Source organism: Choloepus didactylus, chromosome 13 (genome assembly GCF_015220235.1).
Source record: "Choloepus didactylus isolate mChoDid1 chromosome 13, mChoDid1.pri, whole genome shotgun sequence".
Taxonomy (NCBI): Eukaryota; Metazoa; Chordata; class Mammalia; order Pilosa; family Megalonychidae; genus Choloepus; species Choloepus didactylus.
The window spans coordinates 70,039,083-70,309,791 of NC_051319.1; the positions used below are offsets into that span (position 1 = coordinate 70,039,083).

The 270,709-nt window shown below is 37.2% G+C and overlaps 2 long non-coding RNA genes across 2 annotated transcripts; one reads left to right on the forward strand and one right to left on the reverse strand.

Annotated features, from left to right (window-relative positions):
• Positions 1–14,574: 14,574 nt before the first annotated feature.
• On the reverse strand, positions 14,575–170,163 carry LOC119508153. Its single transcript, XR_005211407.1, has 3 exons — positions 169,877–170,163; positions 168,137–168,266; positions 14,575–14,624 (listed from the first exon to the last, which is right to left on the reverse strand). It is a non-coding gene; the product is annotated as an uncharacterized LOC119508153 (long non-coding RNA).
• Positions 170,164–232,563: 62,400 nt separating this feature from the next.
• Positions 232,564–265,460, forward strand: LOC119508102. The gene is made up of 3 exons (XR_005211391.1): positions 232,564–232,615; positions 235,563–235,681; positions 265,291–265,460. It is a non-coding gene; the product is annotated as an uncharacterized LOC119508102 (long non-coding RNA).
• The last annotated feature ends 5,249 nt before the right edge of the window (positions 265,461–270,709 follow it).

Here is a 270,709-nt window from a genome sequence, read left to right on the forward strand (position 1 = left end):
TTAAGGGCAAAACAAAATGCAGGAATGTATGTGTCATTGGTGTCCCAGAAGGAGAACAGAAGGAAAAAGGGGCAAAAGCAATAATAGAGGGAATTATCAATGAAAATTTCCCATCTCTTATGGAAGATATAAAATTACAGATACAAGAAGCTCAGTGTACCCCAAACAGAATAGATCTGAATAGGCCTATGCCAAGATACTTAATAATCAGATTATCAAACATCAAAGACAAAGAGAGAATCCTGAAAGCAGCAAGAGAAAAGCGATCCATCACATACAAAGCTTGCTAAGACTATGTGCAGATTTCTCAGTAGAAACCACGGAGGCAAGAAGGAAGTAGGGTGACATATTTCTCTGAAAGAGAAAAACCACCAACCAAGAATTCTATATCCAGCAAAACCATCCTTCAAATATGAGGGAGACCTTAAAATAGTCTCAGACAAATAGACAATGGCAGAGTTTGTGAACAAGATACCTGCTCTACAGGAAACACTAAAGGAAACATTGCAGACAGAAGGGAAAAGATAGGAGTGAGATGTTGGGAAAACAATTTTGGGAGACAGTAACACAGCAATGTAAGTAAACTGAACAAAGATGACTGTGAGTATGGTTGAAAGAGGAAGGTTAGGAGCATGTGGGACACCAGAATGAAAGACAAAAGGTACAAATATGTTTTTACATGAGGTAGAACAAATGAATGCCAACAATGCAAGGCATTAAAAATAGGGTGGGATTGGGGGGAAAATACAATCAATGCAAACTAGAGACTATAATTAACAGAAACATTGTATTATGCTTCCTTTAATGTGACAAAGGCAATATACCAAAGCTAAATGCATATAAGAGGGGGACATAAGGAAGGGGTATGGGACTCTTGGCATTGGTGATGTTGTCTGACTCTTTATTCTACTTTAGTTTAATGCTATCTTTCCTTTTGTTGCTTTCAAGTGTCATGATTTTTTTTCTCGCTCTCTTTCTTTTTTCTTTTTCTTTTGTTTCTCTGCCTTCTTTGACTCTTCCTCCTTCTTTGTGGAAGAAATGGAGATGTCCTTATATAGATAGTGGCAATGGTGCTGAATACATAAACACATGACTATACAGGGAACCAACGGTTATTTACTTAGGATGGAATGTATGGTGTGTGAACAAGACCATCTTAAAAAAAATGGGTTGATGATAACCTTGAGGGTACTACAGTGAGTGAAATAAGACACACACATAAAGACAAATATTGCAGGGTCTCACTGATATGAACTAATTATAATATGTAAACTCATAGAAATGAAATATAAGTTACCAGGATATAGAACAAGTCTAAAGAATGGGGAGTGGTTGCTTATTATGAGCAGAATGTTTAACTAGCATAAACTTAAATGTTTGGAAATGGACAGAGGTGATGGTAGTATGTTGTGAGAATAACTAACAGTGCTGAAAGGTGTGTGACGGTGGTAGAAAGGGGAGGCCCAGAGTCACATATGTCACCAGAAGGAAAGATGGAGGTTAAAAGATGGGAATGTATAAAACAGTGAATCATAGTGGACAATGTCCGTGATTAACTATACAAATATTAGAAATCTCTCTCACAAACTAGAACAAATGTATGACACTATAACTAGAAGTTAATAATAGAGAGGCATATAGGAAAATACATATATATACCTATTTCAAACTATATACTATAGTTAGTAGTATTTTAACATTCTTTCAACAACAGTACCAAATGTACTATACCATAACTATGAATCAATAATGGAGGGGGATGGTTAGGGGTATGGGGGATTTGAGTTTCCTTTTTTTGTCTTTATTTCTTTTCTGGAGCAATGAAAATGTTCTAAAAATTGGAAAAAAAAAATTGTGGTGATAGATGCACAGCTGTATGATGGTGCCATGGGCAATTGATTGTGCACTTTGGATCTTTGGATAGCTGTATGGTATGTGAACAATCTCAATTATATATATATAAATTGATATAAAATTATATATATATAAATTGATATAAAATTATATATATATACATTGATATAAAATTATATATATATATAAATTGATATAAAATTATATATATATATATATATATATATATATAAAAGTGGAATCACACACCAAAAAATACAATACATAGTACTAGCATTTATAATTACCGAAATAGTTAACTTTTCCTGAGGTCTTCATTTCTTTATGGTACTTTGGTTCACTGTCTAATATCCATTCTTTTCAGTTTGAATAAGTTCCTGTAGCATTGCTTATAGAGCAGGTCTAGTAGCAATAAATGCCCTCAGATTTTAGGTCTCTGGGAATGTCTTAATTTCTCCCTCATCTTTGAAAGACAGTTTTACTGAATATAAAATCCTTGGTTGGGAATTGTTTTCTTTCAGCACTTTAAATATTCCATCCCACTGCCTTCTTGCATCCATTTTCTGGTGAGAAATCATCATTTAATGCTCTTGGGTTTCCCTTGTACAAATCAAGCTGTTTTTCTCTTGCAGCTTTCAGTACTCTCTCCCTGTCCTTCACAGTTGACTGACTACTATGTGCCTGGGTATGGTATTTTTTTGTTTTTATACTGTTTGGGGTTCACTAGTCTTCTACAATGTGCATATTCATGTCTTTCGTTAAATTTAGAAAAGCTTTTTTCCAGTATATCTTTGAATATTCCTTCTGCCCTGCTCTCTTTCTTCTCCTTTGGGGACTCCTAAAATGTAAATATTGGTACATTTGATGGTGTCCCACAGATCTCTTAGGCTCTGTTCACTGATTTTTACTCTTCTTTTTTCTCCACCGCCTGAATCTTTCAATTGTCTTCTCTTTGAGTTAACCAATTCTTTTTTTCTGTTAGCTCCAATCTTCTGTTGAGTCACTCCAGGGACTTTTTCATTTCAGTTTTGTGCTCTTAAATGTTTTGTTTTTTAATTTTAAAGTTTCTCTCTCATTATTGAGATTCTCATATTGTTCATTCATCATTTTCCTGATATTCTTTGGTTCTTTCTCCATGTTTCTTTGATCTCCATGAGTATATGAGGTATCACTTTTTAAAATTCTCTGTCCATACGTATGTCTCATTTTCTTCATTGACGGTTTCTGGATATTTATGTTTTCCTTTGGATGGACCATAATTTCTGGTTTCTTTGTCTTATATCTTTTGTTGCACACTGTACATAATAATTTTAATATATTAATGTGCTAACTTTGGGATTTAGTCCTGAGCTCTCTGTTCATTACGCTTATCCAGATATTGATATGACAGAGATTTCCTTGAGTGCTGGAGCTAACAAAAACAAACAATCCAGCACACACACACACACACACACACACACACACACACACACACTCACAAACTTTGAAAATTGGCTCTGAGTTGGTTGGTGCTCTTCCTCAGAGTTCTTTGCTATTAAGAAAACCAGTCTGAGGCAAACATGAAGTTCAGGGTCCTCTTTTTCTTTTCTGAGCTTGTGTCTTACCCTGTGCTTGTGCTTTATTGTAACCTTAGGAATTCTCCCATTTATGGGAATTCCAATGCTCCCTCTATTCTCTATGAAATGTTTTCCCTTCCAAGTGTTCTATTGTTTGCCTTATAGCAAGTAATCATTTGCTTCAGGCTGCTCTGACTTAATTTTTTCATATACTAATTTAGCTATCCAAAAGCTGCTCTGTCTGCAAGGCAAGTTCAGGGAGGGCAAACCAGAGATAATATTCCTGGTTCAGGCTTTCAGGCTGCTACTCATAGAATGCCGCCAACATACAGGCACTCCAGTATGCACATGAATTACTCTGCTCCCTCCAGAGCAGGGCCCAGGACCCACAATGGGAGCACAGGCCAGCTCCACACCATGCTGCTGAGAACATGGGAAGGGGATCAACGAGGCACCATGAGCTTCTCCTACCATTTTAAAAGCTGTGTTTTCTTGATTCAACGGCTCATCCAATTACTGTAAACCTTTAATTGCTTTCTGGAATCTTGAAGAAGATGGCTCTGCCAGTTTTGGGTAGTTATTCAAAGATTCTGTAGGAGGAACTATACCCTGGAACATTTTACACTGCCATCTTGGTTGACTGGAAGCCATGAGACCTCTTCATATTTTACAAATACTTAGGAACATTGTCTTAGAGTTTCCTGACAAAAGCCACATACATAACACCTTTGCTCCTCTAAAACTGCAACACCAAATGGAAGTATTACATGATAGGAAGTATAATGGTTTTCCTAAAAGAATTCTAATGTGCCCTCCATATAGGCAACACTTTCTGAGGTTAATTGAATGAACACTTAGTCCTGAACTCCATGTGAACAAGAACTTTTGTCAATTTCATTATGGAATTAATTAGTAGCTCCCATATGGACAGAGAAGCTAGTTTAAAATCCAAGACATTTTAAAAACAAAGATGCCTATTGTCCTCACTCTTAAATAAAAATAATGGCATACCATACAATAGTATTCTTGAAGCTTATTTTTTGTTAATGACTTAGGTCTTGTCCTAGAGGGTTTAATTTCTGACAATCAGTGGAGCATCCTTATGAAGGTTTTACTTGAGGTAGTTTCTCAGCATAGTGTAAGTTCCTGGTAGTAAAATCGGAAGCTTGTTAAAGAGAGTTACAGGCTTGAACTGCTGAGAATTTGATTCAATAGGTCCAGGGAGGAACCAAATTTTATTCATTTTTTACTAACATCCAAGGTGATACTGATGCAGGGGCTCTACATGTAAGAAATATTGCCTAAATATAGGGTGACAATAATATACCCCTCATTATTGTTTTCCTTAGATCTGTCACAGTGCCAGGCAGTTAATAGGTGTTTAACAGAAGTTGGATGGATGAATGTATGAATGGATTGATGGAAGAAAATAATTAAGAACAGAGAGTTTAAATGTCCTGTCTGTGGTTCGGGGAATACAGTCAGGTCTGGTGTCTTGACTTCAATCTAGTGTTTTTACAACTACATGTTGTTGTCCTAAGGTATTTCTCATATAATGGATAAAATAATGCCTGGAACTTTGTAAATGGTCACTAAAATATTGTCTCCCAGTTTTATTTTTATGTGAAATAAAGAGAATAATAGTACAGAATGGTGAGAAGACCCAGAGATTAAAATCAGGGAAACCTGGTTTCCATGGTTGGAATGAGGAGCATCAGCTCTCTCACTTGCTAGTTGTCAGACTGAGCAAGTCTCCACCGGTCTAATTCTTCATAATAAAATGGAAACAATACACATCTCATAGGATAGTTTTGTACATTAAACAAATCAATACATGTAGAGCACTTACCACAGTTCCTGGTACACAGTGAGGGTTCAATAAATTATTTCTATTATATTGTACAAAAAGAACATCATATGTCATTGTAAATCAATTGAACTCAGTGCTATTTCCTGTATATGTAAATAGAAAGGTTGCACAGAACTATTCTAAACTAGTTATGTCTTGATCCATCCTAAAAGGGAGGGAAATCACCTTCGCAGATGCTAAAGATGTAAAAATAATTCCGAATGTCAGATTTGTACAAACAGATCCTTTCCTATACAAATTTTCCAAGTTATGATATCACATGCAATAAGAAGATGAGAACAGGAGGTGAGAGTGTAGAAAGGGGCAAAGATACAGAACGATGCTATCATTCCCAGGATCCATCTAAGGATAACACTGAGTACCACATCCCCTAAAACACTTCTTATAAAAGAATATTATGGGTGATTTCAACCTCATTCAGCTATTCGACAGCTATTTAGTGAATTCCTACTATGTACCAGCCATATTTCTAGGCACTATGCACACAGAAGTGAAGAAAACAGAAAAAAATTCTGATTTCATGGTGTTTAAATTCTAGTAGTAGGAAACAGGCAGAGAAACAAATAAGTAGACAATGTATTCTTCCAGGTCTGTGATAATAAATCAGAGAAAGGGAGACAAAAGGCAGATGTAACCAAGAGTGAAGTTTGGCCAGGGGAAGGTAAGGGAGTGAATATAACCATATGCCATGGAATCTAAGTAAAAGAGAAATTAGGACATGAGCAGGTGCAGTGAGGGATAGTAGAAACAGGATCAATGGAATGTAGTTCCCAGATGCACTGAAGAATTGTTGAAGTTGGATTGCTTTCCCCCAAAGGACACATTGAGACAAGGACTTTTATTGAGAAGTATGTTTCTTATTTTCCAACCATATTACATTTCCTCAATGATTATACTCCGATTTTCTGCTTGATAATATATTCAGTTTTGCAAATAAGTAGATAAATACTCACTTTGACTCTTAATTGGAGAACAATTAAGATGATGAATTAGAGATATTAAGTTACTTTTCTTTAGCAATTCATATAGGTTACAATTGTCAAAAATGTAAAAATCAAATCACAAGAAACCCAGGAATGCACATCCTTTGATTGTATCTCCATTGGTTCCACACATCCCCTTTTCTGACTACTTCACATCCTTTACTAATCCCTAAAATTTTTCTTCAGGATACCCTGGATCTCCTGGATCTGCAGGTTAGTCATCAGTGAAATTCTGTACATGTTTAAACCTCTTTTCTTAACATTCCCTTTACCTTCATGTTGTTGCTGAAACCCAACTCTTACCCTCAGAAGAGACTGTTCTCTCTTCCACATTCCTTTTACAACTGGGCTTAGAAGCAGCATAAGTGATTCTTTGTCTCCCCATTGATTTTTCTTAACTATTCTCCCAACCCTCCTTCTCAAAATCACTGACTCTCATGTCATCAAACTATACTCAACATTATCCCTCTTTGTTGCTTTTATCTATGGTTTCCTTGGTCACTTTTTCATAGCTTTCAAAGATTTTCAAAGATTTTTAGTTCTTGACTGTTCAACATCACTTATCATAATGACTAGTCAATTGTATATACTCGCAGATGTTCCTTCCAAAATTCGACACTGTAAGTTCCTTTATCTTTCTTCTCCATTGACGTTATCTACTACTCATTGGCATTTGGTCCCACGGTCACACCCTTGACCTTGTTATTACCAATAACTGCCACCCCTTCATAATATCCAGACAATAAAAATGATTGAAGTTGAGAAGAGAAACTAAAAAGAATTAAAAAAAAAAAAAAAGTGAACAGAGCCTAAGACCCCTATAGAACACCATCAAGCATACCAATATATGCATCATGGGAGCCCCAGAAGGAGAAGAAAGAAAGAAGCAGAAGGAATATTCAAAGAAATAATGGCACAAAACTTCCCAAGTTAACAAAAGAGATGAATATACACATTGTAGAACACCAGCAAACCCCAAATGGGATAAACTGAAAGAGCACCATGCCCAAAAACATAGTGATTGCTCTGGTTTGCTAGAGCTGCTGTTATGCAAATTGCCAAAAATAGATTGACTTTTATAAAGGGGATTTATTAGGTTACAGATTTACAGTTCTAAGACCATAAAATGTCCAATCTAAGGCATCAACAAGAGGATACCTTCACTGAAGAACAGCTGATGGTGTCCAGAACACCTCTGCCAGCTGAGAAGCACGTGGCTGGTGTCTGCTGGTCCTTTGCTTCTGGGTTGTGTTTCAAAATGGCTTTCTCCAAAATGCCTTTGGGCTTCTGTCTTGGTTCCTCTCTCTCAGCTCCTGTGCATCCTTCCTTCTTTCTCCCTGGGCATTTCTAAGCATCTGGGGGTCCTCTCTCAAAGAGCTGAGAGACAGGAGCAAAGCAGACGCCAGCCACGTGCCTTCCCAGCTGACAGAGGTGTTCTGGACACCATCAGCCATTCTTCAGTGAAGGTATCCTCTTGTTGATGCCTTCGTTTGGACACTTTTATGGCCTTAGAACCATAAATCTGTAACCTAGTAAACCCCCTATAAAAGCCAATCCATTTTTGATATACTGCATAATGGCAGCTCTAGCAAACCGAAACAGTAGTCAAACTGTTGAATCCTAAAGACAATAAGAGTGTTCTTAAAGCTGCAAGCAAAAAGCAACATGTTATGACAAGGGAGTCCCATTAAGATTAAGTGCCAGTTTCTCATAGGAAACCATGGGGTCAAGAAGGCAGAGAGAAGAAATACTAAAAGTGCTGAAAGAAAACAATTGCCAACCATGAATTTATCTGGCAAGACTGTCTTTCAAAAATAAGGGAGAGATTACCACATTCCCATATAAACAAAAGCTGAGAGAGTTCACCATCATTAGACTTTCCCTGAAAGTAATGCTGAAGGGAATTCTTCAAAATGAAATGAAAGGACACTAGGCAGTGGACTGAAGCAGCATAAAGAATAAAGGCCTCCAGTAGAGTTAACCATATGGATAATTATAAATACCCATACTATTTATTCTATTTATTGGTATTTAACTACACTTTCTACTTCTTACAGATTCTAAAGTGCAAATTCATAAAAAGAAATGATAAATCTATGATTGTGGGCATACAATGTATAAATATAAATTAAGTAGAAGAAAAAAAGATGGAGGGAAGGAGGGGCAAGAAACAGTGCACGTGTATGCTATTGAAGTTAAATTGGCATGGTGGACTGAATTGCGTACCCCAGGTTGGACATGTTCTTGGTCTGGGTGTGGACTCATTGCAAATAAGATCTCTTCAAGATGTTATTTCAGTTGAGGTGTGACCCAACTGAATCCAGCTGGGCTTTTATCCAGATTACTGGAGTCCTTCATAATCAGAGTGAAAGTAAGTTGGAGAGAGAAACCAGGGGAGCAGCCAGAAGCTGGAAGCTGACAGAACCAGAAAGAGAAAGTAAAAGCTGCTGCCATGTGCATTACCATGAGATGGGAAGGCCAAGGAACACTAACATTGCTGTTCAACCAGAGTACCAACTCCAGGGGGGGAATGAGACCTTCTAGTGTCTGAACTGTGTGCCAATGAATTACCACTGTTTAAGCCAAACCACTGTATGGTATGTGTTTTAGGAGCCAAGAAACTGAAACATTTGGTATCAAATCAAAGGGGTTGTTATAGATTTAGTATGTGAAATTCAAGCCCCATGGTAATCACAAAGAGAATACCCTAAAAACAATACAGAAGGAAATGAGAATGGACTTAGAAGGGTACGCTAAGAAAAATCAAGTATATATGAAAGTAGGCATTAATGGAAGATTTGGGGGCATAAAAGGTGTAAGACTTACAAAGACCAAACAGCAATATGTAAGAACAAAGTTCTTTAAGAAGCAGAAGGATTCATAAAATGGCTGGACCCTGGGAAGTATAAGGAAAGGGAAATGAGATGAGACTAAAGGGGTCAGTTCCATGAAGGAACAAGTTAAGAATGCCTGGGGATTAAAATCCAGAGTTTAGAAAAACTCTGATTTAGAAATGATAGAAAAGGAAGAGATGAATATACTGGGTTTGGGCTGCTATCCTGCACATATAGTTTTTAACTTGGTGTGAGAAATGCTGACCTGGATCACCAACTGCAAGGTGATGAGGAAGTCACTAGAATAAAAATAGAGAAAAGCTAAGGGCAAACTTTTGGATAATATCTTTTGGGGCTGTGAAAACAGAGATTGTGGTTAAAGAATGGAAATGGAAATGAGATTGAACACTTCCCAGGAAAGACTACGTCAAAAATAGACTTCACCAATGAATGGCTACAGAGAATGGAGATAAATTAAGAAGAATTAAGGAGGTTGTATAATCATAAGGCCAGAGTGTCAAAAGGGTCAAGAACCTGGATGTTCTAGTTACTGAGGATGACAACAATGGAAGGGATGGAGAAGAAGATTTTGAAGCAGGTGCTGAAGTCATTGAGAAAGTGGACAGCATTTCTCTGAGGACTGCAGATGACAGAGATGCGAAGATGATGCAGATTGTATGAGGTTTGAAGGATAGTTTTGGAATTATGGCCAATCAGTGGTGGGGAGGAGCAAGGGGTATGCAATGTCTCTCTCACTCCAAACACATATGCTTACCAGGAGTTTGAAAAAGTCCAGAGTTCATTGTAACATTTAATCCTAAAGAATAGAGATAATTTGGAAATCAAAACAAGGGATATTTCAGTGAAAATTGTTACTAGGGATTTCACTGAGAATTTATAGCTTAGTTCAGTAGCAATTCCTTTAGGGTTTCTTCATTTTTGTTCAATAGTATTCTGGTTATCTATTGCTGCATAACAAACTACCCCCAAATTTAGCAGCTTTAAAGACAAATATTTTGTTACATGTCATGATTTTGTGCGATAGAAATTTGAGCAGGTCTCCGTGTGGCATCAACTAGTAGCAGGGCAGGTCTGAGTAGTGAAAGCTGACTCCACTGACACTCTGGATATTTTGGTGGGGATGGCTGGACGACTGGTCCCAGCTGGGCACCTTGCCCTCCCCATTCAGTCTCAGGGTCTTTCCACATGGTCTCTCCAGGGTACTTTGACTTCTTACATGGTGACTCAGGGCTCCAAGAGCATGTGTTCCAGAGGCTCGCAGAAGCTGCAAGCTTCTTATGACCTTGGTTTGAAAGTCCCAAAATATGACTTCCACTCCACATTATTGGTTAAGCAAGTCACTAAAGACCAGTCCAGAATAAAAGGGAGTAGAGGAATAAACTTGACCTCTTGATGGAAGGAACAGCAAAGAATCTGTGGCCATCTTTAATCTGCCACACACCTGATAAATTTGTAATGCCTCATTCCTTTTAACCATGCCACAAACCTTCACTCTGTGAAATGATATTCTCAAAGGTGTGTGATTTATTCAGGGAGAAAGCAGAATGGGGTATGCAGTGGTTGGAATTATGCACCCCAGAAAAACATGTTCGTAGATTTGGTCCATTAATGTGGATATTGACTCTTATAAATGGGACCTTTTGATAAGTTACTCCAGTTAAGGTGTGACCCAGCTGAGTGAGAATGGGCCTAATCCTACTGCAGAAAGCCTTATAGGGAAGGTCACAGAGAGAGAGAAGGCCAGAAGCTGAATGTCAACAGAACTGGAAGAGAAGGGAGAAGCCAGGAGGGGCTGCCGTGAGCATTGCTATGTGACAGAAAATCTAAGGGTCAATGATTGCCACAGTCTTCCAGGAGAAAGCATTGCCTTGAAGACACCTTGACTTTGGATTTCTCCTAGCCTCAAAACCATGAGCTAATAAATTCTCATTGTTTAAGCCAAACCATTGCATGGTTTTTGCTTTAGCAAAAAGGAAACTAAAACACAGTGGAACCCAAAAGGGAGCATGTAAACTTTTCTCCCACCTTTTCTTCTTCTTGCTACCTTAAATGCATATATAAAGGTTGGAGCTTCAGAAGCTATTTTACAACAGGAAGTCATTTTGAGGATGGCTGCTATGTACTGAGGAGAAAAAAGCAGGTAGTTGGAGTTGAGTCACTTCAGAGCCTCCATAACCACCCTGGATTGCCTGTCCCCAGATTTCTTTCTTTCTTTTTTTTTTTTTTTTTTTTCATTTTTATTGAGATTGTTCAGACACCATACAATTATCCAAAGAGCCAAAGTGTATAATCACTTGCCCCTGGGTACCCTCATACAGCTGTGCATCCATCACACTTAATTTTTGTTCAATTTTTAGAAACTTTTCATTACTCCAGACAAGAAATAAAGTGAAAGATGAAAAAAGAAAAAAAGAAAAGGAAACTCTAGTTCTCTCCTATCCCTAACCAACCCCCCTCAATTGTTGACTCGTAGTATTGATATAGTACATTTGTCACTGTTTATGAAAAAATGTTGAAATACTACTAACTGTAGTATATAGTTTGTAATAGGTATATAGTTCTTCCCCATATGCCCCTCTATTATTAACTTCTAATTGTATTGTCATACATTTGTTTTGGTTCATGGAAGCGATTTCTAGTATTTGTAGAGCTGATCATGGACATTGCCCACCATAGGATTCAGTTTTATACATTTCCATCTTTGACCTCCAACTTTCCTTCTGGTGACATATATGACTCTGAGCTTCCCCTTTCTGCCTCATTCACACACCATTCAGCACTGTTAGTTATTCTCACATCTTGCTACCAACACCCCTGTTCATTTCCAGACATTTAAATTCATCTTAATTGAACATTCTGCTCATACTAAGCAACCGCTCCCCATTCTTAAGCCTTGTCCTGTATCTTGGTACCTTATATTTCGTGTCTATGAGTTTACATATTATAATTAGTTCCTATCAGTGAGACCCTGCAATAATTGTCCTTATGTGTCTGGATTATTTCACTCAGTACATTGCCCTCGAGGTTTTGTCATCAACCCATTTTTTTTTTTAATATGGTTTTGTTCACTTACCATACATTCCATCCCAAGTAAATAATCAATGGTTCTCTGCATGGTCATACATTTACGTGTTCACCACCTTCAGCACTATCTATATAAGGGCATCTACATTTCTTCCACAAGGCAGGAGGGAGAGTCAAAGAAGGTAGAGAGGCAAAAGAAAGAGGGAAAAAAATGACAGCTAGGAAGCAGCAAAAGGAAAAATAACCTTAAATCAAAGTAGAATAAAGAATCAGACAATACCACCAATGTCAAGTGTCTAACATGCCTCCCCTATACCCCCTCTTATCTGCATTCACCTTGGTATATCACCTTTGTTACATTAAAGGAAGCATAATACAATGATTCTATTAGTTACAGTCTCTAGTTTATGCTGATTGCATCCCTCCCCCAATGCCTCCCCATTTTTAACACCTTGCAAGGTTGACATTTGCTTGTTCTCCCTTGTAAAACAACATATTTGTACATTTTATCACAATTGTTGAATACTCTAGATTTCACCAAGTTACACAGCCCCAGTCTTTATCTTTCCTCCTTTCTTGCGGTGTCTCACATGCTCCCAACCTTCCTCTCTCAACCATATTCATAGTTACGTTTGTTCAGTGTACTTACGTTGTTGTGCTACCATCTCCCAAAATTGTGTTCCAAATCACGCACTCCTGTTTTCTATCACCCTGTAGTGCTCCCTTTAGTATTTCCTGTAGGGCAGGTGTCTTGTTCACAAAGTCTCTCACTGTCTGTCAGAAAATATTTTGAGCTCTCCCTCATACTTGAAGGACAGCTTTGCTGGATATAGGATTCTTGGTTGGTGGTTTTTCTCTTTCAGTATCTTAAATATATCACATCACTTCCTTCTTGCCTCCGTGGTTTCTGCTGAGAGATCTGCACATAGTCTTATTAAGCTTCCTTTGTATGTAATGGATCGCTTTTCTCTTGCTGCTTTCAGGATTCTCTCTTTGTCTTTGACATTTGATAATCTGATTATCTTGGCATAGGCCTACTCATATCTCTTCTGTTTGGAGTACGCTGCGCTTCTTGGATCTGTAATTTTATGTCTTTCATAAGAGATGGGAAATTTTCATTAATTATTTCCTCTATTATTGCTTCTGTCCCCTTTCCCTTCTCTTCTCCTTCTGGGACACCAATGATACGTACATTATTGTACTTTGTTTCATCCTTGAGTTCCCGGAGACGTTGCTCATATTTTTTCATTCTTTTCTCCATCTGCTCCTTTGCGTGTAGGCTTTCAGGTGTTCTATTCTCCAGTTCCTGAGTGTTTTCTTCTGCCTCTTGAGATCTCCTGTTGTATGTTTCCATTGTGTCTTTCATCTCCTGTGTTGTGCCTTTCATTTCCATAGATTCTACTAGTTGTTTTTTCGAACTTTTGATTTCTGCCGTATACATGCCCAGTGTTTCCTTTACAGCCTCTATCTCTTTTGCAATATCTTCTCTAAACTTTTTGAATTGATTTAGCATTAGTTGTTTAAATTCCTGTATCTCAGTTGAAGTGTACGTTTGTTCCTTTGACTGGTCCATAACTTTGTTTTTCTTAGTGTAGGTTGTAATTTTCTGTTGCCTAGCATGGTTTCCTTGGTTATCCAAATCAGGTTTTCCCAGACCAGAACAGGCTCAGGTCCCAAAGGGAAGAAATATTCAGTATCTGGTTTCCCTACAGGTATGTCTTAGGGAATTGCTCCACCCTGTGATGCCTCAGGTCACTGTGCTTTTCTGCCCAGCAGGTGATGCCTGTTAGCCTATAATTCTTGACTGGTGTGAGGAGGTATGGCCGTGTTCCCCCAGGCCCTGGGGTCTGGTTCTGAATGGAAAGGGCCCCACTCCTTTCCTCCTAGAGAAGACAGACCCCCTAGGTGGAGGTCATTAGTATTTCAATGGTCTCGCTCTCTGCTTGTACTGTCTCCACCCTTCCCCAAGTCACAGCCCTGGAAACTGGAAATGACTGGGGCTTTCTCCACTGAGCCAAAAAAGAAACAGATAGTCCCCTTCAGACCCAGTCCAAGGCGACCCTCCGGCTCTCCAAGGTCAGTCATCACCCAAAGCCTCTGTCTGTTTTTGGGGCTGCGTACCTGTAGTGAGCAGTTCACACTCACTACTTAAAACCCCAGTTGGAGCTCAGCTGAGCTGTATTCGCTTGCTGGGAGAGAGCTTCTCTCTGGCACCACGAGGCTCTGCAGCTCGGGCTATGGGGGAGGGGGTTTCATGACTTGGATCCACAGGTTTTACTTACAGATTTTATGCTGTGTTCTCGGGCATTCCTCCCAATTCAGGTTGGTATATGATGAGTGGATGGTCTTGTTTGTCCCCCCGCAGTTATTCTGGATTATTTACTAGTTGTTTCTGGTTTTTTGTAGTTGTTCCAGGGGGACTACTTAGCTTCCACTCCTCTCTATGCCGCCATCTTGTATTCTCTCCCCAGATTTCTTTTACCTGTGAGAGAAATAAATCTGTTTGCTAATAATAGAGATCCAAATACAATTTTTTACATGAGATAATTGTTTAAAGCAATTACATTTGTATCTCTGTTACTGACAGTCAAATGCAATTCCTAACTAATAAAATGACTATTAGAAGACTGATAGTTTTTTAGTTTTCCAACCTAGGATACTTTAAATAACTCAGCAAACAAACAACAAAAAATAAACAAGTAGCACCAAAAATACTGTCTTCTATTATCATCACTTTATAAAACCCAAAAGCCTTTTGATGTCAACTAGATAGGAAATAATATTTAAAAATAAATTAATTTTAAAATTAAATAAATTAGCTGGATGAAATATTTATTAGCACTGGTCCGGATAAATTGAGAACCACTACAATGTAAAATGTGACAAGTTTAAACTTCACAAAGCAAGATACTGTTTCAGAATCTTTAGAGAACCCTCTAAACCTAACAAATGAATTCCGTTCTCTTTGGTCTGTCATTTAAATCCTGCCTTCTTTGAATGGGCTCTGTTTCTTCAGCCTTCCATTGGTGACTTGTGAACACGGATCCTGTGCTTTAGTCTAACTACTCTCCTTGCTGTTTCCAAGGATGTCTCACGCTTCTGCTTTCCTTACACCATTTGCCCCATACACAGACTCCCATAACTTCAAAATCCTCTCCATCCTACTTGGTCTGGATTATATTAAGACCTACTATGTTCACTGTACCTTTAAAAATAATGTGACCCCTTCCTCCTCTGATTTGTAAGATGCCTCCCGTTACAGTGAGTTAAGCACGTGATTTGACTCAGACATTAAAAACGTAGTTTTGGAGTCAGACAGAATAGGGTTGAAATCCTGGGTTTATTACTCAGTAGCTCTACGCTCTTGTGGTAAGTACTTATACTCTTTAAGTCTCAAATTTCACGTCTGTTAATTAAGGGGTACAAAGTCCTTGCACTTTTTCCTCAACAAAATTCCTTTAATGAATAAAGTAAAAAAGGGGTCAGTGTATTTTACTCTCTCTCAGATAGCATCAAAATATTTCTAAATGTTCATTTTTATGAATGGCCTTATGTATTCAGGGTATAGCCATGTCACTAGAAAGACATATTCTCTATAAATCTGGTGAATTAAGTATTATCTTCTTCAAGAGTTAAGACTATTAGTCTTCTTTAGATTATTTAGCAGAGACAGGCTGAAATCATGGCTCGCTTAAATGGTGGTAGATTATTGTTTCTAGCCCTTGTCAACAGAGTTTTTAATCAACAATTTTGGATATAATTTGCCAATAAAAGTCAAAGTCCTATCATTTATAGCTTTATAAATTATAAATTATTATGACCACATATGTGTAGAAGACTATTCAGAGAAAATATAGATTTCTGATAATGTTGAATTTGGGGAATCCAAAGAAATCCCAGGGATTTGTTGGTTAATCTTTTGTCCTTTCAGAAATTTGCTATTAATCATTAGAAATAAAGTTTTCCAAGATTCCTGCAGCTGTTTCAGATTGGAAGTGGTATTGCCCTGCCAAACAAAGTCTAGGGCTTTAAGAGCCCATTGCATTTAATAACAATGAAAGGAGGGGAAGAAAATATCACCAACCTGGATTTGGGCCAAAATGAATGGGCATTAAATTCCTGCTGTTTTATTCTTGTTTTGGACAGAAAATGGTGTAGGTAAAATAATGAAAGCTTTTCATCGTCTAAAGGGAATTTAATTTGCCTAGAAGCCTAAGCTGTTTCTGAAATGTAGTGAGGAAGCAAAAAGTTAGGATAAGGGAAAGTTTGGGGAATGGTATGGAAAGAGAAAGAAGTCAAATATTGAAAGCTAAATTTGTACATGCACAGTTTAATGGGTCTTTGAAAGCATTGCTATGTTTCCCTGCTATGTTTTAGAGTTTTTCATGAGTGAATGGCATCTTTCCCCAAAGCAGGTTTAACCTCTACTGATGAGGATACAATCTAATCTCCTGCAAGGACTATATTAGGAAAATAAAGGTAGTATTATTCCATATGGTTTGAAAGTGAATGGAAACTCTACCCCAGCCCCATCAAGATCGGTTTAACCACTGATGTAAATTACTCGTATTTGGTTATTGATGTCATATGCTAATATACTTTTTGAAGCAAAAGCAGACAACTGGTTCAGCTTTGTACTGGAGTATACAAGGGCCTCAGCTCTGTTACAAGCTTGGTGATCATGGGCAATTCCTTAATGCCTCAGGCTTAATTTCCCCATCCATAAATAAGCAATAATACATAGGTTGCCAGGTTGCAAGGATTCTGTAAAGTGACGAATATGATTTCTGTAACATGGAGGAGACAATAAATGGTAACTATACATTTTCTAGTGTTCAGATCTGAATAACAGGTCTTAAAGAGGACTTTGATCAAAAAACTAATATATTTCTACATACCTAAAGTGGCAGAAACTTAATGCATACAGCTCTGTAGAATAAAGAGAGTTAAACTGATAAAGGTTTTCACCCCCTTCCACTCTGAACACACACATAATTCTGAGTTATCTTCACTGAAGTTATTCCTATTCACTTGCCTCTGCCAAGTCAGCAACAGGGAAATCAAGGTTGATTCTTCCTTAGGCCTCAGATATTTTTAATATTGCTACCAAGAAAGCAATAAGAAATGAATAGTACCAGCTTGGAAGTTCTAAGAGGAGGAAAACTATTAGGCAAAAAGCTTTTCTGCACGTGATCTTTATTTTGAAAGTACACTGGAAATTACAGAACTTGCCTCATCTATTCTGCTAGCCTCCAAAGTTAATTGAAGCTAAATTATATAGTACAAACGTAAATGAGGAGACTCCTAGGAAACGTTTCCTATTCTACATGCCAACTTTGAGAATTGCAGAACTGAATAAAGTTCATCTGGGTCATAAATAAGATAACGATGCAATTAATTCTCTACAATTTAAAAAAGTTCATCTTTCCTTCAAGTTCCTGTCTAGGATCCAATGAGGAGTAGTTAGGAACAGACCAGTGGGACTAGACCCTAATTCTTTGTAGAGTAAATAAAATGGCTTTCTGTATTCTGTTCTGATTCATGTATGTGCTCTGTTGTATGATAGAACAAATAAAACTTGTTAACTGTCTCTCCACAGTATTCTGATATTGCTTCATTGTTCTCTTTATTTTTACGTGATCATAAAATATTCATTCTTTTCAGAAAGAAAATATAATCATATCATGGTTATTTTTTCTCACCTTTTTTTCACCTCCCCTGTCTCTAAACTCAAGGTTGACTGGAAAAATGAATAAATAAGTTCCCAAGGAACCAAACCCTGGGCCTTTTGATGATACAGAGGGAATCCAGATGTTCACCCTGCCCCCCACCTCCTATAAAGGGTTTCATGGAATTTTGTTGCTGGTCCTAATATGGCTCCTAAAAGAGAGTTTCCTCCTGCAGTTTTACAGTTAATAGTAAATTAAGTTTCCACCTTTTGTTTCAAATAGGGAAAAGCGTGTCTTTCAGGGCTGGCTTGTTACCTCTACTGACTTGATTGTACTTTCTCATCTTTACACTATCACAATATGACATCCTGTAAGAAAGCCTTATAATCCTTTCTTTTAAAATCTGCACTTTTGTGCCACGGGCTAGCTACATGTTCACATTCTGTTCTGCTGACCTTTTAGAGGAAGCACACCAGGATGGTGACCAGCTAAGACAGCAGATTGTAAGATGCAGTTTGTTTTGAGGTAATTTAGTTTATCTCTATGAAAATTATTTTTTCTTGGCTAATTTTATACATGATTATCAGAGTTGAAACAGGCTACTTTCTCCTAGCATTTTTTTTCAACTTAAAACATGTATTTTAAAAGTTCATTTACTAAATATAAGTTTGGCAATGAATAAGAGCATTCACAAAACCCACTTTTTATAATTCTCCAGCACAATGAACATTTCCTCATATGACCCCACCCTTACTGGGAAATAACTGAATGAACAATTGAATCCTACCTTATAGCTGTAAAGTTAGAAAGTACAAGAAGTTTTTAAAAATGAAATTCTTATCACAGGTCTCCAAAAACAAGCATTAAGACTCTAACTGTATGAATTCAAGCTCAATAAATAAAAACAAAGAATGTGTAAATTTTAAGAAGTCTCAGAAAATGAGAAGGGTGGGAAAGAGAGATAATCCCCAAAGCAGGACCCTCCTGCATTAGAAGAGGAATTTGAACAGGAAAGTCAGTAAAGTATATTAGTTTAGTAATTGATTTCAGGAGACAAATCATTCTGAACCTCTGTTTTATGGATGAATGAAATTCTGAAATTTGAGATAGGTCTTCATGAATTTCAGGGTAGTAACTAGTGAATAAAAAGCACAGCTGGGACCCTTGCTAAAAAAAAACACACAAGTCTGGATTTTTTAGTGAGTTCATAATGAAGGCAATTCTTAGGATAAAAACATTTTAGAAATTTAAGACTGGTTTAAATTTTATATGTTTGCATAACTGACTATGGAAATTTAACATATAGTATTCTAGTTGCAGAAAATAAAAAGAAGAAAAATTAAAAGAATGTATAAACTATCCTAGGTAAAACAAAATCTCTGTCCAAGTTTTCTGAAAATATAGGCTATGTTTGACGAATAGAAGGTTTCAATTATTACACTCTGGCTTTGCCAAAAGAACAAACATAAGCAGACAGCTGAATTTATGAGACTGTCAGTGTCATTTTACCTAAAACAGAGCTTCTCTCCTAGATCTTTTCTCACCCTCTGAGATAGGAGATTAAGATGCTATTCTCACATTCTACGATAAAGGATTAACAGTTTTCCACTGTTATTTCTCATTCTTTATAGCTCAATTACAATGCTCCATTGAGAATATATTACATGTAAAACTATAGGAGAAATATCATCAAAGAATTAATGAACAAAAGATGTAAGAAAAGAAAACTCTTTGAACCACAGAATATATTTATAAAGTCTCCACATCACTTACTTAAATATTTTAGATGGTTAGAAATAATATGAGGAGAGTTGGTAGAAAGTAATTTTTGTACCAGACATGTCAATCACATTGCATATCTTGCCCTAAGCCCTTCTTGAGAGTGTGGTCATGGCCAGCTCCATTGTGGACCACGAGGCCCTGCCCTGATGACAATGGATGATTGGACCAGGGATGGCACCTGTCCCAAGGATTGCCAATCTATAGTTGGAGCAGAAGCCTATCACAATGCCAAGAATGAAATGCCCTGGCCAAATAATAAGGAAGGTGGTAAGTATCTAGACCTATCTGTAGATCTTTCTCTCAGGAATTTGACCCAGGAATATGAAAAGAAACAACTAGACAGCAACAAGAATGAAAGTGAATTGATACAAAAGGAAGAAGACATACTCAGAAGAGGTGTGGAATGATAATGCTGCGGAGGTACACAGAGCTGCCTGAAGTCCAGAAGATCTTTCAGATCCAGTATCAACAAGAACACGCTTAGATTCCTGCCAAATTCTCTCTATTATTGTATTAGTTTCCTAGGGCTGACTTAACAAATTACCACAAACTGGGTGGCTTAAGACAACAGAATTTAGTCTCACAGTTCTGCAGGCTTGAATTCTGAAATCAAGGTGTCGGCAGGGCCATGCTCTCTCTGAAGGCTCTAAGGAAGAACCCTTCCTTGCCTCTTCTTTACACATCACTCTTTTCCTGTTTGGTAAATTCTTCCAACACACATTCATAAATTTCTCTGCGAAGGTGCTTCTTTCTTTTAGCAAGTGGCAAAGGTTTAAGTTTGGTTAATTCTTACTGAAGTTTCTGAAAGTGCAAAATCAACGAATCTCCTCCAGCAAGGAGCTTTTTTGAATATTGTTGAGGAGACAGTTTATTCTACTGTGACTGAGAATATTTCTATTCTTTTATTGCTGTTTCTTACAAAATTTTGCAACATTATTCTAATAAATGTAGACCACTAGTACATTAACACTCACATACCACACATTAACATGAAAATACATGTTTAATTCATTAAAGATTAGCATACAGAAGTACATATAGCAATTACATTCTTCTGAAGAACAGAAATGTTGAGACATGGAGAGTTCACTCTTTTGCCTAATGTCAGCTGGTTAATGAGGGGCAGAGCCAGTATTTGAATATAGGCTGTCCAGCTCCAGAGTTCCTCCTCTTAGCCATTACACTAAAGCTGCCTTTCTCTCTTTTCTTTCCATTTCTTTAAAAAATCTTGTCTTTTGTAGTCTGCATCTTGACAAATCTAGGACTACACTCATTTCTTTCTTTCTTTAATAGTTTTTAAGACTTCTTGGGATTCCAGAATCTGTGGGTTGGTGTCTTTCATCAATTCTGGAAATTTTTAAAACTATAATTTAAGATAGCTGCCTCTTATTGTTTCTAGTCACTCCTTCAAGCACTTTGATCAGATGTATGTTGAACCTTCTTGATCTATCCTTCATGCCTCTTAAACATTCTTCCAGATTTTCTTTCTGTGCTACATTATGGGTACTTTCTACAATTAGGTCTTCCAGGTAAGTATAAAAATATTTAAATAAATATCTTCAGCTATGTCAAATCTTCTGTTTAGCACTTCCAATGAATTTCTAAATTAACTTACTACATTTTTCATTTTTATAAGTTTAATTTGATTTGTTTTATGACTACTCAATTTTTATATTCCTTTGTTCCTTAATTATACTTTTAATTTCTTTCTTTATTCATTTAAACATTGTTTAAACCATAGTTTATATCTGTAATTTCTACTATCTTCAATATTTTCAAATCAGATTCTATGCTTTATTGTTTCAATGACTCATTCTTAACGATTTGTTTCCTTGTGAATTTAATTGTTTTTAACAGTGAGATCATGTACCTCAGAACCTTATCTGGGGGAATTCTTTGAGATGTAGGTTAAAATTTCTTATCTCCAAAGAGAGTCAGCAAGTGCTGCTAGTTAATTTTTCTGATTATAAAAGTTCATGATAGAAAAGTAGAAAGCACAGAAAAAGCACAATGATGTAAATGGGAATATCTTTATAATCCAGCCTCTCAAACTTAGTCCCAGCACTATTTGTTGGAAGACTATTCCTTCCCCATTGCATGTATGTAGCACCCATGTCAAAAATCAATTGGCCAAAGACGTGTGGGTCTATTTCTGGTCTTTCAATTCTATTCTACTGATCTATATGTTGACTCTTATTCCAGGTTTTGTCTTTTTGTCTTACTCATGCATGTGGCCCAGGCTCTGGGCTCTAGGAGACAGAATTACAATTTAAGGAAAAACTCTGGCTATTATTTTAGCTCCTCATAAATTCCCTTACTTTTCTTCCAACTCAGTTATGTACTTAAGATTTTCTTTAATAATCCCCCAGCATTCATATTTGTGTTATAAATAGAAGTCTCAATAAATGTTCATCATTGTTGGGTGTTATTAGAATGTCAGCATCACCTATGTTCAGTAACAATAAGAAATCAGTGAGTTTGTACTATGTGCAAAGCACTTTGCTGGTCACTGGGGGGTAGAGAAGTAGACCAAACAAAAAGAAGAAAAAAGAGTGTTCTGATTTCATGGAACTTACATTATTGCTAGGAAAAGAACCATTTTTTTAAAGTAATTAAAGTGTGATTACTGTGGTGAGTTTTATGACATTTTTAATTTGAATGATTAAATGACTAGTTCATATCACTAATCTAAAGGCATGTATATTAAGAAAATATGTACATATAATAGCCAAGAGGCTATTTGGAACCATATGCAGATGGTGAATCCAGCAAATATCCATGAGACTAGAATGGTAGACCAGAAATCCTCTAAGAAATCCGATATGAAACAAATTTAAAAAAATGCTGCATTTCAGTTGAAGTAGGAGCATCAACGGGAAGAAGGAGGCAAAATGTTTTATTTACTGGTACTATTTGAGATGGTTCAATCTGACAAATATAAAATGGAAGAAGAGAAAGTACTGCAAAGAGCACAAGCAACCAGAAAGAGAAGCAGTGGCTCCAAGCTTGATGACGCTAATTATCAACGTGGACTATATGTCACCTGTTTAGTGCCCGTGAAGAAAGAAGCAAGAACATAAATGGCCTGTGAAGGAATGCTGTGCAATTGTAGCTGAAATTTCCTGACAGCAGCTTCAAGGCAAAAGCTGGAGTCCCCAGATGTCCACTCCTAAAGAAAGGAATAGCTCCCTGTGAGCGAGACCCCAAAGATTTCTTAACACCAATATTTAAACATATTATTCTGTAGAAGGACCTTAAAAAGTCTAGAAAGTCTCAGTTATTTTACATCCCCCCCAAATTATTCTTTACATTGAATATCAACATTTCAACAATCACTTAAACATAAGAGCTCTTTTTTAAAGTGCAAAAATCTAGTTGTATTGCAAACAGAATTGTTCAAAGGGCTTTTATTACTTTTCTCTCTGCATTATGATTATTCTGCTGCCTTTCAGATTATTTTGGAGGCTTACAAGTGGAAGAAAACTTGCAGAATATTTGAGAAATGGAAAAATATGTCTGCATGGCTGGGTATAGATTTATATGGAGAACAGATACATTGTCATCCAAGAGACACTTGTATATTTTTTAATTACAACTAAATTCCCAGAATTCCAAAAGCACTCTAAGTTTAATGAATACTTTTTGATAAGATGATTTACAATCAGATTAAAAGGGAAAAAAAAAGGAAATCTGTAAAGATAAGTAAAACATGAATTGCTTAGGGCAAGTTTAGGTAACCCTCTAGTGGCAATGAAATCATTAACTGAAAAAAAAATTATTTACAGAGTGCATAATACTCAAAGACAAATAATATCATCTAAACTGTAGACCACACACTTGGGATAAATACTTGAATCACATGTTGCTTTTAAAAGTTCTCAGTTTAAAAAGGTCTCAGAATTTGAAACCACCTTTTATTTTACAAATGAAAACAACCTCATTAAGTGATATTTCAAAAGTTGCATGAACTTTTCATTAGAAATAAGATATTTATCACCCAAACATGGAGTGGCTAGCATGTTGGAAGGAATATTTAGTCACCCTGTGAGTAGTAAAAATTCTCCTCTTGAGCAAGTGCACTGTGTTGACACTGAAACAAGGGCTTGTACAAGTACGGATTGGGGAACCTAAACTGACTGAAAGAAAGTTAGTGCCAAAAAGAAACTCAAACTACAGTTTCAAATCCATGTTTAATCATCCATCAATCCTAATATAAGTATTTGAGGCCAAGGGGATTGAATTCCAACTGGATATGTAGTTAGGTATAAAGAAACAGAAAGAAATGATCTCAGAGAGTAAGGGGAAAAAAGAGGACATGCTTATAGACTTCACAGATGTGAACTTCTTTTCCTGCCAAGAATATGCCGTCCATCAATAGGATAAGGCTAGTGATGCTCACCATCGTGGCAATGGCTTGGAAGTAACTTATCAACTGAGTGAACAAGAGGAATTAGATCAAACGAATTTTGACTTAGCATTTATCAGACAGCTGAATTGCATCCAGAATGATAGTTATCTTTGTTTGCCAAGCTATCACTCAAGAAATTAAAGAGGGATTAAAAGTATGCATTTTGAAATCATTTTCTTAATAAAATAAATTAAAAAGTTATAAATACCATATCACTGATCCATGGTCCAAATTTAAATTGTGGATCTCCTCAAAAACTTAGGCAAAATCTTTTCCACTTCTATCACTGAACCTCTTCTTTAACAGGTCACTTGAAAGAAACAACATTGGTTTTAAATGTTTTAATTTTGCTCTTTTTTTTTCTTTCACTATGACATGTGGATTTCTCTGTTAGAGAAGACAAGATTCCTATTCATTAAAATTCATTAAGTTTGGAAAAATGTGATTACTGCTTGAAAATAAAAAAAGGAGTTTTGACTTGTGATTGAGTGATCGTTAGATAAATTTCTCATGTCTTAACAAAAAATTACAAAGAAGCAAATCTGAAATATTCATAATGGAACCTATCATTTGAATCCTGAATGGTTTATGAAGATGTATTTTTTCTTTATGATCCAAAGACAACAAATAAATGTTATTTTATATTAATGGAAAAGAGTGTTTACTTGAGGATTATACTTCATTATTCTTAATGATACGGGAGGAGATGCATCACAAGTAAAAGAAACAGAAAATCAAAAGCTTATGTTGGCACATGAAAAATAATAATAGTTTTGGAATATGGGGAAAATACCCTTATGTAAACTATGGACAATAGTTACAGCACTACTTTAATAATCTTTCATCAATTGTGACAAATGTAACTACTGTTAAAAAATAGTAGCATTACAAAAAAAAGTATTGTCATCAAGTGTAACAAATTTTCCATAACAATGCAAGTGTTGGGGTTGGGGTGGTGTATGGGAATCCTATATTTTTTGCATGATTGTTCTTTAAAAACACAACTTCTCTAATAAATATTTTTAATAAAAAAAACTTACAATAATCTTCCTCTACAGTCATGCCGAGATCTAAAATTATTCTGCTCTCCTCCTTCTGCTCTCTCACTAGCCATTCCTAGAAGGCATGGTGTGCTCAGGACAGGATATGTTGGTGTTGGGAATAGCCGGTTGTTTGACTATGATGCCAAAGGCTCCTAATACTGAAAAGGATTAACAGCCCAAAGGGTGGGAGTGCAATGAGTGCACAAGCTGGTTTAAAGAAAGAGAGAGTAATGTTAGTAGTTTCTCAGCAGAGTCACTGAGGTGCTCCTATGTCTCAGCTGTTCTGAGGTCAGATATTTCCAAGACAGTAAATATACTCACATCAGATGAGGGCTAACTCAACTTTGTCCCAAACAAATTTCATGGGTGCTGGTTTCAGCCTCTGTCCTGGACTGTGTTTGGGTGGTGACTGCTATGCACCACTTTGTTTCCAAAATCTCCTTTGCTACCACTTGAGAGTTCCAGTCTTACCCTGGCCAGCAGCCCAGTTTCCCTTCATTCTTGCTTTTTTCTCAGGGGTTGCACATTGCTCATCTTGAGTTTAGTCAACCCTGAGATGTCTTTCTGGGAGGCTCACACTGCGTTTTCTAAAAATGTGCACTGGTTGCCAATATTTGAAATCAGATGATTTTGTATAGTCTCAAAGTATTTCCCCCAAACAAATATTTCCTTATTACAAAGGTAAAAATAATGTTACAGTAGAGAACCCTAGCAAACACCACCTTAACCAGGTAAACAAGTTTAACATCACCAATAAAAAGACATATCAACATTATGTATTCCTGATGTGATACACTGAGGGCACTTCATTTTTGTGGTATACTCCCCTACAATGGGTAACCTCAATCCATTTATGAGAATGCATCAGACAAACACAAATTATGAGATGGGCTTCAAAATAAATGGTGAGTACTCTTTAAAAGTCTTAAAGAAAGCTTGAAAAAATGTCACAGATTGGAGGAGACTAAGAAGACAACACCTAATTGTGATGTGAGAATCTGGATTAGATTCTAGAAGGGAAAAAGAATGTGTTGGGAATACCCAAATCCACCATCTGGTCCATTGTTAGAAGGACCCATAGGACTCAGAAAATCTGTTATACTCATGGTTATGGTTTATTAGAGCAAAAGGATACAGATGTATATCTGGCCCAATCTGTCTGGTGGTGGCCTTTATTTAGAAGGCAGCTCAGAGAGCTCTCCTATAGAACACTGTGGGAGAGCAGTCAAGTCGTGCTGCCAGGGGCAGGGGATTGCTAACTGTCAGACATAGTGCAGTGTCCAGCCCATGAGAAAACTGTTTCTTAGGGAAGAGAGGACATTTGTAACTCTGAAAATGGGAGAAATTCCTTGGGCTACATGAACACGCCATGTGTGGAAAGGATCAGGAAGGTCCCCAAGTGTTGGCCTGGAGCTGTTCTCATACAACCCACTGTATGGATAAGCAGTGAAGAACACTCAAGCAGATCAATCTGTAAAGACTGGGAGAGGTGTTTTCTTTTTTGCCTTCTTTATTTTGTTAGCTCCTGGCATTCAAGGAAAGCTCTGCATAACACTAGCTGGATACAAGCTTAAGGAATGGACACCTCAGAGTCTAAATTTCAGTGACAACACATTAAAAATAACAAAATGTCTAGGTTTCAACAAAAGGTTATGAAACATGCAAAGAAACAGGAAGCAATGGGCCAGGCAAAGGATTAGATTAAAGCATTTGAAATATCAAGAAAGAGGATCAGATCTGGGATATACCAATAAAGACTTAACAAAAAAATGGTCCTACATATGCTCAAAGTGCTAAAGGAAAATATGGACAAAGAACTAAAAGAAATCAGAAAACAATAGATGAACACAAAGGGAATATCAAGAGAGAGATGGAAATTATGAAAGACTAAAGACCACAGTAATAGAAATTGAAAATTCCCTAGAGATTGGAGCTGGCAGAAGAAAGAATCAGAGAACTTGAAGATTAGACAATTGAAATTTTCCAGTCTAAGGAGCATAAAGAAGAAAGCATGAAGAAAAGTGAACAGAGCCTGAGGAACCTGTGGGACACCATCAAGCATACCAACATATACATTGTGGGAGTCCCAGAAGTACAAGAGAGGGAGAAAGTGGAAGAGACAATATTCAAATAAGTAATGGCTAAAAATTTCCGAAACTTAATGAAAGACATGAATACACATCTAAGATACTTAATGAAGTCCAGGGGATGAATCTTAATAGACCCACACTGCAGCATATTAATATTCATCAAACTGTGGGAGGCTAAAAATAGAGAATTTGGAAATCTGCAAAGAGAGAAGTAACATCACAAAACAAGGGAGATTCAACAAGATTAGATGCTGATTTTTCATCGGAAACCATGAAAGCAAGAAGGCAGTGGGATGACCTATTTAAAGTGCTGAAAGCAAAAATTTGCCACACAAGCATTCTATACCTGACAAAACTTTTTCAAAAAAAATGAGGGAGAGATTAATATATTCCCAGATAAACAAACTCTGAGGGAGTTCACCACTACTAGATCAACTCTACAAGAGATACTAAAGGGAGTTCTGCATGTTGAAAGGAAAGGTCAATAGACAATAGATCAAGGCCACATGAAGAAATAAAGATCTCTGGTGAGAACAGTAAATATAAATGCCAGTACTATTGAATGTTTTGGTTTGTAACCCACTGTTTACATTCTACAGGATCTAAAAGGCAAATGCATAAAATGTAACGATAAATCAGTGGTTTTGGACTCATAATGTATAAACATGTAATTTACAACAAGAACTACATAAAGATGAGGGGAGAGTAGGGTATAGAAACATAATTTCTGCATACTATTGAAGTTAAGTTGGCACCAAACAAACAAGATTATTACAGATTTAGTTTGTTAAATTTAAGCCCCATGTTAACTACAAAGAAAATATGAGAGCATATGCAAGCTCATAGACACAGAAATTAGAGTACAGTTGCCAGGGGCAGGAGGCAGGGGAAATGCAGAGTTAACGCATAATGGATACAGGGTTTCTGCTTGAGGAGATGGGAAAATTATAGTAATGGAAGGTGGTGAGGGTGCCACAACATTGTGACTGTGATTAATCCTGTTGAATGGTATGCTTGGGCATGGTTGAGATGGGAAAGTTTATAATATATATCTGTTCCCACAATTCGCAAAGAAAAAAAAAAAAAGGGCAACTAAGGAGACAATGACAATTAAATGCACCATGATCCTGAATTGGATCTAGCAAGGAAGTACAAAAGGCACAAAGAGACATTATCAAGACATAAGAAAAACTGGAATACAGACTATAAGCTCTATATTAATGTTAAATTTCTTGAACTTGATAACTGCACTTAAGATGGTTACATAAGTGAATATCCTTGCTCTTAGGCAATGTACATGGCAGAGTTAAGAGTTCAAGGAGCATGATCTATGCAATCTACTGTCAATGTTCAGAAAATGGATAGCTAGATAGATAGAATGATATGGAAAATGTGGTAAAAGTTAAAATTGGTGGATCTGAGTATTTGGGGTGTAAGGTAGGGATATGTTGTAGTTCTCAGAATGTAGTTTGTATTATTTTTGCAACTGTCCTATAAGTTTGAACATATTTAAAAATAAAAAAGTTAAAAAATGTAGAGAGAGAACTAGAGCAAGAGCAAGAGAGAGAGAAAGGAGGAGGAGGAAGAGGAGTAGGAGGCTTTGGCAAAGTAAAGAAAAGGGGCAGTTTAGCAGTTCAGAGGACAATAAGGATAATGGGAAGCCTTGAACCTGAGAGTTTTACACTCAGGTGGTCAGAAGGGGGTAAAGCCCTAAAATGCAAAAGTCCAAATATAAAAGAAAGTTCCTTTCTAACCCCATGTTTTAGTTTCCTAGGTTGCTGTGAATATATACTGTAAAATGGGTTGGCTTTTAACAATGAGAATTTATTAGGTTACAGTTTTGAGGGTTAGAATAGTGTTCAAATCAAGACATCATCAAGGCAATGCTTTCTTCCCAAAGACTGGCTGTGGTTATCCCTGGCTCCTCTGCCACATGGTGGCACCTGCTGGTCTCTACCTTCTCTTCTGGGTTTCATTAATTTCAGCTTCTTGCTTCCGTGCCTTTCTCAATCTCTCTCTCTGTAGTCACCCTGTTTATAAAGAACTTCAGTAAGAAGATTAAGATCCATCCTTTATGGTGGGCCACACCTTAACTGAAATAGCCTCATCAAAAGATCCCACTTACAGTGTGTCCACACCCACAGGAATGGACTAACTTTAAGAACCTGCTTTTCTGGGGTACATACAGTTTCAAACCACCACATCCCCTGTTGCAGGTGTCTTTTAGTGAACGAAAGTTATCCAAAATATATCAAATTTTTCTTTTATAACTGAAAAACAACAAAAACACATACACACACACACAACACAAAAAACTCAGAGTGATGGTTTTCTAGGGTTGCCAAAACAAATTACTACAAACTGGTGGCTGAAAACAAAAGAAATTTATTTTCTCACAGTTCTAAAGACCAGAATTCCGAAATTAAGGTGCCATCAGGGTCATTCTTCCTTTAAAGACTGTGGGGAAGAATCTGTTCCATGGTTCTAGCTTCTGGCAGTGGCTTGCCAGAGGCCAGCAATCCATGGCTTCTCTGCCTTTGTTGTCATGTGTTGTTCTCCCCTCTGCTGGCCTCCCTCCCCACCCCCGTCCTTCCTTTTCCCTCTCTTTCTCTCTCTTTCTCAGTGGCTGTGCTGGTTTGAGTCTGTTATGTACCCCAGAAAATACCATGTTCTTTTCATCCATTCTTGTGGCAGCAGATCTATTGTGGGTGGGACCTTTTGATTAGGTTATTTCAATTGAGATGTGACCCAGCCCATTCAAGGTGGGTCTTAATCCTTTACTGAAGTCCTTTCTGAAGAGGATAAAAGACAGTAAAAGCCCAGAAAGCTGAGAGAGAAACACCCCAGGAAAAATAAGCAAAGACCCACAGGAGCTGAGACAGAAAGCCACTGAAATGAGAACCCAGGAGAGAAGGACCAGCAGATGTCACCATGTGCTTTCCCATATGACAAAAGAACCCTGGATGCCAGCAGCCTTTCCTCAGAGATGGTATCTTCCTCTTGATGCCTTAATTTGGATTTTTTCATAGCCTTAGAACTATAAATTTGTAACCTAATAAATCCCCATTGAAAAAGCCAATCCATTTCTGGTATATTGCATTCAGCAGTTTTAACAAATGAGACAGTGGCTTAACATAATTGATAATTTACTTTTTACTCAGTGTTCAATGCAGATATTGGGGGGTAATAGGGAGGCTCTGCTCTCTGTGGCCCTTCAGAGATTCCTACTGATGGAGCCTCTGCCATCTTTACTGTAACTTTTAAGGTCATCCTGGAGGTCAAGGTTCTACTGTCAGATGGAAAAATAGAGCACATAGGATCATGAAATAGGTTTTTCTGAGGCAGACCTGGAAGTAACACATGATATTTTTGTTGACATTCCTTTGGCAAGAACTCAAACAGTCCCACCTCAATACAGGGAAGGCTGGGAAAGGTGGTCTGGGTGAGAGTGCCTGTAGGAGGAAAGGAAAGTAATTGGTGAATAACGAGTAGTGGCTGCTCTAGTCTGTCCTTCATGGCATTAACTGTTTTATTCTTCCTCCACACACTCATCCTCCCTGAAAGGAAACAACCCAAATTCCTCCTCATTCATTGCATCTATTTCAAAGGTCAGGATCTCCACCCAGGTCTAACCATGGCTCCTGAGACATAAAAACTAAAGACTGGTTTATGCCCTCTGCTCTCCAAAACCCCTACACACACACACACACACACAGACACACACACACACACACACCAAATACACAATGGTGGAGCAGGGACAAGATACCTGCAATGCCAATTTCCATTTTGAAAAGAGGTGTGTAGAATACTCAGGGAAATCCATAGTAATGATGAAAGTGTACTGTGTAAGCTTTGTTAAAGCCTTCCACGCTGGAGTGAATGGTTCCTCAGTTAGACCTGATTTTGCTCTCTGGAAAGGAGAAAGGAACTCCATTGTTCATAGTTCTTTGTGGCCTCTAGTTCTATTTTCGGAAGGGCTGGGGTGGGGTGTTTGTCCTCGCCTATTTTATGCCACAAGTGATGTGTATTTGAGGGCCTATGACTTCTGGGGGCTATAAAGCTTTTATAGTAGTACATTCCTATTTGGCATACATTTGGGGTCCCAAGGACTGTTTTGGGGTCCAGTCAAAGCCATTTTTAGTTGTAATTTCTTAAGCAATATAAGTCCCTTGGAAACTATGCTTGGGATTGATTTGCTTCCATTAGTTTTATGTGACAGTGGATGTACCCACTTCATTCTTGGAGGTAATAGTCAAGCCTGGTGTCTTTTCTTCCTTGCCTCCAGGACTTTCTCAACAGAATGGCTCTTACCACAAAGCCATTAGTTGTAGGGTGAAGGCCAGATCCTTAATCCAATCACTACCACAGGGATGAGTCTTAAAGGGCCTTTGTGGTTCATGGGCCTTTTCACTTTTACTTTCTGTTTGGCTTTGGGTAGCAGTGGGATTTCCCAGCATGTTGAGGCCTCAAATTTCTAGATTCCCTACTCCCTTTCATTACTACTCCCAAATAGCCAATTCTTGGTTGAGCTTATCTCTTTCTTCTGAAATACTGCAAAATGCATCCAGTGAAATTCAACACAAACATCTAACATTTTTTTCACCTTCTTTCTTACCAATAGCCAGAGGTTCTAGTTTGGTTTGTTTTCTAAGTGATAAAAGATGTCAGGTTAATAATGTTTTGTCACTGTATAAAAAGGGCCTCCAGTTTTCCAGCATCCAACATGTATCATTGTCACCTGACCATTAAGCTGATGCGGCATGTTCTTAATACGATCTTACAGAGCCCTATGTGATCTGGACCTCATTGTTGCTTTGATCTTATCTCTCACTGCTATATTCCTAATTTACCATACTACAGCCACAATGGCTGCCTTACATTTTTCAGTACCCCAAGCACAATCCTATATCAGGATCTTTGCATTTGCTATAGGCTCTCTCTCATATAGTCATCCTCTAGCTACCTCATATCTTGCAGTCAACTTTTTGTGAGGTCTTCCATAGCCATTGAATTACCAATCTATTCATTCACCCTTTTGATGTTCATTTTATCCACAATTTTGGCCAGCATGACACTTTCAAACTGGTTCTTGTATACTTTCGATATGCCTCCATTGATTTTGGAAAACTTCTCAGTTTCTGGCACAAAAATGTGTCCCAGGCTCACACTATGCTTTCTTTATCCGAGTTCTGAAATTAGCATTTCCCCAAAGAGCCTGGTTTCTTTTAGAGGATGAGGATACAGCTCAAAATTTGGGCACCATAGGTACTCATTATGAGCACACTGACATTACTTTTAGGTTATCAATAGTTGATTGTTTTCAATTTTAGGGGATTATTTCATAATTAGTTTTGAATTTTTTTTGAATGGCAATATATTTTCATGATTCAAAAGTTAAAATTCTATAGAAATGTATACGCAGAATTTTGCCGCCATTTCTACCTCCTTCCCTTTGTTTCTACTGTCCTCTAAAAGGAACTATATTTATCAGTTTCTTTATCCCATACTTATTCTTTTCCATCTTATTCTATAACCATATCCCCATCAGTAAACAAATTTATTGGTTTCTTGTCAATCTTTTTCCTTTGTTTCATTTTGTAAACAGAAACATGAATGCATTCTCCCTCTTTCTTACACAAAACATAGCATATGATAGACACTCTTTTGCACCTGCATACATTCTTTTAACAGTATAGGCAGGCAGTCTCTCAATATCAGTGCATAGACAGCTTTCTTTTTAAAAACTGCATACTACTGCACTGAATGGATGGATCACAGTTTATTGAACTAATTCTTTATTGTTGGATACTTGGGTTGTTTCCAGTCTTTTGCTCTTACTAACAATGTTGCAATAAATACCCTTGAACATAAATCATTTCATACTTGTGTGGGTGTATCAGTAGGATAGATTCCTAGAAATGGGATTGCTGAGTCAAAGATATATCTGAAATATTGTTAGAGATTGCCAAATTCTCTTGCACAGGGGCAGTACCATTTTGTTTCCCATCTGTAGTATGAACTTTTGAATTTTTGCTGAGTTGATAAGTAAGGCATGGTATCTCTCTGTAGTATACTTTATATTTATCATAGCATGAGTGAGATTGAACATCATTTCACGTGCTTAAGGTTTATTTGTTCTTTTTTTTCCCCCTGTGAACTGCCTGCTCATATCCTTTTCTCTAGTTCTATTAGGTTATTTGGTCCTTTTTAAACTTCTAGTGGCTTTATCACATTAGGGAACTTTATCTTTGTGGTTAAAGTTGCAAGTGATTTTTGCCAGTTTGTTTTTGGTCTCACGACTATCTTATGGCACTTTTTTTTCCGACCATGTATAAGCTTTTTTATTTTATGGATTCTCATCTGTCAGTCTTTTCTCTTATGGCTATTGGATTTTACATCATATTTAGAAAGGTTTTCTCTAATCCAAAGTAATATTTACCCATATGTTCATATATTTTATGTGGTTTTCTTTTTAAAATTTATATAAAATTTATATATATATATTTAGTTTTTCTTGGTGTATATAATGAGGTATAGGTACAATTTTGTCTTCCTCCGATAGCTATCTAGTTGTCCAAATACCAGTTATTAAAAAGTGCATCTGTAGCCGATGATATAAAAAGCCCTGCTATATCATAGTCTTATTTTCCATATGTATTTGGCCTATTTCTGAAATCTCTATTCTGTTGCATTGGTTCATCTGGTTACCATGCACAATACAATACCTTTTTAATTATTGGTATGTTATATTAAGTCTTAATATCTGGTCAGGCTAGTCCCCTATCATTGCTCTTCCTTTTCAGTATTTCCTGGATATTCTTGTGTAACACTTTTTTTTTTTTCATATAAAGTTTAGAATCAAACCATCCAGTTTCAGAAAAGAAAATCTGTTCTTATTTTTATTGAGATCCAGAGCCCCTTTTTATTTTATCATATTTGAACTAAGATGGTCAGGCTGAGTATTCACAACTCAGTTCTTACAGTTTCCAACTGCTCAAAAACAGAATCTTTTTTGATTCAAAGCCAAAAATAATAAGCACATAAAACTGACCTTTACCTAAGCACTGCACATTTCTGGTATCTATGATCCAGGTTTTCCAATTTATAGACTTAAAGGCCTTCTGGAAGCTTTGCTTGAGGTGGTTACTTGCAGGCGAGGAGTTCCCTTTGCGAGGCCACTTTGTCCGCCTTTTCTGACACTCCATACTGTTCCAAGTTTTATGCTTTTAAAAATAAAACTATTTTCTCCTAAAATGATTAAAAGTGCTCTAGGGAATAACCACTGGTTTGGAGGTCTGTATACAATTGTGTAATTTCTGGCTCTAGTAATTTCTAGTTTGCCTGGAATTTTAACAATAGTCCTGAGGCTCTGCAGATTAAGCAGACTTCTAACTCTTCAGCCTTGGAGTCTGCACTGAGAATATTCCTAAGAGACCTAGACCTGTGAATAATGACGGGAGAATATTTATCTCTCTACTTAGGCCCCATCCTGATTTTAAATTGCCTTTCCTTAGAGAAATTCCTTGAAAATATTTAGAATATGTTACCAATGTGCAGAAGTTGTGCCATCCATAAAAGAAAAAAAAAAAAAAAAGTCCAGTAGTACAGGAGGTAAAACTCGTGTAATAACCATACTTCACTTCACCCACACTGCACATATATAATTTTTGTGATTACCAGCTACACTATTAAATAGGGTACCTTAACAGACATCATGTGCAATGTGGGTGAACTTGAGTTTATTGTAACAATCCCAACTTGGGCATTTCTTGACATCTGTGCTATTCTATGCAGTTATGATGGATGCTGTTTTCCTCTGGGCATTTTCCTAAATGAAAGAAAGAATGAAGAGATTTAAAAAAGTGACTAATGCCTAATTATGTGCTAGAGGCCTCTGTAAGTTTCAGTACTTATTTCATTTATGTGTTTAATCATATTTCACACCGTTAATATTTATTCATTAATTCAGCACATTCTTTGAGAGCCTACTTGGTGTCAGGTAATGAGCCAGGCACTGGGAATACAAAGATGAAGATGATATAATTCCCACTATTGAGAAACTGACAATCAAACGGTTGGAAAACTTGGACATATGAAGAAATAATTGCAAGACAAAGTGGTAACAACTTAATAAGCACTCTCATGCAATATTTCTAACAACCCAATGACTTAGGTTCTATTGTAACTTCCTTTAGAGATGAGGACCCTGATGGAATTTGGAAAGTCAGAATATTGGTAAGCATGTTCAAAGTATTAAAAGAGCATAAAGGAATGCACTTGGAGGAATTAGTCTTTGTGGGAAGAAGACTTTGTTAAAGTCCTGGTGAGAAATCTGATGGGCTCTATGCTAGGGAACATTCTATGCTAGGAAGTGTGATAGAGAGAAGGCAGTTAATAAAGAAATATGTAGGTTACAGGCTAAATGCCAAATGTTGATGTTCTGGATATGATTGGTGGAGGTGAAGGATGAGTCAAGAGTAAATAATTTTTGTTTCTTCCTTAAATACTTAGTGGAACGAATTGATTAATGCAGATTGTAACTCTTGAAGGCAGAATGTATAGGGCAGAGGATAGTTTATTTCCATAATACATTTTTATAATTTACATTATGTATTTTCTTTGTTTATAGGAAGATGAATTTATGTTTTAAAATACTTTTATGTCTTTCAACCACACCATAAAAGGCATCCTTAAGGAATATCTAGCCTCAAGGTAAGGATAATGTGGTAGCATTAGTCATGGCTTGGAGGCTCCTTTACCTCCATGGAATGTGTAAACAGCAACGTAAGGATACATCTTCACCTTATTTCACTATTTTTATTCAGTGTCATTATTTTACCTCCACCTAGTAGCCTAAGAGTAATAGAGATCCTACCTCCATCCCCACCTAGAATATCATTGAACAGTTTTAAACAGAATGTTTATAGGATTACTTTTTTGATGTTGTTGAAAAGTTCACTCTGGCTGAAGTGTGACTAAGGACTGGAAGGAGTTAGGGTGGACAATGCAAAGGCTGCTGTGGTCCCCAGGAAAGCAAGGATAGTGGTGGCTTAGCCTAGGGTGGTGGCAGTGGAGATGGAGAGAAGTAGATGGATTAAGAAGATATTTTTAAAGACTGCATTAACAAAGCAACCAGCAGAGGCATGGAAATAATATTTTAGAGAGTTAATTTTATAGGTTCTTATTTATTGTATAAAATCTGTGCAATAACACATAGAACTGAAAATATTTTCCATAATCTTGGTATACCATCCAATCAATTTGTTCACTTTCCTCTCAATGTTCATGATGTATTTCTGCATATGTGTATCTTAGATATTTTCTAGACTTTCTTCTTGTCTGTCTTCAATAAGAAAAAGTATTTCTCCAAGTAACATAAAACTACAGTTCTTTAAAATTAAAATTAATTGAAAACTTTATAGTAGTTTTCTTACTATAAAGCAGATATATTTTAAAGCTCAGAAAGGGGATTCTGGATTTAGTGGTGGAAGGATTTGGAGTAATGTGTTCCAGATGAAAACACAGCAAGATTGGAAAGCCCAAGTCTTTATTCTCAGTTACCTTTCTGTCCCTCTAGCCCTATATCTCAATAGCAACTGGAGAATGCCTCCAAATTCCAGAATTTGTAACGCTTTTGCTGTATTTCCAAGTGAGAAAATATCTTATCATTATTACCTTCTTTTCCCCTTACAAAAGCTAGACTTAACATCTCTTGGGCAATCATCTTTTTAAAAATTTCTTTGCCAAAATTCTGGGTTCATATTCTATGCCTCACATTGTTTTTTCTCTTACTACTTATGAACTTTCTCTCCTGATTATTTGTAGTTAACCAATGTCATTAATCCTTTCTCACCTGGATGATTTCTGTTTACTATATTTTGGCGACTGAGAACTGAATCATGAATGTAAAAATTTTAGAAGTTATTGGGAAAAGACTCTTAGCAAACAGTAGAACAGCTATGGAATTAGAATGAAGCAAGTTGAGCTACAAATAGTATCAGGAAAATAACTGTAAGCCAGACTTTAGTCAGGATTTCTGGGGGTGAACATAAAATCAAGAAAATAATGGTACGAAAGTCAGAACACAACTTATGCCATCATTCTTCCCAAATTTCTCTGGCTTTCACTGATCATTTTCAGATCAAAATTCTACTGCATAGACAGCAGAAGAGATGCTTGACTCCTTTACTTTCAGGAAAATGATAAATTTAACATTATTTTTCCATTTACTTGAGAGCAGAAATTGAATGTAGACAGATAATACATAGGTGGGCTATGATTACAATTTCATCAGCTCACAAATGCTTCAGGTCCATTACACTTCTAATCAGTATAAAAATGTAGAGTGTGCACTTACCACTGATAACTGGTCTTGAGTGGAGCAGGCTGAAATAGAAGGGAAAGTCTAAAGCAGTTAAATCCAGTGTTCCTGCAGCTCTCCCTCCCCAGAAGGGTGATATGAATAGGCTTGGGAAGGCAGGGGGAGCAATTACCCTTGGTATATCTTACTGGAAAGATGTTTTGTCCTTGGCTATAGCTGTGGCATTGAAGGAGAAAAACAAACTATAAGACACCCTGCAACTGTCATCTCACCTTAACAAAAACAGAGATCATTAGCTAGCTAAGACAAGCTCTTCTGGGGTGAAGAGAAGCATTTCCATGGGTATTTTGAATTCTTTTCAAAAATTCCATTGTAAATTAGTTGTTTGATAACCAGAAAATGTTTTATTACAAACCACTTACAATTTAATGTACATAATTAGAGTTCCACTGGTCCCTTATACCTTCACCAACCCACTTGGTATAGCATTATTTTCATGGCAAAGCCTACTAATTTGGAAGAAGAGGAATACCTACTCCTTCCTGGCAGGTTGTTTACAAGCAAAGGGAGCAATGATTGGTGCAGAGAAGATGGGAAGATGATACCATGCCAGAGGTCATCCACCCATGCTCACTTCCTTCTTTTGCCCAATTCTAAGGAGCACTGATTCTGGAGCTGATGCTTTTGGGGCCATAGGAAAGTCAATTGACTCAGCAAGGAGGTGAGGGTTCAGAATGGGGGAGACATGCCTAGAGAGTAGTAATTTAATCATTTATAGTACAGAAAATAATTTTCTAGTTTTTGATTTTTAATAAGAAAAGGTTGTTTATTCCACATTTACATAAAAACAAATAAACTCTATTTAAGTCATTCACAGCCCACTGGAATATTGTGGGGTAAGAGTCATCCTGCAGAATGGACTGTCTTCTTATGTTTGTATGCAAAAGCTGGGAATGCAGGGATATGGAGCAGTAATTCTCTCTGGGGTTTAGGAAGAGTACTAGAATTTATTATTGAATCAGCAACAATTCACCACTGACATACTTAAAATTAATAAATTTACACACACAAACCTTGGATAACCCCTTAAACCAGCACCTTGCTTCAACTGGCCTTCTTCCCCATGGACTATATCTTCACTATAGTAAGATTGTCGAGGGTTCCTGTACAGATGAGGTAAACTTTGGGAAAGAATTTGTTCTAAAGCTGCCCTCTGGATGCTCAATTTCTAAATATGCACTAACTTCTTTTCTGAGTCTAAGATGTATTCTAGGAGAGGATCAGAGAAATTGGAACTCTATAGCATAGTTGGTGGGAATGTGAAATGGTGAAGCCATTGTGGAAAGCAATATGGCGGTTCCTCAAAAAGTCAAATACAGAATTACCTTATGACCTGGCAATTGCACTTCTAGTATATACTTAGAGCAAGTAAGAATAGGGTCTCCAAGAGATATTTGTACATGATGTTTACAGCAACATAATTCACAAGGGCCAACAGATGGAAACAACCCAGATGTTCATCAAAACTGAATGGATAAACAAAATGTGGTACATACATCCAATGGAATATTATTCAGCCATAAGAAAGAATGAAATTTGGAGACGTTGTAACATGGAAGAACCTTGAAAACACTACACTCAGTGAAATAAACAAGACACATAAGGTTAAGTGTTATATAAGGGCACTTATAAGAGATGTCTAGAAATAGAAAATTCACAGAGACAGAGTGGATTAGAGATTGCCAGGAGATGGAGGCAAAGGTACGGGGGAGTATATGTTGGTGGATATGGAGTGTTTGTAAATAAAACTAATTTTTAAAAAAACAAGAAAGTGTTTTATAATGATTAAAATTTTATATTCATTTATTTTTGAAGGAAAATGTTTATGGACTTTCAGTCCTACTCAAAACTTAAAAATGTAAAACAATAATACATAAACAAAGATTCTAGAACAGTGTCAGGAAGAATAGTTTTTAATACATATCTGTGTTGATGTATGTATTTTTGATGATGCTCTAAAATCACACTAATAGGGGCTCTTTGGATGGCAATGATAATACTCTTTTATCCATTAAATATGAACATTATAATGTAGAGATATAATTGATCCACCATCTTTTGTTAAATTATTCATATTTATGATTTCTTCAATAAAAAACAGTCTCCTTTAGGACATATTCCACATCTTATTTGCTTTTACACCTCCCACAACCTTGAATATATAAATTCCCAAATAATATTAATTGAAAAAATAAATTTATTCTTACTTGCTCTTTTTTGTGTGTTTGTGGCATGTCTGACAGAGACACCCTGTGGACTTTAGAATTTCATTAAGGAAATGACAAACTAGAAAATCCCAAGAAAATTTCATCAACATTTTCCTTCTTAAAAGTTTATACTTAGGTGAACTTCATAGACTTTTCTACTTTCCCTTCCAATCAAGCATTTATATCTGCTCCAAATTCTACTCCATTTCACAAATAAATTTGCTTTGATAAATAATTATAAGCTTTTAGAAAGCATCATTTAACTTTATATATTACAAAAACTTTAAAATCCATCCTCATTTGGGTCAGCAATGTATCTTCCTATTCTCTGTCTTAAAAAAAAAAAATAACCAGTCAAACCCTGTTTTACTCTTATAATTTTGCCCTAAATCCAGTTGTTCTCCATTAGTTTATGTATTTTCCAGATCCTAGAGTAAATTTCTAGATAGTAACATTTTTTAAAAATTAATTAGTCTTTTCTCCTTTGGGTTTTTAAAAACCTGATTTCAGACATCCCCACAAGGCCAGTAATCTTTTGTCAATTTCCTTATACAAATGTAAAATTAAAAAAAAAATACTTGAGGATTTGTTCTGACATTAAATCAATACCAATAATGTAGGTGTTATCGTCATTGAGGCATCATGTTATAATGACCAGCTATAGCCTTACGTATGGTAATACAAGAATAATTACATGATGGCATTCCAAGGACAGGTAGGCTTTCTAGAGTTTTATCAAGTCACTGCCAGACAAAAAGTGATTAATTTTCTCTTTAAGTTTTTATACCTATTAAAAGGCAAATATTCATGCAAAGAGTGGAGCTTGAAGTTATCAGCCATTTCTATTTTAGTGTAATAAAGGAAAACGAGTTCTGATAGACAATGAAGAGAAGCAACTACAAATCCTGAATGACTAAAAAAAGGTAAGATATAGCAAGGAGAACAAGAAAGGACATGGTGATAGGAGGAATGTCATTGGAAGATGATGGAGTAGGGAGCTCCGGGACTCAGTCCTTCCACCAAAATGTCTGTTGAACAGGAAGGAACTGTCTGAGACAACTGTTCTGGGGTTCTAGAGGCCAGAAAAACACTGTATAGTATCCAGGGAAGAGCAGGAAGAAGAGGCTGATGAACTAAGGCTGATGAACAGTGAGATGCTCTCCATGCAGTGGCTGTCCACCCCCAAATGCTGTGATGGGCTGCACTCACCAGAGTCAGAAAGGGACATATAAATTCTCTTCTCCAAGAATGGGGTGGACACAGCCAATCACTGATCATGGCTTTTGAATAGCAAAGTTGGATTGCTGGGTCCAGGTTGTGAGCTACTGTTTCAACCAGCTCAGACAAAGTTAATGGCAGCCATTGTTTTGACTCCACCCTGGAGAGGGGCTGAGGTGGTGGAGATTTAAAGATGCAGTGCTTCCCTCAGCACTGCAGAGAACAGTTAGCTAAAGGGCTGCATTTGCTGGGCAGCCAGGAAAACAGTTTTGGAAAGTCATCAAAGAAGTTGTTGGTGTCTTTTCTGATCCCCTCCCCAGGACACTTTGAAACTGGCCCACACTCAATTTGTGGGTCCCTGACTCTGTTTTGGCTGAGAAATACTGACTTGGGAAAGTCCTCTTCAGGGCGACCTTCCTCACAGAATTTGCCCTCCAGGCAAAAGCAGCTTGAGAAAATGAAAGGAGTATAAAACAACAACAACAACAACAAAACTACAGTGGCAAAACAAAAACAAACAGAAGAGTTCTAGATTCCCAGAACAGGAACAAAGGAAAGGGGGCTTTCTCCTGGAGGTGAAACTATTGCACAAAAGCTTCAGTCTTAAAAATTATACCACATATACAGGACAAGAAGCAGTTGAAGAAGAGCTGAACAAATCTGATCATTTAAACACAGGCTATTCTAAAGGTTTAGAAAAAGTTGAACCAAGCATTAAAGAAGAGCCTTAACACAAAGCCAATCAACAATAAAACACTAACCAAGAGAGAAACTGACCTTCAGAGGAAACTCATCAAGATAATCAGATGCCTAGACATCAGCAAAAAATTACAGCCATACAAAACAGAAATATATAGCCCAGTCAAGGGAACAAATTAAAACATTAGAGGAGACATAATTTGGAACAACTAATCAAAGATGTTCAAACAAATGTCTTAAAGCAATTCAAAGAGACAAAGGAAAATATGGCTAAAGAGATAAAGGATAAAAGAACACCATCTGCAAGCATAAAGAAGAATTTGAAAGTATAAAAAGAAACATAACAGGAATTATGGGGATGAAAAGTACAAGGGAAGAGATTAAAATACAACAGAGGCATACAACAGCAGATTTGAACAGGCAGGAGAAAGAATCAGTGAACTAGAAAGCAAAAAAATTGAAATCTTACAGATAGACGAACAGATAGAGGAAATAATGGAAAAAAATGAGCAGTGTCTCAGGGATTTCAATGACAGCATGAAGGCAGTACACATACGTGTCACAGGTAGCCAAAAAGGAGAAGAGAAGGGTAACAGGGCAGAAAAAATATATGAGGAAATAATGGCCCTAAATTTCCCAACATTTATGAAATATACATAGTCAAAAAATGCAACATACTCCAAACAGAGTAAGTCCAATAGACCTACTCTGAGATACATACTAATCAGAATGTCAAATGCCAAAGATAAAGAGGAAATTCTGAAAGAATAAGAGAAAAGTTAATCATCACATAAAAGGGAACCACAATAATACTAAATGCCAGTTTCTCACGAAAAATCATGGAAGCAGTGGTATGATATTTAAGGTACTGAAAGAGAAAAACTGCTGTCCAAAATCCTTCAAAAATGAGGGAGATTTTAAAATATTTACAGATAAACAGAAACTGAGAGTTTGCCAACAGAAGACCTGCCCTACAAGAAATAGAAAAAGGAGTTCTCCAGGCTGAAAGGATAAGACAGGAGACAGTGGCTTGCAGTAGTGTGAAAAAATGAAGATTATCAGTAAGAGTAACTAAAAGGATAAAAAGTGAGACAAAAATAAAGATATGACATATAAAACCAAGAGATAAAATGGCTGAAAGAAGTATTGCCTTTACAGTAGCAACACTGAATGTCAACAGATTAAACTGCTGAATCAAAAGACAAAGATTGGCAGAATGGATTAAAAAAACATGATCCAACTGTATGCTGTCTCTAAGAGATTCATCTTAGACCCAAGGACACAAATAGTTTTAAAATCAAAGGTTGGAGAAAGATATTCCATCCAAATTGTAATTAAAAAAAGAGCTGGGGTAACTAAACTAATATCAGGCAAAACAGACTTCATATGCAAAACTAATAAGAGACAAAGAAGGACACTGTATATTGATAAAAGTGGAAATACACCAAGTAGAAATAACAATCATAAATATTTATGCACTTAAATATGGTGCCCCAAAATATATGAAGAAAACACTGGCAAGACTGAAGGGAGAAATAGACACCTCTACAATAGTGGAGACTTCAATACACCACTCTCATTAATAGATAGACCATCTATTCAGAGTATGAATAAGGAAAAAGAGAATTTGAATAATATGATAAATTAACTAGGCCTAACAAACATATACAGAACATTGAACCCCCAAAACAGTATATACATTCTTCTCAAGTGTACATGGATCATTCTTCAGGATAGACCACATGTTGGGTCATAAAACAAGTCTCAATGAATTAAAAAGACTGAAATTATACAAAGAACTTTCTCTGGCCATAATGAAATGAAGGTAAAAATCAATAACAGGCAGAGAACTGGAAAATTCACAAATATATTAAGGTTAAACAACACACTCTTAATCAGTGGGTCAAAGAAAAAATTGCAAGGGAAATCAGCAAATATCTCAAAACAAATGAAAATGAAAACACAGCATATCAAAATTTATGGGATGCAGTGAAGGCAGTGTTGAGAGGGAAATTTATAGCCTGAAACACTTACATTAAAAAAGAAGAAAGAGCTAAAATCAAAGTCCTAATTGCACACCTGTAGGAACTAGGAAAAAGAATAGAAAACTAATCTCAAGGTAAGCAAAAGGAAAGCAACAACAAAGAATAGAGCAGAAATAAATGAAATTGAGGGCAAAAATAGAGATAATTAACAAAACTAAAAGTTGGTTCCTTGAGAAGGTCAATATAATTGACAAACCCTTTGCTAGACTGACAAAGAAAGAAAAAGAGAAAGAGAATTAGAAATAAATAAAATCAGAAACGAGAGGGGGCATTGATGCCACAGAAGTAAAAAGGATCATAAGAGGATACTATGAACACCTGTATGCCAACAAATTAGACAACTTTGATGAAATGGACAAATTCCTAGAAGCACATGAATAACCTATACCGACTCTAGTAGAAATAGACCTTCACAGATCAATTACAAGTACAGAGATTTAATCAATCATCAAAAACTACCCAACAAAGAAAAGCCCAACACTAGATAGCTTTACAGGTAAATTCTACCAATCATTCCAAGAAGAATTAATAAGAATCCTGCTCAAACTCTTTCAAAAAATTGAAGAGGGAATACTTCCTAACTCATTCTATGAGGCCAACATCACCCTAATACTAAAGCCAATAAAGATCCTACAAGGAAATAAAACCACAGATCAATTTCTCTTATGAAGATAGACACAGAAATCCTCAACAAAATACTTGCAAATCAATAGTACATTAAAAGAATTATACCCCATGATCAAGTGGATTTTATCCCAGGTGTGCAAGGGTCATTCAAAATAAGAAAATCAATTAACTTAATACACCACATTAACAAATTGAAAGGGAAAAAACACATGATCATCTTGTTTGATGAAGAAAAGGCATTTGACAAAATCCAACATTTTTCTTTATAAAAACACTTAGAAAAATAGGAATAAAAGGATACTTTCTCAACACAATAAAGGGTGTATATGAAAAATATACAGCTAACATCATCCTCAATGGTGAAACACTGAAAACATTTCCTTTAAGATATGGAACAAATAAAGGATGGCCACGGTCTCCACTGCTACTTAACTTATTGCTAGAAGTTCTAGCCACAACAATTTGGCAAGAAAGAGAAATAAAAGGCATCCAAATTGGATAGGAAGAAGTAAAACTTTCACTATTTGCAGATAGCATAATCCTATATATAGAAAATCCTGAAAAATTTACAACAAAGCTGCTAGAGCTAGTAAATGAGTTCAGCAAAGTGGCAGCATACAAGATAAACAAGCAAAAATCAGGAGTGTCTCTGTACACTAGTAACGAGCAATCTGAGGAGGAAATCAAGAAAAAAATTCCATTTACACTAAAACTAAAAGAATCAAATATCTATGAATAAATTTAACCAAAGATGTAAAGAACTTGTGTATAGAAAACTACAAAACATTGCTAAAAGAAATCAAAAAGAACTAAATAAATGGAAGGACAGTCATGTTCATGGAATGGAAGACTAAATATCATTGAGATGTCAATTCTACCCAAATTGATTTACAGATTCAACCCAACTGCAATCAAAATTTCAACAGCCTACTTTGCAGAATTGGAAAAGCCCATTATCAAATACTTTTCGAAGGGTAAGTGGCCCTGAATACCCAAAAAATCGTGAAAAAGAAGAACAAAGTTGGAGGACTCACACTTCCTGACTTTAAAGCATATTACACAAAGCTACAATGATCAAAACAGCATGGAATTGGCACAAGGATAGATATATTGACCAAAGGAATCAAACTGAGATTTCACAAATAGCCCTCCAGAAATGACATATCTGATAGGATTTAATATCCAGAATATATAAAGAAATTCTACAGCTCAAAAATAAAAATACAAACAACCCAATTGAAAAGTGGACAAGAGTTGAATAGACATTTCTCACAAGAGGAAATACAGATGGCTACAAGTCTATGAAAAGATGCTCAGTTTCAACAGCTATTAGGAAAATGCCAATCAAAACCACAATGAGATATCATCTCACACCTACTAAAAAGACACTATTAAAATAACAGAAAACTACAAGTGTTAGGGAGGATGTGGAGAAACAGGAGCACTCATTCATTGTTGGTAGAAATGTAAAATGGTGCCGCTGCTGTGGAAGATAATTTGGCAGGTCCTCAGGCACTGGTTTGGATATATTATGTCCCCCAGAAAGCCATGTTCTTTAATGCAATCTTGTGAGGGCAGAGTCACCAATCTTTCTGATTAGGATGTGACCTCTTGATTGAATGTTTCCATGGAGATTTGACCCAACCTATTCAGGGTAGGTCTTGATTAGTTTACTGGAGTTCTTTAATGGGAGATCACACAGAGAGCAGAGAGACAAAACACCCCAGGATATGCTAAGCCAGAAGACCCAGATGCCAGCTGACACTTTGAGATGCTAGCCCGGAATTTGCTCTGGAGAAGCAAAGAGAGGACAACATGCCCCAAGAACAGCCGAGAGAGACTTTTGGAGAGATGCTTGGAAGCTGATGCTTAGAGATGCTCAGAGACATTTCGAGATGCTAGCCCAGAGACATTTTGGAGAAAGCCATTTTGAAACACAATCTGGAAGCAAAGGACTAGCAGACACCAGCCACGTGTCTTCCCAACTGACAGAGGTGTTCTAGATGCCATCGGCCATTCTTTAGTGAAGGGAACCTCTTGGTGATGCCTTACTTTGGACACCTTTATGCTCTTAGAACTTTAAATTTGCAACTTAGTAACTCCCCTTTATAAAAGCCAATCCATTTCTGAAATTTTGCATAATGGCACCATTAGCAAACAAGAACACTAATGAAGCTAAGTATAGAATTGTCATATGATCCTAGAATCCTCCTATAAGGTTCATAACCAAAAGAACTGAAAGCACAGACTTGAACAGATATTTGCACACTGATTTTCATAGCAGCATTATCCATAATCGCCAAAAGATGGAAGCAACTCTAGTGCCCATCAACCAATGAATGAATAAAATAATGTGATATATACATACAATGGAATATTATTCAGATGTAAAAACTAATGAAATCCTGATGCATGTGACAACATGAATGAAACTTGAGGGCATTATGCTGAGAGAAAGAATCCAGTCACAAAAGGAAAATTATTGTATGATTTCACTGATGTGAACTAATTATAATAAGCAAACTCATAGAGTTAGAATATAGAATATAGGTTACCAGGGGATAGATTGGGGTTAGAGAATAGGGAGCTGATGTTTGAGTTGTATGGAATTTATATTTAGGTTTATTGTAAAGGTTTAGAAATAGATGGTGATAATGGTAGTACATTATTGTGAGTGTAATCAACAGTACTGAAATATACAGATGAATGTGGTTAAAAGGGAAAATTTTAGGTTGTATATATTACTACAATAAAAATTAAAAGATAAAACAGGATTGTACAACATAGGGAACCCTACTGTAAACAATGGATATAGTTAATAGCTCAAGTATAAGAAGCTTCTTTCATGAATTATAACAAATGTATAATGCTAATACAAGGTATTAATAGGGTGGTATATGGGAAAAAGTACACCTAACGTAAATTATGGGCAATAGATAATAGTATGATTTTAATAATCTTTCACCAATTGTAACAAAGGTAGTTAATGTTAAAAAATAGTACTTTTATATAAAAAGTGCTATCATCAACTGTAATAAATGTCCCACACCAACGCAAGGCATTGGTTGTGGGGTGGTATATGGGCATGGGAATCCTATATTTTATGCATGATTGTTTTGTAAACTCACAACTTCTCTTAAAAAAGAAAAAAAAGAAAAAAAGAAAAAAAGAAAGGACATGTAAGAGAATCCCAAGGCCAAAGACAAATGTCACAGATTGTTTCCTATATGAGTTATAGTTACCAAGATCTATCTGCCATGCTTATTCTAGCGATCACATTCTACAATAAGTTAAGTAGTAGTCTTTTCTAGGAACAATGTAGAAAATATGCTTTATTTAAAATCCTCGAGTTCAATGACTAGAAATGAAGAAGAATAAATGAAAGTATGGTCAAATAAGTATGCACAATTTGGGAGCAGAGCCCTGGAATGTATTAATTGTGTCGCACATAAAATGATTCCGAAGAACTGTAGGATAATGGAAAGAGATATGATAAATATAATTCTCCTGTTGGGATAAAACTCAGGTATTGCAGGAACAAATGCCAATATTTCTTCCATACAAAGATTAATTATAAGGTCAACAGCTGCAATTTACAAGGAGACATATTAAATAAAATAGCAGGCAAGCTTGAACCGCATTCCCACAAAAGCCATAAAATGGGAATACCAAGAGAACTGGCAAATGTAATCTTTCACCTATTTTCTTAGGCACAGCTGTTCATATGCAGGTTAGGGAGGTGGAAATTTGTGATTAGTAAACTGTGTGCCCCATTGGGAAGATTCAATATGAACAATTACATGCAATTATTTTTAAAACTCGTGCCTTAGAATGAGGATGACTTAAATGCACTTGAACTTGAGCAGAAACAATAGATATATTTGTCCCTATTGCAATTACCATTCCCCAAGGGAATTCTTCCAGTTATTCATTCAGTCTTTGGCTACATGATCTCATCTCATACTGGCTGTCTCCAAAAGCCTTTGAGAGCCAATCAGTTCTTCTGGAACTTGGCAGGTTTCTTTCTGAAAATACAGTCTGGCATCTTCAACAATGGAGGTCAAAGCACAGAGTCTTTAAAATAACTTTAGCTGTATAATCTGATTTAGGACAATTCAAAAATTTTTCGGTGGCTCTCCCACTATACTTAGAACTAAACCCAAACTCTGCTGTCACCTACAAGTCCTTGCATGATACAACCTTGCCCCTCTTTTCAACCTTGTCTCCTAACACCCTCTCCTCTTTCACTACAGGGAGCCTCCTGGGCCTCCTGCCGGTTCTTCAAAAGGCTGCTTCCACCCTTATGGTATGTGGTCACCTCTCCCTGGAATGCTTTCCTCCTACTCTTTGCATATCTGTCTGTCTTTCATCCTTTGAGTCTCAGCTTATTTCGCTCCTCAAAGAGGCCTTTTCTAACCACCTTCTCCAAATAATGTCTCATTTATCATTATTTGTTTATTTCTAGATTACCTCCTACTGTGGACTATAAACCTGGTAAAGGTTGAGGGTAGATACATGTCTGCAGTACCTTATGCAGGATCCAAACAACCTGCACTATTGTTTTTCTAAACTAGGGTCATGGAATTAGTATGAGATATGATGAGTACTGAAAAAATAAATGGAATAGAAAAATACCTAAGTGCATTGTACAAGGTAAGATAAGTACTTTTTAAAGAAAATATTGTTTCAGAAGTCTGAGTATGTATGTGTGTGTGCTGGATGATGAACTATAATATCGTCAGGAAAAGTAAAACCACGGCAAAAAAAAAAAAAAAAAAAAGAAGATGTTCAATAAATACTTGTTGATTTAATGACCTTTTTTGCCAAATGGAAATGTCTTACAAGTCTTCCTATCCTTGAGACTGTTTAGAGTAGGAAGATGCTGATGTGCCTTTTCAAACATACTAGCAAAAGCTTCCTTTCCTCAGAAAAGAGAGCTTGTACCATGTGTCACTGAAATTGCTTAAAGCTTCATTTTTTTTTTTTTGCCTTAACATGTTGTTTCCATTTCAAATATAGAAATTGCTATGACATGTCTCTTGATAGTCTTAAGATCCTTTCCCAAAAGAAAATTTTGATGGAAGGGAAGATTGGGAGGAGAGCATGAGGCCTCTGGGGAAGACAGTAACATTTGGAATGGGGATATATTGTTGACAGGATTGAAGAATGTAGAAAGAACATGTTGAGTTTGCTCACCAAATATTTGTCTACTTCACAATTGCAAAGGCAGGGTCCTAATACTTCAAGTGGTCATCCAGAAAATAGTGATGGAAAGGACATTGGTGTGTGCATGATGAATCAATCTGCTTGATCTCACTAGGCTACTGGGAGTATCTGGTTGGGTCACTCACTTATAGTTCCCAGGTAGAAAAATGGAATGCTCTCCACCTATTATAATGATATGAAAAAATATTTGAAATTTTCAGTTGAGTGGACACTTTGGAGTAAAGGAGAGAGGAAAATAATGGGCTTCTATTCAGCAATATGTAACTCACTTCAGAGCCTTAAGAATTGTCTTCATCCAATATAGTTAAATTAAAAAATTTTCAAAACTTCTTTGCAGATTAGAAGAAAAACAAAATGACAAGCAAATAATTAAAATAAAAGCATTGCTGTCAAATGGGCAGCTCAATGTAATTCTTTTTCTGTTGGGAGTTCAGCTTGCTGGGGGAGAAAGTCTATTCACATTCCACCCAAGCAACCATCATCCACACCCACTTTCTTTTTAAAGGAAAACATTTACTTGTGACTTGGTCATAATGCAATACAAAGGACCTCTTTGTGTGTGAAAATGAAACTGGGTGTGAGCATTTTAAGGAAAAATTAAGGAAGTATGTGTATGTAGGGGGTGAAATTCAGCTGTTCCTGCTTACCTCCTACTTAGAGACGAGGCTGCCCTGCAGGGCAAGGCCCTTATGTTGTGTATCAGGGAGTAAAACTGTACTTCCAACAACTCACAGCTGAAAAGTTCAAACACAGCCAGGATCCAACAGTTCACAGCTCTGTTACAGCATCTGGTATGGAGTAAATCTTAGCCAAGCAGCACCTAACTGATGCCTTCTACAAAACTGACTCCTTTCTTCCTGACATTTTTGAGTCATAATTAGATTTACAAGCAGAACATGAGCTCACAGTTAAAAGGAAGACAGATGGGGGGTAACCTGGTTAAAGTGACTTGTTATGTGACCTGGGAGAAATATGGGTAGGACTGGTGCATTTGTGAATGCAGTGATTTAGGAGGGCAAAAGAAACACCACAAAAAATGAAAGAATAAATAAAAAGAAACAGCACCTTCAAGGCAATTTCTGGAATTGGCTAGATGCCTAGGAAGCTTGGTCCCTAGCAATCCCTGCCCCTCCCCTACCCACCCTCTCCAACAGCATCTCAATCATCTGCTTTATCTTGGTCATCCTCACTTACCCCCAGCCCACTTGGTCTTTCTCCTCAGCCTGCAGACACATGTGGTCTAGGCTGTTCTGAAAGCAAACTTCACTTTACCCCATTGTAGTCTGACTTTCCTTCCTTCCCCAGGAAAATGTCTTAAGTGGTCTGTACCGCTGCCTCCATTTGTTCACAAGTCATTAACGTCCCACCACAGTACTGATACTGTGCTTTGGAAATTCATGAAATAACCCCTTATGCTTAAAACTCAGTGGTCTTGTCTTAATTTCTTACTGCTTTTCCTCTCTGAAGCATTTGACACTATCGATCTCACATCTGTTTCTTCAAATTCAAGCCTCTCTCAGCATTTTTTTTTTTTTACATTGATCCCCGTTTATCTCTCTTCTGCTGCTGTTTATCTGTTCCTTTTGCCTTCTTCTCTATTTCTAACTTCTAATCTCTCTGCAGGATCTTCTGTGAGTGGCCGATTAAGCTTTGATTAGGCCGCTTCCTGTTTTCCCCTTGTCCCTTCTTCTATCCTTGGATACCATTCTTATTCTCATCACATAAACCACAGTAATTCTTTGAAAACATGTAATCATACGCTGTCCCCTCTCTACTCAAAAATGTTTCAATGGCTTCCAATTTCAGGCAGAATCAAAGGCAAATTCCTCACCATTCATATAATACCCTGCATGTGATCTGGCCCAGGCTATGTCACTGGTCTGAGGCCCTCCAAGCTCCCCCTGGCTCACTCCACTGGGTCCTTCAAATCCTGCCTCAGGGAATCAGAACGTGCTGCTTCCTCTCCTTAGAATGCTTTTCCTGAAGTTATGCAGTTGGCTTGCTACCCTTGGCCACAACATTTAAAACAGATCCCAATCTCTCTCTATCCCCTGTTCCTGCTTCCTATTCTCCAAAGCACTTATAACCACCTAACATCTTATTTATTTTTCTTAATTATATTGCATGTATTTTCCTCCCTCACTTGGATGATAAGCTACAAGACGGTAGAGATTTTTAAAAGCTTTGTTAATCAGCATATCCCTAGTGCCTATCACAGTGCCTGACATACAGCAGATGTCCCATAAGTATTTATTGAATGAATGAATGAGCAAATATTCAAATATCTTTAATATAAAAAATCAATGACCATACATATGTAGGTCTATTACCATGCTCTTTAGTTTGCTTCATTGATCTTTACATTTAACTTTATGCTAGCACCACCCTGCATTGAAATATGGTAGCTGTGGTAGATCAAATTAGTTACCTCAATTTAGACATGTTTTAATCTTAATCCTCATTCCTGTGTGTGAACCACTGTAAAGTGTACCCCTTGAAGATGTTATTTGTGGTTAAGGTGTGATCAACTGAAGCAGGGTGGGCCTTAATCTGGGTTACTGGAGTTCTTTATAAGCAGAAGAAAATCAGACATAGTGAGAGAAAACCACAGGGAGGAGCTAGAAGCCAGAAGTTAACAGAACCCAAAAGAGAAAAGACATAACAATGTGACATGAGGTGGAGACACAAGCCAAAGAACCCCAAGGATCACCAGCAGCCAGCACGAGAATGTTACAGACTTTGAGAAGAAAGCATTGCTGTGCTAACACTTCAGTTTTGGACTTCTAGCCTCAAACCTGTGGGGCAATAAATTTCTGTTGTTTAAGCCAACCAGCTATGTGGGATTTGGCATAGCAGTTTGGCAAACTGAGGCAGTAACTCAATAGTAAATCTTGACAGCAGGTAATATAAATCCTTCAAACACAGAGAGCTCCCAAATTCTTTTATGAAGGAAGTTAGATAACAATGATACTGAAACCTGACCAAGGAGTGCAAAACAGGAAAATTAAAGACCTGTTTCTTTTATACATATTTTTGCAAACATTCTAAATAAAACATTTGTCAAACAGTATATAACCAGCAAATGGGTTTTTTTTTTTTTACTATTGGGAATTCTGTTGATATAATTTATCATAATCAAGGTAAGGGGAAAAATATCATTTTCCCAGGTGGTGACTGAAAAGAAACCAATAAAATTCAATACCTATTCCTGATAAAACTCTTTTTTAATAGGAGTAGATGCCTACTTTCTTTACATTACCTTATGGTATTTTACCATTTAGAAAACTTTAATATTTATGTAAATCAGGTGCATATGAGAAAGGTATTTTCTCACTTCAATATTGAAAATGCATGTATCCTGTAAACTAGAAATATTACTTCTTAAAAATCCATCTTTCAAAGAAACTTGCACGTTTGAACCAGGATATATGTATAAGGATTGTTATTGAAGCCTTGTTGTACATTGGTAAAACTTGGAAAGAAATACATATTCATCAGTGGGGAAATAGTTAAATAAATTATGGTTGATCTATACTTTGAAATAATCAAAAGACATCAGAAAAGAATGAGGTAAAGATTTCAAAAACATATTGTCATACCTTATGTATTTAATTATAAAGTAAATTTTAAAGGATACTAAAATAACCTAAGGCACTCTTTTTGCTTCTGAGTCTCAGAAAAAAAGGAAAGTGCTGTTATCCTATAAGCAAAAATTGAACTTAGTTTTACAAGTAAATTAACTAAATTAAAGGTTTTTTTCTTTAAAGGCAAAAAGTATTCCATTAAGAAATACAATTTTATTCAACATGTGCAACAAATAATATAAAACTGTTTTTCTATATTATGATTGTTTAGGAAAAGAAGTTAACAAGTGGCCAAGATTGGATTAAAAATGGAAAAAGATGGATGATCAGAGAATGGTAAAGAAAATGACTGGGAAAAAATGTGGTAATGGAGAATGAGGGAAGCGAAGAGGCACAAACATGGAGCCGAGTTATTTCGAACCTGAGGAAATCTCCAGGAACCAAAAAGACAGTCATCTGAGGGAGTAAAACAGAGACAGAAGTAACACAGAGGATTAGGGGTATCCTAACTTGTAAGCATTTTGAAATTTTATGCTAAAAACTGAAAGTCTTCTTCCATATACAAAACCCAAAATGTGTGTTAACATCAGCTTTCAATAGGGCAAAATAATCTGTGATATGCCAACCATGACCATGACTTTCAGTAATACTTGATTGACGGATTGAGCCTGGCAGCATTCAGGAAAGTGCTAAGGAAGTTGGAAGGTAGGCTGAGAGAACAGTTAGAGCCTGTGTTTGTGAACTGACTAGACAATTAAATATGAATCAATGGAAGAAGGTTCTCTTATATTTATTATCTGTCTAATTAAAATAAATGCAGGATCAATCATTTCAGTTGTTGAAGAAAGCAAATTAGGAGTGTTCATTTATTTGTCTCAGAGTAATTGTGTGTGTGTATGTATGTATGTATGTATGAATTGAGAACTGTAAAATGTAGATCCCATAGGAGATTTCACTTTGATGTAGGTGAGTGATCTCACCAAATAAATACTGAAGTTTTACAAAGGCAGATGTTATTCTGTGAGGATTTCTTCAGTTATCGTACCAGGGTGATGATGACAGCTTCACCTGGTTGCAACAGTGCTAACTTCCAAATCATCACAAAACACTGGGGGCAGCAGTTCTTTAAGTGTTGGCCCATAGGATAATAGTATTTACAGATTGCAATCATATTGAGATAATTGGTAAGTCAATTCTTACAAACTTGGAGAAGAAGGATTTTTGGAAAAGGAGGTAGCAAGGGAAGATGAAGGGAAAATAAATCCTAGCTAACACTGACTGAGAACTCACTACAGACCATGGAATTGTTAAGGGACTTCACAAATGTGAGTTTATGACAACTACTGCTCCCTTCTTACAAATGAGGTAACGGTGCCACAGACAGATTAGCAACTTACCTACAGACAGTTAGCTAGTGAGGGGCAGAGCAGGAATATGAGCCCAGTTTGGCCTCTAGATTGTATATGTTTAACCAAGATGCTCTACTGTTTCTCAAGTGGGGAAAACCTTTACAATGAGACCAAACCAAGGAAAAATAATTCATAAAGAAAAGGAAGCCACTCTGGAAAAGGAAGAGGGCTAGTGAGTTGTTCATTCTTTATACTCACAACCATTCTCTGAAAGAAACTTATGCAACTGTTCTGGCTTGTATTTATAACCAAGTAGATTTAACTTATACATAGTATAGGCAAGTAACTTTTATGTTTTACTCTTATTGGTCTATTCTAGGATATTGCTTTGGAAACTCTTGTTAAATGTTGCTGAATTTCTTTATAATTCATTTAATTGGAAATAGGTATAGATATGTAATTGAGCATAGCTGGCCACTAGTACAGCTAAAGGAGATGCTCAGAAAATGGGGTGAAAATAACTTGAACACTGGAGGTCTCTAAAACTCTTAATCTAGTGTGAGTATAAAAAAACTAAATGAGAAGTTATATATTTTGTGATCTTATAAACATGTAAAATATTTATAAATATATACATGTGTGTACATATAGATTTATATATTAAGAATATTAGATATTTCCTAATAATAAGCCCCTAAAATTTTAAAATAATAATAAAAACCTTATTTAAATAATGATGTAAGGTAAATAATCATCTCGGGAGTACAAATAATAGACCAAAAATTTGTTTAAAAAAAAAAAGTTTATAAAGAAAAATAAGATAAATACAAAGTATTATCTCCCAATACCTGTAATTGGGGCCATTAAAACCAATCCCTAATCAAGAATTACATTTTACATAGAAAGTGGGTTAGTTTTATCAAATGTCACAGAATATCTCAATAAGGCAAGCAATGCCAAAAAGAAATGCTCTAGAGTGGTGAGTAATGTAGTCATCAGAACTCCTTGAGCGAGTTGTTAGAGAAAAGTTACTTCAAAAACAAAGGAGGGGAGGGTATTTTTGCAGGGGGGTGGGCAAGATGGCTCAGGAAGCCTTTGGTGGCCTCATTATCTCTGCGTTTTAGATTGGCCTTTGCTGACATTGTTGTTTGTCTCCTCTTTGGGGTTGTGTTATTCCAGACTCCCCACAGAGTGAGGCCTATCAAGGTTTAGATGTAGATAATTCCCTTGTAAAGACAGTTTTCTCAGTTAAGATCTAGGCTGGTTTAAGAAGTTCAAAACACAAGTTGGTAAATTCAACTAATTTTCTTCTGCATTTCGAAAAACTCCAGGGTTTCTTTTAGCCATGTAAACAACACCAAGAACCACAAATTGATTATGGATTTCATGACTTTTAGACGCATAATGAACTTAACGAATTAGAGAAGTTGCTTGCTTTCTCGAAAATGGCAATTGGAAACTTCTCTAGTTCAGTATAACACAAGAATTATTTTGTATGAGAACACAGCATTCTCTGTAGTAATTTTTGTTCCTGGCAAAGGGATATATCATGTAGCTGGCTTGATCCTCTAGTCCATCTGGAGGGAGTGGTAACCAAAATGTATGTGCTGGAGTCTGAATCTCCAATGTTGTATGTTTTCTTTTCAAACATCCTATTTCTTTTAGGGGAACAAATGTTTTCTCCACAAAGGCCGCCTCGGCCTCCCTCCTGGCTGCTCGGGTTTCTGCCTGCCTTTTGGTTACCGTATGGGTGGTGATTTCATAGGGCCCCAAAGGAGGAACGTGCTAGCTGTTATGACTGAACAAACAATCCCAGTCTAAACCAGAAATCTCGGTGCACTGCTTTCACCACCACAGTCTTCAGCAGCTTTTCAGTTTTCTCTGCCAAATTAGACATAATATCAAATATTGAGATACTGCCAAACTCTGCAGTAAAACAGACTAACACTAATAGCTGTCATTTATTGTCTGCCCCTATGTGCCAGGCCTTGCACCAGGCAGTTTACATAAATTGCACTGCATTTAATCCTTGTGGCAATACTATGAGGTAAGTGTCACCAGTTTAGGCTTATGTTCGAGGAAGTGGAAGTTTAGAGACCAGGAGATGTTACAGAATTTGCCCAAGGTCACAGGTCCTAAATGGCAGTATCCTAGTACATTATCACTCCTAGCTTTTTCATTTTACTGTGCTAAAATAACTACAAGTACAGTTACTTCTTGATCTTGATTCTGCCTATCTTTCCCTCAGAGTGGACTAACGTGCACAGGGCCTCCGCTACCTCATGGGCTTTGTGCCAGGCATGACGGGCAGGGCATAGGCAAACAGACACATCCTGACTGAGTGGAGCTAATCTTTCCAGCCTCATCTGCTAGCACTCTCCCTATGCAACAAATGTTCCAACCTTACCATATGACTAGAAGTTGCTTAAAACACCTGGTACTCTCTCATCCTTGTTTCTGTGCTGTCTCCCCAGCCAGAATGCCCTACCCTACTGTCTTCTGCTTTTCTAACTCCTACTCCTTCCAGACTCTATATTTATATATCCAGAATCTGATATATAGATATTATATTCTTCCAGACTCTCTCTATATATTCAGACTCTGATACATGTATCACTGCTCCATACAACCTTCCTTTAACTCCCTAAAGTTAGATACTTTCTCCTCTATATCAGGAATACATGAACTATAACCTAAAGGCCAAATTTGGCCGTGCCCATCCATTTACGTGTTGTCTATAGCTGTTTTTGTGCTATATGGCAGAACTGACTAATTAGAGTAGGGAAGCTTTTGCTTTAAAGGGCTAGATAGTAGATACCATAAGCTTTGTGGGTCATGTAGTCTCTGTCATGAAAATGCTGGGCAGGCAAGGAAAATCCATTCTTTATCCATGAATAATATATTATGACAAAAATATATAAGGATCATAATATATAAAGATCATATATATATATACACAAAGATCATAATATATTTTTGTCATCTTCTTCAAATGGCTTACCTTCTTATCTGTGAAATCTGACTGTCTATCTATCTGTCTATATCTTACAAATGTTTAAAGAAACTTGGAACTCAAAATAATGAAAACTTACAACTCTTTAGCTTTATTCATCCATTTATCTATCCCTCTAAGAAGCATTTAATGAGCATTCAATATTTCTAGAATCCATAGTGGGAAATGAGTATTTAGCAATGAAAAAGACCAGTCTCGGCCCTCAAGAGACCCCTTAATCATATGAATTTCCTATGTTTGTGAAAGCTATAGAAAGAAACACTTTATAAAATTAGTTCTGTAGTTATCTCATCCACATCAAGAAGGCCTCTTTCTTTTAGTATTTTTCTAGTAAATAAATCCCTGCTTCATTGGTTTCATGGGTGATTTTGTAGATTTTGGTCATGTTCTCTCTCAGGTTACACTTTTTTGAATTTCCCAGTCCTAAACTTTTTTAGTCTTCATTGGGTGGTTGCCCTATCTCTCCTACTTTTGATTATGTGGAGCACTTTGTTGACCTTATGTTCTGCATGTCAATTGCAAGATCTCCGAGTATGTCCACAGTGTTTTCAGGTCCTCTCCTCAGGATGCAATTGATGGATATACATATTAATTGACTACTTGCTCTTAGGTTCCTAAGACCACTTTTAAAATTGGTTCTATAGTTATCTCATCCATGTCAAGAAGGCCTGAAGTTTTCTTTAAATATTTTTTCTTTATTAGAGAGGTTGTGGATTTACTGAACTCTTATGCCTAAAATACAGGATTTCCATATACTACCCTACCACCAACACCTTGCCTTGGTGTGAAATGTTTGTTACAAATGATGATAGCACATTTTTATACAAATTGCACTATTAATTAAAGTCCATACTTTAACATAGGATTTAGAGTTTGCATGGTATAATTACATGGATTTATTTTTTATTCTGTTACCATATACAAATCTAACATTTCCTCTTTTAAAAATACTCAAATATATATTTCATTGCTGTTAATTGCATTCACAATATTGTGCTACCATCACCACCATACATTACCAAAATTTTTCCATCATTTCAAACATCATTCCTGTACATTTTAAGGCTTAACTTCCCATTCCCTATCCCCACCCCATAACCTATAATCTAGCTCCTGACTCTGAATTTACTTACTCTAATTATTCAAATCAGTGAGATCATAAAATATTTGCCCATTTGTGTCTGGCTTATTTCATTCAACATGACGTATCCAAGGTTCATCCCTGTTGCTGCATGTATCAGGACTTCATTCCATTTTATGGCTGAAAAATATTCCATTATATGTATATATCACATTTTATTTATCCATTCATTGGATGATGGACACTAGAGTTGCTTCCATCTTTTGACAACTGTGAATATATGACAGGCAATTGACAATATATGACAGGGTGTATTTTTCTTCATATTTATCTTGTTTGGTGTTCTCTGAGCTTCTTGGATATTCACATTCATGTCCTTTGTCAAGTTTGAAAAGTTATCTGTCATTATTTCTTTGACTATTCTCTCTGCCCCTTTCTCTCTTTCTTCTCCTTCTGGGACTGTCGTAATATGTATATTCTTGTGCTTGATGGTGTCCCAGAGGTGTCTTAAGCTCTTCTCACTTTTAATATTTCTTTTTTTCTTTCTGTTCCTCAGCCTGACTCATTTCAAGTGCTTTGTCTTCAAGTTCACTGATTCTTTCTTCTGCCAACTCCAATCTGCTCTTGAAACCCACTTGGGGATTTTTCATTTCAGTTATTGTGGTCTTCAGTTCTAGTAGTTATGTTTGGTTCCTTTTTCAAATTTGTATCTCTTCACTTAGATTCCTGTCTTGTTCATTCATTGTTATCCTGATACCTTTAGTTCTTTCTCAGTATTTTCCTTTAACTCCTTGAGAATTTTTAAGATCATTAGTTTAAAGGCTTTGTTTGGTGTGTCCACATTTTGGTCTTTTTCATTGATGTATTCTGCCATTTTTACACCCTTCCTTGGATGGGCCATCATTTCCTGTTTCTCTGTTTGTCTTGTACTCTTCTGTTGCACACTGAACATTTTAAAATGTTCATTCTGGGATTTATTCCCTGAGATGTCTACTTCTTGATTTTCTGACCAGTTGACAATAAGATAGAGATTTTCTTGAGCTTTAGTCCTCCTTTCAGGAAGGTCTGCCCAAGATGAATGCAATATGCAGGGTTTTCCTGTTTTTCTGGGCCTCTGTCTTTCTGGGCTTTTATTTGTTAGTTGTTTTGGAGTTCCCCTGTTTAAAGGAGTTTGGTTGTCCCCTCTGTTTTCCAAGAGACAGACCTCCCTCTCCCAGGTGTCTGAAATGGACAGGCCTTTGCCCCAGACTGCCTACCTCTATAGTTTCTCACATTCCTTTTGTTGTCTCAAGCTGCTTTTGCATGGAGGGCAAATTCCAGGAGGATAAGCATACCAGAGAGGACTTTCCTAAGTCAGTCTTTTCCAGATGAAACAGAGCCAAGCTTCCACCAAGGGGGTTCAGACCAACTACAAAGTGCCCTGGGTAGGCGACTGGGGAAGGTAACAAGAAATTCTCTGATGGCTCCCCAAAGCTGAGCTTTCCTGGCCTGCCCAGCAAATGCAGTCTTTCGCTAACTGTCCCCTACAGCTCTGCAGAAGCAAAGCATCCTTAAGTCTCCACTGCTTTTGCTCCTGTCTAGGGCAGACTGAAACAAAGGCTGCCGCTGCCTCTGTCCAGGCAGGTTAAAACAATGGCTGCCCTCAGAGCCAGGCTCCCAGCAACTGGAAGTCCCTAATCCAAAGTCATGATCAGTGATTGGCTGTGCCCACCTCTGGTCTTGGGGAAAAGGATTTTTATGTTCCTTTCTGTCCCCAGTGAGCTGGACCCCAGTGGGACATGCCACCAGAGTGGAGGCTGGGCACCAGCAGCTACCCTTGTGGAGAGAACACTTTACTGTTGGTTATGTAATTTATCAGCCTCTTTCTTCTGCTCTTCATTAGATTCTTTACAGTGTTCTTCTGACCTCTGGAGTCTCCAAATAATTGTTTCAAACAGTTCTTGCCTGTTTAATATTTATTTTGGTGGAAGGACTGAATTCTGGAGCTCCCTATTCCACCATCTCCCCATAAACCTTTACCATTTAGTTTTAACCTGGTCTGGCTAATAGCTACCGATAAAATTTAAGTGAAGTTCATAATTTCACATATTATGCTAGGAAGTTTCTCCTCTATGAAAATATTAAATGAAATGAATTTTAGTTTAGTTTAGATAACAGCTATTTATTCTTCACTCAATGAAGCATCAGTTTATATCAACCTTTTGCTTCCTGTCCATAAATCAGCATCATCTTCATAAAAAACAGCTATACTATGTTTTCATGCCCCATATCTCTCCTTCTCTATGTTAAACTACCATCAGGGAGGTTTTAAAGAAATATTTGACAACTGTGCTTTCTGAGCATCCATCATATTCAAAGCTCCAGATGGCTTTGAATGACTGGTTTGGCCCAAATGTCTATAACAGGCAACCTGGCTAAATGTTAGTCTTGCACCCCAAAAAGAAATAAAGGGACATGATTTCTGTAGGAGGATTTTGTGGACACTGATTTTTCACCCCATTGAAAAACCAGAAATATGTCCATCTAATTCTATATCCAGTTTTATGAAAGGAAAGAAATTTAACCTCCTCTCCCACTCTCTACCCCATTTTCCTACCAAAAATATTTGGATCTTTTATATTCTCTATCTTCTTCTCTTTCATCATCTTCCTCCTCCCTCAAAATGCTCCAATTTTAGAATTGCTTTAGACTTCTTATAACTGCATTCAAAACACTATCAATACTTATTTTCAGATCCTTTTCAACTCACTTTAAATTATTATTAAAATAATAATCTCTTTAATCAGGACTCTTTTGATAGAAAGGGCCCTGAAATAAACCAGTAGTGAAGATTGCTACACTTTTCTCCCTGCCTTCTGCCGGCTGACAGTCACTATAACTCTAAAATGTGGAAGTCAAAAGCTGCTTACTCCCAGAAGCTTCCCATGATTCATCCTGCCTTTCCTTGCATTTGACTCAGCATCTCTTCCACAGATACACCCTATGTTTGTAGTATTTAATCTGTTTTTTTAAATTATTGAAAATATATTTTAGATGTTTTTGCTGTGTTCATTTATTCAAGAAATATTTGTTGTGTGCTACTAAGTACCAGACCCTAGACCATGTTCTAGAAGCTCAGGATATAGTGTTGAAAAAGATATCAAATACCTTTCACTTGTGAAATTCATATCTTAGTATATTACATTATATTATAATAATGTCTTCAAGGTCAAGGTCTCCTTTCCAACTTTTATTTGTTATGTTTTACTTTATGATCATAGTAAAGTGCATTAATGTGCATTAATTGTTAGCAGTAGCTTGACTCCCACTATTGGTTTCTCCACCTACAACCATTCCACATTATTCTGTTAAGAGTTCCCTGAATTTCTCTTGAGAAATGCACAGAAAGGATACATGAAGCAGTGGTTAAGCATAAAGTCTCTGAATGCATTGAAATCCTGGTCATGGCTATTTACTGCCTTCATGACTGATCTTGTTCAATGTACTCCATCTCTCAATAACTCAGTTTCCTCATAGGTAAGTAGTAGCAATCACAGAACCAGCCTCATAGGAGTGCTGTGAGCATTAAATGAGCTAATGTTTGTAATGCAGATGAAATGGTGCCTAACTTTAGGAAAACCTATAGAACTTTTCACTATTATTATTATATTATTATTATTTTAAATAATATCTCTTCTTTAGCTGCAATATTTTTGTGGCTTGTCAATCAATCTCCCCTCCTCCACTTTGTAAGCTCTGGACATAGAACTCTTCCCTGGACTTTAAATTGTGCAACTCTTTCATCTTAAGAGTACTGCCCTAATGAGCCTATTAGTTCCTACTACTTAGATCTCCAGAGCTGCCCTCACTGCTGAACTTTCCAAGCCTCCATCTTCAACTCCTTACTGATTTCAACAGTTACTTCATACCTTTGCAAAAAAATCTGTTTTCCTAAGTTAGCTAGCATCTGCATCAGTTGCTTGCAACCAGAGAACCCTGAAATCAATAATACAATGGTTCATTGTTATCTTCATCTGTGCAGTGGATTGCAGTTCTCTTCCAAAGCTGATAGGTTTTTGGTGGTTTGTTTGTTTTTCTGTTTTGTTTTGTTTTGTTTTGTTTTTTTGCTTTTTTTTTTTTTTTTTTTTGCCTAATTTTCTTAAATTTAGGGGTGGATTAGAGCCACAAACTTAGTGGCTTCAAACAACACAAATTTTTAATTTACAGTTCCAGAGGTCACAAATCCTAAAATCAAGGCATTGGCAGGGTTGTGGTCCTTCTGGAGATTTTAGGAAAGAATCCAACCCTGCCTTTTCCAGCTACTAGTGGATGATTACATTCCTTGGCATGGCCCCTTCCTCCATCTTCACAACCAGCAATGTAGTATCCTTCAATCTCTCTCTCTTTGACATCTCCTTCTCTATGAATCTCTTGTCTCTTATATCCCTAAGGATCCATGCAATCATATTAGACCCACTTGGATAAGCCAGCATAATTTCCCCATTGCAAAGTCCTTAACTTACATCTTCAAAATCCCTTTTTCCATGTGTAGTAACATGTCCACAGGTTCCAGGGATTAGGATGTGGACATCTTTGGGGGTCATTATTCTCCCTATTAAGGCGCCACTGCAGGGGGATGACAGGTAAACAAATGTTCAGCTTTAGAATACATGGTGGTTACCAAAGAAAAAGGAACCCAAAATGATTCACCAAGCAGCAGTCTCCACCCTCCAGTATTTCCTATATGGCTGCATTGAGATGTTCCAAAGAATCCAAATGGCGCTCAATCAACAATCAGGCCTGCATGTGCGTGCACACCCACACATACACACAGAATAGAAATTGAAGCAGCCATTTATCATGTGGCTGCAGATCTTGATTTACTGGCATGCAGACAGTGAAGCATGGGTATTATTAACCATCCTGCACTATGTGCTTTCATATAAGTAAAGTTTTTATCACAAAACACGTGTTTATGCAGAGAGAAATTGCTGAAGAATGTTCATCAGTATGTTAAAACTTACTTTTTCCTTGAGTTATGCTTTTGGTTTATTTATACATTTCTATTTTGTAACTTTGTCAATTGTTTTACTGCTTTAATAATACTGTTTTTTCCATAAACAATATCGCTTTTTAAAAGGGAAAATATTATAGGAGGCAACAAGGTAGAAAGATCTTTTTGACCTCTAAAAAGTGTAAAAAAAAATTGAATTGTTGTAGATTGAGAATTATGACATTGGGTAAAAGATGGAGAAAAAGATTGGAGAGAGAGAGGCGGCAGGTGTGTGGTGAACGTTAAGTAGCTGCAGGCACCAAGGAAGTAGAGCCAGCCTTCAGCAAGGGGCAGCATATCTAGATTTGGCAGCTGTTGCTGGAAAGTATGAAAACTTACAGCATAAGTGGAGAGAACTAGGACCAGATATTAAGTGGAGAGGGAAGAAACAGGTTTGAATTAGAGGCAATGCAGTGAGGGTCAGGGTGGCTAGATGGAACGCTTTGGTTCCAGATACTGTATTACTCCAGGTCCTCAGAAATGAGGGTACTTAGTGATCTCTATTTTTTTTCCTTTCTCTCTCTCCATGGGCTGATGAACAAGTCTTGTCTGTTTGGAGGATGTGTGGAGGGGAGCAAACATGGAGGCACATGTGTAGAGACCAGACAGAACAACTTGTATAGGATCATGAACCAAATAAATCTGGCAGAGTGATATGCTTCAGGGTTCCATCTCCTCAAAGAAACTTTAAACAACAGGAAACAACAGGCAGAACCATCTTTCTTTAAGCCCTGGAAAAATGGTAAGTAATTAGGGGAGTGCTAAATCAAGAAAAATAAAACTCAAAAACAATAGGAAAACCTTGTGGTGCTATTGCTTGTCCTTACCACAACCCTCCCCAGGATGATGGAGCTGGACTGTGGTCCCAGCCCAGCTCCCTGGTCATGGTTCCAGAAGGAGCAGGGTACATTTTATGCACATCCTAGGATACATATATATTTGTACCAATTTAGTGGCAGCTTGAAGGACTGAACTAGGGCACTTGTCACAAGCTCACCATCCCAAACTTGCCCATTGTGTAGAAGCAGCCCACAGGGCAGCTAATACACTACAGGAAAGGAATCAAATAGCAGCTGCCTAGGGCAAAGAATTACTGGCTTTAAGATACACAATATTACACCTGAAACCAGGAAGAAAGACCATTTTTCAAGGAAAAAGATGACTTTTGGATCCACGTAAACAGGAGTATCCCTAAGGCCATACACACATGGTGAGGACAGATGCATACCAAGAAAAGACCAAGAAGACTATACACTTATGTCTCAGGCTGTTCTCTAGACCCATTGTTGGGATGGCTAAGCTCAAAAGGAGAGCCCTCACATGGGCCAGTCTTCAAAGACTGGGAAAGACATTTTCTTTTCTTTCTTTTTTCTTTCTTTCTTTTTTTTATTAGCTCCTGGAACTCAAGAGCATCTCAGTTATAACACTGCCTAATTACAAGCTTAAGGAACAGATTCCTCAGTGACTAAGTTCCAGAGATAACATGTTAAAACATGAAACTGTCCAGCATGTAACAAAGGGTTACAAGGCATGCAAAGAAATAGGAAATAATGGGTCAAGAAAAGGACAAAAGGAATCATTAGAAACCATTAACAAGGAAGACCAGATTTTGGACATAACAGGAAAAGCTTTAAAAAATTATCTTAAGTATAGTCAAAGAGCTAAAGGAAAACATGGACAAATAACTAAAGGAGGTCAGGAAAATTACAGATGAATAAAATGAGAATTATAACAAAGAAACAGAAATCACAAAAAGGAACAAAAAGAAATACTAGAGCTGAAGACCACAGTAACTGAAATGAAACATTCTCCAGAAGGGTTCAACAGCAGATTGGAGCTGGCAAAATAAAGAATTAGTTAATCTAAAGATAAGACAATTAAAATTATTCATTCTGAGGAGAAGAAAGAATAAAGAAATGTGAACAGAGCCTGAGAGCCCTGTGAGATAGCACTGAGTATACCAATATACACATTATGTGAGTAGCAGAATGAGAAGAAAGAAGCAGAAAGAATATTCTAAGAAATAATGGCTGAAAACTCCCCAAATGTAATGGAAAACATAAATATATGCAGAGAAAAAGCTCAATGAATTCCAAACAGGATAAACTAAATGGGATCCACACCAAGACACATATAATCAAACTGCTGAATGCCAAAGACAAAGAGAGAATACTGAAAGCTGTCAGGGATAAGCAATGCATCATTGTTCTAGTCTGCTAATGCTGCAGAATGCAAAACACCAGAGATGGATAAGCTTTTATAAAACGGGGGTTTATTTCACTACACAATTACAGTTTTAAGGCCACAAAGCATCCAAGGTAACACATCAGCAATCGGGTACCCTCACCAGAGGATGGCCAATGGCCTCCGGAAAACCTCTGTTAGCTAGGAAGGCAGCTGGCATCTGCTCCAAAGCTCCGGCCTCAAAACGGCTTTCTCCCAGGACGTTCCTTTCTAGCAAGCTTGCTTCTCTTCAAAACATCACTCCCAGCTGCACTCTCTTTCCTCCCCCCGAGTCAGCTCATTTATATAGCTCCACCAATCAAGGCCCACCCCGAATGGGTGGGGCCACGCCTCCATGGGAACGTCTTATCAAAACTATCACCGACAGCTGGGTGGGGCACACTCCAAGCAAATCCAACCAGCACCCAAGCGTCTGCCCCACACAAGACCACAAAGACAATGGCATTTGGGGAACACAATACACTCAAACAGGCACAATCATGTACAAAGGAGTCTCAATAAGATGATGTGCCAATTTCTCATCAGAAACCATGGAGGCAAGAAGGCAGTGGGATGATGTATTTAAAGTGATAAAAGGAAAAAATTCCAACCAAGAATTTTGTATTTAGCAAAACTGCATTTCAAAAATGAGGAAGAGATTAAGACATTCCCAGATAAATAAAAGCTTAGGGAGTTCATCATCACCAGCCTGGCCCTACAAGAAAGAGGAAGATCTTCATGTTGAAAGGAAAAGATGCTAGACAGAAGATAGAAAATGCATGAAGAAGTAAAGATCTCTGGTAAAGGTAACTACATGGTTAAATATCATGACATTATTATTTTTTTTTTTTTGGTTTGTAACTCTGCTTTTTACTTCTTATGGGATTTAAAATGCAAATGCATAAAGGGTAATGATAAATCTATTGTTTTGGACACACGTATAAAGATGGAATCTGTAACAAGAACATAAAGTTGGGGGATGGACTGGTATAGGAACATAGCTTGTGCAAGCCATTGAAGTTTAGTTGGTATCAAATCACACAAGATTGTTTCAGATTTAGGATGTTAAAATTAAACACCATTTAATCACAAAGAATATATCTAGAAAATATGCACAGAAGGAAATGAAAAAAAGATTCTAAAGTGTTAATTACAAAAGAGCAACTAAATACAAAGAAGGCAGTAATGAAAGAATCAAGGGTCAAAAACTGTATAAGAATTATAAAACCAAATAGAAAAAAGGCTGTTGTAAGTCCTGCAGTATCAGTAATTATTTTAAATGTAAGTGGAATAAACTCTCCAGTCAAAAGGCAGAAATTGGCAGAATATGCTTTTTGCAAGAGACTCACCTTAAATTTAATGCACAAATAGGCTGAAAGAGAAAGGATAACAAAATATTCCAACCAATATTAATTTAAAGAGAGCAGGGGTGACTTTAATGGTATCAGAAAAACAGACTTTAAGTCAGAAACTATTATGAGGGAGAAAGAAGGATACTATATATTAATAAAAGAGTTAAATAATCAAGCAAATATAACAATTATAAATATATACATATCTAACAACAGATCCCCAAAACATATGAAGCAATCACCGACAGATTTGAAGGAGAAATAGATGGCTCTACATTAACAGTGGGAGACTACACTATCCCACTTTCAATAATGGGTAGAAGATCTAGACAGAAGATCAATAAGGAAATAGAGGATTTGAATAATTCTATAAGCCAATGAAACCTAACAGACATATATAAAAAAGTTCCTTCAACAACAGCAGAATACACATTCTTCTCTAGTGTAAATGTATAATTTTCTATGAAGGACTATATATTGGGTCAGAAAACAAGTCTAAATTATTTGAAAAAATTGAAATCATACAAAGTATCTTCTCCAACCATAAATGGAATGAAGCTAGGAATCAATAACAAAGGGAGAACTATGAAATTCACAGATATGTGGAAATTAAACAACAAATTCTTAAACAATCAATGGACCAAAGAAGAAATCACAAGGGAAATCAGGAAAAATCTTGAGACTAATGAAAATGAAAGCACAACAAATCCAAATATATGGGAAGCAGAAAGACAGTGCTCAGAGGGAAATTCATATATCCACATGCTTCCATAAAGAAGAAGAAAACCTCTAATCAGAAGTCTAGCCACACATCAGGAAGAACTAGAAAAAAAGATCAATTAAATCCAAAGTAAGCAGAAGGAAGAAAATAATAAACATTAGAGTGCAGATTAATGTAATAGAGAATAGGAAAACAATACAGAGATGCAATGAAACCAAGTTATTTCTTCAAAAAGACCAATAAGAATGGCAAACTTTTAGCTAGACTGACAAAGAAAAAAAAGAGAAGACACAAATTAGAAAAACCAGAAATGAAAGAGGAGACAGGTATTACTGCTAACCCTCAAGAAATAAAAAGAAGATAAAACAAATAATTGTACCAAAAATTAGATAACTTAGATTAAAGTGGAATATTTCCTAGAAATACACAAATTACCTAAACTGACTCAAGAAGAAATAGAAGATCTCAACAGACCAAGAACAAGAGTTTCAATCAGTAATTAAATCCTCCCAGCAAAGAGAAGTCCAGGATCAGATGGCTACACTGATAAATTTAACCAAACATTTAAAAAAGAAAAAAAAAAAAAAAAGGAACACAAATCCTGCTCAGAATCTTACAAAAAAATTGAAGAGGAAGGAATACTCCTTAACTCAATCTATGAAACTAACATTACCCTAGCTCAAAAGTCAGATAAAGATATCACAGGAAAAGAAAATTACAGACCAATATCTATTATGAATACAGACACAAAAATCCTCAACAAAATACTGGCAAACTGAATCCAACAGCATATCAAGATAATTATACACCATGGCAAAGTGGGCTTTATCCCTGGTATACAAAGGTGGTTCAAAATTGAGAAAAGCAATTAATGTAACACATCATGAAAACAGAATGAAGAGGAAACCACATGTTCATCTCAATTGACAAAGAAAAGGCATCTAACAAAATTCAGTATTCCTTCTTGATAAAAACACTCAGACAACTAGGAATAAAATGAAGCTTCCTGAACCTGATAAAGAATGTATATAAAAAACCCATAGTTAACATCATAAACAATGATGAAAGACTGAAAGCTTTCCCTCTAAGATCAGGAACAAGACAAAGATGCCAACTGTCAGCACTGTTATTCACCATTTTACTGGAAGTTCTAGCCAAAGCAATAAAACAAGAAAAAGAAATAAAAAACATTGAAATTGGAAAGGAAAAAGTAAAACTATCCCTATTTGCAGATGACATGATACTCTATATAGAAAATCCTGAGAAACTTACAAGAAAACTACCAGAGCTGACAAAGGAATACAGTAAAGTGGTGAGGTAAAATATCAACCCACAAATTAAGTGGTGTCTCTTTACACCAGCAATAAACAACCTGAAAAAGAAATCAGGAAACAATTCCAAATTTACAATAGCAACTAAAAGAATCAAATATCTAAGAATAAATTTGGTCAGAAATATAAAGGACTTGTAAAGAATTTAAAATTCTTAGAAGAAAACTACCAATAATGCTGAAAGAAATTAAATAAGACCTAAATAAATTGAAATATATCCTGTGCTGATGGATTGGAAGACTTTATGTCATTAACATTAAGATGTCAATACTATCCAAAGTGATTTACAGATTCAGTGCATTCATAATCAAGGTTTCAACAGCCTTCCTTGCAGAAATGGAAACATAGTCATCAAATTCATATAGAAGAGCAAGTGACCCCAAATATACAAAGTTGTCTTGAAAGGAAAGAATAAATTTGGAAGGCTCACATTTCCTAATTTCAAAACTGATTAAACAGCTACAGTAATCACAACAGTGTGGTTCTGGCACAAGGACAAATAGGTAGACAAATGGAATAGAATTGAGGTTTCAGAAATAAACCCCCACATCTATGGTCAATTGAGCCTCAACAAGGGTGTCAAGTCCATTCAGTGGGAAAAGAATAGTCTCTTCAACAAGTGGTGCTGGGAAACTGAAAATCCACATGCAAAAGAATGAAAGGACAATCACAATGTGGTATACAGACAGTGGAATATTTTTGGTTGTAAAAAGGAATGAAATTTTAATACATGCAATAACGTGGATAAATATTTAAGACACATCAGGTTGACTGAAATAAACCAGACACAAAATATATATATTTTACCATCTTCAGATAGTTTGGAACTACAAAGATAGAGCAAAAATGGGATTCTTAATAAAGATAATCCTAGGAAAGATGATGTCCATTTTCCTACATTGTGCCCACAACAAATCACACAGAGAATAAACAAACAATAACAAACCTTGGTGTTCCAATTTGCACTGGTAGAGTTGAGTAGGCTCTAGGTCCTCTGGCATAAGTACTGGATGGTGGATGTCATTTTGCTGTTTTTTGCTTTTTTTTTTTAAGCTGGAGGCCAACAGAATTTAATGATAGGAGTAAATATCCACAAGCCATACAAATAAATATAACCAACGCAACCATTTGATGGCTAAAGTTCTAGTATTTGTATCATCACATCCCTAGTTGTCCCCCACTACTCAATGGAATGCCTTTCCATTTCATTACTTTTAGGCATTCTGACAGGAAATAGGGAATGAAAGAGAAGCATAGGTTTTGAAAATATATATTTTATTCATTTAATCTTCATAACCTTTCTGTTTAGTGACTATTATGGGCAAGGAAGTAAATATACTCTGAAGTATATGGGAGAAAAAATATGTGAGTGACAAATATCTAAGAGTTGTAATAGAGTAACATTGAAATCAAGCAGCTGAGAGTCCTGTTGATAGTCACAGCCATTTGTGGCTGAGATGGCTTGTTATAGAAAATGAATTTGGAGCTGGGCTTTTGAGAGGGTATTTCATGTCTACAAAATAAAAGGAAAAGGAGAAGGAAAGTTCCAAAAAATGTTTGGTGGTGATGGTGGATTGAGGATAGTGGTGGTTGTGGTTGTAATGTGGTGAGAAGGACTGTAGTGACAGAGATGGCGGTAGTGGGAAGAGTGCTGGTGTTGTAGTAGTGAGAGTGATGAGGGTAGTGGGAAAGTTGGAAGAGCTGGTTGTGGTGGTGGCAGTGGTAGTGATGGGGGTGATGATGGTGCGGAGGGTGTTAGGGTGGTTGTAGTGATGGTGATGGTGTCGTGATGGCAGTAATGGTGATAGTGATGGTGAGGATAGTGGTAGAGATGGTGGTAGAGAGGGGGCAAATAGTGGTAGTAGTGATGATGGTGGGGGTGGAGAGTGGTGGTAGTTGTAGTGCAGGTGGTGATGGTGGTGGTGATGACTGTCACAATGCTGATAGTGACAGCAATGGTGGTGGTGGAGGGCAGCTGTGACCAAGTAGTGATGATGGTGGAGACAGTTGTAGTGAAGGTGCTGCAAGCAGTGACAATTGTGGCAATCATTATGAGGGTGATGGGGATGGTACTTGGGGGAATGTTCCTTTTCAGTGATATTTTCATTCATCTATAGTGATTGCTCACCAAATGACAGAGAGAAGAGACCTGGAGTGGTACCAAATGAAGAAGACAGAAAGAGACCCTTTCCTTTCCTAAAGGAAATTCACTGCTATATGTGCTATTTCTGTGGCTAATTTCATTGCACAGTCCCTCTTTGAGACAAATTCCCATGTGTTATGAATCAGACACATCAAATTTTCTAAAATGCTAGTTTGTATTTTCAGGTACCAATAAATGGCTTCAACAGATGAGTATTTCTAAACAGTCAGTTAAGTACACCTTTTCTTAACACAAAAGGCTTCTTTCCAGTTGTACATTATATAGATTGTTTTGTGATTACTAGAAAAAGGGAGTATTCAAAGTGCAACTAGCTTCATTGCCAATATATATTTTTAAAAATTCTTACAAAAAAGACATTACCTAAGTTCTTTGTCAGTTCAGAGAGAACAGTGCTTAATCCAAAATGTTCAGAATGATGCCAAGGAAAATGTTCCCAATGGAGACTGGAGCTACATTGGCTCTGTATTATTATTGAACTCAAATATGGAACACGTATTTCATTCTAGGAAGGAACAAAAAGCATGTTCCTTGCATACTGAAAACTGGTCTCTGTCTCAGTCTCTTTCCCTCTAAATTTATCAAAAATTTAACATCTTTTTTTATTCCACTCTCCATTGTCTAATGTAGGTACTCCAAGAAGAAAAAAGCCCAAAATGACATTTTCTAGCTATTGTCATTTGAATGACTGTAATAAAGGAATCAAAGTTTATTTGCTGTCTGGTCTCTTCTCTGTAGACCCATGGCTGTGTGCACGAGGTGTTGCTGATATATTTCCAACATTAACATCTGGCTGTCTGGCAGCCTGCTCTGCTAACTGCACTGACCCATCAATGGCTCTAGAACTGTTCAGAAAATGCTGTATGCATTGGCCAGAATATGTGGAGGCCGTAGTTTTATCCTTCACCCTCCTGAGTGCTATTTATCTGTCAGTCACATTTCATTCTGAGAAATTTACTGTACTTGTCTGTATCTATTTGAAATGAATTAGGAAACTCCTCATTAAATACTGGGATTTATATGGCCCAAATGGGAGTATTCCCAATGCTGTATTTAGGACAGTGGAGGAGCTAAGCTATTGGTTGAATTGTTCTTAAAAGTCAACTTTCTCTGAGATGGTCTCAGAGTGTTACATATACAATAGAAGTCAAGATGAAGGCTTTTTTTTTTTTTTCAGGGGCTAATGGGGTAGGAGGACTGTGGAGTGATCACTAACAGAAATTAAAGTTTTAAGGATTTATGACAAAGTTCCCAGGGGAGAAAGATCCTGGTGGGGAAAAACAGTAGGACCGAAATCCAGTGGAAAGGAGGCAGACAGTATGAAGAGGGAAAGGGAAAGGAAGAAGCAGAATTGTGAGGTCAGATACGGGAATTAAAGTTTGAAAAGGGAGAAAGATTATTGAATATGAGGCTGTACTGAATCAAGGAAAAATGCAATGTTGAATGTAAAATAACATGATGAGCTTTGAGAAGATAGACAGAGAAATGAAATTTTGGTTTGAAACAAACTGTTAAAACATAAGGAAGAGATGCTGGATAATTGAAGAGTATTTTAATAGTACGATATATGGGGAAATAAAGAGAAATAGATTTATTAAGCTAAGTAAAAGGCAAACAAATAAATACTAGTAAATACATTTAAATTGGATATTAAAATATGGTAAATAACATAAAATTTTCTTCAAAAAGTAAGTTCGCTTCTTGATCTTGAGGACAAAACCTACACAAATGGCATCTGGATAACCTAAGAATGTGCATTTACTCATTTGGGTGAGCAATCTTCTCCCTAGTTAAGTTGTAAAGGAGAATATCCACATGGAAATAAATTTTTTTCTTGGAATCTCATGGAAATGGAACAAACAGTAGAAAGGCTACAGTATAGTTTATTTCATGTAAAGATTTATGACATTGCTATTCATTATTTTAATAGTAGCCAACACATGCACTTGCTGTATTCCAAATACTATTCTAAGCAGTCTAGGTACATTAACTCATTTGATCCTCACCAACAAACCTATGAGGTAGAGACCGTTTTATTAGCCCCATTTTATAGATGGAGAAACCGAGGCACAGAGAGTTTCACTAACTTTCCTCTGTTCCCAGTGGAAATTATTTAATCAGCATGAAAAACAAATATGGCTTGGATGGCACTGAATCAGTGCCCCAAATTCTGATATGGTAAACAAAGGAAACCTTGCTCTGTTAAAATAAAGCTTGTACTAAAGCTTGTATAGAGTCTAGAAATTAATAGCGTTGCTACCAGCACCCTCAGTAAAGACAGTCAGTGCCTCATCCGTCAATTGATTAAATGATTATTTAGGCCTTCCACCAAAATGACTAAATCTGCATCTCTGATTGCCTATTTTCCAAAATGGCTGAAATACCTATACTAGGGGGAGATGGTGATTGACTTAGATCATTTGTAAAGTCCTTTAAGGCTTTCAGGTAACAGGCCTGGTAGAAGTGCAAAGTATTATTCTCATTTACAGTTAAGTCAGATTTAACAAAAGTCCTGAGCATCATAAACCTGCAGACAGAAGAAGCCCCAGAGGGAAAAGAGAGGCTTGCTTGTAAGCCAGCTGTGCAGAGGGCTGGACTCCAGCTTCCCATCAAGGGTGTGCAGCCCAAAGAATGTTGGCTGCCTCTGCGGCCAGCTGGCGTGAACAGGGACTGTGCTCCTGGAAATCCTAAGATGTCTGTACGGGATTCCAATGAATAGAATATTGGTTAACTGAGGAGCAATCTCGTTAGCCAGATTCAGTTAAGCTGTTTTTCATAACCTCGCTAACTTCAACAAAGATCTGCCTCTGAGGGTTATTTTGAGGCTTCATTAAATAATTTATACAAAGCACTTAACACAGGGCTTGGCACAAGCCAAAAACTCAACAATTGGGTTGCTGTGGTGGTGTTTTACAGTTCCTTTTCCAAGACCCCATGCCCATGGTGCCTCCTTTACCTTCTGATTTATCTCTTCTTCATGGTTCATAATTGTGTGTGACATACAGGGGCTAGATTCCTTCCCAGGGAGTTGATGGCCCATTACAGCATAATGACAAGGATATATGGCCCCCTGCACATGCAGAGTTTACTTGACACTGCAATGGCAGCTTCTCACCGCAGTCCCCGTGAGACTGCAGCCAGAGCAGCCTCTGACTCTGGAAGGGCAGTGGCACAAAAGGCTTCCCCAGAAATACCTTCTACCTCCCGTGGCAACCACCCCGGGCAGCCAGGAGAAACTTCTCTCCTTCCAAGAACTTTATGAGCGATGTTTAGTCCCATGACCAGACCCCTCACTGCCAAAGCAGGCTGGAGTGGCTGGTTGCTGGCGCTCCTGCTGGTTGCTCACTGATGGAAGCATCACCTCACATTCCTCAGAGTTTGCTGGAGCTCACTGGGACCAGTCTGGGTCAGAGAGCAAACCAAAAGGAGTTAACAAGCTTCAAAACCCAGAGAACTGGTCTGCCTGCTAGATTTAGGTCCAGCAATTCTTCATTTTCCCCAAATTCTCTTTACTCCAATGACCTAAAGGGAGAGCAATATTTTTTTCTCCTTTTTCCTCCATTAAAATTTGACCAACATTCAGCTAGTTCTTTTGAAAAGAGGGTGACAAAGTACTCCTGGCAAACTCGGGGTGGCTTGCATAAATTAAATAATACCAGTCTCCCATATAACATGAGGTAAAATTTGGAGGCAAAACATGAAATAAATTTGATTCTTTGGCAAAGATTAATGGTCAAGAACCAGTAAGGGGTTCAGACTCTGCCTTATAAAAGCAATGTTTTAAACGCCACCCAATACTGCTCCAGTCAGTAATTGTGTCCGGGCAGTTTTCATAATGGCTTGAGCATAGGCGCTGCTTATTCCCTGTTCAAAATATTAGGTGCAGAGCTTAAAATAAAGTACATATTTTGTTTTGTTGATAGTGTATTATGTTCTAGAATTGCCTACCTAAAGTCTTAGTGTTGAAATAGAAATTAGGCTGACTGCTTTAAGTAAAGATCAGGTCTGAACTAATGTAACAAAGAACAGCAGCTTGAGTTTTCTGCATTTCCATAATGAAGCATCTGTCCAAAACCCTTCCTGGATGGGGACCAGCAGATTCTGGGAAGAATATTAACCTGAATTTGTTGCAGTCTTGTTTCCCAAACTGCTTTATAAACACTTCCCCATATGTGCTGCCAAAGCTTTGCATTTAATGAACCACCCAAATCTTTTTGCCATATATCCTGCGTAGCTATTGATGATGGAATATATATTCCCAATATCTGAGGAGAAGTGAGAGCCACACTTATGTTGTCAGCCAAAACTGCCTCATAAGATAATCCTATTAGAATGTTCATTTTGATTTTTTAAATTATGGAGTTCTGCATTTGGGAGAATTATCATAGACCAATTGCCTGGTAATTTCTTAGGGACTATTTTATCTACTCAATACCTTGTCTTTGTTCTGATTAAGCCTGAAGAAAGTGAAAATCATTGCTTAATAAATGCCAATTCTTGCTTCATGATTTTTTTTTTTTTCATTTTGGTTGTTTTCATCTTATTGTATAAAGAGATTAACAGTAAAGCACAGAGGTTAAGAGTACAGGTATCGGAGTCAAATATGTTAGATTTCATGTCCAAGTTCTGCCTTTTACTAGTTATAAGAACAGGGAAAATTACTTATTATCTCTGAACCTCAGTTGTCCCATCTGTACAGTAGGAAGTGACAATATTCCCTACCTCCTTTACCCACCATAAAAATGAAACAAGATAATGAACATTAAGTTCTCAGCCTAGTGCTTGATCCATGACAAATGTAAACTATTATTACTATTTTGTTGTCTTAGTATGGTACCACCAATGCTCTCTGAGAAGTTTAGGAACATAAAGGGGTACAGGAAAACACACCTCCAACAAAAGCTTTAATACTGTGTGTATAGCATAGCCCCAGTCAGCAGCTCTTCTTTACAGCAATTTCTGAGAAGCTTGGACCCAAGAAGCAAGATCATGGGAAAGACCACCAATTGCTGATGGTTTCCAGAATTCGTCTTGCACAGTCAATTTTCAGGCTCTTTTAGCATGCCACCTTCCCCCTTTCCTTTTAGGTGATTAGTACTCAAGTATTTTGTGTTTTCCTTATTTCAAAATTTTGTGTTCTTCTTATTTTTCTACTAACAGAGACAACTTTCAGCCATGGCAAATCATGGATCTTTCCCTTTGCCTGGTGTTCAGGTGCCAGTAAAAGGCTCCCCATGAAAGAGATATGGTAGCGAGTTTGAATCCATCTATGTGACCCTGCTAGATCCTGGGCCAACGAGAGAGCCTACATTGCTTCCATTCCTCTCTCAACCCCTGTTAGACTTCCATGATTTTTCTTTCTACTTCAACTCTCTTTTTGATATCCCCAAGTGATGACTGTGCATTCCTCACATCCCTGAGAATACCCTTGAGATCTTCAAGTCAAACAACAATACTCCAATTCTGGGGTTTCGTCAATCCCATCCTAGAAATTACTGTTACTAACAATGGTATCCTCTCCAAAACTCAGTTTTCAGCGTCTTCAACTACTGCCTCCTAGATCTCTAGACACTTACGCTGGTTAAAAAACATATCCAACAATTCTTCAACTGTACCAAGACTTCCAATCCATTGACTTAAACAAGTCTTCACTGTCTACCATTCTATTGTGTCCTCATTTTCACCCTCACCCAATTTTAGATTCCACTTCTTGCACATAATCTCAATAATTTTTTTGCCATCTTTTTTTCCCCCCACAACTCTTTTTGCCATCTTATCCACTTGGAAAACTCATGGACCTCAGCTGGAGAACATGGTGGGAGAGAAACAGATGCTCTGTTCACTGGCTTCTTTTAAATTGTGACTATACACCTTAACCTAAACATTACGATGGCCCTCTTGATCATGTGACTGAGTCCTCTACTGACTTTCTGATATCATCTCCACCCACTCCCCTTCGACATAAGCCAAACGGAATTCATACCTGTTCCTTGACCATAACAGGCGTGTTCTTGTATCGGGGATTTTTACTTGCTATTTTTCTGCCCAGAATGTTCTTCCTAGTCACATGCTCCCTTTACCTCCCAATTTATTTATGTACCTCCCCAAATGTGAGAGAAGTCTTCCCTGAACATGCTTGCTCAAATAGCACTTTCTATTCCCTTGGCCTGCGATATTTTTCTTTATAATACTTACCACTTAAAATTATATATCTGGTTTGTGTTTTTTTTTTTTAACTTAGTACCTCTCTCACCCCATAGAAAGTAAGTTCTACGAAAGCAGTGGTTGTATTTTGTTTACTGCGATTCTCCCAGGAATATATGCCTGACATATACTAGGCACTCAAAAACTATTTGATAAATGCATGAAGGAATATATGAAAGTCCTGGAGTCATGCTGATATGAGCATGATGTTTACAGTTTCAAATTTGAATTTCTGGTGGGTAACATGCAATTATCAACCTACAGAGATAATTGTTAAGAATAGAATTTACTCAACTCATTTATACTCTCCTTTCATATATGAAACAGGAAATTATCACCATCTGCTTGTAATTACCACTCAGGGATGGAAGGGCATTTGAGAAAGTATTTGGGACAGCTTGAGAAAGGTGGATCCTACGTTTTCAAATACCTTTTTATACTGCAGCTAACTTACATGCATAGAGAGTTACTCAGATGTTTTCTTCAGCCCCCTTGTACCTTCCTTAATCCCACTGCCCCTTCCCAAGGGTAATCAGTATTAACTCTTTGTTGCATAATCTCCTAAAACTCTCTTATTGTCTAAGTATTCACTTACACACACATACACATCTGGATTTTTAAAAAATAATTTAATTTTTATCATGGTCAAAGAATTAGTCTCTAGTTGCTTCTACTTAGTATGTAAGGGAACTGTATATATCAATTCACATATATCGGTCTTACTCTGTTTAATAGTTGCATAGTGTATCACAGAATAGATATATCATCATTTATATATATGCATATTCTTCAGGTAATGATTTTTATCATCTGGTAAAGCCTCTCCACAAAATTTTCATTTGAGTCTCTAGACTTTCCTATTTACATTCCTGCTCTTTCTCTGAAACCGATCAGCATAGGAACAAGGAAGCAGCCATTAAGGATGGTGCAACCCCAGCTTTTCCCTTGGCAGGCCCTGCAGACATTATGTTAACAGTGTCATGTTCCCTCCTTAAGGAATTCACACTCTCTTTAAGGACAGTGAGGCAGGAACAAGTAATTATAATAAAAGTGATAAGTGCCATGATGAAAATCTGCTCAAAAGGGTATTTCTATCCCCAGAGAGGGAGAGATATTTTTCTTCTTTGGTAGGCTTGGGAAATTTTCAGAAAGGGGACATATGTCTGGACCTGAGAGATAAATGGGGTGGTGGGATGGGATTGAAAGGAAAGGGCACTAGGGATGTGTCACTGGATATGAGGAAAAGGTAACTAATTTCATGATGTTCACCCTCTGATCCCAGGTTTTAAGGAGTTATTAAGGGTCTTTCTGATAAACCACTGAGGGCAATTGTAAGAAAGGGAAAAAAAGAAAGAGAAAAGTCAATGGGATGGAGCAGGGCACAGAGAAAGATGAAGCAGAAAACAGGGAGAAAAGAACCTGTGTGCTTAGGGCCCCAAGCTGAGAGAAGGGTCTTAGAATGGGGGCTTTTGCCCAGGGGATGCATAGAGTGGGTACCACAGGGGAGTCGAGGGTCAGAGTGGTCAGCAGGTAAGTGCCCACCTTGGCTTCATGTGAGTCAGATATTTCTGGATCAACAACTTCACCAATTTACCACTCCCCTGTCTCCTTTCTTGGTGGGAGTGGCCCTCTGTTCAGAGCCTGGAGTCTTTGCTCTGCCATAGTCCTGCTTCTTTATAAGATCATTTTCCTAGACATGCTCCTCAGTACAATCACAAAGTTGAAGAAGAGCCCTGGATACCCATGAGGTGATGAGAAGGAGCTCTATCTCTGCCCAAACTGAGCACATTAAAAAGACCCAGGCTGGAAGATGGCAGCATAGAGAGGTGTGGAATTTAGTTCATCCTCCAGAGCAACTAGTAAATAACCAGGAACAACTAGTAAATAATCTGGGACAACTGTTGGAAGACAACCATGAATGGACCCACATCGTACACCAACCTGGCATGGGTGGAGCGGCTCAGACTGTAGCCCAGAATTGTAAGTAAAGCTCCACAAACCCAGAGCTGAAGCCCCTCCCCACTTGGACAGGGCAGGCCGAGCTGAAATACTGCTGTGTGACAAACAGAAACAGGTTACAGGGGAAGTATCTCAACCGAGCTCCAATGCAGTTTTAATCAACACATTTGGACAACTGAATACAAGCTACAAGCACAGAACAGGAAGGGAAGCAGATTCCTTCCAGCAGGGAGGAGGCAGGGCTGATGGGAAAAAAAATACATAAATAAATAGAAACAGAGACTTTTGGAGTCTTCAGTATCTTCAGAATACTGGAAGATGGATGTATCCAAGAAAACTGAGGGGCTGGGGACTGGCTCTGAAAAGGGGCTTCTGCTCTTTTTCCATTTTTTTTTCTTTCATTCTAAGCAGCCCATTAGAGAAAGACTTGGGCATCTTCAATTCTGTGCTGACCCAGGCAAGTGTGGAGTTAACAGAGCCAGAAAGACAAAGGAGGAATTCAGATGGAGAAGATAACTCCCTTGGGGGTGTATCTTCACTAAGAAAAGGGGGGTGGGACCAGCTCAAGTGGCAGCCCACCCTCAGAGAATTCAGGGCCTGGGGAAAAACAACCAACCAACCAGAAACAACTTAAGCCTGGCTTCTGACATTCTTAGCCCCTCATTAGGTCAGGGTCCACAGTGAATTAAAGGGACCACACCTCTTTACGCTGGTGGGGAGTTATGGGCTGACAAGCACCACCTGCTGGGCTGGATAGGAAGCACAGAGTCTAGAGGCTTCATGGGAAAGCTGTCAATCTTCTAGGACCCACCCTCAGGGAAACCTAATACTGAATACACAGCATCCTCCTGAGACCTAAGCCCCTGTGGTCTGGGAAAATCTGATTGGGGCATTCAAGGAAACCAGATGCCTAGACAACATAAAAAGAAAAATCACACTAGGGAAAATGAAGATATGACCCAGTCAAAGGAACAAACTTACAATTCAGCTGAGATACAGGAATTGAAACAACTAATTATTAATCAAACAAATCTCCTAAATTAATTAAAAAAATCAATCCAAGAATCAATTCAATGAGTTGAGGGAAGATATGGCAAAAGAGATGAAGGATATAAAGAAGACATTGGGCAAACACAAGAAAGAAATAGGAAGTTTGAAAAAAAAATTGGCTGAACTTATGGGAATGAAAAGCACAACACAAGAGATGAAGGACACAATGGTGACACACAGCAGCATATTTCAAGAGGCAGAAGAAAAGATTCATGAACTGGAGAACAAGACATCTGAAAACCTACATACAAAAGAACAGATGGGGAAAAGAATAGAGAGATATGAGCGACATCTCAGGAACTGAGTGACAACATGAAGCGCGTGAATGTATGTGTCATGGGTGTCCCAGAGGGGAAGAGAAGGGAAAAGGGACAGAGGCAATGATGGAAGAAACAGTCACTGAAGATTTTCCATCCCTTATTAAAGACATAAAATTATAGATCCAAGAAGCACAGCGAACGCCAAACAGAATAGATCTGAATAGACTTACCACAAGACACTTAATAATCAGATTATCAAATGTCAAAGACAAAGAGAGAATTCTAGAAGCAGCAAGAGAAAAGCAATTCATCACATACAAGGGGAGATCAATAAGACTATATGCAGATTTCTCAGTAGACACCATGGAGACAAGAAGGCAGTGGTATTATATATTAAGATACTGAAAGAGAAAAACCACCAACCAAGAATTTTATGTCTGGTAAAACTGTCCTTTAAATACAAGGGAGAGTTTGAAATATTCTCAGACAAACAGAAAATGAGAGTTTGTGAACAAGATACCTGCTCTACAGGAAACACTAAAGGGAGCTCTACAGACAGATAGGAAAAGACAGGAGAGAGAGGTTTGGAGCACAATGTTAGCACAATAATGTAAGTACACTGAACAAAGAGGACTGTGAGTACAGTTGAAAGAGAAAGGTTAGGGGCATGTAGGACACCAGAAGGAAAGATGGAAGATAAAGATTGGGACTGTGTGGCTTAGTGAAACCTAGAGCGGTCAATGATTGTGATAAAATGTACAAATATGTTTTTACATGAAGGAGAACAAATGGATGTCAACTTTGCAAGGTGTTAAAAATGGTGTGTTACTGGGGGAGAAACACAATTAATGCAAACTAGAGTCTATAGTTGACAGTAACATTGCAATATACTTTCTTTAACTGTAACAAAGGCAATACACCAAAGCTAAATGCTTATAAGAGGGGAACATAAGGGAGAGGTATGGGATTCTTGGCATTAGTGTTGTCTAATTTTTTTTATGGTATTTTATTTTATTTTAACCTTTTATTTTGTGGCTTTTTATTTGCCTTTTTACTTCCTTTCTTTTTTTCTTTTGTCTTTTTACTTTTTTTGCCTCTTCCTCCTTCTTTGTGGATATATTTTATCTTATTTTAACTTTTCCTTTTATCCTTTTTATTGCTGACCTTATTGCTGTATTTTATTTTTACTTTTCCTTTTAATCCTTTTTATTATTCTTTTGTTTCAAGTCTCTTTTTTGAGTAATGAACATGTGTAAGTGCTAATTGTGGTGACGAATGCACAACCATATGATGATACTGTAAATGACAGTATGATATTTGAATATATCCCTAGAAAATTTCAGGGAAGAAAATAAACAGAGGGACACAAGTGGTGGAGAGAACTTGGAGAGAGAGATGTATGTATTCACTGTTGGTGGGGAAGTAGAATGGTGTAGCCTATCTGGAGGACAGTACGGTGGTCCCATAAAAAGCTAGGTATGTGAGGGTTTCAAGGTCCTGCAACCTAAGTATGGGGTATATACTTGGAAGATCAGAGAGCAGGGACACAAATGGACATTTATGCACTGGTATATATACTGGCAGTATTCACTATTTGCAACAGACAGAGGTGGCCTAAGAGTACATTGACTGTTGAACAGAATAGTGAACTGTAGTGTATGCATACAATAGAATATTGAGCGGCTACAAGAAGAAATGAAGCTGTGAGACACTCAACTAGGTGAATGAATCTTGAGTACAACATTTTGAGTGAAGCACACCAGAAATGAGAGGACACACATTATAATGGCTCACTAAGATGGACTAACTATAATGTATAAACTCTGAGAACTGAATCTTAGAGCACAGCTTATCAGGGAAATACTTATTGTAATGGTCCCTAGATTGTAAGCTCTTACAGCAGTCACATCTATTCCTGAGTTGTAACTGAGATAACATCTATTCCTGAGTTATCCCTAAATCCTGAGATGCTGAGCTGCTCCTTGTGTATAACCTGGTCGGTCTCTGGAACTTTGGGTATCTGTGTGACACATGAGACTCGGAGCTAGAACTTGGCAGCTGTGAATGTTAGTATTACCCCATATGGCAATACTAACCATATGAAAGAGCTGAAAAAGAATTCAGACTTTAATTGAGATATAAAGGAAGAGCATCTGGTTAGGTCTAAGGCAAATCAGGCCCAAGGGTAAAGGATGATACTGACTGGATTTTAAAACTACAGTTTATGTGTGAGACCAAGGGAAGAGATGTTTATCTGGTGCAGGATCTATATTTTCTGTAGCTCACTAGATAATCTAACTTGTATGATCAGTTTTGTTTGAACACCATAAGTGCAGGGAGCAGTGAATGGGAAATAGGATTTGGTGAATTGAACAGGTTGGGCTGAAATCCCAACACATCCCAGAGGGAAATGGGCAGGGAGTATAAGTATATTTGCAGGGCCCCCTGAGGAGCTGAGGAGAAATGCGGTAATGTTGGACTTCCCCACCTGGGCTATTGCTGATTTTCCCACAAACATTGAGTACCACCAATTTGGTGGACCGAACCCTTGATCAGGGGGCTTTCCCCTGTAAGGCTAGTTGCTGCAAGGGAGAGGCTAAGCCCACTTATAATTGTGGCTAGGAGTCCCCCCAGAGAGCCTCTTTATTGCTTAGATGAGGCCCCCTCTCTCTCTAAGCTCACTTGGCAGGTGAACTCACCACCCTTCCCCCCTATGTGATTCCCAGGGGTGTGAATCCCCTGGGCAACAAAGGAAATGACTCCTGGGGATGAGACTGGACCCAGAACTGTGGGATTGAGAGGACCTTCTTGACCAAAAGGGGGAAGAGAGATGAAGTAAAGTAGGGTTCCAGTGGCTGAGAGATTTCAAATGGAGCTGAGCGGTCACTCTGGTGGGTATTCCTGTGTGCTATATAGATATCACCTTTTAGTCTTTAGCATGTTAGAATGGCTAAAGGGAAATACCTGAGGCTGTCAAACTGCAACCCAGTGACCTTGATTCTTGAAGACGATTGTATAACTATGAAGACTGCACAGTGTGACTGTGTAACTGTGAAAATCTTGTGGCTCACACTCCATTTATCCAGCATACGGATAGATGACTGGAAAAAGGGGGACAAAAATTAGATGAAGAGTAAGGTGGGATGGAAAGAGTTAGGGGTTCTTTTTTGCTTTTTTTTTTTTTTTTTTGGTGTAAGGAAAAAAAAGTTTCCAAAATTCATTATGGTGATGAACACACAACCGTATGATGGTGCTGTGAATAACTGATTGTACACTGTGGATGACTGTAGGGTGTGTGAATATATCTCAATTAAACTGTATTTCTAAAAAAGTAAATGAACAATGGGGGAAGGAGGGGAATGAGATGTTTTGGATGTTCTTTTCTATTTTAATTTTTATTTTACTTTTTGGAGCAATGAAAATGTTCCAAGTTTGATTGTGGTGATGAAAGTGCAACTATATGACAATACTGAGAACAACTTATTGTACACTTTGAATGATTGTACATAATATGATTATATCTCAATAAAATTGCATTAAAAAAATAAAAAGACCCAGGCTGGGAAAGTGGGGCACAAATAGCTCTGTAACAGGCATTGAGCATCTCTTTGAATTTACATACTTTCTCATGATATCCTAACTGAAAACTTTTGCATTGGGAATTAGTTTTCCCATTTTATAAATGAGGATACTGAAGCTCAGTAAGGTTAAGTACTTTGTCCAAGGTCAAGTTTTTTCCTGTGAGTATATTTTGCCTCACTAACAAGATTTTACTTTTATGTAGAACAGACACTGTATCTAGTATAGATGCTTTTAAGTAGCAGGAAAATATAATATGTGGGTAAGACTGTGGACTAGAGAATGGGTCAAACTTGAGTTCAAAGTCAGACTCTGCTAATCCTACCAGAGATGCTTAGGCAAATTAATTTACCTTTATGAATGCCAAGTTCCTCATCTGTCCGGTAGAAGTAATAATACCTCCCCCATAGTTGTGAGGTATAAATGAGATAGTACATGTAAAGCAATTGTCTCAGTGTCTGCTCCATGGTCAGTATATAATTATAATTTTTATTACTATAATTTATTTGCTAAATATTTAAAAAATGAAAATGTCACAAGCAATCATCAAAAAAAGAAGATTCTTTGTCCAAGAGCTCTTTTTTATTTCATCAATATATCAATGTCTGATATCATGATGTGGGAAGAAGAATTGCTCAGGTATGTAAAATGGCATTTGGCCATCTGCAAAAAGGAACACAACTTCTTTCCTGCTTTGTGAGTGAGTTCTACTCAGAAGCCATTAAGAGGTAACTGTTGTGGTTTGTCTCTTAGGGGACATCAGAGATGAAGGCAGGGGATTCAAGGGCCTTTCCAGCTGCTGATGGTTGACTAGAGAGACAGAAACCAGGAAATCTTTCATCCTGATGAACACAGAAACAGGGCATACTTTGTATTGCTAGCACAAATCTTTTCATGAAATTGTGAATAATGAATATAGTAGTATAAAACAAAAACAAAACAAGAAAACAGAGCTCTTCTAATCTCCCCAAGTATCAGCCTTAGACAGATGTCTTTTACAGCATTTCCTCTGCTCACTCCTACCTTCCATTACACAGAAAATAGTATTTTTTTCTTTTACTCCTATGACCACCCATAGGAGAAAGATAATCAGGAAATAGTTTTCCCGGCAGATGGCTGAGCAGCAGAGAGTAATAGCAGCCCCATCAGCAATCTTATTTCTGCTACCATCCAGAAGGGATTGTTTTAGCAACCACTCTCTTACCAATCACACAAAAAGAGAATTGTAAAAAAATATATCTATTAAGTAGAGAAAACATATTTCAGTCATTATCTCTTTCCAAAAGAGCTCTCTCTATCCAAAAAGGGCTCTCTGCCTTCATGGAGGTTCTGGCCTATTCTCTGAATACTTCAGTCTCTACTTCCCAGGTTGTGCTATTCATCAGTAATTACATTCCAAACTCCTGTTTGCTAGGTGGTGCAAAGAACACGTTATAGAGATATTACTTTAATTAGAAAAAGCAAAAATGTCTATAACTTCCATAGCAGTATGATTAATAGGAGTTAGGATGACCAATTCATCCTGGTTTGCCCAGGACTTTCCCAGATTTAGCACTGAAAATCCCATGTCCCAGGAAATCCTTCAGTTTCCAGCAAACTGGCTTGGTTGGTTACCCTAACTAAGGTATGCAAAAGTATGTAAGAAATTGAATACCAGATGGTCTACCTGTGAAGACTTGAATAACAACTACTATTTAAAATCTGCTTACGTAATTCCAAACAGTCAAGTGCCTTATAAGGATGTCTCTACAAGACTCCTCTGAGAAAGACAGTATTACTTCCATCCCACAGAAAAAGAACTTGAAGTTTAGGCAGGTTTGTTTCCCAAGATCACACAGTTAGTAATTTCTAAATCCCAGGGAGGCTGACTCCATTTGTTCAGTTACTTCACCATGCTGCCTCTCTGTTACAATGTCCCCGTCTGTAAAAACAATCGCAGGCAGCTCCTGCCTATGGTCACCATAATGGATTCTTTTTGTCCCTTTCTTCCTGGCAAAGGCTGAGTCAACCACAGATGAGGGCCTGGGCCAGAGAAAATGTCCTCAATTGGAAGTCTAGTATGGGAGTTTGCTAATGATGCACCATTTCCTTACTTCCCCACATACCCTTATCACCTGAAGTAAATTGATTGCATCATTTGTCCTTGCACTAGACAAGAGCTCATTTATGTTATCAGAATAGAATCAGTATGATTCACTCTAATTGTATCTACAGCTCCCATCACTGCCTCCTTAACAAGTGCAAATGAACATGCCACACTAACTTAGTGTGGTTTTGATTATTCTATTTGTGGCTTAGTCCCACTGACCTACATAGTGCTCCAGCAGTATCCACATCATATGTTTCATTATGTAATTGAATTTAGTGTTCATGATATTTGGAGCCAGGAAAACAACATTCCAAGTGACAAGCCAAATGAAGCTATTCTTCTAGCATGTAGTGGGAAAACTGAAGAGTCTGAAGAGACAGGACTTTTTAATTTTGATTAAGAGAGACGATTTCCTTCTTGGGGATATGGCCTTGGGCCAGGAATCACTGTAGTGAAACATTTAAAGGATGAAGACACTTGGATGAAGAATTACACAGGGTTCCCAATGTATCCCTGTATAGCACTGTTCAGAGCACGTGAATGGCTCGAGGAGAGATTAACCAGGATCTCTAAGGCCTAGGGAGGTGCAGTAGCCACGTGCCATGTCACAGAGGTTGGCACTTCTAGTTCTCTACTCCTTGCTCTATATCAAGGCATATCAGGACCATTAGAGAGAGAGTCCATAGCAGTAACACAAGGGAAAATGCATGAATTTTTAGTTTGGATTTGTGGGTCTCTTGAAGAATGAGGTAAGCAGTTTACATAAATGCTAAATACAACCTTTTCTGTAAATAGAAGATCAGTGTAATGGTATTTAGTTTGTTCAAACAGCCATGCTGGGGACTATGTTGAAGTTACATTAAAACAAGATGTGTTCCTTCTACTTTGCTATTAGCAGAGTCATAAATCTGAAGTGAGATTCCCTACAGTGGAGGTAAATTCATACAATGCAATAGAATTGGATACAAGTGGGTTCTTTTGGAGAGCATGATCAACAAAATATAAAATTGAAAAATATTTTAAATCTTCAAAAAGTGGGTGGAACAATTTTCTAAGCTATAAATCAAATTGACATTAAATTGTCACTGGGCAATGTTCATATGTGGGGGGGAGTCAGCATGGATGACGGCTAAATTTGAACATCACATATAATATTACAGAATGAGTTATAATGAGGTCTGGTGTGAATATATTGGGGAAACCACTCTTTATAAGGGTAGTAAATTGCACTTTGGTGGACACAGAAAAACATAAAAGAAATCCCCTTGTTAAACTCCTTTAAACTAATAAACAGGATGTATGGTGCATGGTACTGTGAAAGCAGGCAACTGTCCAGTAAAAACAGAAGAGAGGAAATACTACCCACATGAAATACTACAAGGATTTGGCTTGTTGGAAGTCATGTGTTATTCATATTTGAACCTAGCCTATAATTGCCAATATTGGATGTTTTCTATCATTATTTAAGTGATATTTGAAACATGGTAAATGACATGCTTATAAAACTTGTACAGAATTAGAAAACAATCACCACCACCACAATATACCTCAGATACAACTTCTAATGTAGAAGAAACTTGTGTGATAGAATGGAAGCAGAGACAATAACTGAGCAGACACCAAAACTTTTGGTGACATTTCCCTGGGTCAAAAAGATGTTGTTAAAAAACATCTGCATCTTCATTTATGTGCTCTGATTTGTCCCTCACCATATTTTCTGACCATGGTGGAAAAGTGATTGAGAGAGCAAGAATGGAAGGAAAAAGTCCAGACTTCCAGGGTTCAGACTCTGGTTCCCCCAGTTATCAGTTAGAATTTGAGAAATTCCTTAACTCCTGAGCTTTGTTTCTTCAAATGTAAAATAGAGATAATGCAACTCAACATGGTTTATTGTGTGAACTGATAAGTCAGCCAATGATGGAGTACTGTATTATGTGGAAATCCTCACCTCTAGTTGTGTCTAAGAGACAACAGGGCATGTCATTATTAGGAAGCGCTTATTACTTCTCTGTTGGCTGCTGTTTCTTCAACATGGGCTTCTTCTGAGCTTCTCCAACTTTCCTAATTTCATTCTGGGCCTTTGAATTTGCTTTTTGGGGTAGGCCATAAAAGAGACCATATAAGATTTCAAAGAACCAGATCCACATCTTCAGGCCACTCTCCATCTGTTCTTAAACATCATCCCCATAATCAAAAGAAGCATTGTCATTACATATTAGTAATCTTATCCTAAAATATGAGTGGGCTCCTAGGAAGGCATTAGTAGTATCTTTCGATTTTTTCAAAGAAGACAAACTCATACATATTCATTTATTTCATTAATTTATTTACGGGTAAATTAAATTAATTTTTACTTTCCCCATGGTGCTAAGTGCATGGAGATTTCAAAAATGAAGGAGGAAACAAGTGTTGCCTTCTGCACTAACCAGGGAATTTATCGTCTAGTGGAAGAAGGACCGATGTCATTAAACAAACAAATCATCCTTACCAAGTACAGGAACGAGGAAACACCTTTCAATGTTTGATAGAAAATCTGTACTTTTTTTGGAGAGGTGCAAAACTTATATTTAGGAAATTGCCTTGAGGCTTTTCTGGGTATCAAAGGGAAAATCAGTAAGACATAGCTGAGCTAGTCTAGATAGACACAACATTAGAAATGAATTTCCTTACATATTAAAATAGGTAAAAATTTGCTTTTTGAGACAGATTGGAAAAGAGCAGTTTAGGGACCCAAGACAGAAATGGAGACAGAGTGAGAGAGACACCCAACAACATGGTGAAATGCTGGGAAATACTCAGGAAGAAAATCAGTCAGCTATTCTAGAACATTTTATGCAGAATAATGGTAAAGCATCTTACATTGAAACAAGAAGCTTGCCTTTTCAAAGCAGGGCCCAGTAATATTAACACATTTCAGGCAGTTAATTGACATTGCCTACCTTAGCCTAATCAACTTTGGATAAATATTTAAACTATTTGTTCTCTCTTAACATATAAGACATTTCTCTCCCAATCGGAGTCAATTATCCTGTGCTATCCTTTGTGCTAAACTGCCTTTGAAAGGGTGTGTCTCTACAAAATTGGCAGTCTTATGGACCCACCTTTCATTTGCACCCAGTTCTCATGAAGGACAGCACTTTCTCTTTGGGTACTCAAACTGCTCATTTTAGGCACCAGTCTCTGCCTTTCAGAAGAGAATGCCCCTCTGCGCTTTTAATTAGGTAATGCCTTTGTTAGCCTCGGAAAGAGGTTACCTTTCTTGAGTGACCCTCAAACAGCTGTCCCTCTCCAATGGTCTTTTGGTCTGTTTCAAAATTCTTATTTAGGGTCTTACTAATGAGGAATTGAGATTTGTCTGTTTTCAGTGTGACATTTTCTATACATATCTATATTTACTATGTATCTAGAAGAAAATGAAAATACCAGACATGCTCAAAATTTATGAACATATGAACCACCACTCCCCAGCCCCCCCAAACTATCTTCTTCTTGACCAATTCTCACAGGCATGATAGTATGACAAAATTCAAAGAGTGTAAATTTTGGAACTCTTACATATTTCATAAAATTTATAAAATCACATTAGCTTAATATGAAAGAAAACATTACTGAGATCCCTCAGGCTTCACAAAGTCAATTTTGAGGATATTACTTAGCCTATGTTTTATGTTTAACCACTTCAAACATATTCAAGATTTGGAGAGGAATATATCCAATGAATCCCATGCAGTGATGAAAATTAGAAACTAAATTGTATTTACAGATATTAAAGGAAGGATGACCTCACAAAACTAAATGACTTTTGGAGACCAAAATGACTGTATACTCACAAAGATGATAAGTGCTATTACGGATGAATAATATGGAATGTTTTGAGATCACTAAATAGAAGAACCTGATCTAGAATGAAGTGTCAGGAAGTGTTTCTCTGAAGAAGTGAATTTTAAACCAACTCTAAAGTTGCCATTAGAATTAAGCCAGGTGAAGGGAGTGGGAGTGGAGGGGGTGGGCAGGAGGGAACGCTTCAGACGAAGGGATGGAATAGAGGAAAGACCTCAAGAGAGAAAAGAGAAGGATATATAATTGGGGAACAGGAATAAGATAGTTTGCCTAGATCTGAATAAATGCTAGAGTGGTAGAGAAGAATACACAGGAGTCAGATGTTAGAGTATGAAGATGATGCTAAAGAATTTTGCCCCTATCCTAAGAGAAAAGAGATGATGTTTAAGAGTTTTAAGCACAGGAGTGACTTAAATCAATGTATTGGAGGGTAGGAGCATTTAGATGGGAAGTATATCCAGAGTTGATGTCAAGGTCACTAGTTTTTTTGAAGTGTGACAGTGGTAAAGATGCAAAGAAACTAAGGATTTAAGGTACAGTAGAAGATTTAAGATATGTTTTGACGGTGGAATTTATCATGTTTTGGTGACTGATTGTGGAACGTGAGAGAGAAGGAGGTGTCAAGGATGATGCCCAGATTTCTAGTTAGAGCAGTTGGGTAAATCATCAAAAGTAAAGGGGAAAACTAAAGTTTAAACACATGAATCTACTAGTTACAAGTTTTGTTGTCCCATAGTTACAAAATCCCACAGATACAAACTGCAATATCTTTACTGACCCCTGGTGTTAGGTAGGTTCTTCAGTTGCAAATAACCAAAACCACTGGAAGTACTTCACATAATGGGAGTTTCATCATAAGGTTTTACAAGAAAATGAGAAAATAGGTTCCTCAGCCATGGTTGGCAGGCCTCAAACCCTGGAAAATCTGCTCACATTCTGAGGAAGACTGGGGGACAAAGAACATCTTGAGAAATGGAAGGTCGTGCATGGTCACAATGGTGCTTTTTCAATAATTTTTTTTTTCGGGGGGGTGCGGGAGCTGGGCTCTCAGCAGTTAAGAATCAGCTCTTTTTTCTGTCTCTCCATTTTTCTATATATCTCTTCAGTTTCCCTACCTGACCAACTCTTGAGTCCCCCTACTCATTTCTCTAATGCTAATTCTCCAATTCTAATGACCTAGAGTCACTGTGGTAGCTGTTGAGTGAAGCTCTAACACTAGGCTACCTCACAAGCTTCTTGTCTGCCTAAAGATTATTTCTTCTCTGTTATCTACTCTCCCGGGCCCAGAAACTGTTGTCCACACAAATGGTTAGAAACATCACTTTTGTATAAGAGATGTCTGTGAAATACTTTCCTTGCTAGGGGCTATAGATGTGGGAATCCCTCTAAAAAGAAGTCTATGGACAAGGCAGGCACCGCTTGGATTAAAGATTCTGCTCCAACATCTTTTAATTTTTGTATTTTCTCTTAAAATTTGTCAAAAGTTTTTTTTCTCCCTGCGGAATGAATAAGTAGACCCAGGCTAATCATGACGAATGCTTACACTTCAAAACAGTGAAGTAAGAGAGCAGTTTATTTGAAATTAGGCAGCGATGTGAATGGGGATGCAAACAAATGGTGCCAAGATTCCCGCCAATGTGGGCATCATTGAAGTGCCGCTATGAAGCATGTGGCTATGAACTATGAACTGATCTCATGGGGACCTATTCCATACCTACAGTCACCTTAATTTATCATCACATTTTAGGATATTAAAAAAAATGGAAAAGCAGTTATTTCCTGCCTCTCCCTTTTACTTTGAAAAGTATGAGGTGTCCTGGTGAGCTCAACATACCACAATGATGACGACAGAACTTTCTAACAGCTAATAATTTCAATAAAATGACCCAGATGAAGGGTTACAGTTACTACAAATGCATTTCGAAATGTTTTTCTTGTTCTTTTTCTCCTTCCTTCTCTCTTCCTTTCTATTTTCAAAGTCCATGCTTCTGGACATCCTGAGCCCTTTGCATGTAAATCTGTGTGGGTGGATGTGATGAGAAGCAGTTGAATAAACTTCCCTTAGAGCCGCTAAATCTCTTATAGAGGCTAACAGAGGCCAGGAGCTGAGCAAATGGTCCGGAATTAACAGGAGCTCTCTGAGTGCTGGTTTTAATTCACTGGGGTCCCCTCCTCCAAAAAGACAAAAAGAAATGTTTCCTTTTTAAAAAAAGGAGAGTCAGATTAGGGTTTATTGAGGAATTGTGGCCTTTTGGATGGCATAACCTATGTGTGTAATCATTAAACTCTAAAGTTACTCTTTTGCACATTTATGATAAATAAAATTGGAAGCATTTAAGGCAATTTGGGGCACCTAAATTTATAGTATTTAGGACCTCATCATTTAGCTGTAGTGCTTGTATCTCTTTATGAGTCAATACATTTATTTACATGCATGTTTAGGAATGTATTTCACATCCAGGAAATGGTAAATTCACTTCCTGGTTTCCAAATATAAATTATCCAAACAAGTAGCTAGATAGACAGACACACAAAATGAGAAATGAAAGGACAGAACTATCAATTCAGGCTATAAGTGCAACTCAGGAAATTACTTCTCTCTCATAAACTTAAGGCTTAAAAGAAATTAATACTGATCTAAAAGAAATGATAGAAGTAGGTAAAATTCTATTAAGACTGAAAAAAAGAATATTTTCATTATTAAAATTTGTTTTTGTAGTTCCTTGTACAGAGTTGGCACTCAAAACATATTAATTCTTTCCCTTCACTACTTTTTCTCTATTCTTTATATCTTATGCCAGGGCAAGATATTATTCTCATTGCCATCATAAAAATTTATTCTCATTGCCATCATAAAAATCAGTTTCAACTGCTTAAGATATGGTGATACCCCATCCATTTAAAATGCATATATAATTCTTATATATCCATGACATTTGTTTCTTACCAAGATATACTGGAATTTCCCTAAACAAATGCTTAGACTTTGAAGACCATGTAAAAATAAATATATACCATGCTAGTTTTATCCTATAGTATGAAGAAAGCAAGAATATGGGAAGATAAATTTCTGATATCAGAAAAATAAAAGTGTAAAAATACATTAACCTCAGGCCTTGCTGATTCATTAAATAATTCATACAGTCATTTATTTTCCTGAAATTCAAGAATTCATATAAGGATAAGTAAAGCAGAAAACTGAGCTGAACAGGGATATTGGACTTTTAGTGGGGAGGCAGTTTACACAAGGCTATGTTCCAGAGGAACTGGTGCTATTTTTTGAGAATACTAAACACAGACTTTTTCTTTTTCTGCTTATTAGCTTCTGATTTATCTCCTGAACATTATAATGATCCTTCGATAAAAGAAAAGTATTATATGTTTCTATATGGAAAACTGAATTTCTTTCCTTCTATTGAGAAAGCATAAAGTTAGCTAAATTGTGTAGAAATCAGTCCTGTGCTTTCTTTTTAACTCGATTACATACTAGATTTTAAAATATCCATTCTCAAATATTTAAGTTGCCTTTAATAGGACAACCTAAGAGGAGTCTCATGACGCAAATAACATTTAAAACCCCAGATGGAATGGCTTCATGGATTAAACATCTGCTTCATATTTTGAGAGTATTTGATTTAGATCCTGATATTGTTGAAATTAGATCATTGGTATAATTTTAAAACTTTTAGTAAGATTAATTCTTACTAATTTGAAGATAAATATATCTAAACCACCCTTATTTCAACTGCAAATTAATGAAAACTATTAAGTGAGCAATTTATTATTTATGGGTTTAGATTATCTAATCTATCTCTATATCATCTAATCATTTACTCTCCTATGCCTAAGCATTCTTCTACAAAATGTATGCCATATGCAGCTAAGGAGCTTTTGTTTCTTCATTTATTATTTCTCTTTCTAGTACACTTATTGACTTTCATTATATGAAATTAAATAATAAAGTATGAAATTGGTATCTCTTCCTTATATCTCTTCTCATATCACCTTATATAAAGAAGATAATGTATAATTGAACTGCATGCTTTAGTATCTCTGCTGAGCAAAAATATGTATGAGAAGATCACACCCAGGTAGGAAGGTAAATGACTTGCATTACTGGTCATGATTGATTGTTATTAACATACTCTAGTTAACATGGATTGTTTTTGAGTACCTCTACATGGAAATAATCATTACCACTGTCAGGCAAGGGATGATAGGCAGGATGAACTTGGGAAGAGTAGGGCTTGAATTGTCCCTCTTCCCAACTCCTCCAGACTCTATTTATCTCCTTCTTTAGTTCCTGGTTCCATGCCTTTGTCACACTAACTTTAACTTGGAACCAAGAATTTAATTTTTGGACAAGTCACTTGACCCTGCAGGAAAGAGAAAATCTTTGGCCCAAGCTGGTCTCCTTAAAGTCAGAGCAGTGAGAACATACAACATTGCTGAAATAGGTCTTTTTGTTGGCAACTATGAATTCAGGAGGTCTGAGTCAAGCTAACATGTACTCCATATATTCCTCCCACCCAAACCAAGAGGTGGACATAGGACTAGACCATTGAATAACTCCACTCTTCTGGCCAAGATGACTATTTTAAAAAAGAAGTGGTTCAAAGAAGACACTGAGTTCTCCCAAAGATTTGCTACATGGATGCTGAGGGCAAAACGATGTTTCTCTTTCCGTGAGATCAAAAGTTAAAAGAATGATATAAGCAGGAGCTTATATCTTTTCAACCCATAAAAACCTCTCTTCTGTCAAAGGGAGTAACTGCAAGCAGAAGCTAGGTTTAGATATTGTTTGGGTCTCTGGACCTGCCATGCTTGAATTTATATGTCCCCCTGGATTTACAGTTACAATAGAAAAAATCTTTTTTTTTTTTTTTTTGTAAAAGGACAGTTTGAAATTGAGTCATTTTTAGCTGAAAGATTTCTGTTTAACACATGTAACAAATCAGATTAAACCATGTTTGAAGACTCTAAGGACTATTTGTATGTTGATTTTACTTACTGACTACAGTAATCAACAAAGGTTGAGTTCACTTACTGATTGAGCAGTGACGGGAATGATCAGTATAAACAGGGATGATTCATACACTCAGTTTAATGCTTTTAGTTTTGTAGATTCAGAACTTAATTGACTCAGCTGCTAGGCAAGTCAAGTCACTGTTCGGAGATCAAACCATAATGAGTTTTTGAACAATGGTCAGCTGATTTTTATTATTGTGTCTGGAATAGAGATGCTAATAATCTCTGTGGTTTACTACTTACAGAAAGATAATGTCCTTAAAAATGCAATCCCAAGATTCTTTGGGCAACACTGCAGATAAATAATTCCCAGAGTGGCATATTCTGATGGTAATTAGTAGATGGACTAACAGGAAAGGCTCTTGAAATACAGAGATTAATTAAAAAAAAAAAAAGTAAGCAGATTAGTTGAGGTAAGTTCAATTGTTCTATTACTGTCCTCTATCATCTTTGCTGTGTTAACTTTCCTATTTTCTTAACTTCATCTTTTTTTCCTTGGCAGTTGTTAATAACTATTGTGTGCTTTTACAAGAAAAGTGACTTTGAAAGTTGGCTAATAATGACTTCAGTTTTTCTATAACTTTCCCAAGAAGGGAAAGCACCAAAAATTTCTTAACCTAACTGAACATAAATTTGCATCTCTCTTTCTTCTCTTCAAACCTTTTCAGAGCCCACTCCATTTCTAATGCACCACTGGGGCAGAGTGCATAATGACTAATGGCCTGGCAGAGACCCAAGTGACGTGAACAGGGTGCCTCGGCCACAGCCAATTAGCCCGGAGCAGACACCAGCGTTTATTGGCTTTGCAGTTTCCTGGCCTCCACCAGTCAGGGGAGACATGGCTCCCACCAGACAGTTTAGTGAGACTGTTCATGAATTGCATATTTATTGGCATTTCATGGCAAGAGGACTTATTTTATGTGAGTCGATGGCCAGAGAAGACTCACTCATAACGCAATTAGGAGACAATCATTTTATGGTTATGTTATGCTGAGAAACACAGAGTCCATCAGTCCCTCTGTTTGGCATTATATTGTTATATAGTAAACAGGCACAGGAATAGGGAAAGGTATTTATAAACTTTGTTGTGTCTTGAGGTTACTGATCTGCAAGATGAAAATGCTGGGGAAGCAGTCCCATGTTGGCACCTACCTTATTCAAGACACCTCTCCGGATTTTTGTAATATATTAAAAAGAAATATTCCCAGGTACAGGTAGAAAAAAATAATCTCATTTTGATCCTAGTCTCTAATTTCATTCTCTTTAACCACCAACTGCCATGGAGAGGTATCCTGTTGTTTAGCTCAGTTACTGTTGTTTAGCTCTTGGGCATAGAGGTTCCCTCGGCTCTTTCCTCCTCTGGTCTTTTAAGATCCACGTTCCCATCTTCCTTAGCAGCAGACCTAAGTCTGTATTGTACAAAGTTGTCCACATGCAGCAGAGGGTGGAGACTAGGTTCATATTTAGAATTCTAGCAAAGAGCCACTCCAAGTTCTAGAATCCTCGTGATTTGTCTCCCATAACTGCTTAGGTGCTATTGTTTAGGGTCTTGAACGACTTATTTGGAAATTGATCAAGATAATAACTACTTTATTATATCATCAGTAAAGACCAGCTGAAGATAATGGTGGGTAGAGAGACAGGAGAAACATCACATATTCATTTACCGAGAGTGGGAAATTATACATCAATAATTCCCAAGAGGCTTTGGAATCTTACCCTAAGTTCCACAATCACTTCATAGGAAAGCCTGGAAGACACATGTCCTTATGATTCCTTTTGAATCATCTACAATGGTGACATTACCGGAGCAGATGGAAGGACTTGAATTCCATGTGTGATAGCATAGAGACCAACTTTTTAAAAGTTTCCAAGTTGCTAAGGGGACTGTTCCATTTCTTGTAGTAACAGACTACTCCTAGGTTGATGTTTTTTTATCTAAACAAGGACTTGGTGGAGGTCTGGTTTGACTTCATGTTGATCTTCATCTTTGGTCTTCATCATTCTATTTTTTTGAGGATCCCTATAGAGTGTCTGACATTTAAACTATCATAAAAGATGTGGGAGTAGAATTAGAAAAATAGCCAGTTTGGGTTAAGGGAGCTAAATGGAAATAGAAGGCTTGTTTTCTTTTTTTTTTTTCCACCTCAGTCAAGGACAATGATTTCTAACCTAAATGATGTCCACTCACACCATGGGGTCTATTAGGTTCTGTGAAGCTTATCACAGACTTAGGTTCATGACTAACACAGAAGGTAATGGATATTCCACTGATTCATTGCTTCAAAGGTCATCTTCCCTTATCCTCAAAACCTGATGTAAGTCATACCTCATTAAGGAGGGGTGAACAATATAATATATCCAAATATATAAAAAAAAGCATTTCTAACATGCAGACCTTTTTTAAGATAACTAAATAATATATACATTTCTATGTTAGAAAATATGACACACAATAAAATGAATAAACTAAATATACAATTTCAAAAGCTAAAATAAGAAAATACACAAAGAAAATTTTTAAAATGAAATAATAAAAATAAATGTAGAAATTAATCAAATAGACAATATAAAAAAACAGATTAGTGAACAAAATCAATCCCTGCTTACCTGAAAAGTCCAATGAAATAGGCCCTAGAAAAAATAAGGCCTACTATCAACATCATAAAAGGTACCTGAGGTACTCACCAATGCAATAAGTCAAGAAAAACACAAGTTATAAATCATAAAAAATGAGTGTATATATCAGCTGTAAATGAATATTTCATAAACATATGAATGGAAAAAACAAAACTGATATTATTTGCAAGTAATATAGTTTTATACCTAGAAAATTCAAGAAAAATATCTGAAAACCTACTGAAATTAGTAAGACATTTCAGAAAGGTGATTGAATAAAAGACCAACATATAAAAAACAACTCTCCTAGGCATCAGTGCTAACCAATTAGAAAATATAATGCATTCACAAAATCATAAATGTCTTTGACATACATATATATGACTCATGACCTATATGAGAAGATTCAAAGCATGAAGACATTAATTCTTGACAAAACAATCATCATATTCCATGTAATTCAATTGTAATCCCAATGATATTTTTCATGTACAATGACAAGCTAATTAATAAGTTTATATGGAAAAAAGATGCATTAGAATAACCAAGAAAATTCTGAAAAGGAACAGTAAGTTATACAACAACAAAACAAAAGCATATTATATAGCAGTGCTTTTCAAATTAGTCAGATACTAGGTCTGACAAGCACAAATGGAAAACAATGGAGTCCATCAGAGATTCCTTTATATTAGCTAATTGAGTTTGTGATAAAGGAAGTACTAAAAATCAGTAAAGGGGCCCTGATCAAGATGGTGGAAGGAGAAGCTTGAGGGCTCTGATGCTCACAGAAGCATTAAACAACCAGTAAGAACTAGTAGAAACATCTTTCTCCAAGCTCCAGAAAACAGTAAAGGACAGCAGTAACAATGCAAGTAAAGAATCAAGGAAGAGACTACTTAAAGGGGGTATTCTCTTGTGTCTTCTCTCATGTCAACCTGCCTGGCCCTTCCTACCTCTAACTGGCTCAACACGGAGCTGGCCTGTGCTCCCAGTGTGGATCCCTGGTCCCAGTTCTGGAGAGAGCAGAATAACTCTCACGCACGTATTAGAGGAGTGTATGTCTGGCCCAATCTGTTTGAAGGTGGTCTGAGGAACCCAGAACTTGCTCTGTATGTAGACGGTAGCTCACAGAATGCCATGTTAGAGTAGTTAAGTTGTGGTGCCCGGGGCAAGGGATTTCTGGCTGTAAAACACAGAGTGCAGCACCCAGGACTATGAGGAAACCATTTCATAGGTAAGAGGGGACGTTTGGAACCACGTAAATGGGGGAATTTCAAGGGCTAAATACATATGTCTAAGATAGTACACATGTGAGAAAGGACAAGGGAGGCCCTACACTTTGGCCTGGAGCTATTTTCTAAACCTTTGGTATGGATAAAATCCGAAAGTGAGCACTCGCACAATTCAACCTGTAAGGACTAGGAAAGATGTTTTCTCTCCTTCCTTCTTTTTTGTGTATGTATGTGTGTGTTAGCTCCCGGCATTCAAGGAAAGCTCTGTCATGATGTTAGCTGGATACAAGCTGAAGAAAAAGATGACTCAGGGTCTATATTCCAGTGATAATGCCTTAAAATATCAAAATGCCCACATCTTGACAAAAGATTACAAAACATACAAAGAAACGGAAATGATGGCCCAGGCAAAGGAGAAGATTAAAGCAATAGAAACCAAAAATGAGGAGTCTCATATTTGGGATATTCCAGACAAAGACTTTTTTTAAAACGGGCTTAAATATGCTCAAAGAGCTAAAGGAAAATAAGGACAAAGAACAAAGGGAAATCAAGAAAACAACAAGCCACAAGGTTTCACAATCACATGGTCATACCATGTAAGGTATATAGTCTTCAAGAATCAAGGATACTGGATTGCAGTTCAACATATACTTCCTTAATCCAGTGTATAGACAGAGGAGTAGAAAAAAAGGGGACAAAGGGTAGATGAATAATAGTGGGGTAAAAGGAGTATAAGATGTTTTGGATGTTCTCTTTTACTTCTAATTTTATTTTTTTCCTATTTTTATTTTTAGGGATAATGAAAATGTTCAAAAAATTGATTGTGGTAATGAATGCACAACTGTCATGATACTGTGAACAACTGATTGTACACTTTGGATGATTGTATGGTATGTGAATACATTTCAATAAAATTGCATTTGAAAAAAAATGAGAGTGATTAAGAGATTCCCAGACAAACATCACTACTAGACCAGCCCTACGAAAAACGACAAGAGGAATTTTGCATGTTGAAAGGAAGGGACACTAAACAATTAACTGAAGCCACATGAATAAATAAAGTTCTCAGGTAAAGATAAAGACATGGGTGAATATAAATGCTAGTACTATCATATTTTTAGTTTGTAACTCCACTTTTTATTTTCTACAGGATCTACAAGGCAAATGAACAATGATGTGATAAATCGGTGGATTTTGGATTCATAATATATACATGTAATTTGTGACAAGAACTACATAGAGGTGGGAGGTCAGAGGGGTACAGGAACATAGTTTATGTATGCTCTTGAAGTTAAGTTTAGTATCAAAGCAAATGTGATTGTTATATACTTAGGATTTTAAATTTAAGTCCCCTGGTAACCAGAAGGAAATTATCTGTGTGTGCAGACTTTTAGGAACAAGCAGTGTGATGCAGATTGCTCGGAGTCGAGTTGGGGACAGAGGCAAGGGGAGTTGGTGCAGGATGAGTTTAGGTTTTCATTTTGGAGTGAAGGGATAGTGGATGGTGGTGAGGGTACTGCAACATTATGAAAGTGAGACAGACAGCAGCTAGGGAAGGGGAAACGATCTAAAAGGAAAAAAAAGGGAAAGTGATTAATCCCCTGACCAGTATGCATGGGAGGGGTTGGGATGGGAAGATACGATGCATATATGTTTACGTAATTTAAAAACAAGAAATAAAGAACAATTAAGGAGATAACAGTTAAATGCAATACATGGTACTGGAGGGGATCTGAGAATAGAGGAGAGAAGACTCAAGGGGATATTATTGGGACATAAGAAAAGATTGGAATATGGAATGTAAGTTTTATGTCAGTGTTGAATTTCTTGAACCTCATAACTGCACTTAAGGTGACTATGTAGGTGAGTGTCCTTGTTCTTAGGAAATGCACATGGAAATACTGTGTGCCCAGGTAGTATGATGCTTGCAACAGGCTCTCAAATTTTCAGAAGATGGATAGAGAGACTAGATAGATAGATACATAGATAGATAGATAGATAGATAGATAGATAGATAGATAGATAGACAGATGATAATGGATGGATGGAATGATACAGCAAAGGTGGCAAAATGTTAGAATTGTTGGATCTGGAAGAGTGAGGGTGTACTGGAGTTCTCTGTGTGGCTGTTAAGTTGTTTTTGCAACTGTCCTGTGAGTTTGATATTATTTTAAAATAAAAAGTTAAAAGAAATTAAAAACCAGCAAAGTAGGTACTGATGCTTTATTTAATGTACTGGGAAAACTGGCCCTTAATTTTTTTGGAGAAAATAATTTCATCTCATAGTTCACAGCAGATATAAAAATAAACTTGAAGAACTATGTACAAATATGACTAAGAAAAGCTATCATGTTATTATAGGAAATATAATAAACAGACACAAAATGGACTAAAATATATATGAGTATATTCTTAGTTTACTTGTAATCAAGGACAAATTAACACAATAGAGATATAAGAGATATAGTTTCACCTCATCAGAATATTGTTGGTGATATATTTTGAATCTTTAAGATATCTTGCTGGTTGCCCTTTGGAAAGCAATTGATCAGTATTTCTCAAAATTAAGAGTACACATATCCTTAGATTCAGCAATTCCACTTCTGGGAATGTAGCCTAAATAAATAGTTACTCATTTGTCAAAAGTGCGCAGGTAATTTTAATGGTAAAAATAAGGAAACATTGTAAATGTCCAACAAAAGTAGTTAAATAAATTCCGGTAGTGCCATACCATGGAGTAAAATGCAGTAATATGTAGTTTTAAATAGAAAGCTGCAGAACTATAGTTATTGACATGAAAAAATCCCCAGGTTTGTAGTGGAAAAGCAAATTTCAGAACAATATATTTAGGGTGATATTATTGATGGAAAATAAAAGATTTGTTTACTTGAAAATGCATATCTAAATACATAGAGGACAAGAAGGTGGAAGGATGAATGACAAATGTTAACACTGTTACCTCTGGGGTAACAACTGAAGGTGAGAAAACAAGGAATTTGATAATTTCTGAGTACTTCTATATCATTTGAATCACATATAATGAGTTTTATTCATGCATTACTCATGTAATTAGAAAAATACTGCAAATAAATAGCAAAAAAGAAAAGAGGATAAAGGCTCAGGGTATAAAAAATATTTCAGTAACAGGATAATAGATCACAACAATTATGGTTATAAAACAAAAATCAAACAAGGCTGACCTTTCTTTCTTCCTTTCTTTCTTTTTCAGTGATTATAAATGTTATTGTATTATTAATTTTGTTCATTGCTGGTATGTAGGGATACAATTCATTTATGTATGCTTACTTGCATTCTGTGACCTTGAAGCCCTTATTAGTTCTAAGACTCTTTTTTTTTTAAGATTCCTTGGGATTTTCTATGTGTACTATCATCTCATCTACAAATGGGGACAGTTTTACTTCTTCCTTTCCATTCTGTATGTCTTTTATTTCCTTATCTAGCCTTGCTGCACTGGCTAGAACTTCCAGCACCGTGTTGAGTAAGTGTTAGGAACAGACATCCTTACCTTATTACCCATCTTAGGGGGAAAGCATCCAGGCTTTTACCATCAAGTATAATATTAGCTCCAATGTTTTGTAAATGCTCTTTTATCAAGTTGAGGAATTTGTCCTCTATTTGTATTTTTCTGAAAGTTGTTACCATGAATGGGTGTTGAATTTTCCCAAGTGCTTTACCTGTATTGGTTGATACGATCATGTGATTTTTCTTCATTATCCTGTTAACATAGGGGGTTACACTGATTGATTTTCAAACACTGAACCAGCCTTGTATCCCTGGAATAAACTCCACTTGGCCAAGGCATTTAATTCTTTTTATATATTGCTGAATCCTACTTGCTAATATTTTGATAAGCATTTTTGCAGCCATATTTATGAGAGATAGTAGTTTATAGTTTTGTACTAGCTTCTCAGTTTGATATCAGAGTAATACTAGCTTCATAAAATGAACTGGCAAGTGTTGCCTCCTCTTAGATTTTAGGAAGAGATTGGGAAGAATTACTGTTAATTCTTCTTTAAACATTTGATAGAATTCTCCAGTGAAACTGCAGACTTCTTTGTGGAAAAGTTTTAATTATGAATTCAATTTCCTTAATACATACAGGGCTATTCAATTTATCAGTTTTCTCCTGGGTGAGTTGTGGTAGTTTGCATTTCTCAAGGAATTGGTACATTCTTTTATATCATCAAATTTATGTGTGTAGATTTGTTCTCAGAGTTCCCTTATTATCTTTTTAATGTCTGTAACAATATCTGCTGTTTTATTCCTGATATTGGAAATTGTGCCTTTTCTGTTGTTTCCTTTGACCATCTTGTTAGAAGTTTGTAAATTTTATTGACCGTTTCAAGTAACTTTTTGTCTCACTGATATTCTCTATTCTTCTGTTTTAAATTTCATTGAGTTCTGCTCTTATCTTTACTATTTCCTTCCTGCTGCTTGATTTGGGTTTACTATGCTTTTCTCTTTGTAAGTTCTGAAGAGGAGAGATAATATTATTTATTTACAACTCTTCCTCTTTTCCAATGTTTACATTGGGTGCTATAAAATTCCATCTCAGCACCACTTTGGTTCTGCCCCACAAATTACGATGTTCTATTTTCAGTTTAATTGAGTTCAATGAGTTTAATGTATTTTTAACTTTTTCTTTTGAAATAATTTCAAACTCATGAGACAGTTGCAAAAAAATGCAAATGCTATACAGAGAACTCCAACATACCTCCACCTCCCCAGATCCTCCAATACCCCAATTTTAACATTTTGCCAACTTTGCTTTCTTCTCTCTCTCTCTCCTTCTCCCTCTGCTAACAGTTGAGAGAATGTTACACATATTAGTTTCCTTGAACATACTTCATGTGTATTTCCTACAAACAATGCAGGAAACAATCACTTACTTAATCACCTTAAATGCAGTTATCAAGTTCAAGAAATTAAACACTGACAGAAAGTTTACATTCTTTATTATGATTTTTTTTCTTAGGACACAATAATGTCTTTTTGAGACTTCACCCCTGCATTGTTAGATTCCATCTAGTATCATCTATTGCATTTAATTGTCATTATCTCTTTAGTTTATCTATTTTTTTTTCAATTGTGGAAGCATATATACAACATAAATCTTCCTATACCACCTCCTCCCAAGCATATCATTCAGTGGGATTGATTAATCATACTCAAAATGTTGCAGTACCCTCATCACCATCCATGACGAGAACTTTCCCTTCAGCCGGAATAGAAACTCGACAATCCTTTTGCATTAAATCCCCATTGCCCCTCCCCCTCATCCCTGGTAACCTGCACTCTACCTTCTGTCTCTATGAGTCTGCATATTATCTGATATTTTCTTTGTGGTTGCCATGGGGGCTCATATTTAACATCCTAAACATATAACAATCATGTTTGCTTTAATATCAAAATTAACTTCAGGAACATATATAAACTATGTTCTTATACCCCTCTATCCTCCCACCTTTATGTAGTTTTGCTCACAAATTACATATCTATGCAGTATGAGTACAAACCTGTTGATTTATCATTACATTTTAAGCATTTTTAATGGAAACCTGGACACTGTGGGTAGTATGCTGTGAGAGTCTGGATTTTAGTCAAAGTTTCTGCTTTATTTGACTTTTTTCTGACACTGCTCCAGCAGGAGAGAGGGGTCCTGCCTTGTTATTGTTGGGTATGGATAGAAATGGAGATTCTCTATTGGCCTCAGTGGACACCTGAGGTAGGGGTGCTCCCCATTACTACCGAGCAGCAGTGGGAGTTCCAGCTCACCACGGGGTCTCCACTGATACCTCCCTGAGAGGGGTAGGCAGGCCTCACTGCTGCCTCCCAGGTGGCCTCCACTGACACCACAGGGATGGGGGTCTCCTCCTGACTCTCCATTTGACCTCTTCTAATACCATTCCAGTGGGGAGGAAGAGGGCGCCATGCCCCGCATGGTCTTCACTGATACTGCGGAGGTGGAACTCCTTATGACCCGGCAAGGATGAAAGTCCCAGCTTACCACTCAGCCTTTCCTGACACCACCCTGGTCATTGTGGGAAGTGGGGTTGGTGGCCTCTTGTTACACCTTGGTGAAGGTGGAAGTCTAGATTCTCCATTTGGCTTTTGCTGGCATGGCTAGGGGTTTGGCTTCAGTTGTTTTTTGTTTGTTTTTTCCTGTGGCATTCGATTAGAATAGAAGAGTGTTATCTAAAAATTTTCTACCTTGCTAGGCTAACCCTTTCCTGGTCTTTTAGCTTCAGAAAGGAGGCTTTGCTTGGGGCTTTTTTGTCCATGCCCACTGGCGTTTCAGGGTTGTTATCTTCTTTAGCTCCTGGTCTGGGATTTTTGTGGCAGAAGGAAAATCTAAGGAACTCACTATAGTATTGTTCCTTGGCTCCCAATGTCCCCAAGCCAGTCTGCTTTCCCCTCTCCACCCTTGAGAACCTTCTCAAATACGTTTTATATATAATGTCAAGGGTTTTTAGTTGTATGTAGCAGGAGGAATAGGGAAAAAGAAGGGGTTTTGATGGAGAATGGGTTCTATTAATGACAACCTCAAGGAGCAAGCGTTGGTTATGATCTGGCACACGGTAAACCTCTGCAAAAGCTTCTTGCCACAATTACTCCACCCATGTCTGACTTACAACCACCTGCTAACGCCAAGCATCTTCTAGGAAGAGAACATCTGTTAGGTCAGACGCCTTGGTGGTTTTGTTCTTTGGCCAAATATACTGAGAACAAACGTCTAGAGTTAGACCACCCAAGATATTTTCACTTGCGTGGTTAACCATCTTTGAATTTAAGTTTCTTGGGGTAAAAAGGTTATTCACATTCTGAGCAGACTTCCAACTTTTTTTGTTCTCACTGCCATGGTGAAGCTGCAGATATCAGGTTCTCCAGAGATACACTGGGAAATGCACACCCCAACACTAGCATTTTAACTTTAAATTGATCAAAGCTGCCTGTTTTCACCACGGTTCTTACTATTTTTTCCGATTTTTATTTATTGGGGGAGTAAATTTAAAAATGTTCTGGGTATCTGGTATCCAAACAGTTGGATGCTATTCCTATCAAAGTATAAGAAAAAAACAGACAAGGACTGGCAGCACCAAGGTGGAAACATTCTTCTCTCTATAATTTACATCGACTTAGAGTGTCTTTACAAAGCTCCATTTCCCACTTGGTTCCAGATGGATTGTAGTTCTCTGTGAACCAGGCGACAGACATCACCTAATTTATAGCCAGTTTTGTCTTGCCTTGATAAAGAAAATGTTATCTTCATTCTTAAGAAAATACAGGCTGCAGAGCAGGATGCAACTGTTTATGGAGGCCATAAAATTCATTTCAATCTTTACCTAGCAGCATTTGCTTTTTTCTGACCATGTGTTCAAACTGATGCATATCTAGCCAAAATATGTTAAATGGGACAGTAGCAAGTCTAATGGCAAACAAAGCATCACACTCATTTGAAAGCAAAGTGACAAGCCAATCTTTCTGAAATTAAGTATAAGTTCAAGAAAAAAAAAAAGGAAATTACTCTCTTGTTTTTGCTTTGTCTGGGATAATTTTGTTCTAATTCAGTTTTTTTTAAATTTATATTTAAATTATTATTTTGAAGTACCACATGTCCATGGTTTAAAATTCAAACATTTCTATATCTTATAATGATAAAAGTACCTCATCACAAGTCTCAGTCCCAGAAGCTGGTACTTTCAACACTTTCATTTTAGACTATCAGAATTCATAATTTTCAGAATTAATGGAATTTCTAATGCCTCTCAGCAGTCAAACAAATAGGTGATCAGTGAACTCCATTTTTTCACCAGGACATCTTTCCTGGAGTCTAATAGTGCTTGTCTTGGGACATCTCTTCCAATCACCCTGGCAAGTCCCTTCATCTACATCCCTTTTCTCCTGAATCCTAAATTCCTCTTTCTTGTTTTACAAACTATCTCTGCGGCCCCCATCTTCCAGTAGCTTCCGGAAAAAGAGTTCATAAGAGGTACCATTTCATTTTATTTTATTTATACTTTAATCTGGTATGCTTTTTATACTTCCAATCTTATTTTCAATTGGAAATAAATTTATCCTGAATTTCAAAGGCATTTCTCTACTGTCAGCAGCTAAAAGACTGCCTGTTCCAGAATATGAACTCAATACATCACTGTTGAATGAATTATTATCTAGCTTACAGTTGTGCTGCTTTAAAAAATAGAACACCATATGCCATTCTAATGATTACTCCTTTATGTTGCTCAGTTTTTCTGGCTGGAAACTTTTAATATTGCATCTAAATCTCCCGAGTTCTGACATTTCACAATGATGTGATTTGGTTTAGAAAAAATTAAAAAAATATTCTACCATGCAATCCGTGAGCCTTTTTAGCTAGCATCTTAGGTTTTTGTTTGTTTTTTTAAATCATGGAAAAATATTTATTTTGATTATTTCCTTGGTAATTTCCATTTCTTCATTTTCTCTAGAATTTCTAGTAGTAAAATAATGAATTTTTTTGTTTCTCAAAATTTTTATCTGTTTTCTCCCATTTCCATCACTTTGACTACTTTGGTTCTACTCTTCAGGTGATCTTCCACTTCATTTTCTATTCCTCCAGCACTGTTTAAAAATACTTCTATCACATTTTAAAACTACCAAGATCTCTTTGTTGTTTTAGATGTCAACTAGGTAGCTGATCACATGAACATAAAAGACTAGAGAGACATCTAGTCTGGGGATAGACATTTGGGAGTTGTCATACATAGGTAGAATTTAAAGCCATGAGACTAGATGGGATCACCCAGGGAGTGAGAAGAAACAGTGAAGATAAATCCAAGGAAAAAAGACTAAGGCATCCAAACTTTTAGAAGTCAGGTTGATGAGAAAGAACTGGGACAGGGAACAGGTCAGCAAGAGAGGGAAAAGGGAACACAGGAGTGTGTGATGCCCTGGAGGTCAAAGTGAAAAAGCATTTCATGGCCAAAGGGTATGATTATCTGTTCAAATGCCACCCATAGGTCAAGTGAGATGAGGATTGAGAATTGAGTACTGGATTTAGCAACAAGGTTATTGGTGTTCTTGACAAAAATGTAGTTTAAATATGGCTATGAGGGCAAAAGCTTGGGTGCAGGATGTTCAGGAATGAATGGGAAGATGTGTATTATAGCAGAGATTGTAGCTGACTGTTTTTGTTGTTTCGGAGAGCAGAAATGGAGCTGTGGTGGCTGGAGAGGAATATGAGGTTCATATAAGCTTTTCTGGAGGAGCAGGGAAACAAATCCTTCCCAAAGAATGGTGGGGCCTGTCAGGGTATGCAAACAAAGATTTCCAGACATGAAGAGCTTTAAGAGGAGAGATAGAGCACAAAATTTAGGTAATATGAAAGTTTTATTGAAAAAATACAATATGTATTAAAATATTTGTACCAGTATTCAAGTCTTCATGATGTTTGCCAAGTAAATAGCTAATACAAAATAGAGGGTAAATTTGGATATCTTAATTTGTGATGTGTTTCACATTAAACTCAAATATTATTAATCAGAATTTAATTAAATCCCATTTCATTAGGGGACATTTCACTCAGGAGGTTTTTCACAATTTTCTAACACAAAGTGCTTTCAAGTGTGGAAAGGGCAATTCATTAGCTGATAAACTTTTGTGTTGAGAGCACTGAGCACAATTCCTAAATGTGGGAGCCACGATACAGCACTGAAGAATAAGCTTCAAACTGCTTTCTTCAACTCATTTAACTTTCAACCTTCTCATTTCAAGATCAGCAAGAAAAGATGCTACTTGACTTCTCAGAGATATGCATGCCCAGGCTGTGATGATTTCTTTCTTTTCTTTTTTGAGAAAGGGGCTTTGCTGTGCTTTGTATACCATTTCATTTTAACTGGGAGAAACTGATTACTAGAAGAGTCAACTTTTTCTCTATGAAAACTTTAGAGCCTAGTTTTGACATACAAGAACCATTTTTATTAGAGCTACTCCTCTCACAGAGGAGGCCCCAGGAGAATATGATAAAAGGTGTGATAAGAGAAGGTAATATTGGTCATATTCCCATCTGGAAGAGAAGATGCAAACACAACATAAGCAAGCCTGGTGCAAGTACACCTTTTTACCCACCTCTCTTTATCCAGTGTATGGACAGATGAATAGAAAAATGGGGACAAAAAAGTAAATGAATAATAGGGGGGGATGAAGGGATAGGACGTTTTGGGTGTTCTTTTTTACTTTTATTTTTATTATTTTTTGGGAGTAATGAAAATATTCAAAAATTGGTTGTGGTGAGAAATATACAACCATATGATGATACTGTGAACAGTGGATTGTACACTTTGGATGACTGTATGGTATGTGACTATACACAATAAAATTGCAGGAAAAAAAGATGAATGAAAATGAATACATATATATCAAAATCTATGGGATTGAAAGCAGTGCTTAGAGGGAAGTTTGTAGCTGTAAATGCCTAATTAAAAATGAAGAAAAAAAAGAATCCCTTTGTTTTCAGTCTGTATACTGTCTATAGGTGAGCCCATGTTGTCAGTATCCACAAAACTCATAGCACTCCGACCTGTATCTCTGCTTGAGTTTACCTGTGACATCCAGCTCTCCACCCCCACTCCCCCACACACTTAGAACACTTTACAATCTTCCCTTAACATGATCCGCAAGGCTTCCTGTGTCGGCTCCTGCCCACCTCCTTGTCTCGTTCTGCCCCACGTTCCCTTTGCTCTCCACACTCCTGCCATCCCCGCCTTCCTTCAGTTCCTCGAGGGCACCATGCTCTACCACTCCATGGAGGCTTTGCACACGCTCTCCCTCTGTCTGGAATGCTCTTCTTGCCTTAATCCCTGCCCGTCTAGACTAGTTAACTCCTAATCTCTGGTAAACGTTGCCACTGTTACATCTTAACTATATTATGCATCCCCAAGGACATTTTTTCCTGCACCTTTTGTAAAATTCAGGATTTGGAAATCACAGAGAGATCCCAGTCTCTCCTGGGACAGCCTCGCTAGGTGCACTGGGGCTTACTCTTTTCTGCTCCCACTTGCCACAGTAGGGCTGGCACTCATTTTGATTTGAGCCAGTAATTAAAAAGAAACAAAATCATGTCAGTTTTCTAATTGTAACAAGTTTCTAGTCCCTCTTGGATATTACAAGGGCATAGTATTACTTCACATAGGTATTCTTTCCCACATGTAAAACTGTACTAAATCTTTGTCAGAAAGTGTTTTAAATACCTCTTTGTGAAACATTACCAGGTGTGTACAAATAATAGTCCCCCGTCACTTTCCATTCCTAACCACCTGACAGATTCAACACCAGGGAGGATACTGGGAAAGGCCTTTTCTGCTCTCTTTTTCTCTTCCTCTAGGGCTTGAGCCCTCATTCCCATAAGCCAGTCACTTATCCTGAAGACATCACCACTACAAACAGATTATTCCTAATAGAGGCATTAGGAAATTTAAATATATGTATATATTGTATGTTTACACATTAAATTTTCATCCTTTCACCTTTCTTATATCTTTTCACAAGCATATACCACATCCACACACTTCCTCATATGCCCGATATTTGAGAGAGAGAAAAAAGATGAGAAATTAGCCATCCACAGAGTTTAGGTGAACTTTTGCTGTGATTAGTAGGTGTGTGTGAGTGGGGTGGGGGGGTGGGGTGTAAGTCTCAGGGCAGGGAAAGAAACCAGGGCTTTTCAGAAGTGGGGTTGCCAAAATGAAAAACTTATTTCTGAAAGGGGATATGAAAGGATCAGAGAGAAAAATGGGAAAGGGTACATGAGTCATACTGTTTCAAAAATTTAAGTGCATGCATTGTTGCATCAAAAATGCATGCACATGGGTTATAATATACCTAGCCATGAGAAAGAATAAATTAAAGAAATCAATTAATAGAGAGATGTTAAAGAAAGCAGGTAAGATATTAGTACGGTAAAGACGGTTGCAATGAATGAGTCCTCTAGGAAAAAAAGGGTTTAAAACAAAAAACATTTCAGCTTTGTTTCTGGCACTGAAAAACAACTAAATTTTTTGATAAGATATAAAAATACCTCTTTTAAAAAGGATAGTTAAGTGACAGGAGAGTAAGGAACTCTAGTCCAGGGATTGAGAAGTAAGTGGACTGCTGCAGCTGGAATTCACCTTGAGGACATTTGTTGAGATAATGCACATGAACTTTGGTTTTCATGGTCTCAGAGAGGAGGAAACAAAATCCAAGTTCCACCCAGGATAAATATAATAAAAGATCCACCCACTTCCCCAAAATCTGAGACCCCAAATGGAAACACCCTCAATGTAAAAGAAAACCAGGAAAACTGCCTCCCCCAATCATGGGCCTAAAATAAAAATCAACTCTCACAATGGCAGGTGCTGAATGGAAGGGAAAACAAAACCTTTGAGAATTTATAACTACAAACCAATCCTCACAAGCACTTGAAGCCTGAATACACAGGACATGGGTGGTCCAGAAAACCTCAAGCTCAGAATTTAATTTAGAGTGATCCCAAATTGTTGGTGCCCCTAAAACCACCTCACAAAAGCAAAACTGCAAGAACTCATCAAGCCAGACCTCAATGAATTTCCACAAAAAAATCCCAAAGCAATTGAGCAGACCATAATAAAAGTAACTAAACAAGACACTATGAGGGAGAACCAGCAGAAACAATAAACACCAGGAACTGACTCTCAAGAACTTCAAGGACAATGAAATATCAGACACAGTTTATAAAATGTTTCATCCCTTACAAGAAATAAAAGCCAAGTTTGAAATTATGTTCTGAGAGTAAGAAACTATAACAAATGACCAAGCAGCTTTGAAAAAGAACCAAATAAAATATTCAGAAATAAAAGATATAATTAAAATAAATTCAAAGGACAATATTAACCCAAAGAGCACCCAACAGAAGAAAGATTTAGTGAATTGAACAAAGATATGTGAAAAAATTATCCAGAAAACAGAGGTAAAGAGGTAAAAAATATCAAGGACAGACTAAGAGGCACTGAAGGGTTGACAACTACTGGGGAATATGGTGGAGTAGGGAACACCAGGACTGAGTCCTCCCACCAAAAATCAAAACAAAACAAAACAAAACAAAAACCTATTAAACAGCAAGGAATTGTCTGAAACAACTATTTTGAAACGCCAAAGGCCAGAAGAACACAGTGCAGCATCCAGGAAAAAGCTAAAGGAAAAGGCAAATAAATTATGGTAAAGAACTATAAATCACTTTCTCCTCTTACAGCTACAAGCACCCATGCCCCACTCTCATGACAGGCCATGTGGGGTCTGGTCCCTGATCAGCTGCTGATGACAGAAAGGGACTTAAAAATCCTCTTCCCCAAGACAGGGGTGGACATGGCTGATCACTGATCACAGCATTTGATTAGTGAATTCAGATCACTGGTTCCCAGCTCTGAGGGCAGCTACTGTTTCGAGTAGCACTGAACAAAAGTAGTGGCAGCCATTGTTTCAACCCATCCCAAACAGGATTGAAAGCAGCAGAGATTTAAAGATGCAGAGCTTCCTCGAGGCTGCGAGGACAGTTGCCAAAGGGCTGAATTTGCTGGGCAGGCGAAGAAAGCTCAGCTTTGGGGAGCTGAGGAGAAACTTTTAGAGACCTACCTGATCTGTTCCCCAGGGAACTTTGGTTCTGATCTGCCTCTCCTTGGTGGGTCCTGGACCTGTTTGGCTGGGAAAGACTGACTTGGGAAAGTCCTCTCTGGGGTGACCCTGGTTCCAGAATTTGCCCTCCAGGCAAAAACAGTGTGGAACAAAAAAAAGAGGGTAAAACATTATAGAAGCAGAACCTCTGGGACAAGGGCCTACTGGCATCAAATTACCCAGGAGAGGGAGATCTTTCTACAGGAAACACAAGGCACAACAAAACTCTTGTAAACTGAGAGTCTCCAAAACAACTAAACAGCAAAAAGCCAGGACAAGACAGAGGCCCAGAAAGACAGAGAAAATCCTGCACCCTGCATTCACCTTGGGCAGACCTTCTTGATAAGAGGGCTTGAAGGTCAAGAAAAATCTCTTGTCTCATCACCAGCTGGTTACAAAACCAGGAAACAGACATCCAAGGACAAAATCTCAGAGGTAACATTTTAAATTTTAAAGAGTACAAGACAAACAAAGAAAGAGGAAATGATGGCCCATCCAAAGGAAGAGAATAAAAATCCAAAAAAACACCAAAGAAGCAGATAAGAATGTGGACTACCAAACACATCCTTTTAAAAAATGATCTTAAAAATACACAAGGAGATGAAGGAAAGTACAGAGAAACAACTAAATGATATCAGGAAAACAGTGAATGAAAAATATGAGAATCTAAGTGAAGAGACAGAAATTTGAAAAAGGAACCAAACAAAACTACTGGAGTTGGAGACCACAATAACTGCAATGAAAAATGCCCAGGAGGGTTTCAAGAGCAGACTGGAGCTAGCAGAAGAATCAGTGAACTTGAAGACAAGTTACCTGAAAGGAGTCAGGCTGAGGAGCAGAAAGAAAAAAGAATATTAAAAGTGAAAATAGCCTAAGACAGCTATGGCACACCATCAAACATACCAATATACACATTAAGGAAGTGTCAGAAGGAAAAGAAAGAGAGAAAGGGGCAGAAGGAATAGTCAAAGAATTAATGACAGGGAACTTCCAAAACTTAGCAAAAGACGTGAATATGGACATCCAAGAAGCTCAGAGAACACCAAACAGGATAAATATGAAGAAAAATGTACCCCATCATATACTGATTACACTATCAAATGCAAAGCACAAGGAAAGAATTCCTAAAGCTGCAAGAGAAAAGCAATGTGTTATGTACAAGGGAGTCCCAGTTAGACTGAGTGCTGATTTCTCATCAAAAAACCCTGGAGACAAGAAGGCAGAGGGTTGAAATACTTAGGGTGCTAAAGGAAAACAACTGCTAGTGAAGGATTTCATATCCGGCAAAACTCACCTTCAAAAATGAGGGAGAGATTAGGACATTCCCAGATAAACAAAAGCTGAGGGAGTTCATCACACTAGACGGACCCTTTAAGCAATGCTAAACAGAGTTCTTCAGCCTTACAGAAAAGGACACCTGCCAGCAATTCAAAGCAGCATAAAGAAATAAAGATCTGCGGTAAAGGTAATCATTTGCATAATTATAAATGCCAGTATGATTGTATTGTATTGTTTGGTATGTAAACTCCACTTCTTACTTCCTATGGTTGCTATAATGCAAATGCATAAAAACTAATGGTAAATATAGGGTTTTGGACATACCATGTACAAAAATATAAGTGGTAATAACTACAAAGAAGTGGTGGGGGGACAGATGGGTATAAGAAATACATTGTGCATGTTATTGAAGTTAAGTTGGTATCAACCCAAATATGATTGTTATATATTTGGGATGTTAAATGTCAACTATGTGGTAATCAGAAGGAAAAAAGATGAAAAATATATCCAGATAGAAGTGAGATGGTATTCATTACAGTACAAACACAAAAAATGCCAATCAGATTAAATGAGAATAAATCCAAACCTTGACACATTCAGTGAAACCAACAATCACGGGAAACAAAGAGGATAGCAATAAAAAGAGTGTGAGAGAAGATATGAGTGGAATAACAGACAGCTGTATTCATTAGCAATAATTGTTAATAAGTAGACAAATTTGAACAAGAACCTCACAAAATAGGAAACTCAAATGCCCAAAATAACACATGAAAACATACTTAGTTCCAGGGAAAGTATAACGTAAAACCAATATAATAAACAATTACATTTCTAGCAGGTTGAGAAATAAATTGAAATTTTAATAATATCAGGGTCGGCAAGGATATAGAAAAATGGGAACATTCACACATGGCTTACGAGAGTATAAACTGGCGTGATCAGTTTGGAAATAGCTTGGTATTATCTATGCTATGAAAATGTGTATAACTTATTGCCCAGCAATTCTGATAGTGTGTAAATATCTTAGAGTAACTCATAAATATGCACCATTTTCATTGACAAGGGCTCATTGTGTGACAACAGCCAAGAATTGAAAAAAACTGAAATACTCATCAACAGTGGAATGGACAGCTAAACTTGGGATATTCCTTAAAAAAAAAAAAAAAAAAACAAAAAAAACAATGCTTTATGGCAATAACAAAGGAATAAGCAGAATCTACAGATAACAACATTGATTATATTAGAAACACAACGTTGTGTGACAGAAGCAGATCGCAAAAGAGAAACAAGTGCTGTGTGGCAACCCATGGCCTGAGCAAAACAGGCCTGCAGATCTTTGGTGCACATCAGTCTGCATGACCTAGGCAGCTAAATGTTTAACCTATTGTCTTTCTAAGCCAGTAAAGAGAAAAAGGGTAAATTGACCTTAAAATGTAACTTTATGGGAAGCAGGCAGGAAGTGAGGGGCTCTCAGTCTCAGAAAAAGAGCAAAATGTAATTGTTCAAGTGTTATTCTAGTCCTTCCTGCACCACCCCCCAGGTCAGAATGACCTGTTCCTGCATCTGTGTTCCCCCCACTCTTAGGAATGTCTTTGTCTTAAACCCTTATAAAAGGCCTACTGTCCTCTTTGTATCGCGCGGTGGACTTTCCTGTGAGTGCGATGCCTGCCCAGCCTGAGAGAGCCATCATGATCTCTCCACAACTTCTCACCCTGTAAGTAAGCCCTGAATAAAAGGTCATGTATCAGAAAATGCTTGTTGTCTTCTTTGGTCTCTGGACTGGCATGGCCCTCTTGGGCTGCGCCATGCTGAATTTAGTAAAAAGGATATGCACTGTTGTACAGGGTATTATTTCAGTCTCTACTGTTCATTTCTTTACATACGATAAAAAAATTAGAAGACACATGAAGAAGGGATTCTGACTTCTATCTAAATCAGAACAAAAGCAGATTAGAAGAGAAATCAAAATCTAAGATAGTGAACTTAAACGCAACCATAACATTAATTACGTTGAATGTAAATGGACTGAGCATTTCAATAAAAATATTACAGACTGTCATGTGAACTTAAACACAACCATAACATTAATTACATTAAGTGTAAATGGACTGAATATTTAAATATAAAAGTACAGAATGTCATACTGATTTTACAAAAGCTAGATCCAACTCTGTGCTGTCTGAACAGATAAAGTGAAAGTAAAAGAATAGAAAAAGATACACCATGCAAACAGTAAGCATAATAAAGTTAGAATGAGTATATTAACATCAGAAAAACTAAACCTTAAAATCACAAATATTATCAAAGATAAAGAGAAAAAATATCATAATTATAAAGGGTCAATTCATAACATTCATAAATTTGTATGTTCCTAATAGTATACCTCCAAAAACAAGAAGCAAAAATTGGCAGAAAAAAAAGGTAGAAATAAACAAATCAACAATGCTAGTTGTAGATTTAACAAATTTCTTTAGGAATTGATAGAATAAGGAGAAAGAAATCTCCCAGGATATGGATGATTTGAACAGCACCATCAACTACCTTAACGTGAATGACATTTATAGAACACTGTATGCAACAATTGCAGAATTCATAATACAAACTTCTTCCAAGTACACAATGTATCCACGGGTCCAAGATAAAATCCTAATGGGAATTAAAATTTTTTAGACTAAATTATAATGCATATAAATGTACCAAAATTTGTAGGGTGCAGCTTAATCAGTTCTTAAAAGGAAATTTTTATCTTTGAATACCTATATTAGGAAAGAAGCAAGTTTAAAATCCATGTTCCAAGCTTCCATCTAAAGAAGCTAGAAAAAGACCAAATTAAACACAAAGTTAAAGAAAGAAAATAATAAAAGTCAAAATAGAAAGCAATAAAAAAGACAAGAAATGGGGGAAAAAAACAAAGTCAAAGTTGGTTCTTTGAAAGATTAAGCAATTTAAATAAACTTCTCCTATCTCCTATATTTCTAACCTTTATTTCTTTATTAAATCATTTCATCCATATTTAAAGATGCTAAGACTCCTCAGCTTAAACATAGAATATTTATCAAGGCTGTACTCTCCCCAGCCCCCTTCCTAAATTGGCCCTTCCCATTAGAACCAAACTTCTCATAAGAATTTATTGATACTTTTTGTATTCATTTTATCACCTCTAAATTACTTCTCAACCTACTACCATCTGGCTTAAGCCAACCTGACCACAAATTCACCAACCCATTAAAAATGCCCTTTCTAAGGTCATCACTGGCTTCCATAAAACTAAATCCGAAGGTCTCCTCTAACCTTCTTTTAACTCTCAGAAGCATGCCACACAGTTGACAGCTGTCTCCTTGAAATGGTGCCTTTTCTTGGTTTCTCTTACACAACAGTCTTCTGGTTTTCCTTCTGCCAGATTAACTTCATCTTCTTAGTCTTCACTAACCACTCATCTTTCTATTCAGGATTGGTTCTAAGCTCTCTTCTCTTCTCATTCTACAATCCCCCAGTAAGTGATGTAATTCACTCTCAAGTGTTGTATATATGCCAACAATTCCCAAGTACATATCTCCAGTCACATCTCTCCTCAGGTTGGAATCGAGCATAGTAAACCACCCTCTCAGCATTTTTGCTTGGATGCTTTGAGGCATTTGAAACTCTGTGTGTCCAAAATTGAATCCATGAGCTTTCCTCAGAACACCTCCGCTTCCTCTCAGGTCCTCCAGGGTCACTCCCCTGCACACAATTGCTCTAGCAGAAATTTAAGGGTCATTCTCAACTCATTCATTGTGTTTCATATTAATTAATTAATCATTTATTTACCAAGTAAATATTTATTGAGAAGTTTCTATGTGCCAGGCACCAAGCCAAGTGCTGAGGTCCTTACATCTAGCAAAACAACAGATAATAAATAAAGAATTTTACAAATCAATGTAAAATTAGAACTGTATTAAATACTATGTAGTAGAGAAACATGATACTATGAAATCTTATAAGAGGGGAATATGTCCTATGAGAGTGGTTCAGAGTACTCTCCTATCTATAGAGCAATATGATAAACTATAGCATTAATGCCAGTGAAGGAAGAATATCTTTCTCCTTTTAATTCCAATTTTTTTTTCAGGTACTGATGTATTTTTTAGAGAAAAAACTATATAAATCTATCTGGAAAACCTTCAATTTTTTTTTCCCCAAGGTAACAATACCTAGCTCTCTCTCTTTATCCTCACAATGTGCACTGGCAGAAATTACTGTAACCTTTTTTATCCTCACTTAGGCATGTAACATAGATATGGTTGGAAACATTAATCTTGGTAAAACCTATAAACCTGAAACATAATGAAATAGTTAACTTTTTCAGGTTATTGCTGTGCTTTAGAAGTTGAGAGGCCTAAAGTCACTTTGAATTTTTCTTGCTCTAGGATCAGGGTCTGAAAAGTCATGTAAATGCTCAAGGAATCAACCTTGCACTCTGTAAAATATATTAATAGAAAATACTGTAATATTATAATGGAAAAAAGGTAGAATAATTATAATTTATATACTCTCACTTCTCAGGTATGCTATGAGAATTAAAATAGTTTATTGAGGAAAACCAAATGAAAAGAGTATATATTTACAGAGAAGAGCATTTTAAAGCTATAGGAATGCTTGTATCATTTGTTATAGAGTTAAGTCCCAAATTCAAAGTCTCAGAACTCAGACAATTCCACAGTTAAATTTCTCATAGCAATAATGTCTTTTGGATAATTTTAAGGAATTTTTTCAAAGGTAAAGAGCCTCTTAAACTTCCTGGCCTTGGAGTAGAGGCGTAGACCAAAAGAAAGACATTTTACAAGAGACACAAATTCTTTCTTTGGGTGGATAGTCACAGACCAGATCTCTATCTATTAATTCCTACATAGTTTGAAAGAGAGAAAAGGAAAGGCCTATATTATCCCTATTTAGTGGTGCTTATATTCCCTACTGATACATTATTTAATAGTAAGAATAAATAAAAAGTTGAGATTCTGACCATGACCATCCACACTCTTCCTCTTTACATTTTGTTTTTTGGAGCTAAGCATTTCAACATGTCCAACAGTCATGGTGCCAGACTTGGAATTTATTTCAAAATCAATTTTAAAAGATCATATCAAAAACCACAGAGGCACACAATTTCCCTTTATTTATTCAATCTCTACCATTCCCCAATTTTTCTTCCCTAGATTCTATAAATTCAACCAATTTGTAGATTTACAAACTGCATAAAAAGAGTTGCCAAGATGTAGAGAATCAAAATTATAGCTAGGTGGGAGAAGCCACCAAACTGGGACAAGTCAAAAAGATTAGACTTCACGATCTGGTATAAACAGGAGAAAAAAAAAAATCGATCATCCAAAGCTGCTTTACAAATCTTGGAATCTTTGACACTGAATTTTAGTAGGGTAATGGGCATCTTAACGTGGAAGACTGTTCTTTCATTCTGCGTTTACAGGGCTTCTGTTGTGAGGTCCCTTTTTTTCTGATTCAAAACTGAGGTCTCAAAGCTTTGGAATCTTGGTCTAAATTAGCTGTTCTTTTTCCGTTTTTCAAGATTTGCCCAGACTTCATAAAAACAGTTTGATGGAGATAATAAAAATGACTTATTAAGGAGATGATAAATGCAGGAAATAATACCTGTAGGAGATCCAGTTAATAATTAAAGTGTGAAGTCTTTGTCCCATCTCTGCTCTTTCTTGAGCATGAATATCACACTTCCTCTTTTTCTGTCCATCTCATTAATTGGCAGTAGTTACCTGTCCTCTCATCACTGCAAGTTACACTCTAAGCTTTCCAGGTGAGATACCACTTGCCTAGTACTTGGGAATAGAAGAAGCAGCAAATTACAAGTTTCTTTTCAGTTTGGGGTTTAATAATCATCCTTAATAGCTAAACAGCTTTGCTGATGCTTGGTGGAATAAAGGACTTAGTGTGTCTGTTTTCATTCTTTGCAGTGTTCTTGGTCACTGAGGCCACAAATATTTCTCCACTCCGGTGGGGGGTGGGGGAGAGCGCAGTCGGCCTAATGCTGGAATGCTGCCCCCACTCTGCCCCCCACCCTGCCCAGGCAATACTTCCTGTGGTTACCGCCAGGGAGGCTGATATGTAGATTTGTCTGATAAAGCTCACCTAACCCAAGGAGGGATGAAGGGCTTCTCCTTTCCAAGAAGAAATTTATTAATAAAAATGTATTAAAAGTAAAATGTAGGTCCAGACATACCACTAGAAGCTATCTGATACCTATGAAGTAATTTCCCAGAAAAAAGAAAGAGGCTGTTTGTTAAGAATTGATTGTTAAAAATGTATGTGTGCGTATATATACACAAAAACAAACATTGTATCTATAAATGTTCAATAACTAGCTTTAAAAAAGAAAGACCCCGATGTGTTTGTAGCATTTGACAATTTCTGTGGTGTAAATACTCCCACTATGGCCAATTTCAAGCACCCAACAACACTGAATGCAGAGTTGAGAATTGTGCAAAACCAGCTTTGTGAGCTGGCAAAAGTCGCCTCCTGCACACCACTGTAATACCTTAACAGCAGCAACTTGGGGCATAGTTTTTATTTTAGTTCATTTCCAGTAAAAACACTACTTAAATTATACTCAGAGAAAAATAAGTGAAATCAAAAATGGCATCTATCTGTCAACCTTTTGCTATGCAGATTGGTCTTGAGGGAAAAAAAATATTACTTAGAAAAATGCTTACTGAGAAATTCTCAGTGCTGGAAAAACACATTTTTTTTTTTTTTTTCCAGTTTTTAGTACTTAACTCTTTACATTTTAGGAGTATTTGTTTTTATTAGGTTTTGTATTTATCAGCATACCACAAGTAAGAGACACAAAGTGTGCGAAGCATACAGGAGAGTAGTTGGGCAGGCATATTGTCAGCAAGAAAGTTCAGAAAGTGGAAGATTATTCTATGTGGGGAAAACTATGAGAAGAAAATAAAACAAAATTTAGCATTAACATCTCTAAGTTATAAGAATGTCAACTGTCTTCTCTTTCTACATTTATTTTCCTTTCCCTAATTCAAAATAAGTTTGTTGTCCTATTCTTGTCTCCCTTCTATTGAAATACGCCTTTTGGCTTAGTATGTATCTGTGGGGAATATATAAAAAAAATGTGCCCAGCTAGAATCTAGAGAAGAACCAGAAAGGACCAAATCATGTCAAGGGTACATGCTCTTAGCTTCAAGGTTTTTTTGAAAACCCTTTTGCCAGGGTTTTCAACCCTGGCTGCAAATTGGAATCACTACAGAGCTTTAAAAAGTACTGATGGCTGGGCCCCATCCCAGAGATTTTGATATAATTATCTGGAATGCAGCCTGGATATTGTTTCTCTTGGTGGGTTTTTGTGTTTTTTTTTGTTTTTTTCGTTTTTTTTTTGATTTTTGTTTTTCGGTAACTTGTAATTTTGATATAGTTTCTAACCTACATAAAATATAAGAATGTACAAAAACTTTCAGATACCCTTTACTAAAATTCACCAATCATTAGTGTTTTATCCCATTTGCATCATTATGTTTCTCTCACAATCTCTCTCACACACAAAAACATACATACATATATATTATATACATAGACATACATATATCAGTTTCTATTTTTTCTGAATCTTTTTGATATAGTTTGTAAACATCATGCAAACCTTTCCCCCTAAACACTTCAGTGTGTATTTGCTAATAACCAAGACATTCTCTTATATAACCACAGTTCAAATTTAATATCAGTATGATAGTATTATCTAATCCATAGTTTGTATGCAAAGTTTTGTCATTTGTCCCAATGAACTGCTTTATAGCTACTGCTTTCCTGATCCTATACATTCTGTGGTCACAGTTATATTTAGTTGTGATGCCCCTTTAGTCTACTTTAGTCTGAAAGTTTTCCAGCTTTTTTTTTTTTTTTTTTTTTTTGTCATCTTGACTTTGAAATTTTTGAAGAGTACAGAGCATTTATTTTGTAGAATGTCACTAAATTTAAGTTCTGATGTTTCCTAGTGATTGGGTTCAGGTTATGCGTTTTGGGCAGGAATACAAGGAGGCACAGGACATTGGTTCACCCTATTAATGATGATAACTTCCTACTTGCTTAAGTGCTGTCTGCCAGGTTTTCACCATAAATTAATAAATGTAATTAATAAGTAATTTGGAGGTAGATACTTTGAGACTATACAAAAATTTTGTATACAACAAACCTTTTACCTATTAAGTTTAGCATCAGCTAGTGACCTGAGTCGATTATTACTAAGATGGTTGCAAAATGATTTGCTTACTCCATTATGCACTTCTTGTTATTATTTAGCATTTTACTTTAAAGAAGAGCTATTCCTCTGCCATATCAACTAGTAATAGCAAGTTTAGTATGGAGTTGTGGATTTACAGTCTATTCAGTAGGTTTTGCTATCATTTATTTTGAGGCAAGTGGGAGTATGAACACAGATTTCAACGAATGGAGGGTCATTGTCTAGATTTCACTTTTGCTTTTAAAAATTGGGATATAAACTCCAAGAAGACAGTATTCATGCTCCTATACTGAGAACAAATCTTGGGAACACTGAATCCACACTGATCACTATATACTTTTTTGTTTATTATCTATCAAAAGTTGCATGCATCTCTGTGTCATAAATGCAAGGTGCCTTTTTCAGGAATTAATGAAAGCTTTGGCTGCAACGGTGATGTAAGTGGTAGGGTTGATGAGTTTATGGTGTGGTTGTCAAAAAGGTCTTGCTTTAACCTCTCAATTTTTAACACTTCATAAAGAGAAACAATGAACATTGTTATACTTCTTGATTTTCGTATTTACCCTCCAACACACTGCCAAAAGAGAAGCTCTATAAACAGCCCTTATTAGAAACAGTTCAATCAAAACCCAGCCAAAGATAGTAATCAGGGTTAGTTCCAGTATCCAGTCTTTCAAATTTCTATATAAAGTCTTCCTCTTTCTATTAAAAACATTAAATGCTGTGTGCCTCTGACTCAGTAATGTGATAAAACCTTTTGCAGGCTCATCTGGACCCCCTTTTCCCTCATACATGGCTGTATAAACATCAAACCCTTCTTAATGGTGAGAAAATGAAGAGGACCATAAGGAAAATGCCTATGTATACTGGTTCAGGGCTTCTCCTGGTATTCCATAAGGAAGGAAAAATTACCATTGTGTTCATTTTAGTCTGTTTAGAGTCAAACTGCTTTTAAATGCTAGAAAGCCAAACAGTAGGTGGCAAGGGGGTCTGGGGGACTGGAATGCCTGGTAAGGCCCCATGTACCGGCCACAGAAGCAGTAAGATAACCAAAATAAGACATTTGGAGCTGCAGTTCCATAGCCCTAATTCTTCTCCTAGTTCTAAAACCATGGTTCTCAAATACGAGCGTGAATCAGAATCACCTGGAGGGATTATTAGAACAGATGGCTGAGCCCCATCCAGAATTTCTGATTCACTTGCTCTGGGTTGAGGATCAAGAATCTGCATTTCTGTAAAGATCCCAGGTGACGCTGATGAGGCCGGTCCAAGAATTTGAGTGTCACTGACTAGAGAATAAAACATGTAAAATATCCTAGTGAGGAAGCAGACCCTTGCTCCAAGGACTTGATTTTAACATGTACTTAATGCATTTTTCTGGGGTGGGGACGGGGACAAAGAGGAAGAGAAAGAAGGCTGCCTGGGAAGTCTAGTCCTGGGCAGGCCCAGAGAGACTTTGACATTTGGAGCCTCATGACCCCACCCCTACCCCCCGACTCCCATAGGACTCACAGGAACTTCCTTCTGAAACTCCCCTAGTCACGAATGAGGAACTTGAGACCACTCTCTTAGCCCCTTGCTCTGCCTAAACACAGGCCAAAATGACATTTCTTTTTAACTATGGCTGCCCCAGGTTGGTGCACAGCAATCACGGCAGAGTTCTCCTCCCAGAAGTTCAAGTGGGAAAATGAGCAGAGGCCCTTCTGCTCTGAACTTCCTAAATCTCTGTGGGGAGCCACCAGTAACTCATTTCCTTCCCAGTGTCCCCATGGATAACCTGTGTTACATTATCATTCTTTGGGTATTAGCCAGAATCTGGATCGTTTCCCCTGTTGAATGGAAGATAAAGAAGGCATTAATTTTTGCTGTTTTTTTGTTTGTTTGTTTGTTTTGTGATTTTTTATTTTAAAAGATTAGAAAAAGCACCTTCAGACTTGGCTATATAAGTTCTTTCTCAGGGTCCAATCTGGGAGGCCTCACATTATCAAACCCTTCTGTAACTGGCCCACAACGCATTCCCTCATTGTGATGTTTGTCTGTACAGAGCAGCATCGTAAAGTCAAGTCTGGATGAAGCGTTTGTGAATAACCAGCTCAATAGACTACAGGGAACAAGAAGAAATACATGTTCATGAGAAACTGTGAAGACACCTCTTTTCACACTGAAAATCAATTTCTTACACTCAATTTGCTATGATAATCTTAATTTTCAATACTTGCTTGGTACTGGTCAATTTGGTATGCAGTCACCTCCACGATTTTATTTAAATTATTGGCATTAAATTGTTCTTTTTATGTTAAATATATCACCATTCAAGAATTATTTTGGGCATTTATTACCTACCTTGCAACAAAATGTATAATTCTTTGGCATAATCTCCATGTTGAATTGATTCTAATGCTTATTGTCAGACCGTTTAAATAACAATTTTCCCCATTTTGATCTTTTCATTTTGCTTCCTACATCTCCTTATATTATGAGATTTTTAAAAGAAAGGTACATGTTTGGTGTAGTTTTGGGGATCTTATATATCTGAGAATGTATGTATGCTACCTTCGCAAATGAAAGACAACTTGGTCAGGCATAAAATTGTTAGGTAGTAAAAGTGATCTAGCTATATTTCCTCAAAAGTCAGAGTAGGTGGATTTGCTGTTGTCTTGGGAGACTGTTGAATCTGTTTCTTGGTTGTACAAGCAGAAGACGTTTCTAGTAGGCATTTAAATGATGCAACTTACATCTGCAGAGATAGCCTCTTCTTCTATCTTCATTTCCTGATTATTTACTACCGTGAACTTGTGGAAATATGAAAACCTACCAGTAGGCAGTATTGCCAAGTATAATTGCCTCTTCCCTGGCTTACAACCCCCCCAAAGGATGTCATATGTCCCTGCCAGTTTCCTCCCACCACTCCCCAAGTAGCACCCTGCCCACTTTGCTCTAACCAATTGCTTTACCTGATTGAATGGAGAAACATGATTAATAGGAATGGGAGAAGTAGAGGGTAAAAGGGAGAGGGGTCTGTCCAGACCACAGTGCTCTGGTAAGCTCAGAAAGGACATTTTTCATCTTGCTATAGATCCCGATTTTCTGAGTCTGGGAGCAGTTGGAGGAAGGTATTATTCCAAGGTTTTCAATGTGTTCATAAGTCATTTCCTGGGTGGGTAAACAAACAAAAATAACCAAACTTCTTCAGCCTTTTGCCTCACATCTTCCACTTCTAAAATTCAAGCAAGTCAGACTGCAATCTGTCCAGTGGTTATTGTCATTTACCTGCAAATTAATATTAGAGAAAAATAGGAGAAACAGCTAATTCCAGTGAAGGTATTATGAAACAGCTGAGTGCTCATTTGTTTTTAGTAAAATCAAGCAATTCTTTTTATGTTATAGATTTTAAACTTTCAACAGAATATGGAATTTAACCACCTTATCTACCCAACTTGTTTTACAGTTGAATCCATTCAAGGTCCTATTTGATTCCAAGGTCTCGTACCATTAGCCGTGTCTCTAGTCCTTTGGAACAATCAGTGGATTGAATTTCAGGAGTACAGGGAAGCCAGGCTTGGGCTAAGGGTTGCATGGAGATCTGGCCTTGCCTTAGCAGCCTCAGGTGTTGGGTTTGCTGAGAGGCAGATAGCTTCCTGTTTGGTGATCTTCCCACTATGAGACAGAAAGAGCCAAGCACAGCAGGAATCCCTGGTGTATGTGGCTCCTGAGCAGGAAGCAATGACTCCCTTATCCCCTAGGGCAGAGTAAGTGATTCCACATCACATTTCACTGAGTCATAGTTTTCTGAGAATGTCCTAACAGTTTGAAAATGACATTTTTATGTGACTTAATGTTCCTAATTTGCTACAACTTACATTACGTCTCTACTTGCCTAAACCAAAGACCAGATGGAATACATTCTGGTCAGGCATCCAGACGGTTACTATTTAGGGGATAATGTAACCTTTTAAAATTTTTTCACAGGAGAGTAACAGTGTGATTTTAGTACACTCTATTCACAGAATAAAATTTATGCCAAGATAAATTTTAGCCCCCAATACTACTTTTCGGTTGGAAACATTTTATCTTGGTTTTAAGGATCCATTTGGTTTCACTATATTTTTCTGGTGACAGTCAGCTAACATAAAATGAGACAAATATTTGGCAGAACATATCAACAATTTCCTTGATCTACTACAAAAAAAAAATAGATTTCTCTTTCAGCACAAAAATACAATTAGTGGAAATTATGTTTATGAGATATAGGAATGATCATATATTGTGACTCAAAAGAATTATACAATAAAGCACTTAAAATATTTCTGCTGAGTGAACTTTAATAACTAATTCAATTTGAAATCAGTAACTTATGGAAAAATTCTAATGGATTTTTTAAAAAATTTATTTTAGTAACATATATACAACCCAAAATTTCTCCCTTTAACCACATTCAAATAAATAATCCAGTAATGTTAATTACATTCAAAATGTTACCATCACCATTCTCCATTACCAAAACTTTTCCATCACCTCCAACAGAAATTCTGTACTAATTAAGCTTTAATTCCCCATTCCCTACCCTACCTCCCCAACCCCTGGTAACCTGTATTCTAGTTTCTGCCTCTATGCATTTGCTTATTCTATTTCATATCAATGAGATCATACAATATTTGCCCTTTTGTGTCTGGTTTATTTCACTCAACATGATTTCATCAAGCCCTATGCATGTTGTTGCATGCGATCAAAACACGGCTACTTTTTATGGATGCATAATATTCTACTGTATGTCTATGTAACATTTTGCTTATCCATTCATCCACTAATGGACACTTGCTTCCATCTTTTGGCAATGTGAATAATGCCACTATGAACATCAGTGTTCAAATATCTGTTTGAGTCCTTGCTTTCAATTCTTCTGAGCAGATACCTAAAAGTGGTATTGCTGGGTCATATTATAATTCTAGACTTAACTTTCTGAGGAACTACTAAACTTTCCACAACTGCACCTTTTTGCACTCCAATCAACAATGAATGAATGTTCCTGTTTCTCCACATCCTCAGCAAAAAAGTTGTTTGTTTATAGCACCCATTCTCAAGGGTGTGAAATGGTATCTCATTGTGATTTTGATTTGCATTTCTCTGATGGATAATGATGTTGAGCATCTTTCTATGTACTTCCTGGCCATCTGAATATTTTCTTTAGAGAAATGTCTATTCAAGTCTTTGCCCATTTTATGATTATGTTTGTCTTTTTGTTGGTGAGTTGTAAAATTTTTTTTCATAAATTCTGGATATTAAACCATTATCAGATATACGGTTTCCAAATATTTTCTTCCATTCTGTAGGTGGTCTTTGATTAAGTCCTTTGAGGCCCAAAAGTTTCTAACTTTGATGAGGTCCTATTTACCTATTTTTCTTTTGTTGCTTATGCTTTTGGTATAACCTCTAAGAAATCATTACCAGTTACAAGGCCCTGAAGATGCTTCCCTACCTTTTCTTCTAGGGGCTTTACAGTCCTGGTTCTTATAATTAGGTATTAAATCCACTTTAAGTTAATTTTTGTATATGGTGAGATATGGGATCCTGCTTCATTCTTTTACATGTGGATATCCATTCAGTTCTCCCAGCACCATTTGTTGAAGACACTATTCTTTCGCAATTGAGTAGACTTTGCACCATTGTAAAAATCAGTTGGCCATATATGTGGAGGTCTTTTTCTGAACTCTCAGTTCAATTACATTGGTCTATATATGTGTCCTTGTGACAGTACCATGATGTTTGTCCACTGTAGCTTTGTAGTAAGTTCAAAAATTGGGAAGAGGGAGTCCTCTGACTTTGTTCTTCTTTTTTTAAAGATAATTTTGTTTATTTGGGGTCCCTTGCCATTCCAAATAATTGGACAATTCGCTTTTCTATTTCTGCAAAGAAGGCTGTTGGAATGTCGGTTGGGGTTGTGTTGAATCTGCACATCGCTTTCAGTAAAATTGACAACATGACAATATTTAGTCTTCCAATGCATGAACATGGAATGTCCTTCCATTTATTTAGCTCTTCTTCGATTTCTATGAGCAATGTTTTGTAGTTTCTATGTATAAGTCCTTTATATTGTTGGTTAAATATATTCCTAGATATTTGACTCTTTTAGTTGCTATTATAAATGGAATTTTTTTCTTAATTTCCTCTTCAGATTTTTCATTACTATTGTATAGAAACACTACTAATTTTTCCATATTGACCATCTTGTATCTCACCAATTTGCTAAATTTGTGTATCAACTTTAGTAGCTTTTTTGTACATTTTTCAAGACTTTCTATATATAGGACCATGTTGGCTGAAAATAATGAAAGTTTTACTTCTTCCTTTCCAGTTTGCATATGTTTTATTTCTTGCTAATTTCTCTGGTTAGAATTTTGAATACAATGTTGATGTACAGTTGGATCCTTGTCTTGTCCCAGATCTTACAGGGAAAGCTTTCAGTCTTTCAACATCATTGACTATGATGTTAACAGTGGGTTTTTCATATATGCCCTGTATCATGTTGAGGAAGTTTCCTTCTGTTCTTATTTTTCTAAGGATTTTATCAAGAAGGGGTGCTGGATTTTGTCAAATGCTTTTTCTGCTTCAGTTGAGATGATAATGAGTTTTTTCCTTGCATTCTGTTAATGTGGTGTATTACATTAATTGGTTTTCTTATGTTGAACTGCACTTGCATACCTGGGATAAAGCCCAACTGATCATGATGTACAATTCTTTTAATGTGCTGTTGGATTTGGTTTACTAGTATTTTGTTGAGAATTTCTGCATCTATACTCATAAGATATATTGGTCTAATTTTCTTTTCTTGTAGCATCTTTAGCTGGCTTTGGTATTAGAGTGATATTGGCTTCATAGAATGAGTTAGGTGGTGTTCTCTCCTCTTCATGTTTTGGAAGAGTTTGAGCAGGATTGGAGTTAAGTCTTCTTGGAATGCGTAGTAGAATTCCCCTGTGAAATCATCTGGTCCTGGGCTTTTATTTGTTGGGAGGTTTTTGATTACTGATTCAGTCTCCTTACTAGTAACTGTTGAGATCTTCTCTTTCTTGTAGAGTCAGTATAGGCTGTTTGTATGTTTCTAGAAACTTCTCCATTTCATGGAGGTTGCCTAATTTGATGACATACAGGTGATCATAGTATCCTCTTAGGATCCTTTGTATTTCTGTAGGATATTAGTAATGTCTCCCATTTCATTTCTAATTTTAATTATTTGCATTCCCTCTCTTTTTTTCTTTGTCAGTTTAGCTAAAGGTTTATTTTATTGGTCTTTTCAAAGAATTTTTATTTTTTTTAATTCTCTCTATTGTTTTTTCTATTCTCTATCTCATTTATTTCTGCCCTAATCTTTGTTATTTTCTACTTCCTGCTTGCTTTAGGTTTAGTTTGCCCTTCTTTTCCTAGTTCCTCCAGGTGTGCAGTTAGGTGTCTGATTTGAACCATTTCTTCTTCTTTTAATGTAATCATTTAGGGATATAAATTTCCCTTAGAACACTGCCTTCAGTGCATCCCATAAGTTTTGATATGTTGTGTTCTCATTTTCTTTGTCATAAGATATTTCCTGATTTCCCTTGTGATTTCTTCTTTGACCCAGTGATTGTTTAAGAGTGTGTAGTTTACTTTCCATTTATTTGTAGATTTTCCAGTTCTCCATCTGTTACTGATTTCCAGCTTCATTCCATTATGTTCCCAGAAGATGCTTTGTATAATTTCAGTCTTTTTATGTTTAATGAGACTTGTTTTATGACTAGAATGTGGTCTATCCTGGAGAATGATCCATGTGTACTTGAGAAAAATGAGCACCTTGCTGTTTGGGGGTGCAGTGTTCCGTATATATCTGTTAGGTTTAGTTCCTTTAAAATTTTGTTCAAGTTCTCTGTTTCCTTATTGCTCTTTTGTCTACATGTTCTACCCACTGAGGAAAATGGTATATTGAATTCCTCAACTATCACTTTGGAGTTTTGCCAGTGTTTGCTTACCTATTTTGGGGCTCTGTGGTTAGGTACATTAAAGTTTATGGCTGCTATTTATTCTTGGTGGATTTACAATTTTACTAACTATATATTTTGTCTTGTAACAGCTTTTAATTTAAAGTCTATTTTGTCCAACTTAGTACAGCTATCCCAGCTCTCTTCTGGTTATTATCTGCATGTATATCTTTTCCATCCTTTCACTTTCAACCTACTTGTATCTTTGGATCTAAAGAGAGTCTCTTGTAAACAACATATAGTTGGAATGTGCTTTTTCTGTCCAGTCCACCAATCTGTGTCTTTTGATTGGGGAGTTTAATCCATTAACATTCAGTGTTACTACTGACAAGGCAGGACTTAGTTGAGCTATCTTGTCCTTTCTTTTTTTTTATGCCATATCTTTTTTTTTTTCCTTATGGCAGCCTCCTTTTTTGTGTAGTTGATTTGGGGAACATAAATGATTGATGCTGTTCTCATTTCTGTTTCTGCATTAAAATTCTTTCTTTGTTCTTATCCTGGGGTTTCTATTAAACAACCCGAGTCTATAACCTACTAGTTTGGAAAGACACCAACTAATCTTCAATAGCATACACATTTTCTGCTCCCATATCCCTCTGTTTCTCCTCTTAATGTTGTTTTTGTCACACATTATATTTTGCATGTCTGTTAAAAAGAAATATGATCTTATTCAACTGTATTCTAACACTTATAGGAAATAAAGAGTTATATATTAAGGATGTAGTTCTACTGTGTTTTGCATTTACCCATTTACTTACCTTTACTGAAGAGCTTCACTTCTTCATAATGTTTTAAGCTGCTCTCTCCTGTCATTTCTTTCAAACTAAAGAACTCCTTTTAGCAATTCTTATAGGTTAGGTCTTTTGGGGATGAACTCTCTCAGTTTTAGTTTACCTATGAATGTCTTAAACTCTCCCTCATTTTTGAAGAACAGTTTTGCCAGATAAAGAATTTTTGTCTGGAATATTTTCTTACAGTACCTTAAATATATCATACCACTGCCTTCTCACCTCCACAATTTCTGATGAGAAGTTGGCACTTAGCCCTATTCAGGATCCCTGAATAACTTTTCCCTTGCCACTTTCAGAATTCTCTCTTTATCTTTGGCATTTGACATTTTGATTAGTATATGTCCTGGAGTAGGTCTATTAGGGTTTATCCTGTTTGGAATACACTGCACTTCTGGGACATGTAAATTTATGTCTTTCATAAGAGATGGAGAATTTGGGGCCATTATTTCCTCAAATATTTTTTCTGTCCCCTTTTTCTTCTCCTTCTAGAACTCTCATGATGTATCTGTTGGTACACTCCATTCTGTCACTCAAGTTCCTGAGACTTTGCTCCATTTTTTTTTTCTATTAGTTTCTCTGTTCTTCCTACTGTATGATTTTGATTGACCTGTCTTCTAGTTCACTGATTCTTTCTTCTACCTGTTCAAATCTGTTGTGCATGTCTCTAGTATATTTTTAATCTCCATTTTTATGATTTTCATCCCCATAAGTTCTATTATGTTTCTTTTTAAACTTTCTAATTCATCTTTTGTTCACACATTGTCTTCTTAATATCTGTTAGCACTATACCCATATTTAGTTTATTTCTATCAATATTTTCCTTCAACTCCTTGAATTGATTTAGGAGATTAGTTTGAACCTCTTTCATTGGCTGTTCCAAAGTCTGTGTTTCCTCCAAAGTTTTAATTTGGTACCCTGAATGAGTTATAACTTCCTGTTTCTTAGTATGATTTTTGAGTTTTTGATGATGTCTGATTATTTCGATATTCTAACTCTGAAAGTTAGTTTCTCCATCTTGTTTTATTTTAGATTGGCTATGTGTTAAAACTTTTCTTCAATGCTTGGTCCAGCTTATACTGAACCTCTAGAGAAGCGCATGTTTAAGTGCTCAGATTTTCTCAGGTCTTCTGCACCAATTTCTTGCCCTGGACATGCAGTGCAAATTCAAGATTGTACTTTCTTATGAAACTGCTTCCCTTCCAGGAGAAAATATCCTTTCCTTTGTTCCTTCTCTGGAAGTCCTGGGTTGGTTGTTTGCTTTTTTTGCAGATTTTCCTCCCAGCAGCTACGATTTGCCCAACTGCTCTTCCATGTTCACTGCCTGCTTTTCATTACAGTTTTAAGTCTTGGGGCCTGCCCTGCCTTACAGCAATTCAGTTTTCCCCTTTTCCCATGAGGATTTTCTGCCTCCAGTAACTTTCATGTTAGTGTATCCTACTCCAGAGAGCCAGAAGGGGTCAGTGTTCAAAAATGCCCTTTTTTTTTTTTTTCATTTAGGGGCTCCAACAATTAGAGACTGAGTTGGGTGCACTGCTTGCCAACAGTTCTATCATGAGTCTCTTTTCTTTCCTGGGAGCCCTTTTGTATGCACATGCTCACTGGCTAGGTCCTCTTGGGCTTGGGTCCCCTGTTTGAATGTGTATGTGGTTCTAACCCACTGTTGTGAGTGATTCTGTGGTCTATGACCACAGCAGGAAGTGCCTGGGCCAGAGGTCTGGTGCTAGGTGACTCTTAAGCTCCATAGGACTGAGTGAGGAAAAAGGATCCAGACTGACAACTCTGAGTCACAGATCTCTAAATTCTTTTTTGATGGGATTTTTTTTTTCTTTGATTCAGCATTTGTGAAGTCCTTCTCTAGTCTCTATCATCCTCCACAGTTCCAAGTAGGTGGGATTTTCCCTATTATTAATTGTTTCTGAGGGATAACTTTCTGGTGATATCTTACCTTGCCATCTTGATGACATCACTCTAATGGAGTTTTGAAAGACCAATTACTCCTTCCAAAGCTAACCTTCACCTCTTATCTGTCGAACTAGTAGCCTCTTCCCAGTTTTCACCACACTTGATCTCACAGACTGATTGACATTCTTATTTTTCCTCTCCTTTAAAGTTTCTCCCCGCTTTGTTTCTGTAATGCCATCCCTAGTTCTCCCTCTACCTCTCTGAATGTTCCTGCTCAATTTCTGGTATTAACTACTTTCTCTTTTTCTACTCCCTAATTATAGGAATGTCTCAAAGTTCTACACTAATCTTTTGTTCTTCTATCTCTTATACTCACTTCTCAAAAGCAAGGCAAGACAAATAAGCAAAAAAAAAAAAAAAAAAACAACCTTTATCTGTTCATGTAGTTTGAAGCACCTATAGTTTTAACACATGTCCCCAAATTATTCTCTCCTGAGTAGTCATTCTAACAGCTGTCTGCTTACATTTCCCCCTCTGCAACCCATAGGTCCATCAAACATAACAATTGATAACTAAATTCATCACTTTCCTCTTAAAACTGACTTCCCTCCTAATTTCCCTGCATTTGTGTGTATAAGGAGAGGCTCCTTATTACTCAGGTGCAAACCTCAGGGCTGTGTTTAATTCCTCCTTATTTCCCACATTTAATTTGTCACCAAGTCCTGTTAAATCTGACTGCTAAATTGTCCTTGAAGAAGAAGATTGCACTATTTATGATCCCTACTATAGAATATGTGAGTCTTTTTCTACATTCTTGACAACATTTTGTACTCAAACTATTTTAATCTTTAGAGGGAAAATCACTACCAACCTTATAGAAATAAAGACAATTGTAAGGGAGTATCATGAACTGCGGGACACTGATTACGCGCTTTAACTTGGCGGGCCTGGGCTGGGGGACCGGATCCACCCCTGGGGAGGGTAGTGGGTACGGGTGAGTGCGCCCTCTACAGCCCCCCGGGCCTGGGAAAGTGAGGCCGGAGGCAGGCCCCATTTCCTCACCCAAAATATACCAATGTTAGGGGAGGCTTGCCGGAGGGAACCGCCTTTTCCCCACCCCCTTATCTTGCCCGGACACTCCCCGTTGCCAGCGCAACTCCCATCACCACCGGTGCGCATACATTGTTGCCGGACACCGTTACGGGAGCAACTCTCGCCCCTTTTCAATCAACCTCCGCGCCCTCTCAGAACCAATCCAAGCCTTTAACCCCTACAGCTACCCCGCCCTCTAAACGCCCGATATAAGCTTGTACTCTCCCCTAATAAACTCTCTTGGTTTTCTTCACCCAAAAAGAAGCGTGTCCCGCCTGTTCCTTTCTCGCCGCCCTCCATACTTTGCGCGCCTCCCGCCGGGGACCTGGCCAAGTCCCCCGCCTCGCCCTCGCCTCCGGGAAAGAGCCCCCGCCGCCGGTACCCTCGGAGTAATCCTGGGAGCCTAGGATTTAGCAACCGGCCGCCACCCTCCCCCAGACGAGTCAACTGCGACCGCAACTGGCGCCCAACGTGGGGCCCCTGGAATTAAAAGTCCTCTCCACGCAGCGGTCCAGTGAAACCACCCGCTTGCCCGGACGCCTCTCCAGCTCCCCTTCTCCTCACCTGCAAAGTAAGGGCCGCCTCTCCCTCGCCGCCCCGCGGAGCCGCCCCTCCCTCGCCGCTCCACGTCTGGAGCCGCCTCTCCCACGCCGCTCCGCGCCCGGGCCGCTCTTCCTTTCCCGCATTAACCTAACTCTTGCCCCCGACTACCTTTCGTCTTCTCTTCCTATATCCCCCACATTCCTCCTAACACTCTTCCTCCAGTAGCTTTCCCTCTTCCCCTCCATTACTTTGCTGTGGTCCTTTGTGTCTTTGTTTCTTTGTTTCGCGCGGTGTGCCTCTTTGCGACCGCCCCCCCCCCAAACTGCTCTCGCTACTAGAGGCTCCTGCCTTCTATTCTCACCGTCTCCTTCGGCCTCGCTGCCACAGTTTACCTCATTTTCTTTACTCAATAATCAACCCCCCTTTTTTTTTCTTTTCTCACTCCGCTATGGGTAATCGTCTATCTGCACGCCAAGCACCCCAAGTTCGCGCTCTGGCGGGTCTCCTAGACACACATCGCTGTAAAGTGTCTGTCCGGCAGCTGCAGGTATACTGGGACCTCCTGCTGCCCTTTAACCCATGGCTCACCACTTGCCATCTTTGGGACCCTGTTACTTATGATCGCCTTATTGATCGGGTCACCAACGCCATGGAACATGAGAGCAAGCGCTTCCCTCCCGGCTTGCTCCCCACCTTAATAACCGTCCGCTCCTGCCTTCAAGGCTCCCTCCCCCCTGATCGAGGCCCCATTAAATCCAAGGAGGCCCTATCAACCCAGCCAACAGATTCAGACAGCGATACTAATGTAGACCACGATTCGGACACAGAATCCTTAGTCGAGCAAATTAACAACGCGCTCGAAATCGCCCCCCAAAAACAAAGCAATACTAAGCCTCGCCAAGATGGCGAACTTCCTCCTTCTTCTTCCATCGAGGGGAGGAAGTGCTCCGGCGATGACGTCAGCCCTAAGCTGGGCCGGAAACCGCATGCGCTTTACCCCGCCCTTTCACAGGGCAGAGTTAGTCCGCCATCTTATGCCTTGGGCCCCACCCTTTCACAGGGCGGAGCTAGTCCACCATCTTATGCCTTAGCCACTCCCACCGCGCCGCCGTCTTGCGATGCTTGGGGCCTCCCACTTCCGCCTCCCCCTCAGTCGAGCTCCCCCTCAGAGCCGCTACCGGCAGCTGCCGCCGCTCCTTCCACCCTGCCGACTAACAACCCCTGGCTGCCTTCTACACCTCCAGGCAACCCTTGGGGCAACGCTCCCCCTACCCCCACTCCCGCGCCAAGCCCTCTGCAAGCGCGTCCTCCTTTCTCTCGTGCCTTTCACTGCTTTCCTCTTAACCTTACCCCCACACCACAGAAACCGTATGACTGGTATCCCATTGACTCTAATACTATTAAGCAGCTTCGCAGGGCCGTCAAGGAGGACGGGTTGGGTAGCCCATACGCTTCCCAAATACTGCAGGATCTCGGCATGGACTTTTGCATCCCCCAAGACTGGGCCTCGCTTGCCCGTTCCATTCTTAACCCCGGCCAGTTTATTGATTGGCGTGCTCACTTCCAGGCGGAAGCAGCTAAGCAAAGTGAGCAAGACGCAGCCACTGGAGTCTATCATCCCCCCGAAGCCTATTTAGGCACGGGAGCGTTTCTAAATGCGTCTGCTTATATTAATGTCCCTGCCACCTTCTGGACTATCCTCAGAGGCATCGCCTTACGCGCGTTTGCCAACTGCTCTGCCCGTCGACCTGACAGCTTTACCAAGCTCCTCCAGGAGCCAAACGAACCTTTCGCCACCTTCGTATCCAGAGTCGAAGAAACCTGCGCTAGAAAAGTTAGCAACCCCCAAGCCCAGCTAGCTCTCACCCGAGAACTCATTCTAGAAGGGGCTAACCCCCCCTGTAAGCAAGCCATTCTCCCCTTGAGGGAAAAAAGTCTAGATGACTGGGTTCTCGCCTGCAGCGCCTTTGACCCAGCTGCCACGTCCCTAGCCCAGGCTGTCTCTGGCGCTGTCACTGCCGCCTTAGCCGCCACCACCGGTTGTTTTAAGTGCGGGCAGAGCGGTCATTTTGCACGGGAGTGCCCCAATGCAGAAATCAACCGCCTACCTTTCATGCAGCGTAATGGGCGCCCCCCTCCCACTCCTTGCCCACGCTGCCAGCGTGGCTATCACTGGGCGCGCGACTGCAAGAGCAGCCCCAGAGATCTTAGCAAGAATAGCTTAAAAAACCTCTGCTATCCCTGGTGCCCTGACGGCAGTCAGCGCCAGGGCACTGAGCAAGCTTTAAACTCCAAGCGGGGCAAGCCTCAGCCCCGCCCCTAAGAGGCAGCGTGCCGGCCGGTTCTAATAAAACTAATCACTTCACCGGCAGTAAAACGCTTCTCTGGACAGTCCCTATCACTCCAGAAAAGCCTACTCGTAAGTTAAGAATAGAGGGGCAATGGTACACGGGCACGCTCGATTCAGGGGCAGAGGTCTCTTGCATGCCCGCTCAGTATGCCACCATGTGCATGGTTCTCGATGGTCCCTCGGTAGTGGGAGCCACTGGTACCTCCACCTCTCTTCAGGCCATAAGGCCCATTAAGTGGGAGGATGAAGAGGGCCACTCAGGCACCTTCCGCCCGTTATTGCTACACCTCCATAACCCCCACCCGAGCATTACTTCCCTTCTAACGATCATGCTGGCTCTCGCCTCTTCTACCCAGGCTGTCTACCAGCCCCACTCCCCTCACCAGCCTTGGAAATGGACCTTGGCACGGTGGGAAGATTCCACAGTTATACAAACCCAGGTTACAGCAGGGCAACCTTCCTTTCTTGTCAACGCAACTGATCTATTTCCCACTCCTTCCGTACGCCCCACTGGTTGGAATCAAGCCCAATATTATATGTGCCCATCCTCAAATCCTGGAAAACAGTACTGCAATTCCCCCAACCAATACTACTGTGCATATTGGGGATGTGAAACATTAGCCACTCAGTGGGAGACTTACGCCACTGATCATTACCTAACTCTAAAATGGGCCCCCTTTAACTGCAAACCACCTCAAGAACCCATTAACTGGGGTATCTATGGAGGCCATCACCAGATTGCACCTACAGGTACCTGCTCACATTTAAATCTCAGTGTGCAGCTCCCCAATGATCCCTCCTGGTTACTCGGTCGAACCTGGGGCTTCAGAATTTATTTGAAAGGAGTCGACCCAGGTTCCCTTATTCTTGTAAAAAAGGAGGCTGTACAAAAAAACCCCTCTGCCATTGGTCCCAATAAAGTCATTAACCCCCTTTTTCCACAGCTCTCCAGCCGCACCTCAGCTCCAACCAGCCGCACCTCAGCTGCAAACGGCGCGTTGCCAACACCACCACCCCAACCTCGTCCGCCCCCCGCCCGTTACTCCTCTCCCCTCCTCAGCCTTATCCAAGCGGCCTTCACCTCAGTGAATTCCTCCAACCCCAATCTTACCTCCTCTTGTTGGCTTTGCCTCTCCACTTCCTCCCCCCTGTATGAGCCAGTTGCCTCCAACCTCTCCTTTTCAGAAAACACAGAGGACAGCCCCTCGGAATGCAATTGGAATACCTCTGCCGTCCCCCTAACCTTTCATTCAGTCTCCTTTACAGGAAAGTGCATCCGCCCTCGCTCAAGTATCTCTCCCAACCTCACAGCTTGTGCCGACTACTCATCTCCCAGCAGCTCTGCAAAATTTCTCATCCCTCATAACTCCTCCCAATGGCTCTGCTCCTCTACAGGGCTTACCCCCTGCCTTAACGTGCAAACCCTCAATACAACTAATGAAACTTGCCTCCTAATTGTCCTCATCCCTAGGGTCCTATACCACAGCGAGGAAGACTTCTTCCTCCGCCTGGAAACAACTGCAGCTTCTGCCCCACTGCAAAAGCGAGAGCCCATCACCGTCCTCACGATTGCCTCCCTCCTAGGTCTTGCAGGCGCTGGCACCGGAATCGCTGCATTAGCCAGTCAAGACTCCGCCCTAACTCACCTCCGGGCGGCTGTTGACGAGGACATTCGTCACCTACAAGACGCTATTTCCCATCTTAAAAATTCTGTCAATTCCCTCTCTGAGGTAGTGCTCCAAAACCGCCGAGATCTCGACCTTCTCCTCCTCAAAGAAGGAGGCCTCTGCGCCGCCCTAGGAGAAGAGTGCTGTGTATATGCCAATTCCACAGGTCTCGCCGAGGACAGCCTAAAAAAGGTCCGAGAGGAACTAGAACAACGCAAAAAAGACCGTGAAGCCACCAGCTATTGGTCCCACATCTTTACCCCCCTCCTCCCATACCTCCTCCCTCTCCTCGGCCCCCTACTAATGATTATTCTAGCTCTCACCTTAGGACCCTGCATTATCTGCAGAATTGTCCAGCTTGTAAGGAAACAAACGGATGCTATTTTTTCCTCGTTCGTGCAAGTCCAGTACCAGCGACTCGCCACCTCTGACGCTCCCTACTCCGAAATGACAACCAACCCTCCGCGACCTCACCGCCACCGGTCAACCCGCCGACCGCGAGGCCCTTCTCGATCGCCTGAACATCGCACCAACCTCGAGCTCCAGCTTCTCTGAACCTCCAACTTTAAACCCCCCACCCTCGTCCATCCCGCAAGCAGCAAGGCCCCTGTCGAGCGCCCGGGCGCCACACCAACGCCGAGCTCCAGCCTCGCTGAGCCACCGTCAACCCCTTTTCCCCTCCCCGACCTCCCCCCTTCCCTCATCCCTTAGCGGACCTCTCCGGTAAGCTTCTTCCTTTAATTAGAAAAGAAGGGGGAAATGCGGGACACTGATTACGCGCTTTAACTTGGCGGGCCTGGGCTGGGGGACCGGATCCACCCCTGGGGAGGGTAGTGGGTACGGGTGAGTGCACCCTCTACAGCCCCCCGGGCCTGGGAAAGTGAGGCTGGAGGCAGGCCCCATTTCCTCACCCAAAATATACCAATGTTAGGGGAGGCTTGCCGGAGGGAACCGCCTTTTCCCCACCCCCTTATCTTGCCCGGACACTCCCCGTTGCCAGCGCAACTCCCATCACCACCGGTGCGCATACATTGTTGCCGGACACCGTTACGGGAGCAACTCTCGCCCCTTTTCAATCAACCTCCGCGCCCTCTCAGAACCAATCCAAGCCTTTAACCCCTACAGCTACCCCGCCCTCTAAACGCCCGATATAAGCTTGTACTCTCCCCTAATAAACTCTCTTGGTTTTCTTCACCCAAAAAGAAGCGTGTCCCGCCTGTTCCTTTCTCGCCGCCCTCCATACTTTGCGCGCCTCCCGCCGGGGACCTGGCCAAGTCCCCCGCCTCGCCCTCGCCTCCGGGAAAGAGCCCCCGCCGCCGGTACCCTCGGAGTAATCCTGGGAGCCTAGGATTTAGCAACCGGCCGCCACCCTCCCCCAGACGAGTCTGACAACCTTATAGAAATAAAGACAATTGTAAGGGAGTATCATGAACATATACCACAAATCAGATAACTTAGATGAAATGGAAATTCACAAACTTCTGAAACTGAAAAGAAATAGAAAATAGGAATAGACCTGTAACAAGTAAAGAGATTGAATTAGTAATTAAAAAAAAATTTCACACAAAGAAAGGCCCAGGCCTAGGTCCAGATGGTATCACTAGTGCTTTCCATCAGACTTTCATAGAAACTTTAACTTCTTAAACTCATACTGTTTTAAATATTTTTTCAGTCAGTTGATCATTTTAGGCCAAATTCACATCATTTTCTTATTTTCATACTTTTTCATACTTTTTTATTTTTAATATTTTATTTCTTTCTTTTGTTATTTGACTTGGTTAGTACTTCTAAAACAATTAAAATTATTGCAGTGATGGTTGGCCTCATTCATTCAACAAATATTTACTGAGTATCCACTGTATTCTAGGTTCCTGGAATTCGTCAGTGATGAAGGCAAACAAAATTCCTTACCTTTGTGAGGCTACATTCTAGCATTCTTCTATTTTTCTTTATTTTAATGTGAATGCTTCCAGTGGTATATGAACTATGATGCTGCCTTTTGTAAAAGATATGATTTTTTAGTATGTTAATAATATTTTCATTTTTTCCTATTCTATCAGACTTTTTCATATGAATGAATGCTACATGGATGATCATATACTTTTCTTACTTGACCTATTAATTTTTTTTTTTTTTTAGTTTTTAATTTTTATTGAGATTGTTCACATACCATACAACTATCCAAAGATCCAAAGTGGACAATCAGTTGCGCCTGGTACCCTCATATAGCTGTGCATCCATCACCATACTTAATTTCTGTTCAATTTTTAGAAACTTTTCATTACTCCAGACAAGAAATAGAGCAGAAGAAGAAAAAAAAAAAAAAAAAAAGAAAAGAAAAGGAAACTCGAATCCTCCCATATCCCTAACCAACCCCCCTCCATTGTTGACTCATAGTATTGGTATAGTACATTTGTTACTGTTGATGAAAAAATGTTGAAATACTACTAACTGTAGTATATAGTTTGCAATAGGTATATATTTTTTCTCTATATGCCTCTCTATTATTAACTTCTAGCTATAGTGTCATGCATTTGTTCTGGTTCATGAAAGAGATTTCTAATATTTATACAGTTAATCATGGACATTGCCCACCATAGGATTCAGTTTTATACATTCCCATCTTTTGACCTCCAACTTTCCTTCTGGTGACATACATGACTCTGAGCTTCCCCTTTCCACCTCATTCACACACCATTCAGCACTGTTAGTTAGTCTCACATCTTGCTACTGACACCTTTGTTCATTTCCAAACATTTAAGTTCATCCTAGTTGAACATTCTGCTCATACTAAGCAACAGTTCCCCATTCTTTAGCCTCATTCTATATTTTGGTACCTTATATTTCATGTCTATGAGTTTACATATTATAATTAGTTCCTATCAGTAAGACCCTGCAATATTTGTCCTTATGTGTCTGGTTTATTTCACTCAGTATATTGCCCTCAAGTTTTCATCATCAACCCATTTTTTTTTTTAAGATGGGTTTGTTCACATGCCATACATTCCAACCTAAGTAAACAATTGATGGTTCCCTGTATAGTCACATATTTATGTGTTCACCACCCTCACCACTATCTATATAAGGGCATCTAAATTTCTTCCACAAGGCAGGAAGGAGAGTCAAAAAGAAGGTAGAGAGGCAAAAGAAAAAGACAAAAGAAAGAGGAAGGAAAAAATGACAGCTAGGAAGCAGCAAAAGGAAAGATAATCTTAAAGTAGAATAAAGAGTCAGACAACACCACCAATATCAAGTGTCTCACAGCCCTCCCCTATCCCCCCTCTTATCTGCATTTATCTTGGTATATCACCTTTGGTACATTAAAGGGAGCATAATACAATGATTCTGTTACTTACAGTCTCTAGTTTACGTTGATTGCATCCCTCCCCCAATGCCTCCTTATTTTTAACATCTTGCAAGGTTGACATTCACTTGTTCTCCCTTGTGAAAGAACATATTTGTACATTTTATCACCATCGTTGAACACTCTAGATTTCACCGAGTTACACAGTCTCAGTCTTTACCTATTCTCCTTTCTTCTGGTGTCCCACATGCTCCCAACCCTCTTCTCTCAACCATATTCATAGTTATCTTTGTTCAGTGCTACCATCTCCCAAAAAAGCTGTGCTCCAAACCTCTCACTCCTGTCTTCTATCACTCTGTAGTGCTCCCTTTAGTATTTCCTGTAGGGCAGGTGTCTTGTTCACAAAGCCTCTCATTGTCTGTTTGTCGGAAAATATTTTGAGCTCTCCCTCATATTTGAAGGACAGTTTTGCCAGATATAGGATTCTTGGCTGGCAGTTTTTCTCTTTCAGTATCTTAAATATATCACACCATTTCCTTCTTGCCTCCATGGTTTCTGCTGAGAGATCCACACATAGTCTTATTAAGCTTCCTTTGTATATGATGGATCACTTTTTTCTTGCTGCTTTCAGGATTCTCTTTGTCTTTGACATTTGATAATCTGATTATTAAGTGTCTTGGCATAGGCCTATTCAGATCTATTCTGTTTGGAGTACACTGTGCTTCTTGGATCTGTAATTTTATGTCTTTCATAAGAGATGGGAAATTTTCATTGATTATTTCCTCTATTATTGCTTCTGCCCCTTTTCCCTTCTCTTCTCCTTCTGGGACACCAATGATACGTACATTTTAGTATTTCGTTTCATCCTTAAGTTCCCGGAGATGTTGCTCATGTTTTTTCATTCTTTTCTTCATCTGCACCTTTGTGTGCAGGCTTTCAGGTGTTTTGTTCTCCAGTTCCTGAGTGTTCTCTTCTGCCTCTTGAGATCTGCTGTTGTATGTTTCCACAGTGTCTTTCATCTCTTGTGTTGTGCCTTTCTTTTCCATAGATTCTGCTGGTTGTTTTTTTGAGCTTTCAATTTCTGTCTTATGTATGCCCAGTGTTTTCTTTATAGCCTTTATCTCTTTTGCCATATCTTCTCTAAACTTTTTGAATTGATTTAGCATTAGTTGTTTAAATTCCTGTATCTCAGTTGAAGTGTAAGTTTGTTCCTTTGACTGGGCCATAACTTCATTTCTCCTAGTGTAGGTTGTAGTTTTTTGTTGTCTAGGCATCTGACCTCCTAGGCCACCCCAGTCAGGTTTTCCCAGAGGAGAACAGGCTCAGGTCACAGAAGGAGGAAATATTCAGTGTCTGGTTTCCTTGACAGTTTTTCTTAGAGGATTGACACATCTTGTGTTTTTCTTCCCAGCAGGTGTGCCTGTCAGCCTCTCAGGGGCTGGTATAAGGGGGTGTGTCCCATGACTCTCCTCCCCCAGAGTCTGGGGTCTGGTTCTGGTAAGGCAGGTAGTAGAGCTGGGCCTCCCCCTTTCCTCTTGGGAAGCTATGCCCCCTCCAGAGGGGTCATTTGTATATAGAAAGATTCTTTGCTTCTCTGACTCAGAGTGCTGAGATTTTAAAATGACTGAGGCTTTCTCTACTGTGAAGAGCTGTGAGCTGAAAACGGCTGAGGCTTTCTCCTCTGAGCTGCCCAGGTTGAGAAAGAGAGAAAGGGACAGAAAGCTCCCAGATTCACCAGTCAGCCAGAGATAGCACCCGATCCTCTGGGCTCCCCACCCTGAGACAGATATGTCCCCTGACTCTCCCAAGTCAGTTGTCACCAAAAGCCTCTGTCTGCTTGTTGAGGATTCGCAGTCTGTATTGAGCAGTTAACATTAAAACCCCAGTTGGAGCTGGGCTGAGAGAGTGCTGCTCTCTAGCACCATGAGGCTTCCGTGAGGGAGGGGCTCTCGGCTTTCGGTGTGGGTCCACAGTTTTTACTTACAGATTTTATGCTGCAATCTCGGGCATTCCTCCCAATTCAGGTTGGTGGATGATGAACGGACAGTCATGTTTGTCTCCCCACAGTTATTCCAGGTTATTTACTAGTTTTTCGGTAGTTTATGAATTGTTCCAGGGGGACTAACTGGCTTTCACATGTCTCTATGCCGCCATCTTAGCTCCTCTTGACCTATTAATTTTTTGAATTTTGTTAATAGATTTATGATCATTTTATTCCTGAGATGAGCACCAATTTGGCAAGGTGATTTATACTTTTAATATTCTAGTAACATTTTATTTACTAATATATGGGAATTTCTGTCAATAGGGGAGTTCATTTTCTAGTGTTTTGTTTTGTGTGCTATTTTTTATCAGGTTTTGTTGCTAGCAAGGAGGAACTTTCATTTTATGTTTATTCACTTACATCTCTTAAATAGCATTAGGAGTATTTGTTCCTGCAGTTAAATAAATTGACCTTTGAAATGAGACTTGTGTATTTGTGTGTATGTATGTGTGTGTGATTTTATTTTCCTTTAATAACATTTTCTGTTTCTTTTATGATAATTCATGTTACAATTTTCTATTTTGGGGGCTGGTTCAGTTTTGGAAATGTATGTTTTCTTAGAAATTCATCTGTTCATTAAGGTTTTTGGATTTATCAGCATAGATGTAAACAAAATATGCTTCAATAATTTTTCTATAATTCCCACATTTATAGTTATTTTTCCATTCTTATATTCTATTATTTAATACTAGTACTTTCTTCTTTATTTCTAGAATATATAAGCTAGTGAAGACCTATATGGTTTTTAAGTTTGGCTTGGCTTGCTTTAAAAACAGCTCTTCGATTTATGTAATAATTCTACCATTTTCTGTTTTCTAGTTCATTTATTATTTTTCTTTACATATTAATATCTGTCTATCCTTTTATTTATTGATTTATTTTGGTTACTTTAAACTATAGTCAAATATTTAACATATTTGTTTTTCTTAGAGAACTGGTTTAGCTGAATTCTAGGATTCTAATAGGTAGTGTTATATTGTGTTTTTCTTACTATTCAACCATGTCCATTTTAACTTCCTCCATCTACATGCCCTAAAGTCTTAGAGTTTTTATTTTTAAGTGGTGAGGTTTTATTTCTAGCTTTGTTATTAATTTCTGTTGTTGCCAGTTTCTCTTGTTACTTCTTGGTGTGCCAAAAAAAAAAGTGGTTTTATTATTTTTACATATTGATACCTATTGTAATTTGGGGGGTAAAATAAATTTTTTTCTTAGGGAAAGGATTGCCTTTATTTCTGGAAATAATTTTAAAAAATTACTGGAGGAAATTGGGTCCCACTTTTTCTGCATAAGAAATGAATAGACAGAGTAGAGATTAGAGGGAAAGAGAGGAGTCGTCTTGAAATTGAACTTGAGGGAAAGACCAGGTAAAGGGCTCCTTGAACAGATATGTTGAGTCCTGACTTTTAAATGATCTGATGTACAGGCAAATCTCCAGGGTTGTCACATGAAGACGAGAGGAAATTCAGAAAGGGGCTATGTCCCATGTTGGGTGTTTGCTTGAGCAAAGATGAAAGAAAAATAAAGGTTAACATTTACTGAATTGCTTACTGTCATCCAGGAGCTTCACTAGTGAATCCTTATAACATCCCGCCCCCATGGCTGTCTGCTCCTTCTTACAGATGAGGAAATTGAGGTGTGGAAAGGTTCAGTAACTTGCACAGGGTTATATGGCTTACTAAAAAGCTGAATTGGGACTTGAAACAAAGCAGAGTCTGCCCTCCTTATCACTGCTCCACAGTTCTGTGTGCTAAGGAAGAGAGCACAATGATGCAGTGAAGAAGTTAGGAGATGCTAGAAAGTGGAGTCCGTGGTAACTAGAAGAAATGCAGGCTTAGCAATTTGCAGAAATCTTGGAAAACATGTTTCTAAAGATCAAAGGTTAATGGATTAACTTGGAAATCACTAGGTCTTCAAGGACACCTGATCCCCAATGATGTCAGGGTCGCTATTGTGTGTGTATGTGTCTGTCTCAAGCACTGTTAGCTTGACTACTAGGCCCTTGACTTACTCTTACTTACATCTCTCTGAACATAACCTAGTGCCTTTTGCATTAGTAGGGAGCCAGAATAATAGAATTTGTTATGAAAACTTGATTGGCTTATGTTTCCTGGCACCATATGTAAAGGCCTCATTTCTGTAGTAGTTATTGTAGAGTAACAAGCTATGAGGTAAAGTTTCTTCTTCTACACTAGCTTAGATAATACTAATACCAATACTACTTATTACGACTACCACAAATTAGTAATAATGGCCCGTACTCTGTATCAGGCACTGCACTCACTGTTTTAAATATATTAACTCATTTAATTTTCAGCCCTCTGAGGTGGAGGTTATGATTATGATGATCCAGTTTTATACAGGAGGGAACTAAGGCACAAAACTCTTGAGTAACTTACCCAAAGCCACTAAGATTGGAAAGTAGTGGTGCCAAGATTTAAACTTTAGGAGTGCAGGCCTAGAATTTGTGCTCTTAACTGCTAAGCTGTAACGTAAAAGTCAGATTTAATATTGTCCACTTCAATTCAGGGATCTAGGTGCCAGGTCCAGTGAACTTAGCCTAATATACATGATCTCATTTAATCTTACAAGAATCCCTGTAGGAGGCGACAGTAAACAGGAAGCCAAGCCAAATGGCTAGGAAAGGGTGAAATGGGGTACTGGCTTGTGTCTGTCTGACTTGCATGGCATCACTAGCCAAGAGAGTTGGTTCTGGTCCTTATTTTGATTTTGAATGAATCACTTTAGCCCCTTTGGGTCCTTTCTACCTTAAATATAAAATAAGGTGGTAGGCACCTGGGGAATTCCTGATATTCTCTCAAGCATTACGGACTCCCAATTTAGTAAGCCAAGCCCTCGAACTTGAGACTTGCCCTTATGAAACTTATTTCTGCAATGGCGAGGCTAGGCCTGCTCGTAATTATGCCCAGAGTCACCCCCAGAGAGCCTGTTTTGTTGCTCAGATGTGGCCTCTTTCTCTCAACCAACTCTGCAGATAAACTCACTCCCTCCCCCCAACATGGGACATGACTCCCAGGGGTGTAAGTTTCCAAGCCAACATGGGACATGACTCCCAGGGATGAGCCTGGCCCTGGCATTGTGGGACTGAGAATGCCTTCTTGACCAAAAGGGGGAAAAGAAATGGAACAAAATAAATTTTCAGTAGCTAAGAGATTTCAAATAGAGTCAAGAGGTCATTCTGGAGGTTACTCTTATGCAAGCTTTAGCCAGATACTGCAAACTACTACAGTATGCCAAGCCAATAGTATTCCTGAAAACCTAGGGAGTACCCTGGGCTCTAAGTCTCCATAAAAGTTTTTCTTAATAAGTTTATTCTTTCAGAAACACTAGGCCTCCAGATTGATTGTATGCCAGATAAGCCCTGAAGCCCAGAGGTACCGGTCTCTCCAAGAACATCAACAAGTTTCATTCCTCTACCCTATTAGGTCAACACCCCTTTCCAGCATGAAGATATCAAAGTGGTCATTGCCCAAATATCCCTGAAGATTGAGAGAAAGCTCAAATAAGACAGAGGAGGTATAACTGAGAAATTAGGACTTAACAAATGACTACTGACTCACTATATAGATACTTCTTTTTATTTCTATTGTTTTAGAATAGCCAGAAGGAAATACCCAAAATTGTTGACCTGTAATCCAGTAGCCCTGATCTTTGATAACGATTGTATAACTATGTAGCAAAAAAAAAGTCAGTTGCCCGTGTTTGTATGGATCTACTTCTGGATGTTTTGTTCTGTTCCACTGATCTATATATCTATATCAATATATATATCTGATAATACTATGCTGCCTTAGGCAACCTACCTCTATCTGCAAGTCTTAAAATTGAGTACAGTGCAATACTAGGGGGTCAATAAGGAGGGCAAGGGGTGGGTAAGGGGTATGGGATGTTTGGGGTTTTCTTTTTTCTTTTTATTTTTTTTTCTGGAGTAATGCAAATGTTCTAAAAATGATCATGGTGATGAATGCACAACTATGTGATGATACTGTGAACCAATGATTGTATTCTTAGGAAGGATTGTATGGTGTGTGAATATATCTCAATAAAATTACATTTAAAAAAAGTGGTAGGACCCTCCATCTTCAGAATTCTGTAATTCAAAATCATAGATGTAATTAAAGTTTGGTGAAATGCTTAACCTTCTGAAATGAAGACAATACTAATAATGTCTGTGTATAATGTTCTGAGGTCCTGTCATATGTATAAGTGACCCTAGGAAGTAGGTGATTGCTTTCCAAACACAATAAAGTATTTGAAACTCTACCAGTAACAACAGAATGCTTCTCCTCTACTAATACATTAAAATAATTCTATAAAAAGTAGAAATTATTTGCAATCCCAACTGCCAGATCTATCCCTGAGTTCCAAGCAGTCTACAGCAACCAATTCAGAGTCTGGATTTCAACAATGCTCTGAATGAAGAGAAGAAAAAGATCCCCTCACCACTGCAGCCTTGGCCTGGACCCAGGAATGTCCGCACCACCGGCCTGTGGGCTTCCGCCGTCGCTGCAGCCATCTCTAAACAATGGCCTCTTAGACTGAACAAGCATCTGGTATGAAAGTTCATAATGGCAAAGAGGAACTGCACAGAGGGCCTCTGACTATGTGTTTTTGCATCACAAAAGGCCAACTTGATGGGAGACAAATGAAAGCTGAATTTCCAAATCTGTTTTTTTACAGAGTACATATTTCACAATATAAACCTCATACATTATAAAATTAATTATGCTATTAAGGGATCTAGAAAATACAGGGAGAGTTTAAAACTATCATCCCCAGTACCACCACTAGTGCCATTAACATCAGTGCTTTACCCTAGTCTTTGGAATAATGACTACAGTTTTGTTTGCTTTTTTACATAGCTCCATCAATATGATAGAAACAATTATATCCTGCTAAAACTTACTTTCAATTAAAAAAGCACCTCATTATTTATTAAATCAAAAAAGTGGTTAATAAAAAGAAAATTTCCAGTCTTTGCATTCTTTTTGGAGTTTCATTAAAAAGTAAAAAGATTTGAATGATAGGCAAAAGGAGAATCAACATCCTGAAGAAAAAAGCCATGGAACCATCTATAAGGAAATATAGCTATAAAGTAACCAATATTTTCTAATTTGTTCTAAACAGAAGTTACAAGTTGTCTTAAAATGAATACCTCTGGATAAGTATAGTGTTTCTGTATGCCAAGCAACTGTAGTCATTCAATTTTAGTATAAAAAATGGCAAATCAGTCCAGTAGAGGTAATTAGAATTGGAAATGGAATACAGAAAATGTTAAAAGCTTGATTAAGATGAAAACAGAATACAGATAGAAGTTTTTTGCAACAAAGCTAAGGAGAGAAGAAAGGCAAATACAGTATTTATAGTGGTTAAGAAGTGACTTGTCCTTATCCTTAAAATTTCTGACCATGAAAGAAAAAAGTAGTTAACTAGAGAGATACAGTAACTTTACTAACATGAAGTAAGAGAAAGGAAGGTAGAAGTTAACATAGGACTATATTATTCATTATAACTAATTTCTTTCCAAAATGCAGAAAGTGTTAAAGAATAAACACTGAATGTTGTCTATTTTTTTTCCAATAAAATAACAGACCTTTCAAAAAAATCAAACAAATGTTAAGAACAAAGCAATCCAAAGGAGAATAAATGTCCTGGGATATTGTAATATAACTTTAAACCAAGCAAGTGACTATTTAGAATGAATTTTGGCCCAAGGAAATGAGATGATTACAGTTGAAAAAATAAGTAGTCAAATAAACTGTCAATTGATGGTAACATAATTATTTAGCCAGTTGATAAGCTGGATACTCACTAATTAAATTATGAATATTCACTAGACATTTTATTTGGGCAGTAGAGGTATGGATGGTATCCATAAATTAATCAAGACCAGTTAGCATAGTGGATATATAGACTATTCCCTAGTTGGCTGACCTCGGGGAAGTTATTTAATCACCCTGTGCCTCATTTTCCCCATGTATAAAATAGGAATAATAATAGTATATACCTCATAGGACTATTCTGATAATTAAAGGAAATACGTCATTTAAAGGGCATAAAGCAGTGCTGGCATATAGACCCAGAAGGATCCAGTCATTGTACAAGATGAAATAGCTTGAACCAAATTTATGAATCATATTTTCTTCCCTTCTGCTTGAAGGACTATGACTCTTAAGAAAGATTTTATCATAGTCAAAGTTAGCCACCTTTGTGCCTTTCTTTTACGGGGCGGGGGGGGGGCACTGAAAAAATAACATTCATCTTCCTTATTCCCACCATGATGCCATGAATCCTGCAGTTGAAAACTAAAGCTTAAACTAGAAGCTTTAAAAAAAAAAATCTAATAGAGGGTAAAATTCACCTAGGTGACATGAATTTGCTGTGATTATCATTTCTATCGTCTTTAAAAGTCCATTAATTTTAGTTATGAATGCAATCTCAGCAGGGATTTCAAGGTGGTCAAACAAGAACTGCCTAGCCACTAAGCCAAAACCTAACTAAAAATGTGAAGGTGCTGAGTGGGCTCACGTGGTCACATGCTCACCCTCAGCCTGTTAATGGTGTTTCTCAGAGCCTAATGCAATAAAGGCAAAGCACTGGGTCTGATTCCATGTGGGCCAGGTAACTCTGCTTTAGTACATTTAACTAACTCATTCCTGGCTTGTCAACTTCCAAATGCATGATTTTGAACATACTTTTGGAAAAAAACACAGAGATTAAGTAAGTATGTGATAGTTAAGGGGGTAGGGGAAGGGATTCAGTCCTACTGATGGTAGGTTAGTTCAATGAGAGCAGATTCATGCATAAAGAACGTAAAATGATGTGTTTCATCTAGAGGCAAAAATGCTTTTTGGGCTTATTGAAAAAGTAAAATACAGAAAAAGTCTGTCTCTGCTATATGGTCAAAAACCCATTCTAACTTCCTCTTTCTTCCAGTTGTTTTCATTGGCTTTCATTCTCCAGATAAGAGTTCATATTGGGTCTGCTTCATATTCCTGTAATTTTTTTCAGGAAGTCAAGACTCAGTCTCCTGCTATGCCCTTCATTATTCATAAGATAAAACCTTGAGATTGTCTTCTCACCTGGACTGCAGTGACAAAACTTCAGTGTGACTAAGAATCTCTTCTAATCTTTCCATCTGCCTGGATTAAAGAAGATTTCTGTTTATGCTTGATTTCTTTGATCTTTTAATAGAAGGTCCCAGTTTGATAAGTTGGTCAATAACATCCTAGCACCTCAATTTTTCTCTGGTCTTTTATTGAACTAAATTCCCTAAACTTTGGAGGTGGGAAGAAAAAGGCCAATTCCTTTAGCATAAAGGACTTAGGGGTGCCTGAAATGTAATTTAATATGATCTTCCATCTTAAAGGACAAAATAACAAATCTACCTCTGTTCTGAGTTGTATGTAGAACACACTCATATCATCTTTCCTTGCTTGCTGAGCACAGGCTACAATAAATCCCTGTGATGTGAGATTTATGAAGCCCCCTCCTTCTTTCATTGTCTCCCAGCCTATTTAAGTTTACTATCCAAGCATCAGACTTCCTGACAGATATGATGGAACTGGTACTAGTAGTCACTCTCAGCACTGTCTGTCTTTGATGTTTTATTAAGTATATGATTTACTCTCTCTTCCTCTGATTTACTAACTAGAGTAAGAAATAAGAAACTTAGGTTTATAACAAAGTCCAAATGGTCATTTCTAAGGAATGACTTTAAATGTGTTAAGTTTCCAGAATACCTAGGAAAACTTCCACCTGGAGTATTTTCCCATCATGAAACATATGTCCAGTCTGAAAATGGTTTTGTGATCTATAGATTAGATCTAAAATCTAAAATCATCTGAAGAAATTTTAAGGATTTGGCTGGCAGGAAAAGGGACTGTCTATTTTTATATGTGTATATATATACACATATACATATATATATATATATGCATAACCACAAATGCATATATATGTGTGTGCATAGGTATGCAACTTAGCAAATTCTTTCCCCAGTTAAAAATATAACAACAATGACATTTTATCTAGATCCTTGCAACCTAGAAAAAGACATAGATGTTGAATGGTGTTGCAAGCTTTTCTTTCTTCCTGCATGGTCCTAATAATCATTTTTGAACACTAACAAATAGAATGCCAGATGTTTATCACTAAACAATGCTTCGAAGGACCCTTTATAAGGAATGCTGACATTTTGGAACTTGGGACCTTGTTATGATTGAAGCTGAACTGGTGGAACATCAACATTCCTTGCTTTCTCTTTGCAAAATATTTGCTGTAAAGTGTAAATAAAGAAAGGGGAGTATTTCTTCAGATTGCTGTGCTAAAACATCTGGTATCTGGGGTTGTGTTTATACCCTTCTGCACTGCAGGCTTGTCCTTCAAAGCAATCTGGATTTTTCTTTCACCTCCTTGAATGTCCAAAAAGTAACTTTTATGTTTTTCTTAGGAAGACAATTTTGTTCAAGCATATGGAGCATCTTACATCCTTAGGCCAAAAAACAAGTCACTAAAGGAAAAGTTCTCTGATTCATCTTTACAGCACACCTGTTTATATCCCAAGGGCTCTGTGTCACTCAGAGCTCCACCTACATTCTCGAAATCTAGGATCCAAAAATAACACAGTGCTTTTGGGAACATAATCTCACTTTAAAGGGTATTTCTACCTTGCCTTGTTCCAAACAGCATAATTACAAAAAAATCATACAAAATGATAAAGCAAATAGATAATAACAGAGAGAAAATTGGGTTGGAAACTGAAGGGAGCATAAGGGTAGGAAAATAAGAAATAAGCTTAATATTCAAAATCCATGCTGTACATTCAGTCTAGGTGAGCCACAAATTTGGCTCTGAATTTCCCAGAAACCAAGCCAAGAAGAGAAACAGGATTAATTATATAAATTTCAACGTCCACAAAGAGAAACGAGACAGCTGCTCAGAGGTTCTCTCTCTTCCTGGTACAGACAACTACAAGAATATTTTCCTGCAAGTCTTCATTAAGTGAACATGCAAGTGATGAGAACATTTTCCTCAATATCATTCTTGTTGTGAATATAGAAATGGCCTTCACAGGCTGCTTTACTAATTTTCCTTAAATTGGGTCCAAGAAATTCCTCCAAAGCAAAGTTCCATGTAAGGAATACAAAGATATATCTGAGAACACGGATCACGGCTGGTCTCACAGAATCCAAGGTTACATTTTAGTTACTGACTGCTTAGCCTTAAGAGAAATTCACCATAAATATCCATTCATGCTTTCATTTAACAAATATTTGTTAAGGACTTTTTGTCAAGTGCTGGGGATATAGCAAAATAAACCAATTCTCTGTTCTCATGGAGCTTAAATTCTAGTGATAATGGGAGAAACATACAATTAAAAAGTAAACAAACAAAGATAATAATTTCAAATGATAGAGATAACACTGAGACAAAAATAAAACAGGGAAATGGTACAGACAGGAATTACTTTTGATAAGTTGATCAGAAGGTGCTTCTCTGAGGCAGTGATGATGGAGAAGAGTTATGAATAACGAGTAGGAGTCAGGCAAAAATCTGGAAAAATTCAACAATCTCAACAGAGTAAACAGTAAGTGCAAATGTCCAGGGCTAAAATTGAGTTTGGTGTGTTGAAGGGGCAAAAAAAAAGGTATTTGGGACTGGAATATACTGAACAAGGGGAATAGTAGCAAGAATGCCCCAAGCTGATATGGCTCCTCTGTGCAAATTAGAAAAAGACTCATCTACTTTAAAACACTTGTGAATTCCATCACAATGAGTTTTAAAACAAATGAATTCCATTATCTGGTAACTGTTGTAATATATTCATTATGTCAGAAGACCTTTGAATGACATATGTTGGGAAACTGTCATAATAAATACAGAAATCTATGATGTCATGTGATTCATGTTGATTGACACTATAAAAATATTCCAACACTATTTTGGGAAAGATTATGGTCAGTAAAGGACCATACCTAACATGGCAGTCGAGGTCAAACAATAGACCTTCGTATTATAGAATTAAACCCATTAATTTCAGTGACACTAACATTGTAACATGACTCTTCACAGATCCTGTGTGTCTGCTGGAAGCAAGTTATTCAATTTTAGAGGTGCAGGAATTCTTTCAGGTGCTAAGGAGCCCCTCGAGGCACTGTCTCAGAGAAAGATAGGTTATTAATCATCACTTATGCTGCAAATGGTCTCCATGAGTCTTTAAATATGAAGAATTTACTCCCTCATATTTGGCAGGATTGGAAAATTATTGCAAGAAATGGGAATATACATCCTATCTTGAAAGGAATCATCTAAGGTTTAAAAAATCTCTCATCTAATCAAGCATTATTTTGCTCGATGCACAAAATACAGAGCATAATGATGGCACTGGGAATGAAATATATAAATGAAGAATGATGAAATCCATAATTCACAACCCAGGAAGTCTTAAGTGAGTCCTTATGTTTAGTTAAAGATGGCATCTTACAATATTCTTTTAATTGCTCTAAGAGATGTCTAGAAATGGCAGAAATTTCTAGGAAAAATAAATGTACTTTTAGATGAAAGTGACATCATCCTCTAAGATATGACAACATCTTGGCAACAGCTGCCACAACAGGTTTTTTTTCTCTTCCATGTTTTCTTAATTAATTCCCCTGTGACATCAGTCTATGGCTGCCAATAAATTACAATTCACAAAAATCTGTTTACTACCAGAAGATTCCAGAAGGGAAGCTAGTATTTAAATCTGGAAACCAAACCAAACCAACATATTCTTTAATAATAATGTGTACATTATCCTATTTGCTTATCCTAAATGCTGATAGGAAGTTAATTAATAGGTAATAGGAGGAGAAAATGATCTTAAGAAATGGCAGTTACTCCTATTTCCACAGACTACTTACAATTTGCTGTAAACTCAGAATTTTCTGTTTAGCTTGATCAATATGACATCCATTACTTGGTATCCATTTAATTTAGTTCAAATCTAAAGAAGGACCAGTATCATATTCCTAAGCGGTTCCCAGCCGTTTATAGACTTAATATACAGTGATAGGCTGGGACTTGTTCATGTTTAAGCTTTCTTTAATTTTCACTCCCCTTTTAAGCATAGGTGCATATCCACAGTCACAAACCCACTCTCCCTACTCACTCACTCCCTGCCCCTGTGAATATCATCCATCATAAAAGATGGATACAATTTGGTATGAGGAAAGAGGACAACAAAGCATTTCAAGTACCTTCCTGAAAAAACAAATTATGCCATTAGTTGGGAAAAAGATTAGCTGCTCTATAGGCAAAGAGTCATACAAGTACACGCACATTAATCAGGATTTTCCACACTAAAATAATCCTATCCTCTATCTGTGTTTGAAGATCCACCCCTTCACCCCATCATCCAAAGTAAAATTCGTTGCTTTGCCAGTGTTGGCCACAACATATTTCTAGGACATCTGAACATTGAATCTCTGTCCACACTGCAGAAAGTTAAACAGAGACTTGGCAGTTGTTCCATTTCTTGCACTAGTGGAGACATCTAGCTGTCCTGAATTATTCTATCCAACTTCACAAACAAATGCTCATTTCACTTCATAGCTGCATGGACCCCACAGGGCAGTGGGGTATTAGAATTAAACCAGTGTAATTTGCTACAAATAATGCTAAAGAGCATAAACACAATCTCATTATTCTGGAACAATACTGAACAAATTTTCAAGACCGTGTTATGTGGAGACATTGTTACCTCCAAAAGAAAATTGGAGAACTTGTCTAGAAGAATGCTGCACAGATGAAAGACCTCACAGTAATAGCTAACATAGCCTCTTCCTCTATGCCAAGCATCATGCTGAGCTCCTTGTATACATTATTTCATTCTATGATCACAAAATCCCTTGGACTATTTATTATCATTGCCATTTCCTAGCACTGAGATTCAGAAACATGAAGTAATTTGCCCAGATTTAGGCAGCTAGCAAGTCACTGGAGTAACCGGTTTTGAGTATTTCTGCCTGCCTCCTTAACATCTTTATGGGTAGCCTAGACAAGGGGTATCCAGGACATAAGGTTTCATGGGCTGAGAGATACAATTTCACTGATTAAAAAATGAAGGCAATAGCTATTATCTAAAACTAATATGGCTGGTCTTGGAGATAATCATGTCATCCAAAACCTGTGTCCTGCTGATTATTTAGAAAATAAAATAAAAAATGACTCTCAAAATATGGCTTTCTAAATTTGATCAAAGTAGTTTACCTCTGCTGTACTTTTACATGATCGTCTTTCCTTTCTAAACCTTAAAATGCTGTGGGAGGAAGGGAACAGAAAATATTAATGTGGAAATTTATGTAGAATGTAATAAAAAAAAACCTTTAAGATGAAAAAAAATCTATTTAGTAATGCATTTGTGACAAATCATGAAAAAAAACTGGGGAGAAATTTGACCGTGGGGCAAAAAAAAAAAAAGAAAAAACAACAACAACAACAACAAAACACACCAGCCTGATTGAAAGCATCTTCCCTGTTCCCCCACTTTCATTTTATTTTTCCAATTCTAGAATCCAAGTCTGGATATAGGAAGTAGAAATGATTTAAATATCACAATATTACCCCTCTGTGCCTCATTCACTAGTTTTGCATAAGTAGGAAGAACAGGATGTAGCAGCAATAAATTCTGCTATAATTCTGGTCCTGGAATATCATATGTGCTAAAGGAGTATTTGTTGAGTGAATTAATGAAAAATAAGTCTACAATGAGTAAATTAAATCAGAGTCATTTTGTAAAAAACAATTAATTATATTTTAAGGATGTAACGATCATTTCCAAAGACATGACAGGTTATATTGCTGTTATTTATTGTATTTAAGTAACACAAAAGCTATTTATATGATGAAAAAATGAGTTAACAGGTAATTTGTTTATATCATATAAAATAGCCTGACTGACTACTTCCACCCCCTCTCCCCAAGGCAGTGTGATTGACTGGATGTGTCATTCAGTTCAGGGCCAGAATCTATTCTTCTCAACGCCTAAGTCACTCATGGTATGTAAGCAAGTAAGGAAGATCCAGAAGATCAGCATTTTAAATCCTGCATACATAATGACAATACTGAAATTCAAAGTGCCCCTTCTAACAAGTATGGTCCAAAGAACCACTCATCTTGCTGGGAAAGGGGTCTGGCATCATTGGCTTTCTTCTCTTTTATTGGCCTTACTAGATGATAAGAAGCTTGAGGGAATCATTGTTGTGGATATTCATTGGTTGCTTTCCCTCTTTCCCTTTCCTATCTTCACTTTGAATTTCCCAGCCATGCAGTTTGTCAGGAATTTACAGAACCCCCAGTTCTACAGATAATAACTGATTGACTTAGACCAAGTCTTATAACTAATATTCCTGGCTGTAACTGATTTGGGTGTAGGCAGATGTGGTGGTTTGAAGCTGTATGTACCCCAGAAAAATATGTTCTTCTTAAACTTAATCCATTCCTGTGGGTATGAACCCATTATAAGTAGGACCTTTTGATGAGGTTCTTCAGTTAAGAAAGTGTGGCCACCTCAATCAGGAAGGGCCTTAATCCTATTAATGGGGTCCTTTATAAATGGAGTAAAATCCAGACAGAGCAAAAGCTACAGGAGGCAAGAGACTGGACATCTACAGAACCCAGAAAAGAATGGAGAGACCGTAGACTCAGCCCTGTGCCTAGCCATGTGATAGAGGAGCCAAGGATTTCCAGCAGCCAGGCCCAGAACACCAGTCTTCAGAAAGAAAGCACAGCCTTGATGACACCTTGATCTGGACTTTCTTTTAGCCTCAAAACCATAAGCCAATAAATTCCCACTGTTTAAGCCAACCTATTTCATGGTGTTTGCTTGAGCAACATAGGAAACTAAGGCAGCATATAACACATGCTAGCCTTATGAGGAGGGCTGGGAGACCTATTCTGGGATTTGAGATTGAGGTTTCTGAGAAGTAGCCATTCTCATTTCCACTGGAAATGAACAAGGAAATATTTAACATCAAGATCTTCTAGAAGAACCTTGCACCACAAGGGGGACCCAGCCTGAAAATGGAGTCAGAACCAAAAAATCAAAGATGGCATAGGGAAAGAGAAACCAGATCCTTGATGACATCACTGATCAACAGATCAAGCCTGAAGCTGTAGACTTTTCAGTGAGACAGATCAGAAAATTGTCTTTATTTTTAAAGAAATTTGACTTGACATCAGTGTTTGTGCCAGACTGAAGCTATTATGGACCCCAGAAGAGCCATGATCTTCTAATCCAATCTTGTAGGGCGGGACCCTTTGATTTAATGTTTCCATGCAGGTGTGACCCACCCAACCTAGGGTGAGAACTTTGATTAAATTATTTCTATGGAGGTGTGAATCTGCCCATTCAGAGTGGGTCTTGATTAGTTTACTGGAGTACTTAAGAGAGCTCACGGACAGAAGGAGCTCAGAGAAGCTGAGAGAGACACTTTGGAGAGAAGCTAAGATATGTAATCCAGAGTTTGCCCCCAGGAGAAGCTAAGAGCCGACAAAGACGCTTGGAGATGCTGGGAGAAGCAGACTGAAGGATGTTTGGAGATGCTAAGCTAAGAGATGAAGCCCAGAGTTTCCCCAGTGAAGCTAAGAAAGGACTCCCAGATGCTTAGAGAGAAATGCCACAGGAGAACCAAGCAAAGAGCTGAGAGAAGCTAAGAGAGACAGAAGACCAAAAATGCTTTGGAGAAAGCCATTTTGAAATGCAACCCAGGAGCAAAGGACCAGCAGATGCCAACCATGTGCCTTCCCAGCTGACAGAGTTGTTCTGCACACCATTGGCCTTTCTTCTGTGAAGGTATCCTCTTGTTGATACCTTAGTTTGGACACTTTTATGGTCTTATAACTGTAAATTTGTAACCTAATATATCCCCTTTATAAAAGCCAATCCATTTCTGGTATTTTGCGTAACAGCAGCTCTAGCAAACTGGAACAATATTATTACTGAAGGAATGATAACTGATATAGGCATATACTTTTATTAGACAGAGTCTTACGTATAGTGGGTTATGAAGTGGAAAATTCATCAAGTATGTTTTCTTAATCTTTAATATTGAGGTTACAGAAATGCCCTAAAAAAATCTAACCCAAAACATGGGTTGATATGGTTCTTTTTTTCAGAGGTAAAATCCTAGGTTTTGTTTTTTCTCTCCAAATACCAAACAAACGGCAGCCATTCTCAAGGAAAGGGAAACTTTATGATAAGCTGGAGAACTAATACTGGAAAGAGAGAGATAATTTTGGAACAATTAACAAGCTTAAATAGGAAGGAAAATTTGGTGAGGGGAGGAAGCGTTGGATGGCTCGACCCCAGACTCCCATGTAAACCCAAGGGGCTGAGAAGAAGATAGGAGCTAGAGAGACAGGTGGCTAAGCAAAGCATAAGAGGAGGTCCAGACTTTCTCTACTTTTAAATTTTGAGGAACCCTTGTGGCACATACAGTCCCATGTGCTTCCCTTATCACTGGTGCCAATTTAGGTAATTCCTGTAGTTTTGTGTAAAGAGTGACTGCACAAGGATCTTTGCTACTCAAAGTGTATTCTGAGGACTTGCAGGACATCACCTGGAATTTTGTTAGAAATGCAGAATCCCAGGCTTCCTCCTCAGACCTACTGAATGAGAATCTGCATTTTTAACAAGATCTCCAATAAACTGATATGTACATTAAAGTTTTAGAGGCACATGCATGGATGCTAATTGGTTAGATGGTGGGGAGTTGTGGGGTAGAGGTATCAGTTGTCAGTTATCCTCCAGCAAGCTATGTAGATGAAGAAAGACTGGTTGGTGGTTTTCTTCTCTGCCCTGGGTAAAACAGGACACTTTAAAGGTAAAACATGGCTGAATGAAGAGCTATCAAATTCCATAGGGTCCCCACAACCTGCTTTATGATTACTAGGAAATCTTCTTAAGTGGGAGAATGCTTAAAACAGGAGATTTGGAAGACAGATATGAATTTAAACCCCAGCTCTGTAAACTAATGGATTAAAGCAATAATTTACTTTAAGTAATCTCTATATAAACTTGAGGATAATAGGTGTGCCTATATCATAGTGCCTTGAGGAGAAGCAAAAAAGATATTCATGCACAGTAGCCCAAGTTGATAAGGATGGGCATGGGCTCTGCAAAAGGCACCAAGGATGAGCACAGATACATCACACCAGTATGAAACCCATACCCAGGGAAAGTGTCAGGCCATTTTCAGAAAGTGTGGCCAGTGCATTTCTATGGGGTGGACCTAAAAATATAGCATAGTCTGACCCATTTCTTTATACATATTTTCCTGGTGCAATTTAATTAATAGCTTTGAAATTTTCAGCTCATAGAATTCATGTTATTGTCCAATGGTGGGAAATGGTGATCCAGAGAGCACAGCATGTGGACATGTACAAATGATATTCACATGAAACACATTTATTATTTTTTAATATGCCCTCAGTATTATTGAATGCTGGAGCTGGGTTCCCTACCACATCTTACTAAAGTATCTAAACTCCGCTGACAGAGTATGCACATCTGAAATGCAAAGATTTCCTTAACTTAACAATATAATGGACATATTTTTAATTCTGCTCACTACAAGACACTATGCAACCTAGAAGTTATCTTCTTTACTTGTTACAGAACAAGAACCCAGAACAGGATTATTTTTTAAAATGATATTTGTCTTGTGTTTTATCATTTCTATTTCCAGACATCTGAACCATTATTGCACTTAAGGTCAACCAGAGAACTGCAAACCCTTTAAAATCTTTTGTTCAAAAGATTTATACTTAGCCTGTGATTTACTTATTTCTTCAGAAATCTGTAAAGTGGAAGCCTATGAGTTATTTCCTCAGAAATCTATAAAGTGGAACCTTCCCTAAATGTATCCTTTGTCATCTTTGAGGTTTCCTTTATCAGGCTATCTTTTGCATTCCTCAACAGGGGAAAACAAATTGCATATTTTAAAAATATGTCTTAAAATATTATCGTTCATTTTCAGGAAGAACTCCAACTGTCCTTACAGTCATATCTCAGAATATTTAAAAATAGATATTATACTGCTTTAGGCATATTCATGCTTACTACCTACATGCCAATTATTAAGTCCTGCTAGGAATCCCTAGACTGCTTGCTGATGCTGTGTCACACGCTGGGCAGATGGAGACAGGGCTCATATTGTGCAGCACGGTGGGGAGTTCACATGTTGGTGGAAGAAAGTGCATTCCCAGCTTCTCAATGTTCTTTGGAGAGACTGCCTACTAATGAGTCAATTAATTTATGCTATTATTTATGACTCCAGAGATAAGTCTGGAATCATAAAAGCTAATATTAAAGCTAATATTTTTTACCCTTGTTCCCCAAATAAAACTTTAATCTGTGTGTTCTATAGTTCATTGTACTTAGAGTTGCCAAAAGGACTGAAGAAATACTAATGCTTATCAAATGCTTATTCAGTGTGAGATGCTGCCGCAAACATTCTCTCATTCCAGTCTTACAAAAACCCCAGTGAGTTATACATCACCTCTATTTTACAGATGAGGAAGCAGACTTAGCTTAAGTGAGATGTCATGGCTAGAAGGATAGAAATAGGACTGAAATAATAATATTAGTGATAATAATAAGATGGAAATACGATCCCTTTGCCTCTGACTAACCTCAGCTCATCTTTCTCCATACCACCCTGCCTCTCTGGGCAATGGCTGGTTCTCAGGATTTCATAACGCTGGCCTTAAGTGCTTTTTCAGCCATAACTTAGATTATTGATCAAAGTGGAAGCTAAAGTCAGTGTACATCAGAGAGCATTTCCTTAACCAAAAATGATTTGCCATGCATCTAGTCTTGTGAAAAAAGAAAAAGAATTCACTGATAAACAGATCTCTAAAGCAGTAAGAAGCATTGGTTTGATCTATCCCTTTTATTTTTCAAATGAGACAGCTGAACATAAAGACCCATAGTCAGAGAGCCACTAATGCAGAACTAATGGAGCTGGAACCAAATTGCCCTGACTCAAAATTTCACACTATTTATTCAACTACAAAAATAAACTTATAAAGAAGTAAATTAAAATGGATTAGAGATGAAGAAAGTGACTTATTTGGGGAGAGCTATAATAGTTAAATCCAAGTGAAAGATTAAATTACCCCTAATACCACCTCTCTCTCTCTTTTTTTTAATTTGGGGAGAAAACTACATGAATAGAAAAAGGAATAATAAAATGACATAAAACTCCAGTGACAGGGTAAATAAATGTTGTCAGTAGAAAACAAAGGAGACAAAATTGATTTTTTTCTAAAAAATTATAAACACAAGGGGAAGCAATTAAAAAAAAAAATAACCAACAGCAAATTTTAATTGTTTTCCACATTCCATGGCATCTTATTAAACATTTTGTTAACAGATATGAGTCAATACTTTTCATCATCACAGACCACTGTTTACAGCTACATATATTGTGCATCGCACAATTCCAAAGGGCACCATTCATATAGACCATGATGGGACAAAACTCTTGAGTTGGTCACTGCATGACCTACTAAATTGTACATTGTATCTATGTCTGCTGGAAGCTCTTGGCTAATTGATTATAACCCAAATAGTGTGTCCTGTAAGAGTAAATAAGTATTTTCCTCTTCTTTTCCAGGGTGTAATGTGGAAATACATGGCAGGTTTCTTATAAAAATGAAAAGCAAGATGGCTGTTGGAAAAGGATTTTCCTAAATGACCAAGTGTAAAGCACAAGGCATCCGTATGTCCCAAAGCTGGTTACATGCTATGTTGACACACTCAGATTTCCAGATCCAGACAAATGGAGAGAAAGATTTAAGAGTATCTGTGTTACTTTAAACAAAGGGCACAAAATGCTTTCTTAGAAGGTCATCTTTTAAATATCTTATTGTCACACAGGGAAACCTCACTCATGGTGATCAACACAGTTACTACACCTAAACAAATAGGGAAGAAGGGGAGCCCAGTGAAACACTTAAGAAAGAAATAGAGAAATTTGTTCTAACCTCGGCTCTGACCCTAACGTGGTGTGTGGTCCTGAGAAAGCCATTTAACCTCTTGATGACTCACATTCTCTTTAGAGTCTCCAATTTCAGGAGGTGAAGTAAGGATAGAGTTTTGGAATTATCGCTCTTAAAACCCAGAAATGCTACAAAAGCAAATGACCATTTTCTAAATTCAGAATAAAATTAAGTTTTCAATACAAAAACATTTTGGCTAAGATCTGTGAGTGAGGTGGATAAAGGAGATTGAGTAATTTTAGATATTGATGTCAAATCACTTTTATTTTTTTCCTTCTCAGATGACAATGTAATATATTTGTGGGATAAGGATAAATAAAATTTTCATTAATGAATAAGGAGAAAAAATAGATTCAACACAGTTTTTGGCATATTAACATTTACAACCCCGTTATCCATCAAGACATGTGATATAATACAGACACATTGCTCTCTCATGCAATGTATAGAAATATATCAGATCTAAAGCTCAGCAAATGGAATATATTTGTACATAGTAAAAAGTCAGTTAATATAAAACAAGTAAAGCACATTTCTAGTATCTAAAGAGCTCAAATGCATATTCAGCAATTCTAGGCCCAATTATTACAGACAAATTTGCATCTCTATTGATTATATATATAATATGTATCTTTGGGTTCTGTGCTCTGTTTCTTCAGAATAGATTTAAAATATAGCTATAGTTAAAAATACCTACCATTTATTGAATATTTTCATGAGGTAGACACTGTTCTAGGCACTTACTATATATTTACCCATTTAATATTTAAACTGACTTGTTTCAAACACTTAACAAGTAGAAGAAGGAGAGAATGAAAGCAGGAAGTCTAGTTGAGAAGTTGTTTAAAAATCCCCGGCCAGAACTAGGAGGTAAAGATTTACTAGTTATAGAAATGAAGACATTGAGGTACAGATAGTTTAAGCCACACAACAAATGTAAATGGAGGGCTAGAATGGACTCTAGTTAAACTTATAGACTGTATAAGAGGTAGCACATCAGGGCTCTGCTAGAACAATCAAGTCATGCACTCAGTCTCAACAGACAAACCCAAGTTAGATTGTTAGGAAATATGTTTCACAAAACTAATTTGAAACTTGCTCTTTGGGCTAATCACTAGGCCAGTTGAGTAAGGCCTCACCAATGGTACTTGAATATTTACTCCAACTCTGGAAATGCTGGAGAAGGAGAAATGGAGCTCCACAGCCCCAGCCACAGTGACTGGAAGCCCAGGCAGGTTTCATAGGTATCCGCCTATCCCACTTTATGGAGTTTGTCAAACTGTAGGGCTTCAATTCAAACTAAATACTTATTGAGGGCCTCCTAACTTTCAAGAACTGTGCAAGGATACAAGGGTATGTACATGAATGATATACAGCTCTGGCCCTCAAGGAGCCTCCAAACTGACAAGGTAGCCTGACATGTACAAAAAGGTCCATAACACACCAGGTGGAAAGCACTCTATGGGCTGTACGAACAAAACGGCATGAGAACCAAGAGAGGACAACTAATTGTTAGAAGATTATGTGCGTTAGTGAATGGAGATAGCTTCACTCTTAAACTGCAAGCTTTTACTGCCTGACAGACAAGCAGCAGGGAAGGACTAGCATGAGCATGGACATGAATGAACTCTATGTGGTTGATTCTGGATATAGGCAATCATCAGCAAAAGCAAAGGGGAGAATCACAAGATAAGGTTAGAAAATAGGGTGGGACTAGGTTATGAAGAATCGTGAATGTCGTGCTAAGAAACATCTCTATACTATAGATAATGGAGAGCTACTAAAAGTTTTGTTTTAAAAGAAGAGTTAAATAACACAATCAGATATGAGTTTTAGAAAGGTAAATTTTAGAGCCGGAGGGGTGAGAATGAAAGCAGCAAATCCATTTAGGCAGTATTTGTAATACAGAAGACAAGAAAAATTGGGGAAAACTCAAGAAGAGGAACATATTGGAGGTAGATTTTGCAGGATTTTGTGAAACATTATATGTGGGGCAAGGAGGATTGAGGACAAAGTTGACTCCAAGGTTTCTTGTGCAAGTGGGTTGGTGCTCATGATAAGTGAGAAAATGCCCAAAGGAGAAGGTCCATTTGGGTTGGAGGACACAATGTGTACCACACTGGACAAGTTAATTTTAGGGAGATTGTAAAACATATAAAGTAGAGGTGAGAAGTAATGGTAATCTATGGAAGGAGTTCAAGAGGGGGAATGATTGGACCTTTGATATAGAGTTAAGAAGGGATCATTCATATACAGGTAATGGATTAAGCATGGGAATAGGTGAATTCTATTAATAAAAGATTGCAAAAAAAAAAAAAGGAGCCAAATAGGCAAAAAGACTAGAACACGTCCACTTCAGGCAGTGGTCCTCAAAGTGTAGACCTCACATTAGCACCAACAGTCAGTATTTGTTAGAAATGCAAATTCTCAGGCTCCATCCCAGACTTACTAAATCAGAAACTTCTGAATAGAGTCCAGAAATCTATGCTCCTGGTGCTTCTGCTGCACATTACAATTTGAGAACTGCTGATTTACTAGATTAGAAGAAAAAGAGGAGCCATCAACCATACACTCAGAGAAGCAGGAGGAAGTTCAAGAGAATACGATGTTGCAGAAGTTTCGATGGAAAGAATTTCATCATAGTCAATGTCAGATACTGCAGAAATTTCAACTGTGGAGGAGATTGATTAGAAGTCACCAAATTTATGCATTAGAATCTTTGTAAGAGTAATTACACAAAACAATTAGGAGTAGATTATGGCAGATGAAGAGAGAGATTAAGTCAAGACTACAAAACAGGAGTGTAGGCTACTTTTTCAAGAACTTTGTTAAGGAATTAAGACCTTGATGATACTTTAGGGATATGGGGCACCAAATAAAAGTTTTTTTAAAGTGGAAAATTTAAATATGATTTTATGTTAAGGTGAAGTAAGATCTTAGTTGATGAAATAGCTTCTGAAGGGATAATATGAAGGGATGGGATGGGATGAAGACCAGAGTTTGCAAAGCTAATAAAGTGGTGGAGGCAGTCCTCCTTTTGAGAAATGAGGTAAGGCTTGGTAAATGTAAAGTTAAGTTTGAAGCTGGAGAGGAGGGAACTTGGGAGCTCATGCCAGCAAGACTCTGTTCCCAGGGAAGCAACAGGCGAGGTCATTTTCTTTGAGTGAGAGCTGGCAGGACTAAAAGAACTTAAGAGTGGTCATGTTTTAAAAAGCCTCTGTGGGAATGGGAACATTGGAGGAAGCCCAATGACTTGTCTACCCAAAATGGTCTCAGTTTCTTCTTCTTGCTCAGTTCTTAGGCTTTTGTACATTTCCCAAGCTGCAGTATGTCAATAGATTCTTAATGCCCCACCTTGTGGCCTGGCAGAGAGAAAGATCTTTCCTTTCTTTGAGAGACTCACCCAACCCTGGCACAGGTTTGACATCAAACTCAGGTCAACTAAATGAATAACAGAGGGACTCTACTCAATTGGCTTCAACTCACCCCAGGCAGTCCCGTTAAAAAGAAATTGAAGAACATTGTTTGTGGGCTTAAAAAGAAGACCTATCCAAAAGGATAAACTAATTAATTATGAGGATCTAAATATTCAGGGGTCAGAATAATGATGTACAAGTGTTCTGCAGATCAGCATTTTGGTGTTTGCATGGGCCTGAAATGAATTAGGTAAATGAGTTTTCCAGATCTTCCCATTATTCTAAAGCACAGAATGGCATTTCAATTTATATAGTCTAGACTTGTTATTTCATACCACTATTAAGCCATCAAACTCACAGAATTTCCCAGGCACAAATTTCCTTTTTGGCCATTTACACTCACCATTTCTGCCCCACCAAACAGATTGCACATTACTCATAGTTTGAGACATAAGAGGGGAGTGAAGATAATATTGTCGAATGACTATGCAATTGTGGAAAAGATTCTAATTCTATTTCCCCACTCCTTACATGTAATTCAGGCTATCATTTACAGATGCTTCAAATAGCTGAATTACTTGACCAGCAATAGCTTTCATTTTGGGAACTTGCTCTTTCAGCCCTATTCTAGACACAGAACTGTGGAGGACCAAATAATTCAGTTAGAAAAGGAAGCTGCTCAGAAGGAATAAGCTGCATGAAACCTACTTTACTTCAGTCATTAACAAATGTTCCCTAGCTCATCAAAAACTAAGGAAGTTAGGGGCTTGAGTAAAAAAGTGGAAAGACTTCAGAAGTGGCTAAGAGTAAAATAACGGAGGAGACAGGGGGGTGTTTTGACTTCACAACATCAAATTCAGGAGTTTGCAAGAATCAGTCATTGGTCCTGAAGAGCCTTTTTAACAGGCAATCTAAAATGAGTTCTCAATAACTATCTCCACATGAACTTCTTACCATGTGTAAAATTAAGTCGAAGTTTAGTCATTTAAGTTACTATTTTCTTTTTTATTTCAGGAACTCTTTTTTTTCTTTAACTCTAAATTATTTTCTGTCTCAATTATTAAACTTGATCCAGATTAGAAAACATTTTCTGTGTAGAACTAGAGAGTGGTGAAAATCTCTTCTCACTGGAGACCTATCACCTTCAAATTGTAAAATCCCCCCAACTATCTAAATTATACCAATAGTATAAAAATCCCCAATGCCAACATTTACTTTATTTTGTATCTTCTGCTTCCAAAGCTAACATTTATGCTTGTACCCAGAATTTTTCCCTCTAAGATACCTTTATAGTAACCTCTTTGGAATGGGAAGAGAGCTATAAAGTTCAAGTCAAGTAATCAAATTTTTGAAATGGAAAATGTCACCAAGTCCAAGCTTTTATAAAAAAAATACAAACAATATAGGCATAAAAATATACATACATAATACATATCATTCTCATATCAAACTAGACAAAAATAGAGAAATTTAATGGTACAAGTTTTCCTTTACCTTTTCTCAAGCCTGCTTTCTGCCCAGAGGTAATCACTGCAGCAGTGTGTTTCCTTCCAGAACTTTCTTTATGCACTAGTTTTCGTTGTTTGATAGTGGTTAAAAGAGTTGTAGGCTGTTCTCTCCGTGCCTAGAATATAGAGAAAGCATAAGGGGATAAAGTATTTAGATGGGCCAGTGAAAGATTTGAAGACCAGATGGAGTTTCTGAAAGCCAGTAAATAATATGAAGCCTTAAACTTTTATTACACAGCCAAATCAGTGTCAGTTTGATGTTACAAATATTTTGCACATTTATGATCATTTATGTCCAAGTGCCATATAAATGAGCAAACATGTCCAATGTGCTCTTGTAATTTACATTCTACAGGAAGACATTATGTATGGAGTGAAGGAATTGACCACTCAATTTTCTCACTTGACAACAGAATTAAAATTTGTGAAACAGTGCCCTCCAATGGATAAATAAGCATTTGATATATTCTACTAAAGAAAAAGGGTTCTTGAAAGGTATTCTGAACAAAAACTCAAATTGCTTTCCTAATGCTATATCTAACATAATATGATCTATATTAGTATCTACTTATAACAAGGTAGAGTGAGGTTTTTTTGGAGCTTCTGTCAAAAGCTAAATTTTCAGACTCAAGATCTTACAGGGTCAATTTATGCCCAGCAAAAATATCTCTTGATGTGACTTCATGGGAAAGTAAAGTCTTGTATGTGACTTCATGGGAATCATATTGTAAAACTTAGTAAAAACAGAAGAAGTCCTATTTAATTATAGGCAGCCTTGCATAAATGGTGTCATTTCAAACACTGTTGGCTATTTCAAAATCCTGAGAGTAAAAATGGCAAGTAAACAAATAACTAACATAAACAATATTTCTATTAAGGAAATAATGTGATACAATAGGTCCTCAACTACATTTAGTAGTCATCCTTAGTGATTCCTTTACATCGTTATGCAATTCAGTTTTGTTCTTATCCCTTTTTTTCTCCATCATTCTAAGGAATATTACTATTTGTCATTAGGTCCACCATACACAGTATCTCACAAACATACCACAAGGAGAGGGAAGAAAATAATTACAGTAGCACAACATTGTGAACACAATTCACAGCACTGAAATATATATCTAAGTATGATAAAAAGTGGAAATGTTAGCTTGTATGTATGAGAACAGAATATAAATTTTAAAAAAAATCTATGGAACTACACCGTACAAACAGTGAACCCTAAATTAACCCATGGATTTTAATTAATAGTGCAGTTATTAAAATGTGCTATAATCAATGTAAAAAACGTTCCACGCCAATGCAAGGTTTTGGTGGTGGCATAGTGTATGGGAATCCTATATTTTATGCATGATTGTTCTGTAAACCCACACTTCTCTAATAAGGAAAAAAAAAAAGAAATTACATCTCAATAAGGGAGAAGAGGCAATGGCATAAAGAGACATTTGGACCTAAACATTTCACTCACCATATAATAATATCCAACCCCCAGATGACCCCTAGATAAAGAAGTTTCTTACTCCCACCCTGCTGACCCTTAATTTACAAATGAAACCATTTGCTCCTTGGCAAATTAAGTGAGAAAAGTTTAAGTCACTCTTGCCAAGTGTTGTTTAAATAATCTCTCTTCTTTTGTTCTCTTTACAAGCAGGACAATGTTACCTCCTCCCTCTCTTCTCCAACCTGGAGTTGTAAAGATTTATTCTGCTTGCTTTTGACCACTAACCTGTAATCATGAGCTTCTGGAGGGCAGGAACTTAGACAATCCATCCATATCTCTGTCCCTTAGTGTGGCATTTGATGCATTTTAGACCTAAATGTTTAGTGAGTCAACTAAAATCCACCTCAGTATCACTTTTAAGGACAACTAATTCTAGGCTCTGAACAGGACCCAATCTGAAATACTACACTGTATATTTTTGGTAAGGTCTGAACTCCAGAAAGAAAGAAACTTAACCCTGTAAATATATGTTCATGCGTGCTCTCCCTTTCCTTCTTGTCATTCTCATTTCTTTCTCTTTCATTCTTGTACTATTCCCTTCTCTCTACTCTGCTCCTTTTTAAAAGACTAACTCCAGCAAATACAAGGAATGCACATGTGCAGAATGGAACAAAACGCTAGTTTTCCCAGCTTTGTTTTTGTCTGGCTCAATAAAATTTATTTTTTTTTCTGTTTTGTTGTGGACCACATACAAAGATCCCTTAGTAATATCAAACAATAGCTGTGACCCAGAGCCATTTATTATGTTTTTGTTCCTGACCTTGATTAACATATCAGATGTGAAATTGCTCACAGAAAGCTCAGTGATGGTTTTTTGTTACTTACCTAGAAAAAAATTATTTTGTATCTGCATGCATGTCTAATAAGAGAAACACTATCTATATACTAGGAAAGAAAGATGGATTAGGGTCCTGCAACTCTATTGAGGATTTTCTGATAGCAAACCTGATACAAATTATTTTATCAATGAGACCATAATATTTTGATGTTTTGCAGCCTATTTATTGCAACATTCAAGTCAAGGATATGAATATTTTCAAACTAGAAGACAGGATTCAGTGAATTAAAATCAGCTTTGTAAATAAGTAACTGAAAAAAAAAGGTGCATGAATACCTATCAATCAGAAAATCTACTTGATATATATAAACTGTTCAGACAATCAAATGCTCGAGATAAAATTATTAAATTGAGAGATTATATTCGGCCTAAGCCTTTAGGAAAACTTTGCCGTTCCTTTGAGGTGTTCAGCATTCTTGCCTATACTCTTCACCAAGTCTTACACTTACAGAAGGATCTGAAACTCTTTAATATACATTCAGTGTACATGAGTGATATTAGTTTAATGTAGTACACCTTCTAAGGATAATAATAATTACTAATATTAAGAAGAATTAAATCCTTAACATAAGACAACTACGATTCCAGGGTGAGATTTCATGTATTGTAATACTCCGTAGAAACTTTTTTTAAAAGAATATAGCACACTCCTTCTGAATCATTGAAGATCTGTGTAAGTAAAAACTATCTCTTTCACCTAAGGTACATTTTTCAACTGAAAGTTTGTGAACTATTAGATCATTGAGAAATCAAGTTATTGGGCCACAACCAGAATTTATTTAAAACAGAACAGAACAGCATAGAAAAGTATAGGATACATAAGAAAGTATCAAATTTTGTATATGTATATACATATAACTGAAATAAAAGCACAATTAAAAGTTCTTACTTTTATTAACTACTGAGTATCTATATAAAGTATATATTTTACGAGGTGTCATGTTGGAAAAAATTTGAAAGGCACTGACCTAGGCAGAAGGTCCAGTTCTGTTTAGAGAATACGGCAGTGGACATTTGTAAGAACTACCCCAGGACTCGATACAAGAACTGTCAAACTCATGTGTTTGGAAGGTCTACTCTACTGCCATGTTCACAAACAAAAAGCATCCATATTTCTAACATCATCATTAAAGAAATATTTATTGGGTGGTTGCTCAACCCAGGCAGTATTCCCTGTAAGAGATAGGAACCAAATATGACAGGTCTCTGCCCTTGAGAAATTCACATTCTGTTGCAAAAACAAACTAAAGTTAAAACTACAATGTAGTATGATAAGGGAGAGTGATGATCACAGAGGGCTCTAGAAGGCAGAGGAAGAACTGCAAACACAGACAAGAAAGGCTTCCTGAAGGTGGTGACCCAACATCCAAGTTTTCCTGGACAAATAAAGCTACTAAGTTAGGTCCAATCCGGGTAAGAGAATGCATTCTGTGTAGTTCAAGAGGAGGAAGTTCATAGAACACTCTGAAAAGGTGTTAGAGTTGATAAAGCAAATAGCAAAAGATGAAGCAAGCAGCTCAGATATTAACCCCTGCAGAGAATCACTACCCTCCCTAGGGCTGGAGAGATAAAGGGACAAGGTTGTTTCACCTGGCAGGAATGGAACAACTGGGACTACAAATGGGAATAGAGCCATGGAGAATTCTGCTTAGTAGGAACAGAATTGGACCCACAGAAGACATGCAGCACTGCCTGGAAAGCTGCCCATAGCAAATATAAGGGGAAAAACACCCTGATCTCTTCCCTTCTCTGACATAGCAGCTTCCCATCCCTGCCCTGCACTGCCCAGACAAGGAAGCCTGGGAAATATGTTTTGCAGGGGTTAACTCCCTGTGATACACAACAGAGCAGGGAAAATGCAGGAAATGAATTGGTGAGCAACATGCAGAAGAACCAGTAGGATATTGAGGTGTTAGAGAAAAAGACAAGTCTGGAGGAGCTGCAAGTTACTCAGTACACCTGGATTGCAGGTGGATGTTGGAAGCTGGTGCAAGAGGTTAGACAGGTAAGCAGTGTCTAGGCCATGTGATTGTACTAAGAAGTTTGCATTTTTTTTCCCTCAGGATGATGGGAGCCATTTAATATTCCAGTATGAATGTGTGCACATTTGTATACATGGGCAAGTTTTTGTTAAACTCGAAGTAAAACAGGTACATGGTAAAAACAAAAAAATTAAAGATTCAACAGTAAAGGGCTTATGCTGCAAAGCAACATTCTGCACTCCATCTCACTCCATTCTTACTACTCAAAAGAATCACTTTCTAACCTCTTCTGTTTTCAGTTTTCCTGGTAGCTTCATCAGCACGTAAAACATAATGCATATTCTATTATGCTATTTCCTTGATTTTACAATAAACCCCATTTCCCTCTTTCTCCAAATTTTTAAGAATACTGTTTTTATTTATTTATTTATTTATTTATTTTTATCTATTATTTTTTTTGCTTTACCTTTTGGAGCCTTAAATATTTTTTTGTTCCAGCAACTTTTTTCCTGATAGCCACTTCCATCTTATAAAGTGAGAATGTGAATGTTCCTAATCCACTGCTCATTACCTGCTTCCATCTCCTACCTTCTGTCAGTTTAAATTCACTTACTAGTCTGGCAAGTAATTACATGTTCCTAATTCAACTTCTGGAAAATAATTAATACATAATATATATTTACATGTTGTGATGGTTAAGTTCGGGTTTCAACTTGGCTAGATTATAATGTTCAGTTGTTTGGTCACGAAAGCATGATCATTACTGTGAGGATAATTTGTGAATTCATTTTGGCTAATTACATCTACAATCAACTGAGGAAATTGCCTTCAACAATGAGAGACGTCTCTTCCAATCAGTTGAAGGCCTTAAAAGGAGAACTGATGATTTCAGCAGTCAGAAGAGAGAATTTCCAGCCAGCTTCTCCTGGGGTATTCACCGAAAACCTCCATCAGAGTTCACATCCTTCAGCCTACTGTAAGAAATTTGGATTTGCCCATCCCCACAGTTGCATAAGCCAATTCCTATAATAAATCTCATAACATTTACATTATACCTATATATCTCCTGTCAGTTCTGTTTCCCTAGAGAACCCTGACTAATACAGATTTGGTACCAACATATACATTAAGTATACACTGTAAAGTGGTGAAATCAGAGTTTACATTCAAGCCTTTTTGACATTAGAGTCCACTTTCTTCATCACTATTTTCCATTCCATGATGGCGTATGAATTACACATTTTGATGTAAAGGCTATGTTGGAAACACAAGTGACGTGATTACAAACCACATCCTTACTAAAATAATGTCTCTATTATTATTTCTAGAATTAGGTCCTTGTTTCAGTTTCCTGGCTCCTAAAACAAATACCATACAATGGGTTGGCTTAAACAACGGGAATTTATTGGCTCATGGTTTCGAGACTAGGAGAAGTCCAAAGTTAAGGTGTCAGCAAGGGGATGCTTTCTCCCCAGAGATCATGGCATTCTGGGGCTGGCTGCTGGTGATCCTTGCTCCTTGGCTTTTCTGTCACACGGCAGTGCAACATGGTAGTGTCTTTGCCTTTCTCTTCCAGGTCCTGTTGACTTCCAGCTTCTGGTTGTTTCCCTTGCTTCTCTCCCTGTGACCTTCCCTATGAGGCCTCCAGTAAAAGGATTAAGACTCTTCCTGACTCAGTTGGGCCACACCTTAACTGAAGTAAACTCATCAAAAGATCCTAATTACAAATGGTTTATACCCACAGGAATCGATTACAATTAACAATATGATTTTCTGGGGTACATAACTCTAAGCCACCAAAGCGCAGATTTAGGCAAAATCATTTTAACCAGCACTGAAATAATAGGAATTATTTTCCTATTCTAAAGGGTCAATTGAAGAGGAAAATCAGTGTAAATCTAAGTTCTTATTTAAATGATAAAATAATAACTTCAAATTATTATGCCTTTGGAAATATAAACAGTATTCTTCATGAAAGAGAAAGGAGAACTATCAGTGTCGTTAAACCTTTCTGTAAGCAACTGATGAGGCCTAAAATTTTTTGCGTGCTAAATACATGTTTATAAACAGAATTGTATTGCAGGATCATTAAGGGACCTCACTATGCAAAATAATTCCATAATAGATCTCTATTAAAGCACAGAATTCTTTTATGGTGAAAATAATCATCTTCAGTTTATTTTCCAGTCAATCCAAATTTTCACATATTGAGTTTGCTTAACTCATGACACAGCTGTGTTTATGGAGAAAACTGAACTCTTGTAGATGAGTAACATTATCGTCATTCATTTTCTCTAGACTATGAACGATAGGCAAAGATGACAGCCATGATCCTTAATGCTTGCCAAGAGCTTGCCAGAGTGATCTTTTATAAACATGCTATGGATATTTTCCCTAAGATACACACACTTTCAATTCCTTCAGAAAACTTTCCATGAAGTCCTGAGCCAGGGAGAAAAGACAGATAAAACCATGCTGTCCACTGCTATCTGTCCCTGTCCTTCTTGCTTCCTTCACACATCTTCACCTATAAGCTTAAGAGAGAATCTCCTTGTTATCGCTAAACACCCCTCAAATTAGAAGTGGCCACTTTCCGCAGCCTCTTCAGTAGTCCCAGTATGGCTCCTGGGGCCATATGTCTTAAAATAGTTGACTCCTGATGGCACAAGTTAGATATATTTAGTTTAATAAACACAGCAGATTTATGTGATCTCTTGAAGGTAGATCATAATTTTGGACAACCTGAGATTTCTAATGGTGGCATAGAGAAAACCTTCCTATAGGAGAAAGTTCCCAGTTACGTCATATCTGTGAATTGAGTCTGAAGAAATTAATCCAAAAAAGAAGCATAAAAATATTACAATAATATTTTATGTAAAAGAATAAATATTAAAGAATCAAAGTAGTCAACAGTAGGGGAAAGCAAAATCATGTGCTGCAAGAACTACTAAGCAGCCATTATAAACACTATGGAGAAACAAGGAAAATGGTTATGATAATCATATTACACTTAGAAAATAATTTAAGGAGATGAACATCTATAGACAAACTAGAAAAGGAAACACACACATGCACAAGGTTTGTTAGAGAGGAACAACTATAAGTAATTTTTCTGTATTTTCCAAGTATTGTTAATGTTATTATCACTACAAAAAAAAGAGAAGAAATACTTTAAATAGATACTTATAATCTGTTAAAAAAAAGGGGGGGGGGAGGAAGGGGAAAGAAATTATGAATCCTGAAAGTAGAGCTATTCAGAATGAATTACTTCAGTTCCTGGTCATTCCATCCCATGTTTATTTTTACAAATATATCTGATTAAGAAAAAAGTTTCCCACTGATGAATTCCTGCTAAACAGCCTCACAGAAAGCTTGGGAAAAAACTGGAAGGATGCTTTTAGGCAGTTGAGGATGATCAGTCGGGAGAGTGAATGCTCCTGGAATGGCAGAAAAGAGTACGGGAGAAAGAGAGCGAAAAAAAGAGGCAGAAATCACTATTTGTGAAGTACTTACTATTTGCTAGGTCCCTTTAACACACACATAAAACACAGCACCAGCTACAAAAGAGTTGCATAATGGATAACTTTTTTATTAGTTGTATAATTTCTACTTTTATACCTGCTCTATGAAGTAGATATTTATAAACTCTGTAATCTGCTCCACAAATTCAGGGCATGAATGCATTCACATCTCCTTTATTTTCTCAGATGCTTTATTATTAAGAAAAACCATGTCTGCTTGATGTCTTCCTTCCTCTTAAATTGTCCTTACCATAGATACCAAGAGGGACAGTCAGACTGGCTTTCAGTGAATGATGTAGTCCCAATGTAGAACAATGATTCTTTTCTGGCACTGAGTAAAAATTATGGATCCAGGCCTCCCTAAGAATGCACACATTCTCATTCCAGAAAAATAGTGCATACCAATTCAGGAGGTAAGCCTTGGCCTCCAACCCAAGAATTACTGATCTGGGGGATAGTATGCAGTGGGCTCCAATGATGCAGATGACAAATTCCCTTTTCTCCTAAACCTTTGTCCTTCCCTTTTGTCCTTCCATTTTCTCCTAACCCTCCAAAGATGGATCCTGACAAGGTCAAGAAACCCAGAGAGCAGGTTGGGGGAAGAGAAATGCTAGGTAAAGAGAAAGGGCACTCTCCCAACTGTGGCAGAGGAGAAAATTTGATCATTAGTCAAGTGCAGAGTTTTGATAATATTGTTTGGTACTATATTATCTAATATCTTAATTGAAGTCTGTTTGGGACTTAAAGTGACCAAAGCATTTTTTAAAGATGGTATCTATTCAGGGAGAAAGATATTATCCAGGGAAATATTACTCCACCAAATAAATTCTAAAGAATAATGGGGGACAAAATTAAAATTTCATTTTGAAAAAAATATTTTGATGTAAATATACTAACATACATATAGTATATTCATGTATCTATATATGTATACATACTAATATACATGAATATACACACATATATACTAGTGTATATATGTAAGTATGTATGAGTGTGTGTATATATGTGTATGTGTGTATATGTATGTATGTATGCATGTGTGTATACATATATATATATATATATAATACCTAATTGAACTTACTGAGTGCCAGGTTGACATTAGTTTCCTAACAAACATTTTTAAAATTATTCCTCATAATAATCCAATGAGATAAGCACTATATTTTCTCTATTTACAAATCAGCAAGCTGAATCACAGAGAAGTGAAGCTATTTACCTAAGGTCACATATCTCCTAAGTCAATTTTAAAACTAAAAAGTCAGAATTCAGAACTGATTTACTTAACCTCAATAATCTTACTATTTTGAATTAATCTTCTTCATTCTTGAGAAGTCTGCCTCCAATTTGCAAAGTTGATCAGTACTACTGCCTATTTCTCTAAGGCATATTCTACAAAAGAGGCCAAGTGAACAGAAGGTGAATACTCACAGAATTGTCTCCCAGACATTTTTACATGGGACCAATCTCCTATGTGGACTCTTGGCCCCACTATGTCTTCACAGAAAAACACATTAGATCCAAATGCAGTAATAATCTTTTGGCCATTGTCTCTTTTTGGGATACACTATGAAAATAAAGTATTGGGAGAAATTTAGCTAAACAAATAATGTTCTACCTAGACATGTATAGTCAGTTTGAAAACTGACCCTACTTGGGTATGAGTATATTAGTGATAGAAATTATACTCTTCAAAAGTCATGAAATATACACATTGAAAAATTTAGGCCATTCAAAGACATTTGAATTTCTCAGTCACCTTTGAAGTAAATGGTTTCATATATCATATATTATAATATGCTTGCTTACACTTGCAAAAACCAAACATTTGTCTTTAGAATATCAGTATAGTTATACTCCCTATTTTTCTCAGGCTGCAGCCAAAATTCTCAACTGGAAGGCAAGAACTGGCCTGTTGTGTTTATGTCTGTATCTCTGGCTGGGTTGTGAGCTCCATGAAAGCAAGGAACCAGTCAGTCTTGTTCGCTTCTGCATCCTGAGTGTCAACAGAGTACCCAACACAAAATAGGGGCTCACTCAGTAAACACTTTTGAATGAATAAAGGATCCAGGATAAAGTTTACTGTGCCTCTTATTCTTATTCATTTCCAGACCATGACACAATATTTAGGAGCTCACCTAACATCATGCAAGAGGATGTTTTCTGGCTTTTCAATACATGTGGCTATAGCATTTCCAGTTCATCTGGGGAAGTCCACGCTGGAATTATAATCCAGGTTTATGCTGCCTGTTACCTTACCCAAGACTTTTCTCAAAAACTAGCTCCTAAAGAAAATCTTTCTGGGTTATGAAAGGAGGGGTTAAACGAGCATTTTTACCTCTTGTGAGTTTCTTTTAGCAGCCAAACCACCAATTTGAAGTTCCAGATTACTGATCCAATCTGTTCCATATGAATTACACTTTGGCTATACTATAGCGTTCTCAAGCCAATCTTCCAATCATTTTATTCTCTAACGCAGTTTGCACTGCTGTACCTGGCTAATTCACCTGCTAATTTCCATATCAGCAGCCAATTATGTGGATTGCCCATTTACATTCAAAAGATTTAAGTCAATTTATAGCATTAAAGGCAAGTGAAGCCAAATGAAACCACAGGTGAGGCTTATTGGTTAAATGTCAACATTTGAAGAGTTGTTTAAAAAAAAAAACAACAGCATAGAACCCTTGTGACAGATGGATACAAGGCAATGACTAAAAACAGAGCAGAGAGCATGTTAATGTTTTTTTATAAAAAGCCAAATAGCCTAAGAAATGTTTCTAAATTGAATGCTTAAAATAGAAAATAATGCATCAACTCCATCTAGGGATTGGAAACTTTTCCAATTCCTTGTCATTTTCACCAACTGGGAACTGGCAGATTTAATTAAGAAGACCATATAAATATTGCAGCTTCATGAATATTAAAAATAGACTTGAAAGAAATTATCAAAAAAAAAAAACATGATTTTGAACTCAAATTAAATGGGACATGGCAGATAACAGAGATGCTGTGCATGGCAGGGCACATATCTGGACAGGGGTTTGTTGGAATGGGATGGTGATAGGTAAAATGTAGAGATAATGAGATAGAAGGGAGGATTTAGATAGTGGGGGATGGGAGCTTTGAATACTATCAACAAGAGGCTGACAAAGTGATTAAATGAAAGAGAAAATACATATATCCATATATGGGAAAGCTGCTTGGTGACACCATGCATTCTAACACATTTATTAAAACTTTTATTTAATATTTCTAATTTATCTATGTTACAACATATCCCCTTAAATAGATAATATGAACTTCCCCCCAAATTCACCCTCTGGGTCCAAAAGTCAGTTATAAAGTCAGTTACACAGTCCCCCTTACTGGAAATTAGCCTGTCTTTATCCTTAGTTACTATTTTATGTGACACTTCTTCCAGATCTTCTGTTGTAGCAGGATACTGACAGGCCTCCTTCTTTCCATCTGGGTTTACTGCAAGCACAAAAATCTCTGTATCTTTTCATTATTTTGGAAGTTTACCCTCTAAATTACCCCAGAACAACTACTCAATCTGTGATGCTCAAAGCCTAGGACACCACAGAGATGCCCCCAGTCCTGCAGAGGGCAACAGAGATGAGTGGGCCTGTCCTGGAGTCTCTACCTCCTGCTTCAAGGAGAGAGCTTGGCTTTAAGTTTCTTACAGTCTGATGGAGCAATTTAAGAGTTTGTTTGAAGGAGGGTTCCACTACTCTAAAGGGGAAAAAAAAAGAAAAAAGAAAACTGATGCTCTAGGCTGTTCTCTTACTCAAATTCTAACCTGCGATTTCTGACCTACAATTTTCTAATCTTCAGAAAGCCCTGGATCCTTGTAAAGTTCTGCCTACAAATACTATAAACAATTTTGTTTGCAAGGATGAAGGATGAAACAGCAAATCTGCAATAGTATTTGTAGAATACTTGTAGATTTTATAAGTCTGCTTAATGACATTGAATTTGAACATTCAATGAATAAGGACATTCTCAATTAAATGTGTATCTTGTGACCTAGGTAAAGGTACAGTGCATTCATTCCTGCTTCACTATCCATTAGGTGTTCAGGAACATGAAGATTTATTTACAATCTCATTTATGGAATCCTCTGTTAGTTTGAAGAATTGGTATCCTTGCAAGTCTTTTCTGTATGTACTCTCTGGTGTCATCATACAGCAAATGTGTGTTCTTTGACAATGCAGTGTGTTAGTGAATTAAAAAAGCTCACATAGTATTTGGTGTGAAATATAACCCTTATATATATTTTTAGCATCTTCTATAAGGTGTTAAAAAATGTTACAACTGTGGTAGACAGAATGATGCCCCCTGCTAAACAAGTCTACGTACTAATTCATGGAACTTATGAATGTGTTAACATGGCAAACAGATTTAAAAATCCTGATATAGGAGATTATTCTGGATTATTCCGATGGGTCCAATTTAATCAGAAAGGTCTTTATAAGAGGGAAATGGGAGGGTTAGAAAGAGAGAAAGACATCTGAAGATCCTACATTGCTAGCTTTGAAAATGGAAGTCCCTGAGTTTCTGGTATTTTGTTACAGCAGCAGTAAGAAACCAATACAGCACCCACAGAATTACAAAAATTGGACAGGGTAGGAGCAAGTGTTGGCAAAAAACGTGAATAGATGGGAAGCCTGTATGCTCCTTGTGAATGTACAACCTGGTACATCCATTTTGGAAAACAGTCTGGAAATGTTGATTGAAATTAAGTGTGCATCTGTTCTGTGACTCAGACATCCTACTCCTGGATATGGATCCTGGAGAAATTCTCATATCATTTCATAATAAGAGTTAGGTCTAAGGAGATTTGTGCAGCACAGACAGTGCTAGTGAGAAGTAAACTGCTGAAATATGAACCAGATATACATATAACTATATGGTTACATCTTTCAAATAATATGTTAAATGAAAAATGCAAGAAATAAAGAACTATTTCTCTGTACTATTTATGTAACACAAAACCACAGTATTTATTCATTTATTCAATTGCTGATTTATACTAATATGGACTCATGGATATTTATTGTATTCTATGGGTTATAATCCAATACTATTGTCACTTATTTTGTTGTTCATCTAGTTCCAGTTTTGGACATTGAGAGCTCTTTCCAGTTGGCTCCTTGTAGCACTTTTTTTTTTTTCAATTTTTAGAACATTTTCATTACTCCAGAAAAAAATAAAGAAAAAGAAGACTCAAACCTCCCATACTCCTAACCACCCCCCCTCCATTATTGACTCATAGTATTGGTATAGTACATTTGTTACTATTGATGAAAGAATGTTAAAATACTACTAACTGTAATACATAGTTTGCAATAGGTATATTTTTCCCTATATACCTCTCTATTATTAACTTCTAGTTATAGTATCATACATTCATTCTGGTTCATGAAAGAGATATCTAATATTTGTACAGTTAATCACAGAGATTGTCCACAAAAAGATTCACTGTTTTATACATTCCCATCTTTTAACCTCCAACTTTCCTTCTGGTGGCATACATGACTCTAAGCTTCCCCTTTCCACCACATTCACATACCATTCAGCACTGTTAGTTATTCTCACAATGACGTGCTACCATCACCTCTGTCCATTTCCAAACACTAAAGTTCAACCTAGTTGAACATTCTGCTCATAATAAGCAACCGCTCCCCATTTTTAACCTCATTCTATATCCTGGTAACTTATATTTCATGTCTAAGAGTTTATACATTATAGTTAGTTCATATCAGTGAGACCATATAATATTTGTCCTTACGCATCTGACTTATTTCACTCAATGTAGTGACTTCAAGGTTTCTTCATCAATCCATCTTTTTTTTTCTAGATGGTTTTGTTCACCCACCATACTTTCCATCCTAAGTAAAAAATCAGTGCTTCCCTGTATAGTCACGTATTTATGCATTCACCACCATCACCACTATCTATATAAGGACATCTCCATTTCTTCAACAAAGAAGGAGGAAGAGTCAAAGAAGGTAGAGAGACAAAACACAAAGAAAAAGATGGAAAAAAAATGTCAGCTAAAAAGCAACAAAAGGAAAGGTAAAGTTAACCTAAAGTAGAATAAAAGATAACATCACCAATGCCAATAGTCCCATACCCCTTCCTTATGTTTCCCCCCCCTCACCATATGCATTTACCTTTGGTATATTACCTCTGTTACATTAAAGGAGGCATAATACAATGTTTCTGTTAATTATAGTCTTAGTTTACATTGATTGTATTTTTCCCCCAATACCTCCCTATTTTTAACACCTTGCAAGGTTGACATTCATTTGTTCTCCCTCATGTAAAAACATATTTGCATATTTTATCACAATTGTTGAGCACTCTAGGTTTCACTGAGTTATACAGTCCTGTCTTTATCTTTCCTCTTTCCTTCTGGTGTCCCACAAGCTCCTAACCTTCCTCTTTCAACCATACTCACAGTCATCTTTGTTCAGTACACTTACATTGCTGTGCTACCATCAACCAAAAGTGTGTTCCAAACCTCTCACTCCTGTCTTTTCCTATCTGTCTGTAGTGCTCCCTTTAGTATTTCCTGTACCACAGGTATCTTGTTCACAAACTCTGTCATTGTCTGTCAGAGAATATTTTAAATTCTCCCTAAAATTTGCAGGACAGTTTTGCCAGATATAGGATTCTTGGTTGGCAGTTTTTCTCTTTCAATAACTTAAATATATCATACCACTTCCTTCTTGCCTCCATGGTTTCTACTGAGAAATCCACACATAGGCTTTTCAAGCTTCTTTTGTATGTAATGGATCACTTTCCTCTTGCTGCTTTCAGGATTCTCTTTGTCTTTGACATTTGATAATTTGATCATTAAGTGTCTTAGCATAGGCCTATTCAGATCTATTCTGTTTGGGGTATGCTGCACTTCTTGGATCTGTAATTTTATGTCTTTCATAAGAGATGGAAAATTTTCATCAATTATTTCCTCTATTATTGCTTCTGCCCCATTTCCCTTCTCTTCTCCTTCTGGGACACCCATGACACATACATTCATGTGCTTCATGTTGTCATTCAATTCCTGCAGACGTTGCTCATATTTTTCCATTCCATTCTGTTCTTTTGTGTGTAGGATTTCAGGTGTCTTGTTCTCAAGTTCCTGAGTGTTTTCCTCTGCCTCTTTAGATATGCTGTTGTATGTCTTCATTGTGTTTTTCATCTCTTGTGTTGTGCCTTTCATTTCCATAGGTTCTGCCAGTTGTTTTCTCAAACTTTCGATTTCAACCTTGTGTTCACCTAGTGTTTTCTTTCTCGCCTTCATCTCTTTTGTTACATCTTCCCAGAATGAATTGATTTGGGTTTTTATTTGATTTAGCATATTTCTTTGAAAATCTTTAACAGATTGTTTCATTAAAGTGAAACAATATTTCAACTTTATCTTGATTGAGGTGTACCTGTGTTCCTTTGACTGGGCAATATCTTCATTTTTCCTAGTATAGATTATGGTTTTCTGTTTTCTAGGCATCTGGTTTCCTTGATTACCCCAGTCAGATTTTCCCATCCAGAAAAGGTTCAGGTCTAAGAATGGGGTTATATCGAGGGTGTATCTTAGAAGAATGGCAGATTTGCCTTTGAGGTCTCCAGTTGCTGTGCTTTTCCTAACCTGCCCAACAGGTGGTGCCCATCAGCCTGTTACTCCCAACTGGTGTGAGGATATGTGGCCCCTTCAGTTTCTGTTTTGGCTGTTTTCCCCCAGGCTCTGGGATCTGGTTCTGAAGGGAAAACTGGGCCCCTCCTCCTTACTCTTATGGAAGATACACCCCCTAGGGAGTTATCATTTGCATTTGAATTGGCTCTCTGACTCTGTTATCTCCACCTCTATCTGCGTCAGAGGGCTGTGAACTTAAAATGTTTGCAGCTCTCTTCTCTGAGCCCCTCAGGTTGAGAGAGAGAAAAAGGGACAGAAAGCCCCCTTTCAGAGCCAGTCCATGGCCCCCAGTTTCACTCATTGGCCAGAGCTAACACCTGGTCTTCTGCACTTCCCCTCCCGGAACAGATGAATCTTGTGATTCTTTAAGGTCAGTTGTCACTAAAAGCCTCTGTCTCCTTGTTTGGGGTTTGTAGCTTATAGTCAGTGGTCCACAGTTGTTAATTAAAACCCCAGCTGGAGCTCAGTTGAGCTATATTCGCTTGCTGGGAGAGTGCTGCTTTCTACCACAGCAAGGTTTTGCAGCTAAGCTTGCTGTGGGGGGAAGGGGCTCCTGGCACAGATCTGCAGTTTTTACTTACAGGTTTTATGCTATGATCTCAGGCATTCCTCCCAATCCAGGTTGGTGTATGATGTATGGACAGTCATGGTTGTCCCCCAGCAGTTTATTCCAAGTTATTTATAATACAATATTCCTGGTTGTTCATTAGCTCATAAGTTGTTCCAGGAGATTAAATTCCACTCCTCTCTGCTGCCATCTTGCCCCCTCTCCTGTAGTACATTTTTAATTGAATTAAATTGCTTCTATCTTTACCATAATCCTTTCAGAAATGTTTACTCACAATTTGGTCATATTACAAAAAAATAAAGAATGATAAAGAAAAAGAAGCAGAAACATTTTGCCTTAGCATGCTTCATGAAAAGTAACAATAGCATGCATCAATTAATAATGGACTGAAATTGAATGCTTAACCATAATATTATATTCCCCCTCTTCTATTATGTTTTGGTCTCTAACACCTTGAGAAATCTTAACGCATCAGAAGCTCATTTATGAGGCTAGATGTAACTGAAATAGACATCACCATGGAAGACAGAAGTGGTGCATGCACCTTGTGGTAGCTCTCAGCACTTTACATAATACCTGCAAGCCAATCACTGGGGATTCCCAGGAACAACTGTGTATGTATGGGGGTGTATGCATATGTGTGCCACACAGGTACATGCAATCACATGTGAAATTAGCTGACATTTCACAGTCAGGGAAGGAAGCAACAGTCAACAAGACACAGGTCATATTTTTATTTCCAGATATTAGCAGAGATTCTCACATAGCTTAATATAAGTTGAATAGCTAAGCATAATGAAAGAGATGTTGTGGAAGGCACCTCATTTAGGTTCTAAAAACTCTTTTCTCAACTCCCAGTTGGGGTTGCTCACTCTACTTCTTGATGCACAGTTTTCCCTCAGCACTCTTTCCCTTGGTTTCTAAGGCTTGCTTCTGCCTCCCTGGTGATTTGTTCTAAGTTTATTTTGCTGGTTCTTTCCCATTATCCCATCTCTAAATATTAAAGTGTCCCAGGACTCAGACCTTACACCTTTTCTGTTCTTTGTCTACACTCCCTTCATTGGTGATTTCATCCAATCTCATGTCTTCAAATTCCACCTATACACCTATAATTCCCAAATTTATATCCCCAGCCTGGACCATTTCCTTGCCCTTTGCACTTGTATAACAAACTTCATCCTCAATATCTTCTTTTGAATATCTAAGAGGCAGATGGAAATTTGCAAGTCCAAGCTCAAAGCTGCTGCATTTCCCCAAACAAATGGTGTTTATGTTTCTGTTTCTGGCAAGGTCTTTTCCATCTCAGGGGACGGTAATACAACTTGCTCAAGTAAAAATCTTCTGAATCATACTTGACTCCTTTCCTTTCCCAAACCCCAGAAATAATCCATCAGCAAGTCATTTAAACTATACATTCAAAATATATGCTAGATCTTTTCATTCTCAATACTTTGATCTCACCACATCACTCGGACTATTATAATAGCTTTCTTCACTGGTCTCTTTGCACCCCTGGAGTATGATGTCCTCAACAAAGTCATCTTTTAAACTCACAGTAGATCATACCACTTCTCTGCTCAAAATGCTCCAATATCTCCCAGAGCAAATGCCCATTCAACAATGGCCCACAGGCCCTGTACATTTTGTATCCTTCTACTCCCCTTTACTTCTCTCATCTAATTTCCTTCTACCCTCTAGCCTCACTGACATTCTTGCTTCTTTTTTGAAACCATTAGGCACATTCATGCTTCTAGGCATTTGCTTTTGCTAATTTCTCTGCCTGGATGAAGTTTCTGGGATGGGCATTACTCCCTCCCCTATTTCAGATTTTTCTTCATGCACCAACTATTCAGTGGTGTCTTCCACCATAATAAATTTGTAGCCCACTTTCCACACCAGGAACTCACTCTTTCCTTTCCCTTCTTTAATTTTTCCATAGCCTTTGTAACCATCTAACATACTGTATAGTTTACTTTTCTGTTCATTTTCTGTCTTTTGTTTACTATTCTTTCTATTGTACCTGGAACAGTGTCTGGCACATGGTAAGGGTTCAATAAATCATTGCTGATTGAATGAACAAATGAATTTTGCTGGTACTTTAACAATCACAAATGTCACAGAAATTTTCTCACTGTTGCAATGCAGCTCAATGTTTTGCCAGGACTGAATTCATGTTAAAATATTACTCTTTGGAAGGGTCTTTTTGTCTTGGAAGAGTCTTTTTATCTCCCTGTATTGGGATTAGGTTAAAACCAGGTAAGGAGGTCCAGGTTCAATGCCCATGGCACAGGAATGGGTCTAGAAAAGGGGAGGAAAGAGGCAGAAAAGCACCAAAGCAAACCCTTGCCTGTGCTTTCCGATCCCTATGCCGACAACGAACTTCAGAGGCTACAGTGTCTGTCTGTAAGCAATTTCTAGAGAGCTTTATTTCAGCTTAGTAGCCAAGCATAATCTGAATAAAAGGAATAAGGCAAGTTATTCAGTTTCTAATTGGTACTTGCACAACTTTTTCCTAATTGCATTTTCCACAGACAATTTGTGCCAAAATGAACATTCTACTAATGATGCTGGCAAGACAGTTTGTCAACCACTGACACCTAGTGAATGTTACTGTACAGACTTTGTTCTGGGCTCTGTTTCAGGTCCAAGAAATTCCACAGACATTCAATTTAGGAGGCAGTCAAATCTCATTCACCTACTTTTAGTATTAGACTTGGCAGAGCTTGACTCCAAAGTGGCACTCCCTCTCATTACCAGGCCCCTGTGCATGAGTGAATGTATGCCTTTGGAATGCTGGCAAAATTTTTAATCAAAAAAAAAAAAAAAAACAAGGAGGGAAGCACTCATGCAATATTAACCAGAGAGTCTCTCAAGTCTAATATGAATTTTTAATTTTCTTTAACTGCCATGGTGTGTTATCAGCACTGCTTGCTCATCAATGATGCACTGAAAAGAGCTCAGTGTTCGGTTTGCAGGGGTCCTAGGCAGAGACAATGGTCTGGCTCTGGGAATAAAAGTGTCTTAAAATCTGAGAACTGGCACTTTGGAGGTAATCTAAGCCAACTGGTATGATATAACTGAGGAATTTTTAGACCCACAGAGAGACAAGGACTTTTGTGAGGTGTGATGGAAAATAATTAGAACTTGGAATCACACAAAATAGGGAACAAATGTGAGCTCCACCAGGGAGTGTCATTCCACTTATTTACTAAACTCTAAAATTTAGTTTACTATGCTATTAAAAGGAGACAACACCATGCCTATGGCTTTGAGGAGTATTAAATAATGTGTGCATGGAAAGAGCCTACCACAATGCCGTGTCTTTCTGCTCCCTCAGAATCAAGCATTAGAGGGCAGGGCCAAGCTAAAAACCATCTGCCTTTGGGTTCACTGTTTGATTCCACTTTGTCACTCTGCCCTGGTTGCAAGTGTGTGCTATGAGATGGAATAAGCACAGAGCAGAATGAGTGTGACTTCCCCGCCTCAACTCAAAGCTTGGAAACTTGGACTCATAAATTCCACACTGACACTGCCCAGAGAATGGAGAACGATCCTGGAGTCCCAGCCTTTAGCCCTGCTTTTTACATGGGGCACGCTCCCTCACTTGTCTTTTTGAACGGCTTGAGGTAGTTATCTTTCGGGTTAAGAAACTGGCTCTAGAACCAGATTGCTTAGGTTTAAAACCCACTCCAGCTCTTATCAGCTGAAGGGGATAATCCAAGTTATTTAATTTCTTTCTGTCTTGGTTAACCCATCTATAAAATGGGGATAAAAACAATACTTAACTCACAGGTTTGCTGTAAGAATTAAATGAGTACACACATACACATAATGTGATTAGCTAGTACTATTATTAATATTATTATTATAGTATAAGGAAAGTCATTGTATAGATAATGTTTGAAATGTTCCCTAGAAACGAGATACTCAATAGAATACCTTGTTTGTTTATGTGGTTTTGTTCTGATTTGGCAGAATTTAGATTTATGTGACTATCCAGGTATTTGCTAAATCTAGCTTTTTGAAGTCCCATCTTACTCTTATATAAAAAGCAGCAACCCTTTTGAGGGAGTTTTTGGGCCCCTTGAGAGAGACTGATGCTTGGCCCTTGCTCTTCCCTCTCCACCCCCCCCATTTTCCTCCTCCTCCTTCTTCTTCCCTCCCTCCCTCCCACCCTCACTCTCTCTCCCTCACTCTCCCTCGCTCTCTCTCCATCTCCATCTCCACCTCCATCTCTATATCTCTCTCATGGAAAGACAGATATTTTTCCTTTCTTGAAATGCCTTTTATCTTCATATCCCCTCCTTTGCCCTAGATGCCCCTTCTTTGATCTTCATTCTCTCAGCATCTACAGATATTCTGTGTGTGTTTGTTCTGCCATTTCTTTGTTGACACCAAATTAGAAAATGCTCACTAAAGCAGTGTCCTGCTTTTTTCACTAAAGCTTTGTCCCAGCGAAAGAAAGAAAGTCCACAGTGGCTCCCTAAGCTTCCTCACAGTTACCCAAATATCTAATTACAATATTGGAAATTTGATATTTGTTCAAGGGTGGTTAAATCTGGAGGCAATAAACAGACAAAAGCAAGCTCAGTGAATTGATCCTTTGGGCCTTTGCCAAGGTGTCACTCTGAAGCTTCTTTTGTTACTTGATTCATACCTCACAGTGGAAAGTCTTCTTAGATTGATTCCTACCTCATTATATTAAAACACTAGTGATGTTTTCAGTCCTAGACAACAAAATCCTCATCCTATTAATTGACAACTTGGGCTTTTCTAAGTGTTCTTTGAATATTTCCTAACTAGTAACCCTGGACCATTTTCCTTATTATCTTTTATGATTAGGAAACATTTCAGCCATATCAAAGAGTTAAAAGGGACCCAGTTGGCAGTGTAAAGCACTCTAAGATGCCATTCCCTCATAGAATCTTGGAACAACTAGCAAAAACTGGCAGAGCCATCTTCCTCTAAATTCCAGAAAAGAGTTAAAGGGTTGCAGTAACTGGGCAAATGCCAAATCAAGAAAATGCAGCTTTAAAAAAATGGTGGTAGAAACTCATAGCACCCTTACTGGTCCCTGTCCAACTCTTCTCCCTTGCAGCGTGGAGCTAGCCTGCACTCCCACTGTGGGTCCCTGGCCCTATTCTGGAAAAAGAGGAACCCCTATGGACACTGTGCCACTGACTGTATGTCAGTTCCAATCTGGGACTGGCACTGAAAGACTGGGTGGCAGCCTGAAAGACTGAACCAGGAAACTCATCTCTGGTCACCTTCCTAGAACTTGCCTTGCAGACAGAAACAGCCTTTGGGCAGCTAAAGCAATGTAAGAAACCATTAAGTCAAAATGGCCTGGAGCAAAGGATTACCAGCTTTAAGATATACAACAGAGCACCCCGGATGTGGAGAGAGGAATCTACTTCTTAGGGAGTAGAGGGAGGCATTCAGATTTCTATAAATGGGGGAATTCCTAAGGCCATGATCAAGCACAAGCTCAGGACAAGTCACAGGCTCATAAAAGACAGAGAGGACACTGCACTTACTTACACCTCAGGCTGATCTTGACAGGAGGTCAAATTTCTGAAAGAGCACCAGCCAATGCAGAACAAGTGTGTAAAGACTAGGAAAGGTTCTACACATTTGTTTGTTTTGGTTTGCTCCCGGCACTCAAGGAAATCTCTGATATCACTATCTAGATACAAACATAAGGAATAGACATATCATCTTTAACACATTAAAATATTAAAATGTAGAGTGTGCAACAGAAGATTACAAAACAAATAAACAGTAAATGATGACCCATCCAAAGGAACAAGATAAAAATTCAGAAACCAACAATGAAGACCAGACTTTGGACATATCAGAAAAACACTCTCAAAAAAATGTATTTTCAATATGTTCAAGGAGATACAGAAAAACATGGAGAAAAAACTAAAGGATACAGGAAAACAATGAATGAACAATAAGAGAATATCAATAAAGAGAAATTTTTAAAAGGAACCAAAAGAAATACTAGAGATGAAGACTTCGATAAGTAAAATGAAAAATATCCCAGAGAGGTTCAACAGCAGATTGGAGCTGACGGAAGAAAGAATCAGCAAACTTGAAGACAAGAGGACTGAAATGATTCAAACAAAAGCTGACAGAGTTTGTCACTACTAGGCATGCCCTATAAGTAATGCTAAAGGGAGTTTTTGAGACTATTGGTGGATAAGAGTGGCATAAAGAACTAAAGACCTCTGGTAGTGGTAACCATATGGATAATTATAAATGCCAATGCTATTGCATTGTATTTTTTTGGTATATAACTCCAGTTTTTACTTCTTACCATTTCTAAAATACAAATGCCAAAAAAAAAAGTATTGATATATCTATGTTTGGGGACATATACTGTATAAAGGTATAATTTGTAAAAGTACAACAAAAAAGTGGGGAGATGAGGGGGGCACAGAAACAGTATGTGTGTACAATTTCCAGTTAAACTAGTATCAAATCAAACTTGATTATTATAGATATAGGATGTTAAATTTAGGCCCCATGGTAACCCCAAAGAAAATATCTGAAAAATATATACAGAGAGAACTTGCAAGGTACTCAAAATGGTACTCTACAAAAAAATCAAATAAATATGAAAGTAGGAATTAATGAAAGAACTGAAAGACAAAAAGTATAAGACTTACAAAACCAAATAGCAAAGTTGCAGAAGAAAATCTTGCATTAATCATTAATTACTTTAAATGTAAATGGATTAAACTTCTCCAGAAATCCATCCCTAAAGTAGTAAAGGAAGGTATAATGAAAACATCCCACCAAATAAATAATATCAATAAAGAGATAGGGGCATAAAAAAAGAAGTAAATAGAAATTCCAGAGTTGAAAAGTATAACAACTGAAATGAAAAAATTCACTAGAGTGGCTTAACAGATTTTAATTGTAGAAGGAGAAATAGTGAACTTGAAGACAGATTAATAGAAAATATGCAAGCTGAAGAATAGACAGGAAAAAAAGAATGAAGAATAATTAACAGAGTGTCAGAGAAATGTGAGGCATCTTAAGTACACCAACATATGGGTAATGGGAGGACCAGAAGAGAGGAGAAAGAGAAAGGAGCAGGAAAAAAAATGTTAGAAGAAATAATGACTGAAAACTTCCCAAATTTATTGAAAAGCAATCTACACATCCAAGAAGTTCAATGAACTTTAACATCTGGCCTAAGAGTGGGGTCACAAGGATACAACAGGCCACTGCTCTCCAGCAACTGTAAAAAGAGAGGATAGAAAAGCCAAGCAATTCTCAAATATTTCTGGTCAAGTTACTAAGCAATCAACTCCTAATTTTTGGAATAGTTAATAAAAATCTATTTAATTTACATCACAAAAATTTTCAAACAGAGAGAATCCTGAAAGTTTTTCAAGATCAAAAGAACCTTCATAATCAAAGAAAAATTTTAAATAACCACGATGATTTAATGAAGTTTATTTAGTTTTACTTTAATTACATATTCCTATTACAAATATCAACTGTATTGACTTAAATATTTGATTAATATAATATCTTAGCCCATGCCATAGAATAGAGCACCTACTATGGGGGACAGTTTCTAACATTTCTAACCCTTTTACCCTCAGGGATAAAGTGTGCCTTACACATAGACCATTAAGGTTTGAGAGGTTGTGAATGCTCTCCTCCTCCAAACTGTGCTTCTTTTAAGATTTATTCCTTCTACTTATCACTTTACTCCTTTAAAATGTAAAAATTAGTGAGCAAATTTTATATTTTCTTAAAGCCATGCAGAGAGACTGAAAGAACAAAAGATGTCTGAGGATCACCAAGATTGGAAGGAGACCCAACTTGGACAGTGCCAGGGGGTATGAGACTCACCACTGATCACATTTAGACCTTATCTATATTCTGCTCATGTAAGGGAATTTGAAAAGCTAATTACTTTTCCTTTTTGGTGGAATAATTCAAATTTGCTAAAATCATTTGTCTCTGCTTCAGTCCACAAATATTTTTAAATAAGTGCAATTTGAGGTAATGATAGAAAATCCTATAGTGTTCTGTAGTGAGTCATATGAGTGTGAAGCTATGTAATAATTGTAGAACAAATACAAGCTCTGAGGCTTTTTGGTTGAGAGGAAAACAATGAGAAGAAGAGAATTTACAGAAAAGATTAAGTATTTAAATTCTAATGACAAATTATTCACATTCTCTTGTGTATTATAAAATTGATAATATAAGTATCCAAAGTAATGGAGGTAGTAACTCCTTTTAAACAACTCAGAAAATGAAGTGGTCTCAAGAATGATCTGACGTGTCAGTCAGACCACAAGATACCATAAACATCACTGCCTTAATAAAATTATGTGACAACAGCAGTTTTACTATTCAAGTCACTTGTTTAAGTTAATCTCAATATCCCTGGCCTCTGGAGAAAAATATGCATGGTCAAAGGGCAGCATATGATTTTCCAGTAATTTGTGAAGTTAGTAGGAAAACATATTTTGTTAGAATAAAACTGCACTGAATTAGTTAAAAAATCAGAAGGCTTTTTGTTTATTCCTTTTTCAGTTTTTCTTTTGGCTGAAAGTACACAGAGCAAGGACATTCCTCAGAACTGTGTGATGGGAAGGATGATGAAGGCTAATTACTGAGCCGAAACTTGAAGGACAAATGGAACTCAAGAAGTCATCATGCAGTGTGGAGGAACCGTCCAAGCAAAAGGAACACCAGGCACAAAGCCCAGGGGTCAAAGTGGAGCATGCTACCTGCCAGAATTTGCACATATGTCAGCTTCATTGAAGGGTAAAATGTAAAGAGGTGAGGGGTGGGGGTGGGCAACAGTTGAAAGCTTCAACTATTTTTAGAAATGTGTCTACAGAAGTCATTAAACTATGAAGCTCATCATATCCACGGCAAGACTAGAAGCAGGAAGATCAGGCAGATATTCTCCCATAATCTAGCAATAACTGACAGTGTCCTCAATTAAAGTAGCACCAGTGGGGAAGAAGTACAGGAATCCTAGAAATATTAACAAGAGGTAAAAGCAAGAGAATGTGGTGTCTTTTCTAGAAATAGAGGAAAAGATTGCAGCTGATATGGCCATTCCCTGAGATAAGGCTAAAGTGGAGAAGTACATTTGATGAGTTGGTCAGGGGTGAAGGATGGGTGATGGCAGAGGCCAACACTGCTAACAATTCTAGAAATTTCAGTTTTGTCTTTATGAGGCTGAAATTTTGTGATTTTTTTTCCCTCTTCTGATCTCTTTTGTGCAGAACTGAATCTTCATCTCTGAGTTTTAACTGACAATTCTTATAAGAGGACATCATAAACACTCATATTTTCTACTAGAAAGGCACCAACTCCAGTCCGTCAGGAGGGTCCATAGCTGAAGCACTGCTGGAGCGATACAGGCCAAAACAAGGCTCTTAATCTAAACTATCCAGATAATCGAAGGTAAAATAGTGGGAGTCATTTTTCTGTTATTTGAGTAATTTTCTCAAATCATCCCTTTGTTTGGTACAGTGCAGTCAGTGAAGTTTAAACGATTTTATAGGGAAAAAAAACAGATGTTTAAACTAAATCTCCTTTAACTTTAAATGCATAGAATTTGTTTTCCTAAGTGACTATAGTTAGAGCATGTTTTAGATCTTCAGTCACGTCCAAGAACATCCAAGAACACTGACTACGATCCAGAAAAAAATTTTTTTTACAAACCCTTGATGGTAAGTTAATTTGATCTTCATAAGAACTGCCTTGGCTGTTGTCAGAGTGTGAGTTAAAATGTCTGAAGTTTGAAAGGAAACAGATCATCTTGGGAAATCACTTCAGATGACAAGGGAACTATAACTTTAGCGTTCAAACCACATCAATCATAGCGGTGGAGGACTACAACTAACACCATATGAAAATAGTTGGGTAGTTTCCAAAGGCAGGAGAAAATCTATATACTAAGTACTGTAATGTTTAGTTTTAGGGGTGGGGTTCTTTCTTTTGAAACATTTGAATAGCTTTCAAAAGATACATTTCCTTATATGTTGAACTGGCTGATTTTTTTAAAACAACTAGCTAAAAACAGCATTATAGAAAGAAGAGCTGCATTGTTCTTGGTTGCTAGTGGATACCTACATTGTTTCAATAAGATACACGCATAATAATTCTTGCTCCAAAAAATTATCATCTGCCATTTTATTTTATAAATGAAATTCCACTATTAGAGATTTTTTCTCAGGAGGATAAAAAATGTGTGATACTTCTAAATCATCTGTAGGGGGAAGGAAGTTAAGCAAACTCAAGACAGGAGAGGTGGAGGAGGTGAACTTGGGTATACAGAGGCCCAGAGGAGATCCTAAGATGCCAAGAGAAAAGACTGAAAGTAGGGGCAAAAATTGTTTAATAGCAAGGTGAAAGAACACATTTAAAAAAAAAAAAAAATCTCCACAGACTTCATAGTTTTCATGAAACTGGGCCTGGGGTCAACAGGTATTAAAATGAGAAGAGAATGGAGTAACTTAACTGTGTATCTGATCATTACTGGTTTTCCAATGATATGCATATACATACCGGCTCATACTTTTACATCTATTTACTTACAAAAAATATGACCATCTACACATGTTAAAGATAAAGGAGGATGTAGAGAACAGCAAGTTATGATACAACTATCTTTATTATGTGTTGTATCCCATGTGTTCACCTGATATGGTTACACTACTATTACAAGCCCTTGAACACATGGGTGAGTAGTTCTGTCTTTATTTGTCCCAACAGCTGGGGAAGCTGTCACTTGAGTGGTGGCAGTAGTGGCAACATCAATGAAGATAAGGCAAAAGGAGCCTATAGGGGCATCATAACATCAGGTATAAATAAGTCCACCTGATTCTAAGATATTTAGTACATTCATTTTATAAATATTCCATTCGGCACCATGTTTGGGTGAAACATGGGAAGCAAAAGCAGAAATGGTCTTTACTTTGGAGATTAACATATGGTTAATCAAGTAATTTTATGTGAGTGATATTTAACTATAAACAATACAAGTTCTTTGAAGAAAAAAGAACATGATATATAGGAGAATATAACAAAGAAACCTGACTTATATGTATGGAGATGTGGAGGGGGAAAATGGACAGCTTCCTTGAAGAAGAAAGGGTTGATCTGACACCTGATGGATAAATAGTTCTTTAGGTGAATGGGGAGGGAGGAAGTTGTGTATGTACATGGAGAGAATGTGAAAGAGAGTACTAGGAAGTGGGAACAAAATGGAAGGAGGAAACAAAGTGAATTTCAGGAAGCAAGAAATGATCAATGCGGCAGCTGTACAAAAAAAGGAAGGAAAGAATGGTTCAAAATTAGAAAGGAGTAGGCAAGGATAAATCATACAGAATATTTGGTCAAGTTCAGGACGTTTCCTTTATCTTAGAGGTATGAAAAGCTGATAAAATAGTTTAACCAGATTTGTTTTAGCAAAGATCATGCTAACTACAGTGTATAGAATATAATGGAAAGAAATAAAAGTGACTGAAAGGAGATAATTAACGATCCACTGCAGGAAAGCAAGTGAGATGATGATAGCTTGAACTAGAAAAGTAGTGATGGAGACTGAGAAATGTGGATAAATTTGAGAGCTATTTAGGTAGCAAAAGGGAAAGTATGTGATATGCCTTTTATATTAGGACTTAAGGAAAATGATGTGTCAGTAGTGTTAGTGTACTAGGATGGCTGAGATAGCATTCTTGAGAAGAAGACTCCTGATAAGGAGGAGGATATTATGGTATTAGATATGTTGAGTTTGAGGTGCTCTTGAAATACCAAAGAGAGAATGTTAAGTGGCAGGAGGATATCTGGCTCAATTAATGTGTCTTGGATGGCTGGAGCTACTTAACACCTCTTGCTACATCTGTAAGGAAAAAAATGGTATGCTGAGGTTGGGAGTTTCCCTTAGCCAGATCAAGTATACCTTCTGACAATGCAGAGACTTCAATTAATGCATCTGTTGAATTCTATTTTACAAATTTCCAACTTCAGCATCTGTAAGCCTAAAGTTTATTAGCTGGAACATGTAATAAACATCAAGTGATTTTCCTTTTTCTTTACTCTAAAGGCAGCATTTCAAATTCAACTTCAGAAACTTTCATAGTTGTTGACTGAAAAAGAAACAACCAGCCTTCACTGACAGATTCATACAAAAAATGACAAGTTATTTGGACCATTTACTCAACAAAATATTTATTGGGCATATAAACTATGTGCAAGACTCTCTTTTAGGTGATGGAGTTGTAGCAGTCAAGAAAACAGGAAAAAAAATCCATAAAAGCAATGAAAAAAGTGGCAAAAATGTCAAAATCAACTTTTTTCATAAAACTGATATTAACCGTAGGTTTGTGGCAGGATGTTGGTAAGAACAGTGAGGTTTGTGCTGTTTTAATTTGCACATTTCCCACTCTCTAGCTCCTCAGTAGCCTTGAAAACAACCTATATCCTTAGTGCAGCCTGGCAGCCACAAGAGGGAGCAGAACAGAACTGGAGTACTTTCAAAGCCTTGTTCCCAAAAAAATTGCCATTATTTGACAATTGGTAGTTCCCTGTTGGTGGTTCCCTGGAAGAACCCACTCCTAAGGCTGTTTGTATTTGGCCTAACCAGGTCTTGCCTTCTAGGAAAAGCCTTCTCCCCAAGGGCATTTGTTGAAAACAGTTATAGGAGTTTAATTGTTCACTGTCTGATTGATGGATAACAGTTGGAGTAAATAATAGGCTAACCAGAAAGCTTAAAGTAAAAGCTGGATAATGAGATATCCATAGGTATTCTGAAAAGCTCTGATATATCCTGGGAATTCAGAAGGCCACACACATGGGTGGTGCTGTACACATGCCCAGGAAAGATCCAAGAAGGCCACCTCTTGCTGATTTTGAGGCTCTGCCCAAGCAAGAAGTGAAGGCTAAGGCAGAGTTGTTAACTTCCTGAACAAGTGTTGAAAGATGCCCCAACACACAGAGAACTCCTTGGCAAAGACAGGGAGACATACTGGTTCCAAATTTAAAGAAATCTCTGTCCAATCATTATATGACCATTCAGTGATTAGATAATGGCCACACATTACAAAGAATATAGACTTTAAATAATTCATTCAGAAAAGTCATTAAAGAAACAAACAAGTAACAACTACAACAAAAAGTAACAAAAAACAAGCCTGGGAAAGAGGGGTAATCTGATTTCCTGAGTTGCAACAGTATATATAAAATGCCAAGATTTCAACAACAACAAAAAAAATTATGAGGCAGGCAATGAAACAAGAAAGTATGGCCTCCAAACAAGAAAACAAGCAATCAATAGAAACTATCCCCGAGAAAGCCCAGATGTTGATATTAATAGAAAAAGACTTTGTCAGATATTTTAAATATGTTAAAAGAGCTAAAAGGAATCATCTCTAAAACTTAAAGGTGAGCATGAGCACCAATATCTCCTCTATTGTGAATATTAATGAAGAGACAGATATTACTTTCTTAAAAAAAACAACCAAAGAGACATTATGGAATTGAACATTACAATAACTAAAATGAAAATTCACTAAAGGGGCTCAACAGGATAAGTGAACAGGAGGAAACAAACAGTGAACTTGATGATAGGTCAGTTGAATTTATCCAGTCTGCAGAACAGAAAGAAAAAAGAATGAAGAAAAAAAAAAGAGCTTCAGAGACCTGTGGGACACCATCAAACATACAAACACACACATAATGAAAGTCCCTAAAGAGGAAGGAGAAAAAAAAGGTCGAAGAGAATATGTGAAGAAATAATGGTTGAATAGGTCCCAAGTTTGATGAAGAACATTACTATATACATTCAAGAAGCTCAAAACACTTAGAGTAGGAAAAACTCAAAGAGATCCACACCTAGATACATCATAGTCAAACTGCTGAAATCCATGGACAAAGAGAGAATCTTGGAAGCAGCAAAGAAGTAGTAGCTCATTACATACAGGTGATCCTCATTTAGATTAAGAGCTGATTTCTCATCAGAAATTACAGAGGCCAGAAGGTAGCAGATAACACATATGGAGCACTGAAAGAAACTGTCCATCAGGAATTCTATATCCAAAAATGAAGGAGAAAGCCAGACTTTCAAGATAACCAAATTTGAGAGACCTTGTTGCTATCAGACCTGAAACTCAAGGACAATAGACAGTAACTTGAAGCCATATGAAGAAATACAGAGCACTAGGTAAAGGTAACAACATAGGTAAATATAAAAGGCAGTGTTCTAGTTTGCTAATCCTGCTGGAATGCAAAACACCAGAAATGGATTGGATTTTATAAAAGGGGGTTTATTTGGTTACACAGTTACAGTCTTGAGGCCATAAAGTGTCCAAGGTAACACATCAACAATTGAGTACCTTCACTGGAGGATGGCTGATGGCATCTGGAAAACCTCTGTTAGCTGGAAGGCACATGGCCAGCATCTGCTCCAAGTTCTGGTTTCAAAATGGCTTTCTCCCAGGACGTTCCTCTCTAGCCTTCAGCTCCTCAAAAATGTCACTCTTAGTTGCTCTCGGGGCATTTGTCCTGTCTTAGCTTCTCTAGAGCAAGAGTTTGCTTTCAATGGCTGTCTTCAAACTGTCTCTCATCTGCAACTACTTTCTCAGCTTCTGTGCATTCTTCAAAAGTGTCCCTTTTGGCTGTAGCTCTTCTTCAAAATGTCACTCTCAGCTGCACTGAGTTCCTTCTGTTTGTCAGCTCATTTATATGGCTCCAGTGATATAACTTAGACCCACTCTGAATGGGTGGGGTAACACCTCCATGGAAATTATCCAATCAGAGTCATCACCCACAGTTGGGTGGGGCACATCTCCACAGAAACACTCAAAGAATTACAACCTAATCAACACTGATACATCTGCCCACAGAAGATTACATCAAAGATAATGGCATTTGGGGGAACATAATACATTCAATCCAGCATAGGCAGTATAAATGTATTTTTATAATTCTTTTTTTCTCCTACTATCTGATTTTGAAAACAAATGCATACAGCTGTAATTATGAATCTTTGTTGACGGGCACACAACACAAGAAGGTATAATTTGTGATGGTAACAGCATAAAAGGGAGTGGGAAGTAACAGAGCTATGTTGAGCAAAGTTTTTGTGTACTTTTGAAATTAGGCTGGTATAAGTCCAAATTAGATTGTTATAAATGTTAGTTGTAATTGGCAGGGACATCACTAAGAAAACTAAAAAATACATACAGTAAAAGAAATGACAAGGGAATTAAAATGGTACACTAGAAACAATCTAACATAAAAGAAAGTAGTAATGGGGAAATAGAGGAACAAGAAAGACCCAAAACAAATAGAAACAAATCACAAAATGGCAAGCATAAATACTACCTTATCAAAATTTACATTATATTTAAGTACATTAAATTCTCTAATTCAAAGGCAGAAATTGGAAAATGGATCAAAAGTATGGTCTAACTATATGCTCTCTACAAGAGACATGCTTCAGATTTAAAGCCATAAATAGCTTGAAAGTCAAAGGATGAAAAAAAAGACATCCCACATAAACAGTAACCAAAGAGACCCGTGATATCTACACTAATATTAGATAAAATAGACCTTAAGACAAAAATTGTTACTGGGAAGAAAGAAGAATATTTAATCATGATAAAAGGATCAGTCCCTTAAGATGATATAACCATATAATTATAAGTTCACCTAACAACATATTAAAAAATATATAAAGATAAAACAGAGAAAATCAAAGAGAGAAATAGATAAATTCATCAATATAGATGGAGACTTCAATTTTTCACTTCCAGTAATGAATAGAACAACTAAAAAGAGGCTAGCAAGGAAATAAAAAACTTGAACAACAATTTAAAACACTAGAACAGACATCTATAGAATACTCCACCTAACAAGGGTAGAATACATATTAACCTCAAGTGCAACCAGAACATTCTTCAGATTAGACTATATGTTAGGCAATAAAACAAATATCAATAAAATTAAAGGAATTGAAATCATACAATGTATGTTTTATGACCACAATGGGATGAATCTAGAAATCAATAATAGAAGGAAAACTGGAAAATTCACAAATATATATATACTGTTAAGTAACCACTGGGCCAAAAAAAAATCACAAATGAAATTAGAAAATATTTTTTTTTGCCTAATTATTCTGCTAGAATTTCTTGTATAACGTTAAATAGCAATGGTAAAAGTGGGCATCATTGTCTTTTTCTTGGTCTTTTTGGAAAGCTTTCAGACTGTCACCATTTATATAATGCTAGCTGCACATTTTTCAGGCATTGTCTTTATCATGTCTAGGAACTCTCTGCTATTCTATTCTAGACAGAATAATTAGGCAGGAAAGAAATAAACAGCATCCCAATTGGAAAAGAAGTAAAACTATCTCTATTCACAGATGACATGATCTTATATATAGAAAATCCCAAAAAACCCACACAAAAAAATTCTGGGGCTAGTAAATGAAATCAGCAAATTTACAGGATACAACATCAACACAGAAATATCAGTTGTGTTTCTATACACCAGCAATTAACAACCCGAAAGGGAAATTAGGAAAATAATTCCATATAAAAGAGCATCAAAAAAGAACAAAATGTGTAGGAATAAATTTAACAAAAGACATTCAATACTTATACATTGAAAACTATAAACCATCACTGAAAGAAATTAAAGAAAACCCAAATAAATGAAAATGCATCCTGTGTTCATGGATTGGAAAAGTTAATATTGTTAAGATGGAAGTACTCCCATATTGACCTACAATTCATTGCAATACCTATCAAAATTCCAACTGCCTTTTTTTTCTTTTTTGCAGAAATTGACAGGTTAATCCTAAAATTCATATGAAAATCCAATGGCATCTGAATAGCCAAAACTGTTTTTAAAAAACAAAGTTAGGAGGAGCTAAGATGACAGCATAGAGAGGTGTGGAATTTAATTATTCCCCTGGGACAACTAACAAACAACCAGGAACAACTAGTAAATAATCTGGAACAACTGTTGGGGGACAACTGTGACTGTCCACACTTCATACACCAACATGGACTGGGCAGAAAGGCTGATATTGCAGCATAAAATCTATAAGTAAAAACTGTGGAACTGTGCCAGGAGCCCCCTCTCCCCACAGTAGGCTGAGCTGCAGGACCTCATTGTAGGACAGAGCAGCATTCTCAGAGCTAGCGAATATAGCTCAATCCAGCTCCAAGTGGGGTTTTAATTAACAAATGTGTACTGCTGAATATGAGCTATAAACATAGACAAGCAACAAAGTACCCTGAGGTAGCTCCTAGTGGAGAGGAGATGGGTCTGATGGAGAAGAAAAAAAATTAATTTAAAAAAGGAAAAATAATACAGAGACATTTAGAGACTGAACTTAGAGAGCTGGAAAACACCTGTGCCCTGGGAGGGGGAGCCCAAAACACCAGGGACTCTATCTGACTGATGGGCAAAACTGGGGAGCCATCGACTGTCTCTGAACAGGGGCTTTCAATCTCTTTTTTTTCTCTCTCAACCTGACTGACTCAGTGGAGCCTCAGCCATTTTCAGTTCACAGCTCTCTGACCCAGACAGGTGTGGAGTTGACACAGTCAGAGAGACAAAGAACAATTCAAATGCAAAAGTTAACTCCCTAGAGGGTGTATCTTCCCTAAGAAGAAGGAGGTGGGACCCAGCTAAAGGGCCTGCCCTCCCCTCAGAACTCAGACCCCGGGACCTGGGGGAAAAGTCAAAACAAAAACAACCTAAGAATTAAAGGGGCAACACCTCTCTACACCAGTTGGGAGTGACAAGCTGACAGGCACCACCTGCTGGGCAGGTTAGGAAAAGCACAGTGGCTAGAGACCTTACGGGAAACTCTGTCAAACTCTAAGACACACCCTCAGGGAGACTTGAAACTGAATATAACCCCATTCTGAGACCTGAACCTGTTCTGGTCTGGGAAAATCTGAATGGGGTAACTGGGGAAGTGAGATGCCTAGACAACAGAGGACTACAAACTACACTGGGAAGGGTGGAGACTACGGCCCAGTCAAAGGAACACACTTACACCTCAATCAAGATAAAGTTGAGATAGTTTCACTTTAATGAAACAATCAATTAAAGATTTTCAAAAAAATCTGCTAAATCAAATCAAAAACCAAATCAACAAGTTCAGGAAACATATGGCAAAAGAGATGAAGGCTATAAAGAAAACACTGGATGAACATAAGGTAGAAATCAAAAGTTTGAAAAAACTACTGGTAGAATACATGGAAATGAAAGGCACAACATAAGAGATGAAAAAACACAATGGAGACATACAACAGCAGAGTTCAAGAGCCAGAAGAAAGGATTCGGGAACTAAAGGACAAAACATTGGAAATCCTATACACAAAAGAACAGATAGAGGAAAGAATGGAAAAATATGAGCAGGGTCTCAGGGAATTGAAGGACAACATGAAGTGCCTGAATATATGTGTCATGGGTATCCCAGAAGGAGAAGAGAAGGGAAAAAGGGCAGAAGCAATAATAGAGGAAATAATCAATGAAAATTTCCCATCTCTCATGAAAGACACAAAATTACAGATCCAAGAAGTGCAGCATACCCCAAACAGAATAGATCTGAATAGACCTACGCCAGGATACTTAACAATCAGATTATCATATGTCAAAGACAAAGAGAGAATCCTGAAAGCAGCAAGAGAAAAAGTGATCCATCACATACAAAGGAAGCTTGATAAGACTATGTGTGGATTTCTCAGCAGAAACCATGGAGGCAAGAAGGAAGTTGTGTGATATATTTAAGATACTGAAAGAGAAAAAACACCAACCAAGAATCCTATATCTGGCAAAACTGTCCTTCAAATATGAAGGAGAGTTTAAAATATTCTCTGACAAACAGACAATGACAGACTTTGTGAACAAGATAACTTCTCTATAGAAAATACTAAAGGGAACACTACAAACAAATAGGAAAAGACAGGAGTTAGAGGTTTGGAACACAGTTTTGGGTGACGGTAGCACAGCAATGTAAGTACAATGAACAAAGATGCCTGTGAGTATGGTGGAAAGAGGAAGGTTAGGAGCACATGGGACACCAGAACGAAAGACAAAAGATAAAGACTAGGACTGTATAACTCAGTGAAACCTAGAGTGCTCAATAATTGTGATAAAATGTACAAATATGTTTTTACATGAGGGAGAAAAAATGAATGTCAACCTTGCAAGGTGTTAAAAACAGGGTGGTAATGGGGAAAAAATACAATCAATGCAAACTAGAGACTATAATTAACAGAAACACTGTATTATGCTTCCTTTAATGTAACAAAGGCAATATACCAAAGCTAAATGCCTATAAGAAGGGGGCATGAGGGAGGGTATGGGACTCTTGGCATTGGTGATGTTGTCTGACTCTTTTATTGTACTTTATTTAATTCTATCTTTCCTTTTCTTGCTTTTTAGCAGTCATTTTTTCTTTCTTTTTCTTTTTCTTTTGTCTCTCTATCTTCTTTGACTCTTCTCCTCCTTTGTGGAAGAAATGGAATGTCCTTATATAGATAGTGGTGATGGTGGTGAATGCATAAATACATGATTATACAGGGAACCATCGATTGTTTACTAAGAACAGAATGTATGGTGGGAGAACAAAACTGTCTTAAAAAAACAAAAAACAAAAAACGGGATGATGAAGAAATCTTGAGGGCACTATATTGAGTGAAATAAGTTAGACACAAAAGGACAAATATTGTATGGTCTCACTGATATGAACTAATTATAATATGTAAACCCATAGACATGAAATATAAGTTACCAGGATATAGAATGAGGCTAAAGAATGGGGAGTGGTTGCATATTATGAACAGAATGTTTAACTAGGTTGAACTTAAGTGTTTGTAAGTGGACAGAGGTGACAGTAGTGGGTTATTGTGAGAATGACTAACAGTGCTGAATGGTGTGTGAATACAGTGGAAAGGGGAAGCTTAGAGTCACGTATGTCACCAGAAGGAAAGCTGGAGGTTAAAATACGGGAATGTACAAAACTGAATCTTATGGTGGACAGTATCTGTGATTAACTGTACAAATATTAGAACTCTCTTTCATGAACTAGAACAAATGTATGACACTATAACTAGAAGTTAGTAATGGGTATATAGAGAAAAAATATACCTATTATAAGCTATGTACTACAGTTAGTATTTTAACATTTTTTCAGCAATAGTAACAAATGCTATACCAATACTATGAGTCAATAATGGAGGGGTGTGGTTAGGGGTATGGGAAGATTTGAGTTTTCTTTTTCATTTTTATTTCTTTTCTGGAATAATGAATCCATAGCTGTATAATGGTATTGTGGGCAATTGAATGTGCATATTGGATGACTGTACGGTATGTGAACAAGCTCAATAAAATTGAACTAAAAAAAAAAAAGTTAGAAGACTCATACTTTCCTATGCCAAATTCTCTACATAGCTACAGTATGCAAGACAGTGATACTGGAATGAGGCTATATGTAAAGAGAAATGAGAGTCCAAAAATAAATCCATACATTGGCAATTAGTTTTTAACAAAGGTTCCAAGATCATTCGATCAGAAAGAAAAGTCTTTTCAAAATATGGTACTGGGACAACTGTATATCCACATGAAAGGAAATAATTTGTAACTTTATCTCACACTATATTCAAAATGAACTCAAATGAATAACAGACCTAAATGTAGGAGTTAAAACTTTTAGGAGGAAACATTGGTGCAAATCTTCATCACCTTGGGGTAGGCAACAGTTTCTTAGATACGACACCTAAAGCACAAGCAATCCAAGAAAAAATAGATAATTTGGAGCTTTCTTGTGGATTTTTCAGGATTTTCTGTACATAGGATCATATCATCTGCAAATAGGGAAATTTTACTTCTTCCTTTCCAATCTGAATCCTTTTTGCTTCTTTTTATTGCCTAATTGTTTTGGCAAGAACTTCCAAAACATGTAACAGTGCTTTCAGTGGGCATCCTTGTCTTGTTCCTGATTTTAAAGGGAGAGCTTACAGTCTTTCACCATTAAGTAAGATGTTAGCTGTGGGCTTTTCATAAATCATGTTGAAGAAGTTTCCTTCTATTCCTAGTGTTGTAAGTATTTTTATCCAGAAGCGGAGCTGGAATTTTGTTAAATGCCTCCTCTGCATCAATTGAAATGATCATGTGGGTCTTTTTTTTCCTTCATTGGGTTAATGTGGTGTGTTAGTTAGGGTTCTCTAGGGAAACAGAATCAACAAGAGATATCTAAATATAAGATTTTTTAAAAGTGTCTCACGCAACTGTGGGGATGCACAAGTCCAAATTCCATAGAGCAGGCAGCAAACTGGCATCTCCAATGAGGGTGTTCAATGAACTCCTCAGGAAACATTCCGCTGGCTAGACAAAGAAGAAGTGAAGGTCCTCTATCTGTCTTGCTTAAAAGTCTCCAACTGATTGGATTAAATCTAGCTGATTGAATTCTCTCATTGTGGAAGACACATCCTTCGTTGATGTAATCAGTCACAGCTGCAGCCAACTGACTGATGATTTAATAAACCAGCCTTCTTGTTTATTAACCAGCCACAAATGTCCTTGCAGTAATGGTTAGGCCAGTGCTTTAGACACCTGGGCACCCTCACCAGGCCAAGGTGACACATGATCCTAGCCATCACATGTGGTGTGTTGCATTAATTGATTTTCTTATGTTGAACCAAATTTGCATACCAGGGATAAATGCAACTTGATCATGGTGCACAATTCTTTTAGTATGCTGTTGAACTTGGTTTGCAAGTGTATTGTTGAGGATTTTTGTGTCCATATTCATAAAAGATATTAGTCTATAGTTTTCTTTTCTTGTGATATCTTTAATCTTTATCCAGCTTTGGTATGAAGGTGATGTAGGCCTCAAAGAATGAGTTAGGTAGTGTTTCCTCCTCCATGTTTCGGATTAGTTTGAGCATTCTTCTTGGAATGTTTGGTAGAATTCCCCTACAAAGCCAGCTAATCTGGAATTTCTTTGTTGGGAGGTTATTGATTACTTATTCAACCTCTTTTCTAGTAACTGGTTTATTGAGATCTTCTATTTCTGCTTGAGTCAATGTATGCAGTTTGTGTGTTTCTAAGAATTTGCACATTTCATCTTGGTTATCCAGTTTATTCCCATACAATTGTTCATAAAATCCTATTGCAGTCATTTTTATTTCATGAGGTTTAATAGTAATGTCTCCCTTTTCATTTCCGATTTTCATAATTTGTATCTTCTTTTTTTTTCCTGTCAGTCTAGCTAAAGGTTTGTCAATTTTATTGATCTTTTTAAAGAACCAGCTTCTGGTTTTGTTGATTCCATTTTTTTTGTTTTCTACTTTATATCTACTCTAATCTTTGTTACTGTCTTCCTTCTGCTCACTTTTGGTTAGGTGCTCTTCATTTTCCAGTTCTGCAGAATTGAGGTTTGGACTCTGATTTGAAGTATTTCTTCTTTTTTTAATGTAAGCATTTAGAGCTATAAATTTTCCTTTCAGCACTGCCATCTCTGTATTCCATAAGGTTTGGTATGTTCTATTTTCATTTTCATTCACCTCAAGATATTTCCTAATTTCACTTTTAATTTCCTCTTTAACTCATTGGTTGTTTAAGAGTATGTGGCTTAATTTCACATATTTTTTAATTTTCCATTTCTCCCTCTGTTATTCATTTCTAGCTTCATTCCACTGTGGTCAGAGAGTACACACTTTATGATTTCAATACTTTTGAATTTATTGAGGCTTGTTTTGTGTCCCACCATATGCTCTATCCTGGAGAAGATAGATACCATGTGTTTATTCAAGAAGAATGTTTATTCTGTTTTTGTTTGGTGAAGTGTTCTATATATGTCTGTCAGCTCTAGATGGTTTAGTGTATAATTCAACTGATCTACTTCCTTATTGATCTTCTGACTAGATGTTCTATCCATTATTGTGGGTGGTGTGTTAAAGTCTCCTACTATTAATAAAGAACCATCAATTTCTCCTTCCAAATCTGTCAGCATTTTCTTCATATATTTTGGGGCTTGTTGTTAGGTGCTATATACCTATAATTGTAACACATTCCTGTTGAATCGTCCCCTTTATCTGTATATATTGATCATCTTTGTCCTTCTTAAAAGTCTTTGACTTAAAGTATATTTTATCCAATACTAGCATAGCCACTCAGTTCTCTTTTGGTTACTGCTTGTATGGTATATGTTTTCCCATCTCTTCACTCTCAACCTATTTTTATCTTTGACTTTATGGTGAAAGATATAGGTAGACAGCATATAGTTGGGTCATGCTTTTTTATCCATTCTGCCAATCTCTGACTTTGGAGAAGTTGAACCATTTACATTTAAAGTCACAATTAACAATATGGGACTTACTTCTGCCATTTTTATATTTAGGCTTTGTAAGTCTTATACCTCTTTTGTCTCTCACTTTGTTAAAGCCTACTTTTATATTTATTTGATTTTTTGTGTTGTACCATATTGAGTGCCTTCTCACTTCTATGTGGATATATTTTTCATCTGCTTTCCTTGTGGTTACCATGGGATTAAAATTTATCATCCTAAATATATAACAATCATATCTGATTTGATACCAACTTAACTTCAATAGGCTACACATTTACTTTTCCTATACTCCTCTGTTCCCCCACCTTCTTTTTGTACCTGTTACCACTTATATCTTTGTATACTGTATGTCCAAAAATCTATATTGATCATTACATTTTATGCATGTGCAATTTAGCCCCTGTAGAAAGTAATAAATGGAGTTACATACCAAACAATACAATACAATAATGCTGGCATTTGTAATTACCCAAATGGCAACCTACTGCACAACTTGATATCTTTCTGCTGCTTTGATCTACTATCTAGTGTCTTTTACTTTCAGACTGAAGAACTGGCTTATAGGGCCAGTCTGGTTTGATGAACTCCCTCAGCTTTTGTAGATCTGGGAATGTCTTAATCTCACCCTCATTTTTGAAAGAGAGTTTCACCAGATATAAAATCTTTGACTAGCAGTTGTTTTCCTTCAGCCCTTTAAGTATTTCAACCCTCTGCCTTCCTGTCTTAGGGTTTCTGATGAGAAATAAGCACTCAATCTAACTGGGACTCCCTTGTACATAACACATTGTTTTTCTCTTGCAGCTTTCAGAACTCTCTCCTTGCCTTTGGCATTTGATAGTGTAATCAATATATGACGGGGTATATTTTTCTTCAGGTTTATCCTATATGATGTTCTCTGTGCTTCTTGGATGTCCATATTCACATCCTCTTTTGAGTTTGGGGAGTTGTTTCTTTGACTACACCTTACTCCCCTTTCTCTCTTTCTTTCCTGGGACTGCCATAATGCATGTATTTGTATGCTTGATGGTATCCCATAGCTGTCTTAGGCTATTTTAGCTTCTTTTTTTAAATTTAATTTTATTGAGATTGTTCATATACCATACAATTATCCAAGGATCAAAAGTGCACAATCAATTGCCCATGGTACCATCATACAGCTGTGCATCCATGACCACAATTAATTTTTTTTTCAATTTTTAGAACATTGTCATTACTCCAGAAGATAAAGACAAAAAAGAAAACTCATATCCTCCCATACCCCTAACCAACCCCCCTCCATTATTTATTCACAGTATTGGATTGGTACATTTGTTGCTATTGATGAAAGAATGTTAAAATACTACTAACTGTAGTACATAGTTTGCAATAGGTATATATTTTTTCCTATAAAGCCCTCTATTATTAACTTCTAGTTATAGTGTCATACATTTGTTCTAGTTCATGAAAGAAATTTCTATTATTTTTACAGTTAATCACAGAGACTGTACACTACAAGATTCACAGTTTTATACATTCCCATCTTTTAACCTCCAACTTTGCTCCTGGTGACATACATGACTCTAAGCTTCCCCTTTCTACTACATTCACATACCATTCAGCACTGTTAGTTATTCTCACAATAACATGCTACCGTCACCTCTGTCCATTTCCAAACACTTAAGTTCAACCTGTTTGAACATTCTGCTCATAATAAGCCACTGCTCCTCCTTCTTTAACCTCCTTCTATATCCTGGTAACATATTTCATGTCTATAAGTTTACATATTATAATTAGTTCATATCAGTGACACCACACAACATTTGTACTTATGTGTCTGACTGATATCACTCAATGTAGTGCCCTCAAGGTTTCTTCATCAATCTTTTTTTAAGACAGTTTTGTTCACCCACCATACTTTCCTTCCTACATAAAAAATCAATGGTTCCCTGTATAGTCATGTATTTATGTATTCACCACCATCACAACTATCTATATAAGGACATCTCCATTTCTTCCACAGAGAAGGAGGAAGAGTCAAAGAAGATAGAGAGACAAAAGAGAAAGAAAAAGAAAGAGAAAAAAAATGACTGCTAAAAAGCAACAAAAGGAAAGATACAATTAGCCTAAAGTAGAATAAAAGAGTCAGACGACATCACCAATGCCAAGAGTCTCATACCCCTCCTTTATGCACCCCTCTTAAACGCATTTAGCTTTGGTATATTGTCTTTGTTACATTAAAGGAAGCATAATACCATGTTTCTGTTAACTATAGTCTCTAGTTTGCACTGATTATATTTTTTTTCCCAATACCACCCTGTTTTTAACACCTTGCAAGGCTGACATTCATTTGTTCTCCCTCATGTAAATTTCTATTTGTACATTTTAACACAATTGTTGAGCACTCTAGGTTTCACTGAATTATACAGTCCAGTCTTTATCTTTTGTATTTCGTTCTGGTGTCCCACACGCTCCTAACCTTTCTCTTTCCACCATAATCACAGTCAACTTTGTTCAGTGTATTTACATTGCTATGCTACCATCATACAAAATTGTGCTCCAAATCTCTAGCTCCTGTCTTTTCCTATCTGTCTGTAGTGCTCCCTTTAGTATTTCCTGTAGTGCAGGTATCTTGTTCATGTACTCTCTCTCATTGTCTGTTTGTCAGAGAATATTTTAAACTCTCCCTCATATTTGAAGGACAGTTTTGCCTGATATAGGATTCTTTGTTGGTGATTTTTCTCTTTCAGTATCTTAAATATATCATACCACTTCCTTCTTGCCTCCATGGTTTCTACTGAGAAATCTGCACACAGTCTTATCTAGCTTCCTTTGTGTGTGACAGATCACTTTTCTATTGCTACTTTCAGGATTCTCTCTTTATCTTTGATGTTTGATAATCTGATTAAGTGTCTTGGTGTAGGTCTATTCAGATTTATTCTGTTTGGGGTATGCTGTGCTTCTTGGATCTGTAATTTTATGTCTTTCATAAGAGATGGGAAATATTCATTGATTATTTCCTCTATTATTGCTTCTGCCCTTTTTCCCTTCTCTTCTCCTTCTGGGACATCCATGACACATAAATCTGTGCATTTCTTGTTGTCATTCAATTCCCTGAGACAATGCTCATATTTTTCCATTCTTTTCCCTATCTTTTCTTTTGTTTATAGGATTTCAGGTGTCTTATTCTCCAGTTCCTAAGTGTATTCTTCTGCCTCTCGAGATCTGCTGTTGTATGTCTCCATTGTGTTTTTCATCTCTTGTGTTGTGCCTTTCATCTCCAAAGATTCTGCCAGCAGTTTTTTTCAAACTTTCGATTTCTACCTTGTGTTCACCCAGGGTTTTCTTTATAGCCTTCATCTCTTTTGTTATCTCTTCTGTGACTCATTGATTTGGTTTTTCATTTGATTTAGAATATTTCTTCGAAAGTCTTTAATAGATTGTTTCATTAAAGTGAAACAATATCTCAACTTTATCTTGATTGAGGTGTAAGTTCGTTCCTTTGACTAGGCCATATCTTCATTTTTCCTAGTATAGATTGTAGTTTTCTGTTGTCTAGGCATCTGGTTTCCTTGGTTACCCCAGTCAGATTTTCCCAGACCAGAACAGGTTCAGGTCTCAGAATGGGGTTATATTCAGGGTGTATCTTAGAATACACCTAGGCCTCTAGTCACTGTGCTTTTCCTAACCTGCCCAGCAGGTGGCACCTCTAAGCTTGTCACTCCCAACTGGTTTAAGGAGATGTGGCCTCCTTAGTTTCTGTTTTGGTTGTTTTCCCCCAGGATCTGGGATCTGGTTCTGAAGGGAAAGCTGGGCCCCTCCTCCTTACTCTTAGGAAAGATATATCCTCTAGGTAGTTATCACTTGCATTTGAATTGTCTCTCTGACTCTGTTATCTCCACCCCTGTCTGGGTCAAAGCACTGTGAACTAAAAATGGCTGTGGCTCTCTCCTCTGAGCTCCTCCGGTTGAGAGAGGGAAGAAAAGGGACAGAAAGCCCCCTTTTAGAGCCAGTACACACCCCACAGTTTCACTCATCAGCCAAGGGTAACACCTGATCTTCTAGGCTCCCCCTACCAGGACCCCTGAGTCTTCTGGTTCTTTAAGGTCAGTCATCACTAAAAGCCTCTGTATGCTTGTTGGGGGTTTTTGCCTTGTATTAAGCAGTCCACATTTGTTAACTAAGACCACAGTTGGAGCTCAGCTGAGCTATATTCACTTGCTAGGGGAGTGCCACTCTCTACCACAATGAGGTTTTGCAGCTAAGCCTGCCATGGGGAGAGGGGTCTCCTGGCTCAGATCGGCAGTTTTTATTTACAAAATTTATGCTGCAATCTTAGGCATTCTTCCCAGTCCAGGTTGGTGTATGATGTGTGTACAGTCATGGTTGTCCCACAGCAGTTATTCCAAATTATTTACTAGTTATTCCTGGTTGTTCATTAGTTGTTCCGCTCCTCTCTATGCCACCATCTTGCTGTCCCTATTCTAGCTTTTAATATTTCTTTTTTCTTTCTGCTCTTCAGCCTGACTCATTTCAAGTGACTGGTCTTCAAATTTACTAATTCTTTCTTCTGCCAGCTCCAATCTGCTCTTGAAACCCTCTTGGGTATTTTTCATTTTAGTTATCGTGGTCTTTATCTTCAGTAGTTCTGTTTGGTCCATTTAAAAAATGCCTCTCTTCACTAATATTCTCATATTGTTCATTGATTGTTTTGATGATGTCCTTTAGTTCTTTCTCTGTATTTTCATTCATCTCCTTGAGCATTTTTAAGATCATTTTTTAAGGGTTTCTTTTTTTTTTTTGGTATATCTACATTCCAATGTTCTTTTTTAGTGTTTTCTGGATTTTTATCCTCATCCTTTGGCTGGACTATCATTTCTTGTTTCTTTGTCTTGTACTCTTTTGTTGCTCACTGTACAATTAAACATTTCAAAATGCTAACTCTGGGATCTGTTCTCTGAAATGTCTGCTTCTTGATTTGTATCTAGCTTGATGATAAGACAGAGGTTTTCTTGAGCTTAAACCTCCTATCAGGATGGTCTGCCCAAGGCAAATGCAGTGTACAAGGTTTTCCCTGTCTTTCTGGGCCTCTGTCCTTTCCTGGGCTTTTGCTTGTTAGTTGTTTTGGAGTTTCCGTGTTTATATAAGGTTAGTTATTCCCTCTGCCTCCCAAGACACAGACCTCCCTCTCCCGGTATTTGAAGCTGGAAAGCCTTTCCCCATATTGCCCACCTCTACAGTTTTTATACTCCTTTCATTTTTTCTTGCTGCTTTTGCCTGGAGGGCAAATTCTGGAAGGAGGATCACTATTGAGAGGACTTTCCCAAGTCAGTCTTTCTAAGCTGAAACAGGACCAGAACCCATAAGGGGGTGCAGACCAGCTCCGAAGTACCCTTGGAGGGGACCAGGAAGGGAGCCAAGAGCTTCTTCCACAGTTCTTCAAAGATGATCTTCCTTGGCCTGCTTAGCAAATGCACCTTCAACTAATGTCTCCCACAGCCCTGAGGAAGTATAACATCTTTAAGTCTCCTCTGCTGTGGCCTTTGTCCAGGGCAGGTTGAAACAATGTTCAACTTCAGAGCTAGGCTTCTAACAATCCAAAGTCACTAATCAAAAGCCATGATCAGTGATCCACTGTGCTCACACTTGTTATTGAGGAAGAGGAATTGTATGTCCCTTTCTGCCACAAGCAAGTTATCCAGGGGGTGGTCCCCAAGGTGGCCTGCTGCAAGAGTGGGATAGGGGTACCAGTAGCCACTGTGCAGAGAGAGAAATGTACTGTTCTGTACCACAATTTATCAGCCTCTTCCTCCCTCTCTTTCCTGAATACTGTACAGTGTCCTTCTGGCCTCCAGAGTTTCAAACTGATTGTTCCAGACAGTTCCTGCCTGGTAAAAGTGGAACATGTGGGATCAGGCATGAGCAGGGTGGCAGCGCATGTGTAAGCTGTGTGGAGGAGAACACCAACCCCCATGTCGTACTGTGTGTATTGAGCTGCTGTCCAACTAATGTGAGCTTCAAGGAAAAACTCAGAAGAATCTTTCAAGCCTTGTACACTTTTGGCTTCATTATCCAGTCTTCCCTCTTGGATTTAAACTGAAACATTAATTTTGTGAACTGACTCTTCTTTCAGATAGAGGTAACAGTCAAATCTGTGACTCAGTGTTACAGTAGAGTGCTCTCATAACATGACTTTTCTCTCAAGGCAAATTAGATCACATTGACATTCACTGGTGGGCCCCAGAGTCTGTTAGTGCTCCAGGAGATGGGGTGTGCCAGTTTGAATGTATTATGTCCCCCCAAACGCCATTATCTTTGATGTAATCTTGTGTGGGCAGACATATCAGTGTTGATTAGATTGTAATTCTTTGAGTATTTCCATGGAGATGCAACCCACCCAACTGTGGGTGATGACTCTGATTGGATAGTTCCCATGGAGGTGTGGCCCTGCCCATTCAGCATGGGCCTTGGTTAGTTTACTAAGGCACTATATAAGCTCAGACAAAAGGAGCAAGCTTGCTACAGCCAAGGACGACACTTGAACACACAGGAGCTGAGAGAGTAGCTGCAGATGAGAAACAGTTTGAAGACGGCCATTGAAAGCAGACTTTTGCTCCAGAGAAGCTAAGAGAGGTAAAACGCCCCAAGAGCAACTAAAAGTGACATTTTGAAGAGCAACTGCAGCCTAGAGAGGAACATCCTGGGAGAAAGCCATTTGGAAACTAGAACTTTGGAGCAAACGCCAGCCACATGCCTTCCCAGCTAACAGACGTTTTCTGGACACCATTGGCCATCCTCTAGTGAAGGTACCCAATTGCTGATGCCTTACCTTGGATACTTTATGGCCTTAAGACTGTAACTTTGTAACCAGATAAACCCCCCTTTATAAAAGCCAATCCATTTCTGGTGTTTTACATTCCGGCAGCATTAGCAAACTAGAACACTGGGGTTACTTTCCAGGAGATGAATGCACCTCCCCAAGCAGCTCCTGCATCCCCCAGGAATCCTATTCTTCCAAGCACAGTGTTCATAAAAACATGTAACAGTCTATTCAAGTCACTTACTGCTAAAAGGTACAAAAACTCAAGGACATGGGAAAGAACAAAAATAAACCTCTGTGTACTATCTGTCATATACAGAAAGTAAGTCATCAAGCATTGAAAGACAAGATTTGTCTTAGAACAGAAAGGGGTTGATTTGGGCCTTCAGAATTATGAAATTAATCTTAAAATGCTTTAATGTATTAGGAAATAATTGTAAAATAAAATTATTATTTATTCACAAATTTCACTTTTCAGTTGTTTTATTCAATGTTAATTTAATTCAAAGATGTTTCATCTCAAGGATTAATTATAAAAAAATGTTCTTCTCTCCCGAGACACACATTTGGTCAATTATTAGAACCAGTACTATGTAGTCATTTAATAACACTTCCATGTTATGCCACAAGATGGCAGCACATGCAAGTGTGCCCATTTCCAGTCATATTTGTATTGCTCTATAGTGAATATATGAACATGCAATGGATGATTCAAAGGCTAAACTTTCACCTTCCAGAAAGTAGCCAATTTAAATCATTAGTTGTTTTTTGTTGTTGCTGTTCGTGTTCTTAATTTCCAGAACAATGCATATTTTTCACCCCATAAATATTAGATCTAAATTTCTTCTTTAATAAATTAAGCTATGTGGTGAAACCTCTATTTCTTTTTAGGCCAGCAGCAGAAAGCATATCCTGACTCATAAATCTCATTTGGTGTCACCACTCATCGACTGATTTAAGGGGAAAATAATCTCAAATTGCTGGTACCACTGAAAAATTCCTCCTGCAGATTTGATACGGCTCTCCTCCATTCCCATAGATCTCTGTTCAGTTCATTTCAATGAGGATTTCCATGATTACTCTATAAAAATAACGACATAATAATCCCCCTATTTCCCAAGTATTCATTTTCTGCTTTATCTTGATTTATTGTTATCTACAGCCTTTATTTTCAACCAAGCTACTAGACAATTACTTTGTTTTTATTGTTGTTTTTCCCAACTAAAATGTAAGCACAAGAGACAGGATTTTGTCACTTTTGTTTGTTGTCTCCCCTGCACTTAAAACAATGCCTGAACAAGGCAAGTATTCAACAAACTCATGTTGAATGTACTGTCATGGAGGCTGGAACAAATCATTATACTAAAATGGTAGATCTGCTTAAACAAGTCAAGTGCTGCAAACAAGAGACCTAAGCCAGGAAAAGAGGGGGAAGCTCTCATTCCTGCTCTGCCCTGCTAGTGCAGGACTTTGAGCTGTTATGCAAATTTTGTAGGCCTCTGGTTATTCTTTAGTCAATGTTGATAATAACACCATTTGTACTTATATTTCAACATCGATAAGAAGTTGTGTAAGATAAATTAAGTGAATATGAGCCAATGAAATTATATGCCTGAGCCTGATTTTTAAATTATCTGAGAGTACTGAGAAGGAAGCTAGTTCCTTCCCTTCAACAGCAACTATGATTTTCCTACCTAATGTCCCTAATTCCTAAAAAAAAAAAAAAAAAACTTTCCAAGGACTCTCTTTGCTTTCCCAATCAAATATATTACTTCTGACCTGAGGTTCTTCTGTAAAGTATTTTTCTGGAACTTACTGGTTATTATTAGATATATTGATGAAAGCAGAGCAAACGTACATCCGTAAAGAAGGGATTACACAAAGACCAACTCCTGACCAACCTTTTCCCTCATCAAGAATTTACACTGATATAAATGTGGTGGGAAAATATTTTAAGAAAGTAATCCATCTGGTATCTTCCACCTGCACGACCTAATTGCCTACACTCCCCAAATTTTGCTCAAAGAAAGAATGTTAATTGCTGCAGTACAGTTTGAAGCACTAAGTGATGGTGCCACATTTTTTAGCTTTTAAGATCAAGGGACACTACTACCTATTGAATTAAAAGAATTTTCAATGGAATTGTGACATGATTAGGAAGAACGGGTTTACATTATAGTTCTTAGACTAGATAAAACAATTCTGACCTGAAACTGGGAGAACTGTTGATAGATGGAGAAGGGCAAAGTGCATCATTTGCTAATGTAATGACTCATTCAGAACTAACCAGGTCAAAGTGATTTTGAGGTTTAAATACATCAATATCCATGTTATCCTCGATAATCCATTTTATAATAGTTGGTCTCAATTGTCTCATGTGCAAAGTAAATAGATTTATCCGAGGCAAATTGTGTATATATCTCTTTAAGAATATATTTATGTACACATTAGATTTATTTCCTACATGCTATTCTTTTTTTTTTTTTTTAAGTATTCTTCTCTAGAGGAACACTTAATTACTCATTCTTCCTGACCCATCCTAGACCTGTCTTCACAATCTACTCTTCTTCTGTCATTTCTATGTCTCCTCCTTCACTGGTTCCTTCTGTGTCTACAATATGCCCAAGATGCATCCCTTCCCAAATAATCTGTGTTGGTTTGTATGTTTCCGAAACTTGTTTGTTGGCCTCCTTATGGCCGGTTTATTCAAAAGCAGTCTGTATTTACTGCATTCGTTTTCTCACTTCCTTCTCCATCCCTGTATTAACAACATTTTCTAGCTCTGTAAGATGGTGCTTTAACATCTGCAGCAGTCCCCAGGTGGCCAAGCCCCACCTATACATCTATTACTTCTAGATAACCCTGACCCCAGCTGCAGGGGGCACCACTTTCAATTACAGCCAGCCAATCCCATGTTGGCAAGCCCCTGCCCCACCCTTGCACGCTTCCCACAATAAAGGCACTTTCTCAGACCCACTAGCTCAATGTGCTTTGTGAGTGATCCTAGTGTTTTCCCGTTGGCATGCTGCCCTCTCTTCAGGGAACTATGAGAATAATAAAATTTTCAAATTCTTCTGGTCTCTCTCTTGATCTGCTTCTGCCCTTATCATACCTTACACAGGTGATACAAACCAAACAATCCCTAATTACTTTTTAAATTTCCACCAGTAATATAACTGCCAACCCCAAGCAACTCCTCTCAGTCCTCATCTTACTTGAACTCTTTGTTGTATATGATTATGAAAGAATGATTATGAAAGACCTTGTAGATCTTTCCTTGGGTCTATGACTTGTCTCTTTCCTACTTCTTAGCTTGCCTATCTGAATACATTTCTTCTCATTCTTTCACAGCTTCTCTTTTTTTACCCAGTACTTTAAGTGTTGATGTTACCCCAAGTTCCAGTCTCAGCTCACTTCTTTTTTCAACCTACGGCTCCCCACCCCAGGGTGATCTTGTGGCTCTCATCCACCCCATGTGCAGACGATTCTCAAGTCATTCCCCCCAGTCCTGACCCTTCTCACTGGCTCCAGATCCATAGATTTCCTTTTCTGGATCCTCTTTTCATCTCTCTGACTATTAAATGTTGTGTCACAGATCACCAATGTTAAGACTTCTTCTCGAGCTACACTTCTTCCCTTAGTCATGTTTTCCAGTTTTATGGCTGCAAACCACATGATGCCTACCAAACTTACACATCCAGCCAGGACTTCCTCCACTCCAGGCCTCAGTGCTCACTCATTATCTCTACCTGAAGGTCTTGTAAGCTCCTCAAACCTAACATGCCTAAAACTGAACTCCTGGAAATACCCTTTTTCTTGTGATTCTGATAAAACAAACAAACAAACAAAAAACACGGGGTTGCCCCTGGCTCCTTTCATTCTCTCACACCCGACTTCTAACTCATCAGCATATACTGTCAGTTCCATTGTCTTAATATATCCTGACTCTGACCAGTTTTCACCACCTCCACTACAGTCAGCCAGTTCCCAGAGTAGATTAATGCAATAGCTTCTTAACAGGTCTCCTTCTGCCCTTATCCCGTCAGTTATTCTTAACCCAATAGCCAGAGTGACCCTGTTATAATTTAAGTGTGATCATATCACTCCTCCTTCCCCTAACACAAAGGGCTTCCCATCTCACTCAACAACAGTTAAAGCCCTAAAAACAGACTCAATGCCTTATGAAATATGTTCCTGCCTCTTACCTCTCTGGTCTCATACCAATCCCCTCTGCACGCCACCCCCAATTGGCCACTGCCTGCTCTCCTCTTACTCTTCCTTAAGCAAACCAGTCAGGCTTCCCCGTCACGCCCTTTGCCCCGCGTGGAATTTTCTTTTTAATATTAGAGAAGTTGTGGGTTACAAGAACAATCACACATAAAATACAGGATTCCCATATAACCCCCTATTACTAACAGCTTGCATTGGTGTGGTACTTTTGTGACAATTGATAAAAGCACATTTTTATGCTGGTACTATTAACTATAGTCCGTGGTTTAACTTAGGGTTCACTGTGTAGAGCAGTTCCATGGATTTAAAAAAAATTTTTTTTCTATTACCATATATACAACCTAGCATTTTCCCTTTTAACCACATTCATATATACATACACACACACATATATATATATATATATATATATATATATATTTTTTTTTTTTTTTTCATTGCTTTTTGCCTGGAACTCTCTTCCCTCAGATACCTGCTTTGCCCACACCCTCACTTCCTCCAGACTGAAGTTCAATTGTCCCATTTTCAGAGAGGCCTTCCTGGACTAACAGGCATACCTCTTTTTATTGTACTTTGCTGTACTGCACTTCACAGATATGGCAATTTTTACAAATTTAAGGTTTGTGGCAACCCTTCATGGTGCAATTTTACAGGAGCCATTTTACCAACAGTATGTTCTCATTTCACATCAGTGTGTCACATTTTAATTAAGTTGTGGTCATTGTTTTTTTAGACATAACACTATTGCACACTTAATAGACTACAGTATGGTATAAACATAACTTTTATGTGCACTGGGAAACCAAAACATTCGTGTGATTCACTTTACTGCAATATTAGCTTTATGTGGTGCTCTGGAATCTTACCACAGTATCTCCACGGTATGCCTGTATTTAAAAAGTCTGCCCTTCCACTCCCCCAACACCACTCTGTATCCTCTTTCCCTGCCTCATTTTTCTCTAATTCACCTTAGCAATATCTAACATGTTATATATTTCACTTGTTAATTTTATTTTCTTCTTTTCCACACTAGAATGTAAGCTCCGCAATAGTAAATTTTTTCCTTTCTTTCTGGACATAGTACTTGTGATAATTAAAAAGGCCGATGCTCCTCTGCTTCCCTCATACGCCAAGGATAGTCACAAATCACACTTCAGAAATTCCTGTGTGTTACGAATTGGTTAAGTTGGATTTTAAACTTGAGTCCGCGTGGAGGTCAGGTGTGACACAATGGGAAACCGAGCTCATAATAAATGAGAAAAGATAGTTTGTTACTCACAGGTCCCAGAGAAAGAGTGAGAGAGGAACGCTATGACCGGTTGCGGGAAATGCGGTCAGCTCACGCATGGGCAGAGCTTGTGGGCTTCTGGTTTTATTGTGATCCAGGGTAGATGTAGATTTCTGCGGGAGTCAAGAATTGGTTAAAGCTAACGCATGCAAAAAGGAACGGGACTGGGGATCTGAGAACGGTGTGGACGGTTGGCTTATGATTTGGGAGCAGCTGTGGGTTTGCGGCCAGGTGTGTGGGTGACGACCACAGATGCAGGTTTGGGCTGTGGGGGAGTTTATGCCCCAGGGCTGCAAAGCTGTTCTTTAAGTAGGGCAAAGGGCGGTGTGGAAGCAAGTGCTTAGCGTGCGAGGTGGATGCCGAGGCAGCACACAAGCAAATGTTGATAGTTATAACACTGTGTACATTGATACTTACAACATTTAATATAATTTTCACATATGTATATCCCTTCCTCACTAGGTGGGAACCACTCGAGTTATTTTATTTTATTTCATTTCTATTTCCATTCGTAAAACTTGGAATAGTACCTGGAGAGTAATAGATATAAAACGTTTTAACTTAAAGGGACCACATAAAAACACAGGCATTCATAGTTTATGGCTAGAATGTAACAGTGATTTTAACAAACATACCAGAACTTATTCATACAAAGGAATTTTTTTTTGTTTGTTTTAATCTTCAAAGAAGTCTCCCTTGGAAGACAGACATATTCCTATGATTTGCCTTTTTTGGAACTATTCCTTTGAAATTACCTTCAATGTCTAAACCATTTTTTTTAATATCATCAATAATGCCAAATCATCCTTTAAAGATGGATTTGTTTTTAGGAAAATTCGATATGCAGCTAAATTTAGCAAAAAGTTGATTTTTATATGGAGTCCAAAATGAGTTGTGATGATAATAAAAGTTTTATTTTCTCTAATGCAACTTGTAAACTGGCTCTGATTATAAAGTTTAAAAAGATGTTTCAGTGATAGTTAATCATAGCCTTTCAAAGATACCATGTGGCAAAATACCTCTTATTTGGAAGTATAAAATCTATTATTATTGTTTTAAGGTGATAGTATTTCAAGCATATCGCCAGACAATCTTATTTTTTCCAAATAGTCAAAATGACACAATAGCAGGCACCGTCAGATATCCTGTAATTACAAAGGAAGGCACACTGACAACTATGCAGACTGCAGAAAGTAGTCTTGTCAAAATCTTTATTGAGGCACTGAAGAGAGGTCTGACCACATTGCCTGCTGTTGTCACAGATGAGAAATCAGTAGCTACTATTTATTTCTTGGACTTATGTAACCCAGAGACCTAACATTACTTCTGATTTTGTTTAGATCACTGTACTGGAACTTGCTGCCTCAACACTTTCATTCAAAAGGGCTTGAGATGAGCAAAAACGCTGCTAGGTGAAAAACGATGCAAAGTTTCATATACAGCAGTAATTATTTAAATACCTAGTTTAGTTATAGAAACCTGATTAAATCCTGAAAAAATAATTTACAAATAAGGAAGTATGTAATTAGATGCTAAAAAAGAAGACAAGAAAATAAGTGCTTCAAAAGATCAGATACATGAGTGCATAAGATATTGAGACTTTAAAAAAAAAAAAGGAAATTGAGGTTGAGATAAATAGTTGACAATTTGGGAATGGGCAGTGGAATGAAAAATGTGAAGTACGACCTGAAGTTGGAAATGGGCAGTTTGGGGCAAAGGGCAGTATGGTTGAATAGTTGGGATGGAGGGACACAGATTAAATAGCATGATGTAGCCAGGATGGGAGGTTTGGGTGCTATCTTACAAGACATGGAGGGTGGCAGAGCATTTTTGAGGAAGGGAATGATCTGGAAAGGTATTTTAAGAATATTTATCTGGTTGCAGAATGAGAAATGGATTGGAGCAGAGAGAAATTATAAGAAACGAATTCCAAATAAGAGGCAGTTGCTGAAATCATCCAATGCCTTTGTCTGGCTCAACCAGCTGAGCCTCCATGACTATGACTATGCATGTTTAGTCTTTGTCTCATCATTAGTCAAAGTGTGACACAGATGTCTCCCAGACTACATGAGATGTCTGCAGTTTTCTAATGTGTAGTAGATGTGGCAGCATCTGGGACTATGTCAGGAGATGGAGTCTGGCTACTACTTACCTTTACTATCAGAATTGGGCAAAAAAGGGAACCATCTCTATTCATCAACTTTATTAAAAAGAGCTCATAGTGATACAGAGTCAATGATATCAATGTACTCATTTCTCATAAGAATAGTTTCCAAAGTCCTTGGACTTATTACAGTCTTTCTTATGCAAAATGTATTCATTAAACCCAATCATTATTTGCATAAATTGAGATTCATGATTCAATTTAAAATAATGCTTTTAAAAAGAAATAAACAAAAGAATGTGAGATGCAGCAATGACTGATTATAAAAATTGTCAGGCAACCTTTACAATCATAGTAATTTTTCAGATTCTGAGCATTATTCCCGTGTGCTTTGGGAAATATCATGATAACAATTACGACTGGATGTTATTAGAAATTATTTTCTTGTAGGTTTCATTTGTTAAAGGAGAAGTGGTTTTCTTACATTCATGCAAATAGTAGAGTGGTCCAGAGGTGATGGCTGCTGTTATATACTTTTACACATTTGAAAGTTGGTGTCATCTTCATAATTTCCTAAAAAGTTCAGTTAATAGTATTTTAAAATTCTGCCCTATGTCTTTCAATACTGCTTTTCTAACCTAGAAAAGTTGTTTTTTTTTTTCCTTTTTTTCTTTTTTAACCCCCTTCTTGAGAACTGGGGAAATGAGGCTAAGTTATCCTATCATATGATGAAGCCTCCTGCCAAGGTGGAGTGTAGGGGCAATGGAGAACCTCCCTCAAGAAGCAGTTCATTCTGAATTGTTAGAAATTTGTTAGACAACAGCTTAATTATGATGTTAAGACATCCCAGGTTCCATCTCTTCTTTTTAAGACACCTGATTTAGCCAGTTCAGTTGTGGGATCAAACACCCTCAAAGACAATCATAATGGGTTGCATGTCACATAAGCTAACTTTATAAACACAATATTAATATACATGAGGCAAGACTGACAATCAATTCATGCTTCCAAATCCTGGACATTAGGATTTGGAGAACAGGAGAAACACTGAAATTACTGGAATTAATAATTTATATTTACAAGTCTGATTTATCTCATTTATTTGGGTAATTTAACTTGTTTGAGAAAGCGTTTTCTAAGAAGTACACAGAAATGCTTTCCATGGTCAGACTTATATAGTAGCTGAAATACACAAGTAATTGTATGTTGTGATTTCAGGGTTGATGAAAATGTCTGGTTTCCTTTCCAACCACTTGCTTGTCTAAAATGTAACTTTTTAACATGAAGTTTTATATTTTGATATTTAAATTTCAGACAATTTCTTTGTACTATGAATCTAGATGCCAAATGACTCTACAAAATGGCTGCACGGCCAAGACTCCCACTCACAGTACCTGTTAGCCCCCATCCCCTTATCTCTACCAATTCTTTGTGCTAACCAGCATTCTAACTCTTAACACTCTAATAGATGCAGTTATATCTTATTACTTTTTTAGCTGGGATTTTCCTTATTCTGAATGAGTTTGAACAGCTCTTTATATATTTGTTAGCCTTTCAAGTTTCTTCTTCTATAACTTGGTACTTTTAACATTTGACCTGTTTTTCATTTGAACTTCAATTTGATACTTGGTGTCTTGCAATGCTTTCTTTTATATTCTAGATATTAGTTGCTAAATACATTTGGCAGACTCTGGTTCAATATTCTTTTAGGTCATTATATTTTCTCATATGCAGTTACAGGATTAAAATGTTAAAGTAACATAAAATGAGTTCAGACCAATAAAATCAAGGGAAATACAAGCTGAATTCCATTACTTCTGTAGAAGCTTGCTACGTGTCGCCCACCAGTCCATGCACTGTTCTGACCCTTTCCCTAGGAGGAGAACATGTACAAAGGTCCGTGTGGAGGCGTGACTAGAGTAAGTTGTTAAGGATGATATTCATATGTCTTTGCTCTTTCTGCCTTATACTTCAGTCTGGTTTAAAACTTTTGTACTTTAAAAATGGTGGTATCAATTGTGGGATAGTGTCATAATCAATTTGATAATTTATTAATTACAAAATAACAATAAATCTCTAGCTTTAAAAAAAAAAGGTGTTGCCTGGAGATTTGGAGCTCCTTCTGCCAGGCTAGGTCTTTTCCCCACCAGAAGGATCTACATCTATAGTCTCAATAAGTCATCTGTCTACTTATTCTATGGTGTTGGTCGAGCAGAAATCTGTAATTTTGATGTATACAAATCACTGATTTTATGCCATTGGTTTGTGCTTTGGGAGTTTGGACTAAGCAGTCCTTCTCCATCTCTACATAAATATATTTGCCTACAATACGTTTTTAACCTATTATACTTCACACTTAGATCTTTATTTCATATGGAATCCACCATTTTATAGGGTATAATACAAGTCTAACCTTAACTCGCTGAACTGGTGCTACATCTCAATATGATAAAATTCTATAAATACATGTTATGTCTACCCACTTTGTATTTTATTCATTTGGTCTATTTGTCTGACTTTGCACTCTATCAAGCAGTATTTATTACTATGACTTTGTAGTATGTCTTAATATCAAGTAGAAGTAGCCTACATGATGTTACGACAAACTATAAAGCCACAGTGAGAGACAGAATTTGGTCTCCTCTCTTTCCTCTTCTTTTTCAAAGTTTACTTAGCTATTTGTGACATATAAATAATAGAGTAGGTCTATCATATTTTTATAACTTAAAATACACCTTGTCACTCTGGTGGGCACTCTTACGCACACTTTAGACAACCTTTTTTAGGTTCTAAAGAATTGGGGTAGCTGGTGGTGGATACCTGAAACTATTAAACTACAACCCAGAACCCATGAATCTCGAAGACAGTTGTATAAAAATGTAGCTTATGAGGGGTGACAATGGGATTGGGAATGCCATAAGGACCAAACTCCACTTTGTCTAGTTTATGGATGGATGTGTAGGAAAGTAGGGGAAGGAAACAAACAGACAAAGGTACCCAGTGTTCTTTTTTACTTCAATTGCTCTTTTTCACTCTAATTATTATTCTTGTTATTTTTGTGTGTGTGCTAATGAAGGTGTCAGGGATTGATTTAGGTGATGAATGTACAACTATGTAATGGTACTGTAAACAATCGAAAGTACAATTTGTTTTGTATGACTGCGTGGTATGTGAATATATCTCAATAAAATGATGATTAAAAAAAAATCCCATTAAATAAAAAAAAAGGGATTATAATAAATCACTAACAAAATACACCTTGCATTTTGATTAGAAATGGATTGATATAAAAAATTAATTTAGTATGAACTGAGAATTCTATAACATTAAGTTGTCCCAATCAAGAGCAAGGGGATGCTTCTCCATTTATTCAGATTGCTCTTCACATTCTAATAATGTTTAAAATTTGTTTTCTCAGAAATCTTATATACTTTTGTCAAGTTAATCATTGGATATTTTAAATTTAGTTGTTATTGTGAATAGTATCTTATTTATTTTTAGACATTTCTTATAGTTGTTTATTGTTGGTGTGTATAAACGGTCTTGAATTTTTGTAAGTAGTCTGTTATCCAGCAACCTTGCTGAACTTTTGTTTATTCTAATTGTCTCCTTTTTCTATTGGTTTTTGGAGGTATATGCTCTGTCATCAGCAAATTATGTCAGTGTTATTTCATTCCTTCCAAACTGATACGTTTCTTGTTTAAATTTTCCCCCATAGCATCACCCTAACAATTCTTTTCTCCAATTGCAAAGTAATCTAAGTTTAAATTTCTCCATTAAATATGTTTAGTGTAAGTTTTCTTTATATATATTCATATATATTCATACCATATTAAGAAAGGGAGCTCTCTTCCATTCCAACTTTGTGATTCTTCAATAAACTTTATTAAATTAATTTTCTCCATTGCTCCACCACGACTCAACTCCAAGACCAAAGAACACAACCAGGCAAAAAGTTACCCATGAGTTTTAATTAGGGACTGACTTACAGGAGAATTTTTCCCAATGGTGGCTAGTTGAGAAATGAAGTCAATGACCCCAGCAAACAAGAGGAAGAGGAATGCCTTAGATAGCTCAGCAGAGTGTCGCTAGATTTGGTCACAAAGGAGCCTCAGCTGAGTCTCAGGAAAGTTGATTTCAGCAGAGCCTAGGAAGATTTGATTACAAAAAAACCTCAGCTGAGTCCTGAAAGTTGATTACTAACAACAATTACACTTAATGCCCATCAATGTCTGTGCTCTGGTCACCTGGGCCACTGCATGCTCAAGGCTCTGCCCTTTTCCCTAAGGAAGGGAAGGTTCTGACTCCTGGGCTGCCACATCCATCAATTGGGATAATCATATGATTTTTTCTCATTGAGTCCATTATTATGATAAATTACATGGATTGACAATTTGCTGTTGATCTGTTCTTGCATTCTGGATAAACATCACTTGGTCATGACATATTTTTTAAAATTCACTTGGATTCAATTAATTTTTTATCTAGTCTTATATCTCTACACTTATCATTGAGATTAGCCCGTTTTCTTTTTGTTTATTCTTATTTTCTTGATAAAATCTTATTATAAGATAAGCTTACCTGTTTATTAAAGCTTGGTAGAATTCACATGCGAGAAAATCTCGTCTGGTGGCTTTGGGGAAGGGAGCTTTGACTCTCAATTTTATCCCCATTGCAACTTCTTTAATGCTTTTGATCTAAAAAGTTTACCATTATTTCTTGTACCAATTTTAGCATCACATCTTTTTCATCTAGATTTTTAATTCTTTTCAGTTATTTTTAATTTCTATTTCTACAGTTATTTTTCTTTGCTATTTTTCATATGCTTTCTTTTTTTTCATGATCATTCTTGCCAGAAGTAATCTTTTCATGGAACCAGCTTTTAATCTTTTTAATTTCTAATTTTATTGCATTAAGACCAGAAAACACAATATGTATAATATTGATCTTTGAAATTTATCAGAGTTTTCCCTTGTGGACTAATACAGGATCTATTTTTATAATTTCATGTGTGCTCAAAAAGAATGTGTCTTCTCTCTTTGATGTAGTTTTTTTATATAGCTAAAGCTTACTTTTATTAATTAAACAGTTCATGTCTTTAATATTCTTACTGTTTTTGTCTCCTTGATTCATCAACTTCTGAGAAGGGTGTGTCTGTTGTAGATAACATATTCTCGCACTTGTTTTGTAATCCATTAAGAGAATCTGTTTTTATCAGCATATTTACCTTTCCATGATTGTCTTATATAGGGAATTAATTTTTGCCACATTCATTTGCTATTCTTTGTTTTTTCTCTTTTTCTGTTTTCCATTAGATAGGCAACATTGTCTCCTTTGGGTTTAAGAATCATACCTTTATTTATATTCTCAAAGGCAGTGCATTTAACTTAGGACCTATTCCTACATTTGTTGTATGGATAGAAATACTTCTTAGTATCTCCATCTTCCCCCTAACAGTAAAAGTATGTTACCAAGTTCTCATGTCCTTTGATTTCCTTCAGTGCATACCTATAACATTTTTTATATTATCTAGAATTGTATCTATAAGTTATTATGAGTATACTGTCATGTTTTCCCTTATTTAGTCCTAGATTTTTTGACAGTGATAAATTTTAATATACAGTTGACCTCCTTTACCTCCCAACTCCTTTGCAGCAGCTTCCTGGATTTATTATTTTTCTTGTATCAGTACTTCTTCAAGAGTATTTATGTTGTGGGTTTGAGGTCTTGTGTGCTTCTCAGTTGCACCCTCACATTTAAATGACAATTTAGCTGGATAAAAATTCTAGATTCAAAGGTATTTTCTTTAATACTTTAAATATATCACTCTACTTTCATTTTGTTTTTAGTGTTGAGAAACCTGCCATCAGTTTCATATATATTTGTTTTCTTGTAGTTAACCTGCTATTTGTCTCTGGAAACTTTTAGAATTTCCTTTTTATGTTTGATGTTCTTAAATTTCAGTGCCTAAGTATCAGTTTGTCCTTATCTATCCTGTTTGGCTCTCAGTTAGTCCTTTTGATCTGAAGTTTCTCATCATTTCTAAATTCTGTGAATTTTATGTATCTCTTTCTCTCTATTTTCTTATCCCCTCTCTTATTCCAGAGCTAATACTAATTGGTTGACATTTCTACTTTTATTCACCCAAATGCTCACTTTTATTTTATGTTTTCTATCCTTTTTCCTTTTCTGCAGCTCTGAATTAATTATTCAGTCTGATGTTTTATTAATTCTACACCTGTACATCTATAGTCATCTTGCTGTTTTTACTATATAGTCTTCATTCCAATTATTTTCTCATCCCTAATGATTACACTTCATTCTTTTTCTGTGATCTCTTTATCCTGCTTCATAGTGCAAATATGTTTCTTTCCTTCCTTAATTGTATATATTAATCATATTTTGAAGCATTTCTTCATCTTTGCAAGAATTCTACATCAAGAGACAACATATGGGTAGGAACATATTGGAAGCAAAGTAGTTATTTTAGGTTATTTGTTTTTCTTAATCCTTTGCTTTGTTTTGTTTGAAATGTTGTGGGGTTTTTTTTTTGTTGTTGTTGTTTGTTTTAATTTTTTGACAAATAAAGTTTTTTTTTAAAAAAAAAAGAAAGAAAAAAAGACAACATATGATAGTGGTCAAGTGAATCCACTCTGCAGCTAGCCTCTCCGGGTTCATATTCCATTTCCACAATTTACTAGCAATATGTCCTTGGGCAATTTACTTAACTGCTCTGTATCTCAACTGTGAAATGAAGGTAAAAATAGTACTTGCTTAAGAGGATTGTAGTGAGAAATAAATGAATGGTTATAAAATACTTAGAATAGTATCTGACATGTTATAATTAACTTTTTTTTTTTGTCTTTCCTTTACAGTGGTTATATTCCTCAAGAGCCTGGTTGTTTTCAACTATGATTGCTTGTTTTGCTTGGTCTATAAGCTACTCTGGTAATGTGTATTGAGTAGATCCTACTCAGTATGCTTCCTGGTGACTTTAAGAGAAGTGGTAAGCTTCAAGTCACCTAAAGCAACACAGGACTATTTCTGCTCACTGCTATATATTTGATGACATTCCACCAGTGAACAGCTAGGAATTCACCTTGAAATTCTTAGAAAGATGAGCATCCAGAAGAGCTCCTCAGGTTGAAATTCACCAGGCCTGGTGATGGGTAAAGGATGAAATTTCTGAGGGTGGATGAACAACCCATGCCTGTTTTTATTAAGGACATACAGTGCCTTCATATCCCCACCAACCTCAGCAGCCCAGTTGATGCTGTGAACTTCTTTGAGGATGAAGCAAACAATAATTTTCCAAAGGCAATGTGAGGAAAAGAAGAGAACTTATACCTTTACTAACTATCCTTTCCTTCAGCCTGCAGCTACTGCTGTTGCCATAACACCACTGCCTTGCTCACTGCTTGTACCAACTCATGATGGTCTTCAGCTTCCAGAGGCAATCTCTTGCATCTCTAGTTTCTCCAGGCTCCATTCAAAGGAAGAGAATCAGGAGCCATAAAACTAAAGCTAAGTGTAGTTCTTTGGAAGGGGTATCCTTTTCTTTACTATGACTTAGTTTGTGAAGAAGCCCACAGCATATTTGTAATGTCTATTCCCATCCAGCTCTTGAGATGGATAAGAAAAACAGTGGCAATTTCTGACTGCTCTTTGGAGTCTTGTATCAATAGATGATAATTATAATTGTTTCTTGACATTTAAAAGCATTTAGAATTTATTTTAAAATTATCAACTGAATGAAGAACTTCTTTAAACTTCATGTAATAGGAATTTCATAGTTTATCACTTTTAATCTAGAAAACCAAAATAATCAATCAAGATAACTCATTTTAAGTGCATCTGTATATTCATGGTGGTGTGTTAAATTTCATATAGAATTAACCAAGTAAGAACATAGTTATTGAAGCAATGTACTAAGGCTTAAGGAAAACATGCTCATATGTTTGCAAAATTTATTATCGTGGTAGTAAAATATAAAACTTTGACCATGAGTAACTTCCATGAATTTGCAAATACAGGTAGAAACAGCAGTTCTCATTTCTCATCTAGAGAAATTCTAATTCCTTTCTAGGCTACTACTTTCTCTCTTCAAAAGTCTTTGAATTAATTTGCAACTCTCTGATAAATTTATAAGCATTTTTTAAAGAAAATAAGTAACCAAATTCTGAAACCTGAAATCACATCTCATTTTCTAGTTTCTTTCCAAAATACTGGCCTTTTGAATAAAATGTAGTGTGTCAGTGACCTCAGAAATTTCCATGGTTAAATATATATTTTCCTTTCATCTAATTAAATATATATCACATGCAAAATAAGCTCCTATTTGTCAAAATGTTGCGAGCTTTTCTTTCAAACGTGTTTGTTGGTATATATTCACATACTATATATTAAAATGTAAATATTTTTAACTTCCAGAAAGTAAAAAAATACAGTTTCAAGTTTTCCTCTATCACAGTGTTACTTGAATGTTCTCTTTTCTCTCCTTGGGAATATTGTTTTAAAGGGAAGAGACAAGATTGCCTTTTATTTAACCTCTTTCAGAAAAAACTACCCAACATTCTCAATAGAGCTGCGATCTGGCTAAGATTTAAATTGAAGGAGAAAAAAAGGAAACCAATGTCAGTAAGATATTGAAAAGCAAAGATCAAGAGGTGAATCTTATCAGCTAATAGAGAAGATTGTGCCTAAGGACAGAGAAGGGAGGGACAAATAGGAGAGCTTTTGTTGAAAAACTACCCTGTGAGTCCCTAAAATATTTGAATTCCAGATTGAAAACTACATTTTGAAACAAATAAAGAGTTGGTTATTCCCAGTGCATCCTTTTTAAGCACTTCAAACTATTAAAAGTTTGTATAAACTCAATATGAGAATAGTATTCATATGAGATGCCAGATGAACACAAAGAATCACAAAGAGAGGGATACTGAAGTATGAAAGAACCTAATAACACAGTGATCGTATCAGAGAGGCAACCACATCACTGGGATATCAGCATATTTGGTATGTGGAAGGACTGCGGTATAAGCTTAGGTTTAAGCACAATATGTTGAATAAAATTTTCAAAAGAAGCATGACATTATTATTTCTATAAGTTATTTCTGACATTTCTTCAGTGATCAATCCTCATCTGTACTTTTAGAGAAAATATTTACCTGAACATATTCCCCACTTGGTTGGGCCATTTGGGCCATCAGGAACAGAGCTGCCGAATTCTAACACTGATTTCCTTTCACAAATGCATCCTTCAAGAGTTTGATTTTAGTAGCCTTTTCATTTCTATCATATCCTCAGAAAGAGTTGTTCAGAATGACTTGGTATATGAAAAGGCCAACCTCTCCTAAGGAGTTAAAAGAAAGAAAAAATAATATTTGTTTTCATTCGTTGTGTAACCTAGACACCTACATGCTGACAATTTGGAAGTGCATTTCTCTCATTATTCTTAACGGAATCTTTGTCATTTGCTTTAACTGGTAAGAAATACTCCTTATTTAAATTGCAACTGATTTATAACTAATCCGGAATTACTTAATATAATTGCCATAGACAGAGAATCACTTGGTTCTCACATTGCACAGCTTAATGCACCTTCATGTAACCCTCCCATAGGTTCATCATAGTGGAAGGCTCTCTTTTAGAAAATGGGTCATATCTGGGCACTGCAGCTTAATAGGGAATCTGACAGAGAAGTAGAAAGCCTCATAGAAATTCTCATGGTCTTCTCACCATGTGATTTTATTATTCATGAGAATATACCCTATGGAGAAATGATGGTCAGAGCTTAAAGCACCCAGAGATATTTGCCAGTAACCCCAGAATATTCCATGTTGTTAATATTTGTCTAATAGAAGCTGTGTAATGAATATATTGATTATGAATATATAAGATTTGGAAAGTATTTTTGTTTTCTAGGGTTGCCGTTAACAAATTAACACAGATTTGGTGGCTTAAAATAAGAGAAATTTAATTCTCTCACAGTTATGCAGGCCGGAGTCTGAAATCAAGGTGCTAGCAGGTCCACACCCCTACAGAGGCTCTAGGGGAGAAAGTGTTCCTTGTCTCTTCTAATGTGATGGTTGGGTTCATGTGTCAACTTGGCTAGGTGGCACTGGCCTGACGATTGCTGTGAGGATATTTGAGGCTGGTTAACAAACCAACGGGCTGGTTTGTTGGATCATCAGTCAATTGACTGCGGCTGACTGATGACTCATCAAGGGCCGTGCTTCCACAGTGAGAGAATGCAATTGGCTGGATTTGGTCCGGGTGATCAGTTGGAGGCTTATAAGCCGGACGGTTAGAGAACCTTCACTTATTTCTTCAGCTGCTCAGTGAAGCATTTCCTGGGGAGCTTGTCGAAGTTGCCAGTTCGTTTCCTGAGGAGTTCGTCAAAGTTGTCGGTTCGTTTCCTGAGGAGTTCATCAAAGTTGCTGGTTCGTTTCCTGAGGAGTTCGTCAAAGTTGTCGGTTCGTTTCCCGAGGAGTTCGTCGGACGTCTTCCTTGGAGTTGACAGCTTGTTGACGGCTCTGCAGAATTTGGACTCGTGCACTCCCGCAGTTGCGTGAGTCACTTTTACAGTTTGATAATCAGAAACATCTCTCATTGATTCTGTTTCCAAGGAGGACCCTAACTAATACATCTAACTTGTGGTAGTTGCTGGCTTCTTTGATGTGATGTTTAATTTTCTGTGTCAAATTGGCTAGATTATGGTATCCAATTGTTTCATCAAACAAGCAGTGGCCTGATTGTTACTGGGAAGGTCTTTTATGAATGGATCTGCATCTGTAATCTGTTGATTGCATCCATGGCTGATTGCATCTACAATCAACAAAGGAGATTGCCCTTAGTAATGTAGGGACTCTCCTTGTCCAAACAGTTGGGGTCTTAAAAGCCAGAACTAAGGATTTCAGAAAGCAGAAAGAAGAGTTTCTGCCTAAAGTTCAGTCAGCCAGCTTCTCCTGGGGAATTCAGACTCAACTTCAGTATCATTTCTTGGCATTTCCAGCTTGCAGCCTGCACTACAGAATCTGGGCTTGTCAGTCCCCACAGTTCCATGAGCCAATTCTTATAGTATATAATAATATATCTTATTGGTTCTGTTTCTTTGGCGAACACTGACTCATACACTTGTGTTGTTGCCTCATCACTACAACCTCTGTCCATCTTACATTGCCTTCTCCTCTGTGTGTCTCTTATAAGGACACTTGTCATTGGGTTTAGGGTTACCAGATAAATTCAGGATTTTCTCCTCATCTCAAGATCTTTAACTCAATTATATCTGCAAAGACCCTTTTTTCAAATAAGGTAACATTCAGAGGTTCTGGTGATAAGGATGTGGACATATCTTTCTGGGGCTCACCATACAACCCACTATAGAAAGGAAAATATTTCATTTTTTATTTTGCTTTGGCTTTATGTAGCATTAATCTTTTTTTTTTTAAACTGTATTGTTTATGCCATCATTGCCACATTAATACTATAGTATATTTCTTCTTTCACCTCAGGCAATTAACAACAGTGTGCTGGAAAGAAAGTTATCTTCTAAGCAATTTAACCTTGATATGCTACCTGTGATAATCTCTAATGGGTTCGTTTTTCTTTTTTTTCACATCAAATTTCAACAAGTTGAAAGGACTGTCAAACTGAATGAGGCAAAGACACCGCTTTGTAAAATCATGGCTGTTTGGGTGAATAGTGAAGGGAATTACGTTTGTAGATCTCTGCTCGGGCTACAAACTGTCTATGCAAAAGCATGCTAACATTTACCTTAGAGAAGACACTGTGCCATCTCACAGCCCAATGGTGTTTGTGTAAATGAAGACAAACTTACTTCTTTGGATCCATAAACCTCAAACCTTTTAGCTGGACCAAACTGTTTGAGAAATCCCTCCCAAGTCTCAGGCCTTATTCCATTTCCTGTTGCCAGGTCTACTTGCTGATCTCTCTTTCCTTCTGTGAATATTATATATGACATTTTTATATGGGATATAACTAAGTAAGGATTAAAAAAAAAGGAAAGGAACACTTATGAGACCAAAACTACTAGATGCACAGTTAGTGCTGAGGACTTTAGAAAAACTGCAAAATATGGTTCCATTTCAATCATTAGGTATGAAAGGAATGAACCTCATGGTATTATGTTGACATTTTTTACTGACTTCCCAGGGTCTTAAAAATGAATTTACAATGAACTTATTGAGGAAAATGCAAGTCATTCTTATCTAAGGATGAATTTTTCCTCAACCTGCATGTGGCCACAGTAAACAGGCTTCTTTATCTCTGTTAGCTACTTTCTTGTAGTTAGCTCTGCCCCTGGTGATAAAGGAGGACGATCCTAGAATTGTCTCAGAACACTGTGACTTTGTATGTCTCATGTCTCAGACTTGGAAATGAGGATCTTAGAGACCAGGTCAGATGGCCTCATGATAGGATGAGCCATTCTTCCACATTCCTTGGCCCCAGCTGGGTAACTGGGCAAATTTGCTCTTTCACAATTGGACAGTTAAGAAGGCTGTCTGAAACTGTATGGGAGTTAATAATGATATTAAATTCATCCAGCTTGTGAAAACTTTCACTTAGAGCTATTTTACAGATATCTACTTGACTCATAAAAACAGGAATATGTCACAATTCCATTTCGTGGCCTGCTATCTTAACAAAATACCAGTTGCGTAAAGCAATATAACTGCAATGCTTCCCGGTTTCAAACCTGGTTGGCAGGGCTGGGTGGAGACCTTCTCTCTCAGTGCTCAGAAAATTTCCACTCATATTTCTTTCTTTGAATTGGTTTTCTAACTTGAGCTTTCATTTTACCAAGTTGCCAGAAACCTTCTCTTATTTGGTTGTACCTCTCATGGTTTTACCTTTTCCCTTATTTGTGATGGGTATTTTTTTCCACAACTAGTCAAGTTTTGGTTTGTAGTGCAAATGAAAACATTTTTGAAAACACAAATGCCAATTTTTATATTTGTATATAAAAAATTATTGTGGGAAATGACACTGAGTGGATACCCCCAAGAAAGATTATTTTGTTTATTTGTTATGTATATTTAGAAATTGTTTGGGGTATATACAAATAAGCACTGGTCAGAAAGAAGAACAACAAGGCAACTAAGAAAATATCCATGTACAACCTAAATCAAAAGGTGCTAAATGACAATTATAAGATGAATGTGAAATATTTTTGCTCACAGAAGAAAGGTTCACTTTTTCTATTTTAAATCTGTAAATGCCTAGCTAGCCAGTAGTTAAATATAAATAGCAGGTTTTTCCTAAATGTTGTGTTCAATTTCCATTTGCCTTATAGCAAAACTGAGGATATTTCAGGGGTTAAATAGAAAGGCACTCTTAACATAGTGGGATTGAGGAGAGCTTGAAGATGTAATTAATGATAAAAATGCCTGATTCTTTTTAACAATGACTTTTGTATTCCATATAACTCAGTTCCCAGACTCTTCTCAATCTTAATTTTTTTCATATTTTTCATATAATTTTGCATATAACCAAAGAAGGGGATCATAAAAAAGATGTCTTCTGTATCATCATGGACCAGCAGAAGGCCCTCAATGACAGCTTCCCCTCAAATCAGCGTTGAGGGATTGGAGAGGAGGAATTCCTTGGAATTCAGGTTTGTTGAAAAATGTACAAGTGTAGGTTGAAATGTATTTGCTTTCACAGGCAAATTGCTATTATTATTTTATTTTATTATCTGCTTTTAGAGAATATAATGTTTAAAAATTACCATAAACAAACTCTTAACAGTTGCCAGCAATATAATCTATTAAGACTGTTGCAGTGAACTAGCAAATGTAAACAAGGTTTGAAATGTGCCATTTAGTAATTTAGTATGTGATAGATACATATATTGGAAAAAAATTTTATTTATAATTATTTTGCAAAAAATGCAAAAGAGTTTTAAAAGCGGGGAGCAAAAAGGAAAATTTGGGATATGATCATGAAGATTGTTAAAATATTCGAAGTGCTACATAAGAAACTTGAAAAACCTGGAAACAAAACTTTATTTATACTCAGCTTTGGTCCCAGAATAAGTTGTAAGTTTATATAAAATATAGCAAGATTATTCAAATATGCAAAAGAGAAGTAGAAAGGAAAATGAAAACACAATCCTGGGAACATGAAATTAAGTCAGCACAAGACTAGTTCAAAAAAATACTATTATAAAATTTTTTATACTTGCTATAATTTCTTATTAGATAAGAAATTTACCAAGAAAATGAAATTAAGAAAATAATTCTGTTTTCAGCATACAAAAGAATAAAATACTTAAGAATTAATGTAACAAAAGAAGTGCAAACTCAAACTCTGAGAAGTACAAAACACTGTTGAAAGAAATTAGAGACATAAACAAATGAAAGATGTTCAGTGTTCATGGATCAGAGACTCAATATTGTAAGTATAGCAATACTTCCCAAATACCTATAAATTCAATGCAATCCTGATCAAATTCCCAGCTGACTTTTTGCAGAAATTTACAAGCTGATCCTAAAATTCATACAGAAATTCAGATAATTCAGAATAGCCAAAACAATTTGTAAAGGAAAGCAGTTTGAGGACTCAAAGTACCTGATTTCAAAACTTAATACAAAGCTACAATAATCAAGACAGTGTGGTACAGCATAAGGATAGGCATATAGATCAATGGGATAAAGTTGGAGTCTAGAAATAAACCCTTAAATTTATGGTCAATCAATTTTTGACAAGGGTACCAAGACAATTCAATGGGTAAAAAATAGTCTTTTCAACAATGGTGCTAGAATACCTGGATATCCACATGTGAGAAAAAAATTGGCATCACTACCTCATAATATATATAAAAATTAACTCAAAATAGGTGATAGATATATCTGTAAGAGTTTAAACTATAAATATTCACATAAAAACCTATGCATAAATCTTTGTCACCTTGGATAAGGCAACGGTTTTTAGATATGATGACTACAGCGTGGACAACACAAGAAAAAATAGATAAACTGGATATTATCAAAATTAAGAACTTCTGTGCTTCAAAGGACTTCTATCAAGAAAGTGAAAAGAGAACTCACAAAATGAGAGGAGAATTTTGCTCATCATACTGCTAATAAGGGACTTGTATCTAGAAAATATTAAGAATGATTACAACAATAATAAAAAGACAAATAACCTAAGTGAAACATGGATAAATCATTTGCATAGATATTTCTCTAAAGAAGGTATACAAATAGCCAATAAGTGCATGAAAAGTTGCTCAACATTGTTAGTCATCAGGGAAAATGCAAATCAAAGCCACAGTATGATACTGCATCCCTCCACTAGGATGGCTATAATCAGAGAGACAAAGATAAGAACAATTGTTGGTGAGGATGTGGAAAAAATTGTGGATACAAAAGAGTTCAGCTGCCTCGGAAAAGAGCCTGGCAGTTCTTCGAAATGTTAAATATAGAATTACCATATGACCTAACAGTCTCCCTCTTTAGGTATATAACCAAAAGAATTGAAAACATATATCCACACAAATACATGTATACAAATTTTCATCACAGCATTTCTTATAATAGCCCAAAGTGGAAACAGCCCAAATGTCCATCAAATGATAAAATATGATATATTCATACCATGAAATATTATTTGGAAATGAAAAGAAATGAAGTACTGATATATGCTACAACAAGGATGAACCTTAAAAATATTATGCTTCATGAAAGAAGAAAGTCTCAAAGGCCCACATATTATATGATTCCACTTAAAATGTCTGGAATAGGAAATCTATAGAAACAGAAAGTAGATCAGTGGTTGCCTAGGGAGTGATGACCAACAGGTCTGGCATTTCTTTTTGGAGTAAAGAAAATTTTCTCAAGTTGATTGCAGTAATGGATGCATAACTCTGTGAATAATTCTAAAAGCAATTGATTTAGATGCTTTAAACAGGTGAACTGTATGATATGTGGATTGTATCTCAATAAACTCTTGAGGCGGTATCCAATACTTTTCTATTACAGTTCTATTTTTTTCTCCCTTTGAGATTAGGAAACATAGCTCCCATTAATATAAAGTAGTGAAACTTCAACTGCATATTTTCTTAAAAGGCACACAGCGTATAAAGAAATCGCCATTTGGCTTCCAAGCTAATGGTAAATGAATTGCTGAATGGATAAAAAAATATTTAGCCTAAATTCAGGACTTTGATTATACTTTCCACTTTGCATTATAAGTGATATTATTGTAAACAATTTTATAGAGTTAAAAGAGTAAGATTTATTGCCTTAGAGTTCAAAGCAAAAGTGATTTTTTTTAAAGAACATTACATGATTTGTCATGTATTTAAGAGCTAAACCAACTTTTTCTGCTGAGTTTAGGGCGTACACAACATCTTCAGCATTTTATTTAATTACTTATTTAAAAGATGGTCTCCTTATAAATCAATAATCTGGTTAGTTTATTTTTCATATTAAATGAAAGACACCATTTTTGAGCTCTAATTCATTCCTTCTAGCAATGTAAGTTAATCTAGTTTTGAAGAAGGATTCTTGAGCGCCATCACCATTCTATTAACAGTGTGACAAAATCACATATTAATACCTTCATATTTTATATGCTATTCCTAGTCACCTAGATCCCACTCAAACCATTTTGGGTTCTCTCTACTCCCTCCCTCCATATCAAACTAAGTGCCAAGTTCTACATGCATTAATTTCCTGTCTTGCATCTCTCCTGCTATCTATCTACTTCACACTCCTATCCCTCTGATCTAGATCACAGCGAAATCCCTGATATCCACCAGGCATGCCCTGTTCTTCCCTGTTTCTGTAGCAGATGTCCCAATGCCTTTTTTTGCCCTCAGTGCCTACCTCCAGCCATGCTGCCTCCTGTCAACATTCTGTGTTTTCAGGATCCCTTCAAATACCATTGGTTCAAGGAGACCTTTCTGAATGCTTCTCCCGATAATCACATATGCTACAATCTCAGGTGTGATCTCTTCTTTATTTGAAATTGCTAAGAAATTCAGTACCTTTGGCTTTTCTAAAATCAGTTCCTGAGGAAAGTATTTTCTCTTTATAGAGTTTTGTTTTTCTGTTTCAGATAACACTGGGGAATTGCTCATATGGTTGTTATTTTATTCATTTATTATATTTATTTATACTAGCTAACCTTCTTGTTTGTTTAGAATCTCCCTAAAGATGGGACTAGTGTTATCTAAAGATGTCTGCATGAGGCAGTAAATTTTTCTATATTATTTAGCACTGTACTTAGATCAAAGTAGATCCTCAAGTAATTTCATTTGCTGGAAAACCTCCAGTGATATTGCCACATTGGGAATTATCTACATTTTATGGCATAATATGAATCTCACTTATGGCCATTCTTTTGTTTCCCTAAACAGTACTGAAAAAATATTTCACTTGCACTTTCACTGAACACCTTATAAATGCAAGACTATATTCTATGGGATGCATAGAGAACTGAGATACAGTGTCTGGTCTCAAGGGTCTGATAATCAAATTGCAAGTATGTAGTGAGAATATGCTGTAGAACAATTAATAAAAACTGAAATTACAAACACATAATGTGCTATGGGATTCAAAGTTAGGAAAGATTAGGAATTAAAAGAAACAGTTGATGGAATAAGTGACATGTTGGTTAGGTCCTATGGCAAATACTGCTCATTAGTGGCCCATCTCAATATTCATGGCTCTCTTTTTCTAAATATCAGAATACTGATTTTTAGCTGAGCACACTGATGAACGGAAAAAAGACTACATTTCCCAGACTCCCCTGAAGTTGGTTGCCGCCAAGTGACTAAGCACCGACCAATGAGATGTCAGCAAAAGTACTATGTGGGATTTCTTTGAATGATGCTTTAAGATAGCTGACTTGGGAGGGAGGAGCCTCTTTTTAGCATTCTGCCTTTTGTCTTCTTCTGGCTCATGACTCAGATATAATGACTGGAGTCCCACTGGCTATCTTGGATCATGAGGCGACTTGAAGAAGAAATCCTTATGCTAGACTGGCAGAACAGAAAGATAGGAGATGACATTTCTGATGAAAGCAAAGAAGGGACTTCCTATCTCCAGAGATTCCAAGAGAGTAAAATAAACATCTAATTTATTTAATTCCCTGTTAGTCAGGAATATTCTCATCTGAACAGTGGAAATAGATCCTAATTCTATATACCCTGAAGGATTTCACAAAGGGGAGACAAGAGGAAAGTGTACTCTATTAGGGGCTTTTATAATTTTACCTTTATTATCATTTGGATAATTTTTTAAACCTCTGTTAATATTCCTTGTTGTCTCCTTTCCTCTCAGCAACACTTTAACATCAAAAAAAGGCAGTCCAGCTCAGTATTTAAGAGTATGTATTCAAGTCAGACTACACAGGTTTGTATCCCAGCTTTGCCTCTTATGAGCTGTGTGACTTTTGAGCAATTATTTAACCTTTACAGTCTCCTCATATGCAAAATGTAGATAGTGATAAAACCAGCTCAAAGGGTGGATTTAGTTAGTAAAGCACATAAAACTCACAGAACAGTACCAGATTCACAGTAAGTGCTCAATAGGTATTAGAGAGAACCACAGCTATCTCATTCAAGAATGCCTTGTTGAGTGTCAGTTGAGCTCTATGCTCAGGCTGGGAACACACAGTTAAATATATCACAATCTTATGCTCAAGAAGTTCATAGTCAAGTGTCCTATGTGAGAATAGATATCTGTACTATGTGAGAAAAGATATTTTTTGGGGTGATGATTCTGTTTATAGTTGTGTGTCCTCTGAACCATACCACACAAAGCAAGTCAGAGTTAGAGAACAATGTTTAATCAGCAGATAAATTATGAAATTCACTGCACCCTCTGGTGCTAAGAAAAGATGATGTGGCATGGTACACAGGAAGGTCAATGTAATAATATCATGCAATTCTTCCCCACAAAAAGAAAAGAACAGACTAGCTCTCAATATCTTCAAGTTAATGATAACTCAGGTTTAGGGAGACCAGAAAATGAATAATGGCAGAATATCATTAAATTATCCAATTTATGCAAATGCAAAATTACATTTTGTAAGCTTTTAATAGGGGTTTCTGAACTATGAAAAAAATATGACAAAGCAATTTTTTCCTGGCTTCTACTGCCTGTTCTGATGTTTATACTGAGAGTTACTTCCTCTATTATCCCCATGACTTTTCACTAGATTCCAGTTCCACTTTGAACTATTAGAGGAAGTTACTAAACTATGAAAAGTTTGTGAGTCAGTTCTTTGAAAATTGCATATGTATCCTATAGGGACAATACTATATGTGTGGTCTATCTGTTTTAGTTTTCTAGGCTGCCTAAGCAATTGCCATGAATTGGGTTGGCTTAAACAAGGGGAATTTATTCACTCATGGTTTTGAGGCCAGGAAAATGTCCAAATCAAGGCATCATCCAGGTGATACTTTCTTCCCAAAGACTGGTGCCATCGATCAGTGGCTCTTCTACCACATGGCAAGGCACATGGCGGCATCTCCTAGTCTCTCTCTTATCTTCCGGGTTTTGCTGATTTCAGCTTCTTGCTTGAGGTGACTCTCTCTCTCTTTTTCTCTCATGTCTGAATTCATTCCACTTATAAAGGACTCCAGTAATAGGATTAAGACCCATCCAGAGTGAGGGGGTCACACCTTAACTGAAGTAGCCTCATCAAAAGGTCCTACTTACAATGGATTCACACTCACAGGAATGGATTACATTTTAAGAACATATTTTTCTGGGGTACATAGAGCTTCAAACCACCACACTATCTAACCCACAAAGTGTCTCAATACAGTACTAGTAACACAATAGTCTCCAACATTGTATTCCAAGTTTTCTCTGGGAAAATGCAAATTGGATTCTAACTTGAGATGACATGAACCGTGTTCCACTGCTGTAACCATTTCTGATGCTTTTATTCCACAATCACTAGGAATAACTATTGTAACATAAATAAAAATTTCCAGCTACATGGAATTTGAGTAAAGGACAATAGGAAGAGGGTAAAGAGAACTTGGAAGTCCTTGGTTCTGCATCAGGTCCTAATTACCTAAGAGTGGCTCACATATATCCAGTTCTACTATTCAAGTCTGTTTCTCTTGACCAGGGTTTGTGTCCACCTCCAGGCCCTGCCATTAAAAGTAAAGTTATTCTAGTCTCTAGTCTCTGATTTAAGCATACAGTTTTTTGGAGTAGTGGTTTACGAGGTGTTTCTTCTTCTCCTTCTCTGTCTCCTTCTCCATCTCCTTCTCCTCCTTCTCCTTCTTCTCCTTCTCTATGACCCACAGTAAAACAGCATTTTAAATTATAATCAAATACTTACATATCTATGTTTACACACAACTGAAATAAAAGATTTATGGAAAAAAGCTTATCATACTATCTGGTATGCATAATTATTTTCTCTATTATGTCCCATTCTTTAAAATAAAGTAATGTTTGTCACAGCCCACTAAATTGATTTCAGGACTGATTCATACATTACATTTCACAATTTGAAGAACTCTGATTTAAAGGGGTTTTTATTTTTAATTTATTTTTCTAAAAAATGCTTAACACTAACAAACAAGGGAAAGCTCACAAAATTTCAAGTCACCTAAAAAATGAACTCTATTGGACATTTAGTTTGTGTTAGCTGTTTAAGCTTTGATGTCCTTTCTTTGTTTGGGAAGTTCTCCAGCTCATGAGACTTAGGAGAGGCAAAATCCTCATCATCCAGACACCCTCTTTCTCTGGCTCCTATAATCAAGGGATGGGCACAAGACCCTTCCAGGAATTCCAGAGCAACAATTCATTCTGACAATATAAATTATTATTAGCTGCAGGGATGGTGGTACCATAGTATAAACTGCCCAGTGCCAAATGGTCCTGGGTATCAGCTGCTACACCCAGTACCCAGCAGGAAGGATAGCAGTGTGTGCATCTGGATAGTGTTTGGAGGTTGTTTTTTAGTGGAAGTGCCTAGCCTCCTTTGATTCCTGCTTTGCCTGTCTCTAATTCTCCAGCCTTTCTAGAAAACCCCTTTCTGCTTAAATTGGCCATTGTCTAAATAGATTTCTCGTTTGCAATCAGTTGAATCAATTTCCTTAAGGTTTAATTAAATATTAGGGATTTGAGCTCTATTTTATGCCAAAGAAGGCTATCTTGTCAGTTCCTTGCAAAATCTGGGTTAGAGTTCCAGTGAGGGGAAGGATGGGAACCCAGAGAGGTGAGGGTTTGGGAGATTGAGAACATGGTTGGTGAGGTAGTAGAGGGAGAGCCTATCTTGGGTGTTTTCCACTTTGCTTTCTTAACTAGATTCTGCATCATTTCCTTTCTTATCATGAAAAAAAAAAAAACCTATTTGGGGGCAGCAAAAGAGCAAGATTCACACAAAAGACACTAAAAGGAAGGCAAGCATGGTAATGTTGAAGAATAAAAGCAATCCACTCAGGCCACTCCTTGATATAGCCTTTCACATGAAAGTGGCCAGTCCAGGGTATACAAAAGTGGAGAACTGTGGGTGAAGTAAGCATACATCTAACGGCCATGAACAGTCATCTGAAAGCCAGTATGCAGAAGCATATGCTTTTCCTCATAAAAAGTATTGTTATTATTTTGATCAATAGACTGAGAAATCTAGCTTAACACTTCCCAGTCAAGGGCTAGATGGCCGGTATAAATTCTCCTGGTTGTTCATCCAGGTGGTACTTCAATTTCTCTACAGTTCCTAGTCAATAGGATTGGAAAAAAGAGTACCCAAATACAAAGGTGCATATTTGTGGCTGAGAACAGTGCTGACTTACATTGTTGCTTTCCTCTTTGGAACATTATGTTTTTAAAGTTCAACCATCCTCATTGCACAAGAGATTTCAGGATAAATGCTTTGTGTATAAATTCCATGCAGAGATGTCGAAGACTTTAACTCATACCCAAAAGTCAGCAGTGTACCAGGCGTGCACTGGATGAACACGTGTATATGTGATAACCTCTTATGCCCGTCTCTAAGCTAAGTGGGCACAAAGTATTCTTGTAGCAAATAAACGCTTTTGAAATATTCTAATGAAACAAGCATGAGATTCCAACAAGTTAGCAAAAAACAAAAAAAGGAAAATGTAATTTAAATAGTTTCATTTAGGCTTTGACTAAATTATCTTAAGCAGTGGACATTTATATGCAACTAAGATAAAACTGTTTCAATCTCTGAGTTTAAAAATACTAACCAGTACAGAGTTTCTATTTGGGAGATGCAAAAGTTTTGGTAATGGAGAGTGGTGATGGTATTACAGCATTGTGAACGTAATTAACAGCACTGAATTAAATATTCAAATGTGGCTAGAAGGGGGAGATGTTAAGATGTATATATGGTACTAGAATAAATTAAAAAAAAAAAAATCCATGTAACTTCCCAACACAGTGGAATCTAAGTTGATTCATGGACTATATAATTAATAGTACAATTATAAAAATGTGCTTTCATCAAATGTAACAAATGTACCACACCAAGGCAAGCTGTTAACAGTAGGGTGGTATATGGGAATTCTGTATTTTATACATAATTGTTCTGTAAACACACAAATTCTCTTAAAAAAAAAAAAGAACATGAGAAGATGAGCAGGGGAAGGGAATAGCAGGCACCTCGCAGGACTGTTATCAGGAATTATTGGAATTTTCTGGAGCAGAACCTCAATATTGCAGACAAGCAAAGCCCCCATCCTACTCATATTTTTTTCCTCTGTCAAATAAATATTTTAAGATTAGTTAAAATTCAATTTGTTATATCAGGAGGCCTACCACAAGGATCCAACTCTAAATGATAACAAGAAATTTTGCTGAGAAATAGAAAGAATACCTTATTATATTTTTTCTGGCTCCAGATCCAGCCTGGACCACACCACTTTTCCCTTTTCTTTTTCTTTCTCCTCCCTTCTTTTCTTTCTCACATATTGGATGAGCACAATGCATTGTGCTGAGTGCTGGAAATACAAAGAAATGCCAGCGTTTGCTTTCTCACAGGAGCACACCATAAACAATAGAGCATTCAAAGCAATAAATGATTACAGTAGCAGTCACCAGAGAGCTATTCATTTTGCCAATATAGATCCTGGATAGCTTCACAGAGGAAGTGTATTTGAGCTGGGCCTTAAAGGATGAGCAGGTGTTAGCCAGGTAGAGAATTGGGGAGGAGAGGTGGAGAAGAGAAGGCATTTCAGACTGAAGGAACGAATGCCTAAGCCCAACATGTGCATCTCACAGCACCTGATGAACTGATTAAAATACAGATTCTGGGCTCCACTCACAGAGATTATGATTCTGTAGGTCTGAGATGGAGAAAGGGCATTTTTATTTTATTAAAAAAAAAAAAAGACTCCCAAGGTGATTATGATGTATAGTCTTGATTAAGGACAACTAGCTTGGAGAAATGACAGGCTATGCTTTTTTTGAAGACTAGCTTGTAGTTGGGTTTAACGGACAAAAACTTAGAGTACAAGAGACATCTCAGGAATGAAGCTGGAAGGATAAGTTAGGGCCAGGCTCTGAGGCTTATATGCCATACTAAGGAGTTTGAACTTGATCCCATGGGCTCTTAGGAGTCCTTAAGGGTTTTAAGGAAGAGAGAACTTTGAGGCAGACTTGTATTTTCAAAAGCAAACACAGCTTAGTGTAGGAAGGATGGATTGGAGATAGGAGAGACTGGAAGCAGAGGGACCCATTAAGAGGCCATTGTAAAAGTATAGGAGAGGGACTTAACTAAGTTAATGGCTGTGGAAATGAAGAGGAAGGGATAGATTCCAGAAACAAGTGGAGATGGAATCAACAGCATTAAATTGACTGGCTGTGGACAGGGTCAAAGAGAGAGGTTTAAAAAAATAGTACTCAAAAATTTTTGGAAAAGTGATTCTTTTTCAGCATTGATCTCATGAATTTCCATTATGATAATACAGTCTTAGGTATTTTTTCTTTTCTTAATCTGCATTGTGATAGTAATATCTGTAAAGCAACATCATTGTTCATATGATTTTTTTTTGCAGTAGTGATTTTTGAATATTATGTGAGTAAATGATTGCATGCATCACCTATGGTTTCACATGGGAATATGAATATGATTGGGCTACACTTGCTGCAGTTCTGAGATGTGAAAGGACAGGTTCTTTGGGAGCATAATCTAATTCATTCAACAAAGTATTGATGTGTTGGAAAGACTAATTCCTGATCCTGAGCCAAATGCTAAACTTAGCATCCAGAAGTTGACAGATAAACTTATCCTCACAGATATTCACATAGTCCAGAATGAGAAGGTAAAAACTTACAATTTTAAAGCGAAAAATGAATAGTTTTTATCTTTGATTCAACTGACAAAAAAAAAAAAATCAAAAAGCTATCATAGTTAATATTTTGTTCATTTCATCATACTTTTCTAATTCTAAGTACTACCTTATTTAGTAATGGAAAACCCAGAATCTAATTATGATTAGAGTCAAGAGAAATGGAAACTGAAGAAATTTCTACTTTCAGAAGAGTCATAACTTAAATTGGGGGATTATTTCAGCTTAATAATTACCTGTGTGTCCATCACAGTCCAGCTTTTCTGGGTTTGCTTTTCTTCACTGATAGTCTGTGGGTGCTGGGCCAGATGGTGTCACCTAATACCCAGATCAACAACACATCTGATAATTCAAAAAAAAAAAAGGATAGAGCATATTTGCTAAGCACTAACTATATGCGGGACAATGTTGTTTTTTGAATTTCCTCAATGGTCCTGAGTTGTTACTAAGTCAACATTGTTAAAGTGAAACACGAAGAGGCCGAGTAACTTGGCCATTACACAGAGCCCAGGCGCAAACCCGGGTAGCATGACGACCAAGCCCAGGCCTGGCATATCTCTATTCTTTTTTTGTAAATGCAGTTTTTTGAGACATATTCACATGCAATACAAATCATCCTAGGTATACAATCACTGGTTCACAATATATCACATAGTTGTGTGCATACATGCCCATGATCAATTTTAGAACATTTTCATTTCTCCAGAAAAGAAATAAAAATAAAAAAGAAAATCCAAATCCTCCCATATCCCTGATCCCCTCTATTATTGAACCGTAGTAGTAGTGTAGTACATTTCTTACTGTTGATGAAAGAATGTTAAAATATTACTGTTAACCATAGTTTGTAATAGGTTCATTTTTCCCATATACCCCCCTATTATTAACTCCTTGTAATAGTGCCGTACATTTGTTCTAGTTCATGAAAGAACTTTTTTTTTATATTTGTACAGTCATAGACATTGTCCACCACAAGATTCACTGTGTTATACATTCCCATTTTTTAAACCTCCAACTTTCCTGCTGGTGACATACATGACTCTAAACTTCCCCTTTTCATCACATTCAAACACCATTCAATACCATTAATTATTCTCACAATAACGTGCTACTGTCACCTCTATCCATTTCCAAATGTTTGAGTTCAGCTTAGTTAAGCATTCTGCATATATAAAGCAACCACTCCCCAGTCTTTAACCTTGTTCTGTATCCTGGTAACCTATATTCTAGATTTTATTTCTTTGAGTTTACATATTATAATTAGTTCCTTCAGTGAGATCATACAATACTTGTCCTTTTGTGTCTGACTTACTTCATTTAACATAATGTTCTCAAGGTTCATCCATGCTGTCGTGTGCTTCAGGACTTCATTCCTTCTTACTGCTGAATAATATTCCATCATATGTATATACTATATTTTGCTTATACATTCGTCTGTTCATGGACCCTTGGATTATTTCCATCCTTTGGCAATTGTGAATAGTGCCGCTATGAACATCAGTGTGAAAATGTCTGTTCGTGTCCCTGCTTTCAGATCTGGGTATATCCTGCGCGGCAGGATTGCCGGGTCATAAAACAGCTCTATACTTAGCTCCCTGAGAAACTGCCAAACCATCCTCCACAGCAGCTGTACTATTTTACATTCCCACCTGCAGAGAATGTGTTCTAATTTCTCCACATCCTCTCCAATACTTGTAGTTTCCTATTTGTTTAATAGCGGCCATTCTAGTAGGTGTGGTGATATCTCTTTGTGGTTTTCATGTGCATTTCCCTAATAACTAGTGAAACTGAGCATCTTTCCATGTGTTTTTTAGCCATCTGTATTTCCTCTTTGGAAAAATGACTATTCATGTCTTTTGCTCCTTTTATAATTAGATTATTTGTCTTTTTATTGCTGATTTGTAGGATTTCTTTAAATACATTGGATAGCAAAGCCTTATCAGATACGTGGGTCTCGGTGTATGGATATAAGTGGGGATCTGTCTCACTGCTGTGAGAGATTTTATAGTCTGTGTCCCCGGTGGGAGGGGGGAGGGGGGAGGGATCCGGCTGCTGCATCTGGGCACTTCCTAAGCTGTGTGGGACCAAGTGAGGGGAAGGGGAGAGGACTGGCCTGTTTGGAATGGAAATTTCCTACCTGATATTCTTCTCTTTCTTTGACTCAGCATTTGTGGGATCCTTCTCCACTGTTTACCTTGCTCCAGAGTTCTGAATAATAATTGTCCTTTTCTTCGCTGAATCTCTGGGGAGAGGTTTTCAGTAGCTGTCTTACATCGCCTTGTTGATGACATCACCCATATCTCTATTCTTCAATATGAGAAAATTCAGAAAAGCTCATTTCAAATATTATTTCCTTTAGAAATATTTCTCTGACTCTCCCAAGAAACTCGTGTGTTCTTTCCTTTTCCCCTCCATAGACTTTGTTCATTCATCCATTATACAAACCATCAAACTGGTTATTCCATTACCTCTGCCCTTTCCTAAGACAAGGATCTGAATACACAACCAATGAATAAATGAATGACACAATTAACATGTTTCTACAGAAATAAAAGATAGTAGGTTGACCATCGGTATAAATGTAAGAAGACTTGTCATCATCCAAAACTAATAACTTGGCTGTGCTTTGGTGAGGGCAGTAAAGGCAGGTGTTGAGTTGAAGATTAGTTTTGAGTAGTGTCATTGTACAGCCCAACCTGGCCAGTCCAAATCAGATGTAGATGAAACCTAGACTATTGTTCCACAGCAGAGTAATCATGTCTCTCTTAATAGCTGCCTTGTGCAGCAAGACATGGTTAAGCTGATTGCTCCTGTGTCCATATTCTGATAAATGTGGACTCCTTTCTCATACAGGATAAATGATTTGTTTGGAAATGTTGCCACTTCATGAATATAATTGTGCATCAATGTAAAAAGGCCCTTCTTAATTCTCTGAGTTGTCCTCTCTTGTAAATGTATCTTCTTCAACAATAAAAGCAGATCTGCCCCAATATATGGTGAAATACATCTGAGTGAAGCATACAATGTAGCATTCTGTTCCAGCTAAAATTGCTGGTTCCCACAGAATTAGCATTAAGGAGGACAAACTAATAATGCTTAATTAAATTACTTTATCATAATAACATTATAAATATACATATCAAGAATAATCATATTTCAATGAGATGTTAAATACTGTATAATTTTAAATATTTAATAGAATGGTAGTTCATGTTGCTTCTTAATTTATTTGCAACTATCAAGGAGAGAAGAAACTTCATCAAACACTTTACATTTCACAAAGCATATTCTTATACATTAATTTTGTAAGTATAAGAATATACATTAACTTCTCAATTCTTTACAACTTTCTCCTATGGGAGTTTTATTCTTTGAAGAAAACAAAAAAATTCAGTCAGATTATTTTTTCTAATCTGATTAAGTTGTATCTCCATTGAATGATGGAGGTAGCATATATGCTACAGTATTATGCTGATATATTTAAAAACCTGAAAAACTTAAAGACCAGAATTTTCACAAAATGATATTTTGAAAAATTGGCAGTAAGAAAAACAAATTTTACCACATATGCCAAACAATTCCATTTCAGAAAGTAACAGAACTAAGTGTAGGTATTTATAAAAATAATCTTATCTGAGGGTATTCAATAATATTTCCATTGTATAATTTCTTGGCATAGTGTTTTTACTAGATTTCCTATTTATTCAAAGCTGAAATCTTAGTCAATGCTTTTTATTCTTTTTAAACTTATCCTTACTCTGGAAGAAAACAGAACTGGCAATAATTTGGAATTATACTATAATACAAGTCCTGATCTCCTGTAGGTCAAGAATTAATCAGCCAACCATTAATTGTTTGTTTCAGGACTCTGCTGGAGAATACAGACTAACAGATACCTCCTGAAAGCACTAAAAGTGACTTTGGGAAGGAGAAATAAGAATACATATAATTTACAGTGAAAAGGAAATCCTGTGCATGAAGACTTCTACTTCTTGTTAAGTTGGACTAATAGGGATTCGATTCAACCTCATTCCTGAAACTACTAAAAAACTGGACAAAATATGTGAGAAGCATGGTGTTTGAGACCATGGACATCAGGAAATGAAGAACAGTGATCCCTGAGAGATGGGGGAAAATGATGTGAGCCTTACAGTTGACCCAGCTTATTGACTGGATAGAGTCCCAGGACCCAGGATGGGGAGGGAGAACCAGGTGAAACCCTGAGCTGAGGAGGTAGAGTGAGCTGGGAATCCAGGGAGACCACCATGGCTAAGGCTGCAAGGCACAGTACCAGAGAGGAAAGAGAAAACTCAAAGTTCACACAGAGCCAGGAATACTTCCTATCCTAAACATCAAGAGAAGGGAATCCTCAACTTTCACAGGACATTAGGTAGATGAGTCAGGTTTTGCCTCATTGGTGGGGCAAAATTAACCTTACAGATTATGCTGAGGAGATAAATCAATCAGCTAAAATTGATCCAGAAATGAATATGAGATGGAATTAGTGAAGAATTATATTGAAACAAGAAATATAATTTTACACTATATATCCAATAAACTACAAGACAGATTGAGCATATTAAGAAACATGGAATATATAAATATCATCAGCACTTATATTAATGATATATCAATATCAGAAAAAGGAGATTTAAGAGAAGGGAATATTACCAAGGTCATCTGACAAAAAGATCAATTCATCAAGAGAACATAGCAATTCTGAATATTTATGTACCTAATAATAGAGATTTAATATACCTGAAGCAAAAACTCACACAACTGCAAGGAGAAGTAGACAAATGCAAAATATATTTGGAGATGTTAATACCTCTCTCAATAAATTATAGAATCAGTAATGCTATAGAAGATTATAAGAACATTAACAATCAACTTGACTTAATTGACATTTATAAAGCACTTCATCTATGAACAGCAGAATACATATTGTTTCCAAGTGCCTTGGAAAATTTAGCAAGATACACAATATTTTAAGCCATAAAACACGTCTATATAAATTTTAAATAATTCAAATCATACAAAGTGTATTTTTTATCACAATAGAACTTAATTAGAAATCAATGATAGAATGGCATCTAGAAAATATAAAAATATTTAAGACTAAATAATATCCTTCTAAATGATCCATGAGTCAATGAAGAAATCAAATGGAAAATCAGATGTATTTTGAACAGAATGAAATTAAAACACAACATTTCAAACTTTGCAAGATGACAATAAAGCAGTTTGTAGCAGGAAATAAAGGCCCTCAAGTTCCACTTTATAAGACTAGTAATAGAAGACCAAATTAAACACAAAATAAATAGAAAAAAAAGGAATAATAAAGATCAGAATGGAATTGAATGAAATAGAAAACAGATATACAAAAATAACCAATGAATCCAAAATTCTATTCTTTGAGAAGACCAATAAAATTGACCAACCTCTAGCCAGAGTTGTCAAAAAAAAATGAGACAGAAGACACAAATTATCAATATCAAGAATGAGGACAGTGATATCAATACAGATTCTACAGATACAAAAAAGGATAATTGATGTGTTATTTTCCTATTGCTGCTTTAACAAATTGCCATAAACTTAGTGCCTTAAAACAATGCAAATTTATTCTCTTACAATTCTAGAAGTTAGAAGCCCAAAATATGTTTGACTAGGCAAAAATCAAAGGTTCATCAGGGCAGCATTTCTTACGCAGGCTGTTTAGATTTTTTGACTGGGAAGAGGAGAGACCAAAACTGGATCAGAGAAAGTTTTATTTATGTGCAGGCAGGCTGAAGCCAAAAAATGGTGACAGCCCAGAACATAAGTGGGAGTACAATTTTATAGCTTTTTGGGAGGGGAGTTGGGGGAATAATTGGTGGTTAAGATAGAGAAGTAAGGAGTTGACGTCAGGGGATTGGTTTTCTCAGGGTGGATAAGATAAGGAGTTGACATCAGGGGATTGGTTTGCTCAGGGTAAGATAAGGAACTGACATCAGGGGATTGGTTTGCTCAGGGTCTGGAGTTTAAGCAGGGAGGTTATGTTGGGGGTGGGGAGTTCTGCCTAACAAACTGTAGGTGAGTAAGATGGTTAGGTTCATGTGTCAACTTGGCCATGTTATGGTGTCCAGTTGTTTGGCCTGATTGTTATTGTGGAGATATTTCATGGATTTAAATCATCAGTAAGTTGGTTGTGTCTAAGGTTGATTTCCTATAATCAAGAAAGAAGATTGTCTTCAGCAATGAGAGAAGTCTCATCAATCGATTGAAGGCTTTAAAAGGAGAACTGATGATTTTAGCAGTCAAAAGGGAGAATTTTCATCTCTACTTCAGCCAGCCAGCTTCTCCCAGGGAATTCATCAAAAACTTTCATCCAAGTTCCCAGCTTGCATTCTGCCCTAAGGATTTAAGACTTGCCCATCCCAACAAAAAAAATCTCGTAATATTTAATGTTGTTTCTATTTCCCTAGAAACCCTGACTATACAGATATGGTAACCAGGAAGGGTTCTTGAGAAACAGAATTTTAAGGATGGAATTCTGAGTTGGTTCTGGGGATTGGGAACAGATTCTGTAATCTGATTAGATTCATACACACTAATGACTTATTTCCAACAATCAAGATGGCACTGATAGACCATGGTATGAGTTGGCAATAAAGATATGCAAAATACCACCACTGTATATGGCTACTCAAATGCTTATAAGAAAAAGACACTGGATGAGAGTGTTTTTGACACCTTAACAGAGTTTTGTGGAATTAAAAAGTATAATGACATAGTCTGTTGTTCCTAAATACACTGGATGGAGTTGTAAAAGAAAGAGATGAGCACAAGTCTTCAAATTCCCTACCTAAGTGCCACATGAAGGACATGAAAGTGTCTATATGTGCCTTGAAAGAAAATCTTATTTCTTGTGGACAAACTTGAGAGTTCTGAAAACCAGACCCAGAGTTTCATGGTGTGAGTGGCTGAATTACAATGTAGATTGAATTCCCAACATTTCAGGGTATCTGCTATGAAAGTGAGGGCATTGATTGGAAAGAAATGGGATCCTGAAACTTGTAATGGGGACATATAGGAAGATAATGATGACAGTGGGGACATTGAAAATCTATATTCTGCTAAGTCTTTGCCAGAAAAACCTGTAATGGTCTACCCTGAAGAATCAGCTACCGAATCTCCAATCTGCCCTGAGGAATCAGCTTTCCAACCTCCACCGGAAGAGATTAATCCTGCTGTACCTGACAAACTTGTAATCATCTCACTTGAGGAAACCATCATACCTCTGACTAAAGAGAATTATCCTGTTTCACCAGAAGAAACTGCAAAGGAATACCCTGAAATAGTTGGATTGCAAGACACTTGTAATTCTTCTCATGACCAACCCTTACCAACCCTCTCTTCTTCCAGACCTTTACTAAAGTCCCAATAGACCCCAAAAGGGGAAGAAAAAATTTGACCCTTGAGAAGCTGTGGTGCATTCCAAAAGAACTGCATGATATTTCTAATTTATGTAGATAGAAATTGGGGAAATATGTGTGAGAATGGTTATTAAGGATGTGGGATAATTGTGGAAGACACATAAGGTTGGATCTGGCTGAATTTATTGAAATGGGCCTACTAAGCAGAGTTTCTAGATTTAATGCTGTAGCTTGGGGGGTTAGGGAGGGCTCTTAATAGTTTGTTTGGGTGGTTGGCTGAAGCATGGACCAAAAGGTGGCCTACATTCCCTGAAATCAAAATGCCAGAACTGCCCTGGTATAATGTACATGAGGAGATCCAAAGGCTTGCCCATCCCCACAGTCATGTGAGCCAATTCCTATTAAAAAAAACTCATTAAAAAAAAAAAAAAAATATATATATATATATATATATATATATAACTTATTAGTTATTTTCCCATGGAGAACCCTGACTAATGTACAAAGAATCCATTCCCTTGCCTTTTCCAGCCTCTAGAGGTCACCTGTATTTTTTGGATCATGGCCTCTTCCTCCATCTTCAAATCCAACAACATAGCATCTTCAAATATCTCTCTGACTGTCTCTCTCATGTTATTCTTTCATTTATAAAGACCTACATGATTACATTGAGTCCACCCAGATAATTCAGGGTCATCTCTCTGTCTCAAAATCCGTCACAGCTGTAAATTCCTTTTTGATATTTAAGGTAGTATTCTAGTTTGCTAATGCCACCAGAATGCAAAACACCAGAAATGGATTGGCTTTTATAAAAAAGGGGGTTTATTTGGTTATACAGTTACAGTCTAAAGGCCATAAAGTGTCCAAGGTAACACATCAGCAATTGGGTACCTTCACTGGAGGATGGCCAATAGTGTCCGGAAAACCTCTGTTAGCTGGGAAGGCAAGTGGCCAGCGTCTGCTCCAAGTTCTGGGTTCAAAATGGCTTTCTCCCAGGGCGTTCCTCTCTAGGCTGCAGTTCCTCAAAAATGTCACTCTTAGTTGCTCTCAGGGTGTTTGTCCTCTCTTAGCTTCTCTGGAGCAAAAGTCTGCTTTCAAAGGCCTTCTCCAAAATGTCTCTGTAAGCTGAAGCTCCTCTCTCAGTTCCAGCACGTTCTTCAAAGTGTCCCTCTTGGTTGTAGCTCCTCTTCAAAAGGTCACTCTAAGATGCACTGAGTTCCTTCTGTTTGTCAGCTCATTTATATGGCTCCACTGATCAAGGCCCACCTTGAATGGGTGGGGCCATGCCTCCATGGAAATTATCTCATCATAGTTATCACCTACAGTTGGGTGGGGCACATTTCCATGCAAATAACCTAATCCAAACTTTCCAACCTAATTCCCACCAATATGCCTGCCCCACAAGATTGCATCAAAGAACATGGCCTTTTCTGGGGGACATAATACATTCAAACCAGCACAGGTAGCATAGTCCCAGAGTCTAGGGATTAGGATGTGGACCCCTTTGTGTGCGTGTGTGTGTGTGTGTGGCAGGGGGGTGGGGGAGGGACATTATTGTACCTAATACAGTGGGTAATATTGTAAGCAACTTCATGCCAAATAATTAGACAATTTAGATGATATGGACAAATTCATTGAAAATAACAAACTACAAAAATACATTGAAGAAGAAACAGTCTAAATAAACCTGCATCTATTAAAGACATTGAATATGTAGTTATAAAACTACCCACAAAGGAAACTCCAGGTCAACATCATTTCACTTATGAATTCTATCAAACAATTATGGAAGAAATATGTTAATTCTACAAAACTTTTTCAGAAAATTGAAGAGAAAGGAAAACTTCCCAAATCATTCTAGTCAAGTACCTAAACTAGATCAATAAAGATACTACAAGGAAAATAAATTAGAGACCAATATGGTTCACAAAGTGAAAAAACCCCTAAGATGTTAACATATCAAAGACAACAATATAAAAAGAAGGGTAATATAGCATAACCAACTGGGATTTATCCCAGCAATGCAAGTTTGGTTTTACATTTGAAAATTAAATAATGTAACTGACAATATTTATAAACCAAAAAAGAAATACCAAGCTTCTGGTTTCTACTCTGACATATAAAGAACTTAGAAGTCATCCCTGCCATCCTAACAACAAGAAAAAAGCTGAGCAAACTGAAAAATATCAACTTATCTTACATCCACCACAGAATTGAGGTCACAGGACAAATGACTGCCCCCAAATCTTTTGGATACAAAAGAGTCACAGTTTACCTGGACTAGAAACCTCCCCTGGCTCATACTGAGGAACACTAGAACTATAATTGACAAATTTCTGGAGGCTCAGTGTGGACTAGCTTGAGAGTTAAAACCTCTTGGGTGTCTATTCTTAGGGGAACCCCCACACTTTTGTGAGTTTTACCTCCAGGACCCCCACCATATTCTCATCATGCAGATAGGAGGAAAAAGGCTTCCAGCAGAATAAAGGAAAATATAACCATTTCAAAATATTCCCAGAGTCCTCTGTTCTCCTTAACAGAGGATCACCCTCAAAAGAAATGATTTTATCAGAACCTACCTGAAGTGAATTTTACCAGAGTCCAACAAAAATGGAGAAAGAGAAATAGCCATGTCTGGCTACTACCAGATTTCCTGTCTCATCTAATGGGAGGAAAAAGCTGAGAAGCACTTGCAAAGGTCATAGTTCACAGACATAGGCTCACTGAAAGACTGAGACGAGATTGTGGGAATATAGAACACTTCTCCTCAAAAAAAATCCAAAGAAACAAAAAAGAAGAAAAACCTACAACCATCATACTTAATAGTTGAGAAACTAGATACTAGAAATTTTTCCCCTAAAACTGGAAACAAGTATGTACCCTCTCACTACTATTCAATATTGCACTGGAAGTCCCAGTTAATGCAATAACACAAAGCAGTGAAAGGTATACAGATTGGAAATGAAGAAATAAAACTGTTTTTATTCACAGATTATATGATTATCTGTGTAGAAAATCCCCCCAAAATCAACCAAAAACTCTGCCAAGAACTAACAAGTGATTATAGCAAGATTACAGGATTCAGGGTTAATGGATGAAAGTCTATTGCTTTCTTACATACTAATAAGGGAAAAATTGTCATATTAAATAAAAACACAGCACCATTTTTATCATAAAAAACTTAGATATAATCTAACAAAATGTGTACAAGATCTATATGAGCAAAACTGCAACATTCTGATGAAAGAAATCAAAGAACTAAAATAAAGGGAAAGATATGCCATGCTTATGGATAGGAAGACTCAATATTATTATGTTTCAAATTTTACAAATTTGATATAAAGATTAAATGCAACACCAGTCAAAGTCCCAGCATGTAATTTTGTGGATATTGAAAACTGATTCTAAAGACAAAAGACCCAAAACAGTCAAAATGACCCCGAAGAAGAACAAAGTCAGAGAACTGACACTACCCAACTTCAAGACTTACTACAAAGCTATAGTGATCAATACCATGTGGTTTTAGCAAAAAAGTAGACCAAATAGATCAATGCAACAAAATAGAGAACCCATTAATAAACTCAGAAAAATATATTCAACTGATCTTTGACAAGGGAGCAAAGGCAATTCAATGGAGAAATGGTGCTGGATCAGCTGAACCTAGACACAGACATTATGCCCATCCAGAAATCAACCCCAAATGGATGACAGACCTAAGTGTAAAACACAAAATGATACAACTCCTGGGAGATAACATAGGAGAATATCTAGGTGACCTTGGGTTTGGCAATGACTTTTTAGATACAATACCAAAAGCCTGATCCATGAAAGGAAAATTTGATACATTGGATTTCACTAAAATAAATTTTTTCTGCTCTGCAAAAGACGCTATTGAAAGAATAAAACGATGAGTCATAGACTGACAGAAAATATTTACAAAACACAGATCCAATAAATGTCTTGTATTGAAAATATAGAAAGAACTCATAAAACTCACAATAAGAGAACAAGAACCCAATTTATACAGGTTCAAAAAATCTGAACAGATACCTCTTCAAAAAAGATATACACAAGGCAAATAAGCCCATGAAAAAATTCTTAGCATCACATGTCACTAGGGAACTGAAAATTACAAGATAGCATTACACATCTATCAGAATGATTAAAATCCAAAACATTGACAATATCAAATGCTGTTGAGGATGTTGAGCAGCAGGAACTGTCATTCATTACCAATAGGAATGCAAAATGGTACAGCCACTCTGTAAAACAGTTTGGCAGTTTCGTACAAAAATAAACATAGAAATACTATACAATCCAGAAATTGTGCTGGTAGGTATTTACCCAACTGAGTTGAAAGTTATGTCCACACAAAAACCTACACATGATTGTATATGGCAGCTTTATTCATAATTGCCAAAAATTGAAGAAACCAAATGTCCTTCAGTAGGTGAATGGACAAACTGGTACATCCATACAACAGAACATTATTCAACAGTAAAAAGAAATGACGTATCAAGCCATGAAAAGACATGGAGGAACATTAAATGCATATTGCTAAGTGAAAGAACTTAGTCTGAAAAGGCTACATACTGCTTGATTCCAACCATATTATGGTCTGAAAAATGGCAAAACTATAGAGACAATAAAAAGATTTATGGTTGCCAAGGGTTCAGAGGGAGAGAGGGAGGGACAAATATGAAGAGCACAGACACTTTTAGGCAGTGAAACTATTCTGTATGATACTTTGTTGTTGGATACATGACATTATGCATTTGACAAAACCCACAGAACTATACAGCCAAAGAGTGAACCCTAATGTAAACTATTGTCTTTAGCTAATTATAAGGGATCAACATTGGTTCATCAGTTGTAGCAAATGTGTTATATCAATGCAAGATGCTTATAACAGGAGAGCTGCGTAAGGGAGAACAGGGAGTATATTGAAACTCTCTTTATTTTCTGCTCAATTTTTCTGCAAACCTAAAACTGCTCTAAGTGATAAAATCTATTTTTTAAAAAAAGAAATACCATATGATCTTCTCAATAGGTACAGAAAAACATTTGACAAAATCCAACACCTCTTCCTGATAAAAACTCTCACCAAAATAAATAAATGGTACTATTCTAAACCTGAAGAGTATCTATCAAAACTCTACCATTAACATCTGTATGATGAAAGACTGAATATTTAATGCTACCCTCCTAAGATCAGGAATAAGGCAATGATTTCTGTTCTCACCACTTCTACTTAACATTGTACTAAAGATTCTTGCTAGTGCAAAAAGACAAAACCAAGGAAATAATAAAGGCATTCATATTGGAAAGGAAGATGTAAAACAGTCTTTATTCACTGATAATAATATTCAGAAAATCCTATGTAATCTGTAAAAAAGTTGACGTAACTAATAAGTGAGTTTAGCAAAAGTTGCAGGGTATAAGATAAGCATATAGTTAGATTTAAATTTGACAAAAGCTGAATAATACCAGTAGAGTGAAAAGAACAAATAATTGTTGACAGAAATTAAAGAAGATTGAATAAAGAGAGATAATATATGTTCTTAGATTGGAAGATCAATATTATTAAGATGTCAGTTCTCTCCAAAGTGATATATAGATTCAATGTTTCCAAATCAAAATCTACCAGGTTTGATTTCTTTGTAGAAATTGACAAACTGATTCTGAAATTCAAATGGAAGTACAAAAGACAAAGAAGGAACCCCCTACAAGGTGTAAACTTAGAGTCTTAAAATGTAGAATATGTGGGGATCTAGAGATAGACAAAAGCTAGAGAAGGGGGAGTAGTTACCTAATATGTACAGACTTGTTAAAAAGGTTGAACTTAAATGTATGGGAATGGATAGAGGTGATGGTAGTTTGTTAGTAGAATTATAAGTAGTAGTGCCCTACTGAAAGTGAATATGATTGAAAGGGGTTGTTTAAAGTCATGTAACTCACCGATTAGCACTACAAATATAAATAAGCTCTTGCATGAACTACTTCAAAGGCATGACACTGTACATGGAGGTAATAATAGAGTGGCATGAAAAAACTATCTATTGCATGCTATGGACTGTACTTAACAGGAGTACCTAACTAGTATCACATCAATATTAGGGGTAAATAATTGGGGGGTGGGGTGGGGAATAAGAGTTATGGGGTGTTTTGGGTTTTCTCTTTGATGAGGTTGTGTCTATCTGTTATTTTTATCTTTGGAGCAATGAAAATTGTCTAAAATTGAGAGTGATGATCATAAACTAAGTGAGGATGCTGTGAGACATTGATTGTTTAATTTTGGATAAAATATATTGTGCCAGTTTGGATGTATTATGTCCTCCAAAATGCCATTATCTTTAATGCAGTCTTGTGGGGGCAGACATATTAGTGTTGATTAGGTTGGAACCTTTATTGATTGTTTCCATGGAGATGTGACTCAATCAATTATGGGCAAGACCTTTGATTGGGTAATTTCCATAGAGGTGTTACCCTGCCCATTCAGGGTGGGTGTTAATTGGATCACTGGAGTTGTATAAAAGAGTTCACAGACAGAAGGACCTCAGAACAACTGAGAGTGACAGTTTGAAGAGAAGCTGTAGCTAAGAGAGGACAAAACACCCCAAGAGCAACATTTTGGAGAACACCATTTTGAAAGGCAACCTGGGAGCACACAGATGCCAGCCACGTGCCCTCTGAGCAAATAGAGGTTTTCCAGACACCAATGGCCTTTCTGCAGTGAAAGTACCCTGTTGTTAATACCCTACCTTGGACATTTTATGGCCTTTAGACCGTAACCTTGTAACCAAATAAACCGCCTTTATAAAAGCCAATCCATTTCTGGTGTTTTGCAAAATGGCAGCATTAGCATACCGGAACATATATGTTATGTGAATATATCCCAACAAAATCTGCAGCTTCTAAATAAAGAAAGAAAGAAAGAAAGAAAGAAAGAAATAAGATTCAGTTGCTAGAGAAAATGTGGAGAGAGAGGTATACCTATTCAGTGCTGGTAGGGTGGCACAATGGTGCAGCTCATCTGGAGGGTATGCTGCAGATCCACAGGAGGCTAAAGATAGGGTCATAATATGATTAGAAAATCCCATTACTAGGAATATACTTGGAAAAACTGAAAGCAGAGACTAGAAAAGACAGTTTCACACTGATGTTTATGGTGGCATTATTCATGATAGCCAATGGATGGAGGTGGCCAAAGGGTACATCAACTGAAGAGTGGAAGGGCAAACTGTAGTGTATATACATGATGGAATATTGTGTGGCTACAGAAAGGAATGAAGTAGTCAGGCATGCAATGAGGTGAATAAACTGTGAGGACATTATGTTTAGCAAAATAAGCCAGAAACAAAAGGACAAATATTGTATAGTCTCATTTAGAAAATACTTATAAGAAAATTAGGGTCTAGAGTGTAAGCTCTTACAGCAGTCACATTTATTCTTAAGTTTTAAATGTTATTTCTAAATTATGAAATGGTGTGCTCTTTGTGTATAACTTGGTATTTCCCTGGAACTTTGGGTACCTGTGTGACACCTAAGATTCAGAGTTAGAGTTCTGCAGCTCTGAAAGTCAGCCTTACTCTATACAGCAACTCTTAAAGAAGCTTAAAAAGAGATCAGAGTTCAATTAGAGATATAAACAAAGCTTAGCAGGTTGGGACTAAGGTAAATCAGAATACAGAGTGAAGGACAATAATGTCTATATTTTAAAACTCTACCTCTTGTGTGAGACCAAAGGAAGAGATGTTAATTTTGTACAAAATTTAAATTTTCTGTAGCACACAATCTAACTTAACCTGTCTGGCCAGTTCATTTAAACAACCTAATCACCTGGAGCCTAGAATAGGGAATGAGATCTTGTAATTCTGTATAGCTTAATGTAATACCCTGATACATTCCAGAGTACATTAGGCAGATAATAAAAAAGTATTTGCAAAATCCCTTGAGGGACTGGAGAAAAATTAAGGAACTATTAAACTTCCCCACCTGGGAAATTCCTGATACTCTTTTAAGCATTAGGGACTCCCAATTTAATTAAGCCAAGCCCACAAACTTCAGGCCTGCTCTTATGAAACTTACTTCTGTAAGAGGAAGCTAAGCCTACCTGTAATTATGCCTAAGAGTCACTTCCGGAGAACCTCTTTTGTTGTTCAGATATAGCCTCTCTCTGTTTAAGCCCAACTCTGCAAATAAACTTACTGCCCTCCCCCCTATATGGGACACAATTTTCAGGGGTATAAGTCTCTTTGGCAACATGAGACATGACTCCTGGGGATGAGCCTGGCCCTGGCAATGTGGGATTGACAATGCCCTCTTGAACAAAAGGGAGAAAAGAAATGTAACGAAATATGGTTTCAGTGGCTAAAAGATTTCAAATAGAGTTGAGAGGTTATTTTGGAGATTACTTTTATGCGAGTCAGTTAGATATTGCAAATTGCCATGGTAGGCCAAGCCCCTACCAACAGTATTCCTGAAAATCCTAAAGAATACTCAGGGCTCTATCTGAGATTCTACAAAAGTTTCACTCACTGAATTTATTTTTCAGAAACTTAAGGCCTCCAGACTGATCCTATGCCAGATAAGCCTGGAAACCCAGAGGTACCAGTCTTTCCAAGAACATCATAGCAACCTGGAGGTGTGGAGAATGCAGCATGCCAGAGTGGAGAAACCCAGAACTGGGTCGAAGCAGTGATATATTTCTCACATGTGGACTATGGTTCCTTAAATTATCAAGAACATTGCTCATTAGTCTTCTAGTAAATGTTTTCTGCTAAAGGAGGGCCAGTTGGGACTGCTGCTTAAGTGGAGCCAAGGTACTACAGTGTGCCTAACATGGGCCCACTTAACTCTCATCCAAATTGTTACTGACCATGGTGGTTACAGGAGTATGGGATTATCATGCCATATATTACAGTACTTTACGCTTAGTACTGAGACTGGTGAAGAAAGAGGTGCAACCAGGCGGGCTAGGGATAGGAGGTCTGGTGGTTTGGAGCTGTATGAACCCCAGAAAAACATGTTCTTAAACTTAATCCATTCCTGCCAATTGTAAGTAGGACCTTTTGATGAGGTTACTACAGTTAAGGTATGGCCCACCTCAATCAGGATGGGTCTTAATCCTATAATTGGAATCCATCGTAAGGAGAATGAATTTCAGACACAGAGAGAAAGCCACACAGAGAGCAGCCAGAAAGCTGAACATCAAGAGAACCCAGAAGAGAAGGGAGATACCAGGTGATGCCACCACATGCCACCATGTGACAGGCTAAGGACAAAAGATTGTCAACAGCCAGCCTCAGAAGGCCAGTCTTCAGGAAGAAAGCATAGCTTTGATGACTACTTGATTTGGGCTTTCTTTTAGCCTCAAACCATGAGCAAATATGTTCCCACTGTTTAAGCAGAACCACTGCATGGTATTTGCTTGAGCAGCCCAGGAAACTGAAATAGGAAGTAATGGTGGAGACCAAGGTTCAAGTCGGGGAAAAGGAAAAGCAGCTTGAGGCAGTTATTTTTCTGGTATATTTGCTTGGCCCCTGAGCATCAGCCAAGATACCTGATTTTTATTTAGTGGAAGATCCAAGTAGAGTGCACATGAAGATAGGAGAGCTGTAGATTATGCCTGTCAGTGCTCCCTGATGTGTTATGAACCTTGAGAATGTATGCCTCTTGGCCATGATTTTGTGTCTCTGATTTTCCTGCTTGGGCCCTTTTATTTAGCATGCAGCTAAATTCTGGCCTATAGTTGAAATAGCCACAATGTCAGTGAAAGGAATAAAAAGCTGTTTTAGTGAAGAACTGAATACTGATTAAATGCATGGAGGAAACTGGAGTATGGCAATTTGTCTCAAAGAAGTGGGGGATGCACTAGGTAAGGTACTGTTCAGCATGCAGTTTTCTCTGCATTTGTTATCATAGTGGAAGTGGAATACTCTGGAAAAGTGTATATGTACCTAGAATTATAGAAAGGATCCACAAGTAAAATAATATGAATTAGGATGCCTTAGTCTTATATCATGTGATCTTGGAAGTCAGAGAACAGCCTATTTGTGTGTACATGCTGAAGATGGTTCATAGCAGGTTGCTGAACTGAGAAACCCTGACTAATGTGAGTATGAAGACCAATATGCAAGTCCACTGAGGCCAGACTCCAGGGTATTTGGGAGTCAAGAGATGGTATAACAAATTCTTTGGTTTACTGGGTCTAGATGAGGATGTTCTGTATAGTGTGGGTCATTTTTTTGGCAATTCTGTGTGGTTAAGGTCCATGGTGGCCCCTGGTGGTCCACCAATATGATGTCAAAGCACAAGTAGAAAACCAGACCTAAGCTTCAGTGTTTCCTGGAGACCTATAGTTGTGATGAGGTAACAAGTTTTCTCCATCTCTGTTTTTGGGTGTCTTTCATTGGCAAGATAACACATTATCAAATTTTTAGTTCTATTCATGACAGTTAAAAAAGTTCCAGATTAAGTATTTTGAAATCTTTCTCTGGGTTCAAAAGCCAAGTTTAAAGAGTTGACAAGTTTTACTTATTGGCACATGTCAGAAATTCTTAGTCTGTAACCTCTTCACTTTCATTGGATGTTATATAATGCAACTCATGGATATCCGTGATGAAATGAACCAGACTTAGGCTGCGACTTCTGTAGGAAATCAGAGCATACATTCTTATAATAGTTTGGAAAACAATATCTCTTTGAAGTGTGGGATCTGGACTTTGAAGCCATGTTGCTGCTTTCTCATCTCTGAAAATATCTGTTAGCTTAATTTAGAGCTTGCTTTAAATATGTTTTTCTAGTTTGCTATATAATGCAGGCTGGCAATTCCATATTGTAAAACTCAAAAAATAGATATGGATTTTACATTATATACTTGAATTTCATGTCAAATAAAACAAAATTTAAGTTCAATAGGCATGAGACACTTTAATAATGATATTAAAATACAGAAATAAAACTTTTACAATAGATAATATAAGTGAACTTACACATGTTTGTGTGAACATTATATATAGTTCCGGTATTTCCAATTTAATGAAAAGTAGTATTAGTCGGCACTTCTATTGCACCTCCCCAAAACTCTCATACATTGATGGTGGGCCTGCCAATGGTACAACCCTTGTGAAGGGGAAATTGGGAATATCCAGCAAAATCAGAAATATCTTTGCTCTTTGAGTCAGAAATTCCATTTCTAGGAAGGTATCCTAAAGTTACACCTACAAAAGTATGATATAATATGTGCACAGTCATTAATTATAACACTAATTATAATGGCAAAAGATTGGAAATAAGCCTAAATGCCCATCAGTAGAGAGGTAGTTTATGTAACTATACAATGGAGTATACGCAACCATAAAAGAAAATGAGAAGTATCTCTACATGCTGATAGGACATGGTCACCAAGGTACATTAATTGAAAAAAAATCACAATGCAGACACTATATGCAGTAAGCTACATTTTGTAAAATAAAGAGGAGAATAAAATATCAATAACTATTTTTCTTATGTTTGCAGAAACACTGGAAGAATCGACTAAAAACAAAAATTATTACAATAAATGCACTGGTGAGGAGAGTGGAAGGAATACGGTGAAAGCAAGATTTTCTGAGTATATCTTCTTATGTGGTTCTGATTTTGAACTGATTTGAAATGTAAAATTTAGTTAAAAAATAAAATTTAACATATTTGCCAACAATGGATGTGGTTATTGCACAAATTCCTCACTTTGAAAGTTGGCTGTTAAAGGGGAAGAATTCATCACTCATTCTTCCTTTCTTGTACGAACTCTATTTTAGAGTAATTATACATCTCTAGTCATTAAAAGTTAGCTCTTCTTTACAGAAAAATTTCAGATAGTAATGTAAAAGGAATTATACAATTAAAGAATCACTGTTAAATGTCTATTAAATAATTGTTTCAGGCAATAATAATTATTGATTATTATTGTTGATTAATCAATAATAATTGATTAGTGGATGCCAAAACCAGTGAGTGAAAATTGATAGAAAATAGATATTTGCAAAGGGCCAAAGTACCACTTGCTGGGACTTGCAAAGTAGCAAATTGCAAAGGACAAAACAACCTAACATTGCTACCTAAAACCAGTGGTTAATTTTATCATCACTAATAGTGATGTGTTGTCTTATTCACATCAACCATATATTATGTTTATCCTGATATTTGGAAACATAAATTACATTGCATCACCTATGAAGTATTCTTGCCAAAAATGTGTTACCTGAATCACAATTTTTTTTGTTATAATTTCTAGTCCACATGAAATACAGGGGATAAAGGAACATATTAAAGGACACTGTGGAGAAGCAATCAGACAAATGCAGGAGGTGGGGCACTGCATAAACCACTGGCCTTTTCTCTTTAACAAGTCAATGTCTGGGGAGAAGATAAAGGAGTTGGGACAGGGACTATTCAAGATTTAGAGAGACCTTAGACTTTAAACCTTGGATTGATTTTGGTTTGAAAAAACCAACTCTAAAAGGCAGTTCAGGAGAAATTAGATGGGGACTGTTTTAGATTACATTAAATAAATGTTAATTTTATCAAGTGTTATATGGTATTGTGATTAGGTAGGAAAATGTCCTTTTTTTTCCCCCCAGAGATGCATCCTGAGATATTTAGAGGAGATGCCATGTCGACTGCATTCTACTTAAAATATTGCAGGAAAAATAAAGATGTGATGGGAAGAATGTTATCATTAAATTTAGGGGAAGAGTATATGGGGGAGGGGATCATCATTCTGGTTCTTTCTACCTTTCTGTATGTTTGGGAATTTTCATTTAAGAAAAAGCTAAAAAAAAATCAAACTGAAACAAAGAACCACCAACTGGGGTGATTTCCCTGGTGTCCCTTCCTCTTCCTCATGAATAGGGAAGGGTGGGGGCTGAAGCACCTGCCTTGAATCCATATGTGAAAGCCATAAACTGAGAATGACAGGGCTGTGCTGGCCCTGGAACCCCCACTTACCAGTCCCGGACCACCTGCCTACCCAGGGAGAAATTAACTTGTATTATAATTAAGCCATTGGAAAAAAATTGTGAGGCAATTTTAAGAATTGTGAATTTGTGGGCTGTGTCAAGAGAAGAAATAAAGTTCTGAACTTCAGAAGTTCTACACATCCTTCCCACATTATCAAGAGAAACTTGGACATTACAGGAGACACAAGACTGGGGGCCTATGGAACAACTTGCTGTGAAATTCAGAGCATTTTTAATTCCTAATAAAAGCTGCCAAAGAGTTTCTTTGATTTATCTCATTAATCATCAAAAGACCTGCTTCCAGGTGGCTTACAAAATAGAAATGAAACTGCCCTGAAGACTCAGAGTCAGTGAAAAAACTTTACATAAATATATTCTCCAAATAGTAGATTTCACCAACACTGAGGAAGGGGAAATTGTTATAACCAGAAGTATCTGACTGTGCAAAAGCTATTTTCAAAAACCATGAATAAAATATACATGTATAAAATATCTTCTTAGCAGGATCCCAACTGGCATAGATTTCTAGACATAATCTGTAATGAATGGTAAAAATGATAATTAAATATTTAATTTGTTTGTGAATTACTCCCAAGACTATTATTATAGGGTTTTTTATACGGTGCTATCAAATGTTTATATTTTAAGAAGTGTTTGATGTGTCTAAGGTTACATATGTGGTCATGTTAATAACTCCCAGCTCTCTAACAGCACCCTTCATCTTTAATGTTGAGTTTGCTTCATGAGCTCCTGTATGGAATACTCTTCTGGGCAATGATTGTTCATTAATACAAACAAATATTAAATTGTAGGAAGAGTAAGCTGCCTATCAAAAACCAAGCTAGGAGCAGACACTAATTGCAGTAATTAAAAACAGGGCCCTGTTCCTGGACAGAATTGTAAAGATGGTGAGTCTTGCATTCAGCACATTCTTATCCGCATTTTTAGAGCCACCAATTTCCCTTACATATCTCACTCCTTTCCCTTGCCCTTCCCTAAGCCCCAGCTGCAGCCTCGGTATACAAGGCTTTATGGTCCAATGTAGACATCCATCACGGTCTTTTAGTACCAACCTGGCTTCATTTAGGACCTTTCTGAACCTCTTCCTTCTCATCCAAACTTCCCATAATCCAAGAGGTGACTGCTGTGGAATTCTATCAGCAAATTTCTGGAGACAAAAGATTTGTCATATAATTCTTAAATTATAGTGGTAAAATCCTGTGGGCATGAGTCCGTGTCCATCAGATGATGCTATTTATTATTTTCATCTATTCACGAAACTCACCTTCAGCAGAACAGAGGATACAGAGGGGTTTGGGAGTAGGCTAAAGAGGAAAGTCAAGTCAGAAATGCTGAGAGAGTTGAGGAAAGCATATACAGACTGCAAGTAAAATGCTTTCCTTTGCATTCATTTGGATTTAGTCACAGTATTTTATTTTCAAATAACTTTACAGGAAAACTTAAAATTCTGTATTTCTTAAAAAGGAACTTGAGAAATATTACATTGTCCCTGATCAAAAGTAATGGTAACAGAACTTTCCAAACCATTTGCATGTGCTTATTTCCATTTATTTATTTATTTGTTTGTTTCTTATAAACGATAAATTTACTCACTTGTAATTAAGTCTTGCTATCTTTTCCCAATTTCACAATAATTAACTACTGTTACTAAAAATTATATCCATTTTACTTAGCTGCCTTTAGCAGTATTTGAGAGTGAACACAAAATTTCTTGAAAAAACAGGAACAGACACATAGGGTGGAATAGCAATGCACACAGAGCTGTTAACTGTCTCAAGATTTTCACTGACTCCCTCTGTGATGGTGAGATTTCAGGCACAAAATTGATTTTGGCCAATATAAATTTGAGCAACATATACTTGTAGTTCTTCCTAATAAATCAAACCATCTCAAATTTATTGTACCACAGTTACTCTAGGTTCATTTTACATCAGTAGTTGCTAAAATTTAGTTCAGTGCCTTGGGACAGTTTTAGAAGGTCCATGATAAGAAAAGTTACGTAATGAGTTTTTCATTAAGTTAATCTTATTCATTTTAAAAGACTGCCCTCTATTATAATAGTGTGTTTCATTTTAATGTTGAAACAAATTCTTTCTTTTATGAAACAATGGTGACAGAAGTTAATTGTTGTAATGTGTGCTTGCTGTTTTTAATTTAACAAAATAAGAAAGATGACAGACCTCTTTCTTTCCCCATCTTTTTTTCCCCTACTGGGGGAGGACAGATTTTACTTGTACTGGAAATCCAAAAGTCTGAGACCAACTGTTCCTTATTATATTCTTTCCTTCAAATCTGTTCTAGGAAATGACTGAATCAGACTAGAACTGGGGACAGAAAAGGATAGAATTTCAAAGATGAATTTTGAGTTGCAAACTACTTGATACAAACTTTTTTGTTGCTGAAAAAAAATATTTCTAATTGAGGAGACCAGAGCTCCTGAGTAAATGTAGAAAGCATTTTCTTCAGTTACACAATCGGGTTTTTTTTTTAAATTCAGTTTTATTGAGATATATTCACACACCATATAAACATCCACAGTATACAATCAGTTGTTCACAGTATCATCATATAGTTGTGCATTCATCACCACAATCAGTTTTTGAACATTGTCCTTAGTCCAAAATAAATAAATAAATAAAAGTAAAAAAGAACATCCAAAGTATTCCATTCCCCCATCCCACCCTATTTTTCATTTAATTTTTGTCCCCATTTTCCTGCTCATCTGTCCATACACTGGATAAAGGGAGTGTGAGCCACAATGTTTTCACAATCACAGAGTCACACCGTGTGAGCTACATAGTTATACAATTGTCTTCGAGAATCAAGGCTACTGGGTTGCAGTTCCACAGTTTCAGGTATTTCCTTCTAGTTATTCCAATACACCAAAAACTAAAAAGGAGTACCTATATAGTACATAAGAATGCCTTCCAGAGTGACTTCTCAGCTCCATTTGAAATCTCTCAGCCACTGAAACTTTATTTCATTTCATTTCGCTTCCCCCTTTTCGTCAAGAAGATTTTCTCAATCCCCCTACACCAGGTTCAGGCTCATCCCTGGGAGTCATGTCCCTCATTGCCAGGGAGATTTACACCCCTGGGAGTCATGTCCCACGTAGGGGGAAGGGCAGTGAGTTCACCTGCCTAGTGGGCTTAGAGAGAGAGAGGCCACATCTGAGCAACAGAGAGGTTCCCTGGGGGAGACTCTTAGGCACAGTTATAGGTAGGCTTAGCCTCTCCCTTGCACTAACAAGTTTCATGAGAGCAAGCCCCAAGATTGAGGTTTCGGCCCACCAAATTGACAGTCCTCAATGTTTGTGAGAATATCAGTGATAACCCAGGTGGGGAAGCCCAACATTTCCTCATTTTCCCCAAATTCCTCAGGGGGCCCTGAAAACACATTTTTATTGTCTGCCCAAATTACTCTGGGATGTATCAGGATTTCACACCAGCCTGTACAAACCTACCAGAGCTCACTTCCTATTTAAAACAACCGGGTTTTAAGAGCCTGTGTTACTTCTGGGCTCTTCACTGTGACTTCAAATTAATCATTTTCTGATTAATGAGACAGTCAATCTTTGGAATTATCAGTTTTTCTTTTATTAGGAAATCTGAGGTTAACTAGAACTCAGCTTCAGAGTATTAGAAAGAAGGGGGTAAAGCCTGACAATGCAAGGCAATGTTTAATTACTTCAATACGTGCAATTAACCATTTACACATACTTCTGAAAGGCTGGGAGCTGAGATGATGGTGTCCTGGTAGGATGGTGTCCTGTAATTAAAAGTCCCTCAGTTCCTTTATCTTTAGTAAAATTTCATCTTTGTATACAATTTTATTGCTACTCTTTCAATAACCTCTGTTTCCTCTCCACTCTCTGCTGGTCTCCTTACAATTCTTACTTTTAAGTCCTGATACTTCTT